Here is a 288,358-nt window from a genome sequence, read left to right on the forward strand (position 1 = left end):
TTCGTGTAAAAGGGGAAAATAAATATACCCCTACATTTACTTAATATTGTTATATTTAGTTTTTATTTATTTTATTAAGGGGGGAAATGTGTTATATTCTGTTAAGGTTATTGGGGGGATTGCTTTAAGGAATGTGGCATGCGGTGGAATGTGGAAGCCTGTGGGAGGTTTATGGAATGTGGGAGCGCGGGGGGCTCAGTGGACGGTTGATCTAAGAAGAAGTAGACGTGTTTACCTGTTGCCAATAAACTCTTAAATTGTACCTGGTTCCTGAGCTCTTTAAAATACAACAGTATACAAAGTATATCGCACATCATAAAAAGAAACGGCACCAAGCTGAAGAGTTGAACGTGAAATAATTGGTACAGCACAGGAAAGTCAGAGTCACTCACTCTCTTCTGAGGTCCAAAAAACGTCTAGTGGTGAAGAGTACGCTGACCACTTCTGCCTTGACATTCCATAAGTAGGGCTGATGGAGAAAAGGGTGTGGTGAAGGGTTTTTTCACCACTGTTCTGTCTCAGTAATACTGCTTGTTTAATTTCAAAGGGAAGGGGAGGCATATATGGTGCAAGACATGTTAATATCTAAGCAGTGCTTTTCTTAAGATGGCTTTGCTTTGAGTCCTCTGAAACTCTGAAGTCAGTGACACCAGGCTTAAAACTGTCAGCTTACACATGATTTTATCAAGTTAGCGAAATCAAAAACCAGAACACTGATTGAGCTGTACAGGCATGTTGAAAATGTGTTTGCATGGCATGACAGATGGTTAAAATTAACAGTGGAAGAAACCGACCCAATGGTAGCGCTGTGACCAATAAATAGACAGACTCTGCGTTTTTCTTTTTTTTACAAAAAAGCAAATGTTTTAATTTCTTTTGAACAGCTGTAGCAGTTTCCATCCATATTGTTGGCACAAAGCATACAATATTCTTAAAAGAAGCACAGCATCTGCAATAATCCACACATAATCCTCAGAAAGTTAAGATAGGGTCCTGTGTGCTCTCACATCACCCATCCCATTACAATACTTGCTGTCGGGGTTCATACAGCTGTCTCACATCCCCAGAACGGTATGCATTTAAAATGTCGGACAAAAGACTTCTATGGTTTCTACTCCAGAAGGTTAAACAACTGAAGTCTACAATAACTGTAGAATATAAAACATTCTGGAATGCCAACAATACAATACAAAAATCACTGGAAACGTAGATATGTTTTTCCACCAGGCCTTCCCTGTGTTACATCTCTTCTCAGATGAGGGGTTTTAAAAGCATTTCCTGCCCCTCATTTGTGCAATGAAAAGGACATCCTCCAGGGACAGTCCGTTGACTACCAAATCAGAACTGATGCATAAGGCTGCTGGCATCACATCAACTGAGATCTGAATTCACATATTGTAAAAGAAGTGATCTGACCACATATATACACACAGTCCGTTCCAGATCTAAGGCACAATAAGAGTAAAATCTAGGACCTTCACCTCCTCATAAGGAAGATGGCACCCTAGACTATATTTTGATGCACCTACTCCACACCATCACAAATTTACTTCAACCAGACTGGAGTCACTTAGATCTATTCCATTCACACAGTTGTTCAGCAACCCCAACTGTCCACTGGCATCAATTCTAATCTTTGTAATTTCATTAAGAGAGGAAATCCACATTTTAATGAGACTTAATTTCTTCGTATTACATTTAACAGAAATCCCACATCATTACAATGTTTCCATGAAAACTTGTTCAGATAAAAAGGCCAGGCAACACCCCTATTATGAATTGGACATACAGGTGGGAAACTAGGATTTAAAATTATTCAATAACAGATCTTTCTTTTGCATAAATATAGTTTTGTACATTTTTCTAAAATGGTTTTGAAAACAGCTTAACCCTACTCTCAAACATGACTATAACCTATGACCATAGTCCAAATTCTGAACCAGTCCTATTTTTGTTGCAAAGCCTTGGATCGACCCTAACTTGGCTCCTGAATTGATCCAACTCCTTGTCGTCCTGAATGCAACTTTAATCTTGACCCTTGCATAAACCTAACAGTACCTAGATCCTTTCTCGAACCCTAGCCGTAACCTTATAATCATAATTCCAATAAAATGCATATATTTCATTTTCTTTCATGAAATGTTGTATTTAAATTATATTGTGTGAAAGAGCGGAACGAAATTGCAGAATGCCAAGTCTACTCACGGAATGTTGTTAAAAGATCACCTTGACTCCTCCTATAAAGATTAGATGGATCCAATTAATCAAGACTAGAGAAATCAAATAGCCTAGAAGCATACTGAAGTCAAACACTGCTTGGTGAAGGAGTGGGAGGTAAGGGAATAATATCCCTCCTGTACGTTGCCAGGATAAAGCAACAGTGGTACTATAAAGGCATACATCTGTACAGCGTTAAGCAATCTGTGAAAAACAATTTCCTTCGGAAACCATGGGCTAAAAATTGTTTAAGGCTTATATTAAGAAAAAAGGACAATACTAATATTCTTGTGTGTGTCATCAAGAGAAGATTAAAGTCTTCAAAGTTGAGCACCTTCTGACAGATGACAAACATCACTGCTACTTCCGAGGGAAGGTCAGCCGTTGGAGTTAATTCAACCTACCTTCCATTCCATAGTTCTTGTGGCTTAGACTAACTGCTGCTTTAATGAGCTGTGCAAACAAGATCACACAAGATGCAATGTGGTCAGCTTGTCAATCATGGCACCACAATGCCACACTGTGTGAACCCGAAATCAGTTGTTGTCAAAGTCTCAGATGCCATATTTGTGGAAACTAGGATAACTTAGAAATAGGTTAACAGCTAACATGAAATGCTATATAAATGACTGGATTTATACTTATCTCCAACAATTTATAAACAAGCCTATCACAATTTTTTCAAACTTCAATTGATGATATACAAGGTTGAACAGGCCATGAGACCATCCATCACCCAAAGCAGCCAGAGAGAGCAGGGCACAATTTTCTTACATGAACATGCATGGCTTTAGGGGTGTAGATGTTAATGCAGCAAGGCTCCTGGTCCTCAATTGTGGCTGTCCTTCCACACACCTTGAGGGTCACAGGAGCCATTTTTTTGTTTACAGTATCTCCCGCCACCCTTGCTATGCCCCTTGCTATTGTGGAGAAATAATGCGCTCTTGGACTACGATAGACTCTAAAGTTTCTGAATATTTCACAGCCTTCAACATCTTTGGCTCATAAACAAATATATTTGGGAAATAATTATTTGAAATTAATTATATGGCACCTTTTAAAAATCAATTACTGTGTGTGATGGGAGGGGTACCCAAAGAAGCCTTTGAGCTTTCTTGCTGCACTCTACGTCCAGTATTAGGATGTTATTACACATTTTCAAGGGCTGTTTTTAGTACCCAGTCCAACTATAGGGGTTTATGTTAGACTTTTTTAATGACATGTTACAGAAGTTAAATCTGACCTTCAGTCTACAAAATCTCTACTTGGCTCCTTATCTGACATAACAAGCATCCACACTATAATTTGGGTACACTTGAGATCGATTGGAAACATGATTCATGGCATAAGCTGTTAAGGTTGGTAAAACAAAGAAAATCATAAGAAAGGAAGGTAAGTCAAGTAACTGGCCTTAAGTGGAGAGGTCGTCTCTGCTTCTTTTCTACCAGATAAGCCGGACTTCCACTCTCCATTTTCACAAGCTGGAAATAATGAAGAGGTGTGGAATACATTTGGCTCTTATGAATGATTAATTACTATGTTTTTGTCAGGAAACAGTAGGAACTAAATTACCATTTAACAAAGGGCATAACACCTCCCTGGGTGAAAATGTTTACTGTTTAAATTCCCCATGATAACAATAACTGCAATCTATTGCTGCAGGACATTAGAAACTACCTCTCTCCCCGATCAACACTCTGGCAAAATGAAAATCTGATCTGCGCAAGCAAAATGGAGACCTTAGGTATCTTGCGGCAGTTACAGCTCCTAACTGCAATAGGTGCAAACAAGTCACTCTTCGGGAGTATGACAAAAATAAATGTAGCTTCCTCCATCACTATAGTATTATAAGTAGTTGCTGCTATTTTAAAAACCAACACCAATGAAACAATTCAAAGACTGTTGGAACTCGCTGCTTCCCAACAACCTTCCTGTCATTTCTCTTTACTGCATCCTGTTTTCTGACTATTACAAAAGGGGAGATAACAGACACAAGCACTGGCAAAGCCAACAGACCTGGTTTGTAAGCAACACCCAGTCTTCTACAATGTTTGTGTACATGTGAGTGTACATTTCAGATGTAAGACACAACATCATGCATCCTGAAAGACGTGAAAGGATACACCCAACGATAAAAGATGGTAGGGCTAAAATACACATTTGGGCTGGTCCAAAATGTGATTGAAAATGTCTTGGAGCAACAGCTGCAGGGTCCTGAGCCAAAAATGCCAATGTCTGTAGAAGGCTTAACATATATGTATTTTTTAAACTAAAGGCCACGGCTTCCACCACAACTGAAAAGTTGGTAGTAGCGGTGGTGATGGTCTGGTAGAAATCAACTGAATAATGTATTCATCCCACACAATGGTGTTGTGGATCTTTTCCACTGTTCCAAATGTGCACCACAATAAAAAGAGTATTGGGTGCCAAGTAGTAGATCTAGTTCTTGGAACACTGTTCTGCCAAACACAAGTCCAAGCATCAGAATGCACCCCCTGGTACGAGTAGGCCAATTATTGCCTTACAAGTAGTCTCATTATTCTCACTGTAGCAGCTACTGACCGAGTTGGAGCGCTCCTCAACCATGAAGGTACTAAAACCGTTGTCACCTCATTCCACAGCAAAATATGCCACTGGCCACTAAAAATATACCACTCATGGCAATGTTAATTCTGAATGATTTTACAATATCATTACGGCCAAAGGCTATAAAAGGATATTTTAAGAAGTTCTGTGTTTCTGTCCACTCTAAATAGAAGCGAATGAGGACAGGCATTTATTTATTACATTATCAAGAATATGACTGTCCTGAGGAACTGAATGTATCTCAACATGTTTCTGATACATATTTGCAAGGCGTGGCTAAAAATAAGGGCAATGTTTGGATTTCCATTACTTCTAATGAACATAGTAATCCAATAGAATATTTTATAAAGATGTTTAGAGAGCACTTGCATCTCTCTAACTATTCTTGAAGAAGTTATATCTACATGTAAAGGAGCATGTAAAATGATATCTATATGTGAAGGAGAGTAGAGCATTTTTGTGACTACGTGCTAAGTTATTTAGATTGGGTTTTATTCACTTATTTGAACATCTGATTGGGGAACTAGTTCTTCACATTGTAAACCAATAATAAGAACTATTAAAGAGAGAATAAGTCACCATGAGAAACACTCTTTTACCTTCTGTCACTGGAGAGAACTCCCTTTGGATCAGGCAAATTATTGCATAATCTTTATTTGCAGTACTTTTTAATATATTTAAAATATCCTGCTACAAGTTCAGCTTTAACAAACATCAAAAGACAAGCTAGCTTCTGTTGCATAAAGCACATTAATGTATTCCTCATGGGTATCCAAGTGTTTAAACTCCAGCCTTTCAAAGTTTAGTGGCCACTATGTTGCTATCCCGAGTAAGTGCATAACAGATTGCAGCAACTGAGATTTGACTGGAGGATCACTTGTTGGGGTTTGAGATGAAGGCTATTAGGAAGAGATGTGCTTCACCATCGATAATCTTTCTGATTATTCTAAACAGCAGAGTGGCAGAATGGATGGCATAAAGGAGGCTGTCTCCCAGAAAATGAAGCCACCTTTCCATTGTAGAAAAAAGGAAAAGGGAACATTTTATGTTCTTCTGTTATGCAAACAAAGCCTTGAGTTCACGCCTAAGACTAAAGATGCCTGAACCATCAATCATTTGTGAGCCATGTTTTCAAGCTCCAGTTGACTACGTCATGCCTTCTCCCTAAAAAAAAAAAAATTGGTAGAAAAAATAAAGAAATGAAAAAATAAGGGCTGGTTCAAAATTAAGTCTCTTTCCCTGTGCAAAACCTGTTCCAGCCAGATGAATATATATGTGTTTCATGATCATGTTGTATGAAAAATGTTGTTCTGAATGTAATGGTGACGTGGTTCGAAAAATCCATAAAAGATGCTTCAAAATAAAAGGCTTTTCTATATCAAGAGTAGTTTCATAACTGGTTTCATAACTCAGCAAACCAGTTTTGTAGTAATGTTGGCATTGTATAAAATGCTAATGTTCATGAGACTTATGTGAAGACATATATGAACTGGTATTTCCATTACAAAAGGAATTGTGTCTTATGATAGAATGCTCCATATTCTTCCTGTCTTTACAATCTATAATGTGATCTTGCTTTAATAACTCCAAATCCATACCCTGTAAATGAAGGCCACTCATCCTTCATCTTGTTAAGGAAGACCACCTATGTGAGAGCGAGGATTCTAGGAGAGACACTAGGGACATAACTGGCTTGGAGTCAAGCAGTAGGATACTAGCTACATGAGAATCAATGAATGAATGGATCAATCAATATTGACGTCTAGAGTGCTACGTTTACCCAAGGGAGTCCTGGCAATAACAGACCTTAAAACCCAACTTAAAGGAAATAAAGCAAAACTGAGATGGAGCTAAACCTGGATGGTCTTTTAGAATAGCCAGGTTTTGAGATTTTTTTTTTTAAAGAATGTGATTCTGAATTTCACAAATAACTTAGGGAAGATAGTTACACAATTCTGGCAATAGAAAGGAAAAATATATTTTTCCTGTTCTGCTGACTATGGGAATGTCTTAAGTAAAGGTTGGTGTAACAAAGCCATATAACAGGTTTATAGTGTACCTCCATGTTCTATAAGAAACGGGACCCAATTTGTAAAACGCTTTGTGTATAAAGCACAAACTTTTAAACAAATCTTATGTGCTGTTAAGCAATGCTGATGTGCTGTGACTGTTCAACAGTTACATGCATGGATGTGTAACAACAGAACAATGTTAATAGTTTGCAGTACAAGGAAGCAGGTTGCTGCTACCTCAGGAATGTGTCTTGGAAACATGAGTTGGTTACCAAAGAGAGCCCCCAGTTTCTTGGATGAACATACTGGAGTAGGATGTGTGCCGTAGTCCTCAGGCCACCAAGAGAGAGACTGGGTAGAGACTGTTTCCTGAATAAAAGACACAGGCTGACATGTACAAACCCATGAGACAGGACACAAACAGGCATGTAGACACCACTGAGAGAAACGTTTCTAGGGAGTCAGACATATGCAGAGCAAATCACAAGACCTTTAAAGTGGGGCCCAGCAGCTAGGATGTTACACAATACTTACCTTTGATAACACACACTCTGGTGGATACTGTATTTACGGGAGATTCCTCATCTTTAGAATATTTCTAGGTGCCAAACTGGATCCTGAAATTTGCATAGCAGTGTTCCTGTATGCCTCTAGGTGGTGTTGTGTTGCTCCGCATTGGCCTTGTTCTGCCCTGTAAGTGATGGATCATAGCTGCTATATAAGCGCCACCCTGCACACTTATGTCATTTTCTTGGGTGACTTTGTCCACATCCTCAGGCGCAGAGCAGAAAAACACTGTAAATTTCTGAATTAGGACCTTTTTAGATAACAAAAAGGAGACCACTTCACTAATGTGGGGGTGGGAGGGCAGTGAGGATTTTGCAGTTAGAATAACTGCCAGAAAAGATGTTAACGTAGATCAGTAACTTGTTCTTTTGATGGATACTATTAACATCAGACATCCCACCTTTACAATACATACCCAAGCTGTGCCTCCCACAGGTGCAGTGTCTGCGGAGTGGGCTTAGACCAAAATGTCCTGCAGGACTGACTAGGCGAAATTTAATTCCTCTCCAACCTGGCTGGCAAGGCAGTTGTACTTCGTGAACATGTGCACTGATGCCCACAACGTGGCCTGGCATATGTCAACAACAGGAACTACCTGTGATAGTGATAGAAGCCTTGGCTCTGGTGGAATGAGCCCTCAGCAAATGCATACTGGGCCTTAATGCATACGACAATCCCTACGTGTCTCGGAAAAAGGTTCTGTAATGCAGCTGCACAGATACATCCTGGAACTCCCTTGTGCAACAAATGAGAGGCTGCAACAAACTGTGCATAGGTTCGAAAGGGGTACACATAAGGAAAATTAAGACTAAACTAAGATCCAACCTTGGCATCACAAACAGTTTAAGAGGGAACATACGAGTCAAATATTCAATAAAAAGCATCAGAAAAGGTGATTTAAAAAGGAAGCCTGGACTAGCAAACGCAAAAAGACTGAGAGGGCCAACCAATAACTATGAAGAATACCCACTGAAAGAACTTGCTGGGCCAAATACAAGGCAAATCGGAATACATCTGACAGTTTGGCTTGCAAGCAGGTCACAAATTTATCCCAGCGTCCTGCGTAGATAGACTTTGCATGAGGAAGTCTAGACGCGAGCATGATATCCATAACCTCAGGTGGCAGATCGAACGTAGTCGACTGCTGGCTCTCAATCTCCAAGCATGTAGGTGTAGATCGTGCATGTTTGGGTGCAGAACCTTACAATGCTGCTGCAAGAGATGATCCTCCCGCAGTGGTAGCCTGATCAGAGGACAAATGCTCATGGCCAGTAATTTGGGGGTCCACCTTCCCCTGGCCAAATCAAGGGACATCAGTATGGTTTGCACCAGTCATTCCTGATCTTCTTCAGAACTCAGGGGCAGGAGAGGAAAAGGCAGAAAGGAATATAGGAGTCCCATGCTCAACTGTAGCCTGAATGCCTCTCAGAGAGAGAGCTCTTGGGAACTCTGACCCCGCAATACGTTTTGTCACTGCACAATTTTGACACTTGCAAAAAGATCTAGGAAGGGGTCTCCCAAATGTTGGAAGATGTCCTAAGCCACCTATGGATACAACTGTCACTTGTGATACCCCAGGTGTCACCAGGTGAGCTCATTTGCCCTGTCATTCAAGCATCCAGCCAGGAGGTTAACACACAGGGAAATGCCCTAACACTCCAGCCAGCTCCATAGGCCCAGTGTGTCTTGGAACAGGACCAAGGGCCACCATCTACCCTGCATGTTGCAGTACCACATAGCAGTGGTGTTGCCCGTAAGAACCTGCATCAGCCTTTACTTAAAAGAAGGGAGGAAGACCTTCAATGCTAGGGAAATGGCCCACAGCTCCAATGAAACTTATGTGGAGCTGGGTTTCCACCAATGACACCAGTCCTCTGATCTTCATCTCTCCCATGTGATTGCCACAGGCCTGCAGGGATGCTTCAGTCACCACCACCCACTCTGGGTAGGGAAAGTGGTCTGCCGCTGGTTAGCCTGTGGGTGAGCATCCACTACTGCAGATCATGTACAGTCTCCTCCTAAACCTGGATTTCCTTGGTGATGAGCCCACTGACACGCCACATTCCACAGCAGAGCCCACATTCGCTACCTGGTAAAGAGGACAAGCAGGATGTTGGAGGCCAACAGGCCTAGAAGCCTAACAACGGCTCTCACTGAGATCTAGGACCAAGGCCGAAACATCAGGATCATAGACCAAACGTCCTGGCCTTGGTACAAAAAAAGGCAGGCCTTGGACTGCAGTGTATTCAGAACCGCTCCTCTAAAAGGAATCCTCTGGAAAGGAGTGGTGTGACTTCAGGTTGTTGATCAAGAACCCCCAACTATGTGAGGAGGTTCGCCGTCAAGGGCACTCTATGACTGACTAGGCAAGTCTACCTTTAACAGCCTGTTAAGGAGGTAGAGGAAAAAGTGGTATGCGAATCTCCAAAGAAGGGCAGCGAACACCACCACTACCACTTGTGTGAAAGCCAGAGTGGCACTGGTAAGGGAAAAGGGGAGCACACAGCAAACTGAAAATACTCCAGAAGTAGTGCACACAGAATTTCCACCTAATTGAACATTTTGAATTTGACCTTCTAGAAGGCATTCAAAAGGCAAAGATCAAAAATAGGATTACGGCCTCCATCCTTTGGCATGAAGAAATAGCGGTAGTAGCAACCCATCCATACTTCTGAGGCTAGCACCCTCTTGATGGCCCCTACAACCAAAAATCCAGCACCTCTAGCAACAAAAGGATAATTGCTCCACCGAAAAGCCATTCTGATATGGGAGAGAGATTAATTTTGTCAGAAAGGAATGGTGGGGCATAGCCCCACTGGATGATCTGGAGGGCCCACCTGATGTTGTAATGACCTGCCATCCTAGACAAAAAATGTCTGAACCTGCCTCCCACAGGGTCAGTGTGTGCCTCTAATGGCAAGCTTTAAAGTCTTGGAGGGTGATGCCAAAGGAGCAGAGGGCTGGATAGAACACTGTACCTGGTGACATGCACAGTGTCTCCTTGATCCCAGTCCTCAGCCAAGAAAGGGCTGGGGTGATATTTGCTGTGGTGGCGGGTCCTGTTGATGCTTATATGTAAGTCCCTTGGAGTAGCCTTGAAAAAGCGTTAACTACTAAGGAAACTGCCAGGCAGGGGCAAAAAGGCCCACAGAATGCACTGTGGGTCTGATTTCTCTAAAGTGCTAGAGGGCAGAAAACGTATTTTTGTCAGAGGCAGGACCCACAAAAAGGCATATCCATTTGAGATGCCTGAACATCCCTAACTAGCGCCACACTGCATGTCAAATCCAGGTCAGCCTTAATGACATACTTCGCTACGCACTAACTATCCTGAAGGGTTTGAGCCAATGAGGCCTGAAACTCCTCTGGGACAACCAGCAAGGTCTTTCTAGCCATGTCCCAAAAGATATGCATAAGGAGAATTGTCTAGACTTCCAGTGAAGGCAGCTGTACGGCCGAACCTCTGATACATGTCTATTACTACAGCAAAGATTGAGCTCTCCCCTGAAAGGGGCAGGGGTAGAGGGGGAGGAGGAAACTTCCCTGGATGACATCAACACTGAGTCAGTGGAGGTATCCAGTCCACAGGCCTCCTACAAGTCCATATACATAGCATCACTATGATAGTGTGAAGGTAAATCATTCCTGTCATCACCATTACTTTAAGGTTGATCAGAGTCAAAACCATAAAGGTAATGAAGCCTTTGAGGATGGCCTCGTGGAAGAGAAAGAGGTTTCTCAGAATCAGAGTCTACTGAACTGGAGGCTCAGGAGGGAAGTCGAGGAGTGACCATGTTTGGGGATGAAGCTGATTCAGCTCGATGTTGCACCTTGGAGTTTGCAGGAACTCTACCTCAGTGCAGAATCTGAGGCGGGTTTTAGAGGCACAAATGGCACAAAGCACAAATCTGCCGGCAGTAACCCAACTTCAAGCACCTGTGGATCATTGTGGCCTGAGGGCACACCAGAGGGAGTCGAAAGAATGCCAAAAATGTGCAGCATGGCTTCTTTGAAAGTCTTGACCTGTTCCAGTGCCACCAGTGGCCCTTGGGGCACAACGGTATCAGATGTGGCACCTCAGAGATTAAGAATGAGATCGGTTGGCAGCTCGATGGTCTCTTGATTTATCTTTGGGCAGAATAGAGGGATGCGGTCAAGTCCTACTTTGATGTCATGCATTTCTCCTTTGTTTTTGATTTGCATGAGGGCTTCCAACACAAAAAGGACCTGTCACAGGAGCGGCCTGGCGAGCAGGAATGAGTCCATGCCTTCGACTTGGAGCAGAACTTACCCAAGGTTTGTCACGTCTTTCTGCTTTTGGCAACATACTGCTTCGCCTTCATAGTCCCAGATCACCTTTGGGTGCATGAAGGCACATTATTCACACAACTTGGAGTTGTGCTCAAAGTTAAAACACCAGAGGCAGAACCCATTCGGATCAGTCATAGACATATGCTTCTGACAGTCATGGCACAATTTAAAGCCTGTAGTCTTCAGTCGGGACATCGTTCCAATGCACATGCACATTGTAAAGAATTTCAAAAGGAATTCATAAACCAACAAAAAGGAGCGGCACACCAGATCCCTGTACCAAGTCACAGTTAGGAAGAAACCAAAGTCAGTGCGCAGGGGCGGGACTTATATGAAACTCTGCTGTGTCACTTCCAAGGCAGACAATGCCAATGAGGAGCCATACAATGATATGTTGTGACACACAGGAGCACTGCTATGAAAAGTTCCAGATCACGTCTCGCACCTGGGTGATAATATAAACGTGAGAATTCTGTGGTTAGAAATATCCATCAGTAACAAAATGCTTCGGTTTGCAGTAATGCTGGGGCCAACTCATTCAATGGCTGGCTGAGACAGTCACAGTCAAATTCATGTTGCTTTAACCTTTCCTTTGAAGGAGGGAGAGTCAGCGTTGTGAATTGGCAGTCTGGTATAAGATTGCTCCTACCAATACATAACCACTGCAAAAGGCCTTTCTCAGGCTTGCTGACTACAGTGGCATCCTCTGAAGGCATAAACTGGCTTAGTTTTGATCCTTATTTTTTACCAACCCACCTTCGACGTAGACTGTAATATCAAGGTGTGAAGGCTGTGCAAGATGAGGTTCTCATCATCTAATAACTGGAAAACAATCTTAGCTTAAAACTACAACCAGCCCAAAGATAGCAAGATCAAACTACAGAAACTCACCATTACGAGAAAAATTGTGTTTAGCCCACTGAAAAAAACGAAAATCTCACAAAGAAAATCACCGAGGAAATGAAATAATACAGAAAATATAATTTAAGTGATACCCATTTAATCTAAGTGTTAATTTAGTTCTCAAGAAATCTGTTGGTGAAAAATATAGACAAGAGACAGATAGGTGACCCGAGTAATGACCAAAGTTTATGAGGTCCCGAATGTCATACTACCCACCTGAAGCCAAATGAATGCTTCTATTCCACGTTCTGTCACTCTCCGACCCAACAGTGAGCATATTTAAAAAAGTGGATTCCAACTGTGCCAAAATTAATTGAAATAGGATTATTCCCAAAAACATAACACACCCTATCTGAAGACTGACCACCACTATGTCACTGAACAGCTGTTCACAGGCTATCCGCCAAATGTCTTCCTAGCAACAGTTTAGTTGGCTGTCTTCCTGCAACTTCACTGGCTATTTTGACTAGATGCTTTTGCCATGTGACTTTCATATATGTAACACTGATGCCATTGACATTTAGCTGCTATGAAATCTTTTCTGACTTGCTACTAAACATCAAACAAAACTACAACAATCACCTGTCCTACCACTGGTAGTGCTGAAAAGGCTTGTGCCTGGAAGCACCCCACCATTAGCAAATCCCATCCCTACCATCAGTTTGCCCCATTTGGATGACAACTCTACAACTAAAAGCAGAGGTTACAGAGTGAAGACTAAACTACAAAGACAGAATAAAGATCCCACTAGAAATCAGAGAAGGTTCAGAGGTTGGTAACAAGCTATTAAAGTGGGATCTCTATGGCATCCCTATGGCAACAGTGGTTCTTCTGAGCATCTGTATAGAACTTAAGCAGGGGTGGGAGAAGAGGCTCTATTGAAAATAAAGTAATGAGCTGAGAAAGAAAGGGGAGGGAAGCAGCTTATTATTAATCCCACCAGCTTTCTTCTGCCCACTATTCCTTTTCTGAAGTATGCCTCTCCAGGAAGAAACCCCTAAGGGGTAGAGAATGATAATTCTGCTTGCAGCTTTATCTAAACAAACACTAACTGTATAAAGATGTCCCAAACACAAAGCACCAGCAGGAAAATGTTCAAACTTTGTACAGCCAAACTCAGCCAGTCATGAAACCCACTAGGACTTGCATTGCACCAATCAGATCAGTGGGTCCGTTATGCCTCAAGCTTGTATCTTCATCACTGCCACATGTGGTCTGATCACATTCTGAGGATTTGCTATGGACAACCCACTTCGTGCAGCACTGCTTAATGAGGAGTGAGCTCTTCGGTGGCTTCATCGTGAATCCAGTTTAAGCAGCCAAGATTCATATGATATGAAAACTCATTTGCCATGACCACCGATGACCTGCAGCAAGGTTGATGGGGTGTGGTCACATACCATAGATCTGCCGTGGACACCAAATTTCCTGCACATTCTGTCTCCAGTGTGAGTTCACTAGGCCAAGGACGTAATTATGATACATTTCTATTAAGGCCATTTACTGATTGTCACAGCAGATATTGAAGCACTTTCAGATCAGTCTTTCATCTTGTGAAACAATATGTTCACAGTACTCAAAAGGCATCTTTCAGGAACCAGTTCAGTTTTTCACTTTTTAAAAGCCCTCACAACGGTTACAAGAACCCTATCCAATCCAAATGTTTGCATGCTTGTCCTTACAGATTCATTCACAGTGTGCACCGAAAAAAAATGAAATTAAAAAATGCCTGTGATGCCAGATCTGAAATTGAGTAGAAAACGTTAACACCAAAGGGTGTACATCCACAGGCGATGCAGAGCAACAGGAGAGTCAGGGCTAGCTTATTTGTAAAAGGAAAAATACTCTTTTCAGTGTCTTAGAAAATAATGTGTAAAATCTTGCAATTTCAGAGACAAAGACTTTCTCACAAATATCCGAAGGTAAAATGTTTTAAAAAAAGGAAAATGATTGATTTCAGAGCATAATTATCCAAGATTCTTTGTTGCAAAGCAACTTTAAAAGATGCAAAAAAAAAAAAAATTCCCATACGAGACATGTCTATTAAAAAGGCAGCGAGGCAAAAAGAACCTCTTCCTTTCCTTTAGTATAAAATTTCAAAACTGCAGGGCCCACTGTCCTTGTACCGACCACTTCAAACATGAGGCTACTCAGCCCGCAAGTGTCATGCAGAAAGGGGTCAGTGCACACACTAAGCCAGTGGACCCCGGCAAAGCAGGAGAAAGTGGGATGGGGTTGGAACAGAATTCAGTCCATGAACCTCTGACATGCCTTTTTCCAGCGGCAGGCAGTACACCACATCTCACGGTTTTCCATGCCATACACCTTCCTGCATTTCTTGGCATCTCCACGAGGCTTCCTAAGAAGGGCACAAACAATTCTGGTTAGGCCCTGGACAGAACGCATAAAAACAACACAGCACTCACAGTCCACATATTTCCACAGCTATACATAAGTACATGCTTTGGAAGTGAAGGTCCACAATCACTCTCCGATCACAAACTATGACATTTTTCAAAACCTTTAAATGACTTGCCTTAGAAAGGTTATCAAAAGGTGGATGACACATTGCCAGCATTAAGGGACTTGTTCAATACGGGCTAAAATTACAAAATATAAACTACATACCTACCAACTCTTGTATTCTTAAACCCCTAGATTCTCCCCCATTACCAGCAAGCAGGAAATGCCACCATCTTATAGATGCTTTCCAACCCAAAGATTCCATTCAGGCATGGAGCTTGTATAGCACACTCACTTCCCTCCTGTGGCTGCTGCCCCTTACCTTCTCAGCTCACCTGCACTCACTACCACCCTTCCCAGTAACTGGGTCTCTTGCTTCTGGTACTGCCCGCTTTAATTACTCTTAGTAAGAAGAGAGACAACCGACTAACAGTAAAATAATAAGAAAGCAAGTAAATATCTTTTCTTAATCTCATTAAAATCCCACAGAAAATAGTCAGTAACCAATTACAAGAAGCTGTTGAGCTTCGCCACCAATAACCAGGCGTCAGGCTCCTGCGTGCAAGAGAGGCTGAACTGCCAAACGTTCAGGAAGATCTGCGGTTAACCGTGGACAAAGGAACTCTTTCTTCAAGTTACTTTATGTTCTATTAGTAGCTTTCGAATTCCAGACAAACACTATGGGAGGTGGGCAAGCTGAGGACAGATTCCAAGTGAACAGGCTGACAAAAACGCAGCCAAGTTCGAGAATCATTCCTGGAAGTTGCATCATGCAACAAAACGTAAAGAAATCATGTGACAAAGCAATATAAACGCTCTGTAAATCTCCTTAATGGAACACACTTTAACAAAGCCACATGCACTGCCTTGGCTCTGATGAAACAAGCAAAGGCACAGAGGGTTTCTCCCATGATACTCAAAGGGAGATGAAGGAAGAATCAGGGAGCAATGGAAGTCTGCGTGAATGAAGCATCGCACCAAAGGTCACCATTTATCGTCTCTCTGGTTGTGTCGAGTTACCTAATTCAGTTAGTTTAGCTTGAAGACTATGGAATCTGCTGTAACAACTAAATATATTGCCAGGTATGGCTTGAACAGAGACTAACCTGAATATCGGATTCTAAATTCGGATATTCACTGCCATGACAAGGCAACAGTGGAAAGCAAACATAGCGACAGATGCTGAAAAACGCGGATGGCACTTCCTCTGTTATCTGCCACGTGCCATACCAGATGCAGGTTTCTGCTGGCCTGCTCTGACAAGGAATTGAAAGGTATGATGAGAGCGCTCAGTGTTTTCACGCAATGCCGCCTCTCCGCTTCATGCAGAAGTGGGGGAAGGCACAGACGCAGAGGACGAACCTCAACAGAGTGGTGAGGTGGGTGGCAGGACAGCTGGTGCAAGACGGGGCATGGGCTTGAATGAAGCAGGCGAAGCTATATGTTTTGTGGCTCATCCATGACTCTTCTACCCTTGCACAGCTGAGGAGAGAAGGGGTAAATTAAATGGGGAAGAGGGTTTTAATCAAATACAATTATAGATGAGTAACTGTGATTAACGGGGACGTTTTCCGCCTGAGGGTTCCGGGTAACATAGACAATTCAAGCATACCTCCCATTGACTATCTGATCTCATTTAGAACCCGTCGGTAAAAAATATCCCATTATTCAGTTTCATATATATAACATTAAATATTATTAGTGAAAAACAAAGGGCTAATGATATCTTAGCTGATGTAGATAGCACGCAGATTGGACAGAAGGACTGATACACAAAGTTTGCAACTGGCCTGCAAAAAGTATCTATGGTTGAACACTTGAATCTGGAGTTTACCAATTCACTAAGAAACCGTCTTAAAATTGGAAGATTCAAAATTCAGAAAAGTATGTGCTTCAATAGTAAGTTCCCTCTATCTAAGACGCCAGACTGGATCGGGAAAATATTGCAGCATTGCCCCTGCACGCCAGTAGGTGGCGCAATGCGAATTCACTTAAACTCCAACTTACCCCTGGAAGTGACAGATGGAATGCAATTCGGCACACCCAACCAAATCTAACATAATTTTCCTTCTGGACATTGTCTGTGAAATCAGAGGCAGTGACCAAAAAAACACAATTATTTGTGCCATTGTGCAGGTCTCTAATTTGGGACCTTTTCAGATGAAAAAGAGCCCATTCCGCATAACGGAATGAAGGGGGAGGGTGGTGAGAAATTTGCGGATGGAATATCCACCAGAAAGGACCTAGGGGTAAGTAACTTGTTATTCTGATGGGCACTTGCAACAGCAGATTCCACACCTTAGAACAGATACCAGAGTAGTAACTTCACTTGTGGAGGATCTATGGAATCAATCAACTCCGATTTGTAGAGTCAGCTAATCTCCCAAGAGGGTATACAGGTGCTGAGTTCTTGCCGAGATCAGTCAAAAAGCCTGGTCTTGAGTCCCTTTCTGAATTCCAGAAGAGCGGATGCTGTTCGGAGGTAAAAGGGAAGGTTGTTCAAGGATCTGGCGGCAAGATAGGAGAGGGATTGACCTCCACTGTAGCTTCAGCAGATGAGGGGAGTGTGGGCGAGGGAGACTGTGCGAGGGTGCCTGGAGGGCTGGTGGAAGTTCATGCATTGGTTGACGTATGCTGGTCCTTGGCTGTGGAGGGCCTTGTAGGCATGTGTCAGCATCTTGTAATGGGATTTTTTCAGAATGGGGAGCTAGTGGAAGTTTCTGTGGTGGAGGTGATGTGGGTCCATTTGGGGAGGTTTAGGATAAGTTTGGCAGCTGCGTTCTGAATCTTCTGGAGTCTCTTCAGGAGTTGGGGGGTGATTCCTGCGTAGAGAATTGTGCCTTAGTCCAGCCGGCTGGTAACCAGGGCTTCATTTCCTGATGATGACAGGGAGCCATCTGAAGATCTTTCGGAGCATTCAGAGGGTGTTGAAGGAGGCGGAGGAGACTGCATTTATCTGGTCCTTCAGGGCGAGTTTGCTGTCTGGGATGAAGCTGAGAACTAGGAAAGAAACAGAAAAAAGCAGACAGCTAACCAAGCTATTGCTGGGCGAAAAGTAAAACAAACCCTAGCACATCTGATTAGCTTACAACAGCTCCATATTATGGGTGCTACACCAAGCCACAAACTTGTCTGAGTGTCCGATATAAACTGATTTTGTAGTAGGACTCCTGGCTGCCCGGATGACATCTACTAGTTAGATCAAATGCAGTCAGCTGCGGCCGCTCAATCTCATGCCCAGAGGTTCTGGGCACCACACTCCCCGGGCTCAATCTGGAGTCACTAGAATAACCTAGTCATTCCTGATGTTCTTCAGAACTGTGGCAGGAGAGACAACAGTGGGAGGGCATACAGGAGTCCTTTTGCTCCACTTTAGGTGGAATGCATCTCAGACAGAGAGCCTTGTTGGGAACTTCAATGTGCAAAACTGTTGAAACAGCGTTCACTTTGATGGCGAAGAGATTGAGCTCGCCCCATTGCTGGTAGACACTGCGCCACCTACATGTGTAGCTGCCATTTGTGATCCACTAGGTGTCTCCAATCAAGCTAGTCCATCCTGGTGTTTAAAGATCCTAGCAGGTGGTGTACAGTCAGGGGATTCACAGATAATTCAGGGAGGCCCAAAGACAGAGCCTCCTGGCACAGAGACCAGGACTCCACCTGCCCTGCTTGCTATGTTGCAACACAACACAGCAGTAAGGGTTGTCCTTGAGGACATGAACAAGCCTTCCCTAGGATGGCAGGAAGGCTTTCAATGCCATGTGAATGGCTTGTAGATCCAGCAAGCTGATGTTGCGCAAGGTCTCCACCACAGACCAGAGTCCTCTGACCTTCACCTCTTCCAGATCAGCAAAAACAGCAATATGTCAGTCACAACTGTCAGCTCAAGATGTGGCAGGGAGAAGGGTCTTCCACTGGTCCACCTGCAGCTGAGTATCCACCATTGCAGATCTTTTGCATTCTCCTCCAAAATCTGTATATAATCTGACAGATTCCCTTGGTGCTGGGCCTAGTGTGACTTTAGATCTCACTGCAGAGCCTGCTCGTGCCATCTGGCATGGTCAAAGAAAAGGATACAGACCTGTAGGCCTGGCAGCCTCAGAGCCATCCTCACTGACAGAGGCTGAACCATCTAGATTATAGCTCAAATGTCCTAGACTCACTAATCTGGAAGGAAGGGCCGAAAGTGCTCTGTATCCAGGATGGCTCAGATGAAAGGAAGCCTTTGCCAAGAAGTCAGATGTGGACTTTGGTACACTGATCGTGAGCCCATTGATGTAAGGAGGTCTGCTGTGGTCTGGAGGTGGTCCATGACTAACTGTGGCGAGCCCACCTTCATCAGCGAGCCATCGACATAGAGGAAGACTAGGTTCCCCAACCTCCAACAGTACTCTGATCATCGCTATCACTGTCATGAACACAAAGGGACACTGGTGAGGCCGAAGGGGGGCACCGCAAACTGAAAATGCTCATGGCCCACCTTGAACTGCAGGTAGTGCATTCAGGCTTGCAGGACAGAGATATAAAATGAAAATGTCACTTACCCAGTGTACATCTGTTCGTGGCATCAGTCGCTGGAGATTCACATGTTCTGCATAGCTCGCCATCTGGTGTTGGGTCGGAGTGTTACAAGTTGTTTTTCTTCGAAGAAGTCTTTCGAGTCACGGGACCGAGTGACTCCTCCTTCTGTCTCCATTGCGCATGGGCGTCGACTCCATCTTCGATTGTTTTCCCCGCAGAGGGTGAGGTAGGAGTTGTGTTGTAGTAATAGTGCCCATGCAATAGAGTGACTAAGTATGTACCTATTTAAGGTTAAAATAATATATATACAAATGTACAAAGTTGAAGCTAACTTCCGAACTGCTACAGGCTCCCGGGGAGGTGGGTGGGCACATGTGAATCTCCAGCGACTGATGCCACGAACAGATGTACACTGGGTAAGTGACATTTTCAGTTTGATGGCATCTGTCGCTGTAGATACACATGTTCTGCATAGACTAGTAAGCAGTTATCTCCCCAAAAGCGGTGGCTCAGCCTGTAGGAATGGAAGTGGTTTGAAATAATGTTCTTAACACGGCTTGACCTACTGTGGCTTGCTGTGCTAATAGCACGTCTACACAGTAGTGCTTGGTGAACGTGTGTGGCGTAGACCATGTGGCTGCCTTACATATTTCTTGCATTGGGATGTTTCCTAGAAAGGCCATGGTAGCACCTTTTTTTCTGGTTGAGTGTGCCCTTGGTGTAATGGGCAGTTGTCGTTTTGCTTTAAGGTAGCAGATTTGGATGCATTTAACTATCCATCTGGCTATACCTTATTTTAATATTGGGTTTCCTGCATGAGGTTTTTGGAATGCAATAAATAGTTGTTTAGTCTTTCTGATGTTTTTCGTTCTGTCAATGTAGTACATTAATGCTCTTTTGATATCTAATGTATGTAGTGCCCTCTCAGCTACGGAATCTGGCTGTGGGAAGAACACTGGTAGTTCCACTGTTTGATTTAGGTGGAACGGTGAAATAACCTTTGGTAAAAATTTAGGATTAGTCCTTAGGACGACTTTATTTTTGTGTAGTTGTATAAAAGGTTCTTGTATTGTAAACGCCTGAATTTCGCTTACTCTTCTTAGAGATGTAATGGCGATGAGAAATGCAACCTTCCAGGTTAGGAACTGTATTTCGCAAGAGTGCATGGGTTCAAAAGGTGGACCCATGAGTCTTGTTAAGACAACATTTAAGTTCCATGAAGGAACAGGTGGTGTTCTTGGTGGTATAATTCTTTTAAGGCCTTCCATGAATGCTTTAATGACTGGTATCCTATATAGGGAAGTTGAATAGGTAGTCTGCAGGTATGCAGATATTGCCGCAAGGTGTATTTTAATGGAAGAGAAGGCTAGGTTAGATTTTTGTAAGTGAAGCAAGTAACCCACTACATCCTTTGGAGTTGCGTGTAAAGGTTGGATCTGATTATGATGGCAGTAGCAGACAAACCTCTTCCATTTACTTGCATAGCAGTGCCTAGTGGACGGCCTTCTGGCTTGCTTTATGACTTCCATACATTCTTGGGTAAGTTGTAAGTGTCCGAATTCTAGGATTTCAGGAGCCAGATTGCTAGATTCAGCGATGCTGGATCTGGATGTCTGATCTGTTGGTTGTGTTGTGTTAACAGATCCGGCCTGTTGGGCAATTTGATGTGGGGTACTACTGATAGGTCTAGCAGTGTTGTGTACCAGGGTTGCCTTGCCCAAGTTGGTGCTATTAAAATGAGTTTGAGTTTGTTTTGACTCAATTTGTTTACCAGATAAGGAAGGAGAGGGAGAGGAGGAAAAGCGTAGGCAAATATCCCTGACCAGTTCATCCATAGGGCATTGCCTTGGGACTGCCTGTGTGGGTATCTGGATGCGAAGTTTTGGCATTTTGCGTTCTCTCTTGTTGCAAACAAGTCTATTTGAGGTGTTCCCCAGAGTCTGAAGTAAGTGTTTAGAATTTGGGGGTGAATTTCCCATTCGTGGACTTGTTGGTGATCCCGAGAGAGATTGTCTGCAAGTTGATTCTGGATCCCTGGAATAAACTGCGCTATTAGGCGAATGTGGTTGTGAATTGCCCATCGCCATATCTTCTGTGCTAGAAGGCTCAACTGCGTTGAGTGTGTCCCCCCCTGTTTGTTTAGATAATACATTGTTGTCATGTTGTCTGTTTTGACAAGAATGTATTTGTGAGTTATAATTGGTTGGAAAGCCCTTAATGCTTGAAAAACTGCTAGCATTTCTAGGTGATTTATATGCAGTTTTGTTTGATGTACGTTCCATTGTCCTTGGATGCTGTGTTGATCGAGGTGTGCTCCCCACCCTGTCATGGAAGCATCTGTTGTTATTACGTATTGTGGCACTGGGTCTTGGAATGGCCGCCCTTTGTTTAAATTTATACTGTTCCACCATAGAAGCGAGAGGTAAGTTTGGCGGTCTATCAACACCAGATCTAGAAGGTGACCCTGTGCTTGTGACCATTGTGATGCTAGGCACTGTTGTAAGGGCCTCATGTGTAGTCTTGCGTTCAGGACAATGGCTATGCATGAAGACATCATGCCTAGGAGTTGTAATATCATCTTTGCTTGTATTGTTTGTGTTGGATACATGCGTTGTATGATCTTGTTGAAATTTTGAATTCTTTGTGGACTTGGAGTGGCTACTCCTTTTGTTGTGTCTATTATGGCTCCCAGGTATTGTTGTACTTTGCACGGCAAAATGTTGGATTTTGCAAAGTTGACGGTGAAACCTAGTTTGTAGAGGGTTTGTATGATTTGATTTGTGTGTTGTAAGCACTTTGTTAGTGAATTGGTTTTGATTAGCCAGTCGTCTAGATACGGGAATACATGTATTTGCTGCCGTCTGATGTGTGCAGCCACTACTGCTAGACATTTTGTAAAGACTCTTGGTGCGGTTGTTAAACCAAAAGGCAATACTTTGAATTGGTAATGTATTCCTTTGAATACGAACCGTAGGTATTTTCTGTGAGATTGATGTATTGGTATATGGAAATACGCGTCTTTGAGGTCTAAGGTTGTCATGTAGTCCTGTAGTTTTAGCAATGGTAAGACCTCTTGTAGCGTGACCATGTGAAAGTGGTCTGATTTGATGTAGGTGTTTAGTATTCTGAGGTCTAGGATTGGTCTCAGTGTTTTGTCCTTCTTTGGTATTAGGAAGTACAGTGAATAGACTCCTGTGTTTGTTTGTGTGTTTGGTACTAATTTGATTGCATTCTTTTGCAATAGTGCTTGAACTTCTATTTCCAGAAGTTCGGAATGTTGTTTTGATAAATTCTGTGCTTTTGGTGGTATGTTTGGAGGGAATTGTAGGAATTCTATGCAGTAACCATGTTGGATAATTGCTAAGACCCAAGTGTCTGTAGTTATTTCCTCCCATGCTTTGTAATAATGACCTATTCTTCCCCCCACTGGTGTTGTGTGGAGGGGGTGAGTGACATCTGAGTCACTGCTTGGTTGTAGGGGTTTTGGGGCTTTGAAATTTTCCTCTATTCCTAGGGAATTGCCCTCCTCTGTATTGGCCCCGAAAGCCTCCCCTGTACTGTCCCTGGTAGCTGGACGGTGTTGCCTGCGAGGTGCTGGCTTGTGTGGCCTGACCCCGAAACCCCCCTCTAAAGGGTGTCTTGCGGAAGGTGCTGTAGGTTCCTCTGCTCTGCGGGGAGTAGAGTGCGCCCATGGCTTTAGCAGTGTCAGTGTCTTTTTTAAGTTTTTCGATTGCCGTGTCCACTTCTGGTCCGAACAGTTGTTTTTCGTTGAATGGCATATTGAGCACTGCCTGCTGTATCTCTGGTTTGAACCCAGACGTTCTTAGCCATGCGTGCCTTCTAATGGTCACAGATGTATTAATTGTTCTTGCAGCTGTGTCTGCTGCGTCCATAGAAGATCGTATCTGGTTATTTGATATGTTCTGTCTTTCCTCAACCACCTGCTTTGCCCTTTTTTGTAGTTCCTTGGGTAGATGCTCGATGAGGTGTTGCATCTCATCCCAATGGGCTCTGTCATAGCGCGCAAGTAGTGCTTGAGAGTTAGCGATGCGCCACTGGTTTGCAGCTTGTACTGCGACTCTTTTCCCAGCTGCATCGAACTTGCGGCTCTCTTTATCTGGGGGTGGTGCATCCCCAGATGTGTGGGAGTTGGCTCTTTTCCGAGCTGCTCCTACTACGACGGAATCTGGTGGCAGCTGTGTGGTGATGAAAACAGGGTCTGTAGGAGGTGCCTTATATTTCTTTTCCACCCTTGGCGTTATTGCCCTACTTTTGACCAGCTCCTTGAAGATTTCCTTTGCGTGCCGAAGCATACCTGGCAGCATAGGCAGGCTTTGGTAGGAGCTGTGGGTGGAGGAGAGGGTGTTGAATAAAAAGTCATCCTCGACTTGTTCTGAGTGGAGGTTTACGTTGTGGAATTGTGCTGCTCTAGCCACCACTTGAGAATATGCTGTGCTGTCTTCTGGTGGTGAGGGCTTTGTTGGATATGCCTCCGGACTGTTGTCCGACACTGGGGCGTCATATAAGTCCCAAGCATCTTGATCCTGGTCACCTTGGCTCATGGTGGTGTGAGCCGGGGAATGTGACGGAGTTTGCGTTGGTGAGACGTTAATTACAGGTGGAGGAGAGGGTGGCGGAGTCACCTTTTTCACCATTTTTGTTTGTGGCGCCTGGTCTGTTTGAAACTCCAGTCTCCTTTTTCTCCTAATAGGGGGAAGGGTGCTTATTTTTCCTGTTCCCTGCTGTATGAAAATACGTTTTTGCGTATGGTCCACTTCGGTGGATTGCAGCTCTTCCTCAAACCTATGCTTTCGCATCTGAGAGGACAGTGATTGCTCCTCTGTATAAGAGCCTGGACCTGGGTCGGTTACGGGTTGTTTCGGCACCGAAACCCTGCCTGTATCTTTTTTCGGCTCCAAGGTGGCTTTTTTTCTTTTTTGGAGTCAAAACCTCTCGGCGTCGATCTTCGTCGGTGCCGCTGTCTCGGCGTCGAGCCGTTTCTACACCGCTATCTCTGTGTCGTTGCTTTTCTCCAGCACTTTCTCGATCCCGAGAAGGCTGCGTGCCGGTGTCTCGACCGGAGTCGGACGATCTCGGCACTGTTTGGGCCTTTTTCGGTGCCGATGGTCGGTCACCGAATTTATGGGTGGAGCCATGGCCTGGTGGCAGTGGCGTCCCCTGGGCCTTGTCACTTTTCTTATGTGTTGTTTTCGACGTCTTACTCACGGCTCTTTGATCGTCGAATTCCTCGGAGTCCGATTCGTGGATCGAAAAGGTTTCTTCTTCCTCTTGTTCCTCGAACTCTCAGTGCGCTGTCGGCGTGGACGCCATCTGAAGTCTCCTGGCTCGACGGTCACAGAGTGTCTTTCGGGACCGGAACGCGCGACAGGCCTCGCAAGTCTCCTCACTGTGCTCAGGTGACAGGCACAGGTTACAGACCAAATGTTGGTCTGTATACGGGTATTTGTTGTGGCATTTGGGACAAAAACGGAACTGGGTCCGTTCCATCGGCGTTGTTCGACACGCGGTCGGGCCGACCAGGCCCCGACGGGGGATCGAAAACTACCCCGAAGGGCACCGGAGCGCGTCGATCTTCGATGCGGTGTTGAATCTAACTACGCCGATCCCGAACGCAACAATACCGACGAAAATCTTCCGATATTTACTAACTTTCCGTTCCGAAACTCGGAGCGACAGGAACACGTCCGAACCCGATGGCGGAAAGAAAACAATCGAAGATGGAGTCAACGCCCATGCGCAATGGAGACAGAAGGAGGAGTCACTCGGTCCCGTGACTCGAAAGACTTCTTCGAAGAAAAACAACTTGTAACACTCCGACCCAACACCAGATGGCGAGCTATGCAGAACATGTGTATCTACAGCGACAGATGCCATCGAACATAGGCATTCTGCAGGCCAAATGCCTGGACTCAGAGCAGATAGAGCCTTGAGCAGAATGGGGCATCTTGAATTTGTCTTTCCACAGGAAGAAATTGAAGATTTAAAATATGACTAAAGCTTCAGCACTTTTTTGGCACTCGGAAGCAACAACACCAAGTTCCGATTTTCAAGGCTGGGACCATCTCCATGGCGCCTAGCTCCAAAACAGCTTGAATTTCCTGCAATAAAACGGACAAATGGTGGTCCAAAAGACCCTCTGTAGTGGGTGGAAGATGCAGCGGGATGGAATGGAATGGCATGGGTGTTAACACTGTTGGACTATCCGTAGGGCCCCGCCTGTCTGATGCTATGGCTTGCCATCTGTGGGGAAAATGACTGATCATGCCTCACACAGAGTGGTTGTGTGCTGCTAAGGGTGAATGAAAGCAGCTTGGAGGCTGCTGCTGAAGGGTCTGGGGACTGGGAGGTTTGCTTTCCATGAAACTGTTGTGGATACTGTCTTGCAGGTGTGGAGAGACCGAGGGAGCGCACAGTGATTCTACTATTTGAAGCTCTCTAGGGAAGAGTTGTCCTTCTCACAAAAAAAGGAGACACCCATTAAAAGGCATATCCATGAGCGATGATTGAATGTCGTCCGAAAAGCTTGTGGATCTCATCCATGGGTGGTGCAGGTGCACCAAGCTAGCGATGACCTCTCTTTGTAAACACACTGTAGTATCCAGGCCTGACCGTATGACGTACTTGGCCGCATGCTGGCCATCTTGAATGGTCTTTGTCAAGTTAGTGCAAAATTCTTCCGGGACTGGAAGATCCTAGCAATTAATCCCATAATGCATGGAAGTACTTTCCCAGCAAACAAATGACGTTGAAGGAACTTAGGGAGAGTGTAGAAGAAGAAAACATATTTTCCCCAAATGCCTCATTCCTTTGGCTCCTTCTGATGGAGAGGCACTGGGAAAGCAATTGGCGCTAACCCTGCTAGGTGAGGCCTGTACAACCAGGTTCACAGAAGTAGAGTGCTAGGTCAAAAAGGCAGGGTCACCCAGTTCAGGTCTGTGACAAAATGCCATCTGTCTGTTCACAGGTGGACAGGAACAGGGTTAAGCCCAAGTACCCATGAGGGTGTGTCCGTCAGGGATTTGTTGAATGGCACTATAGGTTCAGAGGAGGTCTGTCGAGGTTGTAATATTTCAGTGAGCAGTGAGTAATCTGGTTTTTACCACAATGGAAGGCAACTGCAAATCTAAGACTTCAGCTGCCTATCTAATGACCACAGTGAATTAAGCAACTCTTCTGTCGAAGGATCAAGGGGAGAAGCCAGCCTTGTGTCAGGGAAGTGTCCAGCCACTGGCCTCTTGTAGTTCCAGATAAAAATTGTCATCATCCTATTATCAGGACAACTCGTCCCTACCATCACCATCATCACCAAAAGCTGGTTGGCTCTGGTCAGGGACTGATCTTAACAGTTGTTGAGGAACTGGAGGGGGGGCTCCTAGGAAAAGGTACTGTCTTGTCAGTGAAGTGGGACTGAGAGCGTCAGAACTGTGTCAAAACAAGGTTAAAACGGATTTGGTTAAGAGTTGGACAAAACAATGGGACAGACATCCTCATCTGCCATCAGGCTGGCACTGACTTGGCAAGAACTGACATGGATCATGGTGCCAGGTGTGGAATCGGCTCTGAAGTTGGATCTGAACTAGAAGCAGGCTCAGGAGGCAGAAACAGCCTAGTGGATGGACCTGCCAAAGTTGACCCAAATGGAGGGCTCTGTGAATCCACAGGCCCTGAAGATCCACCACAGCGAGCTTGGAGGGTGCCAAACATGTGAACCACGATCTCCTTAAATTCCTCAAACTGTTGTGGTATCACTGAAGAGCCTAGGAATTTGGGATGCATCGTAATCAACTACTGAATCTGCTCCTGAGGCCAGGAGCAAGAACAAGGAGCACCCTGATGTCATTGTGACTTATCAGACGGAGAGTGGCACAGCTGAGAAGAGTCATGCTTGGACTTTTGCTTCTTTTTGGATTTGGACCTACCCACAGATTTGGACCGCAATGACAACCTGTCACGGAAACAGCCCTAGCAGGAATAGGTCAGTGTCCGACAGGAGAGGACATGTTACCCTGTACACTGGAAATACATTTTGTAGGTAAAAATAAGCTGGTTTAGAAGCAAGAAAAAGTGATGGGCTAGCTCCAGATCTGCATCCGAAGGCATGGATAGAAAGGAACTGATGTGAGGGTGCTTAGGTAGCACTTATATGTGGACTACAGTAGTCACTTCCAACGCAGAGGGGGGTTAATGCATAGAAGGAGAACGTGACCTTTGGGCGCGCAGGGGCTATGCTGAAGAACCTTTCAGGCCCAGTCTGGTACCTGTGGATATTCTAAAGGTGAGAAATCTGCAGTTAGAAATATCCATCAGAATAGCTCTTGTATATTGGCCAGGGTTTTAGTGGCAAAGACATGAGGTTTCATATGTGTGGTGGCAGCATTTCTGCATGACCTAATAACTCTTATGTAATTCAACAAACATTGCCTCCCTGTATACCTGTAAAGTGCATTAACCCCCAAAATACCAACTGAGAAGTGTTAATGTACCATGATATAGCCCAATGGCAGCAACCGAATAATTACACCTGCACTGGTCCTTGAAGAATCTATTATGCCTGCCTGATTTTCAGATTAGAGGCAGGGAAGGATCAGATGGTGAGAATCTAGCTTCCCAGAAGCAAACAGTTTACGTCTAACATTTGAAAGTGAAGATGAAACCAAAGCCCTCTTTCTCCAATCAGATATCTAGACCTACGGGAATGTCAAGGATCTTTACAAGTCAAAAACATGCCAAACATGTAAGGCTTTGGCTGGAGATATACAACAGAGGAGGCCAATCTGTTTTTGAGTTCCTGAAGAACTTCAGATTTTACAAGCAGAGAAATTATCCAATGCAGCTACATGGGCATGTGATGAGAACGATGTTTACCAACGTATTTTGAGATCATCTAATCCAGGTGGGCACTGATGGCATAGAAGCCGATATATGGGATAAATAGGTTGCTCTGAAAAAGACCAGGGGGCTGATTTAGAGTTTGGCAGAGGGGTTACTCCATTACAAACGTGACGGATATCCCATCCTCTGTATTACCATCCCATGATAGCCTACAGAGGTCGTAATATGGCGGACAGGATATCCATCACATTTGTGGCAGAGTACCCCACCCACCAAACTTTCAATCAGGCCCCAAGTATTTAATATGCACTGAGAAGTTGCCTTTTGTGTAGGAAGTGGGATTCTGACAAGTCAGTCTGCATCAATATTCTTCAATGCTGCAATATCAATAGTATCAAAGCAGCAGTATTTCAAAGCATACTGCAAAATAGCTACAAAAAAGTCTAGCAGTGTGGATGGGAGTGGGTCCCAATGATTTCTTCATATAGAACATGGTGGTAATACCATCTGCATAAATCAAGACCATCTTCCAAAAAAGAATTAGGGAAAGAACTTGATGGTCAACAAAACAGTTTTCAGATGGTGAAAACGTCTGGCATTGCCTGTGCTAAGAAGTGAGTTGAAAGGATTCAAGCCTATTGTCTTTTCCACTCTGCTCTGTTTCAAGGCCCAGGATCTTAAGTCCTAGGACACCGTGACCAGATTGAGTGACAAATATGCCTGGGTTTACAGGGCTGTGTCCTAAAGATGAAATGGCTCTACCTCTTTGGCAAGGACAGAGTAGCTGAATGAGGCAGGATGAATGACTTAATCTCCTTGTTCATACATGGCTGAAAACGTAACTTTGAGGCCTGAGTTTCTTGGTAGCCAGTAGGCCTTGAGCAAAGGAGAAACTAACACAAGTGGTTGCCAGAAGCTGCCAATAGAATAAAGGGCATCCAAAGAACGTCTGTGTTGCTAGTAAGGCTTCCTAATATCGTCTAGGCAAGCCACCAGATTTTAAGCAACTTCACCAAAAATGTCTTCAATAGAGGCAATGTGGAATCATATATTGTGAGATGTGGTATTCTCCTCCAAAAGAAAGCAAAACGGTGGTGGCTGGCACAATAGAACAAGTAACTGAGCTTCAGTGAAACACTTTCTGGTAGAAACTCTAGCTGGTTGCAGATTCCTCACCTTTTGAATATTCCCCAGACATCTGGACATTTTCCAGCGGTATCTCTGCGCACCAGAAGGTTGCACCATGCAGCTCCGCTTAAACACCACTCCACTCAAGAAATGATGTGTGGGGCCTATATAGGCACCATTTCCACCCACAGATATCCGCTGCTTTTGAGAATGTCTGCACCACCAAATGGAGAGCCCCAAAAGCAAATTGGTGTGACCTTTAAGCAGATTCACAGACTTGGGATTACTGGATAGAGTCCAACCACAGGATGGGGAGGATGGGAAGGTCAGTCAGGAATCTGCAGCTAAGTAGAGTTTTTACTTGAAAGACCATTACCAAAGGTAAGTAACCTGTTTTTCTGATAAGCGACTTCTAACCACAGATTCCTCAAATTTAGAATAAATACCAAAGCAACATCCATTTGGTGGTGTGTCTCTGGATGTACTCAAACCAGATAGTCCTGCAGGACAGAACAGGCAAAGTACCACTCTTGGTGTCCCAGGCTATCCAAACAATAGTTCTTTGTGAACGTATGAACGGAAACCTATGTAGCTGCCTGGCATAGGTCAAGTACAGGGACTCAGCAAGATAACTCTGTGGTAGCAGAATTGTCCCTTCGAGAATGAGCACACAGTCCTTCTGGAGGCTGCTTTTAAGCCTATGCACAGCAGATCTTAGTGCAGAGTATGATGCAATGAGATGGTTCTCTTCTGCATAGCTTTACCTTTTTCGCATCAGCGAAACTCACAAATAGTTGATTGTCCACCAGGTGCTTTTTGGGATGATCTATGTAGAAGATCAACACTCTCTCTTGTGGTCCAAGCAATGGAGTCCCTCCTCCATAGAGGAGGTGAAGTGAAGCATACAACGCCGGAAGAGTGATGGTTTGACCAACGAATGGCATCACAACTTTTGGCAGAAAGGATGGCAGAGTCCACAGAACCAGTTTGTCTGGGAAAAGTATAGTGTATGCAGGATCACCTTGAAGGGCCCGACGCTCTCTCTCACCCAATCCCGAGGTCATGCCAACGAGGAACACAGTCACAATATGTAGCATACCTTTCAATAACCAGAACACAACAGGTGACTTAAACAAAGAGGTTGATCTGGCAACTGTAAGAAGGTCAAAAGGGCTAAACGATACCCTTTAACTTTGCCCAAAGCAACATCATGCCGGGCAACAGACAACACAAGTAACAAGACATCAGATAACTTATCTTGGAGGGAGTCAATCTGGCTTGTGCCACACCAAACCACAATCTTGCCCCAACTGCAGGCTATACAGTTTTCATCGATTGACGCCTGGCTGCCAAGATGAGAAACTACATCCGGAGGAAAGTCAAACATGTTCAGCTGTTGCAGCTCAATCTCCAAGCATGAAGGTGGAGACTGCGAAGGCCTGGGTGCAAAAACCTGTCCTGTTGCAAAGTCAGTAGGTCCTCCAAGAGGGGTAGTCTTTTGGGAGGACATATGCTCAAGCAAAGGAGTTCTGGATAACACCCTCTCTGTGCCCAATATGGGGGTACTAGAATGTCTTGGGCCCAGTAGGTCTTGAACTTCTTGAGAACGCTGGGCAGCAGTGGTATTGATGAATAGGAATACAGGATGCCCAAGTTCCACTGTGGAATGCATCTCCGAGCGAGAGACAACTTGAAAGCGCCAACAGGCTGAAGTGCTGAGACACTGCGTTCTTGGCTGTGGCAGACCAATTGAGCCAAGGCTGTCCACCATCAGGGATAATTGCCACTCATGATCTGATAGACGACAGGTGAGCTCATTCAACCTAGCATTCAAAAATCCTACCAGGTGATTCACCATCAAGAAGGTGCCTTGAAGCCCCTATCTATCCAGAGTCACAAGGCCTCCAGGTACAGGATTGATGACAACACCACACTCTACTTGTAGTACTATATGGCGGTGGTGTTATTTTTGAGCACCTGTACCAGCCTCCCTTTGATGGATGGATGGAAGGGTTTCAATGCTAAGCGGGCAGCCCTCTGCTCCAGAAGGTTGATATGGAGCCGGTACATCGAGGGAGACCAGAGGCCTCTGATCTCTACCACTCTCAGATGGCCTGCCAACCCAGAAGAAATGCATCAGTCACCACTGTCAGCTCTGGGAACGGGAGAACTGCACTGACCCAACTGCAGTCCACAAACTGCCATTTCAAATCTTTTGCAGTCTCCTCTGAAATCTGAACTTCATTGGAGAGATGCCCTCGATGTTGGATCCACTGAGACTTTAGATCTTAACTACAGAGCCCGCATATGCCAACTGGTGTGGTCGATCAGCAGGATGCCAGAGGTCATCAGTCCCAGCAGCCTCAGAGTTGACCTCACTGAAATCCAGATCCTAAGCTGAAAGGTCGGGATCATACCCTGAATGTCCTGGCCTGTCTTTCCCAGGAGAAAGGCATGAAATGGAGCAATGTTCAGCAAGGCTCCGGTGAGAGGGAGTACCCAATAAGTCAGGTGTGGATTTGGTACATTGATAGTGAACCCTCAAAGATGACAGGAAGTTGACTGTCGTCTGGAGGTAACTGGCTGTCTGGGCAAGCACACCTTAAACAGCCAGTCATGCACGTACGCAAAGACAGATACCCCTTACCTCCGAAGGTGCACTGCTACCACTGTCATCACTTTCGTGAACACCCACGGGGCACTGGTGAGACCAAACAGTAGCACAGCAACTGAAAATGCTCCAGTCTCACCACAAATCACAGGTAGGTCCAGTGGCCCAGCAGGACGGGGATATCAAAATATGAGACTTGCAGGTCCAACACTACCATCCAGTTGCCAGGATCAAGGGCAGGCAACGCCTGGCCAGAGTGAGCATTCTGAATTTCTCCTTCCAGAGGAAGGCATCAAGAGGGCGCAAGTCTAAAATATGCCTCAGGCCTCCATCTTTCTTATGAACCAGAAAGCAGTGGGAATCTCGACCACGACCTTCTGGTGCAGGAACCCTCCCCATGGGCCCTTTGGCTAAAAGGGCTTGTACTTTCTACTGCACAATGAAGAGATGGTCCTCTGTCAGTCGGTGGGAGTGGGGGCGACGGAAGGTGTGATGGGGAAGGAAGGAAGGTTAAGGCATAACTTCTGTAAACAATATGCAGAACCTATATATCTGAAGTTATTGTCAGCCAGACTGGGTAGAAGCGGTCGATTCTGCCTCCCTCTGGGTGGCTGTGCTCCTGTAAGGGCACACCAAGAGGTTTGACAGGTGGGGTTGCAGAGGGTGATGGCAGACTGAGCTGCCCATTGACCTTTGCTGAGGTGGGCTAAAGGCCTCGATCACGAAACTGCTAGGTTCATGTGGAGGCAGGAAATGTTGGTGGTATGGGGTACCTCAGCCAAAGCCATGAAAGGGGCAGTGAAACTGTTATGGTTGGTGAGGTGTGCACCACAGTCATTATTTGAATCTGTCCCAAGGGAGTAAACAGAGTTGTCAGGATTGTGGCAAATTAAATGGGAAGGTGGCGCTTTGGCAGGTTTGGGCATGGCAGGTTTGATGTCACACCGGTCAGACAGAAATATCAGACCATCTCCTCTGTCATCTGTAAAGTCAGCATTGGTGTTGATGTGCCCGTAGCGGTCGTGGGTCACGGCGCTGGAAGCGGGGTCAGAGTAAGAGCCAAAGCAAGACAGATTCAGAGGGTCCAAGTGGCGCAGAGGAAGAAAACACAGGCATATCATAGGTGGAGGGCCTTTCTGCTCTTTGGGACCTGGAGGCATGCCAGAAGGTATCCTAAGTGCTGGAGCATGGCTCAGCCGAACTCTTTGATCTGATACGGCATGGCTGAAGGCCCCAGAAACTCTTCTGGTTGTGCCAAAACTAGCTGCAGGATCAGCTCCATAGTTGACTGACATTGGCAGCGAGAAGGCATCGCACCTGCACCTGCTCAGTCGAATGTGAGAGGTTTGAGGAGACCACTTCGATTAACTGTATTATTTCTGCTTACCTGAAGACTTGCAGTGCGGCCAAGACCGGCATTTGGAGCAGCTCTGTCGACTCCAGGAACGGGACAGAGATTGAACTCTGTGCACCGAGCGTGACTTGGATATGCCCCGGCAGGAAGTATTATGCTTGGCGACAAAGTTTTGGGCCACATTCCCTGTTTGCCTTCGGGTTCATCAACGAGCAACTGCTGCAGGCCCGAGAGCCATAAACTGACCAGAGTAACACCTTGATGGGGCTCCGTCACAGACATTTGTTTGAGACAGTCCTTAGAGGGCTTAAAACCAGACATCCCTTAAACACTGAAGACATTTTTGAGGTAGTGTTTCAGAGACACACACCGATATCTCAGTCCATGTCTAGGGGCACGGAAGAAAGGAATCAATGTCAGCACACAGAAGAGGGCATATAAAAGCCCTGCACATCATTGCTGGGATGGTGCCAATGTGGAGCCTCATGGTGCCATCTTCCACTGCGCAGAGGTACAGCTGAAACGTTTCTGGATCCAGCCTGGGGAATATTAAAAAAGTGAGGAATCTGCAGCTAGAAGTCTATCAGAATCTGTTCTGAAACTATTCTAAAGAACTCTCATAAGCAATACCCTCAATTTGGGAGAACAAAGAGATAGGAACATGTTCTATTTCTATGTGGTGGCTTACAAACATTATGCACCATAGAATAAGGGGCTTAGAGGCATAAAAAGGATCTGCTGCATAGCGAAGCAGGGCAAACCTTTGGCCAAGACTCGAAACCCAGATTAATCTAATCTGGAGATGCCTTAACAAGCAGGGGGTTTGAGGACAATCTGGATCTTGATATAATGCTCTGTAAGAGTACTAAAGAAGTAGACCTTAAAATTTCTCCTCATACGTTACTAAGAGTTAACTGTCCAATCTAGAAACCAATAGCCATTGGTCAAATGATGTACAAGGAACAGCTGTAACCTAGTATAGGTAACAGACAATAATTCCTCTCACAAGTTGGAATGACATCAACCCCTCTTTATCATCCAGGAGGGATTCTGCAATCTCGTGCTGCCTTATACATCATGTGTTTCTGCTGTGAACCATTCTCAGAGGCACCAGAATGCCAGTCATTGTTTTTGTTATTCTTTCTTATGTTGTCATTCAGAACAGTTGTGGCCTATCCTGTCTCTATTGGGGAGTGGTTAAAAGATTCACAAACAGTTCAGCCCAATCTCTATCTCAATCTCTAATGGCACAGTAAGCCAAAAAGCAATGGAAAAGAATACTCCTCAGTCAGGCTTTACCTTCCATCACTTTGCATTTTTTAAGAGCAACACAGTACACAGTTTGAACAGGTGGAGGGTCAATGTTGTTTTGTTTATATTAATTATGTCATCATTACATATAAGACCCCTTTGGGATGAAATGGGATTTTATCAATAAAGAATCATCATATGAGGAGCACTTGAAGTCTGCCAGACCCAACACATCAATCAGCGGGCAAGAAGATGGCACTAAATAAATGAGATTGATTTGGTTGAAATATCTTGTGGTGATTGTCAAATACAATCCACCACTGTGATTAATGGCTCTGGAAATTGAGACCATATTTGAGGCATATACAAGAGCTGAAGTGTACAGAATGGTTACTTTGCAGACACCGACTGAAGAAACGGATTACAGTTTTACCAAATACCATGATCTATGGGCACTTCTGTTTTGGAATGCAGCAATAGCTCTCCTGGACCTGTAAATTGTTGTGTTACCTTTACAGGAGTAAACATTAAAAAATAATTTCAACTAGCCTCATTTGCTTGAACTTGAAAGTTACAGTTCAAAATGCTTTGTGTAGCTCATGTTCCTCTGGGTTACAGGGTGGAGATGGCAAACCTACTTTGACTTTTGTAGGCCCTCAAAACGCGAAAAGAAAGGAGGGAGACGTTTAGCTAATGTATCCTCTGGCAGCAACATGAACACTGAACATCATTTTCTCTTTAGTAATTGGTGATAATGCTATCTTGTGGCATATTTACTGTCAACATTTTCACAATAGATCTAAAGAATGTCTTAAAAGAAGAGTAAATTCAGAGGAGCCCCTAACATGAGTTACGCAGGAGAAAGCTGAAGATGGCCTTTGAAGGTGCAGAATAAGTCTATTCTCTCACTGGAGAAAGAAACCATTCAACACGAGTTGATAGACTACTGTATTATATGACAGTCTTTAATAACACAAAAAAAACATAAACCAACCATTCCCAGGCCAGACACTGTCAAAAATCACAAAACATAGGCAGCTGTGAAAGGCCTAATTCTGGATAAAGGAAAAGGACCCTTATGGTAATCGGGTAATTCTTCCTCTTCCTCCACTGCTATTGGTTGGAAATGTATACAATGCTGGCAGGACTGGAAAGAAACGTTTCAGCAAAAGATGCTCACACGTTACATTTTTTGCAAGTGAGCACAACCCAGGTGTATCCTTATAATACACAGGCCCTGTCTCAGACTTGTTGGTCAGTGATCTGCTGAGCCCACTTACACCTGATGCTCCCAGAAACAGGGTAACTAAAGTACAAATGGAGTGAGCACTGAAGCATAAAAAGAGAGTGTACTGGAAGAGGAAGAACAAAGAACAAAGAATAAGCAAACCAAAATCACCATAAGGGTAATTTTGTTTTTAATACTTTTATTGCGCTTTTCCTAGTTCCCAATTAGTTGGGAACTTGGTGTCCTGGACTCAAACTTTTGGGGACAGTAATAACAGAAATTGTTGGATTATGTATCCAGTAATGCTTACAAAAAGTATACAGTTTAGGCCATGTGGCTGATCTTCACATTTCTGAGATGGGAACTTGTCTTTGGAAAGCCACATAAGCCACCTTAGCTCAGGGGGAATGAGCATGGCTTGTACTGGGGAGCTGAAGCCTTATAGTGCTATGGGCTCAGTATAAGCACCTGACAGGATACCATTTGCTGTCAAATTTAAGAACCAACCAGAAAGTGATTAAAACATCAACTCTTAAAGACAGGTCATAACTGTGTGATCCCCAGGATTTGAATTCCAGCCAGGACAACTCACAAGTTCATCCCTCTAAGGTTGATAAACCTACTATTGTTAAATTAGGGATATTGTATTGTATTGTAATCGTATTTATATAGCACTTACTACCCCTGACGAGGCGTCGAAGCGCTTTTCGATGAGTAGCACGCTACTCCGGAACCCAACAAGAATTAGTGATGGATTAATATCATTTAATAATGAGTGCAGTTTTAGTATTATTATGAGTTAATTTGAGCCACGGATATGAGAGTTTGTTAGTTAGATTAACTAGAGTAATGGAGGGGTGGAGGAGGAAAGAAATCCAGAAGTGTTAATTGGGAGTATATCCTTCATTTACTCAATCCAAAGGCTTGGGATGAATAAAGGGGGGTGGAGGGGGGAAGAGTATGTGGAAGGGTTAGGGAGAGCATAGTAGCAGGGTGAGATGAATGCAGGAGAATTTAGTAGGGTTGTGTGGGAGGTCACAGAGGTAGAGTGAGGTTTGGTGAGTTAGATGTGGAGGTGGAGGAAAGAGTTTAGGCAGAGATATTTAGGAGATGAAAGTGGTCGAAGGGATTTGGGATGAGTCAGAGTGAGAATGGAGGATAGTTTGATAGAGACATGACATAAGAGTGATGAAAAATGAGAGCAGAAATTCATAGATATCTAGTATAACAACCCAAAAACCAGGAGCCATGCAATGATCCACAAACATGCCAAGCACAGAAACATATACACATACATACACATATATATATATATATATATATACTTATACACACACACATGAATACACACATATATGCACATACAATACATAATTAGAATCATGGGTAAAAAATACTTAGTCAGACAGGTTTAAAAGAGTGTGTGTGTATTTTATTGTTATGACAGTAGCAATACATATTTTCCAAAGAAACTATAAATAAATAGAAATATACATATAATCTGAAAAAATATTTATCCACATAGGCATATGCAGTTCATAGTTGTTTGAAAAAGGTGGTTATGAAGGAAAGATATTGTCAGCGCATTAATCAGAGACCTTCCAAACAGCATCCCGAAGCACGGTTAAATTCTGGCAACTACAAGCTTGAATACCTGAGTTTCGCAGGGACAAGGCTCTCTGTTCAATAGTAGTAGGGAGTGATGAGGAAATGTTTTCCTACTGAACCAGAAGCTGAGGCAGCTCCAGGGGGAAGGTGGCACACAGCAAAAGGGGGAGTGGGGAATTACCAGGATATATTGCTTGTGGTGGTGGGTCATAGGTCTTCCTTTTTTTCGATTTTGTCCACTGGACAAGTAGGCTCTACCAACAAACAGCCTAAGCCTATGGGCTGCCGGATAGTTAAGTCATGTCAAAGAGGGGTCATCTGCTGCTACATCAGGACTCATAAGAAAATGAGTTACTTACCTGCAACTATAGCTCTCCAGTACTGGAATCTTTCATAGATTCACATGCTTGAATCATTTCCCGTTGCCGAGATGGGATTCCCGGACCTAGACCTAAAGGCCCTAGGCCTCTCAGTTTAGTATTCTATTAGAGTCATTTTGAGAAAAGGACTACATTTGAGAGTCCAACAATCAGGCAATACCATCCTTTAGAAGCCTCCTAAGACTGCATAGTCATAATAACAGTAAATATGAGAGGTAATTGTGAGCTTCTCCAGGGAGGTGGGTGGGTCACATGTGAATCTATGAAAGATTCCAATACCGGAGAACTATATTTACAGTTAAGTAACTCATTTTCTTACTCCAGTATTGGAATTTTCATAGACTCACATGCTTGAACCAGAGTAGTAAGCAGTAGTGATGCACATTGTAGAATAAACTAGGACTGTTTCAAATGAATATGAACAAGATGCATAGATAAGAAAGCCTAAAATCTAGATACTTAGACTTGTTAATAGAAACCATACTGTATATCAATCTTTCATCTTTGATAGATTTTAAAATAAACATTGTGCAGATCTGACCTTAAGATGGCGGGCTGGCAGAGATAGTTCACCTTTACTGGAACAGATGCCTTAGGGCCACCTGGCCCACAGCTACTTCTTCTTGAGATGCTGCATTCAGGCAGTAATGCCGGGTGAATGTGTGGCAGTTCTTCCAGGTTGCTACCCTGAAGATTTCCTGGAGTGGCACCCCCACAAACAGTGCACTGGATTTTGATACTGCCCTGGTACAGTTAGCAAGAATAGAAGCTTGTAGCAGCTTACCTGCTACTTGATGGCAATGCCAGATAGTCGTTGAGATCCATCTTTCAATGCTTTGCTTGGAAAGAGGTTGACACTTTCTGGGTGCACTATAAACCACAAACAACTGACTAGACTTACGAAAGGATTTGGTCCTATCCAGGTAGAACTTTATGCATCTTCTAACATCTAGTGAGTGAAGAGCCATTTCCACTGTTGGGTTTGGGAAGAATGTCTTTAGGACCAGCGGTTCATTGATATGAAAGTCCGAGGAAGCTTTGGGTATAAACCGTGGGTTTGTGAGTAAGAGTATTCTATCTTCTCTAATTTGTAAAAAGGGTTCTTGGATAGGCAGTGCTTGAATCTCACTGAAGATTCAAGTATGTGATTCTAAGAAAGTTCCAATACTGGAGTAACTAAATAAACACTATACATGGGTTGTTAATGCAAAGCTTTAAATTGTCATGGCCCTAACAACTAAAAGAAAAAAGAGTAAGCTCCAAGTTCAGCTTGCCATGCTGACAGTGATTCCAAAATAAAAAACATTCACACAAAAGAGCAACTACCAAATGTTTACCTTCAGGAAATATATTTTTTACTATGGAGAAACACCCTTCCATACAGCCGAATGATGTTGGGTGGTGTCCTATTCCCATCACCCGCTATGAAAACCAATTTACTCCAGCCCCTGCCTGGAGTAAATTATCAACCTTTTCCACAGTGGGAAAGGTTGGGCGAAGTTTGTGAATGGCCACAATGACATCTCCAGGCTTTACACTGTGTTATGCTGCTGGCCCCTAGCAAGTCATATTCTTATGTGCTCTTTACAGGACTACCTTGCTCACAGAGCGCTTTTTCTCATGGGGTGAAGTACAAATCATATAAGGAAGCAGCAGAATGTGTCTGCTGCAACATGAGTGGCGTGCCAGCTGAGGAGGGACAGAAGGTGGGCCAAGTCCAGGAAGGCGGATGAAGGTGATAAGTGGCAATAATGAAAGAGTGCAGAGGGACATACCTTTAGGCTTGACAAAGCTCTTGTCGCCAGGAGGCAAATCAAGAACCAGTAATTCAATAAAGCAGCATACCCAGCTCAACCACCAACACCACTGTAGAAGAAAAACTGTACTGTGATCTCCTTCTTTCCTTTTACAAGTGCAAAAATCATTTTGTGAGCAGGCCAAACTTACACTTGCAGAGAACCTGGCACATAACATTTGGCTCTGAAAGAAACATGCAGTGTTCATCTAGTTATAAAAATTAACTGTCCACCCTCTGATGTAGCCTTTACTATATGCTCCCAATTTTGACAAGCAAGGGCACGAAGGCACAGAGGTGAAGTGTTTGACATAAATAGAAACCTTGCATTTTCAGAATCTGGTGTAATCAGTGAGGTGGCCTTGCTGAAATTAAAAAAAATACATATAGTATGATTGGCAATTTCAGAGTTCTGGTATAATGACAACACTACCTGCTTGGTGCCAAGTGGGGCAATTTAAACTCCCACAAACAAATTTGGGTGACCCGTGTCCAAGGAATTTTCCCAAACATGCAGCAAACTCAGGACACTGATGATTTTACTTTCTTACAAACTAGTCTGAAACAATTCCCACTTGCTGCTGATGGTATGAAGGACTCATCAATTGATTTGCCATTAGTGAGGAGCTGTTCAGGGCCTGCCAGTAAATTATTTTTCCGCTTCAAACGAATGCCAAGAAGATGTCTCTTTGAAGCACCCAGTCCCAACGATAAAAAGCTAACATAGGGAATAAGAAAGAGATCCTCTCTGTTGTTGATAAAGGACATGACCACAGTACTGTCTGTGAGAATGCACACAAGGTTCAATATATATATATTTTTTTAACTTCAATTAATTCACATGGAGCACTGTACATTGAGATATCAATCACTGGTTGTTCCGATCCTAGCACTGAGCTCTCTAGACATATTAAAGGAGTCAGATATCACTGCCATTTGCTGAAATGGTGAATGAAAAAAGGGGCATTCGAAGAGGCGCAAACGTCCAGAACCTTTGCTGAGAAGAATTTTCCTCAACTTTGGTTGCTGAATTTAGTTTAAATGATGTGTCAGATGACGCTGCAAGTTCTAGAAGCCTCTGAAACCATCATGTCATGTCTTGATGTGAAGTGAGCCACACTGTGCTTGGACACCTCTGCCCTCTAGTCTGTAATCCATTCTCTTGTGAAAAGGCCATTTCTTTTGAGAACTCACATAGGCTACATTTCTTAATATCTATGAAGTGTAGCTAACTGTACGTTGATAGACAGCCCTTTGGAAACAATCGTACATCTGAGCTTAGGCACCTATATGAATTATGCGCACCACCTTTGGCAATACTCAGATACTTTTTTTTTTTCTTAATGAACAGAGGCATCACCGAGTTCTACAGATGCTAACCAGCCCCCTTAAAGCAATGACTCAAGAATTTATGCTGAGGGATTACAGAGTGTGTTCACTATGAGAATTTAGTTTTGACATACTGGCCTTTTGGAAGAGGCAATGAAGTACCATGAGTAAAATCCCACGCCTTTCCCTTGAACGGTAACTCTCTTGATTTTTCTCCATATGAAAAGCTCTTTAAGCTCTGGTAATTTCTCAAATAAGAATTTGGGAGTGGATGGGTGTTTAGAAGAATGCTCAAGAAATGACCTTCCAATTTCATAGCCTAACTAGTCATAGGACAGTGAACGCTGCTGAGAAATAAAGCTTCCTCTGCAAAAAGTCTGACATGGCTGTACATATGCAACAAGCCTTTAATAACACAGTTTATGCTGTTAACTAAGTCACTATTTATTTGACGCTGCTGGACAACAGCTTTGTTAAAGAGCTCTTAAAGAATAAACCCAGCAAGTTTTTAAATGTGGATGCATTCCGCTGTCACATTGATACTGAAGTTACATTTTTTTAAACTTTTCTTTCACTGGTCTTTGCTTTCTTATTGAGTGTCACAAGACTGTGGAAATTTAGTTTACAGTTAAACTCTCGCTTAATCTACATACTGTAGGAAACCAATGCACGCTGGGGCGGGAGGATGGAAGGGACAAAGGTGGAGGCAGGAGTTTGTGGGGGATATAAGCTTCTGACTGTTCTTGTCCCTCACAATTTCATAATTTGTTTTGTGAGGCTTCTGCCCACAAAATGCATCTTGAGGATCCGAAAGTATGCCACTAAGCAAATGAAGGAACCATTGCACAGTTTAGAAAGGAAAAAGCTCATGAAACTCCGGCATTTTCTAAAACTAACATGGGGGAGTAATATTCAAGGCATAAACTTCCAAAGTAATTTTCATACCACGTCCTGGGGGACGGAAGACCGCTCTGAGAAATGATATAGTAGCTTCTGCTCCTAGGGGGAGTGAGATGGATAAATTGCCTACCTGTAATACTAATTCTCTTCCAGTGGAATCCTCATTGAAGTCATAAGCATTGAAAAGTCCTGCCCACAAGTGGGGACCCTGGAGGACTTATATATATATATATATATATTCTGCAGTCGAGTTCACAGCAGCTGCTGCTCCTCGCACAGCAGGTACCATGACTTGTGAGTGCAGAACTCGTGTCAAATGTCCAAGGTGGTACCCTCCCAGGAACAAGAATACGAGCACTCCGGATACTGTCAAGGTTTTTTATTGTCCAAAAAAGTGAAGAAAACAACACATCCTGACAGGACTATTATCTGTATTCTCAAGCTGTTTATCCCATTGTAAATTCTCGTTTGAAATTTCATCTACTTTCTCTGTGGCATTTCTCAGTATACCCGAAGTATACCTACATGACTGGAATCTTTGTAGTGCCTCCCCCTCTGCTACTTTGTAATCTACTGCTAACAAGCAGTTACACATAATTCTTTGTAGCCCCACCATATGGGATACTATGTTTTAGGTTGCGCGGCTAGTGGCTCTTAGCATGAAGTATCAAATGGCCGCTGTTGGTTTTCTGAACAGCAATGTGTGTAACTGATTATCACGAACATACACTTGTAGATATATAAAAACAACACAGGTACAGCTAATATCGCTGGTGAATTTCTGATTTGGAATTCAAAACTCATATACTTCTGCTAAATCCCGTGATCCTTGCACAAAATAAAAAGGTTATCAATGTGTCATGCCCAGAGGGCCAAACAGTTTACTCATTCTTCACATTCCTCTGCCCAGGCCATGTGCTTCTCCCACCAGCCCACAAACAAGTTGGCGTAGCTGGTGGCGAAGCACGTGTCCATCACGATCCCTTGTTTTTTATGATATAGTTGCTCTGCAAAGGTGAAAATATTGCGTAAGCAAAATTCAATTAGCTGCAAGATTATGGTATTATGTTAATAATATTAGAGTGCCTGACTTTTCAGAAACAAATTGGGCAGCTTTCAAACCATCTAAGTGGGATGCAAGCATACCGACTCGTTATGTCCAAAGTGAAAAGCAGGAAATCATCTCAACACTCAATACCATGGATTCTATGCAGAAAATCTTGCGTGTCACACACACAAGAGGCTAAATCCTTCATAAATTGAAAAAAAAAAATCAATGTATACAGAAGTGTTTTCTAGTAGGCTCCTCTTGGAGGACACAATGGGGACGTCTGGGTGGTATTGTACAGTTTTTGAGAATTTTAGGGACATAGTAAAATGTAGAGACCTGTGGATAATCACACTTCAAAAATTGGTGATCTTCATAATCCAACATTCCTTTGTCTCTCCATGTGACCAACAAACCGCAAAAGTGTTGGATACTGAGTTAACGAGTTCTTCCAATTGTTGAAGCGCTTCCTTACTGTAATACTCTCCAGTATGGAGCACAACAATTCCACCTTTGTCCAATGGTTCAAGTGATTATTCTTTGGTCTTCCATCAATGATTGTATAACTTTTCATTGTTCCCGAGTTATATTATTATTTGTTCTTCCACTGTTTACGTTTTTCAAGATGTTTGATGACTGTTTCATGAAAGCAGTCCATCACTTCAGGCTGCATATGTGGGATGTATCTAGACTTTGATTTAGAGTTTCTACTTTCTCCCCTCTCTTTCTATTCTTATATCTCCCAAGGTTTGAATCGTCTCATCGGTCTCAATAACTGTTCCTGGGCACTCCAGCTTCTAATTCATGGAGAGCAATCAGTGCTTGTTGTGAGGTTTTCAGCCACGTCTAGTACATTAATTGATACTCCTTGGAGGGAGGGGTGGGGGGTAGGTGGTCTATTTAAGACCCATCTGTCTTTTGTAACTGACTGCCACTCTTCCAAGTGATTGACAATACTTCCCCCCACCAGAGTGGGAAACAGTGAAGGAGGAAGGAACAATTAATTGCTATGCAGTAGGCATTCCTGCAGGTTGCTGTTGTGCACCTCTTCCTCTTGATGGTCTACGAGAGTGGAAATGTGATGTTGGCTGCTGATGTCGCTGCCAGTGAGTGGTTTGAGTCCTCTGCTGGAAATGCCTCCTGTCATAGGCCCTGTATCATCTGTGGAATTCTTTCTTCTTTTCGAGGCCCACCGTCTTTATAGTGGCCAACTCTGTCTTCATTCTGGACATCTCATCAGAATTAGTACCAAAAAGGGTGTTACTTGAGAAAGGTAGGTTCATTATTCGATGTTGAGCGCCTGGCTTCAACCCTGTAAGGCACAGCCAGGATGACCTCCTTGCACAGTTGCTGTGTGCTTAACGATGCGCGGCTAGATCAGACACATCCGCAGCTGCACTGATGATCTGATTGGAAACCAGTTTGCCTTCATTCAGTATCTCCTGGAAATCCTGCTTATTTTCTTTAGGAATTTCTTCATTGAATCTGGCCAACAAATTCCATAGGGATCTATTGTACCACCCAAGCACAGTTGAGGTACTAGACACTTTCATGTATTCCACACATCTTTTTCTCCCCGAGGGCATCAATATGCTTGCTCTATTTTTCTGGAAGCACCAAAGAGGAGGACGAAGCTGCAGGATGAGATTTCTGTGTTTCACTGCTACGACCAAATCTGGAGGGTCAATCCTGAGAAACAGTGGATCCTGATCAGAAGCTTTGTACCTTTTCAGGATCGGAGATGGCGCGAACCTCAAAGATGCTGGTGTTAAATACAGCTGCATTGCAGGCTCTAGGAGACCAGGCACTAGAAGCACAAGTGGTTTGAGGCTGTTCTGTGATGCAGGGTTTCAAAGATCACAGAGGAGGACATTGTTGGAATGTCAATATTCAGATCTGTCACATCGCTGATCAAGATATCGATCTAAGTCAAGAGATCATCCACCAGTGACACTCTTGTCTAGGGTGTATCAGAGAGCATAGGAGAATATTTTAATCGAGGAAACGGGATGTTGTGGACCAAGATAGTGTTCTCCTTCTTTGTCTGTATGAGGCAGTCCCAGATCTGGACCTTCACCTGGTTCTAGACATTGTCCATGATCTTGAACGGTAGAGAATAGGACTTCTTGATCTCCAAGGCGATGGTTGTGTACTTGTACGTAGTGAGGTTCTTGAAACTATAGGAAACACAGATGGCGCACCAGGAGAGAACCTTGGAGAAGGTGTTCTCTTGGGAGAGGTGTACAAGGCCTGGAGGGACAGTATGCCTGAGAATACTCAGAGACTGATGTGGAGGGTACTGGTCTTGTTCTTAAACTTTCTGACCACTTTGGAGAGATAGACATGTGACTGTGACCTGGACCTGGACCTAGAAGGTGATGAAGGTCTAGATTCCACAAAGTCCACTGATATGATCTGGACCTCTGGGGATGTCAACTGAGGCCTTTCCGCAATATTTTGTCAGTCAACGTCAACACATGCTTTTTCTTCTACGTCATGTGGGTTTTTTTCTACAGGCCTCGATGTCAATGGCTTCAATGTCGATGAATGTTTTGATGGGGGGGGGGACGACGACTCGCCAGTGATGTGTGTCTCAATGTCATGCCATGTCTTTGACGTCGATGAATGTCGCCTGGAGGTCAACACTGAAAGCTGTCTCGGCACCAAGGAGTGTCATGATGTTGACTGATGGTACCTTCTTGCCTGCGATGTGACTCTCAATGTGGAGCACTGGGTGCATTCTGACATCGAGTGATAAGTTGAAGCCATCTTTGACGGCGAACATACTGGTATCTTCCTCAACGTCATACCTCCCAAAGTAGACTGGGATCTCCGCTTGGGGTATTTTTCACAAGATCTTCCTCTTCTTCTTTTGGACGAGAGGTGGGCTCTTTGGAGAAAGTCTGTTATTCCCTAAGGACTCGTATGGATCATTCTCTCTCCTGCATTCCATGAAAAGAAATGGTTTCTTACCTGTAACTCCAGTTCTCTCGTAGGGGTATTTCCATGATAGTCATAAGCATTGAATAGTTCCGCGCGCCTGCGGGGACCCCGGAGCACTGATGTGAAGTATATTCTTAAGTGCAAACACCAGCCGTTTAAAGAAAAGGTCTGTCAAAAAACACTTAAGAATAACATTGTGCAGCCTATGTGAACAGCTACACATGCCAAATCTTTGAAAAGAAAATCAATAGTAGTGTAAATTCATGTTCAAACACCTATTTATTCTAGAAATGTAATAACAAATACATTCTCATACTTTATTTACACCTCTGATGAGAATAAAACAATGCAGGGCAGTGTAGCCCATAGGCTGCCATTATACAGAATGTAAATAGAGCTGTGCCTTTTAAGAAAAGTAAAGTCTTCCTGTTTCCCATCATGCACAGCAAAAGGCAGTTGCCTCAGTTCTTTTTTGGAGGCTATTACCTGACATGAAGAAAAAACAAAACATTTGTTGGAGTACCCACCTCCATAATATTCATGTTCTATGTCAACTCCACCGGGGAGGAGGGAGGGTTGCTTATGACTATCATGGAAATACCCCTACGAGAGAACTGGAGTTACAGGTAAGAAACCATTTCTTCTCTCGTAGGGGATTTCCATGTATAGTCATAAGCATTGAATAGAGTAGCAAGCCCATCCCCATAGCCGCGGTGGAGTCGATATGAGAATACTGAGAAAAACATGAATCATGCAAACAAATTCTTGAGCAAAGCCTGTCCAACCTGAGCATCTGCCCTAGCGTCTGTATCAAGGCAGTAATGCTTAGTAAAGGTATGGACCGACCTCCAAGTGGCAGCCTTGCATATTTCTGCCAAAGGGACATTTCTCATCAAGGCTACAGTAGCTGCTTTCCCTCTGGTCGAGTGGGCTTTTGGTCTACCACCAAGGGATTTGTTTGCTAACTGATAACATAACATTATACATGAAACAATCCACCTGGATAAAGATTGTTTAGATGTGCCCAAACCTGTTCTGATTGGGCCATAGTTAATAAAAAGCTGTTGTGATTTTCGTAAGCTTTTTGTCCTGTCCAAGTAAAATTTCAATACTCTCTTTACATCCAGAGAGTGCAGAGTTCTCTCAGCAGGAGTAGCTGGATTCTGAAAGAACGTCGGTAATGAAATTGTTTGGTTCACATGGAAGTCGGAGACTACCTTAGGTAGAAATTTTGGATGAGTTCTCATTACCACTTTTGCAGAATGAAAAACCGTGTAGGGTTCCTGAGCGCAAAGGGCCTGGATTTCGCTGACCCTACGCGCTGAAGTGATTGCCACCAGAAAAGCAGCTTTCCATGTGAGATGCTGCAGCGATGCCTTGTGTATCGGCTCGAATGGCGGCAGCATCAGACGTGATAAGACAACGTTCAGTTCCCATGGAGGAGAAGGCTTTCTAATGGGAGGAAAAACCTTTTTTAAACCTTCTAGGAAATCCTTAATAATCGGAATCCGAAAAAAGGAAGTTTGTGAAGGACTCTTTCTGTATGCTGTTATCGCCGCCAAGTGAACTTTTATTGACGACAGTTGTAAGCCCGATTTTGCCAAACTTAACAAGTATGGTAAGATAGATTGTTCTCCACAAGAAACCGGGTCAATGTTGTTGTGTAAACACCAAATGCAGAATCTCTTCCACTTGCTTGCATAGGCTGATCGTGTGGAAGGGCGTTTTGCTTCCCTCAGAATTTCCATACAGTCCTGAGGTAAGTTCAAATGTCCATATTGCACTAGCTCAGGAGCCATGCTGCCAAACTCAACGATGAGGGGTTGGGATGAGATATCTGCCCTCTGAACTTCGTGAGAAGGTCCGGGCGATATGGTAGCCTGATGTGTGGTTTGAGTGACCGGTGAAGAAGGTCTGGGAACCACCACTGGCGTGGCCACTCCGGAGCAATTAGGATCATTTTGGTCTGAGCATTGGACAGCTTCTGGAGAACTGCCGGAATCAGGGGAAGCGGTGGAAAGGCGTAAAGAAATGCCCCTGACCAGCTTATCCATAGGGCATTCCCCAGTGTCCCTGGATGGTAATATCTGGAGGCGAAGTTTTGGCATTTTTTGTTTTCTGGGGTTGCGAATAGGTCTGTAGAAGGGGTACCCCAGAGTGCGAAAATGGAATGAACGACGTCGTCGTGTAGTACCCATTCGTGGTTCTCGCTTATTACCCGACTGAGGGCATCCGCTTGAACATTCTGGATGCCGGGCAGGTGAGTTGCCACTAGCGACAGGTTCCTGGCTAGAAGCCAATGCCAGATTGTCTGGGCCTCTCTGGATAAAATTCTGGACCTGGTGCCTCCTTGTTTGTTCACGTAGTACATAGTGGCCACGTTGTCTGTCTGAAGAAGGAGAGTTTCCGTTCTCAGAGAGGGAAGGAAGGCTTTGAGCGCAAGGTGGACTGCGCGAAGTTCCAGCAGATTGATGTGATAGAGACTCTCTTTCTGTGACCACTCGCCTTGGACTCGAAGATGTTCCATGTGCGCCCCCCATCCAAGCAGTGACGCATCTGTTACGATGGTTTGAGATGGAGGTCGTTGTTGGAACGGAATCCCCACCAAGAGATTGCTGGGCAAACACCACCACTTGAGGGATTGTAGGGTGTGAGGAGACAGCAGGACTTTGTTCTCCCAATCGTCCCTCAGTTGACACCACTGATCCTCTAGATTTTCCTGCAATGGTCTCATATGGAGACGAGCATTGGGAACCAGATGGATACAAGACGCCATCGAGCCCAGTAGAGAAGCTATTATTCTTGCAGTGGCTTGAGGTCTTTCCTGCAGTTGTTTGCACTTTTGGAGAATCGATAACCGTCGTTCGTCCGAAGGAAACACCTTTCCTAGCTTGGTATCTACAATGGCCCCTAAGTAATGCAACCTCTGAACAGGTGTTGCTGTTGATTTCAGAAGATTGACTTGAAGACCAAGTTTTTGTAGCAGTTGTAGAGTCCATTCGAAATGCTGCTGTGCCTCGAGATAGCTGGAGGCCTTTATGAGCCAATCGTCTAGATAGGGATAGACGAATATTCGCTGTTTCCTCAAGTGGGCGGCTACTACCGCCATGCATTTGGAAAAAGTCCTTGGCGCTGATTTTAGGCCGAACGGTAGAACTGCAAATTGGTAATGGCGTTTTCCGACAGTGAACCTTAGGAATTTTCGATGTTTCTTGGCTACTGGGATATGGAAGTAAGCGTCGCAAAGATCTATCGCACATAGCCAGTCGCCCTGACGTAAATGTGGGTAAATTTGGTGTAAGGCTAACATCCTGAATTTTTCTTTGCGAATCCATTTGTTTGCTGTCCTCAGATCTAAGATGGACGAAACTCTTGTTTGTCTTTTTTCTGTACAAGGAAATATCTCGAATAAATCCCCTTCCCATGTTGGCTGATGGGAACGGGTTCTATGGCTCTTTTTTGCAATAGGATATTGACCTCTAACTGCAGAGCTTCGAGATGGTGGTTGGCTGTTTTGGGTGGAACAGATGGTGGAGAACTGGTGAATCTGAGAGCGTAACCATGTCTCACAATATTCAATACCCAGGCGTCTGTTGTGATGCGTAGCCACTCGTCTAGATGATTTGAGATACTTCCCCCTACCGGAGTGGGTAACGGAGGAGGGGGAAGCAAAGATTCAGGGCCTAGACGTGGGAGTTTGTCGAGGTGTCTGGGTCTGAGGTGTTGAACGACCCCTTGTCGACTTTCTGGAGAAGCCCCTCTGATGCTGCTGCTGCTGCTGCTGTTGCTGAGGGCGTGAAGACGACCAATGTGGAGCCTGATACCTGTGGGTGAACAGTCTTCTTTGATATGGGCGGAATCCCTTTCGCTGTTCTTTAGGTCGCTCTATGCCTACCGCTTTTAAGGTATCCAGCTCCGACTTCATTCTGGCCATCTCATCATCGGCATGAGAGCCGAATAAAGTGGAGCCTGAGAAAGGCAGGTTCTGTATCCTCTGCTGTGCTTCGGGTTTAAGCGATGTAAGCCGCAGCCATGCATGTCTCCTGAGCGCTATACCATGAGCATAGTTATGTGCGGATAGAGTTGAAGCATCTGCCGCAGCACTTATGATCTGGTTAGAAACCATTGCTCCCTCGCTCACGACCTCTAGGAAATCTTCCCTTTTGTCCCTAGGGAGATGCTCTGAGAACTGTAGTATAGAGTCCCAGAGGGATCGATCATATCTCCCTAATAAAGCAGTGGCACTAGCTGCTTTCATGGTGATAGATGCCGTCGAGCATACTTTTCTTCCTGCAGCATCGATCTTTCTGCTTTCTTTGTCTGGGGGAGCAGAGGAAGACGGTGACGTCGAATGCGATTTCTTCGCTGCCACTATAACTACCGAGTCTGGTACTGGGTCCGACCTCAAGAATAGAGGATCTTGCTCTGGTGGACGGTACTTCTTAATGAGTCTGGAAGGAGCAGACTTTGTTGTAGCCGGCGTGAGAAAAATGTCCATTGCCGGTTCAATAAGACCCGGAACCAGCGGAAGTAAAGGTCGTGAAGATGTCCTTTGATGCAAGGTCTCAAAGATTACTGATGTCGATTGGGCTGGAGCTGCTAGCGGGATATTCAGCTTGGTTGCCCCTCTCACTAAGACCTCCTGAAATGTGTTGACATCATCTATGGGAGACACTCTTGGGGATGGTGAGTCTGATAAGGTTGGAGAGTAGTCTCGTGTGGACGATGAAGAATGTCCATGATGTGATTGACGACGGTGCCTTGAGGTAGATGTACGTCTCGAGGAATAACCAGAACGCCCTGCAGATCGCGTTGGAGTCCTCGGAACAGGTTCTGGAGGAGGCGCCGGAAGAGGAGCCGTAGGTGTTACCGGCGTCTGTGGTAAAGGCGACTGCCTTTGTGAGAGCTGTGGTGATGCTGGAAGTAGGATAAGCGAGGCCGAGGATTCTGAGGTTGTATAAACCCTTCTAGGCCTCTTAGATGGTCTTCTCGACGTCGAAGCACTCCTCGACGTCGAACTGCGGTGACGCCGAGTGCCTCTAGACGTCGACTCGTCTCGCCGCTGAGAACCTCTCGACGACGAACCTCGACGTCGGTGCAGTGACGGTGAACGCCTCCGACGGCGAACACTCTCTCTCGACGGCGATCTCCCTCGTCGTGTCGACGGCGAGCCCGACTCGGATCTCCTTGGCGTGGACTGTGTTCGCCGTGTCGACGGCGACCCAGATCCTCTCGACGTCGGGTGTCTTCGCCGCCTCGACGGCGAAATAGCTGTCGACGGCGAACGATGTCGTTTTCTCGCCGGCGAAGCACTCCTCGACGGCGAACATGTTGGCGCCGTTCCCTGCTTCGACGTCGACGCTCTCGACGTCGTCGGAGATCTAAGTCGTTTTTCAGCAGGTCTGGAAGGAGTCATGGAGGAAACAGGTTGAGCCCTGGTAGAAGTCTGACCTTCTCCTCGCTCTGTAGTGGAATGGCCACTTTTTCTCCTGTCCTCTTTCGCCTGGAGTCGGATCTTCTCTCTGTCACGAAGGGTTCTTCTAGAGAAGGTTTTACAGATGTCACACGACTCCGGTTTGTGGCTGGATGGAAGACAAATTATACAGACCCTATGTGAATCTGTTTTAGCCTTCTTTCTTCCACAAGAAGGACATTTATCAAAAAGTGAAGGCATTTCTAACTAGAAAAACCTCAAAATTCTGTCAGAATTTAACAGAAATCAGTAGAAAATGATCACTCAAAGGTAAAAACGTCGAGTGAAAATGAAATTCAGAAGATATTTCAATGAATTTCTGTCACAAAAGCTTTTGTGAGGTAGAGCTCAATGCTTCAGGGTCCTGTCAGCAGGAGCCGGAAAAAAGAACTGAGGCAACTGCCTTTTGCTGTGCATGATGGGAAACAGGAAGACTTTACTTTTCTTAAAGGCACAGCTCTATTTACATTCTGTATAATGGCAGCCTATGGGCTACACTGCCCTGCATTGTTTTATTCTCATCAGAGGTGTAAATAAAGTATGAGAATGTATTTGTTATTACATTTCTAGAATAAATAGGTGTTTGAACATGAATTTACACTACTATTGATTTTCTTTTCAACAATTTGGCATGTGTAGCTGTTCACATAGGCTGCACAATGTTATTCTTAAGTGTTTTTTGACAGACCTTTTCTTTAAACGGCTGGTGTTTGCACTTAAGAATATACTTCACATCAGTGCTCCGGGGTCCCCGCAGGCGCGCGGAACTATTCAATGCTTATGACTATACATGGAAATCCCCTACGAGAGAACGGATCTTCTCCCTGTCCTTGAAGGTACGCCTTGACACCTTCTGGCGTCAAGGCCAGAAGGTGGCAGGCAGACAATGCAGACTAAATGAGGATCTGTCAGCCTTCTTCCCACAGGAAGGACACTTCACAAAAAGAGAATGCATATTTGACACAAAAAATTATAATTTGTCAGAAAAAAGGTTGTCAGTACAGCAGATACTGGCAACTACCAAGTGAGAATATTTTGAAGAAGATTTAGAAAGGTTTTTCTGACAATTTTTGTCAAAAGAAATGGAGAGGTCTGTGCTCCAGTGTCCTAAGAATAGGAGCCGGAAAAATGAAGTGACCTGTCACCGGTGGGGCATGATGGGTTAATGTGAGGTTCTTAAAGGCACAGTGCCTATATATAAACATCTTACCTACTGGCAGTAGTCACTAGGGTAGTTATATTTAGGACCTAGTTTTTATGGGCATTTTTGTTTTGGTAATAACTTTGGTGTCGTTTGAAGAATCTTCACAAACCTTTCCGGGGTAGCGAGTTATAGTAACCTTAGGAAGCAAGTTATAGTTACTTGAAATAAGAAAATTAGTTACTTACCTGTACCTATAGTTCTTCACTATTGGAATCTTTCATAGATTCACATGCTTGAATCATTCCTTGTCGTCGAGATGGGAGCCCCCGGTACATTTAACCAAGGAGTGTTACCATAGATTTAAACCTAAGAGCCCTAGGCCTCTTAATTTAACACTCTACCAGAGTCCTTTTAAGAAAAAGGACCAAACTTCAGGATCCACCAACCTCTAGAACTCTCCTGAGAGAAGCTCCAGTATCTCAGATTTTCAGAGCACAAGTGCGTATACCATGACAAAGAGAAAGAGAGGTTAAGGTGAGCTTCTCCGGGGAGGCGGGTGGGTCGCATGTGTATCTATGAAAGATTCCAATACTGGAGAACTACAGTTACAACTCTCATAGATTCACACGCTTGAATCAGGGTAGCACGCAGTACATATGCACATGTAATACTAATGCAATCTATTCAAGACACACACAGAAAATATGTTAACATACACCCATATATCAAAATGAAATTCCTTTTTACACATTATAATCACATCGCCATAAGCATTTAAAATGAATCGGAGATAACCAGTAATAGACAATGAGCATACCTGACATTAGGATGGTGGGATGAAAGAGGTGGCTCACCTTCACTGGAACAGGTTCCCGAGGACTGCTTGACCCCACCGCTACCTCTCCTTGAGATAGTGCTTCCAAGCAGTAATGTCTGGTAAACGTATGGCAGCTTCTCCACGTTGCTGCTCTACAAATGTCTTGCATCGGTACCCCAGCAAACAGCGCTGCTGAAGAAGAAACTGCCCACGTCGAATGTGCACAGACGAATGTAGTGGCTTGCCCGCTGCCTGATGGCAAAATTTAATTGCAGAGGAGATCCATCTAGCTATGCTCTGTTTAGAGAGCGGCTGACCCCGTCTGGGTGCACTGTAGACCACAAACAGTTGATTGGACCTGTTAAAAGGTTTAGCCCTGTTCAAGTAGAATGTAAAACACCTTTTAATGTCTAAAGAGTGAAATGCTCTTTCTATAGGAGTCGTCTAATCTGGAAAAAATTCTTGAAAACTAAGGGCTCATTCAGATGAAAATCCGAAGGGACCGTTGGGATAAAATGCAGGTTAGTGTGCAAGATTAGTCGGTCTTTTTTGATCTGTAAAAATGTCTCTTGAATGGAAAGTGCTTGTATCTCACTGACTCGTCTTGCTGATGTGAGGGCAACAAGTAAGGCAACTTTCCAGGAGAGGAATTTCAGAGAAGCTTGATGAATTGGCTCAAAAGGCTGCTTCAGAAGTTGCGCAAGAACAATATTCAGATTCCACAAAGGAAGGAGGAGGCCTGAATGGTGGAAAAGTCCTTTAAGAAATCGTTTTATTAACCTAAAGGACAATAATGAAGGTGAAGAGTCAGAGTGTCTGTAAGATGCAATCACTGCCAGGTGCACCTTTATAGTGGAATGTGCAAGTCCTGATTGCGCTAAATGCAGTAAGAAAGGTAATATTCGCTCCAGAGAGGAGGAAAGAGGATCAATTTGCTGTTGGTGACACCACAAACAAAACCTTTTCCACTTACAGGAGTAAGCCTTCTTGGTGCTGGCTGCTCTGGCTTTGGATAGAATGTCTCTGCACTCTTATATTTAAATGTGCAAATTCCCTGTGCTCAGGAGCCATGCTGATAATCACACTGACTGAGAATTCAGATGCAAGATCTGACTGCTGCTCATTGTTAGCAAATGCGGAGATGTTTTCAGTGGGTTGTGAGGCTTCACTGACAGAAGAAGAAGCTCCGCGAACCAATGTTGGTGAGGCCAGTACAGAGCTATTTATATCAGAGTGCAAAGTTCACTCTTCATCTTTGTTAGGACTCTCGGGATCAAGGGTATTGGAGGAAAAGCGTATGGAAAGATTCCTGACGAAGCTATGGAAAATGCATTCCCCCATGATCCCTTTTGGTGATGCCAGCTTGCGAAGTATTGGCATTTGGCGTTCAGCTCGCTGGCGAATAGGTCGAATTTGGGCGTTCCCCACTGGGAACAAATGTGGTTAACTGAGGACTGGTCCAGTTCCCATTCGTGACATATCGATTCTTGCCTACTGAGCGAGTCCGCTATTGTGTTCTGTATGCCTGGAAGGTGCACTGCTGTGAGCATGATGCTTTGCTGCGACACGCAGTTCCATATTTTGAGCTTTCCTGGAGAGAGGAAGAGATTTTGTGCCTCCCTGTTTGAGGTAATGCATCGTAGTGATGTTGTCCGCTCTTATACCGACCTTTGAACCAGCAATCTTTGGGAGGAAGGCCTGTAAAGCCAGATAAACTGCTTTGAGCTCCAGCAGATTGATGTGCATTGTCTGCAACTCTAGTGGCCACTTGCCACTTACCCGTAGGTCTTGCAAAACAGCTCCCAACCTTCCAGGGAGGCATCTGTGGTGATAGTCCACGGTGCTGGGTGATGGAGAAACTATAGGCCGACAGACAGATGGTGTTTTTGAGACTACCACACCAGAGCTTTGATTATTGCTGGAGTAATGTTTATCTGATCTTCAAAGCTTCCTGAAATCTGGTGCCATTGTAGTTTAAGCTGCTCTTGGAGGGGGCTCATCTTGAGCCCGCAGAGAGAAACTAGCGATATGCATGATGACATCATGCCCAATAAGGAATTGAAGAGGCGAACTGAAATGTAGCCCTTTTTCTGAATCGATTTTACTAGAGATATCATTTTTTGCTGTCTCTCCACAGTGGGACATGCCATGGTGGATTGAGTGTCCAGGTTAGCCCCTAAAAAGGTGAACCTGCATGATGGTAGGGCTTTGGATTTCTCCAAGTTGAGGGTCAGGCCTAAGCTGCTGAGCAAGGAAACGCACTTTCTTGTTGACCTTTGCGCTCCTGTATAGGTGTTTGCTTTTATCAGCCAGTCGTCTACGTATGGGAATACCGGATGTTTTCTTCTCCTGAGAAAGGCTGCAATCAGAGCTAGTCACTTTGTAAATATCCTGGGAGCTGACTTTAGGCCAAAAGGGAGGACTCGAAATTGAAAATGGCTTCCGGCTACCATGAATCTCAGGTATTGTCCGTGGGCTCAGTGAATGGAGATGTAGAAATAGGCATCCTTTAGGTCTAGTGTAGATATAAAATCTCCCTGGTTCAATCGCAGAAGGAAATCCTGTAGGCTTATCATGCAGAAGAATTGTTTTTTCAAGTAGGTGTTTAATTCTCTGAGCTCGAGGATCGGCCCCAGTCCTTCCACTTTTTGCGAATGAGAAAGAATCTGGAGTAAAAAAACCTTCCTTGCTGTGATGGAGGTACTTTCTTTATTGCTCCTTTGAGGAGCATTTTGTTGATCTCTCTTTTGAGTTGTTCTGGATACTTCTGTGAAGTTCTGCGAGGAGGATTGGGTGGAGGAATTTGGACAAACCCTATTGTGTGTCCATGCTTTATTAGTTGTAAGACCCACTTATCCGATGTTATGACTTACCATTGTTGGAAAAAAAAGGGATATCTTTGCACCTAGAACCGAAGGAGGATAGTAGGGTGCAGCTGGTGCCTTGGATGCATCATGCCCTGCGAGCTGAGTCTTTAGCAGTGCGAGCTGAGCGTCCTCTGGAGCCAGATCAGCCATAGGCCGCTTGTGGTGGTTGCCTTTGTGTGTAGTATTGACCAAACTGCTGAGAGGAGGAAGGATACGTAGAGTACCTGTATTGCTGGTAGCCTCCCCTATATGAAGGCATCCCACGTCTGCTCGTGGTTCGAAAGGAAGGCTTCTGAAACTGGACAGTTCCAAAGATTTTGCTGTATCTGTGTCAGATTTAATTGACTGCAGTGTCTCGTCAATATGCTTACGAAACAATGCCTGGCCATTGAAAGGAAGATATAGGATTTTATTCTGGACCTCAGGACGGAACAATGTGGCCTTTAACCAGCCTTGCCCCCGAAGGACAGCCGCACCTCACCTGCGAGCTGATGAAACGCAGTAGTGGCTATATCCATAGCACAATCTATCATTTCTGCTGACGTACGCTCTCCCTCATGTGATGACTTTTTTGCCTCCGACTTAACATCCTCCGGCAACTGATCAATATGCGGGGCGATGTCTGCCCATAGCTGCCTGTCATACCTGGCTAACACTGCCAGGGAGTTAACCGCTCTTATAATGAGGCTACACATCGACGAAAACCTCTTTCCAATATTGTCCAACCGTCTACCCTCTTTGTCCGGAGATGTGGAAATTGGAGCAGAGGGATTCTTTGACCTTCTCTGTGCCGCCTGAGCGACCACTGAATCTGGATGGGGGTGACCAGTCAAACATGCTGGGGCATCCTCCGGTGCCTTGTACTTCTTGTCCAGTCGAGGAAGCACCACCGTGACTGTAGCAGGGTTGTGCATGACTTTCAAACCCTCTTCCCATATGAAGTTGTCTAAAGGTATGGAGCGCACAGATTTCTGGAAAGGCTCTTTGAAACCATATGGAAAGCAATCTGTTTGCTTGGATGGCATTGGAAGAGCAAACCATTTAGCTGCTCTCTCCAAAAGATTATGGAATCCCCCGATGTCATCTGGAGGAGAATTCACTTTCGGCTGAGAAGGAGAAGGAGGAGCTGGAATTACATACTCGTCCCACTCTGACTAAGTGTCAAGGAGTTCTCCTTCTTCTTCATCACCTTCCAAAACGTTTGTGTCCTGTGGTATGGTCATATCCGACGTGGCCACATTCGCTAGTGGTAAAGAGGTTGGCCTCTGAAGTGGAGTGGTAACCCTTGAAACAGGCGAAGGAGGAGGTTGTGGTTGTCCCTGTTCCTGAGGTGGAAAACGGTTACTGTAATCAGAAAGGATCACTCTGAGATCAGAAAGCAAAGAGTTTGGTATGTATGCATTCTCCTGATATGTCTGACCCCCTACGTAGTACTGCTGGTTATAGGTTTCGCCAGTCGTCATTCTCATCTTGATATTTCACATTCAACTGTGAGGGGCTATGCGCTGTCCCAAATGGTATCTCCTCGTCCGATTCTTCATCACCCTCCAACAGATATACTGGCATGAGAGGGGTTACTTTACTAGGCAAAGTATGCTGTGGAGGAAAATAAGTTACCTGTAACTGTAGTTCTCCAGTATTGGAATCTTTCATAGATTCACATGCTTGAATCATTCCCCGTCGTCGAGATGGGAGCCCCCGGTATAAATTACACAAGTAGTGTTAAAATATATTAACAAAAAAAAGGCCCTAGGCCTCTTCACTTTAACAGTCTATCCGAGTCATTTTAGGAAAAGGACCAAACTTGAGTATCCACCAATCAGGCGACACCACCCTCTAGAATCCTCCTGAGAGAAGCTCCAGCACCTCAGATTTTCCAAGCACAAGTGCGTTAAAGATAGGAAAAAAGAGAGAGAGAGAGAAACAAAGTGAAGTGAGCTTCTCTGGGGAGGTGGGTGGGTAGCATGTGAATCTATTAAAGATTCCAATACTGGAGAACTACAGTTACAGGTAAGTAACTTATTTTCTTACTCCAGTATTGGAACTTTCATAGATTCACATGCTTGAATCAGAGTAGAGAGCAGTAGTTATGCACATTATACCATTATAACTATAAATCATACAAAACACGCGCATATATAAAACATAAGTATATACATGTATAGAAATCTGTATAACTATAAACATATATCTATATATTTATATATATCTATATACAACAAGTAATACTTCAAAGAACATATGGTATGTGAATACTAACATTAAATATGTCCACTTCTCTGTATGTTGCATTGTTCTCTTTCTTTACTTTCTTTTCTTTTCTTTTAAACTTTGTAACCGAACATAAGAGATATAAGCAATGTGCATACCTGTTCTAGGATGGAGGGATGGACAAGAGATGGCTCATCTTCACCTGAAGAGATTCCTGAGAACTGCTTGACCCACTGCTACCTCTCCCTGAGATAGAGATTCCAAGCAGTAGTGCTTTGTGAATGTATGACAGCTCTTCCATGTTGCTGCCCTACAAATGTCTTGTAGGGAAACTCCGGTGAACAGTGCTGCTGACGAAGAGACTGCCCTTGTGGATTGAGCATGTACAGATGAGTGCAGAGGTTTACCCGCTGCTTGATGGCAGAGGTGATCCACCTGGAAATACTCTGCTTGGAGAGTGGTTGGCCTTTTCTAGGTGCACTGTATGCTACGAATAGCTGATTAGAGCGTCGAAAAGATTTAGTTCTGTCCAAATAGAATTTAACACATCTTTTAACGTCTAAGGAGTGCATCAGCAGTCTGTCTCGTTTAAACTGTAAGAACGGCTCTTGAATAGAGAGGGCCTGCACTTCGCTGACTCATCTGGCTGATGTGAGAGCCACCAATAAAGCAACCTTCCATGAAAGGAATTTGAGAGAGGCACGATGGATTGGCTCAAACGGATGCTTCATCAGTTGCGCTAAGACGATATTTAGGTTCCATGAAGGAGGTGGTGGTGGTCTGAATGGAGGGAAGACCCTGAAAAGCCCTTTCAAAAACCTCTTGATCAGACGAGAGGAATAGAGTGAGGGTGAAGCATCCGAACGTCTGTATGCTGCTATTGCTGCTAGATGTATTTTAATGGAAGAATGTGCCAGGCCTGCTTGCGCTAACTGCAATAAGTACGGCAATATTTCCTCTGGCGGTGAAGATAGTGGGTCAACCTGCCGCTGATGACACGAGACACAAAATCGTTTCCATTTGCAACAATAAGCCTGATTAGTGCTATCTGCTCTAGCCTTGGACAAGATATCCCTACACTCCTGTGGAATATTCAGATGTGCGAACTCCCTGTGCCCATGAGCCATGCTGACAAACGCATCGACTGCGGATCCGGGTGCCATACCTGCCCTTTGCTCATGGTTAACAATTGTGGAAATGGCTTCAGTGGAATGTGAGGCTTGATTGACAGTAGAAGAAGTTCTGGAAACCAGTGTTGACGCGGCCAATATGGAGCTATCAATATCAGAGTGCGCGGCTCTGCCTTCATCTTTGGGAGGACTCTTGGGATCAATGGAATTGGAGGAAAGGCATAAGCAAAGATGTCTGACCAGACTATCAAAAACGCATTCCCCCAAGATCCCTTTTGGTGATGTCAACTTGCGAAGAACTGGCATTTCGCATTGTGTTTGTTGGCAAACAGGTCTATTGTTGGTGTTCCCCACTGGGAAAAGATGTGGTCCACTATCGACTGGTCCAGCTCCCACTCGTGGCAGCTTGATTTCTGCCTGCTGAGTGCATCAGCTGTCTTGTTCTCTATTCCCGGCAAATGCACAGCTGAGAGTGTGATGCCTTGCTGCGAGGCCCAATTCCAAATTCTCTGGGCTTCTCTGGAGAAAGTGAGAGATCTTGTGCCTCCTTGTTTGTTGAGGTAATGCATCATTGTGGTGTTGTCTGTTCTTATGACTATGTGCGATCCTGAGATTTTCGGGAGAAAAGCCTGTAGAGTGAGGTACACTGCTCTGAGCTCTAGCCAATTGATATGCATCGTTGTCAGTTGCGGTGCCCACTTGCCACTTACTTGAAGATCCTGTAGCACGGCTCCCCAGCCTTCCAGAGATGCATCTGTAGTGATGGTCCACGGAGCCGGCTGATGTAGGAACGAAAGGCCTATTGATAGATGATGCCTTAGAGACCACCATGTCAATGCCCTGAGTATTGCTGGGGTTATGTGTATCTGATCCTCGAAGCTTCCTGAAACCTGGAGCCATTGACAATTTAGTTGCTCCTGTAACAGGCGCATCTTTAGTCAGCAGAGAGGAACTATAGGTATGCATGAGGACATCATGCCCAACAGAGACTTGAATAGACGGACAGAAACACAACATCTTTTTTGTATAGATCTTGTTAGTGTCAGTAACCTTTGTTGCCTGTCTAATGTGGGACATGCCATGGTGGATTGCGTGCCCCACATTATGCCCCTAGAAAGGTGATACTGCATGCTGGTAGAGGTTTGGACTTCTCCCAGTTGATGTTGAGTCCGAGATTGGTTAGTAAGGAAACACACTTTCTTGTTGATCTGCGCAGATCCTGCGTAGGTATTTGCCTTTATCAGACAATCGTCTAAATATGGAAATATTTGGTGTTTCCTCCTTCTGAGGAAGGCTGCGATTGGTGCTAGACATTTGGTAAATATTCTGGGAGCAGATTTTAGGCCAAAGGGAAGGACACAAAATTGAAAATGGCTGCCGGCTACGGTGAATCTCAGGTATTTTCTGTGGGCAGGGTGGATGGGAATGTGGAAGTATGCGTCTTTCAGGTCTAGTGTAGACATGAAATCTCCCTGGTTGAGGTGCAGGAGGACGTCTTGTAGGCTGATCATACGGAATGATTGCTTTTTTAAGTAGGTATTCAGTTCCCGTAAATCGAGGATCGGCCTCCAATCTTTCCACTTTTTTCAAATGAGGAAGAACCTGGAATAAAATCCTCTTCCCCGCTGTGCTCGAAGCACCTTCTCTATAGCTCCTTTGAGAAGCATCTTGCCGATCTCCTTCTTGAGTTGTTGTGGGTATCTTGAAGGAGTCCTGCGGGGGCAGTTGGGCGAATTCTAGAGTGTGGCCCCGTTTCACTAATTGGAGGACCCACTTGTCTGATGTGATGACTTGCCATTGTTTGAGGAATAGAGTTATCCTTCTGCCTAAAATGAAAGGAGGAGAACTGGATTAAGCCGGCGCCTCGGATGCATCAGGCTCTCCGAGCCGAGTCTTTTGCCGGGCGAGTTGAGCGTCCTCGACCACCAGATCTACCATAGGCTGGTTGCGGCGGCTGCCTCTGGGGGTAGTACTGACGGTACTGTTGGGAAGAGGAAGGATAGGTGGAATATCTGTACTGCTGATATCCTCCTCTGTATGAAGGTTGGCCACGCCCTCTAGCTCGAAAGGAGGGCTTTCGATATTGTAGGGTCCCTAGTGACCTTGCCGTGTCTGTGTCCGACTTAATGGATTGTAAGGCCTCATCGATGTGTTTTCCAAATAACGCCTGGCCATCAAAAGGTAAGTCCAAGATCTTATTCTGCACCTCAGGACGGAAAGAGGTAGCTTTAAGCCAACCTTGCCTTCTAAGAACAGCTGCCCCGCGAGCTGACGAAAAGCAGTGGTTGCTATGTCCATTGCACAGTCAATAAGTTCTGCTGACGTGCGTTGACCCTCCTGCAAAGTTTTGTTTGCGTCTGATCTTGCATCTTCCGGCAACTGGCTAATATGAGGTGCAATGTCTGCCCACAGCTGCCTGTCAAACCTAGCCAATACAGCCAATGAGTTGGCAGCTCTTACCACTAGGCTAGCCATAGAGGAAAACCTTTTTCCAATATTATCCAATCGCCTACCCTCCTTGTCTGGGGGTGCGGAAATCGGGGCAGAAGGATTTTTGGACTTTCTTTTTGCCGCTTGAGCCACCACTGAATCCGGATGAGGGTGTCCAGTTAGACATGCTGGTGCATCGTCCAGTGCCTTGTACTTTTTGTCTAAACGAGGCAGTACTGCTGTAACTGTAGCAGGATTGTGCATGACCTTTAGACCTTCTTCCCACAGATAGTTAACCATCGGAATAGAGCGCACGGATTTTTGGAAAGGCTCTTTAAAGTCGTAGAGGAAACAGACTGTTTGCTTGGATGGCATTGGCAAAGCAAACGTTTGGCAGCTCTTTCTAGGAGATTATGAAATCCTCCTATGTCGTCTGGTGGGGACTCCACCTTTGATTGAGAAGGAGAAGGAGGAGCAGGGATGATGTATTCATCCCACTCGGAATGAGTGTCCAGGAGCTCTCCTTCTTCATGATCTCCCTCCGACATGTCCGTATCCTGAGGAAGCGTCATATCCGGAGTAGCCACGTTCGTGAGAGGTAAAGAAGCTGGTCTCTGACGTGGAGTGGTAACCCCAGAGACGGGCGATGGAGGAGGTTGTTCCCCTTGAGGAGGAAAACGCCTGCTGTAGTCAGCTAACATTGCTCTGAGGTCAGACAATAAGGAGGATGGAATATATGCCCCCTGTTGGTATTGCTGTTCTTCTCCATAAAATTGAGGGTCATAGGATTCATCATACTCATCCTCTTCCTGATACTTCACGTTCAATTGGGATGGACTATGGGCTGCTCCGAATGGCCCCTCGTCATCTGAGTCTTCATCTCCCTCTAATAGGTGTACTGGAACAAGGGAGGACACCTTACTAGGTGATGTATGTTTTGGCGTTCGTTTTTCATGAGTTGTCTGATGTTTTTCCCTCGTCGACGATGTCATCAACGGCACATACACTGCCTTAGTCGGCGGCGGTGTCGTAGACACTGAACGCATGGAGATCTTGATGGAAGAAAGTCTCACCGACCAGTCTACCGTCGATGACGGTAGAGCTGATACTGTCATAAGCGCCGTCGATGATGATGATGTGTAGACGTTAGTCGACGATGATGTCGTCGATTCGGTTCTCGTCGGTGGGGTACCTGTCGTTGACATTGTCGTCGGCCCGGTCATCGACGGTGGAAATGCAGAAGTCGTCGTCGGAAAAACACTCACCGACGGTCTCGTCGACGAGGAATCTGTCGTCGACGGTGCTTTTTCTCAGAAACAGAGGAAGGTTTCTTAAAAGGCAGAGATGGAGGTACAGAGGGGGATTTTTTGTGCCTCTCTGAACTGCTAGAATGACCTCTCTCCCCTTTGCTGGAAGATTTCTGAGGAGAAGAAGATGGGCTGCGGCCCTTGTAAGACCCTGAAGCAGTCTTTTTGTGGGCTTTCCTGGAGTGTTGGGAGGGAGATCTTGTGTCTGATCTCGCCCTCTTTGATGACCTTTTAGATGTTGAAGAGTCATCACTCTCCGAGTCAGAAACTGGATTTTCCCTGTATTTTAGTTTCTGCAGCCATATCAATAATCTGCCTTCCCTATCCTTTAGAGTCTTAGAGGAAAAGGTACGACAAACCTTACAGTCCTTGGCTGAATGGTCTGGGTACAGGCAGTAAATGCAATCCTGGTGAGGGTCTTCAGAATGAAGTCTTTTCTTTCCACAAGTCTTGCAGTTCCTGAAAAGACCCTTCTTCTCCTTATCAGACATGTTGAAAATAGTTTACCAATCAAGTCAGATAAGTTTTTCTGAGAGAAAATGTTGTTGAAAAGGTGTGAAGAAAGAGCAGAGCTCTGAGGAGACTCCCTAGCACGACGTGCAGTAGAAAATCTGAGGTGCTGGAGCTTCTCTCAGGAGGATTCTAGAGGGTGGTGTCGCCTGATTGGTGGATACTCAAGTTTGGTCCTTTTCCTAAAATGACTCTGATAGACTGTTAAAGTGACGAGGCCTAGGGCCTTTTTTTGTTAATATATTTTAACACTACTTGTGTAATTTATACCGGGGGCTCCCAACTCGACGACGGGGAATGATTCAAGCATGTGAATCAATGAAAGTTCCAATACTGGAGTAATACGTTTTTCCTGGCTTCGGTGTTGTTTTTCCCTCATTGACGGTGCAGATATAGCCTTCATCGACAGTGGAGTCTTCGATGATGAACGCATGGAGATTTTAATCGTCGACAGCCTTACAGAGGAAGATACCGTCGACAAAGTTGTCGACTATGATGATGGCAATGAGGACACCATTGTTACTGCCGTCAACGATGACGACGTGTAGATCCTCGTCGACGTTGTTGACGCTGTCCTTGTTGACGGTGGGATGCTCGTCGTCAGGACTGCCGTCGGCGATGATGAAGTGGAAACTGATGAGGCAGTTGTTGACGGTATAGTCTTTGCCACAGGAGAAGAGGAGGGCCTTTTGAAAGGTGCAGCAGACACAGATGGAGGGACAGAAGATTATTTTTTATGCCTTTCAGAGTTGCTGGCATGATCTCTTTCCCCCTTTGTGAAGAATCTATGAGGCGAAGTGGAACAGCTGCAGCCTTTGTAAGACCCTGAGGTGGTCTTTTTGTAGGCCTTTCTTGGCTGCTCTGATAAAGACCCTGAATGTGATCTAGCCCTTTTAGATGACTTTTTGGACAATGTTGAGGAGTCATCACTGTCCGAATCAGAGACTGGATTATCTCTAGATTTGAGTTTTTGCAGCCATATCAATAATCTGCCCTCTCTATTCTTCAGGGTCTTAGAAGAAAAGGTACGACAAACCTTGCAGTCCTTAGCTGAGTGGTCTGGGTAGAGGCAGTATATGCAGCCTTGATGAGGGTATTGCGAGTGTAAACTCTTTTTACCACAAGTCTTGCAGGATATGAATAAACCTTTCTTTTCCTTGTCAGACATGCTGTAGGCCTTACCCACAATCAGTCAAAACAAGTTTAGCAGAAGGAAATCAGCTTAGAGCTAATCCAAAAAGTATGAAGAAAGAGCAGCGCTCTGAGGAGACTCCCTAGCACGACGTGCGGTAGAAAATCTGAGGTACTGGAGCTTCGCTCAGGAGGGTTCTAGAGGGTGGTGTCTTCTGACTGGTGGATCCTGAATTTTGGTTCTTTTTATTAAAAGGACTCTGATAGAGTGTTACATTAAGAGGCCTGGGACCCTTAGGTTTAAATCTATGGTAACACTGCTAGGGAAAATTGTACTGGGGGCTCCCATCTCAACAACTGGGAATGATTCAAGCATGTGAATCTATGAAAGATCAAATACTGGCGTAACAAACTATAAACTGCTGAATTTCTCTGTTTTTTTTAAGAGTAAATTCAGACCACACACACACTCACACACACATATATATATATATATATGGAAAATGTCACTTATCCAGTGTACATCTGTTCGTGGCATGAGACGCTGCAGATTCACATGCTGTGCATATCCCGCCATCTAGTGTTGGGCTCGGAGTGTTACAAGTTGTTTTTCTTCGAAGAAGTCTTTTCGAGTCACGAGATCGAGGGACTCCTCCCCTTTCGGCTCCATTGCGCATGGGCGTCGACTCCATCTTAGATTGTTTTCCCCACAGAGGGTGAGGTAGGAGTTGTGTATATAGTAATAGTGCCCATGCAATGGAGTAAGTATGTATGCACATAATGTGATTAAAAGTGTTATATTTACAAGTTTACAAATGTACAAGTTTATTTTTATCAACTTATAACGGCTACAGGCTCCCGGGGAGGTGGGAGGGCGCATGTGAATCTGCAGCGTCTCATGCCACGAACAGATGTACACTGGGTAAGTGACATTTTCCGTTCGATGGCATGTGTAGCTGCAGATACACATGCTGTGCATAGACTAGTAAGCAGTTATCTCCCCAAAAGCGGTGGTTTAGACTGTAGGAGTTGAAGTTGTTTGAAATAATGTTCGTAATACTGCCTGTCCTACTGTGGCTTGTTGTGTTGTTAACACATCCACACAGTAATGTTTAGTGAATGTATGAGGCGTAGACCATGTGGCTGCCTTACAGATTTCTGTCATTGGTATATTTCCTAGAAAGGCCATGGTGGCACCTTTCTTCCTAGTGGAGTGTGTCTTTGGTGTAATAGGCAGTTGTCTCTTTGCTTTAACATAACAGGTTTGAATACATTTAACTATCCATCTGGCAATGCCTTGTTTGGATATTGGATTCCCTGCATGAGGTTTTTGGAAAGCTACAAACAATTGTTTTGTTTTGCAAATTTGTTTGGTTCTATCAATGTAATACATTAGTGCTCTTTTTATGTCTAATGTATGTAATGCTCTTTCAGCTACAGAGTCTGGTTCTGGAAAGAACACTGGGAGTTCCACTGTTTGATTTAAGTGGAACGGTGATATAACTTTTGGCAAAAATTTGGGATTTGTGCGTAGAACCACTTTATGTTTGTGTATTTGTATAAAGGGTTCCTGTATGGTAAAGGCTTGTATTTCACTTACTCTTCTGAGAGATGTGATAGCTATTAGGAATGCCACTTTGTGCGTAGAACCACTTTATGTTTGTGTATTTGTATAAAGGGTTCCTGTATGGTAAAGGCTTGTATTTCACTTACTCTTCTGAGAGATGTGATAGCTATTAGGAAGGCTACTTTCCAGGTTAAGTATTGAATCTCACAAGAGTGCATGGGCTCAAATGGTGGACCCATGAGTGGTGTTAATACAATATTGAGGTTCCGCAAAGGAATTGGTGGTGTTCTTGGTGGAATGATCCTTTTTAGACCCTCCATAAATGCTTTTATGACTGGGATTCTAAATAGTGAAGTTGAATGTGTAATTTGCAGATAGGCAGAAACTGCTGTGAGATGTATTTTAATGGATGAAAAAGCTAACTTAGACTTTTGTAAGTGTAGTAAGTAGCTTACAATGTTTTTCGCGGACACGTGTAATGATTGAATTTGATTATTATAACAGTAATAAACATATTGTTTCCATTTATTTGCGTAGCAATGTCTTGTAGTAGGATTTCTAGCCTGTTGTATGACCTCCATACATTCTTGTATAAGGTCTAGATGTCCGAATTCTAAGACTTCAGGAGCCAGATTGCTAGATTGAGCGATGCTGGATTCGGATGTCTGATCTGTTGTTTGTGTTCGGTTAACAGATCTGGTCTGTTTGGTAGTTTGATATGAGGCATTACTGACAGGTCTAGTAGTGTTGTGTACCAAGGTTGTCGTGCCCAAGTTGGTGCTATTAGTATTAGTTTGAGTTTGTTTTGACTCAATTTGTTTACTAGATACGGAAGGAGTGGGAGAGGGGGAAAAGCGTAAGCAAATATCCCTGACCAACTCATCCATAACGCATTGCCCTTGGAGTGAGGCTGTGGGTACCTGGATGCGAAGTTTTGGCATTTTGTGTTTTCTTTTGTTGCGAATAGGTCTATTTGCGGTGTTCCCCAGTTTTGGAAGTAGGTTTGTAGTATCTGGGGATGAATTTCCCATTCGTGGATCTGTTGGTGATCTCAACAGATTGTCGGCTAACTGGTTTTGAATTCCTGGAATGTATTGCGCTATTAGGCGAATGTAATTGTGAATCGCCCAATGCCAAATCTTCTGTGCTAAGAGACACAACTGTGTTGAGTGTGTGCCTCCCTGTTTGTTTAGGTAATACATTGTTGTTATGCTGTCTGTTTTGACAAGAATGTGTTTGTGGGCTATTAGTGGTTGAAATGCTTTTAATGCTAGAAACACTGCTAGTAGTTCTAGTTGATTTATATGAAGTTGTTTTTGCTGAGTTTCCCATTGTCCCTGGATGCTGTGTTGGTTGAGGTGTGCTCCCCACCCTACCATGGAATCTGTTGTGATCACGTATTGAGGCACTGGGTCTTGGAAGGGCCGCCCTTGGTTTAAATTTATAGGATTCCACCATTGAAGCGAGGTGTGCGTGTTTGGCGGTCTATCAACACTAGATCCTGAAGTTGACCCTGTGCTTGTGTCCATTGTGTCGCTAGGCACTGTTGTAAGGGCCGCATGTGTAATCTTGCGTTTGGGACAATGGCTATGCATGAAGACATCATGCCTAGAAGTTTCATCACTAATTTTACTTGATATTGTTGGTTTGGGTGCATGCTTTGTATTAAATTTTGGAATGCTTGTACCCTTTGTGGACTTGGAGTGGCAATCCCTTTTTTTGTGTTGATTGTCGCTCCTAAGTATTGTTGTATTTGACACGGTTGTAAGTGTGATTTTAGGTAGTTTATTGAGAACCCTAATTTGTGAAGGGTTTCTATGACGTATTTTGTGTGTTGAAGACACTGTTTCTGAGTGTTGGTTTTTATTAACCAATCGTCTAGACACGGGAATACGTGTATGCGTTGTCTTCTGATATGTGCCGCTACTACTGCAAGGCATTTTGTAAATACCCTTCGTGCTGTTGTTATCCCAAATGGTAACACTTTTAATTGGTAATGTACTCCTTGGATTACAAACCTCAAGTATTTCCTGTGTGAAGGATGTATGGGTATATGGAAGTATGCATCCTTTAGATCTAATGTTGACATGTAGTTTTGTTGTTTAAGCAAGGGGATCATGTCTTGAAGTGTTACCATGTGAAAGTGATCTGATTTGATGTAAAGATTTAGTGTTCTGAGATCTAAGATGGGTCGCAGAGTTTTGTCCTTTTTGGGTATTAGAAAATACAGGGAATAAACACCTGTTCCTTTCTGATGGTTGGATACGATTTCGATTGCCTCTTTTTGTAACAACGCTTGGACTTCTAGTTGTAATAGATCTAAGTGCTGTTTGGACATGTTGTGTGTTCTTGGAGGCACATTTGGTGGTAATTGTCGGAATTCTATGCAATAACCATGTTGGATAATGGCTAGGGCCTACGAGTCTGTAGTTATTTCTTTCCAATTTCTGTAATAACCTGTGAGTCCCCCCCCCCCCCCCCAATGGTGTTATGTCTTGGGGATTTGTGACATTGAAGTCACTGTTTAGTTTGTGGGGCCTTTGGGCTTTGGAATTTCCCTCTGGTTTTAGGGAACTGTCCACCTCTATATGGTCCCCGAAAGCCTACTCTTTGATACTGGCCCTGGTATGTGGGTCTGGCTTGTGAAGTTGAGGGTTCTATGCTTTGGGCTCGAAAACCCCCTCTAAAGTGTGACTTTCTAAAGGTGCCTCTGCTATGTGGGGAGTAGAGCGCGCCCATGGCTTTGGCCGTGTCAGTGTCCTTCTTTAGCTTCTCTATAGCTGTATCCACCTCCGGCCCAAACAACTGTTGTCCATTAAAAGGCATATTAAGCACAGCCTGTTGGATCTCTGGCTTAAATCCGGAGGTGCGGAGCCATGCGTGTCTCTGAATAGTGACCGCTGTATTCACAGTCCTGGTGGCTGTGTCCGCTGCGTCCATTGCCGATTGTATCTGGTTGTTGGAGATACTTTAGCCCTCCTCCACCACTTGCTGTGCACGCTTTTAAAACTCCCTGGGAAGATGTTCAATAAAATGCTGCATTTCATCCCAATGAGCCCTGTCATATCTTGCCAATAAAGCCTGTGAATTGGCAATGCCCCATTGATTGGCTGCCTGTGCTGCAACTCTTTTACCCGCTGCATCAAACTTTCGACTTTGTCGGGCGGTGGTGCATCCCCAGAAGTCTGTGAGTTTGCCCTTTTGCGTGCTGCGCCTACTACCACTGAGTCAGGTGTTAGTTGTTGCGTGATGTACACAGGGTCCGTAGGGGGAGGCTTGTACTTTTTTTCCACCCTATGTGTAATGGCTCTGCATTTGACGGGGTCTTGAAACACTTGTTTTGCATGTTTTAACATCCCTGGTAACATCGGCAGACTCTGGTACTGGCTGTGTGTTGACGACAAAGTATTAAATAAAAAGTCATCCTCAATAGGTTCAGCATGCAGTGCTACATTGTGAAAAGTAGCTGCTCTGGACACCACCTGCATGTAAGCAGTACGGTCTTCAGGTGGTGACGGTCTTGCAGGGTAGCAGTCTGGGCTATTGTCAGATACTGGTGCATCATATAGATCCCATGCATCTGGGTCATCCTGGGTCATCCCTGTGTGCGTTGGAAATTGCATCATAGGGGGTGTTGCAATTGGTGATAGTTGCGGTGAGTGCTGTGGCGATGGTTGTGGCGAAAAATGTGGTGGAGTTTTTTTTCTTTCGCCACCTTTGCTTTTGGCTGTTTCTCTGTGTCTTGGAAAGCAAGTTACCTTTTCATTTTAATAGGGGGGAAGAGTTCTTATTTTCCCTGTTTCTTTTTGAATATGGAGCCTCCTTTGTGTATAGTCTGGCTCCCCCATCTCTAATTCTTGTCAAAATTTATGGCCTTGTAGTTGTGCTGAAAGGCCTTGTTCTTCGGAATAAGAACTTTGTTTCGGCTCCGATGCTGGGTGTTTCGGCACCAAAACTTTTTCCACAGTCTTTTTCGGCTCCAAAGCCACCTTTTTCGGTTTCGGGGTGCCGATCTCTCGGTGCCGACTTTGCTCGGAGCCGGTATCTCGGTGTCGAGTTTGGTCGGAGCCAGTATCTCGGTGCAGAGTGTACTCTGTGCCGGTATCTCGACCGGAGTCTGATGTCTTCGACACGTGTGTGCCCTTTTTCGGTGCCAATGGTTGGTCACAGAGTTTACGGGTTAAGCCATGGCCTGCCGGAGGTGGCGTCCCCTGGGCCTTCATGATTTTGGCGTGAGTTTTGGCCGGGGCAGGTTTACTCACGGTTTTCGCCGGCTGCTCACTTTCGGCCTCGTCCGAGTCCGAATTGGCAATGGAGAAAGTCTCCTCTTCTTCGACGTCGTGGTGTCCTGACGGCGTCAATGCCATTTGAAGCCTTCGAGCTCTCCGGTCCCGTAGCGTCTTCTTCAACCGAAATGCCAGACAGGCCTCGCAAGTATCCTCTTTGTGTTCGGGGGACAAACACAAATTACAGACCAAATGCTGATCTGTGTAAGGATACTTATTGTGGCATTCGGGGCAGAAGCGGACTGGGTCCGTTCCATAAGTCTTGAAGACACACGCAGTTGGGCAGACCAGGCCCCCCCGGGGGATAGAAGCCCCGAAGGGCTACCGGAGCTCTTCTTTTATTTGGTGTCGATCTGCTATAACTATCCCGATACCGAACGCAAACAATACCGTCAAATTTTCCGAGATTTAACTAACTTTCCGAACCGAAACACGGAGCGAAGAGGAACACGTCCGAACTCGATGGCGGAAAGAAAACAATCTAAGATGGAGTCGACGCCCATGCGCAATGGAGCCAAAAGGGGAGGAGTCCCTCGATCTCGTGACTCGAAAAGACTTCTTCGAAGAAAAACAACTTGTAACACTCCGAGCCCAATACTAGATGGCGGGATATGCACAGCATGTGTATCTGCAGCTACACATGCCATCAAACATATATATATATATATATATATATATATATATATATATATATATATATATATATATATATATATATATATATATATATATATATATATATATATATATATAATAATGTTACTTACCCAGCAGACAACTGTTCGTGGTACATAGATTCACAGCGGTGGCGAGCCTGGAGGAGTTGCACTTGTTTGAAAAAGTGTTTTCAGGACAGCCTGTCCTTCATTGGCTTGTTGATGTACTACTTCCTCTACACAATAAGGCTTTGTGAATGTATGTGGTGCAGACAAAGTAGCTACTTTGCAAATGTCAGCTAAAGGTAAGTTTCCTAAAAAGACCATGGTGGTCCATTTATAGGCCGAGCAAAAACGTACGACCTCTTGTATACTTTTAAGTATACTTCTTCTGTGGGCTTCCAGCTATTTCATTTGTTAGTTTCAATCTCATTTAAAAATCCTTGCTTGCTAGTGGTCAGTCATGCCTCTTTGTCCCTCCTTCTATGTGGGAGCACTGACCAACTACTGTATAATTCTACTTTGTCCTGGCTCTCTGGTCTGTAGGGGACTTTTATTTTTTACTGTGTTTCCTGCTTCTGTCCAGGGAACCTTTCCTTTTCATAAGCACAGCATTCTTCCTCTGAGCTTAGCTGTAAACAAGGCTATAAATCAGGCTGTAATCTTGGTCCCATTTAGTCTTTGTAGGCTCTCTGCACCCTGTCTCAGCTGCCTGGTTCCTGCCCTGGCTTGGATTTTCTTTACCAAGTGTGCCTGCCTGTGTGCTGAGAGCAAGGGCGGAGGATCGCTTGTAACTGCTTATAGCCTAGGCACCCAGCTCTACCAGGGCTCCGCAATCCTTGGGGACATTGCCTACTTCTGCTCCATACTCTGATCCCACTGGCAGCTTGATCAGTTTACCTCAGTTCACACACTCCAAGCCCTCAGCCATGCCAGTGCCACAAACCCAACACACACCGTCTGCCAGAGCACCTCAGTTCTTGCAGTCAGTACACTCTGCTCCTCCAGTACTGGAACCTCGGGCACAGCTCCATCAGTGCACTTCAGTTCGCACACTCAAGCCCTCAGCCATGCCAGTAACTCCACACACGCTATCTGCAGGAGCACCTCAGTTCTTGCAGTCAGTGCACTCTGCTGCTCAATGTACTGGGACCTCGGACACAGCTCCATCAGTGCACCTCAGTTCACACACTCCAAGCCCTCAGCTGTGCCAGAACCCAACACATGCTGTCTGCCAGAGCTCCTCAGTTCTTACAGTCAGTACACTCTGCTGTTCCAGTACTAGGACCTCAGGTGCAGCTACATCAGTGCACCTCCGTTCTAGCCAAGTGGTCACTTCCTTTTCTATACTGGAACTCCCTTACATTCAGATCCATTACAGCAGCTCAATTCTAATAATCAGTCCCACTGCCAAGCCAATACTGGACCCAAAAGAGCAAAACACAGCTCAGCCAGTGCACCTCAAGTCTAACATCTAACGCCACAGTTGATGGGAATCACCACAGCTCCGTCAGAATCCATCAATTCTAACATTCAGTGCACATTTCTTCTCAGTACTGAGGCTCACACACACACACGCCCTTCAGGACTCCTAGTCTGTGGTTCAGAGGCAATGCCACTCCCATACTGGCCACACTCAAAGCTTCATCAGGGCACCTCCAGGCTAACACTCAGCAACACCGGCACACCAATACTAGGTTCCATACATAGCTCCATTAACATACCTCACTTCTGACCTTGTGTGCCTGTTACTATTCCAGTACTGCAGCCCACATACAACTGTCAGTGCACCTCAACCCTAACCTGCAGCGCCCCATTATTCCAATACCAGGAATTACACTGCGCTCAATTTCTCATTCTTTACCTGCTGCCTTTCTGTTAATGCAAATGCTCGTTTCCTAGTGGAATGTGCTCTAGGAGTCACAGGTAACTGTCTTTTTGCCTTGCCATAAGCATGTTTGTATTAATTTAACTATCCATCTAGCTATGCTGTTTTTTGATTTTGGAATACCCTTATGAGGTATAGAAAATGCTAGTTTTCCTAAAATCTTTGGTCCAATCCATATAGTACATGAGCGCCTGTTTGACATCTGCAGTGTTGAGAGCTCTTTCTGCAAAAGATTCAGGTTGCGGGAAAAGAACTGGTTGTCACGGTTGACTTGTCGCTTACCAGACTTGTCTGCAGGATGGTCTTGTCGCTTGTAGGTCCTGCCTTGGCCAAGATATGGGTGACCCTTTTTGGTAGCCACGGTGCTGCTGACAAGGAAACGTCAAGGCAGTCCGTGCCCTCCAAAAGGAGTCCCTGAGGAAAAAACCCAAAGGAAAAAAAAACCTCAAGGCTGGAACTCCCTGAAACAACAAAAGCACTGGCAAGGTAAGTTATCAAAAAACAAAAAAAATATAACTGAAAAGCCAGAAAGCAGCAGAAAAAAGGGACGGGAAAAAACCGGAGCGTGATCACCACCAAAAGGAAGTGTTGCACCGCAAGGAGATCAAGTGTCTGAGTCCTTATATACCCAAAAACAGGAAGTGACATGCAGGAAGGGAAAAGACGCCAAATAAGTTTGGGACAGCTATCATAGAAAATGTAGATGAGGACACCATGTTAGATAGGGATCCTGATGCATGCAGGGAAGAAAAAGGTGTGCTAGGAAAAGCAAGCAAAAATATGGCTTCACCCAAAAGAGAGATAGACCATAAAAGAAGAACAAAAAACAGAAGAAAAGAAATAAACTAAAGACCAGGTACGTGCTAAAGTGGGGAAAATGGGGTCAAACTAATTCTTAGGCCATGCCGCCTCCCGAACTCGCGAGGCCCAATGTGAAACCTAGGGCCTCATGCGAAGAAAAAAGGAAAGCGGCATGCCCGGCGGCTGAAAAGAGGAACCGCGGCAACAGCTGCGTTCCCAATTGGTGCCTCGGGGTGCATCACGCTAGGCCGCGGCGCAACACTGGTAACTCAATGGATTGATATGAAATTCAGAAACTACACAGGGTAGGAACTTTGGATTTGTATGAATAACCACTGTCTCTGTCTATTTGGAAGAAAGGTTCTTCCAACTTTAGGGCCTGGAGCTCACTAACACGTCTGAGCGATGTAACAGAGACTAAAAAGAACTCAACTTTCCAAGAAAAATACTGAAGAGGCCAAGAATTAAGTGGCTCAACAGGAGGCCCCATCAGCCTAGTAAGTACAATATTAAGATTCCAGGATGATGCTGGAGGTACCCTGGGTGGAAATACTCTTTTAAGGCCTTCCATAAAGGCTTTGATAACTGGGATTCTGAACAAAGAAGTATGTTGTCTGTTTTGTGAGTATGCTGCTATCGCTGTAACTTTAAGACTAATAGAAGTGTAAGCCAAATTTGCTTTCTGTAAATGAAGCAAATAACAATGTCTTGTACAGTAGCCTTAATGGGGTTAATTTGTTGGGACTGACAGTAGTAAGCAAAACATTTCCATTTTTCTGCATCACAAGTTGTAGATCCACAAGCTTCCCTGAGAATGTCCATACATTTTGAAGGCAATCCTAAATACCCAAACTCTAGGACTTCAAGTGCCATATTGCAAGGTTGAGTGACTTGGGGTTTGGATGTCTGATCTGTCCTGGATCCTGTGTCAGAGGATCTGGTCTGATGGGGAGCTTTTTATAAGGAACTAGTGCGAGGTCCTGGAGCGTAGTGAACCATGGCTGGCGTGCCCAAGTGGGAGCTACAAGAAACATGAGGGGTGTCTGCCTGATTTTTCAAACCAAGAAAGGAATAAGAGTGAGAGACCGGGAAAAGCGTAAGCAAATATCCCTGACCAGTTCATCCACAGAGCATTGCCCTTGGATAGAGGATGTGGGTGCCCGGATGCAAAGCTTGGCCATTTTTTTTGCATTTTCAGCGGTGGCAAAAATGTTTATTTGAGGAGCTCCCCATTTTTTGAAGTATCTTGAAGGACTTGCGGGTGGAGTCCCCATTCGTGGACTCGTTGATGCATTCTTCTGAGCAGGTCTGCGAAGTTGTTGTCCATTCCTGGGAGATAATCTGCCACTATGTGAATGCAATGGTAAAGAGCCCACTCCCATATTGTCTGAGTGAGTTTCGACAACTGGGATGACCACGTTCCCACCTCCTTCTGTCGATAATACATGGCTGTCATGTTGTCCGTTTGGACTAAGACAACCTTGTGTGACAGGTGAGGAAGAAAATATTTCAGGGTTAGAAACACTGCCTAAAGCTCCAGATAGTTGATGTGCATGGATTGGTGAGTGAGATCTCAGAATTCATGTACTGTGAGGTCTTGAAGGTGAGCCTCCCGCCCCATGAGTGATGCATTTGTGGTCAGAATGAATTGAGGCACAGGGTCCAGAAAAGGCACTCTTTCAACAAGTTGGTGGTGTTCCACCATTGCAGAGAGCAGTCAATATGGCGGTCTAATAACACTAGATCTTCCAGGTGACCCTGTGCCTAAGACCACTAATGTGACAAACACTGCTGCAGGAAACACATTTGTAGTCTGGCATGGGGAACGATGGCAATGCAGGATGCCACCATCCCTAAAAAGTGCATGATAGTTCTGACTGTATATGTGTGATTCATCTGAAATTGAGGGAGAAAAGACTGAAAATTCTGAATGTATGCTGGGTTGGGATATGCTAACCCCCAACTGCATTGAGAATGGCTCCTAAATAGCGCTGAACCTTAAGAGGTTGTAGATGGAATTTGAGAAACCTGACTGTGAACCCTAACTTGTGAAGTAGTTTTACTGTAGTCTGAGACCCATACTGCTTGAGAGTGCTGGCTTTGATTAGCCAGTCTAGTTAAGAGAACATGTGTATATTTTGTCTTTTGAGGTGTGCAGCGACTACCGCCAAGCACTTTGTGACTACTCTGGGAGCAGTTGTGACTCCGGCAGGCAGGACTTTGAATTGATAATGCTTTCCTGCAACCACAAAGCTTAGATATTTCCTGTATGCAGGGTGGATGGGAATGTGGACGTAGGCATCTTTGAAGTCTAGTGCCTTCATAAAGTCCCCTTGTTTAAGTAGTGGAATAATGTCTTGAAGAGTAACCATGTGAAAGTCTTCTGAAAGAATGTATCCAGAATTGGCCTGAGCGTGACATCATTTTGGGGATGAGAAAATATAGGGAATATACTCCTGTTCCCTGGTATTGTAATGGAACAGGCTCTATGGAGCCTTTGAGAAGCAGGGACTATACCTCTTGCTTTCGAAGGGTCAGACGTTTGTGAGATAACCTGCAAGAACAAGGGGGAATGTTTGGAGGTGTGGTAGTGAGTTCTAGATAATAACCATGTTGGATAATGGAAAGGGCCCCTTTGTCCAATGTTAGATCTATCCATTGAGTGTGAAAAATTGGACAGATATACGTAGTCCCTGCTTAGATGCTGAGGATGAACCATGTGTGACAATGCTCTTGCCTCTGCTGTTGTTGCCTCTATAGGTCCCTCTGAAGAAACTTTGAGAATATGAGGTTTAGGGTTGTTTAGGTTGAGAAGTAGATGGTTCCGAGGCTGTGGCTTTGTGACCACCTCTAAATGTGGGGCGACAACAATTAACTGTGTGCCTGAGACTGGAGGGTCCCCTTGGCCTTTGCAATGTCAGTATCTTTTTTGAGTTTCTCCAGAGTGGAGTTCATTTGGGGGCCAAAAAGGTGTTCTTTATCAAAGGGCACTGCTTCTTGTACCTCTGGCTTAAAGCCAGAACATCTAAGCTAGACGTGTCTCCTTAATAATATGCTTTTATTTCCCCCTTGGTGCAGCTGTGTCTGCGGCATCAAATGCACAGCATATAGAGTTTTTAGTGATTGATTGTCCTTCTGTAACAATCTGCTGGCTTAGTTTGTGGTTCTCTTCGAGGAGATATTGGAAGAGCTCCTCGATTTCAACCCAGTGAGCTCAATCATACCTTGTTAAGAGGACCTGTGAATTGGCAATGCGCCAATGATTTGCTGCTTGTGCTGCAACTCTTTCATCCGATGCATCTATCTTTTTGCTTTCCTTGTCCGGTGGAGGTGTCTCTCCTGTAGCCTAGCCGCTGGCTCGCTTCCTAGTGGTAGCCACTATTGAATCTGGGGACCTGAGGACTGATGTATAGTGGATCAGAAGGAGCAGGTTTATACTTTTTATCCACACTAGCAGAAACAGTTCTAGAGCGGACTGGCTCCTTTAAGAGGTCGTCTGCGTGACAAATCATGCCAAGAAGCATAGGAAGGAACTGAAGATTCCTAGTGTGTGGTGGTTAAGGTGTCAAACAGAAATTCCTGTTCTATCAGATTCCTATTGAGCTGAACATTATGAAAAGCAGCTGCTCTTGCTATAACCTGCTGGTAACAAGTAGAGTCCTCTGGGGGAGAGGGTCTTGCAGGGTATAAATCTGGGTCTGTATCTATCATGGGATCGAAGTCATAGGCATCTCATGAGTCTGGGTCTTGCTGTGTTCCACCCAAATATTCCCCTATAAATAGAGGTGAACCCTGAGGTGTGAGGTCTCCTGCAGTAGGAGAGGCAGGGGAACGAGGAAGGGAAAGAGGTGGAGACGAATGAGGTGGTGGAGGTGGTGAGGAAGGTAATTCAGGAGTAGGAGTAGGCAAAGGTTTAGATAATGTAGCTTTGTCCTTAGAGGTCTTTTTTGGAGGAAGTGAACTGTCCAAGGCCTCTTGGAAGGATAACTTCCTCTTGAATGTGATTGGGGGGGGGGGGGTGGCAGTGGCACGCCCTGTACCTTCCTGGAAATGGAGGCAGCGCTGTTTTGCGTCCACAGTCTCCAAAATAAGCTCATTTGGAGATGGGGAAGTGGAGGACTGGATGGAATCCATACCCTCCAAAGGAGTTGATTCCTTTGTTTTCGGTACCGATTGTGGCTCATCAGGTCGGACCAGAGGTGCTCAGTGCCGAAGATTTTTTGCAAGCAATTCAGACCGAAATGCTGGAGGTCGATGCCGAGGCTGCTGTTAGTGTCTTGGCTGGTTTCGGAGCCAAGCCAAAGGGCAGGGCAACCAAAGTAATTTTTTGAGTCCGACCACGTACTGTTGGCAGTGGCAGTCTGGCAATCTCTTTAAGGTTTTTTTTTTTTTTTTAAACAGTCGTTTGTTGGGCAGGAGGGGTTACAGTATTCACTGGTTGCGCCAACATCACCTCACTGCTCTCAATCTCCAACTGAATGTCGGAATCTTGACTGGAGAAGGCCTCTTCTTGTTCGGATTCCTCCTGCCTGTGCACCTCCCCAAAGATGTCCTGGGTGTCTTCTGGGGATTTTCACACCATTTCCAGCCTACGACCTCTTTGGTCCTGAGGGAGTCTTCTTAGATCTGAAAGATCTACAGGCGGTGCAGGTAGCTTCCTGATCGTGGGAGAGGCACAGATTATACACCTAATGATGGTTGGTGTGGGGGAAGTTGGAATGGCACTGAGGACAGAAACAAAATAGTGTCCGTTCAATGAACTCAACATTCTTTTTTTGGTGCTACCCGCAGGACGGCCGTCGTCGAAAAATCTACCCAATGTTTAGAAGATCGCACACAAAGATGGAATATCGCAATTGGAGGAACAATACCATTGAATGAAACTTAGGCAGACTGAAATTTTTGGATTAATGTGAGTCGAAAACTGAGCGAAAATACAGACATCTGAACCAGTCGGCGGAGAGAAAACAATCTAACAAAGAACTGGATGCCCATGCGCAGCATTTCCGAGAAGAAGGAGTCACTCTATCTTGTGGCTCGAAAATGCTTCTTCAAAGATAAACAACTTGCAAAACTCTGATGCAAACACTAGATGGCGGAAATATGCAGAGCATGTGTAGCTACAGCCATACATGTACATGTACACACACACACACACACACACAATTCAATGCTTATGACTTTGATGAGGATTCTCTGGAAGAGAACACATATGATCTATCTATCTTTTTTATTGTCTGAATATAATGACATGATATGTCGCATGTACAGTTTACTGGGAATGCCTTGCCGAGATACTGCAGTTGTGTATTCCAAAGCACACTGGTTAAGCTATTGACCTATGGAAAAGTAATTCTTGCAATGCCCAATTATCATGCTACCTATTACTCTGCTCAACGCGTTTATTATGCCCCCTCATCTGCAATTAGCACGTCTTTATTTTTTCTTCAAAGAAAACACTGTCTGGGCTAGCAAGCATGGAGACCAGACCTGATGACAGAGGGGTGGCAAGCTTTTGTCCTGAAGGACATTTATACTGTAAAGCAGCCCGCAGCTGAATTCTGCAGGAAGCGACATAACAGCTGTAACAAGGCACACACGGAGGTTCTACATTTCATTCAGTATGTAGTAAGATTTATTTTGTTAGGCTGTCTATACATATATCTAGTGAACGTAAAGTATAAAGGGACTATGTCAAGTGCTTTGCACAGTTTGCTCAGGGGAGACTAAGCCACATGAGGGAGGCTGGGATAGAGGAGAGACACACATACCTCATCCCAGTCTTTGGTGCAGAAACTGCAGGTGAGTAAGTCTTCACCACAGTTTGGTGTGGCATCTGAAGACGCTTTTCATTAACACCAACTGTGCGAATTTGTGCTAAGTTGAGGCTTCCCTGAAAAAAGGAAAAGAGGTGGGAAAGGGAGGTCAACTAACCATTTATGAAGAGGGTGCCCCGTTTCGGCCTGTAGTTGCTTGAAGCAAAAGATTCAAATTTAGCAAGTTACTTAATACTTACTGGGGGTGTTTTGAAAAGGACTGGCGGAGGCTGCCAGGAGAAACTGAAGCCTGCATTTCCGGGAAAGAGCTTGGCGGTGGAAACACTGATGGGGGACGCTGCCTACAAGAAACGTTAAGTAAAATCGATTAAGGCACTCTCAATGATGACAAAACATACATTATCTTCTTTCTATAAAGCATTCTCTGTCAGCATTACACACTTTCAAATGCTCATTAAGTAGACCAAACCTACATTAGAGAAGTCTTTTGTCAAGCATGTAAAATGCAAAATGTGACAGTGTGATTTGTTTTTTTTAATCTCAATGCCACAAAGTTTCTAAGTACAAATTCAAAGTAATGGGTATACCACCCACATGTCTTTCAATGATGTTGACCACTTCACCTTTATTCATTTAAGGCTACAGCCTGTTTCAAAAACAGAAATGCAAGAAGAGATAATACCTCTATGACGTTATTTAGGCTGCTAAATTTCAAGAACAAATATGTCATTACCTCTAGACCGATTAGGGGAGCCTACTTAATCTTCACACTAACACCCTAAATAAGTAAACTTAAAAAAAAAAATCTAGTTCTACATCATGGGTTTAGGTACAAATCATTTTACAATCACCAACACACTCAATCTAGACAGTTCCAATTATATGTGAGAACTAACCTATACAGCTGGGTTAAGTAGGCTTTTTCAAATATCTAGTTTAGAGGAAAGAATGCAAAAAATTGAGCCAGGGAGGCAACAGTTGGGATCAGTAGATGTTGACGGATCAGTAAGAGAAAGTCTCATTATTTCCCACACGCTTTCCTGAAATTACTGGGTAGCCAGAAGGATTGGTCATAATCTTATTGAAGATACCACAAGAGAGAATCAGGATTATAAGAAGTAACCTTTTTTCTACATCTTAGGATCTTCATTACTATTGATAAATATCAATTATAACGGTAGGCTCATCCCTCATAGCAGGAGGAGAACGAGTCAGAATTGAGAAAAAGAATGAGTTTAGCACACAGGCCTGACACTTGTTTGCCAGATGTGGAGTCAAATGCAAGTAAACAGTAATTACCAAAGATTTATACTGATATTCAAGTGGCCTCTCAGCAACCTAGAGAAACAAGTATGTTGCTCAGAGGAGTGTAGCTGCTTTGCCTCTCATTCAGGGGGCCCTAGGACCACCTAGGTGCTTTGTTGGTTGCCAGACAGCATGTTGTGATGTATTCCACTGTCCATCTAATCATGGATTGTTTAGAGGCAGCCACCACTTCTGAAGTGACCAAACCCCCTATCAATAAATTACACACTCTATACACTAAGATCGAAGCCTGCACTCATCCAAAAGTATCCCTATGGCAAGGCAGCTTGCCAGTCTAGAACCGGTTTGTTTCTTGGCTTTTGGTGATCAGCTAGCATGAATACCTCGAAATGATGCCAAAAGCATTCCAGTCTAGGGCACACCTTGTAATGCACAATGCTCATTCTACCCACTATGATTATGTGGGGGAAAGAATTGTTTTGGCATTGCCATCTGTTAATGGTGTCTCCAAGCTCTTGGAACTGGCAAAAAGGTAGCAGGTTAGCCTTGTGTGAAACACAAACAAATGACTGCTCGAAATGGCTGGACAAATTTCAAGGGAATAAGTGCACAGTGAATACGTTATCCTCATCTTAAGGTGCACACTGTGATCCCATACATTTTCCCATTACTGCAAGTTATTGCAGATGGGATTAAAGGAGCAAGATATATGTTGCTAACATGGAAGCAGCCTTCATATAAGAATGGTTTGTTCCGCCACCCTTAACTCAGTTCTTCATTTAGCCAACAAGAGACAGACTGCTGTCTTGAAAGTGGTGAGTGGGGTGGGGAGGGATCAAGGATGGAATATTCATGAGCACATTTTCAACCATTTCAGACCCCTAAAACAACCACCCTACTTTAGATAAACATGCTTATTTGTCCACTATTGTTCAATACAGTATGCACCATACACATATGGTAAAGGCTACTTTAGCCACTAGTTTGCTCGCTCGTTTAATACATATATATATGCCACTACAGTACAGCTAAGTGCCCAAAACCAAAATGTTCTTGGTATTACAATCCACTGAGAGAAAATATGATTGGGACTGTGTAAAAACAATTAAGAAAAATCAGAGTGGTAGCATATCCAGCTTGGTGCATTATGGGAAATGAAGTCTGTTTGTAATCATGAATGAATTGAAGGAGGAGTAAAAACGTATTTAAACACTAGAGGGCGTGTGTCTTGTAGAAGGCACTTTGCCGGAACGCGTCATGCTGGGGTGAGGAAGCAGAATCCAAGAGTGCCCCTGGCTCTGTAGTGGAGCTGCTTGGTTTGGACATTAATTACGTGCAGTGCCGCTTGCACGAAGGAGGCACCCACCTAATAGAGTTCGGTAACAATTTGGGTGAATATATATATATATCTATCTCCATCAAACCCATTAAAAAGAATGTAACAAAGGGTGAAATGGCTGGGTAATGTATGTAACTCCTAAGAAGTGTACCGCTTGAGGAGCCTGAGAGAAGTTTAGTTCCCACATTTGGCCACAGCCACCCCTAATGCTGCTTGTGCCACTTTAGCACATCATGTCAGAATCCAGACAAGGAATTGCCCTCTTCCCTTTCAAGCCAACAGTAACCTTCTGTTTTAAAAGCATGGCCCTCAAAAAGTGAAAGGAGAGAGAGTTAAGGTCCATGCCACCTGGTGTCTAAACGGAAAGGAGGAGCTAAGATGAAGGGCTCATTCATATCCTGTGGCAACAACCCGTGGCAATATCCGCAAACTAAAAGGTTTTCTACATCATAGTAACACAAAACCGGTGAGAAAGCACCATAACGATGTTCACCCCCACTTTGGGTAAGTTTGTCAAATATATACCATTACAATTTATTATATTAAAAATGCCTGTGAGTAGCAGGCAGATAACTTAGCACACTCTCCCATCTTCTAAATGCATTTGGCAACTTTTGAAGGTTTCTTTGTGGTTTAACCAATGCAGTATAGATCTGGCTTCTGAAGCAAGTCTGCCTATTTTCTGCCACAGAGACCTTAAGTGAAGTTGGATATTCTAAAGGCAAGTGCCATGCTTTCTAAAGCAAAAGGCAACAGCTCTCAAAGGGCAATGCAAGCTTCTGTTTCTCCAGTCTCCCTTGTACCTTAACTCTTATTTCAGGGTATAACTGAGCCTTTTGTTACGTGGTCCTCAGCACGTAAGTGAGCAACACAATACTTAATCCTCTTATCGGGACAGGGGTTAACTTCCATTGTCTCACAGGACTAGTTCTAGTTTTCCGTACATTATTGGCAGGCGTAGAGACGTGAATGAATTTGAACAACCGAGTTTTTTAACTGCAGAAAAAAACAATGTCTCAGACCGTCTTTATGGGCATTACTAAGGAAACAACCTACACCCCTCCCCAAGCCACTGAAATAGAAGCAGGCTTGTAAGGTCTTCCTACATCACTCACTATTTCATCAAAACAAACAGATCAACTACTACCTGGATTGTAGCAGCTCTTGGATGGGTTTAAGTGACCTTGAATTGTTCTGGGATCACAAGCATGCATAGAAATATTCAAATGTTTATGATCATTATTAAGTCCACCACAGATTTCATGCTACACCCAATGTTAGTTGCTGTGCACCACGTTCTTGAGCTAGTCCACATCATTCAATGAGACCTGTGACTGGTTGGTTTACAAGCACCTCTATTTTCATCAAACACAATTTGGCGAATCCTCTCTATGTGCTAGTATGTTTGCGCTTACCTTGTTTCTCCCGTCTGAGCACCTTTTTGATTCTGGTTTGTAGTTTTCCATGAGTCGTTCTCTACAATTGGGTACATTAAGGCATTTTCTTGCATGCCAGTCTGTACTGACATACATACCTCTGACCACATTGTTTAATACTTGTGTGGCACAATCATATAGTGGTTGTTATAGATAATGGTTAGTTTATATCCTGTGCATTCAGTTTCTGGTTGCACTGTATAAATAATTTTCATGGATCTGATCGCTTTTCATCGGATTTGAGGCAATGTCTAGGTATTTAGACCTGTTAGGTTACATTTGCATTGATTTACACCAGTGTCCTACTACAGCGTCAGTCGATTAATGTGCATACCGTTGCCTTGATCAGGGAAATTCTGAAATGCATTGTGATGTGAACTAAACTTGTAAGCAGTGGACGTGCAGTAATAGTTTATTTCATTTTATTTACGAGGTTGATGGAAGCGATTACTCTTAATAGTACAATATAACATCTTCTAAGCATCTAGCGAGCTGTGCTTCATATGACAAGTTCCAATCCTTGGTGTGGGTTTCTCGTGGAAGCAGCACAGCAACAGATGTGCAGGTCAGTAAGAAGGAATAGTTTACCTCTAACTCCAGTTCATTTCGTAGGGGAATCTCCATTGAAGTCATCAGCATCTGAATAGTTTCCACCACATGTGGGTATCCCGGAGCACTTCTTTATATAATATCTTCTTAAGTGTAGATGTTCATCTTACTTCAGGAGGGCCTGTAGAAACACTTAAGAAAGAATATAATATGCAGCCTAGGCAAACAGACAACAGTGGTGCAATTCTTCAGACTGTACTTAGAAAAGGGTTAAAAAAACAAAACCCATAACAATGCATAGTTTGAGGTAAATGTTTTACACCAGAGCTCAAATCTCCTTCACAAACCCTTTTCTGAAAAAATAAGAGATGAGGAATTAAAGTACAGTGTAGCCCCATAGCCTGCTATTATGAGAGTCTAAAACAGTGACTGCTCCTTTAAGGCTTCAGAGACCACCAGTATACCATCATGCTCAGCAGGTGACAGTTGCTACAGTTCTTTCTGACAATAGTTACCAATAATCGGTAAGTGCAATACTTTTCTCTGCTATATCCACCAGGAAGGAAGGAGGGCTTCTTATGACTTCAATGGAAATCATCCTATGAGAGAACTGGAGTTACAGATCAGAAACTATTCCTTCTCTCACGGGGGATCTCCATTGATAGTCATAAGCATTTGAATAGAATAGCAAGCCCATCCCACTTAACATCGGTGGAAAGGACAGAGGAGAGAAGATCAGACTTGCCAAATAGATGTCCGAGGGAGATTGGTCCTACTTAAGCATCTGTTGTAGAGTCAGTCAAAACAGTAGTATTTGGTGAATATGTGAACAGATCTCCATGCAGCCACTTAACACAATTCGGCAATGGCGACATTTTTCATCAAAGCGGCTGTAGCTGCTTTGCCCCTTGAAGAATGGGCCTTAGGTCTTGCCAACAAAGGGTTGTTGGCCTTTTGGTAACAAAAAAGTAGGCGGAATACTATCCAGCGGAAGAGGGATTGTCTGGAAGCAGCCAAACCTGTACGGACCGACCCATAGGGGACAAGAAGTTGGTCCGATCTGCACAAGGACTCTCCTTACACCTAGGCAATGAAGGGTTCTCTCTGCTGCAGTAGGAGGGTTCTGAAAAAAAGTTTGGCAATGAAATCGGGTGACATGAAAATCCAAAATAACTTTGGGAAGAAATTTCAGATGGGTGCTGAGAACTAACGTATTAGAGTGGAAGACTATATAAGGTTTGTTAGCACATAACGCTTGGATTTTGATAACCCTACGAACTGATGTGATCGTTATGAGGAAAGCTGCTTTCCAAGTGAGATGATGTAGAAATTCCTTATGAATGGGTTCAAATGGATCTTGCATTAAACGTGAAAGGACTATGTTAAGAAGGACTATGTTAACAGGAATTATCCCCATGGTGGGATGCCACGGTTCTAAAAAAATATATTACTGAAAAAAAGGTCCCTCGAGGCCTCAGGGTAATTATTTTCCCTACTTTCGACGATTTGTCAGTCAAACACATGCTAGAGTGGGAACAACTACTCTTCGAAACTTCGAAGGGTATGATGACAATTTTGATACAACATGCAGAGGAAAAGAGGGAAAAATTACTAAGAGATATACAGGAATTAGAAAATGAAATTAAGGCCCTAAATTTGCCAGATGTTAAAATAAAAAATGACAAGATTTTGAAAGAAATGCTTGACAAACATCAGATGTATATCAAGAATAAAAAAATGTCAAAATTACGAAGAGATGATAGAGATTATGAGAGTGGTAGGGTATACACGTTCGCCAGGAGATTTGATAACTTCATCCATAAAGGACAAGCTGCAGGAGTGAGGGGCACTTTGGGAACTATAACCAACGAATCTGACTTTTCAATCACGTCAGATGAATCAGACAGTACTAGCGTCTCTAGTGACAATACAAATTCAAATGATGACCAAATGCCCACTACTAGTTTTTTACAGGAAGCAAGAAGGTACAGATTAGGAAACAAGAGGTATGCTTACAACCAACCTTTTCAAAATGTAAGGCCAAAACACGTAGAGGCAAAAGGAGAAGAGGAGGCCAAAAATCAGCCAGCAACAGGGATGCAGACCAGAGCAGCAAGGAACAAAATCAAGAACAATTGATACCCACATCCAATAAAAACATGGTAGATGATGTACAGGACTGTAGCAGCATCTTGATTGTTAATTTATCTAAACATATTCTCACTGAAGATCAACAAAAAGTGTTAGGTAAAGGATTGGGTTACTGTGTGTCGAATCTTTGTGACATGACGCAAGTACATATTGATTTTTTTAAATTTCTTCGACAATTGAAACTTAAAAAATACTTTGCAGATAAGACAGAAATACATATGGAAGCAACTCCTGACACCACGTTGAGTACTACAATGAGTAATTACACTATCAAAGATATTACAGATATTGAACACTTACTGACTTTGGAAAATATGGATTTTAACGACATGGATAGGCTAGACTTACTAAATGACCTTAAAATTGTTCAGGACACATCTTTAAATAGTGGCCTCAAACCAAAATCTATGTTTACCCCTAAGTTACCTAGTAATAACGCCATAGAAGTGTTTGGAAGATTAGTAAAAGAAGATCTGTTTAAACTTCAAAAACAGATAAAATGTGGCAACTTTCACAAATCATTTAATATAACTAACAAACAGAGATTGGCCTTGAAAGAACTGGGGAGTAATCAAGACATAGTGATCAAAGAGGCAGATAAGGGGGGAAACATTGTGATTTTAGATAGAGCGAACTACGTTCGAGAAATTGACAGACAATTGGCTGATAGTAATGCATATCTGAAATTGCAAGGTAATCCCATTAAAAAGATTGTTGATGAATTGGAGCAATTGTTATCTTTATGGTGTAATCAGGGCTTGATTTCCGATCTAGAATTCAAATATATTTTCAATCCTTACCCCACATCACCATGTATATATACTTTACCCAAATTGCATAAAAGTGCCATTTCTCCGCCAGGTAGACCTATAATATCAGGAATAGGATCACCTACGGAAAGACTTTCTGAGTTCATTGATAGCTATCTGCAGCCGATTGTCAAAAACATTCCTTCATATCTACAGGATACGAAGGATGTTCTATGTAAACTGGAGGACGTGAATTGGACTCAATATATGATGTTGGTCACTCTAGATGTATCATCCTTATACACATGTATCCCCAAAGATAAAGGTTTACAGGCAGTGCGACATTTTCTGTCTGGGAGATCGGCATCTCACATGGAACATACTGAAATGATATTGTATATGATTGAGTTTACATTGGAAAATAATGTATTTTTACATGAGGGGCAATGGTTTAAGCAATCACAAGGAGTAGCGATGGGCTCACGATTCTCTCCATCATATGCAAATATATACATGGGTTTCTTTGAGGCAGTACACATTTGGAAAAAGGGCCCTTCTATATTCACTGATAACATTTTCTTCTGGGGAAGATTTATTGATGATGTCTTAATGATTTGGACTGGATCTGAACAACTATTAATGGAATTCTATGAATATATCAACTGCAATATCTTCAACATTCAAATGACGTATGAATTTAGTAAAAATAAAGTTTGCTTTTTGGATCTAGAGATATCCATCATGGATAATAAGATCCACACAAAAATCTATCGCAAACCAACAGCCTGTAATTCTGTACTACATGCAGAAAGTGCGCACCCCAAAAGTCAAATCTTAGCTATTCCCTTTGGGGAAATGACAAGATTAAAAAGAAATTGTAGTGATCCAAATGTATGTAATATGGAACTCAATAAATTGGAAGATAGGTTTACACAGAGAGGCTATTCAAAGCATATCATTAAAACATCAAGAAAAAAAGATTGATCAAACATGTAGATCTACTCTCTTGGGTCAAAATATGAAAATGCGAGACAATTCGGCATACAAAGCAACAAGTTTCTGTACGGCGTATAGTCAGAATAGTCACAATATATATTGTATTTTATGCAAACATTGGAACGTACTACACACGGATGAGACACTTGCTGCTCTACTTCCTAAGAAACCAAAAATGGTTCACAGAAGAGGAAAAACTATTAGAAATGAAGTCTGTAAATGTTTCCTACCACCTATAATGGAAAGCAAAGCTACATGGCTTCCCCAAAAAATTGTGGGTTTCTACAAGTGTGGGAATTGCAATATGTGTAACATGGCACTGCATAAAACTTCTGAATTCAGTTATAATGGTAGTGACAAATACAAAATATCCACCTTTATCAACTGTAATACAAAATTTGTGGTATATATATTGGAATGTATATGTGGCCAGATATATGTGGGCAGTACAATCAGGCCCTTAAAGGAACGAATCCAAGAACATATTAGAGCCTTAAGAAATTATGATACAGCATCACCATTAGTACGGCATGTCAATGATAAACATCCAGGAACTGAGGTCCCATTAGTAAAATATATGGGTATAAATCATATCCCGACAAATGTTAGGGGTGGCAATAGAACATTGGATTTGCGAAAAAATGAGGCAAAATGGATCATTAAATTGAGAACGATCGAAATGGGCATGAATTTGGATGATGAATTGTATCATTTCCTTTGAATGTATCCACTGGGTATACTATTGATGTAGAATAACATACATATGTATGAGCAATTGAGTCTGGTGATATACAGTGTATTACCATGTTTTATTTTGGTGGGAGAATTTTTCCTTCTTTCACCCTAGTTTTTCTATACACTGGGGGGACTTCTCATTTCCTCTCACTGCATGAGCATTGATGTTGATACGTCTGCATACACGTGAGGGCATTAATTATGTTGCAATTCATGGAATGTGATGGCTGAAAACTAAGGGATAAGTGATCTCTTTTGTTGGCAAATAGATTTAATTGACACTTTTCCAAACACTTTCAATAATTTACCGGCTTACTATTGATGGTGATTTTTTGGAAATATATATAATTTGTTCATCGAAATCTCTCCTGTCTATTTGGAGTGGTCTACTAGCAAAATGACACGATGCATTTTAATTGCCATTCAGTAATGGCTGCCGTTTTGGCATGAGTTTGGATCTAATATATTTATAGACTGGATCTGTGACATCAAAATGGCCGCCATATATACACACAAATAGTCCACCCTTGCTGTCCATTAATTTTATCCTGATCAATGCACCACTTTAAGATGGCCGCCATAGTCTGGTCGGACAGGCGTAAGTCCATCTTTAATGTTTAGTACTCGGCTTTGAAAATCAACGCGGCATTTTAAATGCCGGCGCGAGGATTTCCGGCAGGACATAATGATCGGAGGACTCACGGGGGGCACGCGATTCCCTCCGTCACGGTTATGAACAATCTCGTTTCTAAGAACTAACGCGGCATTTATCAGTGCCGGCGAAGGGCTCACATTGATGTCTGGGCTCACGGAAGGCACACAGGAGGCATAGTTTTCCCTCGACAGGCTTTGCCTAGATATATCAACAAACGGGTTTGGAAAGCAAAACGAAAGCCTAGGAAGAGGGGTGGCTAGGTAAGTGAACAGTATGAATTTAGTAATGGTATTTAGTGCAATTATTTAAAAAATGGAGCTATAGTAATATGTATGTTTCATTGTTGGAAATTATGGAAACATGGATATAAACTTTGTTAGGTGATTGGATGGTGATAGGAATTAAAGGCTATTTGATTTAGTAGAAAGGTTATTAGAGATATTGCATTTGTTTTGTATTCCAGTCGACTTACTAATAGATGAAACTAGCAATGTCCATTGCTTCAAATTGATGATGAAGAAGGAAAAGATGTGATTGACTTTGAAACAGGTCAGTAATGGCATTATTATGAAAAACTCTCACATTTTTTAGGAATACCTAGGATAAAGTAAAAGGTGACTAATGGAATGGCCTTTCTTTCTCCCCTCTTACCATAGAGTGTGGTAGATGTGACACGAATATAATGGGCATAGAAGTGAGCAAAGGTACACAACTTATTTTACACCAAGGTATAAGGAGGGGTCACTTTAGGCATAGAGCGGTCTATTTTTGACGAGATATAAATTTTGGATATGTAATGGTAAAATGCCAACAAAAGAGAAGTCTTTTTACACTTGGGTGTGCATGTGGTATGTTGAACTTTGGCTATGGAGGTGATGTACCAATTCTTGAAGATATGGGGAGTATTCTATGCTATATCTTTGGACACTAACTAACGCTTTGCCACTAAGACTATGTGGTGGTGGTTCTCTTTTCTTCCTTTGCAGTCTTTGGTATAGATTTAAATTAATATTATAAATATGATATGTATATAACATTTTGGACACCGAACTGACCAAAAGAACATTTTTGTTTGGTTATCTTGGACAATAATAGGATAAAATGTACATATGCTTTCATTTTTTGTGTAATAATTGTATATATATGTTTGTAATGTATTTATTGTTGCTTGTTGTGATTTTCTCAGCCTTGAAGAAGTCCAGTCAGGACGAAACACGTGTCGGCTGATGGCTATTCATTTGTTGTTTTTATGTTTTGTATATATATGTATATGTTTATGTATATAAGAAGAATTATTCTCTGTGTATTAAAATTTATATCTGTATGGACATATAATTTTTTTTTGGTTAGTTGTTTATCTATATACAGTATTTTCTGGTCTGAATTATGATCGTTTATTTCATTTTTAAGAAGAAAGAGAATCAAACAAGCATTTTTAGGGAAATTGATCATGATACGTCATTTGGTCTCTTCAAAATATTTGATTATCTCTTAAGTAGAGATACTGTTCTGTTTGGTGTGCCCCATTGTTTTGTTTGTGTACTATGTTAAGAAGGACGCCTGATGGAAGGGAAGACCTTTAACTCTTCAAAGAAGCCTTTAATTACTGGGATTCTGAAAAAATAGGTTTATGAAGGACATTTTCTGCAGGCATTAAGCACCGCCAAATTAACCTTTATGGAACAGAATTGTAATCCAGATTTTGCGAAATAGAGTAGGTAGGGAAGAATGGCTTCTCCCTGAGAAGATGTAGAGTCTAAGCCTCTGGAAGAACACCAAATGCAGAATCTCTTCCAGTTGAAGGCATAACCTGTATGGGTTAACGATTGTTTAGCCTCTTCAAGAATGTTCATGCAGTCTTGCTGCAGGTTCAGGTGTCCATACTGCACTAGCTCAGGAGCCATGCTGCCAAATACAAAGAGGAGAGATTGAGGTGAACCATCTGGCCTCCTAACTGCGTTAGTAGGTCTAGACGGTATGGCAGCTTGAGATGTGAATGCAGTGACCGGTGAAGGTCTGTGAACTACCACTGACCGGTGAAGGTCTGTGAACTACCACTGATGTGGCCACTCTGGGGCTATCAGGATGAGTCTGGCTCCCGAGTGGGACAGCTTGAGGACGACTGCTGGGATCAGAGGGATTGGAAGAAAGGTGTAGATAAATTTGCCTTACCATTCGATTCATAGGGCATACCCCAGAGCCCCTGGTTGGAAGTACCTCGAGGCAAAGTCTTGGCATTTTTTGTTTTCTGCAGTGGCGAACAAGTCGACATGCAGATTTGTATTTAGAGATAATCTATATGGGCTCCCCACCCCAGTAACAATGCATCTGTAACTATGGTTGGAGAAGGAGCCTTTTGATGGAAAGGCACCCCGTGAAGAAGGTTGGTCGCAGAGCACCACCATGCAGGAGACTGCTTCACATAAGGGGAAAGGATGAGCTTGTATTCCCAGTTGCCTGATCCCACTGATCCTCAAGACATTCCTGAAGAGGACACATGTGAAGGCATGCATTTGAAGTGAGGAAGACAAATGCCGCCATAGAGCCAAGAAGGGAGGACACTAACCTGTGGCTCCTAAATACTGCTGAGTCTGAACTGGGGACTGATTTGCTTTGGTTGATGTGCAGACCCAACCACTGGAGGACCTTGCAAGTCCATTTGTAATGTTGCTGGGCTTCTTGTGAAGTGAAGTTAGCCTATCATCTAGATAGGGACAGACAAAGATCAGTGCCTCCTGAGATGTGCAGCCACTACTGCCATTCACTTGGAGAAGGTTCTGCGCGCTGAATGGAAGGACCTGGTATTGATAGTGGTCCTGCCCCACTATAAACCTCAAGAACTTGCTGTGTTTCTTTGCAATGGGTATATGAAAATATGTGTCTTGGAGGACTATACAGCAGAGACAATCTCTCTGCCTAGTTGAGGGTAGATCTGATGTAATGCCAGCATCCAACATTTCTCTCTCCAAATCTATTTGTTGGTTTTTTTTAAGCCGAGAATGGGTATGAATTAGTTCTTGTCCTTTTTTCTTCACCAGAAATATCTGGAGTAGATACCTGTTCCTCGTTGTTTGTGGGGGACGACCTCCACCGCATGCCTCTGCAGCAAGATGCTGACTTCTTTCCAAACCATGTGCCAATAATATTTGGATGATTTTGGTGGTATGGTTGGAGGCGAGCTGGTGAATCTGACATTACCCATTCTGAACTGTATTCAGCACTCAGAAATCTTTTGCCACTGTGCGATAGTGTGTGATGCTTCCCCCCACCGGAGTGGGTAACAGAAGAGGGGGAAGGGAAGATTAATTGTCTGGCGCTGGTTGTGGGTTTACCCACTTGGGTGGATTTCTGCAAAGCTTGCCCCGCCCCTATTGGTAAGGGCGCTGTGGCTAATGGCGAATCTGGTGGCAATGAGGGGTTTGAAACCTCTGAGGATAAAACCAGTATTGGTAACGTCTGAAGGAACGTCTTTGCTTTTTCGAGGAAGGAATAGAGAAGCTTGTTGTGGAGGCCTATATTTCTTCTGCAGCCTCAAAGGAGCCGTTTTTGGAGGGTGCTGGGGTGAGAAAAGCTCCATTGCAGGCTTCAACAATCCAGGCACCAATAGAAGTAGGGGCCTTGATGCCGACCTTTGTTGAGGCGTCTCAAAGATAACAGATGTGGTAGGTGTAGGAACAGACATCTGTATGTTTAGCTTTGCTGCACACCTTACTAAAACCTACTGCAAGGTGGATACGTCGTCCACCAGAGAGATGCAAGGAGGCGGAGAATCTGTTAATGTTGGTAAGTAGCATCCTGTTGAAGATGAGGCTGGGGTGTGGCCAAGCCGCCGACCGAAATGGCTGCGCACCTGTGCAGACCCTGCGGCGGCTCCTGTATACCTGGCGAGAGCAGGCAGCCAGAACACAGAGGCAGGCTGACTGAGGTGGCGGAGCGGTGAGGGGGGCACGATTGAGGAGTATAGCGGTGCTGCTGAAATTACAGCCTTTGCCCGTCTGGCGTACGTGCCTCGGAGGCCCTGAGACGGCAGGGGGCTCGGGTGAGCCTGAGGAACAGGGCCGACTGGTGGTCCCCCCTCCCAGCACCCCAGCGATACCGGGACATCGTTGCCTGCTCACCCTTGTCCGCGATTCGGTGGGCATTGGGTGGCGCGGCCCTTCCTGCCACCATGATGGCACCTATGAAGGATCGCCTGTGGGGCGTCCTTCTTTGGGAGGCTGACGCGTGGCTTGCCTCCCCAGGGACTGGAGGCGGTGGGGGGGCTTCCACTGCCGCCGTTGGCCCCTGACTCGCTGCCGTGAGCCCAGAGGCCATGCTCAAATCGGCTGGTGGGCTAGCCCATGATCTTTGCCCAACACTGGATTCCAGCGTCTGGCGGAGTGGCCTTTACAGTTGGACTGGACGGTGGTTTCATGTACTAGGCCCGTTTTTTGCTGGACGTTCCGACTGCACTGTACTACCGCTTTGCCTCCTCTTTGAGCAGGTGGTTGTGGGGCGCCCACCTGGCAGTCAGTTGAGGTTGGCGTCCCAGGTGATTGCCACTATGCCTGGCTCCTGAACGGTGTGGTACGAGGCTTATTGGTACTTGGAGCACTTGTGGACCGTCTGTGGAGACTGGGGGCCTTTGCCCACAGGCAGCCATGAGCCGCAGCGACCCTAAACAGCAAAAACTTTCTTTTGAGAAATAACAGCAGGTTGGCATCGCTGCCGCACCAGCGAAGGACATGGACGACGCTCAGAAGGGACCAGTGTGGGACCAGGCTGTCGCGGCGGAGGACATACTGACAGAGTTGCAGGCCGGATTACGTGCCATTGATACCAGATATGATTTGTTAACCTACAGGCTAGACAACATGGGAAGCAGGCTGGATAAACAGCAATCACATCTGGAGGAAGCAGAAGGCCGCATTTCTGCTATTGAGGACAATGCAGTATTGTTGAGGAAGTGCCTTGAGAAAGTTGACGGGAGGTTGAAATCAGTTGCTATGAAAAACAAAGATTTAAAGGCCTGGGGCACCGGAATAACCTGTGCATAGCCGGAATCTCTGAAACCAGTAACAGTGGCCGGCTTGACCTGTTCGTTGAGACCCTGCTGGTGGAGCTGTTGGGACATCATGGCTTCACCTCAACATTTGCGGTGGAGACGGCGCATACCACCTTGGGCCTGCGAATTCCAACCGGGGCGTCCGCCCGCCTGATTACCGCAGGTTTATTGAATTATAGGGATGGTGACACTGCCCTCTGCCTGGCCAAGGGAGAAGGGCTCTTTCCAATATCAGCAGCTGTGTCCCTCTTTCCCTATTTCATGCCTACAGTTCAGGAAGCCAGGTGGAAATTCTCTGAAGTCAAGAACGCGCTTTTAAATCTTGGGGTTGGTTATGGCACGATATATCCGGCTAGACTGTGAGTGGAGGTGAATGGTAAACTGTGCTACTTTGATAATCCTAGCGAAGCCATGGCGTTGTGCAAACACTCTGGGTGTGGTGGATCGCTATGTGGTTTCTCTTCAGGGCGCGAAGATCTAGATGCTGGGCCCGATTCTAGAATAGACCTGTTCCCCCCGGACTAGATTAGACCGATCGATTTGTGGATACCACCCTGTTTGACTAAACATTGTATCTCCCTTGACTACACATGATAACCACTGTTTCGCTGCTCAGTTTCCTTTATTACAGGTTTCTTAGATAGACTGCCCTCTCCTATTCCATATTGACATTCCTGCTTGCGACCTGGGAGTACTCCACGACTGCATTGTCATGCGCCCACGGTTTATACCAAGGTATACATTTTTTTGTTGTAAATGTCTCTGTTCAAGGTTATGTGGGTTTCGCTTGGCAATTCTAGGCCGGGTGTGGGAGGAGGGAGGGTTATTTTACCCCTATGGGTTGTGCGTGCAAATACTGTTATGTTATGCAGTTTATTCTCGTACTTACCTTTCCTATATATGACCACACATTTCTTTCATACTGGGGCTAACACCTCAATAGTGAAAAACTCATTAGACCTAACATTGATGTCCTGGAACATACGTGGCCTCAACAACCCCCGTAAAGGCAAATTGGTGCTGCAATACCTTTGCAGGCATGCGGTGCAGATTGCTTTCCTACAAGAGATCCACCTTCCAGCTGGTGCTGCGCCCTCCTTTGCATCCACATGGGGCCCCCATCGCTACTTCGCTAGCTACAGCACCCACTCTCAGGGGGTGTGTATTCTGGTTCATAAAACAGTATTGTTTAGACCACTGTTGACCTTGTTGGATGGCAGTGGTAGATATGTAATGTGTGAGGGGCTGTTGGATAACCGTAAGATTTTACTTTCTACCGTTTATGCACCCAATATTGACACTCCTGAATTTTTTATGATCTCCACTCCCACATAAATCACTTTGATGTAGAACACATCTTGTTGGGTGGCGATTTCAAAATGGCAGTGGACCCAGCATCAAACACCACTTCTCACCCCATGACGTCTAATGTCCGCTCCCTCTGAACTGTGAAGGACCTCTGCAACAATCTTGCTTTACATGATCCTTGGAGATTGTTTGGCACTGACACCTTGGCCTACACTTTCCACTCAGCGCCCCATGGCACCTGGTCGCGTATCGGCTATTGGATTTTCGCTAGTATTTTCGCTAGTACTGGGTCACAGCTAAAGACTTACCCTGTACATTGCCAGATTACTCACAGGTGCTAGCCACACTCGCTAACCCCGCAGCCAGCAGCGCAAGGAAACGCTGGAGGTTCCCAGACAAGGTGTTGCTGGGCGCTCCGCTGTGCGCAACCGTGAGGGAAGCAATGGTTGACTTTTTCAAGTTAAATGAGGGCTCAGTGAGTACCTGGGGGGTGCTGTGAGATGCCTTTAAGGCATATACCAGAGGGATTTGCATATCCATACATTTCGGGTCCTGCGCGATATACGTCACTGTCTAGCACAAGTGAACAAGTGAAGGCACAGCCTACTGATATTGACCGTGAGACAGTGATTACACCCCCAACTATGTAATCGTAAGCTGTTGCTTGATGAGTTCAACATACTGGCAGATAGGAAGGCGCAATACATGGGCAAGTACACCAAGGGCCATGGATATGGTGTGGCGGACAGACCCAGGAGGATGCTGGCCAGATTGCTTCACCTCTCATATCCGACGTCCCACATCCGTGAAATTAAAAGACTGGATGGTAGTATTGCCATCGGTACTGAGGAGGTCCAGGCGGAACTCTTCACATACTACTCCAATCTGTATACAGTGCAACTCTTGCTGCCACGCTCCGCATTGCAAGAATATCTAGAGGACATTGGTATCATCTGGTTAACCTACGCCCAACAGCAGTTCCTCAGTGAGATTTTGTCTGCCACGGAAGCTTCACAGGCAATAGATTTGCTGGCTGGGAAGTGCGCCCCGGGGCTGGATGGGTTTACTGGTGCGTTTCACAACAAATATTAAAAAAATCTTAGTCCTCCCCTTATATCAGTATATGCTGAGGCACTGGAGACTGAGGTTCTCCCCGAGACAATGCGTGAGGCGGTTATTACCCTTTTGCCAAAGCCCAGTAAGGACCCTCTATATTGTGGATCATACCGACCCCTTTCCTTACTAAATTTCGACAATAAGATTCTGGCCAACATGGTCACTACCCACCTTTCCCTCCTCCTGGATAATATTAGTTCCCCCGCTCAGTCTGGCTTTGTTCCGCACCACTCCACCTCCCTTAATCACCGTGCTAAACAGAGTGTCCCCTGAAGTTCCAGTGGCTATTGCCCTAGTAGATGCCGAAAAAGCATTTGATTCACTTGAGTGGCCCTTTTTACATACTGTCCTACGTAAGCTCCGGTTTACCGGAGGTTACCACGATTTGATCTCCCTGCTGTAATCGCAGCCCACAGCTGCTATACGACTAAACGGTGCGCTCGCTCCTTTTTTGCCCATAACACACATTATGCGGCAGGGGTGCCCTCTGTCCCCTTTGCTCTTTATTCTGACAATGGACCCTCTGGTGCGCCATTTGTGGAAAGGACGCATACACATAGTACTACAATTTATCAGCGGGCCACTCCTTGTATCACTGTGTGTGCCACCTTAACACTAATCTTAAACCAATCCTCGACTAAGTGACTCGCTTTGGGGAATTCTCTGGGCTGCATATTAACTGGAACAAATCAGAGCCTTTTCCACTGACAGACAGTACCTGTCCGACGGTGACTGAGTTCCCTTTGCGGGCGCCCAGACTCTGCAAAATACCTAGGTATTCATATTCATAGAGACAAGGAACAGGTGATACATTTAAATTATGGGCCTGCGGTGGAAAGACTCACTGCTCACAAGCACAGATGGGTGAAGCTGCTGCTCCCTATGGCAGGCCGGATATCGCTCATTAAAATGATGGTTCTGCCACAATTCTTGTATCTCTTTTTGAACAGTCCGGTCCCGCGTATTAATTCCTTTTTTGCGACACTCTGAAGCTTGCTCGTTCGGCTGGTATGGGCAGATAAACATCCACGTATTGGATGGGAGGTCCTCACTCTCCCCTATGAGCGGGTGGTTTTGGGTTTCCCCACCTCCAGCTTTACTACCTTGCTGCACAATGTCAGTATTCATATCACTGGTATCATCCTAATGCTCGCCTTCCAAACTCCATCCCACAGTGGGGCCTGCCGGCTCTTGTCCCGCTGAATGCCCTCCTACCTGGGGGGGGGGGGGGGAGTCCCACTCCATTGCAGAGATATTCAAACTCTCTCTACAACTGCTTGGGCGTGGCGTAAACTTGCACGCCTACTTCACCGTGACACGCTGTACTCCCCAGCACTGAAACTGATTTATAATGCTTCTATGCCTATTACGCAGGAGGCACTGGTTCAGCGAATATTACATACTTTTCAACTTCATACCCTTGGAGACCTTTTCCCGGACAATCACATATTTTCACGCACTACAGATACACGTTTCACACATGCCACTCAATTACAGCATTTCGTGTTCGGTCGCTTACAATGCGCTTTGCATGCATGCTACCCCACTTACCTGTTGGGTCCGGACAAATTTGCACCACTTACCCTGGTCCCTACAGCAGACTTGGGTGCTCGACTGGTCTCCATAACTCTATCATGTGTGTATTGAGGCTCTTCCTGTTCCAGATGCTCAGCTCAGAGAGTCCTGGGAGAGTGATGTGGCATGTCCACTCACCCAAAAAGTTTGGGAGGCATGCTGTATGCAGAGCCGATTTGTCTCCCTTAACCAGTGCCACAAGCTAGTACACTTCAACTTCCTAAGGAGGGCTTATATATTATTGCCTGCTCCAAGTGTCATGCACCGACTGCAGACTTTTCACACATGACAAGGACTTGTACAAATATTAGTTGCTTTTGGTGTTAGGTGTATGATCGATTATTGATCATTGTAGGTTGGCCTCCCCGTCCTGACCCACTTACGGCCCTTCTTGGCTACACTGGAGACTTGCCAAGGTCCATTAGGCGCCTTACTGAGATTTTGCCCTTACTGGCCAAACGCGAGATATCGCTTCTATGGGGCTCAAAATATATGCCAAATATCACTTCCTGGCTGACCAGTCTCACATATTGTGACACTAATAGTGAACTTTACGCCTAGCTATAGCCTGTGTCGTCTAGACCGAAGGATACTTGTCAACCACTGAGGGAACTATTTGAATACACGCACCACTTCTCTGCCACTCTCTCAGATCTCTAACGATTCTAGCTCATGCTGAACCCACTCTTTCCATGTCACTATTTCTGCCTCTTTTCTAATTGTCATTTTACTGCCCGTTGGCCCAACCATCCTTTATTTAATCGATAGAAACACAACCTATAATTTCTAACAATAGTCTGGTATTCACATTTAGCACAGTTTCACTGCAATTACTTTGTGAAAAGAATTGGCCAGAGCACACAGAATGTAGTGTCCAATAGTGTTGCAGGGATGAGAAACCCTGATGGTATGTTCAAAATAAGCGAAAGCTTGAGGTTGAAGAAAACGTCCAGAGTCTTGTTAGTAGAAAGTGCTTTTATTTGTAGGTGTTGTAGAGCATGATAATCGTCATAGATAAACAGCCAACACGTGTTTCGTCACACAAGTTACTTTATCAAGGCTGGGCCGTCCGGCCAGAGAAATCAATGTTGATTAGATCCGTGGGCTGGAATAAGTGATAGAGATCTTAACGTATTGGTGAAATTCAGAGTGGTAAGGCTGCCTGAGCAGCTGCAGGGTGGTTGAGTAATTGAGCGCGTAGGTAAAGAAAGGTATGGGAGGCCCTGATAAGCCGTATAGACAAGACCTTAGAAAGTCCGGCCGGGGAGGCGCGGTGAGCAGTGAAAGAGACGCTCTATCAGGGCCTCCCATACCTTTCTTTACCTACGCGCTCAATTACTCAACCACCCTGCAGCTGCTCAGGCAGCCTTACCACTCTGAATTTCACCAATACGTTAAGATCTCTATCACTTATTCCAGCCCACGGATCTAATCAACATTGATTTCTCTGGCCGGACGGCCCAGCCTTGATAAAGTCACTTGTGTGACGAAACACGTGTTGGCTGTTTATCTATGACGATTATCATGCTCTACAACACCTACGAATAAAAGCACTTTCTACTAACAAGACTCTGGACGTTTTCTTCAACCTCAAGCTTTCGCTTATTTTGAACATACCATCAGGGTTTCTCATCCCTGCAACACTATTGGACACTACATTCTGTGTGCTCTGGCCAATTATTTTCTCTAGGTTTGGTTGTGGGTATTCTGTTACTCACTTTGGTGCCTGCTGGGTAGTAGGGCACTCGGCCTGATTGCACCAGACATTGCTCTTCCACATGTATATGCTATAAACTATTGTGTTACTACCTAGAAGTGCGGCTTTCGTCACCCTTACTACCCTTGTGTCTCTTTCACTTTCAGGTTTTATTCTGCAATTACTTTGTGTTTGCTCTTTAGTATGTTTAAAAATGATAAATATTTTTTTTTTTGTTTAAACAAAGCGAAGATGATGAGGACGTTGTGTGTCTGGATCGATGTTTACATGTTGTCCGAGAAAGGTGGCTGCGATGACAAGAGCGCCTAGAAGATGAAGAACACCTGGAATGATGCCTGTGCTGGTGTGACCAATAGAGTGATCTACACTGTGGTGGTGCCATAGGTACAGGCGCCTGTGGATGTGCAGGAGTTGCTGGTGCAGGCAGCAGAGGAGGATGTGGTAGAGGAGGTGGTGAATCCAGCAGTACTATTGGTGATGAAGGGGAATAGCCCCATGAGTACTCCGAGTCAGTTGAAGGGTATATATGTATCCTTTTTCTCCTCGACATCGAGACAGACTTCAACGTTGACCTCCAATGATGACTCGACAGTGACTGCAGTCGACGACACCTCAATGTCAATCTTCTCCTATGAGAAGACGTTGGACAGCTCCTTGGAGTCGAAGGATCTAGCCACCTTGACATCAATATGCTCAATGTCAACTTGATAGTTCGTGTAGAAGGAGTATGCGTTCTACCTTGCCTCAAAGTCAATCTTTATCGTAACCTCAATGGTAATCCAGTCCTTAAAGGCGAGCAAGTCAGTGCTGTACCTTGTCTCGAAGCCAACTCCCTCGACCTGGAAAGATGGCGTTTTCGAGCTGGCACTCTTTGTGGATCTTACGCATCCCTCAGAGGCAGATGTAAGAGACCTGGTATAGGACTGACCCTCTCCTCGCTCTGAAGTCTCACCTGCCTGCGCCGCTCTTCTGTGCTATGGAGACGAATCTTCTCTCTCAGGGTACAACGTGAAAACTTGTTGAATGTTGACACTGGTCTGGAAGGTAACTAGAGGGAAGGCAGAGAATAGACATTGAGAGGGTCTGATTTAGCCTTCTTCCTCCCACAGGTCAAACAGAGAAGGTATAAAAATGGAAAACAAATTCCTCAAGTTTCTGTCAGAAAAAGCCTTAAAATGTGAGAGAATGATGAAAGCCGTTGAGTGAAGTGAATTTTGAAGAAAAAAAAAAAAACCTATAAGGCCGAGCTTAGTGTTCCAGGATCCTGTCACCAGATAGGGGAAAGAAAGAACTGAAGAAGTAACTGTTACCTGCTGAACATGATGGCATACTGGTAGTCTCTGCAGCCTTAAAGGCACATAACAGCCAATGGGGCTACACTGTCCTTTTATTCTTCATCTTACTTTTACAGAAAAGGGTTAGTGAAGGAGATTTGAGCCCTTGTGTAAAACATTTACCTCAAATTATGCATTTATATGGCTGTTTTAACCCTTTTCTAAGTGCAGTCTGAAGAATTGCACCACTGCAGCCTCTTTGCCTAGGGTGCATTTTTTGTTCTTTCTTAAGTGTTTTTACAGGTATTCCTGAAGTAAGGCGAACGTCTACGCTTAAGAAGGCATTATATAAAGAAGTACTCCTGGATAGCCGTATGCGGGCAGAACTATTCAAATGCTTATGACTATCAATGGAGATCCCCTACGAGAGAATTCACGTTCTGTTGAGCCCCTTTCTTGAAGTCATGTATGCTACATCACACTAGAAAGTCAATTGTAAAGTCCAAACCAATACCCCAACACACTGCATTTCTTCTTTTACTTGGGCAATAAAGGAATCTTTAACATTTTGTCCAGACAAAGGTGCATTGATCTACACTGTCCAAAGCATGAAAGGCAACACTGAATCTAAATAAGGTTTTGTTCTCAACCTTCTAACTTCCATTTTTTCTATCTTCAGGACACATTCCAACACCTGGACTTTTTGGACCTTATCTGCAGCCTTACGAGACACAACATACCTAAAGTTATAAAAGAGCCAATGTATTAACCACTGATCAAGCAGGATACTTACTTCTGGGGTTCCAATCTTGAAGCAAGATTTTGACGCAGGAACTCAAAAACGCAGTGCATTGGATCAAGCTTGGTACAGCACCGCTTGAATTCACACACACTTTAATTACCCCATAAAAGGGGTCCCATGTACTAGAATCACATCCCAGTCATTGAGGTATACACAGCAACTCAACTTCCAAAGGTGTTTTCGGTAAAGTGACTGAGTGGTAGAAGTAGATAAAGCTGTAAGGAACGGGCTTAAGCTGCCAGAAGATGCAGCCACCTAGAGAAACATTCTGGGAAGAGGTAGCGGGCCCTTAGCCAAGGTGACCTTACATATTATCTCATTTTGAACACCACACCTAAACATTGCCTACAGAGATCTTTTTTCTATTCAGTTTCTAAAAATTACAGCATATGAAAAGGAAGAGACACTTACATAGGTAAAGATAGTGCATGAGATTATTCTTTCAAAGTGGAAGCCCTTCAAGGGCATGTAGTTCACTTTCCTACAGACATTAATCCATGGTCTGAAAACAAAAGGCTATTGAAATGTACTCAGGAATTGAGGTTTTACTTGTTATAACCAATTATTTAATCAACAGAAATAAAGCGGTGGTATATAAAATACTATAGGTATAAATCAAGTCATGTCAACTGTCTTAATGATGCCACTAACAAAACCTCAACCTGATGCTCACCTGATAGGCGTGATCTGTGTGGACGTGGCACAAGCTGGTTGGAGCAGAAAGGCTCAGGGGTGTCACAAGGGGCAACTCTGAGTTGGTTGGTGCAGGCAGGGTCCAGGCAGATTGCTCCAATATAGGAAACACTGGGGGTGTGGAAGTTGTAGGAGACACTGGTGTCAGGCTGGAGAGGCCATCTGTCAAGGAATCCATGTTCACATCTATCTCTGTGTAGTAAAAGTCCTCCTCGCCATCACTATGATCTGGCTCAGCCCGACGGCTACAAGAAACACAAATACAATTGTATATTTTGTACATGTAGAAGAAAAATATGACGGAAGCCTTTCCTTTCCAGATTTACAGCCACTGGTCCAAAAGATTGAGTGATGAAGGGGTAAAGTGGGGTGTGAGGAAAGAGATGTTTCCCCGTGAACACATGTAAGATGAGGATAGGTAAAACAAATTTAAATTTTCTCTACATTATTTTTACAGTCCAGACATTTATTTTAAAAAATAGCTTTTTGGATACGATGTGGTGCTCTACCAAATTTCCTCTACTATTTCGGTTACTTTTTTCCTATTCAACCACTCACCACACCTAGCTTTTAGGAAGATGCGAATCCCACAAGGTTGCTTTTATTCCTGCAATAGTCTAGGTCACTTACCCAAGATGGACAGCTCGGATGTGTTTCTGAATTCCAGATGAGGTACTGAGTACCTTCCCACAATTCTTCCACAAGCACTTAAACATCACCTTCACAGAGTTCTAGGAAGAAAACAAGATTGATATGATAAACTAGGCCCCCTTATATTTACCCTCCAGGAATCTTACTTCAAAATTAGCACACCCCTGTTGATACCCAAACCAACTTAGACATGATTCTATTCATCTTTTGGCTCACCCCATTTATACATACATACATATGAAAAAAATATAAAAGAAAACAAGAAATGAAATGACTAACCCCGTATGACAATAAGCAATCCACATTTGTGCAAGGCAATAGTGCAAATGTTTGCTAAAGCAGACTCTATGAAAAACAAGTACACCTGCGTGCAAATCTTACAGTAAGATGCTCAGGCAAGTCGTCAGAATGTGAAAACTGAAATCAGATATATAAAGTGGAAGTGTGCTGCACAGGGAGGGAGGTGAAATGGCACTGATAAAATAAATAATCATGTCTCTCTAATACCAAGACTAATTTCTTTTTAATTCCTCACCGGTACCATAAGCCCACACGTGTGAAAAGAAGGGTTAAAAAAAATGGTCCAGAATAGGATAGGTTTATGGGTGAAAAAGAGGGAATGGAAATCAAAACAAACAAAAAATCCTCGATCCTACTGCTTGGGAAACAGAGAAATTGTCCAAGACATATTAGGGTTTCTTGACTCTCGAGTGTGACCCACAGATTGTGGCAAGGTCTCTTGCAACTTTACTTGAAGGCATGGGTTATATTTTCTTTCCTTGAGCCTTAATTACTTAGCTTTGAGTGTGGGAAAGTAGATTTTCTTTCCCATTCCAGGCTCTTGCCACAAAAAAACAGCATTTGCCTTAGATACATAAATAGAGATAGCTGACAAATGAAATAATAATGCAGATTCCAGGTCTGTCAGGAACAGATTTTTCAATATCCCTTCGCAGCAAAAATGCTACAGATCTTTTTTCAAGTTCAGGCAACGGGCCACCTGACCGTTTCTGTATTTCTGGCTGATACCTATGACATTGAAGGACTCCTAGAGGAAAACGGTCTGTTTTGGCTAAGATAAAATGTATCTTTTACTGCAAACTTAAAAGGGTCACTTGTAAAAGGTTGTGTCACTTTATTAGTTGAAGAGACTTTCCCCTTGAAATATTTTTCAACTTTTCAAATCTTAGCTAGTTTAAATCATTGGCACTGCTATATAAATCACTTGTCATGTTGAATAATTAAGACTTTGATAAAGACCTGATCTTTGGGACTTTGATCACTATGACTTACCACAAAGAACAATCTGTAAGGAAGCAGGGTTGGAAGTATTTATTGCTTGTAACTTGAAAGTTGACCAACACAGAGTAGTTACGATACTCAAGTTTTGCATGTTTAGTTTTAGGATTTACACGTTCCACGCCAACGTAGAAAGAGTTAGTTATACAAAGATACTGGTAAGGTATATCATTCAAAGTAACAGTTTTGTGCAGAGCCTTACTAAACATTGTTTGCCCATAGATACCCACTACGTCCTCCAGACAACACTGTCAAAAACAGAGAGGTTGAGTCCATTGTCTGTTTTCTCTCTTATTCCATTCCCACTGTCAACCACTAACTCTCAGGTTCTTGGATAGCGGGTCATTGGTGGAGGCAGTTACAGATGAAATAGTGCATCAATCCCATGGGGTTTGAAGAAAAAAGTTTGTGCATCCTGACACAAACAAGCATAACCTATTAAACTCATGTCCTTACAAATGCCATTAATTTCAAACAAAACAAATTCTGAAACACACGATTAATCAATTTAAAACTTAAAAAAATAATAATAATAATAATCAAAACCATCTCACTCATCACAGCTTTTGAATATTCCCACTTACAGTGAAGACACAGCAAGCTGCGTTAATTGAGAGGGCCGGCCAGGAACACTGGAAAAATATCTAACAACTAGACATGTCAATCCTCCTAGATCAATGTTTTCCAAACTGTGGGCCCTGACCCACTAGTGCGTCACAAGTCAATTTTTGGTGGGTCGGCGAAGTATGAGCAATAAATAAAGATGCATTTAAATTCTGTATTTATATTGTCACAATTGCCTGCAAGTCTAATGTGAGGCTCGGTCTTCGGAAAAACTGCTGCTATTCTTTTAACATGGGACTGGTGTTTACTTCCTTTTCCCCTCAGCCTGCAAAGTTAGAGGAGTTTTTAGTGTGAATTGTGTGACAATTGTGCTGGAGAACAGGGAGTCTGAAAGAAATGGCTGTAGGATGTCTGTTTTTGCAATACACAACAAAATGTAAATGCCTGTAAATGGACTGTAGGTATTCAGCAGTTAGATAAGCAAACATGAATCACATTTGCAAAAATGATATTCACAGAAACCCAATTTGCATGCATTATGATGTATGCTGTACAATAGTATCAGTTTAATTGTATAAAGATGCTTCGTTAGGGGCCGTTTCAGTGGAAAATGTTATGTCTGCAATTGACAATGCGCTACCACATGATGCTTTAGCTATATTCAAAAATTGCCCCTCCTCATGTTCATTAAAGGTAGGCGAGACATGTAAATTTGTTGTTCTTAAAAGTGGGTTGTGGTGCAGAAAAGTTTGGAAGCCACTGTTCTAGATTAATACACTGAACTCCTTCAATCAAGTATGCCATTTTTACAAAGATGAGCAACTAACGGATCTGATACATCTTTGTTGCCCTCCTTGTCTTCAAAATGATCAGAGACATGCAGGGTCCCACCAGCCGTCAATGTTTCCTTTGGAGAGAAGCAAGGCTAAATCCACTTACTCTGCCGCAACTCAGATCTAAGATCAGAAAAACTCAACTCAAACATTAACACTTTAAAGAAAGAAGTGCTAAACCATTGTATCATTAAGCGGGAAAACAGCCAGCTCCCTTATTTTTTCACTCATAATAATAAGAGAAGTGGCAATCAACCAATGTAGGCACACATGTAATTAAGCAATAGAAGGGAAGCCTCTGACCTGTAACTTCTATTACAGGTAAGTAACGTTGATTATTTTTAAGATCTCCCCTATCAGAGAAGCACAGCGTTTACACTACAAAGACCATTAACTCCACACCTTCTATTCTCTTTTAATATGGGAAAACAAAATGTGTCTACTTTTGTACCATGTGCTTAAAATCTAAAGTTTGTTTTGTACTATCTTTACACATTAAGTGCAGCCCAAGCTTAGAACAACTTGCACAGGTGTGCAGACAATGAAGTTCAATTGTCTGACGTGGCAATTGGTAGAGATAAAAAAATGTTAGCATATACACAAAGTTATTTGACTGCTTTCCAAAACTTTGATGGGCACTTTCGTTTGGCAATGTTTGACCTGGATGGGTTTTGCTGGGTTCAAGCTTTCTTCTGGAATACTTCTGCGCTGTCGGCGTTTCTATTCAGTCCCAAAAGACGTGTAGCACACTCCATCTATCAAACAAGCTGCATCACATATCTAGACTCCATTTTCAAATCCATTATATTACTAGGAATCATACACAATTGATTTCAGTAACATTAAATGCAAACTCCAACCATTCCCTGTGATCACGGACTTGTGCCGGTGCTGCTGATCTCCATTTGCCGATGATGCTGTACACAAAACATACAATTGCCTATTACGGAGAAAGGATCTTCACTTACCTTCCTCTTTCTGGGAATCGGGTCACCAAAGAGGAAATGGACAGTATCTGTGTCCTCTATCCCGTCATCTGACTGGGCGGATGACAAGCAGGTCTTGCTAACTTCGATGGACAGTGGCGGCGAGGGTGTAGATGGAATGGACGGGTCACCCTGAAAGTCCCAGTTCCAGTCACCACTGTTTGTACTGCTGCTGCAGCTTGATGAAACTAAAGCACCCTCCTTGGAAACTTTGCTGCATGGCTCTGATGGGTAATAAGACAAGGCATGACAGAATCACCAAGAGACAGAGAGACAGAACAAGTGTCTTATAGCACCATCGTGTGGGGAAAGAAGAGCAGAGGCGGATGCTCTGCGTACACCATGCAAGTTCATTTGTAAAAATAAATAACGGAAGAACCCAAAGTCGTATAACACAAAGTGGACGAGACCAAAAACTCGACATATTTAAAAAAAAAAAAAAAATTGTGTAGTTTAAGGGATTTTCTATAAAGCTTTTAAAAAAACATGTTCTCTTTTTTTGTAGGAGATACTTCTGCACTTTCAATTTTCATTTTTTAACTCAACTGTTCCACGTTTTACAGTGTCTGATACACATTTGAGGTGTTTTGCTTTCACATCTTTCGTTCAAAATTTCTTTAAAGTAGCGCTTTAACAGTTTTTACACTTCGGTGATTTTGTTTTAGATTTCTAACATCCTCCTTTTGCGGTTTAGGCCTTGGGTGCATGTACAGATTCACCATGCAGAGGCGGATGAGCCAATTCGCCTTCGAAACATCTTTTACCTCAAGCAATGTGGCTCCTGGGAAGGAAGGAGGAATCTGAAACTTCCTGAACTGTGCAGCTGGGACATACCAGCAGAATATATTCTTACCTGTAGTGCAAATGCCTGTCCCCTGGCCCAGCAGCAGGGGGCTGGTGGACAGGCTGGTGAGAACAGTAGCAGCAATTACTTCATCGAGGTCAGCTTTTTCCGATGGCTTCCTTGGGAGGTAAAGAGAGATAAAGTTTACTCATGTCATAGGCTGTAGTTCTTCAAATAAATGGACAATTAGCGAGAAAAGAAAACTAAACCTCACCAAACTGTTACAACATCCTTAAGAGAAAAACAATGTTTGACATTCAAATAGTAGGCCACCTTTTTAGTAAGATCTCTACTGAGATCCGAAAGATCCTTTGGCACAGGAGGGATGTAGGTGCTGGAAGGCTTGATATCCTACCTGTAAGTGCTGTTGGCAGTAGCCCTGTGCATAACACAAACTTCTGGTGAAGAACCGCAGTACCCCAAAGACCACAATGTTTCAGATGTGATATGTTGTAGAGCTGTTGCCAAGCTGTAGCCACATGCCGGCCAAACACTGCTTCGCCACTGAAGTGCATGCCCAGCACTCGGTTTTGCAATTCACTTGGAAAACGTATTCCTAAGCATTCCTTTGCACGAAGGATGATGTTGAAATCAGTGCTAGAAAGGTTCATGGTTACATTAACTGCCACCGAGGAGGTATATTGTACGTCTCTCAAAATGGCCTTGGATTTTCTCTTTTGTCCTACAGCTTACGTCTAAGTAGGGGCTGATGTCCACAGAACTGCTGGTTGTAACTGCCAAGGATTATGAGAGAATTTTGCATCCTTGATGGATGTAACTGCCATAGTACTGATTCTCTTCCCAAATTTCACTTTGTCTTCCCTGTCCACTAGGAAAGCAGTACACGGAAACAAAAGTTTCAATGTGTGGTGCATGGCTGCCTCTGCAATGGCCATCCAAGCCGTGGTCTGCTCTGTAAGAAAAGCCGATGGGTATACCTTTAGAGCCTTTTATTTTTCCAAATGAAAAATAACACAAACAGTGCCAGCACTGTAAGCTGGGTTTTGCATCAGACGCTTACTTTCCTCCCACGTGTTGTCCAAAATGGGAATAACATTGACTGACTTCTTATGAGGCTTGTAAATAATACAAGACCAAGCTGTTTACTGTAACCCTTTGGCTTGAACCTGTATCAGTACTGGCTAGCCCCAGTCTTTTCTGCATGGTTTATTTCTTACAATGTTTTTCAATTAACCAAAGAACCAGGAAGTAAGTTAAATATATATTTTAGCAGATATGGCAATCCCAATCCATACGGACTCTCCTACAATTCATTACCACATTCCACACAAAACTCAACTTCGGCAACAGCATCAATAACCGATGGGAAAAACTATGTGACCCAAGGGTGAAGGATGTAGGTGGTAGGAACAGGACATGGCTGCAAAGGACAGACTTACATAAGGGTCCTCTTTTGAGAGTTTTTGGTCCTCGCTGCAGTAGTCCCAATAACCAGTGGCAGTACACAGTTTATAGAGTACGAGAACAAGAGCTGATAGTCCACACCAAGCGGGATGACAAAATATTTCATATACGGGCACACCATAAAATTACATTATGTAGAGAAGGAGATTACTAAAAAGTGTTGGAGATTAATGTTACTGAGGACTGGATCACAGAGCGAAACTATGGTGAAGCGGATAAGGTGAGGCAATGAGACAAATGAGCAAGCCTGAAACATAGGTCTATGATGTGACTAAGAAAAAAAACATTTCCATAAGCATAAACGTTTAATTATAATTACAAAGGAATGAACTCCAACCAATGTTTTTATCTGTAAAGCAGAGAACAAAAGATCAAATAGAGGAACATGGCATGTCAGTGATAAGTGAGCAATCAGCATATCAAACTCCATAAAATCAGTAGTATCAAGAGAAGGTTTTATGTGACGGCAACATCACCTTCAGCAACACCTCCACACTACACTGGACCAACAACCACGGCATATACTTCTCCATCACCACACCTACCATCCACCTCCCCACCCTCCGCTCCCTACATAGGAAATGGAACCAGATCACAGAGGAGCAACTCACCAGCCCCCGGAGCAACTCACCACCTCCTCCCCGCAACAAATGCGAACATCTCGGCACAGAACTTCCACCAATGGATTTCCGAATGCACCAACACCTTAGCGCCACTCCGAATGACCTCAGGCAAACAACCCCAAAAAAGCCAGCTGGTTAGCCCCACAATCCCGGACTCTAGCCGCCCCTGCAGACATCTTAAATCAATGGAGGAACAGCAAGATCCCGGAGGACCTTGCGGCTTTCAAATCCGTCATCAACTCTCATCACCAGCTCATCAGATCCACTCTGAAAACAGCCCTGCAGGACTGTATCAACGTCACTGCACAAATTACCAAAGAGCTCTTTGATGTGGTCAATGAGTTTGCTAAAGCCCAGTCAGAAGCTGCAAACATCCCTTCATCCTAGGACCTCTGTGACAGACTAGCCACCTTCTTCTATCGAAAAATCAAGGACACCTACGAGAGCTTCGGACCCTAAAATCTTCTGAGCCTACATACAACCAACCAGCCCGGATCCTCTGAACCTCTGCACATCCTGCGCTGCTGGGCCACCCTCACCACAGATAAGACCCTACTCCATCATGAGTAGCATCCACTCCGAAGCCCCTACGGATTCCTGTCCTCACCACGTTTTCAAAGCCAACACCTCCATCACACCTGAGCTCGGCCACACTCTAAACTGCTTCATGGAGTTGGCTACCTTCCCCGAGGCCTGGAAGCTTGCCGAAATCCGCCTGCTCCTGAAAAAACCTCGACTGACCCTCTGGATCTCAAGAACTACTGCCCCATCTCACTGCTGCCATATCCAGCCAAGGTCATCGAAAAGACCATCAACACACAGCTCTCCAAACACATCGAAAACAACATCCTGGACATCTCCCACTCAGGCTTCAGGAGCAACCACAGCACAGAGACCTCACTCCTCACCACCACAGATGACATCCGCTTGCTCCTCGACCACAGCCAAATAGCATCCCTCATCATACTGGACCTCTCCGCTGCTTTCAGTTTCCCACCACACCCTCTGTCTAGGTTCCACGCAGCTGGCATCCACGGCAAGGCCCTACAATAGATACACTCCTTTCTGACCATCAGAACATAGAGTCAGACTCCTGCCCTACCTGTTGGAATCTACAGAGATCAGCTGCGGAGTGCCTCAGGGCTCCTCCCTCAGCCCCACACTCTTCAACATCTACATGTCCCCGCTCAGTCCATTGTCACATGCCACGGACTGAACATCGTCTCCTATGCCAACACCCCAAGTTGATCATCTCGCTAACTGAAAACCCTACACTGCCAAGAAGAACTTCCACAACGACATGGAAGCCGTCGCCGCCTGGATAAAGGAGAGCTGCCGCAAGCTCAACTCCGACAAGACCGAGATCCTCATCCTGGGACCCTCCACATCCACCTGGGACAAACTCCTGGTTGCCTGCGACACTCTGCACCGTGCACTCCCCCACCCCAACGCACCACGCACACAACCTCTGCTTCATCCTGAACTCCTCTCTCGCAATGACCCCTCCCCCCAGATCAACTCTGTCGCACCTTCCTGTTTCCTCACACTCCCATATCTCCGGAAAACCTTCAAGTAGATCCCAACGACTGCAAATCCATAACGCCTCCACCAGACTCATTCTGAGCATCACCCCGCAGCGAACACATCACCATCACCTGAAAGACCTCCTCTGGCTCCCCGTCTAGGAAAGTATCAACTTAAAACTCCTCTTCCACCCATACAAGGCTCTCCATGACTTAGGACCTACCTACCTCAACCGCCACATCACCTACTCCCCCGCCAGACATCTCCGCTCAACAAGCACTGGCCACCATACCCCGCATACGGAAGATCTCGGCTGGAGGAAGATCTTTCGCTTACCTCGCGGCAAAGCGCTGGAACACCTTGCCTCTTCACCTATGACAGTCACCATTGTTTTACCTGAATTCAGGAAGACCTGGCTCTTCGACTGAACCACAGAGGACCCAACCCCCAACAGTGCCTTGACACCCTTACGGGTGAGTAGTTGCACTTTATAAGAATTGAATGATTGACTGACTGACAGTGTAAGAGAGCACAATGAAGTGAAAGGATGGAATCAATACAAGATTACCAGAGAAGGCAAATTCAATTATATAGTGTAGGAGGCTGGCCTGGCTTATAGTGGGTACCTTGTGGTACTTACACCCTGTGCCAGGTCCAGTTATCCCTTATTAGTAGAATAGAGGTGTTTCTAGCAGCTTAGGCTGATAGAAGGTAGCTATGGCAAAGCAGCTTAGGCTGAACTACGAGACATGCAAAGCTCCTACTATACCACTTATATCATATAGCATAATATCACAAGAAAACACAATACACAGAGTTACTAAAAATAAAGGTACTTTATTTTTATGACAATATGCCACAAGTATCTCAGTGAGTACCCTCAGTAAGAAGGTTAGTAATATACACAAGTTATATGTACACAAACCCAAAACAGGTAAGTAAGAGTAAGAAAAGTAATGCAAACAATGTAGAATTACAATAGGATGCAATAGGTGAACATAGGTCTAGGGGCAACACAAACCATATACTCCAAAAGTGTAATGCGAATCACGAATGGACCCCAGACCTATGGGAGCTTGTAGAGGGTCGTTGGGACTGTAAGAAAACTGTCAGGGTGTCCAAGATACCCCACCCCAAGACCCTGAAAAGTAGGAGTAAAGTACACCTAAAAGGACACAATAGTTGTGATAGGGGGATTCTGCAAGAACCACAAACACCAGCAAAGCACTAAAGACAGATTCCTGGACCTGAGGACCTGCAAGGCAAGGAGCCCAGGAAACCCCGGAAGAAGGTGCAAGTAAGCTGCCTCCGGATGGAAGAAGCTTAGAATTCTGCAACAACGAAGAGAGCTAGGAACTTCTCCTTTGGATGGAAGATGTCCCACGGCGTGCTGAAGGTTGCAGAGGTGTTCCCACGCAGAAATACCGCAAACAAGCCTTGCTAGCTGCAAGGGTCTCGGTAGAGGTTTTTGGGTGCTGCTGGGGACCAGGAAGGACCAGGATGTCGCCCCTTGGAGGAGAAGACAGAGGGGGCGCTCAGCAACTCAGAGAGCCCCCGCAGAAGTACCCGAACAGGCACTTAGAAGATATGTGAACCAGAGCTGGCTCAGAGTCACAAAGGAGGGTCCCACGACGTTGGAGGCCAACTCAGAGGGTTGAGCACTGCAGGACGCAGTGCTGGGGACCCAGGCTAGGCTGTGGATGAAGGAAATCCTGGAGGAGTGCACAGGAGCCGGAGCAGCTGCAAATCACGCAGTACACAGGTTTGCAGTCTAGCGTGGGGAGGCAAGGACTTACCTCCATCAAACTTGGACTGAAGGATCACTGGACTGTGGGAGTCACTTGGATAGAGTTCCTGTGTTCCAGGGACCATGCTCGTCAGGATGAGAGGGGACCCAGAGGACCGGTGATGCAGTCTTTTGGTGCCTGCGTTAGCAGGGGGAAGATTCCGTCGACCCACGGGAGATTTTTTCTTGGCTTTCAGTGCAGGGTGAAGGCAGGTGACCCCCAGAGCATGCACCACCAGGAAACAGTCGAAAAAGCTGGCAGGATTAGGCGCTACAATGTTGCTGGTAGTCATCTTGCTACTTTGTTGCGGTTTTGCAGGCGTCCTGGAGCAGTCAGCGGTCAATCCTTGGCAGAAGTCGAAGAGGGAAGTGCAGAGGAACTCTGGAGAGCTCTTGCATTCGTTATCTAAAGAATTCCCTAGAGGAGAGACCCTAAATAGCCAGAAAAGGAGGTTTGGCTACCAAGAAAGGAGGATTGGCTACCAAGAAAGGTAAGAGCCTATCAGAGGCGTCTCTGACGTCACCTGCTGGCACTGGCCACTCAGAGCAGTCCAGTGTGCCCCCAACACCTCTGTTTCCAAGATGGCAGAGGTCTGGGACACACTGGAGGAGCTCTGGGCATCTCCCCTGGGAGGTACTGGTCAGGGGAGTGGTCACTCCCCTTTCCTTTGTCCAGTTTCGTGCCAGAGCAGGGCTGGGGGATCCCTGAACCGATGTAGACTGGCTTATGCAGAGATGGGCACCATCTGTGCCCATCAACGCATTTCCACAGGCTGGGGGAGGCTACTCTTCCCCAGCACTTCACACCTATTTCCAAAGGGAGAGGGTGTAACACCCTCTCTCAGAGGAAATCCTTTGTTCTGCCTTCCTGGGCTGGGGCTGGCCAGACCCCAGGAGGGAAGAATCCTGTCTGAGGGGTTGGCAGCAGCAGCAGTGCAAACTGCGGAAAGGCAGTTTGGCAGCACCCGGGTTCTGTGCTAGAGACCCGGGAGATCATGGAATTGTCCCCCCAATACCAGAATGGTATTGGGATGACAATTCCATGATCTTAGACATGTTACATGGCCATGTTCGGAGTTACCATTGTGACGCTATACATAGGTATTGACCTATGTATAGTGCACACGTGTAATGGTGTCCCCGCACTCACAAAGTCCGGGGAATTTGCCCTGAACGATGTGGGGGCACCTTGGCTAGTGCCAGGGTGCCCACAGACTAAGTAACTTGGCACCCAACCTTCACCAGGTGAAGGTTAGACATATAGGTGAGTCATATAGGCAGTCCAAGTATGGATTTAAAATTTTTTTTTTTTTTAGAGTCTAGAGTTTAAATTATGTTAACAGCATAACAACCAGAAACTTTGTGTATGCATCGGTCATGATGAGCAAGTGTCCATTCATAAGCATCCGAATGCCAGTGCCAATCTCATCACATAAACTGTGCATTTGTCTTTGCTGATTGTGGGGACTGACTCATCTTGGGTTCTGGTGGATTGACATCACTGGCACTCACCTTGGCCACTAGGCTATCCATCCCTGAGAACCAGACTTGTCATCTCTGACACACCTTGATGTGCCAACTGAACCAAGGGGAGTGAAAGTGAAAGGGGGAATTACAATAAGGGGACCTCTGTAGGGGATTCCTCCATCTGGGGTATTGAGTTCTCGAAAAATCTTCCACAATGTTCAAAGTTATTTGTGCGTTGGTTCATCCCGGTTATGTGACTGAGGGGAATGACCTCCATGTGTTTTACACGGCAGCCTTGGAGGCTTTCTGTAAACACTTTGCTTGCTGGGTGCTCCGTTCAATCTCATTCGGCAATCTCAGCTCAATGTGTTAAACTATCTAGGCAAACAGGCCGATCAAGCTGCCACCTGTGTGTGGCGAGATGTGGTGGAGATGACATCACAAGCTACTGAGCTTGTGCAAGGAGAATTGGGGCTTTTTATAACTCTAGTGTCCATTTTTTAATGCAGGTCAGAAGGGTAAAGGTGAAAGGGGTACTGTGCCAACAAAGAGAGGTAGGAGTCTTGTGATAAGTTATGGTTAGAAATTGCATCTCTAGTTGCCAGAGGTATGCACCTTGTCCAGGTAGGGACCAAAATACTAGTCAGGGCAAGTCACAGCACAACCTAAATTATCCCGTGCTCACCCTCTGGTATCTTCACACAGAGGAGGCAGGATAACTTTGAAAGCAATGTTTTAAGTATTTGTGCAATAACTCATACAGTAACACAGTGATGGACAGCGGCACCGGTTCTAGAGTCACTGAGGTCGGTGGTCTAGCTAGAAGCTAGTAAATGAAGTTACCTCTGAGACTTCAGAACAGAAGGCAAGCTCAATCCAAGCCCTTCAAGAGAACCTGAGAAGGAAGGCAGAGCCCTACCAGCAGAGTTAGGGATTAGCAGGCAGCAGGGCAACAAGCAGGAGATCAGTCCTTCTAGAAAAGCAGCCCAAAAGAGTCCTTTGGGCAGCTCAGCAGTCCTGACAGTCTAGTAGTAGATTCAGAAGTGTCTGATTTGGTGGGGTAACAGACCCAGTATATGTACCCAAAAGTGCCTTCGAAGTGGAGGGAACTTCAAAGAGTGGTTTTGAAGTGTACAAGTTTCACTTTCAACCCAGCCCTGTCTGCCAGGAGCACAGTGGGGGTTATCAGTCCTTTGTGTGAGGGCAGGCCACTGGCGTTTGAAGTGTAAGAGAGAACCCTTCCTGCCCAGAGAAACCCATCAGTATGCAGATGAATGCAGATGCAGCTGACTGTCCTGTGTTCATGGCTGTCTGGGTGGAATGCACAAAGGGAGCTGTCAACCAGCACAGACCAAAGTGGATTGAACACAGGCTGTAAGGCACAGATGTCAGGAAGTGCAGAGAAATTACTACTTTCTAAAAGTGACATTTCTGAAATAGTAATGTAAAATCCAACTTTACCAGTAAGTAGGATTTCTTACACCATTCCAACCATACCAAATATGACACGTCTACTCCTCTAAGATCAGAAATTACCACTTAAAAGCATATAAGGGGACCTCTAATGCTGGCCTATGAGAGGAGCAGGCTTCACAGTAGTGAAAAACAACTTTGGGAGTTTTTCACTACCAGGACAAGTAAAATGTATAAGTAAATGTCCTGCCTTTTACTTACATAGCACCCTGCCCTAAGGGTTACCGAGGGCCTACCTTAGGGGTGACATACAGAAGAAAAGGGGAATTTAAGGTTTGCCAAGTAGTTTTAAATGCAAAGTCGGAATGACAGTGAAACTGCACACGTGGTTAGGGGGGATACTTTTGTGGGTGGCATTATCAGTGCTACAGGCCCACTAGCAGCATTTAATTTACATGCCCTGAGCACATTTAGTGCATTTTACTAGGTACGTATAGGTAAATTAAATATGCCAATTGAGTATGAGCCAATGTTATCATGTTTAGGGGACACCACAAGCACTTTAGCACTGGTCAGCAGCAGTAAAATGTGGGGAGTACTACAACCAGCAAAACATAGATCAGAGAAATGGAGGGAGGCATGCAAAAAGTTGGGGGAAGACCACCTTACGACTGTCAGGTCTAACAGGAGCCCCACCCAACTGAAAGTGGGGAGAGCTACCTAAACCATTGGGAGCTCTCTTCACTAAGGCAGAAGAATCTGGAGAGACCATCAGCATTGGCCTGGTCAGTCCCTGGACGATGCTACACTGTAAAGTCCATTCCCTGGAATAGAAATAAACCATCTCAAGAGTTTAGGATTTTCACCTCTCATCTGCATGAGCCATCTGAGGGGTCTATGGTCTTGACTGAACCCGGAAGTGAGTCCCAAACAAGTATGGTATCAGTTTCTTCAGTGCCCATACCACAGCAAATGCTTCTCTTTCAATGGCACTCCACCACTGTTCCAGTAGAAGTAACTTCCTGCTAATGAAGGCTACTGGTTGATCTATGCCCTCCTCATTCAGCTGTGCTAAGACTGCCCCTAAGCCATGCTCTGAAGCATTTGTCTGCACAATGAATTCTTTGGAGTAATCTGGGGCCCTGAGCACAGGTGCTGTGCACATGGCTTCCTTGAGAGTGTCAACGACTTTTGGGCAAGCCTCTGTCCAGTTCACCATCCTGGGCTGCTTCTTATAAGTCAGCTTAGTTAAGGGGGCAACAATGGTGCTATATCCCTGAATAAATCTTCTGTAACAGCCAGTGAGCCCTAGGAAGGCTCTCACTTCTGTGTGAGTCTTGCATGGTTGCCATGCCATAATTGTTTCAATCTTGGCCTGGAGGGGCTGTACCTTGAAACCACCTACCCAGTGTCCCAAATACACCTCGGAACCTTGCCCAATTTGGCACTTGCTGGCCTTGATGGTCAGACCTCTTGGGGGCGATGCAGGTGTTCCTTTCAGCTGGCACTGTAGACGGCACTACAAGGTCATGTAAAATATATAGTACATGTACTGTCTTTTACTTACATAGCACCCTGCCCAATGGGTTACCTAGCAGCTACCATGGGGTGACTTATGCAGAAGAAAAGGGGATTTTAAGGCTTTGCAAGTAGTTTCAAATGCCAAGTCATAGTGGCAGAGAAAGTGCTCACACGGGCCTAGCAAAGACAAACCTGAGACATAGGGGGCTACTTATGTGAGTGGCACAATCAGTGCTGCAGGGCCACTGGTAGCATTTAGTTTACATGCCCTGTGCACATCTAGTGCACTTAACTAGAGACTTGTAGGTAAATTAAATATGCCAATTGGGTATGAGCCAAGGTTACCATGTTTAGGCTAGACAGCACAAGCCCTTTAGCACTGGGTATCAGTAGTAAAGTGCACAGAGTCCTAAAACTAGCAAAAATGAGATAAGGAAAATGGAGCGAGGCAGGGAAAGGGTTGGTGGAAGACCACCCTAAGGCTGTCGGGTCTAACAGTTATCCTGAAGTGATACATGTATACATACACCTGAAAATTGGTATAGCCCACTTGATGGTCAATGCCTCTTTCTCCATTTGGGAATACCTCTACATGGCTCGTAAATACAATGGATTTGCAGTCCCCACTTCCTTGGTCCTGATTCTGGTCTGTTTGCAGCCCCACTGACTAGCATCAAGAACGAGCAGAGTAACTTTTGCTAGATCGACAAAGCCCATGGTAGTCTGATGCAGGACAGTGTGCATGCTGGTTTGGTACACCTGTTGCTCATTGGTCTGTTTATCATCATGTGGTATTTGCTAGTCAGCATTCTCAACAGCATGCTCTGCGTTGCAAGATTGGGGATGAATCCACCCACCATGGTACACTGCAATCCCCAGATAACTTCTCACATCTGCCACAGATTGAGGAGGTGATGATCTTGAATGTCCATTCCTTCCTGTGGGTCTTCCATGAATGCAGCAACGAAGAAGATGTACACTTAAAACTGCACTACTGTCTTCAGAAAAATCCCCCTCCTGGTTAGCTCAGTGGCAAGCCCAGGTTACAGAAGAACTGCAGGGTTGGCTTCAAAATTTTTGATTGTTAAGCGTTTCAAAAGGCATAGATCAAAGTCATTACTGACGTTTAAATCACCTTCTAGGCCAAACAGGGTTTCCTTCATAGAACTCTGAAACCCTCCGCCAAAGACAACATTCTGAAATTCAAATATCTTGATAGGCTGAGCCCTATTTGAGTAGAGAAGGGAGTGATGCAGCGGCATCCGTCATCTAGTATGTTTGTGGTAGCCAACATCGAAGTCAATCTTGCTGAACTGCAGGCCCCACTCCAGTCACTGATCAGGTTGTTGACAGTGGATGTGAGGTGCCTCTTCCTCTAAATGGCTATATTTGGGATACTCATGTCAATCCGTAGTCCAATTGAGCCAGGCTATTTTGAGTTACTGGTGATAACTATAAGCGACACCTATAGCTTGGGGCCAGACAAGTGCTTAATGACTCCCAGTTTCTCAAGGTTTGTAAGCGCAGCCTTTGCAATGGTCACAGGTGAAACAGTACTGTATGTTGAAGCACCACAGATTTAATTTTATGTCAACGTGCTGCTTAATAAGTGGAGCTTTCAGAAAACCTAGGTCTTAAAAAAAGATGACTGAAGTTTTTGAATATCTTACAATTTTTTAAGAGCGGACGCTGTAAGCAAAGTGTATTAACTCCAGTTTCTCAGCTGTTGTGCAGCTAAGTAGGGTTCCAGCACAAAAGTGGTCACAAAGAGCTTCACAGGGCACGTGACTGTGTCGTGGTGTATGTCTGTGCTGATAGCTTGAGTTGAACATGCCAGCTAAGTATAGGGGTTTCAGGCCCTCTTATGCAAAGAGAGACATATTTGGAGCCGTCAGTTTGGGGTGTGGCTTCAGCTGACTGTATTGGTCTCTGCTCATTACCTTCATTAAGGCCTTAGTGTCAGTGAGTGCTGTGATTGTTAGCCCTTACACTCAGACTATGCATGTTGGTTTGAGTCTCTTCTGCGTGTCAGTGTCCGGCAGACGAGGAAGACGTCCTCCTTCTCATCTTCGGAGGCCGGTTCGGGTCATCGCATGGTCATTGGTATTTTTTTTATGGTCACTTTTGTCAATAACCATGTGTAAATCACAGCCAGGGGTATGCATTTCCTCCTCAACAGACTGTGGCACAGTTATTTGGTATAGCCGCAGTTGGACAGCCTTTGGGCTGGACACCCACTTGTATGGTGGCAGTCCACAGTATCAGCAGTTTTTCCTGTAATCTCTTCCTTTGTGCCAGAGCTAGCCATGGGGTATGTAATTTCCTGACTGCTTCCTCTGATTCAGTCTCCATTGCCTGATATTTATCTGGTTCCTCCAAGTCTGTGGCAAAGGTAGATCGCCTGTATGTTTCACAGCTTGTGAGGCCATGCTAAGGTGAGTTTCTTATCTAGTAATATCCAAGGTTTTCTGACGATGAGCTAACAAGGGACAGCCATTTTGCAGCCCTGGATCATTTGTGCTGACACCTACTTGTTCGGGTTACCTTCTGTGCAAGTGCGTACTACTTCTCAGAATCTTGCACACAAGACCTCTATGGACACACCCTCTTCATGGCAGGCCGCTTTCATTTTAAATTGTTAAAAGTCTGAGTTAATGTGCATTGCCTTCTCATTTTCATGTTTACTGTCTGTGTTAGGGAGATTGTAGAACAACTTCAAGATCTCTCCTATGTAGAGAAGTAGCAGTGATTGTTGACTTTACCTTCAGTTTCCTTTGTAACTTTAACAGAGCTATTCACGCAAGCAACCCACACCTGCCATGCAGGTGCAGTGATTGCAGATTCTTAACTCACTGGATAGTGCCACATACCTGGTAAACTAGCTGGGATTGGGTACACAACCTTTGGGCATTAAACTCTATGGGTTGCAGGGGGTGCTTCACAGGTGTTGGGAAAAATCAAGGGGGTTTGACTGCCTCCTCTTGGTCACAGTCAACTATTCACCAGGCTCTGCGCCTTGATGTTGGTTATAGGAGCCGCTTCTGTTGCCCATGCAGGCTGCAGGATGGAAAGAGGTTGTCTTGCGGAAAAGTTGTGGCAGTTTTAGTCAGACTCAGCCCACAGGATGCTGGATCTAGGTCGTTTTTTACTTGCAAGATAATGTACTCGTTGCCCTTAAAGGTGCTCTTCTTTTGCAGGGCAATTAAATGCAGGGGAGCATTTTCGTGGTGGTCTCTGGCATGCTTTGGCATATAATGCGTCCGGAATCCTCAACGGGCCAACATATACTCAGATCACGGTAGGGCATGGACTCAATCTCCGTGCTATGCTTTAAATTCTCGCTTCACCAGTGTATGCCGCTGTGCGTCCACCAGGGGTAACGGTCAGATCCGTTTCTTCGCTGCTGTGCGAGGTGGTAGCGCAGGGCTGCTTATGCATACCTCATTGCCAATGCGGTCATGCAGGCAACTACTATTACCTGATGTCATCCGATTCCATGCACTCAAGCAACCTCTATATACAGCTTGATACAATCACCAGAGTCAAGGTGTAGGCAGGCGTGTGTCATGGGCACGTATGTGCCAGGTGCCACACTACATCAAAGAGTATGAGACCTGTATTACAGGGAATGGGTGAGGCTTCATCGAGCAGCTAGAAATGTTCTGCACTGGACGCTACACAATACCCTGCTTCTCCAGTTGTTAGTCATACATGCATATTTTAAAGGATATAAAACCCATGTCATGAAAAGGTAGGTGCCAGATGTTTATAATGCTGTGTATATAAACAAAGAATTGATTCTGTGCATTATACTGCCCTCCCAAGTATTTAATGTATCATCTGTGACACTAACGCATTTAGGCGGTCATTCTGACCGCGGCGGGTGGCGGTAGCCGCCCGCCATGCTGTTACTGCCATTTGGCCGCTCCGCGGTCAAAAGACTGCGGCGGCCATTCCTCGCTTTCCCGCTGGGCCGGCGGGCGCCCGCCAAAGGAGTGCCCGCCGGCCCAGCGGGAAAGGCCCTGCAACACAGAGGCCGGCTCCGAATGGAGCCGGCGGTGTTGCAGGGGTGCGACGGGTGCAGTGGCACCCGTCGAGATTTTCACTGTCTGCAAAGCAGACAGTGAAAATCTGTATGGGGCCCTGTTAGGGGGCCCCTGCACTGCCCATGCCAGTGGCATGGGCAGTGCAGGGGCCCCACGACACCCGTTCCCGCCATCCTGGTTCTGGCGGTGAAAACCGCCAGAAACAGGCTGGCGGGAAGGGGGTCGGAATCCCCATGGCGGCGCTGCAAGCAGCGCCGCCATGGAGGATTCCCTGGGCCAGGGGAAAACCGGCGGGAAACCGCCGGTTCCCCTTTTCTGACCGCGGCTTTACCGCCGCGGTCAGAATAGCCCTGGAAGCACCGCCAGCCTGTTGGCGGTGCTTCCGCTGCCCTCCGCGGGTTGGAATGAGGGCCTTAGTGCACTCCTCCGCATACCTGCAAGCAGCGGAAAAGATCCTGTATTTGAGAAGCCTTAGAGCATAAGCCATTTACTGCTCATGCTTAAAACATGTGACTGAAGGCAGTGCTTTCTGCACTGTCTGGCACACAGGGCCTTCAGAGGATATGTCTGCAGCCCTTGAGCTTGGTGGTAGTTCTCTAATTTTCCCTTCAGTCTTCCTACAGCACCTTTCTTTCTATGTCCTCTCATCATCATCATCGGGATGATTATGCCCCAAACCCCTTCTTACCGCCACCTGGCCGAACAATGTATTTGTAATGCTGTCCACCTAGGCAGTAAACATGTGACTACTGAGCCTCACTGATAGAGAAGAGATCACAGGGGACGGGAGGGGGACACACTGCGGAAAAAACAAACAAGTATTGGCATAGTCAACAGGTCTCGCCTAGGAAGCGGCAGGATCCAACATCACCCTATTTTCAGACCTTTTGTTTTTAGCCATGCAGCACATTATCCTGGTGAGATCAGCTTTTGTTATTTATCTACTGGTACTGTGTGATTCGAATATTCCATATCCAGAGCACAGCGTAAGCCACGTGCTCAACAAATGCCAACACGTAATGTTTACTAAAATATACAATTTTGTTAGACATACGAGAAAGTAATCCTGGAGCTCTTGTGTCCACAACTCTTGTTTTCTGCTGTGGGCAAGCAAAACGCTAGCGGACACCTCTGACACGCCCCTCGCAGTACAGCGATTTGCACCTCCTACGGACCCCTGAGCTCTTTCACGCTTGACCCTTTGATCTCAACAGAACCATGAGTGTTTTCAAACATTATTGAGTGTGGCGTTACAAACAGATGCCGATTTGGGACTAGAAAACTTATTCCAGTCTCACCATCACCTCTCCCCGAGCCTACTAAAAACATGCCGATGGAACAAACAAAACAATGGCAAATCAGAAAATAAACAAAATTACAAATGCCCATCCGTACCGATTTAACTCCCTTCAGCTGAAGTGAAAGCGTACAGGGAGAAAAGCCCGCATTTTGAAAACGTGTGCAGTAATGAATTAAAACAAGCAATAAACGGCGTATGACCAATTCAAGGTAAAGAAGATGACCTCGCCATGACGTGCCGTTAATGATGTCATCACGCATGACATACAGCCGCCATATTAAACTGGGTTAATATTAATTAAAAATCGTAAATGTAGTGATTTTCGGAAATAAACCAACAGTGACTCAAAACACGAGCGCTTGTGTTCCGGCCAGAAACAAATGAAAACATGCTGGAGCTCTGAACGGGAAGCGGGTGCATCAAACTCTTAGGGTGCAAACAAAGAAAAAGCTATCAGTGCAGTAGCCATATTAGATAGGAAAACGCTTGTGGTAGTTTTAAAGGTAAGAGAAGATTAAAGCCATGCCCTTCCAGGATGAATCAAAGTGTGTAACAAATAACTACAGTGTTATGAGTTCGTATACCACAGCCAATCCATGTGCGCTGCACAAAATTGGGACGTGCCTATTGTCTGTCAAGTCCACATCTGTAGCGTATAAACAATGTGAAAACAACACAAGTTAGGGTCTTCGAGGGTGTGGCGTAATGTACAGAGCTGCCTACTTTGGACCTGGGGAACCAAGTTAAGAGTCTCTGCGTCAGCTCTCCCAGTTCCTGAATAAAATATGCTTATCGGAACAAATAAAATTAAACAATAGCAACCTAAACCAAATACAGAAGGGAAACAAAATTACAAATAAATGCCGATCTGTAATGGAAATTACAAAAGCCGATCTGTACTCAAGCCCACATCAAAGAAAACAAGCAAGCAGTCCCAAGGCGAGGAGAGCAGAAAAGGAAGTGGGCGATTATGTTAAAGCTAATAAACACAGCCATCCTAAAACAAGGGCTGAGGCAAAAGAAAACAAGCATTTGCAATGCACTAGGGTCTTGCATTTGTCGAGTTACAGCTATTACCAGTTGTAAACTCCCAACTGGATTTTTCTTGCCACGTTGAAAGAAAAAAACAGCGCGATTGCGCTGCTACAGTTCACCCGTAATGAAACCTATCGACAAACGTGCAATTATGAATGTAACCAGCAAAAGTGCAATTAACTATGTAACAGGGTCGATATTATGCAAAGCGCTCGACTTCTGCCAAGCAATATCGCGCTGCAAAAATAGAGAAAAAGTAGTCCGCAAACCTGGAAACAGCGACCCTCGCATGTTTTCAGTACTTGGTCGCAGCGCTCGAGGATGGCTAACCACTGGAAAAGGCATGACGTATGTGTGCCCTCCACTAATTAAAGCAAGCAGATTTTAACATGCAAGCCCACGAACCGATGAAAGACACTGACATGACGTGGACAGGACTCCGAGCCCTTTTCTAATTCCTAAAGCGTCTCGCAAGCGATACGCATGGGCAAGCGCATGCGACGCAGGCTCGACCCTAAAAAGTAGTGTGCTGCATCTAACATAAATGGCCAGAAGGGAAATGATCCATGTAACAGGGCCAGTTTCCAAGGCAGAACAAAACAGCCAAAAGATGGAACAAATGTAAGCTATTCACCAAAGAACCAATGAAAAGCAATAGGCACAGGCAAACTCTATAGAGTAGACCACAGCATGTCTCAAAGAAACAGTGCATGCGCAGCTTAGGCTCGACCTAAAAAGGTGTGAGATGCATGCTAGAACATGAAGGAAGAGCACCCTTGACAGGGGAGGGAGCGGATTCAGACAGAAGAGGACAAAGTTAAATGCTGTGGAGGAAAGGATGAAGGAGCGAATGGGGAGTTAAAAAAGAGAGGGGGGGGGGAATGACAGGAGAACTACAGCCCGAGACCAGACGCAGGATGTTAGAAATGGTGTCTATAGTTGGCAGTCGGTTTGCACCCTGTCCAAGTAGGGACCCTCACTCTAGTCAGAATAAGGGAGATACCCGCTCAGATAACCTCTGCTCACCCCCTTGGTAACTTGTCACAAGCAGTCAGGCTTATCTCAAAAAGCAATGTGTAAAGCATTTGCACATAACACACAGTAACACAGTGAAAACACTACAAAAGGACACCACACCAGTTTTAGAAAAATAGCCAATATTTATCTATTTAAAACAAGACCAAATATGATAAACATCCAACATACAGTAATGAAAATATGAATTCTGCAAGATTTCCTCAAAAATACAGTTGGGGCTATCACAGCGGCGTGATCAACAAAACCAACAGTTCAGGCTGGCTGCGGAATCACAGGCCACCTACGGACAAGGGAAGACCCGCAAACAGTACCTTGGATTTGTAAGGCGTTGTAATCTGGAGAGCGGCGTTGCTGACGTCGGGGTGTCGGTTCCAGGGTCGGTGCAGGAGAAGTCAGGCCCTTGAAGTCGCACGCGTTGCAGATCGAACTCCGGGCTGATGAACTTAGGAGCGCTGACGTGGAAGCATCGGGGCTGTGGTGCGAAGCAGGACGATGTGACGTGCGGTGCCCACAAGTCACGGTGCAGGCAGCGGCTCAGTGACTGCGTCCAGCGACATCGGTAAGACTAGGCTACACCCCCCCCCCCTTTGTGTAACTGTCTAGAGAGGTGCAAAACAGCCCTTTGTACCCTCCCGCTAGGAGCGGGACCACCAGAGTCTAGAATTGTCAGGCTGCTTGTGGAAGCAGTCCTGCACAATCCTCCCACCAGTGCAGGGATGTTAACCTGCAACTGGTCTTCCAACCTGGGGTTTGTACCTTCAGGTTGGGCCAGGGGTGAGGCTACCCTCCCCCTGCCCTTCCTTCTGGGGTCCTGCACCTACTACCCCACCCAAACCCCCCCCCCCCAAAGAATCCAGAATTGTCAAGGTGCTAAAGGAAGCAGCCCCGCACAATTCTCCCACCAGTGCAGGGGTGTTAACCTGCAACTGGCCTTCCAGTCTGGGGTCTGTACCTTCAGGTTGGACCAGGGTCGAGGCTTCCCCTCACCCTGCTCTTCCTTCTAGAGCCCTAAAGGGTCTGTACCCTTAGACTGAACTGGGGTCAGGGGTGAGTCTCTCCCTTCCCTGCCCCTACTCCCAGGGTCCGGCACTCCCCCTCCACCCTGGAGGGTACTCCTAGAAGGCCCAAGTTCTCCAAGACATTGGAGAGCTTTCTCAAGCAGGATACACAGCAAAGTTCACCCTCTGCACTCTTCAGGCAGAAGCAGCAACTTCAGGCCAGTCCAACAAAGCAACACAGCAAAAGGACAATACTCCTCATCCAGCTCTTTAGCTCTTCTCCTTGCAGAGGTTCTTCTTGATTCCAGAAAGATTTTAAAAGTCTGGGGTTTTGGGTCTTCCTCTTATACCCCTTTCTGCCTTTAAAGTTAGCAAACTTCAAAGCAAAGTCTGAAGTGTTTGACAGATCCTTCCTTGTCCAGGCCAGGCCCCAGACACACACCACGGGGTCGGAGACTGCATTGTGTGAGGGCAGGCACAGTCCATTCTGGTGTGAATGGCCACTCCTCCCTCCCCTATGGCTCAGATGGCTCATCAGGATATGCAGGCTACACCCCGCCCCCTTTGTGTCACTGTCTAGAGAGGTGCAAAACAGCCCAACTGTCAAACTGACCCTGACAGACAATCCAAAAACAGGCAGTCACAGAATGGTTTAAGCAAGAAAATGCCTACTTTCTAAAAGTGGCATTTTTACACAGACAATTTAAAAACCAATAAAATATGTATTTTAAAATTTTGAGTTCAGAGACTGTAAACTCCACATTTTTATCTGCTCTCAAGGGAAATCTGCGCTTTAAGGATATTTAAAGGCAGACCCCATGTTAACCTATGAGAGAGATAGGCCTTGCACAGTGAAAACCGAATTTGGCAGTATTTTACTGTTAGGACATATAAAATACACTAGTATATGTCCTACCTTAAACATACACTTCACCCTGCCCCAGGGGCTACCTAGGGCCTACCTTAGGGATGACCAACATGTAAAAGGGAAGGTTTTGGCCTGGCAAGTGGGTACACTTGCCAAGTCGAATTGGCAGTTTAAAACTGCACACACAGACACTGCAGTGGCAGGTCTGAGCCAGGTTTACAAGGCTACTAATGTGGGTGGCACAACCAGTGCTGCAGGCTCACTAGTAGCATTTGATTTACAGGCCCTTGGCACTTCTGGTGCACTTTACCAGGGACTTACCAGTAAATCAAATATGCCAATTATGGATAAACCAATCAACAGAACAATTTACACAAAGAGCATATGCACTTTAGCACTGTTTAGCAGTAGTAAAGTGCCCAAAGTCCCAAAACCAACAAAAACTGGTCAGAAAAATTAGGAGGAAGGAGGCAAAAAGATTGGGGATGACCCTGCAAAAAAAGCCAGGTGCAACACGGGATGAACAAGATAGGGACTGAAATTGGTAAGCAGTGCGAAGAAAAGACACTGGAAGACAAATACCCTTTACAGATTAGTGCCTATGCATTTAACCTTTTAGCAAGATACTGGACTAAGGATAGAGGGGGAGAAAGAGCGGCAATGGAGACAAATGAGGAGGAGAACTAAATCCAAACAATACAATGGAGGAGTGAAGTGGAGCGAAACACTGGAGAGAAGGGTAAAAATATTATGAGATACTGGGAGAGGAAACATTGAGAAAATGGAGAAAAATAAACTGCTGAAAAGAGAGATAGAAATGTGAAAAGCCCCTTGGATCCAGAATGACCCTGGTTGTAAAATTCTCCAGAGCCAGTTCCAATGACCCTGTTCCCAGCGCTGGCAACATACACCCTATCAACATACCCTATTCCGATACAGAGCTGGTTCTGCATTGCTCGATTTCGACTCTAGTCGGAACACGACCTTTCGAGTTGGAGCAAGAGCCTTCTTTTTTTTTTACAAGACCCATCAGGAGTATGATTGGGACGAGTGGGGATCTGAGGACCCTTATGGTTACCAGAACCCCTTAGAAGAGCCCAAGGAGACAACTGGTATGAGGAACTGGCAGTGGTCTGGACCCCTCCCAAGACACTGGTCTAGTCTATGCGCCTACTGTGACTACGGAGGAAGGGGCTTCCAGTGCTATGGTAGTGAGGAGGATGGCCGAGGTCCTGAACCTTATGTTGCCCTCAGTGGCAATCAAGATGAATGCCTTGACAGAGGTGCTTTAGCCAGAAGTCACCCCCACAGAACCTCTCCTCCCTTTTCATGAAGCCCTCACAGACATTCTGCTTGAGTCTTGGGCCAAGCAAAGCATAGTGGCTCCTGTGCACAGGACAATTGCCTGCCCACATCCCCCCCACTCCTGGGGAAGCCAGCTTTCCTCACCAAGCACCCCACCCTGGAGAATCTGGTTATCCAGGGAGCCACCTTCAAAGTTAAACCTGGCGAGTTCCTTTCCACACAACCTGATAGGGAATCCAAGAGGCTGGATACCTTTGGCAAGAGGATGGACTCTTCAGCCAGCATAGCATTGTGGTCAGTAAACACAGCATGCCTCTTAGGCTGATACACCCACAAGGTTTGGGATTTAGCTGCGCAGGTGCTGCCTATGGTCTTTGGGGGAAGGGGGTGGGGGGGGGGGTGGCTGAACCATACTGGCCTAGGCTACTGCTGATGACAAAGACACAGCAAAGTTCACCATTTGCTGTGGACTGGATATGACAGACTTTCTAGGCTGAGTGATTGCACTGATAGTGGCACTCTGACGCCATGCCAGGATAAGATCTTCTGGCTTTTCAAGGGATGTTCAGACATCCTTTAGGGGCATGCCCTTTGTTGGCAACCACCTCTTCGGCGAAAAGGCATATTCTGCGCTGGAGTGCTTTAAGAACACCCAGGCCACTGGCAGTTCTCTTGGTCGCTCCATGGCTCCACATCAACCCCATTCTACCTTTGCCCTTTCCGTGACATCTAGTAAGTGGCAGGATCAAACATCATCCTATTTTACCTTCACCTCTGCAACTTGAAGGAGAAATTAAAGATGCTCATGTTAGCTCAGGTTCTATCTGCCCTAAATGCTGGAGACTGGATGGTGGCACTGCACTTGCAGGACACCTACTTCCAAATCCCCATCCGGCCTGCCCACAGGCGCAACCAGTGGTTAACAGTGGGCCACAGGCAGTTTCAGTTCACTGTGCTCCGTTTTGGCTTCACCAGTGCCCCTCAAGTGTTCACCAAGGTGATGGTGATGGTGGTGGTTGCAGCACATATGCGGAGGTCAGGGGTTCTAGTCGTCCTCTACCTAGAATAGATACACCTGCGTATGACATGAAAATGTCACACCTAAGTATAACATCTTAGCAGCTCGGATTACAAAAGCAAGGAATCAGGCAAGTTAATAATTTAACACAAACGCACACACATACTTCCTACTGTCCCCTCCCACCCCAATGAGGCGCTGAGTAGCACTACAAGCCTTCCTGTATCTCCATGGAGCTGGGTGAATGCATGTCACTCTAGCTTTTGCGCAGGGAATGTTTCTATCACTGCGACGCCCATTTAGTGGTGGGGCTACCACCAACTTTTGGAACACATCCTAGAATGGGGAAAAATCCTCGTGGTCATGACTTTTCGATTAAACTGTTCTGCCAATGTCTGTTTCTCTACGCGTCGAAAAGAACAATTTAAATATTGAACGAAGCCACAGCCCTGCCAGCAGCATCCCAGCTGCCAGAAAGTTATCTGAAAACAAACAACGTTTTTTTCCCCTATCACTAAATAGATTTATTACACTTTAAAGACAACCCGCCCCAAGACATATCTCTGTAGCTATGGAAACGGGAGAGCCAATCCGAAACTAGTTGGCAGTTGAGTTTGATAGTGACCTTCCTTTTCGATCCAATGGCAAGCGGGCCCCAACTCCCACTCAACTTCCTGTGGCGGCATTTGGCCTGCAGGAGAAACAGTGCCAACATTAGCAAAATCAGCAGCTGCAGCTTGCACGACTGTGAGAGGAAAGTGCAGCCTGAGACAGAGAAAGGAAGGAGAACGTGCTCGTTTTTTGTGTAAGTAGAGCACACTGTCAAACAAATCCACTTTAGGATCTTGTGTCGATAAGGTAATGGTGAAAAGTCTGCGGTTGAACACAGACGCCATTGCTATTTCAGATCTCTCAAGATGTTAGCTCCATGCACAAGTAGCAACTCCATTCCAGTTTTTTTCCCTTTAAATTCGGGAATCGTAGTCCTAGCATTAAAATGAGAAACTAGAAATCCCGGAATGCAACTTTAAATTTCTGGACTGCGCGAGCTAGTCAGGCAATTGACAGTGAGAGTTTTTCTTTTCCACCGCACCTCAATCCTGACGTGCAGCCTCTTCTAAACTTTTAGTCGTGAGAGTCAGCGTTTGGTCAGATGATCACAGTCCTCGCCTGCCGCTCACTGCCCCTCTGCAAGACCTTTAAATAATTAGCTCGCGCAAAGAACCTCTTTCTTCGCCTGCAGCATCCTTGTTATTTACTGGTTTGGCTTAGAGATAGCTTCAGATATCCTGCTAGCTTCACATACATTCATAAAAAAAAACATATATGCAGGAGAGCCCTGTTCAGCACTCTTCACCCACTGGTCTATTCAATCGTCATAAACATTTTGCTTCTCCCCACCTTAGCTAAAAGCATGGGATAGTGAGTTAGCCCACATAAGCCTTTAGATTTCTTGTACCGAGGGACGATTTTTTCCCCTCCATTTTTTTATCCTTTTATTTTTTTAATCAGCCTCTGTTTAAACTATGTTTTCAGGTTATATTTATTCGAAGTCAACAGTACCATTTATCTGTGCCAATCAGTGGTCGAAGTGGGTAGGATCGGAGAGGCACGACGTGCCCATACTTTTTAAATTTATGAAAAACAGTTCCCCTACCCCTACCCCTACTTTTATAGAAAGACAACCGTCACAGGATAGTAAACGTCAATAGTGCAAAGTCCTCAGCTGAAGTGTCATTCTGCAAGTCTTCCGTGCTGTGAAACCCAGTAAATGGCAGACAGCTTAACATAAACAGGCCTTCATGCCAGGGTGCCTGCTTGCCTGAAAGAAATGAGAATGCGCACAACTGGTTAATCTGCAAATGTAAAGGGGTGCTTGGGGGCCAGTGCTAGTTTAATTGATCGAATCCCATGAAGCTTTGTGATGACAAGGATCTATTCTTTTCCAGTGGTACTGCAAGGGAGTTACCAGCTGAGCTGTAAAGTGTGCGCTTTTCAGGGCAGTTACATAAAAATAAATGATTACACACAGTCTGGGTTTTACTAAAATCTATATTTGGAACCACTGTTTTATCTGAACCCTTTTTGCACAATTGGTAGCAGTATATCTTCTACTGTGTGTAATGCAAGTTTAACACAATGACTTACATATTCTCAGTGCTTTCCACAGAACGGGGAGATAGGAGGGCAGTGAGGAATCTGCAAATAGATAAGAGTACCCACCTGAAAGAGCAATACCAAAGCTAAATAACTTGTTCATCTGAAGTATACTGCTAACCGTAGATCGCTCACCTTTAGAATAAGTACCAAAGCAGTACCTCATGAGGTGGTGGGTCTCTGGAATAACCCAGACCAAAAAGTCCTGCAGGAGCGAATGGCCAAAATAACCTTCTCATCGGACTTGGCTCTCTAGGCCGTAGTGCTTTACAAATACGTGCACCGATGCCCATGTTGCAGCCTGGCAGGTATCCAAGACAAGTATTCCACATTAGTAGCAGCCTTGGTACCGGTGGCATGGGCCCTCAACCCTGCCAGAGGCTGCTTCTTTGCCACCCCATAGCAGATTTACATACATAGGACTTTTTATCTGGACAAAGTTTGCTTCAACACAGCTTCGCCACTCTTTGCTCCAGAGAATTCCACAGAGAGCGGATCGTCAACGTGATGGTCTGTGGTACATTCAATATAAAAACGGACTACTCATTTGCGATCTAGCCAGTCACATTTCTCCTCCTCTTTTGAGGGTTGAGGACGGGCAAATAATGTCAGCAGAGTAACTGTGGGGTATAGACTCTAGCACATGTAAGGGAAAGGCTATTTTCACTATACTATATAGTCAGCAAGTCTCGTCTGTCAGCTGCCTTAACAGCAAATTCACCTCTGGCCATTTCTAGCTCAACAAAATGTACTACTGGTTTTTCAAATACTGCAAAGGTCACCTTGTCAATTGTCAAACTGTGCCTAGTCAAACCACAGTCCATTGTAGATACTCATTTATTCTTAAGTTTCTGCAACATTTGCAGATATGATTCACTTCCTAATAACAGTTTCAGCATCTCACATAGCCTGGAAATAGAGTCAGACTTATAAGGAGATTGAGAAGCGCTAATGGGTTGTCCTCTACATGTATATAAAGCTGTTCTTTGTGCACACTGGAGGGGGAAGAGAGGAGGTAACACTTTCACTCTGTAGCAGTGACACTCATTAAACCTTATCTGGATACTTTGAACCCAGGGATGTGGAATTCCTATCGCCCCCGACGCCCAACACATCTTGTTTGGGGTCAAGGGCAACAAGTTTTTATGTTTACTTTGTCCTTGGGACAAGTAGGCCCAACCCTCTGCAGCACAAACCCTTTGGCTGCTTGTTTACAGAGAGTGGAACTCTCTGCAGTTGAGGTAATGTGTTTCCATAAGATAAGGCTGTTCGAAGTTGTATTTATGGTTCATTATTTCAAAGCCTTCATTATTAGGGTGAGTGCTGTAAATAAATGTTTTAAGGTCACACTTCACTACTGACGTTGGTTCCAGTACAAAAAATAAATAAATGTGTATACACATGTTTGAAAAGTTTAGGCTATGAGGCTAAGTATAATGCTCCCAGAATGCTCTCTGATTAGATGCAAATGAAGTGTCATTTAGTAAAATGTGTTGATGCATGCTAGTATTTCCCAAAAATATTTCTAATGGGAAATCAGTGTAACCATTTTCAACACGAATATGGGAAGCATGAAAATAAACAAACACTGACAAAGCCAACTGATCTGACATATTTTTATAAGTCTTTTAGTTTCATCAATGCGTGTCTTGTTTTGACATGGCTCTTGTAACACTTTATTGTTGTGGGAGCTACCAGGCCCTCAACATTGTAACAAACACTGGCAAACCCCCCCCCAAAAAGTTTTTGAACTCTAAAAGCACACGTTTCCACCAGTGGCATAACAAAGGCCCGCAGCCGCCCTCCAGGGGGCCCCTTCAGCACAGCACCTGCCCTGAGTGAGTCTAGAGAGGGGGCTCCTCCATGTTCTTTGCAAAGGGGCACCCTCCAATTTCGTTACGTCACTGATTGCCACTGTAGTTCCTGACACTGAACAAAACTACTTTGTGTGCCAATATGCTCCTTGTGGAAGAGCAGAATGCGATCACTCACAGTAAAGCCAGCCGAAAGAGAGAGAAATAGAAGTTTAATAAAAACAAAATGTCTTTTTTAACATCAGACCTAATTAGGGACCAAGACCCACATGTAGGTAGCTTTTTGCATGTCGCAAACAACGACTTTCGCTGTTTGCGACGTGCAAAAAGCACATTGCGATGCACAAACCCAGTTTTGCGATTCGGTAACCTGGTTACTGAATCGCAAAACGGGTTGTCGCAATTAGGAAGTGGTGTTCCCTTCCTAACTGCGACTTGAAGTGCAATGTAGGATTGTTTTGTGACCGCGAAAGTGGGCGCAAACCATTTGCAGTTTGCACCCATTTCAAATGGGTGCTAAGACTTTCGCAAAAGGGAAGGGGTCCCCATGGGACCCCTTCCCCATTGTGAATGTCACTGTAAAAAACATTTCAGAGCCGGCAGTGGTCCTGCGGACCACTGCCTGCTCTGCAAAAATTAAACGAAAAAGTTTCATTTTTCGTTTTTGTAATGCATCTCGTTTTCCTTTAAGGAAAACGGGCTGCATTACAAAAAAAAAAAGAAACTGCTTTATTGAAAAGCAGTCACAGACATGGTGGTCTGCTGTCTCCAGCAAGCCACCATCCCTGTGAGGTCCGCTATTCGCAAGGGGGTTTCAAATTGCGACCCACCTCATGATTATTCATTAGGTGGGCATTTGCGGAGCCCTTGCGAATCACAGATGGTGTCAGGGACACCATCCTACATTCGGATTTGCGACTCGCAATTTGCGAGTCGCAAATCTGAACCTACCTACATATGGCCCCAAATTCTTAAAGAAAGTCACAAAAGTGCACCCATGGTATATGTCGTACCCCTATAAAATATTTGTGAACTGTATTTTAGCATGGGTAAATACGCATGTGTAGATTTGCTCATGTGAAAATCTATTGAGCATTTGCAAGTTCATTTTCCCTCCAGCCACTTTCTTCCCAACCCTGGAAGAAGTTCTAATTCTGCCATTGTCAGGAGTAAATGTCCAACCTTTCTTATTATGGGAAAATATTAGAGAGAAGCTGGTGAAAATCTTTAAAACATGCAGGTGAGTAGGTTTGCAGACTCAAACGCATTCCAGCCCTGGAACTATTGCTTACTGCTTCCTCCAGCCCCAGTATGCAGATCTGCAGAAAGGTGGCAAAATAAGGAAATTGCTACAGTAGGGATTGAAATTGCAAGTATTCAAGCCCTACTATGGTAGTAGCCCTGGCATAATCAGAGAGGCTATTATCAGAGTTCTTACATAATGAGATTGCTGCCATAATTTGTTGCCACACTACATGGCACCAAAGGGACAAGTAGATCTTTTTACAGGACAAGTAGATTTGAGAAGCAACCTGTCCCCTGGACAAGTAGATATTTTAATAAATTCCACACCCCTGGAACCACTGAGACTGTTTGCATTCTTTCAGGAAACTGAGTCTACTGTGCTTCACATTATCGCAAGGTGCTGACTTAGTCCAGTGAGACATTTCCAAAACAGATAACCTGACACTAAAGTTTAACCTGCTGGATTTAGATTTTAAGCCATCTCACGTGGCAAATACAAATGAAGTCTGAGAGACTAGAACTAGTATATAGTGGCAAGCGGTGTATAAATCTATCAAAAGTGAGCACATGCTACGGATAGCATCCCAGGCGGACACTTTAGGTGAACGTTACATTGGTTTGTTGACTTAAAGTGCCACTCACCATGTCCACATTGCACTTTGCTCTCAGATCAGGAAAAATACAAAGATTGTGCAAAAATGTTTACATACATTTGGTGGTCCAGTCGCATTAATGGATCTGCATTCTATTAGCGAAACTCCATGAAATGAATGCACAAAAATATTACATACTGCTCACCCAGAGTTTAAAAAGAAACAAAGATCCAACAGTCATTCAGGCGCTATGCAGTTTAGCCCAGTGCCTGGAAGATGAAAAAAATGAATTTACACTAACAGCAAACCAAGTATTAGACAAGATTAACGATTTTGCATGAAAGTAGATGCAGCTACTATCACAAGATAGGTGTCCCACGGGCGAGAAACAATGGAAGAATTAAAAACGGATACTTCACAGACCAGGGAAAGAAAAGATCAGATTCAGATGGTCTTAATGAGGCTCTACATAAAGTAGCAAAGACGTGCACCTATATAAATATCCTCAAACTACAAAAGGCGTTAGCCTTTGCAGAAAAAAAACATTAGCACTGGCAAATGACACCTTGAATAATCCACCAAGAATACCTGAAAAACAATTAGAAGACCTTTTAAATGAGCACCATCTCGCATTAGCTCATAACTATGCTACCAGATCCAAGGCTAATAGGACCAGGTGCAGTCTTTTGACATCCCTGCCCACCAGACAAGCTCACTCCCAGTACTCAAAAACAACACATTAAGTGCCTACAAAGGCATAATGGATAAGGAGTAGGTTTACCAACTTCTGCCAAAGCAATAGAAAGACATCTATAATGGACACGGCATCCTGCTGCAGAGCATATACAACATATTAGATGAACGGAATGTAAACAGAGATGTGGTAGCAGCATTATTAGTGAAAACCATAACAGCACAAACAGTATGTGCCGGGATTAACTACATTCCATGCTACTGATTAGACTTTCAGGCACAGAAAACAACCACATTCTATATATTATATACACAATAGCAGTTTCAAACGTATGGCAAAAACAAAAGATCAGACTCTCACCCCAGCAGACATGAGACATAAATCATTAAAAAAAAACATAAGTTGCAAAGCCAACGTTACCAAAAAGTATTTAATTTTATTGTGGGAGTCTGCCCAATTAGGAGCACATGGGAGAGGATATAAAAGAAATACAAAATGCTGGGCTTACCATATAGAAAAAACACAGAAGGAACTTAAAATCACTGCAAACAGTTAATGCCAATCTCCAAGTGAAAACAACAGCTTAATTTAAAAAATATCTGCAGATGTATTTAGGTGAACACAGCAATCATATCAGCCACTAAATGAAGCTCATAACCTAGATCACGCCAAAAGTGTTAATCAAAATAGCTCCTATGCAAGCATATCAGTGGAGTTGGGCACAAATAAAGGTCACCATACAGGGGGATGGAGCCACATTGGTTCTAGATACTGGTGTAACAAAGAGAGTGGTAACACAGGATCAAGCACAACAACCAATAATGTACACGTTGATGTCGCAACTGATGCCTACATGTCCCACTGCATAAATCACCCCTGAAAACCCAGACAGTTGTACTAGGAACCAAATAATTTCATACAAAAATGACAAGAAAAGGAGTGAGTGGGAGGACCCTAAACTTGCTGGGGGGAAAGATATGAGGTACCAAAACCTTGCTGAATATATTTCCAATACGATCCTTTGGTAAGGGCCATAGGGTAAACAGGCATACAAACTCGCATTACCATCACATCCTCAGATATGAATGACTGCATCCACCAAACCCATTTCTAAAGCCATTATATACCAGTGATTCATAAACATCTTTACGACATACAACCCCCTTATGAGCACAAGCAAAATGGAAGTAAGAAGGGTTAAGTTATAGACAGAGATTAAGATAATGATAGGTACAGCGCAAAAGAAAAATGTACCCGATTCTTAGAGAGAGTATACTCAGCACTGGTACAGTATTTAAAGAGCTATTGCAGCACAGTGTCATTCCACCGGCATCTCCACAGGTAAGGTTCTATGCCAACCGCTGGCCAATAACAAAAAGAAATACTAACGGACAATGAGATGTGGTGTGGACTACCAAAAACTAAATACATTTCTAGCCTCTATGGCACGGATATTGGCCACTTTGACAAAACACATTGAAAAGATCATGCCAAAGGCCCAAAATACTCTTCACTGGATTTCAGAAATGAGGTTTGGAGTTGTCCCGCAAGGAAAGTAGCAGAGGGTATGCCGCTTTCCGCTTCAGCCACAATCTGTATGTCTTGAACGTGCTTCCCCAGGGTCTGAAAAAGTCAACAAAATAATGCACCATGTTGTCACTACGGTTTTTAAGAATAGTTCCTACCTAGGCTATGTTAGAGCACAGTATGTTAAGCTCTAATTCTGCCTTTCAGGTTCCCCTGGGAAGACATCGCCCCTCATACCTGAGCAAGAGGCCTACAGTCTACATAACCAGCTGCAGCAAAGCACTCCGCAATCAGCATACAGTTGTGGTCACCTGGCTGGAATCTCCATCTGACGTACATGGGTCAAAGTAGTGTTTTTATAATAAAACAGCTGATGTTCCAAGAAAGGATCCCCACGTAAGAGTGTGTATGTTTCTGTGAACATTGGAGACAAAGCGTACCACTTTTGACAGCAACCTATCGTACTGCAGCCTTGAGAAAAGCACAGAGTGAAAGAAATGTCTTGTTTAAGAACGCAGTGAGTTCCGAGTGGCAGCCATTACCCAAGAGGGATTTTGGATCACACCCCTGTGGGGGTCATCTTGCTGGGTCCTTCTGGGTCCTGCACTCTACTGCCGCAAATTGACCCTTGGTAACTAAGGGACAAGGTTTTTGTGGACAAAATGAGGGAGAGGGCCACCCAATATTCTGAGGAGAATTCAGGGTCTGTGGACTCGGCGAATATTCTGTGGGAGGCCCTTAAAACTGTACTCAGGGGCCATGATCAGCGGGGGAAAAAAGGAGCGCAATTTACAAGCAGCGGACCTCGAACGGGAGATCGCGGCTCTCAAGGCCAACTGTGAGGCAGACAGTGGGGCGACCCTCGGCACCAGCTACGACTCAAGCGCTACGAGCTGCGCGCCTTGGCCAAACAACATCTGCGGGCATATGCGTTGGAGACCCTGCGTCGCCTCTATGATGTGGGCGACAAAGCCAATAAACTGGCTGGCTTGGCTGCACAAGAGGGACAAGGAACGATCATGGGTCAGGGCGGTGAAGTCAAGGGGCGGCGGCCTCTGTGAGACGAATGAGTCCATAGCAGAGACATTCGCAACATACTACAAGGAGGTGTATACCTTGGTGACTCAAATGACGGAGAAGGACTGCACGGACCTCCTGCGGTACATACTGCTTCCGGGGCTCTCAGCTGAGGAAAGGGAAGTGTTGGATGCTGAGCTGACAGAGGAGGAGGTTACCACGGCGCTGCAGGGGCTGCAGTCGGGTAAAGCGTCCGGTCCGAACGGACTCCCGGTGGAATTGTTCAAATGCCAGGGAAGCAAGATAACACGCAATATGTTGGCCATATTTCTGGAGGCAAGGGAGGTAGGGGCACTACTGATGGATCAGCGGACCGCGACTATCGTAGTGATCCTGAAGATGGGTAAACCCCTTGGGAAATGTGCCTCCAAAAGGTCCATCTCCCTTCTCAATGCAGAGGTCAAGGTCCTGGCAAAGTCCTGGCTACTAGACTGCTCATGATTATTACTAAGCTCATTCATCCGGACCAATTGGGCTTTATGCCGTACAAATCGACGCAATTGAATTTGGGGAGACTCTACGGGGTCTTACACATGACAGACCATTAGACGGAGGGGCAGGCGGCGCTTCTGTCCTTCGATGCGAAAATGGCATTCAACAGTACTGAATGGCCTTATATTTTTGCGGTCTTTAAAGGGTTTGGAGTTGGCCCAAGTTTCCTGGCCTGGATCAGGCTGTTATACAGTGAACCAGTGTGGGTCAATACGACATTGTCACAACCCATAGCCCTACCCAGGGGCACAAGACAGGGTTGTCCGTTCTCTCTCTAAACCTATTTGCGTTAGCGCTTAAGCCCTTGGCGGAATGAATTAGGCAGGACCCCTGATTAGGGGCACTGACTCGGAAGCCACATGGGAGGAGCGTATCTCCCTATACGAAGATGACATTCTGCTGTATGTTACCCGTCCCCGGTGGTCGGTTGACAGGATCCTGCAGATCTTTAGCATATTTGGGGATCACTCTGGCTATCAGATCAATTGGGCCAATTCGTTGATGTTCTTTCTGGCAGGAGACCCACCCACCCTGTCCCTGGGGTGTGATGTGCCGATCTCCAGTGGAGGGTTAAAAACCTGGGGATATATGTGACAAGGTATTAGGAGCGCTTCCTCAGCGAGAATCCGCAGCTCCTGCTCGACGGATTTCGAGGGGACGTGTCTCGATGGAGAGTGCTGCCCCTCTCTCTTATGGGTAGAGTTGCCCTTTACAAGATGATGAAGCTGCTGCGACTGCTATACATCTTTCAGAATACCCCCTACAAGATTCCGGCAGAAATGTTCCATCGCCTCGACCGGGACATCAGATCGCTGCTCTAGGATGGTGGCTGCTCTCGGGTGGCACTGCATAAATTAGAACTTGGGATGCATGAGGGTGGCCTGGCGATTCCGGATCCTCTTCATTCCTACTGGGCGACACAGTTGGTGACGGTTAATGACTGGGCCTTTGCTGACCAGGAGGACCCAGGCGTTATGCGTGGACAGGCAGACGATGGGCAGAGGGAGATATGAGAGGGTGTTATACACTCCAGCGAGCGCGCAGGTGCACACTGCGTCCGTGGTGAGGGCGTGGTGCGATCCCTCCTACTTCCTTGGGTGGGGAACTACTTTGTCATCCAGGACTCTCCTGTGGTGTGGCGATCTGTTGGGGGACTTTAAGACCCTGGGCTAGTTTCGCGGGTGGTCTCTTCTAGGGATTGAACATCTGGGAGACGTCTGGAGGGGTCAGGCAATGGTGATGTTCGAAGTCCTGCAGCGGGAATAAGTCATGGCTGGAACAGAGCAGTTTAGATCTGGAACTGCGGCATGCGCTGGGTCACTATGTCCCGGTGGGGGAACAGCTGCCAGAGGCGGCCCCCCTGGAGGACCGCCTTCTGACAGAGCCTCTGGTGACGAAGGCCGTCTTGTTACTGTATACGAAATTATTGAACAATACCCCGGACCCGATGGCCACCCTGCGAACCAAATGGGAGGCGGACATGGTAGCATTGAATGATGAGGACTCGGGGGGGAAGCCAGAGTGGTGGCGCTCAAGCGGCGGCTCAGATTGATCCAGCTAAGGATTTTACATAGGGCATATTACTCTAAGGTGGTATTGCACAAGCTGGGCAGGGTGCAAACCACACTGTGCTTGCGGCAGTGCGGGATGGAGGGCACCTTCTATCTTATTCTATGGACCAGCCCTGTGATAAAGACCTATTGGTACGGGGCCACTGGGGTGGCAGCTTGGGTGTTGGGGAGGGAGGTCCCGCTGGACCCTACGCTGCTCTTGCTGAATGTGACAGGGGAGGAACACTGGTCGAAACAGCAAGCATTGTGACTAGCCATTGCAGCGATAATAGCCAAACGCAACATAGCGCGAACGTGGGGTATTGAGTCTCCGTCCAATATACGTGACTGGCAGACGGACCTGGACTGGTGCTGCAGAGCGGAAAAAGTAATATATGAGAGCAGGGGCTGCCCCAAGAAGTGGGAGAAAATCTGGGGCGGGTAGGGGGCCTACAGATCCACGGGATGACTCTTGGTGGGTTGTGTGCGGGCAGGGGCGGTCTGGACCTCGACAGCACCAGACTGTCAGACTGGGGGGGGGGGTCACTTTATCAATGTGTATACCCTTGCAATTTGATATTTACAGAGGCTGGTCTCTGAATGGCAGCTAATCGATGGGAAGTTTGCGTTTGCTCTATTGTACAATGGCTGTTTCGATGTTCAATAAAAAGTTTTGTTTTTTTTGGAAAAAGAGAACGCAGTGCTGACCTAGGCTAAGAACAGCTAGATAGAGAAAATAAAACAAGACCGCAAATGTAGCTTTTGTTAAAATAATATAACGAAGCTAGAATAAAACATATCTAGGTTAAAGTGCACAGCGGCAGGCCTAGTTTGCAAAAATAACGTGTCTAAAATGATAGCCAAAATGGCTACACAACACCCTCCCCTTGCCGGTTCAAAGGTGGTTCAAAGCCTAATTATATATGTAAAAGCTACTAAAAATCATCCTAAGGCATATATATGTGAATGCCAATAATGAGAAGGTAAAAAGACTCTTGAGCATGTATCAAAAGGACAATTTAAAATGGTAATTGAGGCATCAAGAAAAAGCCGAATTTCAAAAGTCAGAGTCATTTTTTTTAAATCGCCAATTGAATCCGGGACAATTGAAGACAGGCAATCTTCCACTTCGGCGGGTGGTAAAGTAGGAAGTTCATCGCCAAAGGAAGACCCAGGAGCATTCTTGTTCCAAAGCCTGAGCTCCAGCCAAGGCAGTAGCATTCCGTGGTGTGCCCAACAGTGAGTTTAGTGCTGCATGATCCACAAAGGACAACTGAAACAGCTTCCCGTAGCAAACACACCCTCAACGCGCATGTCTGGTAATGAGCCCTCAGCGAGAACATCAACCGATCAGCTTCCAATGAAAGCATGTGCTGCGTAGAAAGACAAACTTTCAGTGTACAGTCAAAAGAGCACCAGGTGCACTGAAACACAGGCTGCACACAATGCAAAACCGATCTGAATGACAGAGACCAGTCATGCTCCAATTGCTCCAGGAGTGATGCTCCAAAGTACTGCATCATGCGTTCACGACATAGCTACGCTGGTGGAAGAGCTTTCAGTCCTCCTTGTTGCACGGGACAGCTATTGCGCAGAAAAAGTAGCAATAGCAAGATGCCACTTATTATAGCCAAAGTTATCAGAAATCCCCCGAAAATACTAGAGAATATTGACTGGTTGGCAGAAGGTACTAAGCCAAATTATGAGGAGAAGGATACGAATGAAACCAGAACCAACGGTCTTAAAGAAATTTGCGATTCCAGTAGTACTGAACACATTAAGTATTCGCCCTACGAGCTCACCAAGTGTCTCAGAAAGTCAGTACTTAAAAGGGACTGTATCTCTGCTGATGACCTCGCAACCTGAAGCGCATAGGTCTTGCATGCAGATGTGAGCACCATATGTTTTTGAAACAATAAAGCCTTGAGTCTGCTCAACTTGTCAAAATTCACATTTGAAGTAGCGATATGGGGCCAAATCTCAGCTACTTCCCTCTGTCATGTAGGAGGAAAAAGTACATTCCCGCAGCATGTAACAATTTTGAAGACCGAAATGACAAACTATTCCGGCTCGCATACCACAACAGCTCTCACTATTGAGGAGAACATAGCTGCCATTCGAGAGCACCTGGAACGCAGGTCTAATCAAGGGGACTGGGACTCCCTTCAGATAACGAGGCAAGTTTGCTGCCGAAGCGTTACACGCCCCGTGCAGGAACACCCTACACTCTTGAGAGCAGGACCAGGGTGGCCAAATAGCTCTCTGCACTATGGAAACAACAGGAACCCCACCCACTTGCATCTTAGTTTCTTAAACGATGGCAGATCCTGGCAATGGAACACCTAGCTCACAAGCTCTCCCACAGAGAAAAAAAAAAAGATTCTCCTACCAATGGCACCCACTGATCGTTTACCCCCAAAAGCTTGAACTCATGTACTTTAAACCCCCACTTCTCAGGGCGTCCTACTTTTTTGAATAAACAATTTGCGCCTTTCCCCCGTCCTCCCCCCTCCCTACACCTACACATTTCAGCTGCACCACCTCCACCACCAGTTACATCTGGGGCTGCTTTAGTTAAAACAGTTATGTCCCCACCCAACACCAATGTGGGGGTGGTCTCTTCAATGCAAACAATCTGATACAGCCCACCCGATGGTGAGTAACCCTACTGCTACAGTAACACTTAAGTAAAGCTATATTGTAATGTGTGCTTGCATGTTGCATACTTTTGTTGACTGAAAAAACAATAAAGATATTTCTTTAAAAAAAAAAAACTACAATGTGAAGCCTCAATAGTTCAGAGTAATTTCTGTAAATGGGAGCACTGCAAATGCAGGACACAACTGGCAGTCCCAGCAGTCAGTCCACAGACAACTGTGCTTGGAATGATGTTCAGGCTGGGCTAAAAGAATCACATGTAAGCTTGTGTTTTTATACTTTTGGAATTCTTGTTCATAAAATACTTATTGTCATTAACAAACCTCTGCAACTGAAATAGCTTACTTATTCCATGAACCACACCACTGAACAGATTCACTCACCACTGTATGCACTCATAGCCATCCCACTATATATTCCTCCCTGTATTGATCCATAAAGCTATTAATCGATTAAGTTATCCAACCAATATCCACCTGCGCCTTCATGCATACTTGTGGTAAATGAAGATGCAAGGTAAATAATAGTGTAGGTGAAACAGGTTAAGGTTTATTAACAAGGTAGGAGTCTCAGTTTACAGGTAGATGATGTTATGAAGGTAGCAGAAAGGCCCCACTGGGAGCAGCATCCTTGCTGCTCAGCCCACACATTCCAACTGACACTCAAACCGTGCACACAGTAGCATTCTATTTCCTAAAAGTCACAACAGCTGAACTGCAGGGTACATATAACTAGGGGGAAAATGCATGGCATAGAAATGAGGCTACCACACTACTGTCTGGCTGCAAGTGCGATAATGTGGTATTTATGTGCAAATGAGTTTTGTTTAAATTCCTATAGGAGACTTTATATGGTTTTCTCTTAATCTAAACCGATCATAACAATATACAGACATAAGAGAACCCATATAGCCAAAACAAGCCAGACTTATTGTCCCACCAATGCTTGATCTTAAGGGGCTGCAGCAACAGTTCCATAATCACCAAGTACCTCTCCTCTCACAACCTACTGGGCCATCTTAAGTTTGGCTTTCCTTCCTTTCACTTCAATGAAGAATTACCAATCACCCAAATCCAATTCCTTCCCTAATAACAATCATAACTACATTTTCCAGGCTCCTTTCTTTGTGTGTGTTTTGGATCACTCCACAGCAGCACTACTTGACAGGATCAGAGTAGCAGAAGCCTCCTACAAGAGGATGAATTAGCGAGAAACTTAAAACAGGTCCTTAGAAGTGATTACACAGACTATTCTAAAACGTAGCTTCTTCTAAAAATATCACCAAATATATGCAATGCCACAGTATTTAGACTGAAATGGTCCACCATTTTTGCTTTCGGTGGAAATGCGGCACGCTACACTGCCTTTCATTCTATGAGAGAGATCACAGTGGGTTGAATGTCCACATGGATTCTATGCCGTAGTCGGTTTAAAAAAAAAAACAAGTCACTAAAGGCTCTTCCGTGCTAAGTGACATCTGGAAAGATGCAGCTTCAAGCGTGCTGAATTTTGGGCTGTGGTCTGAAGAACAGACTACAGGAACATGGTCACCAAATACAGAGAGACTGATAAGAAACTCAGCGAGGCCAGGAACTGCATACATGTAACCAAGAGAATTACAAAAGGACACCATCTCCTATCCCGCCTAGCATACTAAGACATCTAGGGCACTAATTGTGCTAATCATGTAAGGAAAACAAAGCTATGCGTGACAAACAGAAGAGACAAAACTCTGCCTTGTACTTTGCAGAGCTCTGAAAAACAGCAGCGAGTGTAGGGCAATTTGTCTTAAATGACAAAAGGAGACCCATCACGTCACAGATTTTCATCGGAAACAAGCCAGGTGCTAACGTACAATATTGTCTTATATGTAGTATTTCCATAGTGCCAACCCAACCGAAATGCAGCTGTGTCCTGTACAAGGTCACAAAGAAAGATACAGTCAACGAGCGACTGAAGGAATACTTAGGTGTGCGATGGAAGGTGGACTGTCAAAACATGCATGCGTGGAGTTCTTCAAAGAGGTGCATCTTTAGCTCTTTCCTAAATTCGGGCAATGCCGTCATGGCGTCAGATACCGCGAGGTGATTGCAGATCTTTTTATGCATCTCTTCTTGAACCTTATGTTCTTTGGCAAAGCTGGACATGTCAATCAAGTATGGATAGTTTCACCAGATCACTGGCTTAAATGACAAGGCAACCATCTCAAGCAAGATAACATTTACTCCAAGAAGAGCAACATTCCCTCAACCAGAGCTTTAAATGGGTCCGTTCCTCTGGGTCTCAGGCCTGTCAGTAATAATAAAAAAACAGATACTCTCTTTCGTGCCCTATGGTTAGGTAATGGACCTCTTGACTTTACAGGCAAAGCTTCTGATCGAGTTGAGAGCAATAAATGTAAAACCTGTTAAGGAAATCTATGTCAGAGATGCATTCCTCGTTTACATTTCACTTGTTTTACTCAATCTTGTACTCTTTGAGAGTGTTTACTTTTTCCAAAATGTTGTATTTCTGCATGTTTTTTCAGTGTAGCAGATTACTCTCATATACTGCGTCTGTGAATGGAGACGTCTCTAGTGTCTTTGTGAGTTCAGGATATGGGAGGACGTTTACGATGGGGCACGACTGAGTGCTGAAGCCAATGCAGTTTTTTACTGAGTGTCAGTGGTCATAAAAATATTAAGAATCATCCAAACCTTGGCCTCTCTGCTGAGTGCATAGAGTAAATTTCACAGGTGCCAATCATAATTGTGATACTAATTGAAATTAGTGAAGGAGGTAAACAGCAATCAAAATACAGACAGGGATAAAGTAAATGAAAAGGCAAAAAAGGCAGGTCTTACAGGTGAGTGGGTGTGCGCAGTGAAGGAGATGTAGGAGAGAGGAGAAAGTAAAGCGGAAAGAGGTGAGGTGTGATGTGCAGATGGAGGTTTTCAGAAAGATGTGGGAAGAAAAAGGGCACAAGTGTCTAACAGACTGTAGAGGAAAGAGGAGTGAAAGGAAGGACGGGGGTGATTAACCCTCCCAATATCCACTACCCCTTACACATACCTTAGTAATGTTTAATTATGAGACTCAAACAATAGAAACAACTGAAATGTTTGCAATTCTAATTAGTCGCAACAAAAGTATTGTTACTGATTTATCTTAGCTAATAAGCATGGGCAAAGCTAATACTTCTGGCCTGTTTTAGGCCTTTGCAGTTGTTATGTGTCTGGCTGTAATAACAAAGCTCACAGAGGCATCAAAATACTCGTCAGGTGGCTGCAATGTGAGGCACAGGGTTTTAATGTACATTTTAAGCCATGCTCTTAGCTCAGGCCTCACCTCTTGGAAGAGACTCCTAGTTTTGCGTCTCAAGCCACGCCCTTTTGAGGGATTCGCTGCCAGCTCTCCGTGTGTGTACTGATAAACAACTAGGCTGAAAAGACAGCACGAGCCAGCAAACCTCTAGTTCAAGAGGGGTGGGCGGGAGGCCCGGCCCGGCCCGGCTGTTTACCACCACAGCCAATGTCGCAGTGAAATATTATCCACCAAACTATCCATGCAACAACAACATAAATTACTCTAAAATTAGACGAAATGTCGGGTTTGAAGCAGCGCAAGAGGTGAGAGTGAGGATTTAACCCCCATGCGCAATCTGTTAGAGAAGGAGGTGGTGAGGTGGAGACAGAAAGCAAAGTTTACCATCTAATGCCGGTGGGAAAAGGGGTCTGCGGGGGCTGAAAAGTTACACCCTCTCTCGTACACACATTGTCGCACCCTTACTATATATTCGCTCAGCCCATTCGCTTCCATAGAGGTAAAATTCGCTAGGGAAAGCGGTGGACTACTCAAATGCGGCAAACACAATAGTCATACCGTATTTTCAATGTATGAAAACAAAAGATGTGGAAGAAAATGATCCGAGTCGTGACTACTCAGACTCCTCTTCGGAGATTAACGAAAAGAGCAAGCAATTGGGATTTTTTTTTTTTAGGCCAGTTTACTGGTACCTGACGCCCAAGACAAATCGTGCAGAAACCTCGTGTACCTGGGAATCGAATCAAGCAGTCGGCGGGCACATCCATCGTACCTTCTGCTAGAGACCGATGCAAGCGCTGCACCTCCGGCTTTGTGCGTTCAAAAATAAAATGCACTATTTTGAGCAAATTACACTTGCTTCTGGAATTACAACTTGTGAGTGAGGAAAGGCATTTTTCATTTTATGCTTCTTAAAACACATTCACTGTATTTGATTTTCTGGGTAGGTCTGTAGCTGGTCTCCCCCCGTGGTCATAAGAGGTGAAAGAACTACAAATATGGCGAGGCTGGCATCTGCTGCGCGAGGCTTTTCAGTTGTAGCAGCGCTCAGAAGCACCAGCCCCCAAAGCTTCAGGGTCTGAAGTAAGCTATTCTGTAATACGAGGTCAATTCCCCCTGATCTACAACTTTGACTAGTAGGTCCTTTCTGCTCGATAGGGCAGCCAATGAAAGGAAATGTGCTTTTTCCAACAGCTTCTACATCTCATGGTAGCTAGCATATTTTCTTTCTTTTGGTTCACATACAAAAAGTAAACCAATTTACTTTCTTTTTTTAATTGGTTAAGCAACTGAAAAAAGCCTTTGACCATCACTGTTGACCCTCCATATACAACAACATACCTTGTTGTAACCCCAAATATGAATGATTCTGCCATGATAAGGAACTGGATGCTGTAGGGGGCTGCCACTCTGCCAGTTGCTTTGCTGTGCTGTGCTGGCCTGCTGCTTGCTGCTTCTGTCCTGGGAGTGAAAGGACTGCACTTTGCTTTCTACATCCTGCTTTCCAAGGTTCTCCAAGGGCTTGGACTGAGCCTGCCTCCTGTTAAGAAGTCTCAGGGACATCAAAGACTTCATCTGCCAGCACTTGGACTTTTCTTGCTTAGAGTCCTGACTTGCCAAGTGGTGCCAAATCCAGTTCCTGGGCACTTGGAAGTGAGTTCTGGTGAAACCAAGAAGAAACCAAGTGCATCGACTCCAGAGCGACTTTGGAACCAGTGCAGCTGTCTGACTCTGTGCACTGCCTGCATCAGGAGCCGTGGTCCCCGCTAGGTGCAATGACCGATGCCACAGGCCCTCTACTGCGCGAGTCCTGAGTGTCGTGTCCTCAACGACCCTGCCGCAGCACCTGCTGCCCCATCATGTGTTCATGACACCACAAAGTCAACGCTGCACATCTTGACCTACTAGATTCATCAACCTTGCCGGATCATAAGTAACTGACGCCTCGCCACTAACACTGCATCACTTCCCCTGCAACCAAAAGGAACCAATGATGCCTCGCCTCCCTGGTAGCAGTAAGGAACAGTTGTGGCACCGGCTCCAGCGACGCCTCACCTCCCCAACTCCGTGCAACGCCTTTGCTTCCTCATCGTTTTCCAAGGTACTGTACCTGGGGGTCTGTGTGACTCCATGACCGGCCCGCACTCCCCTGTGAGTGGCGTCGGACTGTTGGGAACAACTCAGTCAATGAAGTCATGATAGCCTCAGTTGGAGGAGTTATTTTAGGTGTGAACCTTACCCTGACTAGAGTGAGGGTCCCTACTTGGACAGGGTACAAACCACTGTCAACTAGAGATCCCATTTTTAACAGTTTCATATTACCAAGGAGGGCATGCATCCAATACATAAAAAAAAATACACACACAAGTGATCCTGTTAGTTCAATTCAAAAATATTTACATACATTAATATTGCAACGGAAACATTCTCAGTAAAGTAAGTTTTCAAATTTTATTTTGCTTCTTCATGGCCACAAAGTCTGTATATCATGCCATTTCTTTTGGTAGATCCAGTCTTTTCGCTACAATGAGAGTCAGTATGAAAATATTTGTGATTGTAAGAAAGAAGCCCTAGGTCATTACCATTTTCTTAGCTCTGGAGTTCTCACAGCAGGAGAACTTCTCCGATTCACATAGAGAGCGTACTGATTCATACTACGCTCTCTATATATACTGCCAGTCACAACACATACTGGAATCAGCCTAAGAGGCCTCCCCAGAAATTGCTGAAGGATAGAAGTGATGCCCATCATTATTTGCTGTTTCTGAAATGTTATGTACACTAATACATTGAGTGTGATTTGAGTAAAGTAATTTTTCTAAAGACTAAGCACCGACTGGTCACTGAGGTATTGACTTTTGATGTTTACTGAGTTCTGAGTCTCCAACCCCAAACCACCTCCCATGTAGAACTATACCTGAGAGTCAAGTGCTGAAGGACTATACTTGATATTCTTTTTGGGGCTCCATTGCAATGTTAAGCCTAGGACATAGGTGGTAACAGGCTCCGATTGACACAATCGGAGCCCAATAACCACACTCAGCCCTGGCACTCCTGACAAAGTTCCCACGTAATTGTTGCAAATCTCCTTTGCCACTGCATAACTAAAAAAAGAACACTTTCAGTATCAAATACTAGTTACATTACTACACAGAATCTAAACTCCTTACTCTTTCACTCTACACATGCTCAACAAAGCATATTTCCCACAAAGTTTTTTTTCTACATGTTTGTGGCGATGACTCTTCCTATATACCAGCAAAACATGTCTCAGTCCACCACCACAAAACTTTGGGATAAACAAAGATTCCCAAAACACACATACAATATCGTACATAGTGAAATAAACAACTTTGAGTCCGTCTAAGGCACTGAATTGTGACAAGATCCAGAAACTACACATGCCAAGTATTCAATATAACATTCCAAGATATCTGTGATTTATCAACAATCCCCTAGGCAATTACTATACCCTTGATCCATTCTAACCACCTTTTTAATCACAGCTGAAACGTGCTATATACCCTAAAATCTCTATTGTCACTTGCCAACCCTATCCTGCCTAGTCCTCTGCATCAAGACATCAAGGACCTTTCTTGTACCATGGCCCACATCTACTTTAGGCACTTGATAGCAAGACAATCTCCTTTTGATGTTACTGGTTTGACCTGCCTCTTCCAAATGTTGAATGATCCGGATGCACCCCAAATGAACAGATTTTTTTGTAAAAGGGCAACCATGCACTCTCCAAGCTGGATTAACTATAACCAGCATACTATGGTGGAACATGCCCCTGATTATTCCTGCAAACTCTGCCTCACCCCTCCATGGCAGACTAAATTAATGAAGAACTTAGCCTCGGAATGGGTCTCTCATGTTGCTGGTACCTCTATACTGAACTTAATCTAGGTACATTTTGGTAAACTGCTTTGCTTCCCCGGACATTTTCGGTGAACTGTAACCAATTACTCTAGCAACCTGTGACAGTCATTTACTGAGATACTTTCGCCTCTCCCCCTTCAGAAACCTTGCCTTTTAAAAAAACAAATCTTACATCAAGTACCTACCTAGAAAGCACACTTACCTTCACCTCCCACTTCTGGTCACTCTTCCTGCTTGCCAAGGAGCCCCACAAAATCAATCAATCAATCAATCAAAGGCATTTGTATAGCGCACTGCTCACCCGGAGGGTCTCAAGGCGCTGGGGGGGGGGGGGAAACGCTACTGCTCGAACAGCCAGGTCTTGAGTTGCTTCCTGAAGGCGAGATGGTCTTGCGTTGTCCGGAGGTGGATGGGGAGGGAGTTCCATGTCTTGGCTGCCAGGTAGGAGAAGGATCTTCCTCCGGCGGTGGCTCTGCGGATGCGGGGGACGGTGGCGAGAGCGAGGCTGGCGGAGCGGAGCTGGCGGGTGGGCTTGTGGAAGGTCAGGCGGCTGTTGAGGAACTTGGGGCCCAGGTCGTGGAGGGCCTTGTGTGCGTGGGTGAGGAGTCGGAACGTGATTCTTTTGTTGACGGGGAGCCAGTGCAGGTCTCTCAGGTGTTCGGAGATGTGGCTGTGTCGGGGGATGTCCAGGATGAGTCGTGCTGAGGCGTTCTGGATCCGTTGGAGTTTCTTCTGGAGTTTGGCGGCGGTGCCGGCGTAGAGGGCGTTCCCGTAGTCCAGCCGACTGGTGACGAGGGCCTGGGTGACCGTCTTCCTGGTCTCGGTGGGGATCCACCGGAAGATCTTTCAAAGCATGCGCAGGGTGTTGAAGCATGAAGATGAGACGGCGTTGACTTGTCTGGTCATCGAGAGGGAGGAGTCCAGGATGAAGCCTAGGTTGCGAGCGTGGTCCGTTGGCTTGGGGGTGGCTCCCAGGGCGGGGGGCCACCAGGAGTCGTCCCAGGCGGATGGTGATGATCCCAGGATGAGGACCTCCGTCTTGTCTGAATTCAGTTTCAGGCGGCTGTTCTTCAGCCATTCGGCGACGTCTTTCATCCCTTCGTGTAGGCTGGCTCTGGCGGCGTCCGGGTCGCTGGTGAGGGAGAGGATCAGCTGGGTGTCGTCGGCGTAGGTGATGATCTTGAGGTTGTGTTGACGTGCGATGGTTGCGAGGGGGCTCATATAGACGTTGAAGAGGGTGGGGCTGAGCGATGACCCTTGTGGAACTCCGCAGATGACTTCGGTGGCCGCTGACCGGAACGGGGGGAGGCGGACTCTCTGGGTTCTTCCGGCGAGGAATGAGGCGATCCACTCCAGGGCCTTCCCCTGGATGCCGGTGTTGTTCAGGCGCTGTACCAGGGTGCGGTGGCAGACAGTGTCGAACGCTGCGGAGAGGTCCAGGAGGATGAGGGCCGCAGTTTCCCCATTGTCCATTAGGGATCTGATGTCGTCTGTGGCTGCGATGAGGGCGGTCTCCATGCTGTGGTTGGCTCGGAAGCCGGATTGCGAGTGGTCGAGGGATCCGTTGGGATCCGTTGGTCTCGAGGAATGCACCCACTCATCACAAAACCCAATACAAACCACACAATAAATAGACTGTTATCTTCAGTAAACACAACACCCAAGCTCACCAAACTAAAATAGCCGCTTTCTGCATTAAGGAAATTCTGTAGAGCTGCAACAGGAGAACCTGTATTGCCAGCCTTTTGAAAATAGAAGCGCCTCTTTCCATACTCTTCCCTGGCCTGGCCTCTGTAGTCCTCAAATTATCCAGTTCATTGCACTCGCCCCCACTCATTTCTTTAAGTACTGTAACTACTTTTGTTATTAGGATTTCCTGTTTTAAAAAAATAAAACAGACTGAAACACAAAAAAAAAATTACAACAAGCACTGGCAATGCAAAAAGGCCTCACATTTGTGAAAGTTAGAGCTATTGGCGTGATAAATGACAATGTCTTTTACCCATGTGTTTTCGTTCGGAATGGAGTGACTGTATGTGGTTTGGGGTATATTTGTGTGCGTTGGATTGGAATTTTAGTTGTGGAACTGTGTGGTGTTGAATAGATTTGTGTTGTGGAATTGTGTTTCATGGTAGATAGATAGGTTTTGGGGGCTGTAAAGATGAAGACAAACGCAGGAGCTGCAGAAGCAATAGGGAGTAGGAGCTGGGGGGAGGAGGATGTGGGCTGTCTGTGCCTAAAACTATACATTGAAGTTGTAAATGTCTTTTGTCCATGTGCTGTGGAGTGGACTGGATGTATGTGGTGCGGAGTGGAATTATGTGGGTTGGATCGGAATTGTTACTTGTGGAATTGTGCAGCGTGGATAGTGTGATATGGAGTGGATTTATGTATGGAAGTATGTGGCATGGTGTGCAGTGGAATTATGTGGATGGTAATTATGTGGTACTGAGTGTGGAGTGTAATTATGTGGATTGGTATTTTGTGTTGTGGAGTTTTATGTAGTGGAGTTTAATTATGTGGTGTGCTATTGCATTCTGTGATGTGGAATTTTGTGGTGTGGTTTTGATGTACGTGGTGTGCTGTGCAATTGTGTTGTTGAGCTGAAATATGTAGTTTTTTGTCAAATTATTTGGTGTGGAATAGAAATGTGTGGAGTTGAATCGTGTGATGAAGAACTGTGTGGTGTTGAATCGTGTGATGACGAACTGTGTGGTGTTAGGTGAAATTATGCTTATTGGAATTATGTGGCATGGGGTGCAGTGTATTTTAGTGATTGTTGCTATGTGGCATAGAGTGGTTTTATGTGGGGTGTATTTATGTGGCATGGAGGTGAATCAAATTATGTCGAGTTGAATCATGTTGCGTTGAGTGGTATTATGTGGAGTGTAATTTTGTTGGGTAGTGTTGAACTGAGACGCGGGGATTTGTGTGGCGTTGTATGTCATTGTTAGACTTTTCATCCTTGCCGTGGTCTCCCTTAACTTTTTGCCTCTGTGTCCCAGGTTGTTGATGTGTGCTGGACTCCGATTTTACTGTTTTGTTACTCTGGGCACTTTACCACTGCTAACCAGTGCTAAAGTGCAAGTGCTCCTGTTTAAAATGTGTACATAATTGGTTCTCCATGATTGGCATATTTGTTTTACTGTTAAGTCCCTAGTAAAGTGCACTAGAGGTGCCCATGGCCTGTAAATCAAATGTTACTAGTGGACCTGCAGCAGTGGTTGTGCCACCCACATAAGTAACCCTGTAATCATGTCTCAGACCTGCCACTGCAGTGTCTGTGTGTGTACTTTTACACTATAAATTCGACTTGGCAAGTGTACCCACTTGCCAGGCATAAACCTTCCCTTTTCTTACATGTAAGGCACCCCTAAGGTAGGCCCTAGGTAGCCCCAAGGGCAGGGTGCAGTGTATGGATGAGGTAGGACATATAGGCAGTCATTCCGACCCTGGCGGTAAAAACCGCCAGGGCCGTGGTCCGCGGGAGCACCGCCAACAGGCTGGCGGTGCTCCTTTGGGCATTCTGACCGCGGCAGTACAGCCGCGGCCAGAAACGGAAAGTCGGCGGTGTACCGCCGGCTTTCCGCTGACCAGGGGAATCCTCCATGGCGGCGCAGCTTGCTGCGCCGCCATGGGGATTCCGACCCCCATACCGCCATCCTGTTCCTGGCGGTTTCGGCCGCCAGGAACAGGATGGCGGTATGGGGTGTCGTGGGGCCCCCGTAAGAGGGCCTCACTTAGAATTTCAGTGTCTGCTTAGCAGACACTGAAATTCGCGACGGGTGCTACTGCACCCGTCGCACCCCTTCCACTCCGCTGGCTCCATTCGGAGCCGGCTTCCTCGTGGAAGGGTGTTTCCCGCTGGGCTGGCGGGCGGCCTTTTGGCGGTCGCCCGCCAGCCCAGTGGGAAACCCAGAATGACCGCGGTACGGTCTTCTGGCGGTTCCCGCTTGGCGGGCGGCGCAAGCTTGGAATCACCCCCATAGTAACATGGTTTATATGTCCTGACAGTGAAATACTGCCAACTTCGTTTTTCACTGTTGCAAGGCCTGTCTCTCTCATAGGATAACATGGGGGCTACCTTTAAATATGATTAAAGTGTAGATTCCCCTAGAGCAGTGGTCTTCAAACTTTTTAATGCAGCGCCCCCCCAGTTGAAAAATAAAAATCCTTGGGCCCCCCTCTCAGAATTTTTCACAATTATTTTAAAAAGATGGCAATGTTTAAATAGGTATCAACCTATTTAAACATTGCAGTTAAGTACGGTTACCTTTCTAAAACTGCAATAACATGCTTCTGCTTAAAACAAAGGCATGTTATCTGCATAATATTTCTTTTGGCCAGAGTTTGGCGCCCCCCCTGGGATCACTTGAGGCCCCCCAAGGGGGGCCCACCCCCCAGTTTGAAGACCTCTGCCCTAGAGAGTAGATGGACATGTGGAGTTTGGGGTCCCTGAACTCACAATTTAAAAATACATCTTTTAGTAAAGTTGATTTTAAGATTGTGCGTTTGAAAATGCCACTTTTAGAAAGTGAGCATTTTCTTGCTTAAACCATTCTGTGACTCTGCCTTGTTTGTGGATTCCCTGTCTGGGTCAGTTTGACAGTTGGGTTGTTTTTCACCTCACACTAGACAGTGACACAAAGGGAGCTGGGGTGTAACCTGCATTTCCTGATTAGCCATCTCTGCTAGGAGGGAGGGGTGGAGTGGTCACTCTCATCTGAAAGGACTGTGCATGCCTCTGACAATGCAGACTCCAACCCCCTGGTGTGTGTCTGAGGCCTTGCCTGGGCAAGGCAGGATTTCACAAGTAGGTGTAAGTCCCCTTTGAAGAAATGTGACTTCAAAGACTAAAATGGGTATAAGAAGGGCACCTAAATCTACAGACTTGAGAAACACTTCTGGAACCAAGAGGAACCTCTGTCTGGAGAAGAGCTGAACAGCTGAGGAAGAAGGGCTGCCCTGCCTGTGACTGTGCTTTGTGGAGCTTTCCTGCAGTGCTGCTTCTGCCAGAGTAAGAGGGCAAAGACTGGACTTTGTGTGCCTTCCATCTTGTGAAGAAATCTCCAAGGGCTTGATTTAGAGCTTGCCTCCTGTTGTTTGAAGTCTCAGGGACAGCAAAGACTTCTCTCTGCCAGCACCTGGAGTCTCTGGAGAGACTCCTGCTCTGACCAGTGGTGCCCTATCCAGTCCCTGGGCCCTTGAAAGGAAAGCTGGTGGAAATCCAAGGAAATCGACTTCGGATGACTCCGGACCGACGCGCTGCTGAATCCGGTAACGCCGCCTGCACCCGACGCCGTGACCCTCGCTGGAACGCGACGCTCTTCGCAGGCCCGACGCCGCTGCAGCCCCCTAAAGTCCGCGACTCCGTGGACTTCGCCGCACCACGTTGTGACCGACGCCGCTCGAAGTGCACGGATTCAACGTTTCGCACAGACGCCGCGATCCCCGACTTTGCGCATCGGCTTGTTTTCACTCTTCATCAAAGGTACTGTACTTGGGGGTCTACACGACTCCGTGTTCGGCGCCGCTGGTGTCGGCTTGTTGGGAACGACTCCGTCACGACGCCGTGTTAACATCTCATCGAAGCATTTTTGTTTCTAAGCGCTATTTTTGAGTTTAATCTCTAAAAAATTCATAACTTGACTTGTGTATGTCGGATTTTTTGTCGTTTTGGTCTTGTTTTGTTTAGATAAATATTTCCTATTTTTCTAAACCGGTGTTGTGTCATTTTGTAGTGTTTTCATTAAGTTACTGTGTGTGTTGGTACAAATACTTTACACCTAGCACTCTGAGGTTAAGCCTACTGCTCTGCCAAGCTACCAAGGGGGTAAGCAGGGGTTAGCTGAGGGTGATTCTCATTTACCCTGACTAGACTGAGGGTCCTTGCTTGAATAGGGGGTAACCTGACTGTCAACCAAAAACCCCATTTCTAACAGTCATGTTAATAGGAATACTGTTTGAACACCCTGGAAAGCCCTCCCGACCAAAGGTACTGACCCAGCTATGCCCACCCACAAATTGCAGCCATTTACATGCAGGAGACATCTGGAGTTCTACAAAAAAACAACATGTGAAGGCTACATTTTTAACTATGGACGGGTGGAGAGCTCTTGAAAAGCAAAAATCAAGTGACCTCAAAGTCTAATGGGAGGGATATGCAATTGATTTGTTCAATAACTAGCTTATTTTATCATGCTAATATGAACATTTTACCTTACATCACAAAGTTCACTTTAAGACACAAATACACGTAACCAAAACGTAGTTTTACTAAGTGTCTACTAAGAAACTGCAGAACTTTAGAGGAGCATGATTTTTAAGCTATCATTCTGCATTTCACTTTTAAAATGCTAGACGCTCCTTGACAACGTGCTGGGTGAAAACATAGGCAAGACTCAGTACCACAATGTTTAAAAATTACTGAAATGTGGAAAGAAACATCGCCAGTGCATATCATTCAGCTGCACCAGAGTTCCTTCAAACTGCTCAGCAGCAACAGAAACAAGCACACAAGGCAGGTGACAACAAACATTCCTGCTTGGCCGCTTAGACAAGTAAATCGAGTAATCGAGTACGGGGGGCGAAGGAGGGGAAGAAAAAGGCAGGCCCAGGGATCTACCAATGCAGGCAGATTAAGGCAGAAGGGACATGCTGACGCTCCAAAGTTCCGCTGAAAATGCTGCTTCCCTCTGACTAAGGGTACAACTTCTTTGCTTTAAAATTGCTATGTAATTAAAATTTACCAAGAGGCATGAGAACCATAGGTTGGTTTGCAGTATAGGCGCAGCAGTAAATCACTCGGGTCTGGACACCAGGGACAGGGCAGCGACAGACTCACCTCCTGAGAAACGCACTCCAGGGAGCGAAGCTCTACGCAGTACTGACAGAAGTCGAGCTGCAAAAGCGGCGCAAGCAGATGCTTTTCGCTTTCGACTCTATAGAGTACCTGGTCCAAGTGGTAGGTGGAAGGGGAAAGAAGAAAACTATGGCTGCTGCGACTGAAACCACACCAAATAGAACGACAGGCGGGAGGTGGTGGGGTGGATGGTGCCGCACAGGGAGATTAACTGATTTGGAGAGGGTGCCGACACAAACCGGAAACCACAGCGAGCCAAAAGAAAAAAGTAGTGCTTCGAAACTAACTAAATGGTGAGAAGTGAACTGACCTATGTAACGGGGTCAGTCTCCAGGGTGGAAACAAACAGTCAAAAGGTGGCACAAATGTATGGCATTTACCAAAGAAACCAAAGGAATTTTGAAAAGCAGGCCAAGGAACAAATGAAAGTGATGAGTGTGCGATGGGCGTGATGAAAGCCCACTGAAGTAGATACAGCATGTTGAAAGACTGCGCATGCGCGCTTCCTAGGCTCGACCTAAAAAGACACTTAATGGTGGTGCGGACAATGACTGTTTCCCTGGCCCCTGTCCCTAGACTTACCTCTCCTTCGTGACTGGGAAGGGACTACGTCCCCGAGTCACCACTGCAGCAGGCGGGGTCTAAAGGCTTCAACGTGTTTTAAAAGCGACACAAGGACCCGTAGCCAGGGACGAGCCCGGGCAAAGACCGAGCCTGTCTTCGCCCAGAAGAGGCCAGGCCTATCCCCTTTTGCCTACATTCCAGCTGATATTGCCAATTGGAAATTTGACAATGCCTAGAAATCGGAAAAGCAAGGTGACTATATTCCCTCTTGGTTCCTATTTAATGCTTAGTACCCAAGTGCTGTGTGTTTGTTTTTCTGGCTTTTGCAATGGGTAAGAAGAAAGCAGTGTCCTCTAATCCACCAGTGGTCCCCAATTGCGCATCTATGGATAGTTTCTTAGTCAGGGCTGTGGGTGTCCTTAATAAGGAGATCGATTTGGTAGAGAGGTGCTTATCACTGGATCTGACCCCCCCCCCTTTTCCCCATGGATATGGGACCTGATCCACTACCTGCTTTGCAATCGGCCCTTTCACCTCCTCTCGTCGTTGCAGGAGTCGTTTCTTGGTTTTAGCCCAGCTTCCAAACGTAAGGCCAGAAGGCTGCCCTCCCCCAACCCAGTGAGGCTAGGGCAAACTGACATTATCATGGCCCTTCTTTGGTTCCTGGAGGCAGATCTTGTGTTTCCTCAAGTGTCTACATGGACCCCTCTCCTGACATCATTGACTGAAACCCTTAAAACTTATTTGAATACTTTCTTTGCCAGACTTGACAAAACTGAGGTCGAACTCTCCAAAATTTGAAGACTTGGGAGTCTCAAGTGCACACTCCAACCCCAGATTTTTCACCTGATGCACCGACTGAAGCACACTCTATACCATGTTTGACTGATGCAAGGGACACTTTGATCGCTATTGCACCAGAATTGCGATTAGCTTCTGGTGCTCTCCCTGAAAGGTGTACATCTGCTGTCACCCTGGATGAATATGTATCCGAATCTATAATTGGTCAGAGGGGCAATCTGGTTGATAACCCCGCCAGGTCATCCTCGAATCTTACTCCTGGCAATATGAGTACCCTTCTACAGGTCAACCTACCCCAGGAGTGTTGTCATTTTGTTAATGTTTGGGAAATGTACCTGGCTTGGATAACTCTCATAATGAGACCTTTGATCAACTTAACAATAAGGTATCACTTTGGTTATCCATGTCACTCTAACTTCTACAGGAAAGACTATTGTAATGTTATAATGGTAAAGTGTGTGGGTTGGTTGGACCTGCCCACTGGAGAAATCTATGCATGGGAACTGTATTATCATTAATTTTAGATATCCATTTTTGGCTGAACGAATTTTCAATCAGCATCATCAACCACCTAGCAATGGGAGTGTTAATGTTTTTGCTCTAGGGTTCTTCAATAGGCACCTGTAAGGCTATATGCATCCTCCATATGCCCTACACTCTGCCCGCACCAAAGAGTTCCCATTCACGCATCCCATGTCACAACAGGTTTTTTTTACCTCTAGGTCTCAATGATTTAGACTGACCATTCCAGGGCCCAGCTGAAGTGGTTTTACCACCCCATCCTCCTTCCATCCCCACCCCGTTTCCCCCCTCCCCCTTTTCCCCCTCAAAGAGTTTGGTTCTGTAATTCTCCCAGCGTCTCCATGAATTAAATTTTTTCAACCAACAATCTAGTCTCCTGGAACCTTGCTGGCATGACATCAAAGCAGGTTTTCCCAGATTGGTGCGTTTTTATAGATACATATGGATATTTGTCTTTCCCAGGACACTTGGGCACAGTCTACACAATTTCATTCTGGGTACATCTGTTTTGATCAGGTTGTAACGTCTTCAGGGAAAGGGCAGCCTTCTGGGGGGCTGGCAACCTTGATTAAATCCACTTCACCCTGTGTGTCTAATGCTGTTGATTTAGGCTCCAGAGATGTTGGGTGTCACTCTGCAGTTCCACTCAGGTGCTTCCCTGTGCATATGTATTGTTTATTGTAGGCACAGGTGTGGTAAAGATGAAATATCCATTCAGTTAAACACCTGGCGCTTCTTCCGACAGGATGCTTCAAAATTGTGACAGATGAATTCAACTGTAATTTTGAGCTGTTGGGGATCGACTCCGAGACCATGTCCGGGGATGAGGATATAATATGAACAGTTCCATCCCTCACACTTCCACCTCTCAAGAGATTGAGAGCTGCTGCTTTACAGTTAAATGCATTTACCTTAAACAGCGGCCTCTGATAATGTAATGGGAGAAAGCTGTCACATAGGGAGGCATGCCTTTAATCAACTGCGTAGGACTAGCCTCCGACTATATTTTGCTAGATCTTAGAGTGTGGCCAACGTTAATGGATATGTCTCTGATGCCCCTGATATGAAAGTGACCATAATGCACTGAGTCTCACTTTGAGATTATTTGATCCCAGTAGTCCTGACTCGCTTATCGAACCCTTTGACAGGAGGCTTAGCCTAACTAGCAACCGCCATAGGTTAAAATTGAGTTCTATGGCTTGTTCCATGGCTATTTTGAGGAAAGTTTACAAGGTGGTTGCTATTGCTTTTGAGGAGGTACAGAGGGGTTGAATCTGATGCATGCCAACTCCTTGAGAATTACATGTTTTCCTCCCTTAGAAGCCTGTTCTTGGTGGAAGTAGGACCTTGCCTCAGAGGGAGAAAAAGACCCCCTTGTATTTCAAATTTTGCAGATTTGCAAGCACTGTCCACCGCTATTAAAGATGGGAATCGAAGCTTTATTGAAACAGATAGGTCCTTCTACAAAGCCACTGTAAAAAGTGTTAAGAGCGACTGGGTGTTAGCAAACTGGGATGCTATGTTAACAGCTGTCAAGGGAAAAGACCACTGTTCATTTTTGCGTCTCTTAGCAAACAGTAGGTCCGATCCAAATTTGCTTATTGATAATAACATCTCTGCAGCTGCCTTGGTTGACCTTTTTTCTAAACTGTATTCTTCTGACACCAGCATCGATCCCCTTGTGTGTGAGAACAGTGCATCGCTTCTTGCTGATAGGAATATTAACATAGCTAGTATCACTGCAGGTCCCACCAATCAAGGGATGGATGCCCCTGAAGCTTGACAGTTACCACTGAGGAAGTCAATAAAGCAAATGATAGGATCGCTCACAATAGAGCACCCGGCCTAGACAAAATTCCTGGGGATCTCTTTAAGGCAGAGAAGGACACCTGGAACCCTTATCTGGTTTTATTTTTTAACTCCACAACGAGTTGTTCTCCCATGCCTCCATCATGGGCTGGGGCGGAGATAATCACTGTAATAAAAAAGGGACAAGGGCCCTTCCTTCCAATCATAGGCCCATTAGTCTGATAGACAGGTCGCAGAAACTATTCTGTCTGTTTTTACTGGGAAGACTGCAGGACTGGATGGCAGATAAAGTTCTTTTGACCCCACTGCAAGCTTGGTTTAGGGATGGTATTAGCAACATGGACCAGGTGTTTCACCTCCAACTGATTTATTTGAAATATATCACTCTGGGTGGAGGACGTCTTTATGTGTTATTTGTGGACCTCTGGTCGGCCTTCAACCTCGTACCTAGGGCTTCCTTGTGGAAGGTTATGGCCGAATTGGGTGTACCGAAATACCTTCTTGATAATATTATCAGGCTTCACTTCAATAATTTTGCCCAGGTTAGATGTGGTCCACAGGGTCAAATAATAGACCCCATTACGGTTACGTGAGGCAAGGGTGCATGCTCGCCCCAACCATCTCTCTCTTATACATCAATGATTTCGTATTCCAGCTTGGGATGTGTGATAACGCCCCGGGTCTTGCTGGCAGGAAGGTCCCGGCCCTCTAGTTTGTGAAAGATAGGCTTCTGACTTCCAAAACTCCAATGTGTATTCAGAATTTGGAAAGTTCGGCAAACAGAGAAGCCTGGAAGTCAATCTCAGCAAAACCAAGTACATGTTTTTAAACCCCTATTCCTCAGCTTGTTTCCTCCATCCCCACACTCTGGATGGTGCCCCCAGGAGCAAGCTCACATATTCGAATACCTAGGGGTCAGAATCACAGAACTGTTTGATTGGATATCACACACCCACAAGCGTAGACTTAAGATGATGGAGCAATGTACTGGGGTATCATAAGGTCCCATAAAGGTTAATCTTTTCAACCAGTATCCACCCCCTTCCCCCCCACTTCAAATCTACAATCTCTTGTGGCAACCTTTAATGGAGGGAAACTGTGGGGCCATTTGGATATTAGAAGTTTGGAAAATGTTCAAAATCAGTTCCCGCAACTCCTCAGTAATCTCTGCGTTAGTACCCCTCTAATCCCCCTGCAGCTTGATTTGGGACTTAGACCACACACCAACAAAGTGGGCCTGAGACCACTGTTGTACTGGTGATAGATTTGGGTGACTTCAGCACTACTGCCATACATGCAGGAATAGAGAAAAAAAGATAACTCAATCAATTACAACAGACTACAAACATTTAATTCAAAAGGAAAACGTGTACAATATTACATGAAATCATAGTGATTCCATGGGTAATGTGACCTGAATTTCCTCCCATCTCATAATATATTACCTTTTCTATACATTTACAAGAGTTCTTACAATGTAAAATTATGTTGAGAAATATATAAAATGAAAAATAATCTTGAATATTACCCAAACTATCATTGGGGGCATGATGTGTTCCCATTAATTTAAGTTTTCACATAAATCTATTACCAAAGGATTAGGGAATCAACAAGCCATCTTGTTTTAACCAAACAAGAACGAGTAACAGGCAAAAGACAGAAGAGTTTCGGTGTCACCATGGCATAACAATCAAAGCCATAGTCCAGTGGTTCCCAACCTTTTGATTTCTGTGGACCCCCACTTTAACATTAATGGAACCCAGGGACCCCCACTGAATCATATTTAGAATCTGGGGACCCCAGGCTGAGTCATTACTGGAAGATGGGGACCTAATTTGTCAATATTTGTTAATATGTTTTAATTTTCTAGGCTCTCGCGGACCCCCTGAGAAGGCTTCGCGGACCCCCAGGTGTCCCCGGACCACAGGTTAGGAACCACTGCCATAGTCTGTTCACATCCAAGAACAGAAGTGCTCTAAATTTGGAAAGCAAACAGCAGCGTTCTTGTACTTGTGCCAAGATCTAAATTCAAGTAGGTTATTCGTTAACTATATTAAAAGTCCAAATATGCATTTTTATTTTACAATTGTTTGTTCAAGAATGTGGCTGAGATCTCAAGATAACCCAGCACAGATGGGAATACTGTTACAGCGGCAAAAGCTCCAATTATGAATTGGGGAGGGCAATCCATCTTAAAGTGACACAAAATGCAGTGGCTCACCAAGCAGATTTTCAAGGATTCTGCTAATCTAATTGCTTCATACAGCATGAAGATACCTTAAATTCAGAATGTGCCTGCAGAGAGGATCTTCCATTTTATCAACATTGACGGCAACTTGTGCAAACTATACAGCTGCATCTTACAGCAGAATAGGCTTTTGTTAAAGCTTAAAAAAGAGAATCTATACTTCTTTTTGAAGCACGCACGACCTCCCACTGTAGATAAAAAGAAGCAATTTGTTTTATTTCAATCTTGGAATGCCAAGAAATCTAGCCATTAAGCATCAGCCCAAACACTGATACACAGATAATAGCTTGTGCTTGTCAGGCTCCTTTTACAATATGCCCTGCCAGCATGGTGTTCAATGCTCATTTTAGGATTATTCACTAGAGCATAATTCTCAGGTTCATGAATGCCGCTCAATGACCATCCTGGTTAACATAAGAAATCAGGTCATTAGTGAAAATCAATGCAAGTGCTTGGCCCTCAACTCGGGGATACTTGTTCCAACACTCCCTACAGCCTGCTATATATTGTTAATGTACACTACAGTAACGGGGCAAACACTCTCTAGTTTCTATTAAAATCTTCACTAGCTAACCAGAGCCCTTGCGCCTCAATGACCGAATAAATGACATTCCCATATAGCAAGGTCAGCTGCATCAAATGCAGCCAAGAAGTCCTCCTATCTATAAAACATTGGTACATTAGCTAGTCACAGACTGACAAGCCACACAAAGTATGGGTCCAGCAATGAGCTTTTTAGAAGTTCCCACTTGAAACACTGCATCTGCGTATTTGGGAGACAATTACACCCCTAAACAACCTCCATAAGTTGCTTTATTATGATCTTATAATTTTGTTCATGGGTACAACGCTGTCAGCAGTCTACAACGGATAGGATGCTCTTTACAATCTTTTTTTTGGGGATTAAGGCTATAATCATTCTCTTTCAAACTGGAGTTATTCGGCAAAGAAAAGTGATAAGGAAAAATATTATTTATCAGCTAAGCATCAGCACTGATTATGATTTTATTAGCTCACTTGACCAATTACTTGGACAGCATGCCAGTAACCTTTCCTTAGAGCTTATTATTATATACAATTTCAGAGAGTAACTGCCCATTTCCAAGAAGACAATATCCTCAGACAAGCTGAGCAAGGGAAACTCAGACTCGCAATATAGGATTCCAATTCATTGATTACCACACATTTTAAAATCATTGGATTTCTGAGGACCAAGCAACTGCTTCATCATTCCTTTTGCCATTCCCTTGGTTCTTATACTGCCAGTCACTTTTTTGTACATGCAATTATTAAAGCTGTTGATTCCTCTAAAATCTAGTGACATTTGGCCAAGGGTTCAGAAGAGATAGTCCGATGCCGCTTCTAATGTCAAAGAGTGTCTCCCTTTCATTTAAAATTCATAGTTATAATAAAGAGGAGAAGCCTTTCAACTCCCATTTCAAGGAAGACCCATCTTAATCTAATTTATAAATCCCTGCTTTTATGTTTACCATTAAGAATTGAAACAACATCTACGCTATTCGGGATACAAAATTTCTTAAATGCAATGTCTTCCCACAGATCTTAATATCAGCTTTAAGTGGGAGATTCTTTCCTGCAGATCCTTTCCTGCTCACAAAACTGACAGGTGACACCTCCTCTCTTGAAAACTACGATCTGATCTACTTTCATCTTCTCAAAACTATCCAGATGCAAGTTGTTCAATCACCTTACCCCATTCATTGCTCTATTCTAGACCCTTCCATCAGTAGCCAGAAAACCTCACTAAACTAAGTCTGCCTTCACAGAAATATGTAACTTCATCACCGCTACCAACCACCTCCCTTCAATCTGTTATTCTTCTTGAGCTCTCTGCAGCTTTTGAGACAATCACTGCACCACACAGGCCCTTCTTGCTTCCCTGGGAATCATCAACAGGGCTCCTGATTGGGACTCCTCTAGGCCGTTTCAACACTACTTTACTCTTCTACTGCTCTCCCTGCCAGCATTTAGACAATTTTGCATCCCCTAAGCTACTTATTTTTCTCTCAGAGAGCCCCATTCTTGGGGTTCTTTAGTAATTAGGCAGGGATGTGGAATTCCTATTGCCCAACGTCCATTCGGGACATATTGTTTAGGGTCAAGGGCAACAAGTTTTCATGCTTATTTTGTCCTTGGAACAAGTAGGCTCAACCCCATGCAGCACAAACCCTTTGGCTGCCAGTTCACAGAGAAAGGAACTGTCCGCAGTTGAGGTTATATGTGTGCCCATAAGTTAATGCAGTTTGAACTTGTATTTATGGTTCTTTATTAGGGTGAGCACTGTAAATAAACGTTTTAAGGTAACACTGCACTACCGACAGTGGTTCCAGTTAAAAAAAAAAAAAAAAAAAAGTTTTCACACATTTGAAAAGTTTTACAATATGAGGCTAGGCATAGTGCTCCCAGAACGCTCCCCAAGTAGATGCAAATGTTTGCAGAAGCTTGTAAGCAAGAGGTAAGATTCTTTGCTTTCAAAATAAAATGTTCAGGGAAACATGCAAGTAGAAAAAAAGATTTCGCTACTATGATATTTTAGGTGCTATTTCGTTGAAGAGTCATTTTGTAAAATGTGTTGTTGCATGCTAGTATTTCCAAAAAATATTCATAATGGAAAATCAGTGAAGCCATTTTCAACAAGATTATGGGTAGCATGAAAATAAAACTAGCACTGGCAAAGCCAACCGATCTGACATTTTTTGCGAGTCTTTTGGTTCCGTCAATTACTGTCTTGTTTTGACATGCCTTTTGTAACACTTTATTGTTGTGGGAGCTGCCAGGCCCTCACCGTTGTAACAAGGACTGGCAAAAAGAAAAAAAAGATTATGGTCTCAAAAAGCAAACATGCCCCCAGCAGGGGGTCCCCTCAGCACAGCACCTGCCCTGAATGAGTCTGGAGGGGAAGAGAGGAGGGGCATGCTCTTTGCAAGTTTTTCCAGTTTTGTTACGCCACTGATTGCCACAGTAGTCCCTAGCACTGAACAAAGCTACTTTGTGTGCCAATATGCTCCTTGTGAAAGAGCAGAATGTGATCACTCACAGTAAAGCCAGCCAATAGATAGAGAGAGCAATTGAAGTTTAATAGAAGCAAAATGTCTTTGTTAATGCCAGACCTAATTAGGGACCCAATTCTTAAAGAAAGTCACAAAAGTGCACCCATGGTGATGGCTTTCATGAATTCACAATAACTTAAAGAAGTGGACCAGAAAATCGTACTCCTCGAAAATATTTGTGAATTGTATTTTAGCACAAGCAAATATGCATGTGTAGATTTGCTCATGTGAAAATCTATTGAGCATTTATAAGTTCAGATTCCCTCCAATCATTTTTTTCCCCAACCCTGGAAATACTTCTACTTCTACCATTGTCAGGAGTACATTTCCAACCTCTCTCATTATGGGAAAAGATTAAAGAAGAGCTGGTGAAAATCCTTAAAACATGGAAGTTAGTAGGTTTGCAGACTCAAAGGCTTTCCAGCCCTGGAACTATTGCTTACTGCTTCCTCCAGCCCCAGTATGTAGATCTGCGGAAAGGTGGAAAATAAGGAAATTGCTTTAGTTGGGATTGAAATTGCAAGTATTCAAGCCCTACTATAGTAGTAGCCCTGGCATAATCAGAGAGACTATTATTAGAGCTCTTACATAATGAGATTGCTGCCATAATTTGTCACTGCACTACAAGGGACAAGTAGAAAGTTTAATATGATACAGTTGAAGGTTCTATACTTTACAATATGTTAGTACTGATATTATACATGGTGTGATTTTAGATTCTCTTGAGGACATTTGCAAGTCTGAGGTTTTATAGTTTAGATTGTACAGTTAATGGGATAGAAGTGACAGACAGAGATGTGGTATAATTTGCTTGCTTTGAGAAGGCCGTCCCGCTGCTTAAATGAGCTCTGCATATTTGGGATGGAGACTCGGCTAAGACTCTGAACTGTTACCAGAGGGGACACAACTGAAAATGTCTAGACATACATCTAAGTCTTAACTAGTCTCACATAACATTTTTTTTTTAAAGGTTCAAATGTTCTTATAGTGAGAACAAATTTTACTATCAGTCAGCACCCATAAAGATGTTCCACAGGGCTTAAATTGAGACCGTGGGATCTGACAATGTTGGCCAGCAGGGTCATATATGTGTTGAAGAGAGAGAGGCTGAGGGATGAGCCCTGGGGGACACCGCAGGTGATCTTCTTGGGTTCAGATTTGGAAGGTGGATCCTCTGGGTTCTTCCGGTGAGGAAGGAATGATCCATCGGTGCACGTCCCCTTGGATGCCGATGTAGTGGAGTTTTTCAATAAGCATGACGTGGGATACGGTGTCGAAGGCTGTTGAGAGGTCGAGGAGGATCAAAGCAGCTGTTTCTTCTCAGTCGAGGAGGGTTCGGATGTCATCAGTGGCTGCGATCAGGGCAGTTTCAGTGCTGTGATTGCTGCGGTACTGGATTGGAGGCATCGATTAGCTGGTTCTGCTTCAGGTATGTCATGAGGTGCCTGTTGATGATCTTTTCCAGTACCTTCGCTGGGAATGGGAGCAGGGAGACTGGCTGGTAATTTTTGGGTTTGCTGGGGTTGACAGACGTTTTTTTGAGTAGTGGTTTAACTTTGGCATGTTTTCAGGCATCAGGAATGTTGGGGTGGTGATAGAGCTGTTGAGCAGGGTGGTGAGTTCCTGGCCGATTCTTTGGTTTCCAAGGTTGAAGATGTGGTGCGGGTATGGGTCTATAGGAGCTCTCAAATGGATAGTTGTCATGATAGAGGTGATGTCCTCAGTGGAGAGGTTGTTCCAGGTGGTCAGTGTGTGGTTCATGTCTGTTACAGTGGTGGAGTATCTATTGAGAAAGTCCAAAGGTTTGGGTTTGAAGTTTCTGTATGTGGTTGCAATCTTGTCGTGAAAGTTATTTTCTAGACTGCGGTTTGTTCTAGAAACTCCAGCTTTGAAACATTTTGATTATAAACATGTTTCTGGTATTGCCTTTTTGAGGATAAGAAACAATGAACAAATTTCCTCCTCGCCTAGTCTTGAAACAGAATGTAGATGTTTCTAGCTCTCATAAAGGAAAATGTTCATTTTATTCAGGACACCAAGGATAGGATTAACCCATCTAGGAAAGATTTTGTTCGAGGTCTATGACAGCTGACTTCTTTAAATTCATGTTTTTTCTTCCGACCCAAATGATTTTTATTTTTCATGACACTTCTCAACTGATGGGCCTAACCAAGACATTTGGGTAGGAGGTTCAGAGCTGAAGAAGTCACAGAAGATGGTTAAGATATTGGCTTGTGAAGATCATTATGTGAAGATTACTTCCTATGTATGGGCAAAGAAAAAATATGGAATTGCTAGTTATTGTGATAATGCTGCAATAGACTTAATAGTTAGATAAGACTGTACGCTTTGAAGTTTATTTCCCACTGGTTTTAGGTAATGGGGTTCTTTTTTTGACCTGGGGGAATTTCAGTAGTAAATATTGTTGAAAGTGGAATCTACGCCTGTTAGTCTTAACAGACTTGAAACTTACCCAAAAGAGTAAGTAGTAAAATTATCATTCCACTACATTCTTGGACCAAGCAGGCTAGCTAACCATGACTGAAGGGCAATAAATGCAGCCAAACACACATTTTTCTCTCTTGCGCAAAGCAAGCTTCTTTAAATTAAATCCTCACATTAATGGATTGGACAATAAACCGTATACCAAGCACAGTGACCGGGTCTCTTTGACATGACACCGGCCTTTCTGCTGCTTTGTGTAACGTGGGATGGCACTTACAATAAGCCTGCATATACAATACAAGCCACATTTCATAGTCCTAGCTACAGGCCAGTAATTATCTAATGTATCTTTGCATAAGAGTGCCTTAATTATATGTCACATTAATAATGAGTAAGTAACTGAGCACACGTTTATCTCAAGTATAGGGTTTTGCGTTGATGATTCTCTTGTGTAGAATTATTTGTGGGGAGACAGCTTTTGCAAATGAAGGGTTTTTAACCATTCAGTTTGGTTTTATTTGGGAGTGGTGTCTACTAGTACTCTTAATTCCTGGCTTTTCATGTTTTCCTGTGCTCTACGTGACAGCACTGTAATCTCATTTACCATGACTCTTTGCACTGTGTTCCTCTGAATCCACCAGAAACTGTCACCATTCCTGCAAAATCCGGCTATGTTCATAGTATTTACTTCTCATTTCTGGTCCACTGAACATTTCCCACTCTGCCACCTTACCTCCTTGATCTCTCAAGTTCCCTCTCATGGTCCTCCACAAACCATGTTCCTGTTGTGGACCTTATCTTTTGGTCTCTCCTCTGCCACAATTTCTATGGCCTCCCAGTACACAACTCAGGTTGGTCTGCTCGTCCAAGCCTCTGATCCCCACACACTTCCTAACTGCCTAGACCCCATATATGTCCTGCTTTCTACTACTGTCCTAGGCGCCACACTGCTCTCCTTCACCACCCTTTGCTGTTTGGAAACACCAGCATTCGAATGTGGCATTTTATCTAGAACCATTGGGCTGGCTGCCTAACAATCACAAAGGATGTCAACTGAGTTGTAGTTGAGATACACAGACTCCTAGGCAGTGGCTTAGAGGAGTGTAGTTAGAAAGGTAGTCCTAGGCATTCTGTCTAATGCACTCTGTTGGTGTAGTGGGAGAAAAGCAAACAGTATAGTTTTAAAATAATCAGTACATAAATGACAATGTTGCAAAACAACCCACAAAACAATGTAGATTTTAGAAATAACAATGCACAGCTCATTACGGAGTTGCATTTGATTTTGTACTGCAACAAATATACCACTGCCACTATAGATAGGCAGTGGTGTAGCAACAGTTACCTCTGAATGGGGACGGGTATGTGCGCAGACTGAAGTAGGGGCCTCTCTGGAGGGGTACCAGCAACATGCTGGGCAGTCTCCACCTCTGCAGGTCTGGGTAAACAATGGTGCCCGTTCACCAAACACGGTTCTTCCTTCTTCCAGCCATTCATCACGTGTGTACCCGTGTGCTGCGTAGGCGGGCCATGGCGCAAGAAGCACTCTTCTGCACGTGCTTCACCGACACAAGGAGGAAGGGTCTACGAGAAGAATTACAGTGGAAGAGAGGATTAAAGTTGCAACAAGTTACTAGAAGTTTATGGCATTCTTGAGGTAAGACAGCGATTTGCAACTTTACCTTTAACAAGGCCTTGCCGCTGTGAATAAAAGAACTAGCAAACGCCAGTTTTATAGCATACTACAAAAACTCATCAAATACTATACTCAAGCAGCGCAAAACAAGCATTGGATGATCATCTACAACACTGGGAGGCCAAGATAACATTTATATGTATCTGGATCAACGTAAACACATGCGCATCACAAAACTATTTTACACAAAAACTGCCTCTGAGGAACAGGGAGCCAGGCATTACTGGGGGTTGTGTTAAGAATAAACACCAAAACCACTTTATTGTCCTTAAAAGTGTGTAACCGTTAGAAAATAATACAATAAAATTGGCAAAAGTAGAAGGTCTGGCTTTAATGCGTTCATGCATGCAGGCAGCATTTGGGCATGCCTTGTGTTACATGCTTTAGCATATTAAAGTTCTACCTATAATCTTTGCTAATGTTTGCTTCAGAGTGCAAAGTAACTACGGAATAGACCACCGGCACACCACTTGCTTGCAACCACAGGAACAGAGACATGCACACAGACCGGAAGAGAAGAAAAAAAAAAAAAACACTGAACAGGGAGACAAAATATACTAGAACAGGAAGACTTCTACGAGTACAGATACTGGGACATTCAAGCATTGTGATAAGAAGACATAAAAACGCGCACATTCTGATATGAGACAGACATGCACACAGAACAAGCATTAGCGAAGCCAATAGGTCTCACCATTGGCAACTGGGTGGAAGACTTCTACGAATACAGATACTGGGACATTCACGCATTGTGATAAGAAGACATAAAAACGCGCACATTCTGATATGAGACAGACATGCACACAGAACAAGCATTAGCGAAGCCAATAGGTCTCACCATTGGCAACTGGGTGGCGGTTGCTAATAGAAGGATTTAAAAATGCCCTAAGAAGCGGCCAGCGCTGGCAGCTTAGTAACGCTTTTTTTCCTTCTGTTAAGGGAATAATCAGAGAAGGAGCAGGTGGGAGCGGGTGAAGAATTAGGGAAGAGTTGGGGAGAAAGTAATTTTAAAAAGTGCTATGACATGGTCAGCGTTGACAGTGTCATTTTGCTTTTTTCCTGAAGAAATAGTACCCAAGTGCCAGCAGGAGCAGCTGATGACCAGCAGAGGGACACTAATCAAGCATAATTGATCTGTGCTTGGTCTCTGCATCACGGAAAGAAAGGGAAGTGATGCACTGCAAGAGCTTCCAATTAGAAAGCAGAAGAGAGACCATGATGCTAACGAATGGTAATCAATTGGCTGGTTTTCAAACCCATTACTAAACAAGAGTCTTGCAAGCGATAGAGCAAACACTAGCGTATGCTCACTCCAATAAGAACTAAAAAGGAGATGGCACAATGTAAACAGCACACTGGGACAGAGAAATGGCACACATTGGAAGTCTAGCAACTACCTGATGTTCAACCCAATCAAGACAGAATTCTTGTTATCTGCCAAGAACAAGCAAGAAAGAGTACAAATCTGCCTCAATGGCATGAACCCTAACAGCTTCAAAACCCAACTTCCAAGTCTTTAGCGTTCACCCTGGACACCAAACTCATCCTCCGAAAACCCGACTTCAAAACAATGACAGTCTAATACCAGCTTGCTCTTCTAAAGAATGCAAAATCTTGATTTCCAGGAAGTGACTTAAGAACTTCGAATCCTCATCTCTTGCATCTAGATAGTGGTAACACACTGCTCAGTGGCCTCCCAGACTCTACACGGCACACCTCAAGAGCATCCTACCAACCGCAGCACATCCTATCCAGGACCTGAACAAATGAGTTAACTTCACCCCCATCCTGATGGAGGGCCACATGCTCCCCTTGCCAGTCAACCTCATCATCAAAAGCAGATGCCTCATTAACAAAGCCATCACGACCAGCACCCAGCTTATCTTGCAGATCAGGTGAGCTTACCATCTCCCAGCACACCCGCAACTAGGAAACCAACGAACTGAACACTGAGCATAAAAAAGAAAAAACAAGGCAGAAGGCATTTTCCATGCATGCCCTTCGAATCTGGAACACCCACCACACCCACCCATATCCATCAGGACAGCAAAATTTCTGCACCAATTTAGGCAAATGATGAATAAGCACCTCTTTAAAGAACACTACATCACAATGCCTTAAGAGTCCACACACTAGCTACTTTCACTGGGTGCTTTCCTTTGACCCTGTACAGTGCTCTGCTGCCTTTTGGCTGGGTCCGAGCTAAGCAAATTTTACCTGCATTGATATATACATATAGTAGAACAGGGAGTTGGTGACAAGAACACTGGGCATATGAACAATAACCACATTACTGTCAGTACTGTAAGACACATGCTATAATAAAGAAGCGTAGGCAGGCACACTGAAACAAGGTGATACTTGCACACTAGACTAGTGCAAGCATTGATATGCAGCTTGAGGCGATACTTGGCTACGACCCTTGCACTTGTGTTGGGCAAATTTGCAAGTCAACAATCCTCCGAGAGAACCCCTACCAAATGGACAAAGATCAGTATAGTAGTCCACAGCCATTATATCAAAATGCCAATGTAGCATTGTACAAAAACACGTGTAACATTATCCACCATAAAATAAAGTGCACAAACTCATTTTTTAGTCAATTAAAAAAATGTAGATCATTTCATATCTGAAAGTACCATAAAACAACTATCTCAAAATTGTTTACTCTTTTTGTTAGCACCCTAAGGTTAATCCGTGCTTCTATACTGCATCACCTACAGTTCTAACATGTTGGTATTGTATGATGTTGCCACCCTGTAGATGACAGTCGGTGCACTAAACTTTGATACAGAAAACTGATGACTGGCAACACTGCAGCACTGTACGTCGCAGGCATATGCTAAACGGACATCCAGATGTGCTCGGCATGGTTACAATTTTGGGTATGCAAAATTCACGCAATTTGCTTTTGCATAAATATGAAGCTTATGGAAAATTACCCACTCATTTAATGCTATATTTTCACACATAATCATTCTTTACATCGATCTGACCTTAAGACAAATTTTGTGCTGAAAAAAAGGCGAAAAACCATGAGCGGCAAACAACAGCTGCTCCCATTCTGTTTGTTCATCTTGTCCCGGCATTATAATTTTGCTGTGATCGCTGGTGTAATTATGCCTCATTGTCTAATTGCATAATTTCATGAAATTCCTAAAATTATGCTGGCATACTTTAAATTTCATCCAGATCTGGTTATGATTAGTTTGAGAATTCTTTTTTTGGTGTATTTTTTGCTAGATTCTTCTATATGTATATTTATAGCACAAATATTGCAGCAGAGACAATATGAGCATGTATTAGTGTATTTGTAAATAATTAACTAAAAACTTTATAAAATGTAACAATACAGTTTTTTACCAGCCATACAAGGGCCGCTCCAGCATTAAAGGCCTGAGCCGAAGGGAAGGGCCTTTAACAAGGGAGATTTACTTTAATGCCAGTATAGCCCAGCTACGGAGGGCTATAAGGCTATTAGAACATTCCACCACAAAAGGGCAGAATGTTCTAATAAATAAAGCAAAGGCCTCACAGCGCAAGAGGGAACTGAAATCCCCTCGGGCTGCGTGAGGCCTTCACATCAACAGCTGTGAACAACAACTTTGGAATGTTGGAGAGCCGGGCTTCTACCAGCTATTAGAAGCCCGGAGCACTCCATTGTTTTCAATGGAGCTCCCAACATTCCAATGTTCTAATCTAATATTAAAACTTTTTTCTTTTTAAAATGCAAAGTGTAAAATAAAATTAGCAAAAAATTCTTAAAAAAACTACTACCACAGTTCTAATTGTAACATCTTCAACAAATGCATGCTTATTAAATACACTCCTTTATGTGAACGGACCAGTTCTGTTTCATCCCGCAGACAGGTAAGTTTGGGTTACTTAAAATGTTTAAATTCGTAATTTTGCAATTACTGTGCAGTATGTGGATAGTCCAGACAAGTAATTACTTCATCTGGTTCAACTGGTTCCAAGTTTTAAATCTGTTCAGCATAATTTTAAAACATTTCCCAAATCGAGCCAATACCTATAAGTCACCTGAATTAATTGATAATGCCTGCTTACAGTTTCAGATTCCATTCTGTAAGGACCTGGCTTTCAGCAAGGTGCGATCTAGTGACCCACATTCCGGGCAACAGCAAAGAATGTGAATGATGGATTCACTTTTGTAGTTACAGAATCTGCCTTTTAAAGTGATCCTTATCCTACTTCTCCACATTGATCTACAAGCATTGATAGGGATTGCCAGGAATCTAGCAACTATGATGGTTCTCCTACATGCCTGACTCAGTGATTCCTTTAGGTAATTCTGCAAACGTGATGTTTCATTAGAAGAAAGTATGTGTCTAAACTGTTCATAAGTTGTGCAAAGATTTTACATCGATTTTCTTGATAATGCCACTACCTGTCACTTTAGGATATATTTTAAAACCGGGTAATAAAGACTTTTATTTTGCAGGTATAAATCACTACTAGCCAAAATTAAATCTCTAGCCCAATCATTATCTGCTCTGTTAAAAATTCCTTGCAATACCGTTTTTCAATGATTCGCATTTGGCATGGACTATCTGATGATAATATTTAAGACATAATCACTTGCATAGATCTTGTTTTAGTAATGCAAATTCCAATTGAATCACAATCAACCTGGTATCCACTAGCAAAATGTCCAAGTAATTATCTGATTTGAGTAACTGATCTTGGCTAGCTCCAGTTTCCACACTCTTTGGTGTGTTTTCCCCACCAGTGAGGTTGACTGCCCCTGCTCCTAGTCTTCTCCTCTCCTGCTTCTTGGGGAAGATAGTCTCTGCTGTTTGGCGAGGATGCTGCTGCCATCAAATGATTCCTGCATGTGCAGGTCACCCTATTTCCCAGGTGCATACTGACAAGGAAAAAGGGTATGGGGAAGATTTGTAGTCTTTTGCAAGTCTGGTGACAAACAGCAGCAGAATAGTCATGTGGGATGCAGAGATCTGCCAGCTGCAGAGCAAGGCAAGGCTCAAAAAGTCTACTGGAACACTTGCATTTGCAAGTTTTATTTCATGAGGTCGAGATATTTTTAGATTCCACTCGACACTTCTGGCAGTGAACAAAGAACAGGTGTTCTGTTCAGTCAGAAACCAATTAGCAAGTAAGATGCCTTTAAATCTTATTCTTGTCACATCTGCTCTGTGTTCAGAGACAGAGATCAAAAGTCAGTTTGTCTTCTTGCAATGCAGATACTTTTCCTTGTGACTGCAGAGTTCCAGGATTTTGTAAGGTGAACTGCATGACCTATGGGAAGTGAAAGGCTTTTGGTATCAGCTTTTTCTTAACACACATTTATATAACTAAGTCAATTTTACAAACATTTCAAAATATATTTCAGTAGCTGTAAAAGACCATGTTTTGTACTTCTGTGTGATGAAAAAAATATTTTAATAGGATGAAGAAAAAGTCAGTCTAACTTGGTGATGTGCAAATGATAAATGTTTTCTGAAACCCAATTTTCATAGTTTATTGTTAATGCATTATATAGTTTTATCAGTAAAGCTGTAAGTTAGTGGGAAGGTTTTTGAACATTTCTTGGAAATGTACTGTATGTAAATGACAGTGCACTACCACATCATGCTTCAGTAATATATTTATTAAAATTGAGTGTTTAAACAAACTGAGAAACATAACTGCCCTAATGGCATAGCTATTAGTAAACTAAGAGGCAAGTCATGCATGGATCATGTGTACCCTATATGTGGGCTAGATTTATTATAAATGGAGCAAACGTTTAGTGTATTTAATAAAACAAAAGAGGATTTCTTTTTACAACAGAAATGCTAAACTCACATAGTTGAAGGTGTACTCATATGTGAGAATGAAGAAAAAGCTACCTGTGGATTCCTCACCTTATGAATTCTCCCATGCGCCAGCATCCAACAGGAAATCTTCTTCCCAGCTCTCCACGTCGACGAGGACGCCACAATTGTACAGCTCCACGCGACTCCGCCTGACGTCACCATGCCAATAAAAGGTCCTCGCCGGCATACTGACGTCAGTTTCACCCATTTTTTACGTGCCTTTGAGGCGAACAGGTGAAAACTGACCTCACAATAGCTCCAATAAATACATATATACATAAAACCACCATGATGCAATATAATAAAAACCATCATTTATATATACAGAAAAAGACATCAATATATACATATATACACCTATAAAATCACATATCTTAATGTAACCAGACAGGCAATGGGGAGGCGGGTGGGACTGTGAGGAATCCACAGGTAGCTATTGTATCCACCAGAAAAAGTGTTACCGAAGGTTAGTAACTTGTTCTTCTGATGGATACAACTACCTGTGGATTCCTCAGGGAGCCTGACTGGTTACACCAAGAAGTCCTGCAATACAGAGCGTGCAAAATGGCCGTCCCTCCTAACCTCAGAGTCCAAGCAATAATGCTTTGCAAAGGTGTGGAGGAATGCCCAAGTTGCTGCCTTGCAAATATCCACCACTGGAACCCCTCTTGCCAGGGCCGAAGTAGCGGACTTAGCCCTGGTGGAATGGGCTCTGATACCCTCAGGGGGAACTTTCTTTGCCAACGAGTAGCAATCTTAATACAAAGAATGACCCACCTGGAGATTGTTCTTTTATGGACTGCTCTGCCCTTCCTCTGTCCAATATACCCCATGAACAGCTGGTCCTCCAGGCGAAAGTCTTTGGTCCTTACAATATAAAAACTAAGAGCCCTTTTACGGTCCAAACGGTGAAGCCTCTCTTCCTCCTTCGAGGTGTGAGGAGGAGGGTAGACAGATGGAAGGGTAATGGTCTGCCCTATCTGAAAAGGAGTGACAACTTTTGGCAGGAAAGCCGCCCTGGTATTCAACACCACTTTATCCAGGAAGAACAAGGTAAAGGGGGGTTTAACAGAAAGAGCTTGAAGTTCACCAACCCGCCTAGCCGAGGCTATAGCAATGAGAAAAACTGTTTTAAGCACCAGAAACCTTAGCGGGCAAGAGTGCAAGGGTTTGAAAAGTTACCCCATTAAAAAGGTTAAAACAAGATTTAGGTCCCACTGAGGCATATGAAAAGGAGTGGGAGGAAACCTATTAACTAAACCTTTCAGGAACCTCAATAGGCGATTTAAACAAGGAGGGCTGATCCAGGAGTCAAAGAAAGGCTGACAGAGCAGCCAAATAACCCTTAACTGTAGCTACTCTGTAGGAAGTTGGCTCTGTATGTACTATTTCAAAGTAAGGAATAGTATGCACAGAGTCCAAGGGTTCCCCTTAGAGGTAAGATAGTGGCAAGAAGAGATAATTCTAATGCTATATTTTGTGGTAGTGTGGTCGAGCAGTAGGCTTATCAGAGGGTAGTGATAAGCATTTGTTGTACACACAGGCAATAAATGAGGAACACACACTCAAAGACTACTCCAGGCCAATAGGTTTTTATATAGAAAAATATATGTTCTTAGTTTATTTTAAGAACCACTGGTTCAAGATTTACAAACAATACTTTAAATGAAAGGTATTTCAATCAGGTATCTTAGGAACTTTGAATCATCACAATAACATGTACAGTTTTGGCAAAAATGGCAATAAGCTATTTTAAAAGTGGACACAGTGCAAAAATCAACAGTTCCTGGGGGAGGTAAGTATTTGTTAGGTTCACAGGTAAGTAAAGCACATACAGGGTTCAAAGTTGGGTCCAAGGCAGCCCACTGTTGGGGGTTCAAGGCAACCCCAAAGTTACCACACCAGCAGCTCAGGGCCGGTCAGGTGCAGAGGTCAAAGTGGTGCCCAAACAGGTGTCGGGTTTGCAATAGGATTCAATGGGGAGACCCGGGGGTCTCTTCAACGATGCGGGCAGGCAAAGGGGGGGGGGGCTCCTCGGGGTAGCCACCACCTGGGCTAGGAAGAGGGCCGCCTGGGGGTCGCTCCTGCACTGGAGTTCGGTTCCTTCAGGTCCTGGGGGCTGCGGGTGCAGTGTGTTTTCCAGGCATGGGGTTCCTTGAAGCAGGCAGTCGCGGTCAGGGGGAGCCTCCGTATTCCCTCTGCAGGCATCGGTGTGGGGGCTCAGGGGAGGGAGGGGTCAACTCTGGGTACTCACGGACTCACAGGTGCCAGGGAGTCCTCCCTGTAGAGTTAGTTTTCCGCAGGTCGAGCCGGGGGCGTCGGATGCAGAGTGGAAAGACTCACGCTTCCGGCAGGAAACGTGTGGTCTTTAAAAGTTGCTTCTTTGTTGCAAAGTTGCAGTCTTGTTGAACAGGGCCGCTGTCCTCAGGAGTTTCTTGGTCCTTTTAGATGCAGGGTAGTCCTCTGAGGTTTCAGAGGTCGCTGGACCCTGTGGGATGCGTCACGTTGCAGTTTTTCTCGAAGTGGGGAGACAGGCCGGTAGGGCTGGGGCCAAAGCAGTTGGTGTCTCCGTCTTCTCTGCAGGGCTTCAGGTCAGCAGTCCTTCTTCGTCTTCAGGTTGTAGGAATCTATCTTCCTAGGTTCTGGGGGCCCCTAAATACTCAATTTAGGGGTGTGTTTAGGTCTGGGAGGTTAGTAGCCAATGGCTACTAGCCCTGAGGGTGGCTACACCCTCTTTGTGCCTCCTCCCGGTGGGGAGGGGGTCACATCCCTAATCCTATTGGGGGAATCCTCCATCTGCAAGATGAAGGATTTCTAAAAGTAAGAGTCACCTCAGCTCAGGACACCTTAGGGGTTGTCCTGACTGGCCAGTGACTCCTCCTTGTTTTTCTCATTATCTCCTCCAGCCTTGCGGCCAAAAGTGGGGGCAGTGGCCGGAGGGGCGGGCATCTCCACTAGCTGGGATGCCCTGTGGCGCTGTAACAAAGGGGGTGAGCCTTTGAGGCTCACCACCAGGTGTTACAGTACCTGCAGGGGGAGGTGAGAAGCACCTCCACCCAGTACAGGCTTTGTTCCTGGCCACAGAGTGACAAAGGCACTCTCCCCATGTGGGAGAGTGCCATGTCTGGTGTAAGGCAGGCTGGCAAAAACTAGTCATCCCACACTGGAAGTCGGGTATGTTTTCAGGGGGCATCTCTAAGATGCCCTCTGGGTGTATTTCACAATAAAATGTACACTGGCAGCAGTGTGCATTTATTGTGCTGAGAAGTTTGATACCAAACGTCCCAGTTTTCAGTGTAGCCATTATGGTGCTGTGGAGTTCGGGTATGACAGACTCCCAGACCATATATTCTTATGGCTACCCTGCACTTACAATGTCTAAGGTTTTGCTTAGACACTGTAGGGGCATAGTGCTCATGCACCTATGCCCTCACCTGTGGTATAGAGCACCCTGCCTTAGGACTGTAAGGCCTGCTAGAGGGGTGACTTATTTAAGCCATAGGCAGTGTGGGATTGGAAGGCCACTCTGAGGAAAGTGCCATGTATGTCGACTTAGTCATTTTCTCCCCACCAGCACACAAGCTGGCAAGCAGTGTGCATGTGCTGAGTGAGGGGTCCTCAGGGTGGCATAAGACAAGCTGCAGCCCTTAGAGACCTTCCCTGGTACCAGGGGTACCAGTTACAAGGGACTTACCTGGATGCCAGGGGTGTGCCAATTGTGGAGACAAAGGTACAGTTTTAGGGAAAGAACACTGGTGCTGGGGCCTGGTTAGCAGGCCTCAGCACACTTTCAAATCATAACTTGGCATCAGCAAAGGCAAAAAGTCAGGGGGTAACCATGCCAAGGAGGCATATCCTTACACACTCCACAACCCTTCTTTGCTAAATCTAAAGCAAATAATAAAATATCGGAGAGGTGGGCCACCAAAGGTTCAATTTGATTTTCTCCACACCACGCAATGAATTTAGCCCACCTGCCGGCATAAACTGTCTTAGTGGAGGGTCGCCTGGCCGCTAAAATAACATCCACTACATCTGGTGGGAGAGAAAAAGAACTAAGGTTGCCCCGTTCAATCTCCAGGCATGAACGTGCGGGCTCTGGAGGTGGGGGTGTAAAACATGCCCCTGCGATTGCGAGAGGAGATCTGTCCTGAGAGGGAGACAGGCGTCACAGCGAGAGTTGGAGAAGATCCGTGTACCACACCCTTCTTGGCCAATCCAGGGCTATTAAAATGACCTGAGCCAGATCTTGGCGAATCTTCCTCAGAACCTGCGGGATCAAGGGTATGGGGGGGGGGGGGGGGGTGGGGGGGATGCATAAAGCAACTGGTTGTACCAAGATATCTGAAACGCATCCCCCAAAACTCCTTGCACCGGATACTGGAGGCTGCAGAATGACGGGCAGTGCATGTTCTCCCGAGTGGCAAACAGATCTATCCCTGGAAAACCCCATATCTGAAAGATGTGCAGGACTAGATCCGGATGGAGACGCCACTCATGATCAGCCGAAAAATGTCGACAGAGTGTCAGCATGTACGTTGAGCACTCCGGCCAGATGATTCGCTACCAAGCAAATCCGATGGTTCTGAAGCCAGGACCAGAGTCGCAGAGCTTCTCTGCAGAGAAGATACAACCCTGCTCCTCCCTGCTTGTTTATATACCACATCGCGGTAGTGTTGTCCGTCAGGACCTGAACTGACTGACTGCAAAGGGACGGAAGAAAGGCCTTGAGTGCCAGACGTATCGCCCGCAATTCCAACAGACTGATATGAAAAGTCTGTTCCACCGGAGACCAACGACCCTTGATCTCCAGATCCCCCAGATGAGCTCCCCACCTTAGAGTGGAAGCATCCGTCATGACCGTGGCCACCGGAGGCAGCAGTGAAAACAGCCTTCCTTGAGAAAGGTTGCTGTCCACTGCCCACCATCGTAGATCCGCTGCAGCATCTCTGGGGATCGTTATCGACTCTTCGAGATCCCCTTTGTGTTGAAACCACTGCTTGCGGAGGCACCATTGGAGAGCCCTCATGTGCCAACGTGCATGAGTGACCAACAGAATGCAAGAAGCGAAGAGACCGAGCAGGCGTAGGACCTAGAGGACTGGAACAACCACTCCATTTTGGAATCAACGCCTGGATGTCCTGAATCCGCTGAGGCGGAGGATAGGCCCTATTCAATGTAGTATCCAGTACTGCCCCTATGAACAGGAGGCAGTGAGAGGGCTCCAGGTAAGACTTGGGTACATTTATCATAAAACCCAGCCTGAACAACAACTGAGTTGTCATCTACAAGTGACGCAACACAAGCTCTGGAGACTTGGCTTTCATCAACCAATCGTCCAGGTAAGGGAATACCGATATCTCCCTCCTTCTGAGACTTCCTGCTAACACTGCCATCACCTTCGTGAAGACTCGATATGCTGAAGTAAGACCAAACAGAAGGACCACAAACTGGTAGTGTTGCGACCCCACCACAAACCAGAGATACTTCTTGTGCGACTTGAGTATATGGATATGAAAGTAAGCATCCTGCAAGTCGACAGACGGCATCCAATCCTCTTTGTTCAACGCCAGAAGTACCTGTGCCAGAGTCAGCATCTTGAATTTTTCCTGTTTGAGGAACTAACTCAAAATCCTCAGGTCTAGGATTGGTCTCAAACGACCGTCCTTCTTGGGGATCAGCAAGTATCTTGAATAACAACCCTGACCCCTTTCCTGCTCTGGAACCAACTCCACCGCACCTTTTGACAACAGGATCTGAACCTCCTGCTGCAACAACAGGAGATGGTCTTCTGAACAAAACGAGGGACGTGAAGGGATGGGAGGAGGAAACTCCTGAAAAGGGAGAGCATATCCTTTTCTCACAATGTTCAGAACCCATGAGTCTGATGTAATTAACTCCCACTTGTGGAGAAAAAGACGTAATCTTCCCCCTACAGGAGAAATGTGGTTGAAAATGGGGCGAAAACTAGGGCTGCTTCCCTTGTTGTTGTCCTCCAGAGGAAGACGGTGATGCAGGGTGCTGCTGGGTGGCCCCTCTTGTCCGAACCCTCCTCCACCCTCTAAAGGATCTATATGGGAGGCTGGCAGGTTGTTGGACTGTGGACTGGGGTCTCCCATGGTAGACGGCTCCAGGCCCAAACCCCCTGAACCGCCGAAAGGACCTGAAACTCTAGGGCAGAGTCCGCTTTATCACCAAACAGTTTCTCTCCATCGAAGGGCAAAGCCAATAAAGTAGTCTGCACATCAGAAGAAAACCCAGAGGACCTCAACCAAGCGTGCCTCCTGGTAGCAATAGAGGTACCCATTGCCCTGGCCACTGAGTTTGTGGAATCCAGACAAGACTGGATTATCTGTTTTGCTGCAGCCTGAGCATCGGCAAGAAGTTCACTATACTGACTCTGAACATCCTGCGGCAGGTCAGGAACCATAGCCCTAGCCGAGTCCATCAGGGCGTGTACATATCTACCAAGAACACAGGTAGCCTTTGCAGCCTTGAGAGCCATGCTGCAAGAAGAGAAAGTTTTCTTTGCCGATTGCTCCATACTTTTGGATTCCCTGTCCGATGGAATCACAGGGATGGAGCCTGGAGCAGACCATGTGGGGCAAGAGGCCTGAACAACCAGACTCTCCGGGGTAGGATGTTTAGATAATAACCCCAGATCTCCAGGCGCCACTCTGTACCTTCTTGCCACAGACCTATTAACGGCAGGTGACGACACAGGCTTCCTCCAAAGCTCTAATATGGGCTCCGTTAGAGCATCATTGAACGGAAACAAAGGATCCGCAGAAGTCGAAGAAGGGTGTAGGACCTCCGTCAAAATGTTTGTCTTTACCTCTGCAGTAGGCAGCGGAAGTTCTAAGAAGTTCGCCGCCTTCCTAATCACTGTGTGGAAGGAGGCCGCCTCCTCCGTGAACTCCCCGGGTGAAGAAAGGTCCCATTCCGGGGAAGTGTCAAGCCCACTGGCCGAATCCAACCCTTGACATTCGCCCAAGGGCTCCACAATCTCCCCCTCTTCCAACAACTGCTGTTGGTACTCTTCCTCTTCTGAAAGTCTCAAGGCCTTTCTACGCGACCTCAGTTTGGCCTCTAACCTCGGCATCGAATTGGCCAACGTCGATGACACTGGCCTCAAAACTTGAAGACACGGAACAGGAGAGGAAGGTTGGCCTCGATCGAATCCATCATTCGGATCCGGCAGCGAGGACACTTGAGGCTCCACCATCGGCGCCATAGGTCTGGAAGGCGACGTCATCGGAACCACAGGACCTCGAGGCGACGTCATCGGCACCGAACCAGCACCCTCAGCCGGATAGAAGGGCATAAACGGTGCCGCCTTGTAAGGAGCCGGGGAGCCCAATGAAAATGCCAACGGACCCGTGGGACCAGCCGGTGCACCAGCAGGGGCCATAGCATTAAACATCGAGAACATGGTATTTAAAAATGCCGCAGGATCTGCTCCCGGAGCCGGGAAGGCAGGATACCACTGGTCTCTATGTTGCACCTGTGCTTGCTGAACATCATCATGAGCCGCAGGTGAAAATCTAGGACTCTCTGGAGATGCCACTACCTCAAAGACTGGTGGCGCCAAAGAAGCCTGAGGGCTCTGAGGTTGCGGAGTCACCGTCGGACTCACCTTCCACATCGCACGGCGCCGTTGAGATGGAGACCTTGATCTTGACCAGCTCTGAGCCGAACGACGCCAAGAGTCATGACAACGTCTTTTCTTGTGTCTCTTCGACGAAGTATGGGAAGAGGATCTGTGATGACTCTTATGCCCCTTCTTCGCCTTGGCCAAAAAGAGTTTGACCTCTCTCTCTCTCTTTCAGAGCCTTAGGATTCATGCTCTGGCAGGAAACACACTCCTCAACGTCATGCTCAGAGCTCAGACACCAAAGGCAATCGTCATGAGGGTCAGTAACCGACATGCGACCCCCGCACTCTCGACATAGCTTAAATCCCGTCTTCTAGGATGAGACATTGTAACTAGAAGCCGGATTGAAACTAGCTACAAGATGGAACACCTCCAACAGTAGCAAGAGCTAGGAGAAAACCGTTAGCGTCGAAGGCACGGAAAAAAGGGAACTGACATCAGCACGCCGGTGAGGACCTATTATTGGCACAGTGACGTCAGACGGAGTTGCGTGGAGCCGTGCAATTGTGATGTCGCTGTCGACGTGGAGAGCTGGGAAGAAGATTTTCCGTCGGACGCTGGCATATGGGAGAATTCATAAGGTGAGGAATCCACAGGTAGTTGTATCCATCAGAAATACAATATTGGCCTAGGATCACACAATTTGAGATTCATTTCCATTTCAAGTGCATTACAGTTAGGTCGAGTAGATTATTCAAGCTACTTGACCTGCAAGAGGAACTCTCATCATCATACACTGTGCCGTAGGTTGAGACCAAAACGATGTCTGTCCTGGCCTACAGAAATGCCTCCTGCAACTCACCATAGGTCATAATAATTTGAGTACAAACAAGTAGTGGTAACACCATTCAGCCAGATGGAAAAAGGAGGAGCAGCGGGCAAGGCATAACTGGCTTCTCAGTATTTGTAGCTAAGAGTGCCCTGACAAAGGAAAGAACATAGAAGAGAATATATAAGCTACAACACACAAAATAAAATACATTTAACCTGCCAACTGGTGTGAAGAGGAGCACAGGGAATGTCACTGGTGGTGCAGATCAGAAGTAAACGGACAATACCTAGAGTGAACCTGAAAGTTAAAGGGCTAAAAGGCATACGGGAGATCCACATGGGTGCGTACACACCTGTCCAAGGCTGCACGGTGTTACCAATGATTGGTCATGAGATGCAGGCCAGCAGGGTCACATGCTCACTTGGAGAGGTCAAAGCACGGCAGTGATAGGTAACTCTATTGCGCATTAACCCAGTTTGATAGTGCTGCTGTGGGTGGTGCCACAGACATTAGCAGGGGGTGTCGTGAGAAGGAAATCTGGATCACACAGCTGCAGCGCACATTTGCCGGAATAAGCAACAGACAGGAAAAAGTAAAAGCCCATATTTGCACAGACCTCCATCATTACCTTTTACCTGCATTTATAGGTGAAATATTACCCATTTGTGCGAGAACATACCTAATCTGGCTATCCTAGATGTTGAATGGAGCAAGAAGGGACTCCACTCTTAAAGTTGGCTACCTTAATTGTGCGTGAAAAAAACTTCAGGGAGCAATCAGAGTGCTACTCTTATCGTGGCAGTACACTTTGCTCAATCAAAGCTGCACTCAAGCAAACGAACATGTGGACGGAACCAAAGCCTATTTCTCCAGTATTTCTTGAACCTCCTTTTGAGCTGATTGAGTGAGGTCTGGAGACGAATTTGGTGTCAATCCAGACCTAAAAAGTAAAGGTCCTAATGTTCACTTCCAAAAACTACATACATATTTTTTTCCACTAAAATAACCAAATTTAAAGCACAATTACAAGTTACCTAAATAATCATAACACTCTGAAAATGCCATGTAGTATTATTTATTGATTTGAGTATGCATTATTATTTAGATCATACTTCCATGGTCTGTTACTTATTGGTATAAATACTGTGGGACCATAAGCACTGAATTCAGGGTGCAAGGTAGGGTTTGTATGGCTGTGATGTAGCCATGCCCTGTACCTAACCCTTCGCCATTGGCCATCACTTGCTGTACACAGGCTTTAGGATAGCCTGTGACTTGGGTCTGTATTTTATTTTATTTTATTTTTTTATTATTTTTAAAGGCTTGCTGAACCGGTTTTGGGTTCTGTAGCCCTGGAAACTTGTGTAATGTTGGGAATCCCGTGGATTCCTCAGGCCCATGTGTGATGCCCAACCAAACTCCAATACCCTCTCGCTGGGAACAGTAGTCCCTTGAACCCAGTTATCAGACCGGTGGACGTGCTGGACGATCATGAACCCACCTTGGGGTCCACAAAAATAAACCACTTCAAATTTTTTAAATATTTAAAAATCAGGGAATTCTTTCTCGCTCCTCCCACCACCTAAACCATAGGTTCAGGGAAGACCTCCCTACCCTCTTATAGCTTGTTCAATTTTTTTTTTTTCAGGATGGACAGACAGAAACATGTGCCTGCTGCACCAGTGAAGGAGATTGTATACAACAGAGGCTTGGAGCCCGATCATGGTCTTCTGTTCGCTGGTTGCATGTTGCTCTTATATTCCGCCTCCTAATCGGGCAGTACATGCTGGCTTCACTTCCTCTTCTTTCCTCTGGACCATGGAACAAACACAGACAGATTTCTTTATCATGATTAGGGCCCGTCTGCTACTGGGGCTGTGCTATAGATACTATTTTCTCTTCTTTCCATCATGTTGTTTCTAGACCCCCCCCACCTAACCCTCAACCTTCCTTGACAGTTTAGCTTCTTCCTTCACTACCCCGACTTTCCTGTGGTCTTAGTTACCTCGTCCTTCAAACCTCCTACCCTCCGGTTCTCTGCGCTGCTTCTTCCCTACTATCCCTGCACTCCTGCTGTCTGTTGCTCTTTCCCATGCACCACCGCCACCTGTTGTCCATATTGCCACTAAACAACCACCATCTCCGTTGTCAGATCTGCCTCTTCATAGCACTTACTTCTTACCTGCCTGCATCATATTGCTTTTTAAAAATAATTTCAGCCATACTGCACAGAGGCCACACTGCCCTGTAACATAGAAAGACATTAGCTAAACCAATAGCTCTCACACAGGGGAGATCTTGGCTTTGCCAATGCTTGTGCTTTACTTTGCAGTCAGCCAGTGAGAGATCTTCATGTCTACAGAACCGAAAAAGGGCAATTGGACGAGGGAGCCTCTTCTCCCATCAGATTTTTTTAAATTATAGTTCTTATTTGAATTTACAGATAATTTGCAGATTAAACGCTCCCTATGGGAACTGAAATATGATTTTTTTTTTTCCCACCACCTTTTTTCCACCCCCTCCTTTTCCCTCTTGATTGACAGAGCTGCAAACAACTGATCAAGGTAAACCCAAATGGATGAGCACTTTTTTGGGGGGGAAAATTGTGTGCAGATTTGTCATACAACTCTAAAGTTATCAACAAACCAAAAAATGCCTTTTAAATAGAAAGCCTAGCCTAACCATAGCTACTGCATAGTTTTATTTCAGGCACACTTTCCATTGAAAAAGGCATCTTCTGCTTTGCTTGTTTCTTTTGATCCCGACAACAGATCTACATAAAACCTGATAATTCCGTTAGCTCCCTTTCATTGTGGTAGATGTCATGATCAGTCTGCAGTAAAAAAATGGAAGGTCGCGGTTTAAAAAAAAGAAGAAAAAAAAAAAAAAAAAAAATAATATGATTGTATGATTTCCCATTTTAGCTCCCATAAGGAATTTTGCCCCCAAAAAATTGGATTTCTACCAAACCTGTAATGAGCGTATACGTTTATTCATAAAGTTAGCATTATCTGATTTGGTGTAATCCGTCCAGTGTTTTGAAATATTTGAGTTTTTTTTAAAAAGGCTGAATTTAAAGGGTTCATAGTTTGGTATATGTGTACTTAAACAGTGTTTCAATTTTTTTAACACAATGCAGTTGGTTGGAAGCACTCGGAACCACAATCAAGAATTTGAAGAAAAAGAGCTCCTTTGGAAGCAACAGCACAGTAAGCCATTTCCTTTTTGGCTCTCAATCTGGGTTTTGTGGGAGCGCTCCAACAGCAGCAGCAAAACAAAAAATAAAAATAAAAAGGAGTGAAGTGGAGCGTGTCCAACACAGGTCCAGGTTTGAGCGCTCACCCACATCAGCACTCAAGGCCACGATCAGAGGTCTGAGTGAGTGCTCCAACTGAAGCAAAACTACAGGTAGGGACTGAAGCAATCAGAGATTTGAAGCGAAAGAAGGAGGGCAAGAACAGTCAGAATAGTGTTTATCTAGGACATGTCCAAGAACACAAATACTTTCGCTCAGTCCGGCACTCTCAGGGCTACTTTCTGAAAATGTCTCTCTCGGAAGGAAGAAATGGCAATGTCAGCCATTGGGTATCCAAAAAAAACAACCAAGAATTATACAGCAGCATTAATTCAGGTACACTCTGGAGCAATCACAGAGAACGGAGGACTACAATGGAGAGTAAGGGTAGGTGAGGCAGTGGGGTCCAACACAGATCCAAGATTACAAACACTGACACTCGCTGAGATGCTCAGTGCACAAAATAAAATAAAACTGTGTTAATGTCTTTTTTGCCAACTAGCAGGAAGGTACAGTTAAAATTATTAAAAGTAGAAAGGTAGAATTTATTAGCGATCAGTTAAAGAATAGCTGATTTTGAAACATTATCCCTAGTGAAAACGATAAGCATGCTAATACTTATTTTCAAGCCAAATCTTAAAGAAAAGACTGATATTCACTGAAAAACAGTTACACACTGGTTCAAGAGCTCTTGAAAATTTGCCAGTTGTAGTTTGCAGCACAAATCATAACTATCATCTTCCCTTTGCACAGTAAATGTAATCTCACACACACCACTGATAACCTCATTGTTGACACGGACTACATCACATATGATATCATCATTGATATGACTGCTTGAACCATAACTTGGCCATTCCCCTGAGTACTTATGACCTCACACAGTATCACTGAGGACATCAAGTTAAAAAAAAAAATATATATATATATACACACACACACACACACATCAGAAAACATTATTAACAGTAGCATTTGCAGCGCACCATTGTCTCAGACTCATGTGAGCTTAGGCATGCTCAGAAACACACATGAACACAAATTCATAGTACATCATTACTTAATTACACAAAAACAAAAAACTTTATCAAAGTCAGAGCCACACTTACAAATACCATTTGCTCAACCAGACTGCCCTAAACCCTTTATGACATAGGCACAGAGTCAGATTCAGAGGCACACATAAAAACTGGTATGTCTGCAACACGAAAGGCTCAAACCTAAAGGGCACAGCAAAGTTAGAGGCAAACTCAGGTAATCTATTAGTAAAACATCTGTCAGACTCTGTCACAAAGTAGCACTTGCATGGATACACAGTGCAAACTATATTCATAAATAAATACACATTTGTGCACCGCTACTCAGTCAGATACCAAAAAAACACAAACATAAAAAAATACACTACAAGGGAATAATAAAACAGAGACAAGCACTCTGAAAATCATATTAAAAATGAAGCCATAAAGAAGGAATATAGAATAAATAGATCATATACTGTAAATGGCACCTATAGCCACACAGATACAGAAGCATTCCAGGTTGCTACACCCATATTTCCATAAGCACACAAAGACTTCCAGACACACTGTGACACGCATTTAAATACTATTTAAATATGGAGACATGCAGTCAAATAAACAAAATTCAATCATAACACTACCTGTATAAAATCAACTAGCTATACAGACATCAAGTGTCTTTATGTGCCAAAATAAAGAATACAAACTATATAGAATCAAAACTAGAATTGAAATAAAGCAAAAAGATGCATGTTAGAATACTTCTGAGACCATAGATTAAAACTTTAAAAGAGCCAATATAAAACAAATAATAAACCCCAACATATAACATTACAAGAACAAAATGTCAAAATAACAACTGATATTAAAGAAGGGAGAACATTCTACTTCAAAATAGTATGTCCTCTACAAGCTAACACCAAACATTGCTTAAATGTGTTGTCAAATTGTAACCAAAATCCTTATTCCAGCTGTTCAATTATCATTTTAAAAAAGAAATGCCCACTTTCATTGGCAACCGATAAAAAACACAGTTGGAACCGTAACTAAAATATGTATTAGAAATTGTTTTTCATCATCCTTAAAAATTAGGCATGCCATAAAATCTAATATGTAACAATATCATTTAAAAAAATAGAAAAAACATTGTAATGAGAAAAAGTGTTGCCCATCATGTCAATGGCGGCCCGAATGTTGTCATCAATGGTGTCACTTATGTCATCAATGTTGTCATGTGTGATGTCATAGGCAGATCACTGGGTGGCACAAAGTATGGTTCAAGCAGTCATTTCAATGGTGATATCTTAAGTGATGTAATCAATGTTGTCACATTGTCGTCATCATTGAAGCTGTGTGTCATCAATGATGTGTGTAATGGCATCCGCAATTTAAGTGATAGTTATGGTTTGCACTGCAATTCGATTTTTCTCAAATGCATCAACTTATCAGTGATTAAAATTCCCCAACAAGGGGCACCATGCTCATCTTTGAAAAAGACAGCAAAGATCTTTAATATGAAAGGGTCTTTGTGATACAGGCGAAAACCAACTTGAGGAAATATTAGGATGTAACAAATGTAAAGAAAGTTTCCTCAGAATTCTCAAATAATTGTCATTTACTAGGATGAAAATACCAATCCGACAAGGCCATTTAATTTGAAAATGCTTCTTTGTATCACTCTGACCAACTGTCACCTCCTTTTGTGTAGTAAGTAGTTTTCATGTATAGTAAATAAAAAACATTAAATGAAAAAAAGTGGAAAAATATGGCAGGTATTAATTTTTCACACCACTGGATAGCACAAAGGAAGACCCAGTGAAGAAGATGAATAGAGGCTTGGTGGCCTATATAGAAGTGCTATACGAGGTAACTGAGGCCATGATGCAGGGATGTGGAATTCCTATAGCCCGACACTCAGGACATATTGTTTGAGGTCAAGGACTACAAGTTTTCATGTTTATTTTGTCCTTAGGACAGGTAGGCCCAACCCCCAGCAGCACAAACTCTTTGGATTTCAGTTTACAGTAGTACATAATGGATCAGGGAAGAGCATTGTCTCCAGTTAGAGTAATATTTGTGTCCATATGTTAATGCTATTCCAACTTGTATTTATAGTTCATTTATGAAAACCCTTTATTATTAGGCAGAGTGCTTTAAGGAAATGTTGTACGCTCAGACTACACTAATGAAATTGGTTCCATTATAAAAAAAGAGTGTACAGATGTTTGCAAAGTTTAACAATATTAAACTAGGTATAATGCTCTCAGAATGCTCTGATCAGATGCAAATATTTGAAGAAGCTTGAAAGCAACTCTGATTCTTAGCTTTCAAAATAAAATGTTCACAAAAAAAAATGCTACTAGGGAAAAAAGGTTTTGCTAAGTCACAAAGGTGCACCCAGGGTATATGTCCTTGCATTAGTGCAGATTTATGACTTTTGTGAATTCACATGAATTTACAGAAGTGGCCAGGAAATCGTACACCTAGAAAATATTTGGGTACTACATTTTAGCATGAGCAACCATGCATGTGTAGATTTGTTCATGCGAATGTCTGGTGAGCGTTTACAAGTTCACTATCCTCCAACCACTTTTGTTTCCAACCCTGGGAGAAGTTTTACTTCTGCCCTTGTCAGGAGTAAATTTCCAACCTTTCTCAATATGGAAAAAGACCAAAGAAGGGCTAGTGAAAATCCCTAAAACATGCAAGTTAGTAGGTTTGCACATATTCACGTGGGCGTTCCATCCCTGGAACTACTGCCCACTGCTACTTCTGGCCCCAGTGTGTGATCTGTGGAAATGTGGCAAAAAGGAAGTTTGTAGTATTCAAACTGTTCTATTGTATGACCCCTGGCATAATCAGAGAGGCTATTATCAGAGCTATTACATAACGAAATTGCTACCATAATTTGTCACTGCAATAATTGGCACCAAAGGAACAAGTGGATTTTTTTTAATTTTTTTTTACAGAGCAAGGAGATTTAGGACGCAGACTGTCCCATGGACAAGTAGATATTTTGTTAAATTCCATACCTCTGCATGATGACAATTGAAGTAATGAAGATGTGAAAAGCAAGATAAAAAAAAGCAGTTGAAATAGGACCTAATGCACAATGTCTTCCCTGTTAGTATGTGAGTAGCTAACTCTAAATTTAGGTGTGACTTAACCCGGAACATAGAGAAGTAAGACACACTCCTGGTAAAGATCTTTGTGTGCTCACCTCAAAACAAACACAAGTCTAGTGTAGCATAAAACGCTATGAAGGCAAACCCAAAATTCAGTTTTATCTGGTAATGTGGAATTGGCTCAATTTTTGAACCACGAACCTGGAGAAAGGGGAATGCGGAAAGGTGGGACAATATTTGTATCTGTGGTTTCATGAAGAAGTTAAAGAGACAGACCCTTGAGGCTTCATTGAAAATGACAGCAAAAAGAATCTGTGATGAATGATTAAAAAGTACAGATTTCCATTAAGAGATGGTACAGCAGGAACACTGTGGCTTAGGCAACACTGTAAGGTGGTATCTTAGGAACAGTTGCACTGCACAATGAATATATATGCAGAACAAGAGAATCCAAATAGTCACATCTGTGTCCGCAGAAAAACAGCAAAGGCACAGGGTGATAAAAGCTGTGGGATAGGAACTTCGGACTCTAAAGAGCCAGTCAGCTATGTGGCATCCAGTATGCCTTAAAAGGTATGCGCCAGGGAAAACCATTTTTCATCACATAAGACAAGTTGAAACTCAGACTTTCTTGTACAGAGTTAAGGGCAAAATGACAGCAGAATACGTACCAAATTAAGGAATATATTTTCAATTGCTGTGCTTGGACCTTTTCTGTCCCATAAAATTAGCACTCTGTTTTAGTTCATCGTATTTATTACATTTTTATTAAAAGCTTTTTATATGAAACAAAAGGGTCTATAAGGATTACATTAGTAGATATTCTGTGGTTCAACACATGTTAGTTTGTTCATTCTACTTCTCTTCTCCTCCATAACCCCTACTGTATTAGTAGGTTGTTCTAGAGGGAGCTTTGGTTGGCAAATATCTCTTCCAACCAGGTGGGTTGGGGCGTGGCCTGCGGCCGATGAAGCTGCACACTTAGCGCGGCGCTCCGGTGCTGTGAACGGGGCCCAGCCGAAATAATAGCACTTCCAAACCCCGAAAATGATCAGCAAGATAGGCCCCAGTGAGCGGAGTCCCGACAGATAAATGCGGAGTAAACTCTGGCGAGAAAAGAATAGCGGCTGAGGAGGTGAACATCGTCTCTCCCCGACGACCTCGAGGAACCAAGATGGCGGCAGCCACTGGACCCTGGCCCGGCTGAGCTCGGACCCCGGAGCGGAGAGACCAAAAACCTGACTGAAGCGAGGTGAGATCACCCGCACCCCTGGAGCTGCCCGGCGGCTACCCCGCTCCCGCGGAACAGGGCACTGAGGCGAGCACGCAATAGCAGGTGAGCAGTATAGCAGCGGCCCAGCGGAGTATCTGCCCGAAGTGAATCATCTTGGTCCGTGGCCCTGGAGGAACCGGCCGAGGCCCACAAATGGGTTACCTGCAGCGGCTAGAAGAACCGTGAGCTTAAATCTTTCATCGAGAGACACCGGAGGAACCCCCAACCCCTACAGTGAAAGGTACAGAAACCAGGAGCGGGAGAGGGGAAACTATGCAGCAGCGGGAGTGTGAGACGATGGGCCTACGCTTCGACCTCATTGACGGCCCGGAGCGTTCCCTTTCGACCGTGGCCTCGCCATAATGAATAGGGGGAAAATACGTGAAATAGACAACCACGCTGAAGAAGCAGACGGCGAGAATAACACACGCTTGATCCCGCAATCTGTGTCCTCCCCTCCCCCCTGAGCCCCCTCCCTTGCCCCCCCCCCAGTCTGTGAACAATCTGGGAGTCGCGGCCGTGAACCGAGGAGGGAGTGGCCTTAAAATCCAGCACGTGCCCCCCCCATCTAGGATACGAAAGGTCGACGGGGCCCTAACCACATGGTAGTGTACACCGATCGGGACGACTAGACCTTCCCTCTGCCGGGAGTGGTGACTTGATAAACACGGCCATGGTCCCCGGCAGATACAGCTACCCGCCTGAGCAGGCACTGAGTAACAAGGATGGGGAAGCCCAAGAAACGCGAGGGGCAGGCCCCGGAAGACACCGATGGCACCCAAACTGCAGGACGGCCCCAGAGAATAGACCCCCGAGATGGCACGGGTGACAGGAAACAACTTTGGATACGGTGCTCCAGGCCATCAGAGAATCTCGAGAAGCACTAGAGCAAAAAATGGATAACCTGACTGTAGACCTCTCCCTACTGCGAGATGATCATCGTAGGCTAACGGAGAGAGTGGGAACGAATGAAAAGGGGATTAAGCTCATGGCCACAACCCAGAAGTCTTCTTATAAAGAACTCTTGGAAATTACCTCTCATGTAAAAGCGCTAGAAGCAAGAGCGGAAGAAGCTGAAAACCGTGCCTGCAGGAGCAACATAAGGCTGATTGGCGTACCGGAAGGAGCGGAGACGGTGGCAGTAAATATGGAATCCTTCCTGGAACACTGGATCAAAGAAACAATACCTCCTGAAGGTCTATCAACATTTTTTGCCATAGAAAGAGCCCATAGGGTGCCTAGCAGGCCTCCTCCCCCAGGAGCAAGAGCTCGACCAATAGTGGCAAAACTCCTGCACTTTAAAGACAGGGATTACATTCTGTCACAAACGCGCCTGAAAGGTGAAATAGCACTAAATAATCAGCGTGTTATGCTCTTTCTGGATTTCACCAAAGGAACTCAGGAGCAAAGGGCCTCCTTCAACAATCCCAAACGAATCCTCCGTGAATATGGGATAAAATATGCCATGCTCTTCCCGGCCAAACTCAGAGTGGAATATGAAGGGAAAGTACATTTCTTTACATCCCCACAGGTAATCGACGAATGGCTGGAAGCCAACAATATCACAGCCCCGGGCCCCCACCGCGGAACTAGTAGCAAAACCCCCAGAAAGCGCAGCAGATCCTCCAAACGAAATAAAGAGATTGCTCCTCCAAGGCACCAAGCTCTCCAAGAAATGCATGAGGCGGGGACCGCGGCTGCGGCACTGGGCCAGGGCTCTTTCCCCTCCTCCCAGAATTCTGGACACACCTCGGACCACAACTCGTGCAGTGGAGACTCATTGAGCTCGTCGCGGGATACCCTCACCAGCCTACCAAAAGTGACCCCGAGATCCTCAGAAGAAATCATTTGACTCTTCATTGTTAGAATGGTTACTAAAGGAACACTGAGAAGCATCAAATAAGTAGGGTCTAGATAGCAGAAGAACAACTCTCCGGAACATCCACACTCAACACGCCCTGCGCAACACCTTACTGGGTAGCTAAATATAATCTCGCTGGGTCCCGGAACCGGCCTGGAGTGTAGGCTCTCGGTCGATGACATGCCACCCTCCTATAGGATTTTAAGACAAGTTATAATGGTTTGGACAGGAATAGTTCTGACCACCGGTCCTGGGGAGTGGGAGTTGGAAATTGAGTTTACCAAGTTAGTATTAAGGGATAATCTAGCACTTACCATTTATGAAGCTGACAGCTCACGCAATGAAATCACGCCGCCACAATATAATCCTATACACAGTAATTTCCTCATCCTCCCTAGTTTCTACAAGGTTAGCAACCAAAATGGAAACCACAAAGTATAAGATAATAACCTGGAACGTTAGAGGTCTAAACAATATGTCCAAACGTTATAAAGTATACAATTACTTAAAGCGCAGGGGGATCCACATTGCTCTACTACAGGGAACGCACCTGGTAGAACAGGAAGTTAACTCCCTTAAGAAACAGTGGAGAGGTCAAATAATCGCAACTAGTTACTCAGCTTTTGCAAGGGGAGTATTGATCTGGATCCGACCGGGGGTGCCCTTTCAGCTTCTTCACAAGCACATAGACAGGGACGGGAAATATGTAGTGGCCTCCGGGAGACTGGGAGGAAGAGATGTAACATTAAGCGGGATATATGCACCCAACCAGGACAAGGGGAAATTCCTCGATAAATTGTCCCTTGAAATAGGCCCACTCTTAACAGGTCCTAATATAATCAGAGGGGATTTCAACTGCATAGCTAACGTTAGCCTGGACAGGTCACACCCCCCCCGTCTCACAGTCCCCTACTCTAAAAATTGCTAAATCATTTGCAGAGTGGCAAAAACACTGGCACCTGGGAGACTGTTGGAGGCAGCTTAACCCTCCTACTCAGGACTTTTCATATTACTCAGCGGTACATGACCTACATGTCAGATTAGACACTTTTTTAGCCTCTCCTGAAATTCAAATGGACGTAATCTCCGCTGAATATCTGTGCCGTACAATATCGGACCATAAACCTCTGATTCTATCGCTATCCTGGGGAAGGGAGAGAACGACTATTCCAACATGGCGTCTGAGGGCTGAAATGCTTGAGGATGAGGCACTCAAACATCTTTTGCATTCAACCATAGTTGATTTCTTTAAACACAACGCACCAACTGCGTCCTCCAGATCCATTGAATGGGAAACATTCAAAATAGTTATAAGAGGCACCTGTATCAGTGAGAACATAGGGGCCCGGAAATCTATGGAAAACGAGCTCCGTAGCCTGGAGGATTCCCTCAGAGACCTTGAGCGCAGACGCCCTACACAACATGATCTGGCCCCCCCTCCTGAAAGACACCAAAAATAAAATAATAGAAGTAAACAATAGGCTGTCACGATATGATTACAAGCAGCACATAATCAAACAACACTCAGAGGGGGATAAGCCTGGTGCCCTACTGGCGTGGCTGGCTAACCCACCTAAACAACAAACTGTCATAGTGGAAATAGAAGACACCCCAGGTACCCGCGTTTATAGCCAAAAAGAGATTAACTCTAGCTTTAGCAACTACTATTCAACACTATATGCGCCCCCCACTGAGACACTAACTAACCTCCAATTACAAGACCTAGAAGACCTCGCCCTCCCCAAACTTGGGGAAGAAGAGAGCTCAGCTTTAGCAGCCCCAATATCGATTGCAGAGATTAAAACAGCAATCCAAGGCATGGCCAAAGGTAAGGTCCCAGGATCCAATGGACTTCCACTGGAGTTATATGTCCTGTACCAGGACCTGTTAGCCCTGCATCTCAGCACAATTTATACTGAGGCTTGGAGCGGGGGAAACCTACCACAATCCACTAATGAAGCCATCATGATTCCCCTACTAAAACCCGATAGGCCCCCAACGGATGTACGTTCTTACCGTCCATTATCCATGCTTAATATAGATTATAAAGTATTAAGTAGGATTCTTGCAAACAGACTACTGCCCCACATGACCTCGTTAATCCACCAGGATCAGTCTGGCTTTATCCCCCAACGTAGCACCGCACAAAATATTAGACGCCTGGTGTCTGTTCTTCGCTCTATGCCTTCGGAAATGACTCAGGCAGCGATTATCTCGGTCGACATAGAAAAGGCATTCGACTGCCTGAGATGGGACTACCTGGAACAGACCATGCTGAGAATGAGGATGGGAGAGGGATTCACACATTGGACTAGGCTGCTATATTCAAACCCCACTGCTAGGGTGAGAACAGGTAACACCATATCTGATTCATTTTTTATTGGCAGAGGAACTAGACAGGGTTGCCCACTATCCCCTCTCGTTTTCGCAGTAGCAGTGGAGCCCCTGGCCCAAATGGCTAGAACCGGGCAGCACTTCCAAGGCATTTCAATCAACGACTGGACACATTATATCGCCCTTTATGCCGACGATATGGTGCTTTTTCTCCGTAACCTAGGAGATGATCTACCAGGTGTAATAACCATGCTTGAGAAATACAGAATGGCCTCCGGACTTCGGATCAACTGGAGGAAGTCCACTATATTCCCCATGTCAAGTAGCACACCAGAACCGAATGAGACGAGAGGGTTACCCTGGTCTCCTAACACTTTTAAATATCTAGGAGTAAACATATACCATACTGCAGAAGACCTCCTAGAAGGAAATATTCATAGAGCAATCAGAGGAGTCAGAACTAGCATGCGCTTCAGGGAGACTCTACCATTAACAGTGTCCGGCAGAATTGCCCTACTTAAAATGATAGTGCTACCCCGAATGCTATACTACTTCTCTACCATCCCATTGGTAATCCCGAAAGCAGTATTCAGAAGCACTGACTATGATCGCGAGCTTTATATGGGGTCCGAGCAGGCACAGAATCGCACTAAATTCATTGCAGAGACCCACTGCAGAAGGGGGCCTTGCTGCCCCAGACCTAGAAATCTATTACTGGGCAGGTCAACTACAATGGCTAGCAAAACTTATCAGTGAACCCCCAGGTGCGACAGACTTACGGATTCCACTGAACTGTCCATCTAAAAAGATACTAGGGATAGTACTGACTCCTAGGAAATCTAGATCACAATTACCAGTGGAATGGGAATCAACTAGACACTGCTGGGAGCAATTCCTAAGAAGAACCCGTACAAAAACCCCATACACACCTGAGGCTCCCCTGGGATGCTTGACTTATGCTTTGGGAGACCATACTCTTAGAGGTCTCAATAAGTTGGAAGAACACAACATCACAAAACTAGGTTACATTTACAATAACAGGAGACTCCACACTTACTCGGAGCTCCAAGATCAATTTAATCTCCCGTCAGGTTTGTTCCTTACATTTAACGCAGTCACCAGAACCGCACAAACAAGTTGGGGGTCGGCAGCTTTCGAACCTCCAACTCACAGTGGCTGTAACATCCTCTGCACAACAGGAGAAAGGAAAGGAATGATCTCAGAAATATATAAATCATTACAAAGCAGTTCACACACACCCCTAAATAAACTCAGAGACAAGTGGCAGACTGATTTAAACACAACAATTGAAGATGAGCAATGGACAAAGATCACCTCCCATACTTACTCCGTATCTGGAAACGCCAGATTCAAATTAATAAATCTTTACATTTATCATAGGGCCTACTTAACCCCGCAAATGATAACTAAAATATACAATGCAAACAAAGCGAGATGCCCTAGATGTACGGAAACAGCTGCAGGTCTGGTACACATGTTGTGGAGCGGTTCAGAGCATATTGGTCAGAGATATTTAGGAGAATCTCTGACAGCACTAGCAGGAAGATCACCCTGTCCCCACTAGTGGCCCTGCTAGGAGACTTCCCCCGCCCTACTGCCCACAAAATGTCCAATAAATTTATTGACTTGGCTCTAGTCCTGGCCAAAAGAGAAATCACCTCACACTGGAAAGACTCAGTAGGCTTGCAAGTTAAGAGGTGGCAAGAAGCGCTAGAAAAATGGGCAGAAGTGGGAGGGGTCTGTGCTGCTAAAAGAAGCGCTACAGGGCCGGAGGCCGAGAGAGGGTGCTACACAATGGGACTCAATACTGGAAAGTTTGAAAAACTTAGACTCCCCGACACCTGAAAAGGATCAGACGACCTCAGACTCCGAACCAGAAGCACTCCCCACACCCACGATATAGAACTTTGGTAGCGATTGATACTCTGCTTAAACCATCAAGAACTGTCAGCTCAGGAATATAATGTGTTGATTTAAGTGCAATATGGGGGATGCGGTTTAACAGCGAGAAATTGGGGATTTACTGTTCATGGTTAAAAATCAATAAAAGATATTTAAAAAATAAAAAAAATAAAAAAACAGGTGGGTTTGCTTTACTGAGAGGCATGGCTTGACCCCGTTTGCCACTTACTGGTTAGCAAGAAGATAAACAGAATTTTGACATACAAATGAATCCTGCTTTGGTTGGTTTGTTGACACTCTAGTTTACGTTCCTGACTTCAATATGCCAACGCCCTTTATATGTGATTCCCAAAACACATGACCACCAAATCCAGTTTGCTCAAAATGCCAATGACAACATTTAGCAGAACATTTAACCTGCCAATTCTTGTTAATGTAGCATCGAAAAATACTTAACAAATTTGTGCATGGTGGACTTTAAGGAGTTCATTAATATAAAACCAACAATATTAGGAACAAATATGATATTCATTTAGTGGTCACCAATTTTAACTAAAGTACTACTTTCCATCTATTTGGATACTCCCCAAGCAGCAATGGTATTAGCAAACTTGAAGGTTCAGACAGCTATGAATCATTAAGGTGAAATGCACACTCCTATGTGTCATTGTTCTGAGGTGATTTCAAAACAATATAGCAAAAGAAAACAACAAAAAAAAAAAAACTTCAGACATACTTCAGCTCACATGTTGGAACAGTGCACCCTGTAATCGTGTTATATTGTAGATTGGGAGAACGTGCACTGGACCAGTTAATCTCCCAGTCCCCCTCTTTTTTCCATTGACTTAGAGCAGCGGCTCAGCTGCGGGACTTCATTATAAATACCCCAAAATTTCCTTTTTTTTGTGTGATTCTCAAAGATGGATAATTTCCAATGTCGAAGCTTCGGCGACGACATGGTTTCTGCAATACTACAAACTCCCTCGATCCTTTGCACAGATGGATCTGGTCCGTCTGGCAGCCTGAAGGAAGATTGGGATAGATTATCTACACTCAAACGGGATTTAATTAAGACAATACTTCATGGTACTACTATGACTGAATATCTGTGGGCAAACGTAGCCCCAAATGGTCTGATAGTGACCAACGTGCCACGCATTGTTTTACAAGATTTGCTCTTTAGGACTGCCTGGGCCCAAATAGTCTGGAAATGTACAAGAGACTGGTTGGTTCTGATCATCAACACTTCCAAAAGACTAGCTAAGTCAATTACTGTTCAGAATAATTTAGCCGAATCTACACTGAAAACAACTTTGTCTTTGGCATCTTTTAAGAGCTGCCTTTCTGAAATCAATGCTGAACTTAACGAAACTAAGGAATATCTGACTCAACAGAAGATTTCAAAACTTCGGAAGGATAACACTAGGTTTAGCAAAGAAAAAGTGTATCCATACATTAGAGAGGACTTCGAGGTTGATAATGTATCAAAAAACTTCAGATGAATCTGTATCTTCTGTCAAGAAAAAACGGAAGTACAGCACAAGCTCCTCCTCAGACGGTTGGAGTTCAGATGATGGGATGTCTCATCCATATTACAATTTTTCTCAATTCCCGATACAACATCCCCCAACTTGGCAACCCCCTTATCCTTTCTTTCAGCCATGTCCAATGGTGCCATATGTTTCCCCTTTTTTTTTGGAAGAGGCCAGGGCAGAGGAAGAGGCAGGCAGAGAGGAAGAGGAAGACGCATACACTGGGAACAGCAAGAACCACAAATGGTGACACGGAGTCTAGGCAAGAACCCCTCAGTGAAAACGTAATTTTGAATCTTTCTTCCAGACAACTCACTTCAGATGAGAACTCAGTTCTGAATAAAGGCCTTGGTTTTGTCCCTACCCCACGAGATGACTTTTTTTCAGATTAATTGTGAATTATCTCGGTTTTTGATGAAGGTCCGATTATATTTTTTCTTCAAAGATAACCCTAAATGAGCCACCACAAAAAGATACAGGATTGAGAAAACCATCCTCTTTCACTCCACCTCTGACATCAATGCCTAGTGAGGTACTCTCATTTGAGAAAGCAATCATGACTGACATTCAAAATCTGCATCCCAAACATGGCTTCACAAACATTACAACACAGGAAAGAACAGCCTTACAAGCGCTGCGCAGTGACCAGAGTATTGTCATCAAACCAGCTGATAAAGGAGGGGCCATTGTAATTCTAGATTCTGAAATACATAAAGCAGAATGTCTGTCTCCTGAGTGATTCTACATACTACCAACCGATTCCAGATGATCCCATAAATAGGTTACAAGTGCAGATATGTTCACTGATCCATGAAGCAGCATCCAATACCTGCATATCCCAGAAAGAGGCAGAATTCTTGGATACCATCAATCCACGCATTCCCTATTTTAATTGCCTTCCTAAAATTCATTAAGGCACTACACCTCCTCCAGTTCACCCCATAGTTTCAGGGATATGATCAATATTAGAACCCCTTTCAACCTTTTGTGATTACTTTTTGCAAGCCATCGTCAAAGAATCGTCCACTTTTTTAAAAGATACGAAGGATGTTCTGAACCTAGTGCAGGCAATCAATGACACAGATATTGTGCAAGCCTTGATTACTCTTGATGTTGAATCACTATATACAAACATTCTGCAAGAAGCAACACTTAGGGTGATTGAGACGGCTTTACTCAATAGTCCACAATGTATGGGTACCCCTGTACACTTTGTTATGCAATGTGCTACATTAGTCTTAACTGAGAACTTTTTTCAATTTTAAGATCAGGTATATCACCAGATTCGAGGGACCTCAATGGGAAGTACTTTTGCTCCGAGTCTGGCTTGCCTGTACGTTTATCATTTTGAACAATGTTTAATTCTGAAGATGACCAACCCTTTTTTTGCAAACATCAAACTATGGCGACGATACATTGATGACATACTTGTCATCTGGCAGGGAGAGGTCCTATTGGTAGACATGTTTATCAATTGGATCAATACTCTTGATCCTTGTTTGAAGTTCACTTCAACAGTTTCTACAACAAGAGTCAGTTTTTTAGACCTTGTGATCACTATTGACAAAGGTAAACTCTATACCCAAACACATCATAAAACGACCGACCACAACAGCCTCTTACTCTATGAGAGTTATCATCCAAAGGCTCTCCGGGATAATTTACCATATGGTCAGTTTACCATGTGGTCAGATTGCGTCAAAACTGTAGCAAGGTTTCTTCCTTTGAAATTCAAGCTAACGATCTATCAAAAAAACTTCACAAAAGACATTATCCTTCAACGATCATCAACTTAGCTCGTAAGCGAGCCCGGAATAACAATTGTGAATCCTTACTGATTTCTGTACCCAAAGAAACCTCACCCCGATTGACTTGTGTATCAACATACACTCCAATATCCAATACCCTTAAGAAAATCATTAACAAACGATGGTCTATCCTGACGAGTGGAGGTGCAGCAATCCCTAAACCGTTATTTGCCTTCAAAAGATCTTCCAACATTAAAGATGTAATTGTCAACACCAGACCTTTGCAATCCACCAACTTATCAGATCAGTACATTATGGGGCCTTACCCCTGTGAAAGGACATTTCCCATCTGGCAATTGCAATGTTTGCCCACTTACCAGACGCATTTGTACTATTGCTCTTGAACCTATTGGTCTATGGCATTTATCAAGCCACACCAATTGTAACACTCGTAACTGTATATATATGATCACATGTCCTTGTGGCTTGCGGTACAAAGGTATGACATCAAGACCAGTAAAGATTAGAATTAATGAACATCGGAGCAACATCAGATGTGGACGGATGACCACCAAATTGAGTATCCAAGGATGTACGCCATACCTCAGATGAAATGTGGTGGATTGGCCTCCAGACTGTGAAATCTTCAACCATGCCTCTTTTTGAGATAGAACAACCCTGGGCCTTCAAATTGGGCACACATATCCGGGGATTAAATGATGATATACCCTGGATGACCATCTCAGCCCACTTGAGATAATTCTCCTGGTGACCTTTTTGATGTTGGAAGGAAGAAGGACTGGACCCCTCACAACTCTGGACTAATAAGAGATTGTTTCATTCCTGCGAGATATTTTTGTCATGCTTGGGGCTAACAGTGAATATAACTATAGTCCTATTTTTCCGTTTATCCCTTTCCTCTTACTTTTTTTGCTTTGCATTATTCTCCCCCTCTTTTCACCACCCAGAATATGAATTGTGGTGCTTTATTTGCAATAAGTGAATTGCAATTGTGTTTTCAGTTTTTATATCTCTAAACTAAGGCACGTCACTTACAATGTGAATTTTTAAATTCTTCACCCCTCAGTCCTTATACTTTTTCTTTTTGTATATTTTCATTCACCTTTCACCACATAAAACAAGCATTGTGGTGTCTTATTTTTGATAAGTGATTGATATTTGTTGTTTTCAGGTTTTTGGAGGTATTTCTTTAAACAAGGGAATGACTCTTGTATTAAGAATTTTTTTAACCTTTTACCTTTTTTATTCTTTTTTTATCATTATTTTTTATCTGTTTTTTCGAGATTTTCTTGTCAGTTTTTTTGACAAATGTGACCACTACTTGTTGGTCCCCGTTTTTTTGGTTTATATTTATTTACCTTGTTTCCCCCGAGTGTTTACAGAAGAAGTTCTGCTATGGGCGCATAATGTTTTGTTTTTCATCATGGATCGTGTGTCCCGATCCTTGCCGGAACTGAAAACACAGACATTTCCGTCCGTTTCCCGATTGGTTAATTGCTGCCCAACCTCGTCCTCTTTTACTGCGTCCTGCAGGAGTCGGTGCCTCACAGTTCGAGAATGCCGGCGGGTTAAGGAGTGCAGCGTTTCAAATTCGACAGCGTGCTAGTGAGTACCTTGTTTCTCGATATGAGATATACTTGGGTTTGCACTTCTTGGGCCTTTTTTAAAATAACGATTACATTACACCGGCTCTATAGCCTTCTGTTATTGACTTAGTACGACCCGATTAGGAGCCAGGTTGGTAGGTACTGTGTAATTTTTTTCCTCCCTGACAACATGCTACTATTATATAGAGACGTCGTGCAGGAGAAGAATAGATGTGGTCTATGTAACTTATGTTGCCGGTATGGGACTTCCCGGCACCCGCTATTATTTAAGATTTTGAGCGTCATGCCTTATGTTTTTTCATTACAGTTACATTTGTATAAAATTGCCTTGCCTCCACATATGATTTACTTGGCAAGTTTTTCTCAATACACACCTATAGATATCCAGACTGATGGTGGTCATATGTCCTTGCGGAGGTAGTTCCTTCCCGTAGTATGGTGGGTAAGCAAGCAATTTATTGATGAGTGTTGTTGTGGTATTGCACTTCCAGTTATCTCTATTTCCTTTCTTTTGACTGTTCTTTTAAGTGATTCATATTTCGTTTGGCACACTTGTGCTTTGTGTTTCTACAAGTCACCAGTAGTCCTTGTACTAATATGCACAGAACCGTAGTGAGTAAAACACCTTTTTTACTCCTCACAACGGTATAATTTGACCATATTGTATATATAAATGGGATACTCTGGAGTTAGACTACTGTTTAGTTCTAATGAAGCGCCGTGAGATCCTTGTGGACAATTTGAAGGCGCAAAACATGTTGACTTCTTTCTAGAGGTAGAAGTCATTGTACAAGTGCAGAACCATTATTTCCTCTTCACTTTCTTTCTGTCTTTTTAATCTTGACCGGGTCCTAATTTTCATTAAACAATTGCTCATATTGAGAAGGTTCTGAGCCAATTTTATTTTGTTCTCTCTAGTTGCCTCTTAGTAACCTAAGACTGCTGTTGGTGCTGAGGTAAACAAAAACTTTTTTGACTTGTTGGTCCCTTGGAGGACCCCCATCAGACATTGCAGTGCCAGTCTGATGTGGAGCAGAGCCTGTGGGTGAGGTCGGATATAAGCCTCACATGTTGGAACAGTGCACCCCGTAATCGTGTTATATTGGAGATTGGGAGAACGTGCACTGGACCAGTTAATCTCCCAGTCCCCCTCTTTTTTTCATACTTCAGCTACACCCCGAGTCGGATTTTCAAAAACGCTGACAAGAACACACAAAAGTAGGAGCAGAAATAGAAAAAGGGACTGTAAGAAGTCAAGTGAAAGACTAATAATCTACATCTTTAAAAATTCACCCACAAAGACGGAGCAAAACTGTACTGGAAAGACGTGCTCTTTTTGGACTGGCACAAAATAAAATGCTGATCCAAAACGGAATGTGTGTGTGTTCACTTTCACGATTCGACTAAGGATCAATCCTTTCACCAGCACTCTATCACAATAAAATTCTACATATGAAGTTCAAATTTCAACTTCATGCTAGTTACGAGCTATAAATTACTAGACACATTGAAATATTCATTTTGAATGCACTGGGTTATCATCAAGAGACCAAAAAATGTGTCTTTGAAAGAATATTTAACACTAAGCATATTGACCCAAATCCAAGAAATCACCATGTGTTTGGTCGAGAATGGCTGGGAAATTTTCATTACAGGTAGTGAATTTTCTGCAAAGATATTAAAGAACATCTGGATGAACCCAAAACTGAATTACTTTTGGAAAGTGATCTTAACATTGAAGGCCAAACCATTTTACAAACATAAAAAGTTAGAAAAGGAGCTCAGAAACAAAGGTCTCTGTGTAGGCCATTAAAATTAACATGAGAATATAAAAAATAAATACCTTGTATTTATCTGTTATCTGAGGTGCAAATGCTTTTGGAAAATACCGCCTGATCCAATATCCCCTCTCAAAACGCATTGTGCACATCCATCCTTATTAACGCAGATTAACGCAGCAGAATGAACTATTCTCAAATAATAATTGCAGTAAGCAACTTTTTTATTTTAGCTTTTGCACTTCTTTCCTAATTAACAATGTACATTTCCTTGATTTCACTGTACTTTTGTGGTTCACCTCTTCATGCATACATTTGGACAAACCTATATTCTAGAGCAAGATTAATGCAATGTGGGTTCAACATTATACTTTATATAGATAATACCTACCTAATACGGACAATACCAGAGGAAAAAAAGATGCTAGAATCCCATTCATCCAAAAGTCAAACCCTGAGCATATTGATTTCTTGGATGTATAAATGTAAGGAAGTGTATCTTTTGCATGTTCACCCCCACTTTTGGACTGATGCTGCTGGATTTTTGACTGTGAGCATGCGCGAAGGCCTGCTAACCAGACCTCGGTGCCAGTGTTTAACCCTACAGAAAAGGAGGTCTAATCGGCTATCCCCAATTGGCAAGCAATCCCTTACTTATAAGTCCCTAGTATATGGTACCCAGGGCATGCAAGGCAGAGTGTCCACAAAGAACTGCAGACTCTCCTGAAGCAGGCCTACCAAGTCCCATGACAGGGAGCAATATATTCTTATGTGAGACATATGTTTTTATATGTAATTCCAGGAATACTTCCAAACTGTTGTTTTGCTGGGGGAGGTTAGGAGCCACATTGGCAAACACAGGGTTAAATGGTTTACAATTAAACACGTTTACCATCTGAATTATACCACCTAACCCCATCAAGTAAATTATCAAATTAATGGGAAGATTAAACCCGGTCTGATGGTCAGATTGGATTTAATGTCACTGTTAATTTTAAGCAACTTTTTGAAAGGTGCTTCCCTGCCCAAAAGGTAAGCTCCAAAGGTGAAGCTGCCTTTGAAGGGCCATTGGTAACAACACTCCTGTGCAGGATATGTTTTGTTGCTGCAGACATATTTAGGAGAACGGGCCAAGAGTGGGAAAACCAATGTTAGAACTGTTTTTCATTTGTTGTGTAGCCCACTGGTAGCTACATCCCGAGGATGGGCTACCTTTGTCCTTACGACCAAGGAAGGGTTGTGCCATTTTGGAAGGGGCAAGAATGAGGCACACTAGGATAGCTAGGTGCCGCACATCACCGGAACTGCATCACTCGAGAGGAGGAAACCTAGTAGCTCACAGGCTAGTGACGACGTGGTTCCTCCTGGGCATGTTTCTGGGATAAAATGGTCACGTATGGCACCCTTACCCTTAGTTCACGACTGGAGAAGAGAGGACCAAAGAAAGCTTGACCAGCGGGCTTTTGATTGCACAAAGAGAGGTTGCACTTTAGTGAGGACTGCACCGGCTGCACTTTTGTGCTACTGAGCTGGGACCCTGTGTGGCTCCTGACATCAGGAAAACTTGATTTCCCAGCTTCACCAACTCCAGTGACTCCAAGGACCAGGTGGCCGGTCCCCTGTAACCTGCTACAGGGACACAAGAGCGGAAAGAGCCCAATTTGTCAAGGTGGTTGACCCAGTGGAAGTTTCACTGCTTCCAGCTGCCATGCACACTAACAAAGGAGTCTGAGATAGCCAAAGTCTACACCAGGGTCTGCCAGATCCAGGAGAGTTGTCAGTGACCAGATTCCTTGGACCACAAAGGCACAAGCCCCAACCAAAATGTTCTGCCTCTAATTGTGGTGTATCTTCACCAGTAATACAGCTGTAACTGTGCAACTACTGCAACAAAGAGGATTTCGAGGGATATCACTACATGAACAGGTTCACTCCACATCACCCGTGGACCAAGGAACCACCACAGACACTCCCCATCAACCACACCACTACTGGAGTAACCTTGTGAACATATCTGCCTGTATACCGCAGCATTAGGACCACTCCATTGTTTCCTATGGCGGGCTTGTTCTATAGTTGGGAAATTGCTCTAGTGTCCAGGTAACTCTGCAAAGTATCCTTTCAAGCCCCCTAGACCTCGTCCCAGTCAGATCTGGTTGCCCAAGCCGGGCCAGAATACTCAGACTAACTTTTCCATACTTTCCAAACCTTGTGTTTACCAATGTTCGTTTGTAGTTGCATTTAAAAGTACTAAAACGTGCAACTCCGGAACCCTCAAGCTGATTTTGATGATCAAGGACTTTAAAAATTCATTAAAAAGGCTCTATTTTTATGAATTGTTCTTGTGTCTCTTTATTTGTGTATTATTTTCTTGTTTTGCTGTATGGTGCTGTTAAATAATTTACACTAAGCTCCTTACTTCTCCCAGCCACAGCTATCCATGGTTGAGCTAGAGGTTAAGTAAACAACACGGTTCTTTCTCAAAAAGGTCTCTACTAGTGTACTCCACAGTAAGGCTACCCTTTCATAAAGTACACTAAGATCCATGATGGTCAATGACATCAGCAAGGGGGGCGCATATATAGATTGAACAGAGTGGGGCTCAGAGCTGAGCCTAGTGGAACGCCCTGCTGTAGCGGCATTGCCTCTGAAATTGTTGAACCACATGGAAGGTACGATTCTAGAGGAAGGAAGCTAGACACTGCAACATCGCTCCCAAATTCCTTACGTCCACCATTGTTCCACTGTGTCAAAAGCTGCACTTAAATCCAGCATAATCAACACATCAGCCCCCCCCCCCCCCACCCAATCCGCTATTTGTGTCTCAAGGATTCACCTGCTAACAACAGGGCTGACTCTGTACTGAACTGAGGATAGAAGCCTGATTGTGTCTCATGGGTTGACTCCTGTGCATCAATGAACTTCGTCAGTTGGCCATTCGCATGCTTTTCAGCCACCTTGGTGAAAAAAGGAAGCAGAGAAATAGGCCTCAAGTGTGCAGGATCGAAGGAGGTTTTTTTTGTTTGTTTTTTTAAACAGTGGCATCACTAATGCCTGTTTTCAACTGGCAGGAACCTGCCCTGCTGTAAAGGACAATTTAAGAAGGTCATGTAACCCATGGAGAATTGTCTCCTTGCCTCTCTTCAGAATCACAGCAGGGGGCTGGATCATCAGGGGAGCCTGATTTCACCCATCCCCATACAGTTTGTACCTGATCAAGGTCAGGGGCGTTGAACTCAATTAGTTCTGCCTTAATCTACCTAGGTTTCAACCATACGTGGAGACAGGTAGCCCAGGTCACCTCCTACGGAAAAGAGTCATAAATTTGAGAACCTTAACTATGTGTTGCACTCCGCCTCGGTAGGTCTAGAAATCTGGGCCACTCACTCTAATGAGGATAGAGCCTTTACAATGGAGAAAAGTACCCGTGAAGAATTCTTTGCTTGCTCAATTTGTTTTGGCATAAAAAAAAAGACAGCATGATTTCTTAACCTGCTTATGATAGTTTCTGAGAGCTATATGATTGATAGGTATCTTCTGCCTGCTGATTATAGTTGCAACACCAATATCGCTCAAGAAGTTTACAGGCCTTTTTTCACACAAATACGAAACAAAATAGATGCAGCAGTTCAGAGTAGAGACTGTGCCAGTGTATCAAATGTTCATAAAAGGTAAACATGTAGCTTGGTCTCCCTACCTCTTCTCTACACTATTCCCCTCCATTTTCCTGTGTCACTGCTAGGGTTGCTATCTGCGAGATATTATATTGGCCTGGATCAATAATTTTATGGCATGTTTAGCAACAAAAATAAATAAATAAAAACAACAAAGAAATCTGGTTCTGTTTGACCTTCAAAATATATTCCAAGATGTTTCAGACCTATTTTTCCTAAATGGTTATTAAAGTAAAGCCATGGATAATTGTCATGTTAAAAAGACTATTGAGTATTTTACACAAATTCTTATTCGCATACCAGCTCTTGCCACTTCCAGAGTCACAAAAAGGCTAGCTTTTAAAAATGGTGGAAACCACAGTCACTGCTGAACTGAGTGCAGTAAGGCTTGACCGAAGTCATGGAATGGGTAATGGGTAACTTAGAATGCCTGGACATGGCACTTCATATTTTTTTTTTTAAGTGCAAGTGCTAGAGTTTTTCTTAGAAGCTCACAGCCAACACCGCCGAACAAAGAGTTTGCCAAATAAAAAGAGCGCCCAAATATTTAATTTCACTTAAAGCCTTTCTTCCACCATCCTATAACTCCCTTTCGACCACACTTCATAGATAAGCTTTTAGACTGCTTATATTTGACATGCCAATTGTTTCACTAGGGTTATGAGCGACAATTTAATGCCAAATGTGTGACATAGCCAGTGACACATAAAATAATGACTTGCATATTTACAGTACTTTTTCATTCGCTGGCTGGGACCCTGTGGCACTATAAATACACACGTCACTAGTCTCCAATACGCCATCCAGGATTCAATTTGGTTTCTTTCTAATTACGCACATACACAACTACAGTGAGTGCATTAGCCAATTGATTTTTCATAACGTGAAAGAGTGCACTTCCCTCTCAATTACTTTCACTTGCATTTATCTTTCATTAAAGGTGCGTGCATAATTTTATAAGCAGGTACCTTTTTGCATTCCTAAAAATACTTACTTTGAAAACACTTTTTTTTAATACTATAGATCAGATCTCTACGTATTTTTTGCAACAGCCTATCTTATACTGTTGAAATACAATTTTAAATAATGTCTTGCATCAATGTTTACGCCTCAGTCTCCGAGAGTTGCTTTGTAGTACTATAAATACACAAGTATACGCTATAGAGTACTGAGAAAAACAGGATTCAATTCCGTTTCTCTCGGGGTGGGCGACTGACATACATATGCATACTCTGCAGTGCATGCAACAAAAACTGTTGTTTCATAACATTAAGAACAGTTTGTTTAACACAGATTTATTTTCTTGCATTTCTCTTTAATTTAATCAAAGTGAGTAATTTGTATAATAAGGGACCTGAAAGTTTAAGAACAAAGTATTCACAAAATAATTTGTTCTTTTTATAGCCACATCTTTGACACCTAAGCACACAGGATGAATTCAGTGCTCTGCTGAACTCACCTGTGCCGGCAAGTGTCTCCCAAGGAACTGCCAGGCTGAGCCACAAACAATATTTGGGCCAAGGTGGGGGTCACAGGGCTGCAGACAGTGGAGATTATATAAGCAGGCCTGGTGGTAGCTGTCTTGCTGATTGCCTAGGAAGGACATAGGACGCTGAAGACCCCCGGCTACTTTTGTTTAATTATATCCTGCAGCACCTCATCCGAGGAGCTGTAATATGTATGACTAATGCATTTCAGTGTGGTGGTGCACAGTAGAATGTCTAAAATGTGTTGCATGATGCTTGCAGGGCTGCTACTGTTGGGAGTTATTTTTCTCCTTGCTTTATCCCTACATTTGTTTTTGTATATTTTTCATTCCCTTTTTTTTTTTTTACATGGTCTGCAGCAAAGTAAGATGATTATAAATATGGCTCCCAGTTTATGGTATTTATTTTTTTAACATTTCCGTCTATTTATCCATATTTATTTTTTGCCCCTTTTATTTGTATGTAGCCATATTTATTTTGTATCCTGTGTACAGATTAAGTGATAACTCGTATATTTCCATTTAACAGATAAACGTGCACTCATACTTGAATGCCGGTGAGGTTTTAGCAAAGTACACCCCTAAAAATAATATAATAATAACACCACATCAAACTATTAGAATAATAGCACAAGTACATGTTGTGATATGCAGTAATTTAAGCAAATCTCATTGAGTTTTTTAACGCCCCATACTGACTATATGTACAGTTATTTGTCTGACTGTCATTATTCTCAGCATGGAGAGTTACTCCAAAGAAGCCAAATTATCTGTATTTTCTGATTTTCAAAAAAACACAGACAGGAAACATAATGTTTCTGTCTGTATGTATCTGTAAAAACGGAAAACACGGAGCCCTAATTATAAAGAAGTCCCTGTCTCAAAAAATTGCGCCAGGCCAGGGACCGGCAATCAATGGCATAAAATAAGCACTTTCTGTGCCTAAATTTAAAGACACGAAGGGGATCCAAAGACCATTTACCAAAGTCCAGTTCACGAGTGAGTTTGGAGAGCGAGGGCATTTTTTCATGGGAACATAGACAGTGAACCGGGGCGTCCTGTTTTTATTCACGGATCTCAGCATAGGATGCGAGTTTAAAAATTCTCAAACAACAAAAGGTCTTGTGCGGAAGCCGGTGGTCTCTGTTTCAAACGGTGAGTCTAGTTTTTTTGTCCAATACACTGCAACCTAGATCACTGGGAGAGGCTATCACAGATGGGAGCCCATAAATAGATGTCCTTAAGGCTCAGCGAACCGTTGAGTATCTAATCCACGTAGGAACCTGTAGTGATGGTTGTAATGTATTTTATGGGATTGGGTTGCGGGTGGATAAATTAAAATGCAATGATCTGGGCTATGACATGGGTGGGGAATGTTGAGGAATTGGAGGCGGTTTCTGCGGTGCCGGTTGTGTTTTCACATATCTCTGTACTCAACTTGTAGGGTCGTTTCATCTTAATAAAAGTTACAAGGAAAATGAATAAAAAACCCATCGACTCACTTCTCTACAGAACCAATAATTTTCGTTACAACCCTATAAAAACCACAACTCTCAACGGAACCACCACTAGGATTCTCCAAACTTAGATCCTGGAGTGGAAGGTCTTAAGGAAAAAGGCGGGAGATGTCCCCGCCCGACAGTTGCTCAAAGGGGCGTGGCCGGATGAAATTGACGGGGCGTGGCCTACAAAGGTCCACGGAAAGGGGGTAGGGCCAAGGCTCGCGGGAGGGGCGTGTCTCTGGCGCCCCGATCTGGTAAAACTTTGAGCTAATTCCACTGCATGATACGTTTCGAGTGAGTATTTCAGCTCAAAGGAAGCGGGGCGCCTTACCGTGGTGTTTCCCGGACCAAACGTCCTTCCTTTTATCGTGCTTCCAATCCCTGCCCTCTTCACCTGCAGCCCCGCCGCCGTCACTCTGCCCTCGGCGCGTGGAACTCCGCGGCTGGGCCGCGGCGGCTCCATTGCCGGGTGGGCGGGGCTCCTTCACGCTTAACTGTACGAAAGCCGGTACCGGTCACTGACGCTCTTCATGGCGGCGGCTGTCAAAGGCACGGACCACACCCCCCTTTCCCCAGCCGGTGGCACACGCCCGTCACATCGCCAGCCACGCCCCAATGAGAGTCCACGGGAAGCAGAGTACACGCCCCACTGCGCGAGAGCGTGAGTACCCGCCTACCGCGACGTAAGGGACGCCCACGCACTGGAGCCACCCTGTTTCCAAACTCTATCCCTCGCCTAGCTTACGCCCCCACAACGTAATAGCCGCGAGCTGAAGTAGACCACACCCACGAGAGGGAGAGGACGCCCCTCAGGCTCTGTCCACGCCCCTTCAGTAAATCAACACCTGTAGCACTAGAAGTAATGTCTCAGCTGACCGCTCCGCTCAGCACCTGTCAATCATTGTGTGTGCCCCACCCCTACCACGCGAGCATCATTCCACAATAGCTTTACTTTCAGGGTTAGAGACAGAAGAAATACTGCCTATATTTCGATACTGCTGTTGGCGAATAAAAAATAGCGCGGCCATTTCAGAACAAAGTGTTGAGCGTCTTTTGCGTGCGCAAGAATGTAGAACGTCTGTAAGTATGGCGTGCAGCTACCAGCCTTTAAAAATCACAGGAGTCGGTCGCCCACGAGTTTCCCAACGGTAAATGTGAGTTACGCCGAGGATTTCGGTAACACATTGTACTCTTTCTAGCTGTAAAAATATGAGGCGAGGGAAACAGTCTCATAAGAGTGCCAACGTTGTGAACTAATGCCGTGAAGGCGATCTTATCCCATTCTGAGATCGGATAGAGACTGCTGTCCGTTGTCATAATCACGCAAAACGGTACTTTCCAACTATGGCTCCGCCCAGACTTTTTCTGGCAGAGCGCTCGGCTGTGAGATGACACCCACCAGGTGTCCACTGAAATGAAAGTAGGACGAAAATCAACACAAGCCTCCTCTGGCACGTGGCCATCACCGGGTCCGCCTGTGATTGGCTGTTGACCTCTGGACTGTCAAAATAAAAGAGGTGTGCGAAACTTCGCCTCTCCCCGAAATGGGGGGAGGGGCAGAGGCGGTTATAACTAACCCCTTGTCTCATATATATTTTTTTTTTTTGGCGGGAAGACTGCTGGCTTGTCACGTCGGCCTACTTGTATTCGCACGCTTAAATTACGAGGCAGACTATGAACCACACACGCTCGAAATACAGGGCCCCTATTAGCCATGTCCCGCCTACGCAGCATTGGAGCCTGAGTAGTTACAGCCATAGTAGTTTTAAGTTGTCAGTATTCTACATTTTAGTGATGTGGTGGAGAGTGACATGCAATTTATGGTTCTCGGTAAGCTGACTTCTTTGAGCAGTTCCGTATAGACCAGTGTCGAATTTCCTATTATCATACCTCCACTTAGCTGGTTACTACAGGGGGCTGTATGTCATGATATATTTTGTTTTTAGTTTATGGTACTCAGCAAGCATAGATTGAAGAGAAAAATGTTTTAGATATCTGCTGGGATGGACTTTAATACTGTAGCATCGTCCCCATCCTGGGTATCCACCATTGACTATGCCACAAACAGATGTAAATCACATGTTTTTAGGTTGAGAGCTCACGTGCTTTGACCTGTTGTAAGTACTGTGTGGATTTTAACCATGCCCACCTCACCCCATCACTTCCATATGTTCCTTGGCATGCCTTTCAACAATCCCTTGATGTCGTTGGTAATTGCTTTACATGTGTGCCGTCTTGGTGCGGTTTTGTTACTGCCTTGCAGACTGACTCTGTTACCTGGATTATTGCATGATTGCCCACATGTTTTACTGTGAGAGAGCGACTTTGTCAATTTGTCTCTCCCCTTTGCGCATGGCCGCCCGGCACTCACAGCACAAACTCAATAGGCATGTATCTGTGAACGTTGTTCTATCGGGATAGCTCCTGTGCCAACACAATGGTTCCAGTTTCGGGCAGTAAATGCGTTTCAAGATAGCCATTCGAGGGCTGGGGTGGGATTTTCCTAACCCGTATGAACTGAAGACATTGTTTTTAGCATGCATGAGGCTGACTACTTTCTAATTCCAAAAGCAATACTGGCATGATGGCATCGATGCACACTGTTCTTTTTTTTGTTGTTGTGATGAATAGTTCCTGATGTTTCCAGTTTAAATGCAAGCAGTTGTCAGTAGTGCTCCTGTGATGAAAATGGACTTCCACAGAAAGAGGCCACATGTGGTCGAAAATAGCGTGCATTGAACTTCTGACCAGCGTTGCAGTGTGTTACTGTCTGCGCAGGTTTACACCCTAAAGAGTTAACACTGTAATATTCCCAAGTTGTTATAGGAAACACAAAGAAAATAAATGCTGGCAAACTACCTCAGCCCATGGCAAACTTGACATAAAATATGTTGTAGACGGCTAATCTGGTAATGCCCAAATCTGGCATATTTTGATCTTCTCCAGGAGTTTTAGGGAATAACTAGTCGGTGCAGCAAAGTGTGCAAAATGAATAGGAGGAGTGCAATACTAGCATGGCTGCTCTTGGTATTACTGCATCTACTCACATTAAATATAGCACATGTATAATATGAGGGATATGAAGACAGACCCCTCTTATGAACATTGACCTTGAAACAGGATGAAAAAGACAGTGCCAAAAATGCTAATACTTGTGATCATGCTTTCCATATATAGATACATTTAGACGTAGGCCTGGTATTTTGGCGAATAACCATTGGAAAACATTGTTCCAACTGTACTTCTACTAGGTTTCTCCACCAGAAAACAGCTGCTGAGGGCATCTCAGCGAAATACTGGAAAAGGCAGCAATTACCAATGTGGTTCAGTTTAAGATTATTGCATCTCCTGGTATTCCCACAGGCATGTCCATTTTGATGGGGAGCAGAAAAATGTGTTTACAAGACATTTTTCAACTACTAGCTATAATTTCCACCTGGATGAAGAGAAGCAACGTCCAGTATTCTGACTACTGGATATTTTTTCCTTTCTGAAGGATTACCACCATGTTTGGAATGAGTGGCTAAATATTTTATAAACTTGTCTGTTTCGTAGTAAAAGTTATTAATGGATCTGCTACATATGCTATGTGCAGAAAACAAATTGGTTCTTACTATTGGTTGCAAAATATTTGCCAAAATTTAGTTCCATCTTCATTTATTAAGTTTCACTTACAAAAAGCCCTCTGAAGACGCATTGTCTCTAATGCTTTAAAATATAAACTTTCAAAACTCTATTCAAATTCGTGCTAATGACTGCATTTACCATGATGCCTTGGGGTCACAAATGCTGGAATGGAAGACAGGGTGATCCCCATTTTGACTGTTGTAATTAAGGCTCCCGTGAGCCTCTGAGCTGACGAGCTCGGGTGAAGCACCTGTGCGCCTTCTTGAGTGGTACTTAAACCTGTGAATACTTTCAAGGCGGCATTTCAAGCAACCCTGCCAGTTACACGTTGCTCTTCGCTGATGACGGCCAAATAGGCAGAAACACGTGTCCGAAGATACAGCACTCGCCGCACCAACTTATGGTGAAAAACTTTCAAAACTCTATTCAAATTCGTGCTAATGACTGCATTTACCATGATGCCTTGGGGTCACAAATGCTGGAATGAAAGACAGGGTGCTTCCCATTTTGACTGTTGTAATTAAGGCTCCCGTGAGCCTCTGAGCTGACGAGCTCGGGTGAAGCACATGTGCGCCTTCTTGAGTGGTACTTAAACCTGTGAATACTTTCAAGGCGGCATTTCAAGCAACCCTGCCAGCTACACGTTGCTCTTCGCTGATGACGGCCAAATAGCCAGAAACACGTGTCCGAAGATACGGCACTCGCCGCACCAACTTATGGTGAAAAACTTTCAAAACTCTATTCAAATTCGTGCTAATGACTGCATTTACCATGATGCCTTGGGGTCACAAATGCTGGAATGGAAGACAGGGTGCTCCCCATTTTGACTGTTGTAATTAAGGCTCCCGTGAGCCTCTGAGTTGACGAGCTCGGGTGAAGCACCTGTGCACCTTCTTGAGTGGTACTTAAACCTGTGAATACTTTCAAGGCGGCATTTCAAGCAACCCTGCCAGCTACACGTTGCTCTTCGCTCATGACGGCCAAATAGCCAGAAACACGTGTCCGAAGATACAGCACTCGCCGCACCAACTTATGGTGAAAAACTTTCAAAACTCTATTCAAATTCGTGCTAATGACTGCATTTACCATGATGCCTTGGGGTCACAAATGCTGGAATGGAAGACAGGGTGCTCCCCATTTTGACTGTTGTAATTAACGCTCCCGTGAGCCTCTGAGCTGACGAGCTCGGGTGAAGCACCTGTGCGCCTTCTTGAGTGGTACTTAAACCTGTGAATACTTTCAAGGCGGCATTTCAAGCAACCCTGCCAGCTACACGTTGCTCTTCGCTGATGACGGCCAAATAGCCAGAAACACGTGTCCGAAGATACGGCACTCGCCGCACCAACTTATGGTGAAAAACATTCAAAACTTTATTCAAATTCGTGCTAATGACTGCATTTACCATGATGCCTTGGGGTCACAAATGCTGGAATGGAAGACAGGGTGCTCCCCATTTTGACTGTTGTAATTAAGGCTCCCGTGAGCCTCTGAGCTGACGAGCTCAGGTGAAGCACCTGTGCGCCTTCTTGAGTGGTACTTAAACCTGTGAATACTTTCAAGGAGGCATTTCAAGCAACCCTGCCAGCTACACGTTGCTCTTCGCTGATGACGGCCAAATAGCCAGAAACACGTGTCCGAAGATACGGCACTCGCCGCACCAACTTATGGTGAAAAACTTTCAAAACTCTATTCAAATTCGTGCTAATGACTGCATTTACCATGATGCCTTGGGGTCACAAATGCTGGAATGGAAGACAGGGTGCTCCCCATTTTGACTGTTGTAATTAAGGCTCCCGTGAGCCTCTGAGCTGACGAGCTCGGGTGAAGCACCTGTGCGCCTTCTTGAGTGGTACTTAAACCTGTGAATACTTTCAAGGCGGCATTTCAAGCAACCCTGCCAGCTACACGTTGCTCCTCGCTGATGACGGCCAAATAGCCAGAAACACGTGTCCGAAGATACGGCACTCGCCGCACCAACTTATGGTGAAAAGCTTTCAAAACTCTATTCAAATTCGTGCTAATGACTGCATTTACCATGATGCCTTGGGGTCACAAATGCTGGAATGGAAGACAGGGTGCTCCCCATTTTGACTGTTGTAATTAAGGCTCCCGTGAGCCTCTGAGCTGACGAGCTCGGGTGAAGCACCTGTGCGCCTTCTTGAGTGGTACTTAAACCTGTGAATACTTTCAAGGCGGCATTTCAAGCAACCCTGCCAGCTACACGTTGCTCTTCGCTGATGACGGCCAAATAGCCAGAAACACGTGTCCGAAGATACGGCACTCGGCCCACCAACTTATGGTGAAAAACTTTCTAAACTCTATTCAAATTCGTGCTAATGACTGCATTTACCATGATGCCTTGGGGTCACAAATGCTGGAATGAAAGACAGGGTGCTTCCCATTTTGACTGTTGTAATTAAGGCTCCCGTGAGCCTCTGAGCTGACGAGCTCGGGGGAAGCACCTGTGTGCCTTCTTGAGTGGTACTTAAACCTGTGAATACTTTCAAGACGGCATTTCAAGCAACCCTGCCAGCTACACGTTGCTCTTCGCTGATGACGGCCAAATAGCCAGAAACACGTGTCCGAAGATACGGCACTCGCCGCACCAACTTATGGTGAAAAACTTTCAAAACTCTATTCAAATTCGTGCTAATGACTGCATTTACCATAATGCCTTGGGGTCACAAATGCTGGAATGGAAGACAGGGTGCTCCCCATTTTGACTGTTGTAATTAAGGCTCCCGTGAGCCTCTGAGCTGACGAGCTCGGGTGAAGCACCTGTGCGCCTTCTTGAGTGGTACTTAAACCTGTGAATACTTTCAAGGCGGCATTTCAAGTAACCCTGCCAGCTACACGTTGCTCTTCGCTGATGACGGCCAAATAGCCAGAAACGCGTGTCCGAAGATACGGCACTCGCCGCACCAACTTATGGTGAAAAACTTTCAAAACTCTATTCAAATTCGTGCTAATGACTGCATTTACCATTATGCCTTGGGGTCACAAATGCTGGAATGGAAGACAGGGTGCTCCCCATTTTGACTGTTGTAATTAAGGCTCCCGTGAGCCTCTGAGCTGACGAGCTCGGGTGAAGCACCTGGGCGCCTTCTTGAGTGGTACTTAAACCTGTGAATACTTTCAAGGCGGCATTTCAAGCAACCCTGCCAGCTACACGTTGCTCTTCGCTGATGATGGCCAAATAGCCAAAAAAAACGTGTCCGAAGATACGGCACTCGCCGCACCAACTTATGGTGAAAAACTTTCAAAACTCTATTCAAATTCGTACTAATGACTGCACTTACCATGATGCCTTGGGGTCACAAATGCTGGAATGGAATACAGGGTGCTCCCCATTTTGACTGTTGTAATTAAGGCTCCCGTGAGCCTCTGAGCTGACGAGCTCGGGTGAAGCACCTGTGCGCCTTCTTGAGTGGTACTTAAACCTGTGAATACTTTCAAGGCGGCATTTCAAGCAACCCTGCCAGCTACACGTTGCTCTTCGCTGATGACGGCCAAATAGCCAGAAACACGTGTCCGAAGATACGGCACTCGCCGCACCAACTTATGGTGAAAAACTTTCAAAACTCTATTCAAATTCGTGCTAATGACTGCATTTACCATGATGCCTTGGGGTCACAAATGCTGGAATGGAAGACAGGGTGCTCCCCATTTTGACTGTTGCCTGACAATCTTGTCTATTTTTTTGCTGTGCTTCTTATTCAATGTCTTTTGCCACTAATCTTTGTTTGTCCCACCTCTGGAACATTTCTTCTTAATATGTTTTTTTTATTTTTTTATTTGTTTATTCGGTTTTCAACAGAACAGATACAATTTAAACAAACTTAGACAGCATGTCACATTGGGCAGTGTACAATAATCATTTGCTTGGGCTGCATTACCATACTTTCAGCACACACATCATCAATGGAACCATGTTAGGGTCAACAGATAATTGGCTACAGGAGAGCAGATGACCTTGTTTCAACTAACAGCCATCAATCCCTGTGTGGTTCACCACTACCAGCAGTGCTCAGCACCTTACTCCTCTGCTGTTTTAACAGACCTCAAGGTATCTTCGCCTCTGCTACCCCCTAAGAGATAAGCCTGGAACGGACCCCAGATATCACGGGGACGGCTACAGCTGGGGAGGAGTTTGACAAAAAGTGTCAGATTGTACATTGCAATATGTCATATCCCTAACCTGATCTTTAAGCATTGGCATGGGGTCCCTCCCCACCTCACTGATACCCTTTGCTTTGCTAGAAGGAGTCCTATGGCAGTCAGTTGGAGTACAGCTGGGATATTTCTATCGTAGCCTAGCAGTGCCGCCTGGGGGATCAGCTGCTAACAGTTCAGAAATCCTCAAAGCAAAAGCAGCTCTTTCAGCACAGCGCGAGAGCTGATGCTACAATAGTCACTGCACTCGGTCGTCTCATAATGCTTGCAGGGCATTCTTTTAAAATACATTTTTGTTCATAACTCAGCCTGTGGTGGTCCTAGGACAATGGGACCACCTTCAAAAAGTTCACCACACCCTGCCCTTTCTGTCTAGATCAGCGGGGATTCTGCCATTCAGTGTCTTTTTAACCTTTCTCATGGCTGTAACATTTGTTTTACAGCTGAGAGTAATTTGTGTTTTAAGAGTCTTGGTTGTAATATAATTCCAGTCGGTGTGCTAGTCCTGAAAATGTGTAATGCACCATGCCTTCTAGGTTCTAAATATATAGTTGCACTGTGTTACTTTTGGTCATTTTTTCATGCAGGTTATGTCCTGTAGGGGCTAACTATCAGCTTACATGCCCATGTTTCTTACAAATGCAGTTTTCAATGTCGTGTCCTTCCAAACCGCTACACAGTCAATGATCATTCATAGCGACCCTACAGCATAAGAAGACGTCTGTGCAGGCCCCAATTTAAGTTATTCATGGTAACCCATCTTAGCTTTACAACTGCTGTTTACATGGCGTTGATGTCCATCAATCACAACTTCACATTGTGAGTCAGTTTCCGTCACTGTTTCATGGACTTGGAATGCACAAAACGATGAAGGTGCAACTGCTTATTAATAAAGACATCAGGCGTGTTTCACAGCAACACTGCAGGATAGCATTTCACCTACAAGAAGCAATTGAGAAGGAACTAGAAGCTTTGCTTAAACATAACATTATTGAGCACTCTACTGGTCCCACACCATGGGTGTCGCCCATCGTTGTAGTGCCAAAAAAGGACAGTGGAGGTTGAGTGCACATCTGTCTGTATATGCTGTAGGCCAACAAAGCAATAGAGTAAACCAAGCTTGGTGCCAATACCTTATCCTAAAGGCAGTTCAGTACTGTCAAGATAGTTTTTTTCCACAGTCAGGTGAAATGTTTCTGTCACAGTGAAAGTACTAGGTGTTTGTTTTTGTTACGTGTGTGTTAGGGCAACTGTGTATATTGTGTCATTGCCTGTATCATGTATGTGTTATGTCATTTTATGCAATATGTGTGCTTTGCAGCAATGTATGCCTTCTTTCATTGTTATACCACTACATGCTTTTTGTTGTGTGATGCAGCTGTCTGGGTTCTTCTACAGGTATATTTGTGGAATCCATGTGACTACATTCACCAACCCAACACAGTGCCCTTGTGCACTCTGTTGGAATAAAAACAGAAACCGTCCCAGTTTTCATCTTCCAGTGTCGGCTGGCCTTTCAGCATGGGCATAGCTATCAATAGTGCAGCAGGTGCACTGGTCCATGACCTGAGAGGCCTAATTTACCAAAATTATATCTTAATATTACTGCCAAACCAGACAATAGGAGTTAGGCCCCATAGCATTTTTTCTGTGCCACTTCCTGCAAAGCCTGAACCATGTTGAGTCTCCAGTCGATCCCCTACTATGACCCTCCATGGGCAAAATGCCACAAATTAACCCAAATCTTTTTTTTTTTCTTGCACCATCAGAAATATGGCTTTAATTACAGAATGCACATACTGTGCGTCTGGCACTTTTTTATGTTAGAAAAACAGAACAGACCATCAGCAAAATAAACAAATAGACACCCCTGAAACATTAAGCACAATTGCACTACTTAGGGAATGTTTGCTTTGTCCAACGCATCATCCACATCACAATGTGGTGGCAACTTGTTCTAACTAAGGGCTACATAACACAAGGAAGCAGTAGCATTCAAATGAAAGTGTATGCAATTGTGGCAGGAACCACAATCCTAGTTAGGGTAAGTCACAGACACACCTTAAATTAATATGTGCTCACCTCCTGGTAGCTTGGCACAGAGCAGTCCGCTGTTAAAGATGAGATGTGTTGTTCAGCCGATAAGGGGATAAGGAGTTAAGGGCATGCGTTGTCATCGGTCCACAAAGAAAGGTGATGTGTCTGTTTCGAGTTGCGCAGCAGCAGATGCATTGAGGATAGAGTCAATACGCCACGCAGTCGGTGATGCGTTTGAGTCAGTCATTGTAACAAGGGTGATGTGGCCACAGTGCAGGAGATGTGCCCGTTCAGAGTCCTTGCATCAACAGTGGTGTGGATTCTGCTGAAGCAGCACTTCAAACCCACTTCCAAGGGCCAAGAACTGGATTTGCACCACTTGGCGGGGCAGTTTCGTGGATGGCAGAGTTTAGGTGTTACAGCAGGTGAATGGAAATGTTTTTTATGTCCATGAGAATGCATTCAGGAGGCAAGCCAGCAAGCTCTTGGAGTCACTCTGGTTTTGGATTCAAGTTATATGGATCCAGTCCTTCTCACACAGGCAAGGAGGGCAGCAGGCAGCAGGTCAGCATAACAAAGCAGTTCTACCAGAGTAGCAGTCCAGCAGAGTGGCAGTCCTTCTTCCTGGCAGAGTATCCACAAATCCAGAAGTGTACTGAATGAAGAGTGAGTCTGAGTATACCCTGGTGCCCTGCACATAGAAGATTCTGGAAAGATTAATTGAAGTTCTGGGAGTTTCTTGCCTCCCCTGCCCCGTCTCCAAGCTGGCTACATTGACAATACAGGGTTGTTAGGCATTTTGTGAGGAGACATGGCACAACATATTCAGGAGCAAGTGGGGCTGTACTCAACTCTGCCCCTCAAGCAAGCTAGTTAATGGCCCATTAAAGCACACCTAATCTCACTTTTGTGAGGATGTCTGGGAGGAATTCACAAAGTCTAACTGCCGCCTACACTGAGTCTTGTGACCCAAGACAGGTTGCAGGCACAAAGGACTAGAGGGCAGGCAAATGCCAACTTTCTAAAAGTAAAAAGTACAGATAGATGGAATGCTGACCAATGCACATATTCACCCCCAGTCACAAAGATTTGGGTTTAATTCATTGTTTTTTTGGCCCACCATGTAACCCCAGTTTGAACCCAGGTCTGGCTAGCCCCAGTGTCCCTCAGACCAGTGACAGGGATCCCATTCACCTCCACCTCGTGGGAGTGACTACTCACTCCCTCCGGGATCACAAGCTCACCCTTTGAGTCTATTTCCCATCTCGGGGAGATTACAGCATATTCTATCTCTTGCCCCTGGGGACTACGTACCCCTAAGGCCATATTGGGCATCCCTGTAGAGGCCCGACCAGTGGGTGTTTCTTTGGATACAGTCCCCTTGCTTGTGACCTAGTTGGGAACAATCAAATCAGCACGGTTGGAAATGGGGCACCCTGAGCCACCATCCACCAGGACCTCCCTCCTCCTTCTCAGAAAGGACATGGGAACCCTTTCCTTTCCCCTTAATCTGAGAATTGTCTGGGTCTCCCTTGACCTCGCCTCTCACTCCGTTGGGGAAACGGGAACCACCAATCTTTGAGCCACTCCCAAGTACCCTTTTGGACACTCTGGTGCTGACCCAGCGGTCAGACTCCTCAGCAAGCTTTCTGGGATCATCACGTTTGCTATATATCAGGTGTTGTAAAAGCGGTATTGAGCATGTTTTCCTTCAAAATCAGATTCTACAGCCCAGTAAAATCATGAACCTTGTTGCCCTCACCCAGCCCTTCTGTGCCTTTCTGGCATAGCCTACGAAGTCCACCCAAGACTGTTTTGGGCATTTGTTCCTGTCCCTGAACCATTGCATGTACTACTCAGGGGTCAACACACATTTAGATAGAAAAATTGCCTTCTTGGGGCATACTTGGTCTAGTCCTCTAGTGTTAGTGAGTGTGTCCCTACACACTGTCAACATGTACGTCCACAAGCTACCCCCTAGTACTCCTCTAGGACCCTGTGTACCCTCTTGGCTACCTCATAGGCTGAACTCCACTTATCTATATCATCTCCTGCCCCATAACTGGGCACCAGGTCTTTGGGTATGCAGACCCTCACCTCTCCATTGAACACTGCAGGTATGAAGCCACAATTCTTGCTGGTCTCCACTTGCTTGGCTTTCATGTCCAGTCCCTTGAGCGTGAGGGCCAGCCTCTTGTACTCCATCCTTTGTTTGGCTAGCTACAGTTTGAGTTTCCTCTCCCCCTTCCTGCTCTCCAGCTCCTGTGGGTTCAGAACCCTGGCAGAAACACTGCTCCCCGCTCTATCCTGGGTATCCGGGTCATCTTGGTCATCTGCTGGGGTTGAGATGAGCTCTCGTTGCTGCTCAGGACCCTCGACTGGGTCCTCTCTCCTCCTCTCTCTCCATGATCCCTCCTCCTCACTGTCATCCACCGCATCCTCCACTGAGGTGGCCTGCCGTCTCTGCACTACCTCAGAAGATCTGAGGGCTACCTGGAGATCCAGCTTTGTATCATTCTTGTCTGCTTCTGCTTTCAGTCCCTTCTTTTTGCAGAGTTCCACTAGCTCATTCTTAGTGAGGTTGTCAAAGTTGCAGGCATCCATCGCCATTGTTAAAAAAAAGAACTAGGACACTTACATTTAGAAAAGGGGGAAACAAAAGCCAATTTAAAAAACAAGGTCAAATTTATAAAGGGGTCACTCTGATGTCAAATTAGGTATCTGGGATTTTTGTGTAACACCAATCACTGTATGGTACTTCACAGACACAAGTATTGATCCCACTGCTGATCCCAGGTGTTAGAAATTCAGTTTCTGGTTGGCACAGGTATGCACCCTGTCAAAGCAAGAACCACAGTCTTAGTCAGGGTAAGTCACAGACGCACCCTAAATTAATCTATGCTCACCCCCTGGTAGAGCAGTCAGGCTTAACTTAAGAGGCAATGTGTAAGTGTTTGTGCAACACTTCAAACAGTAAAACAGTGAAAATACCACATAAAAAGATACAACACCTGGTTAGAAAAAGACCAAAACATAAAAAAAAACAATTATTAGAACCAGAGTTATGAATTTTTAAATAATAAACCGAAAAATAGCGCTTACAAGCAAAAAGCACCATCTGGGGATATCTGGTCACACTGGACCTGTACAATGTCAGACGTTCAGGCCAACATTAATGGAGGGTGGGTTGCACACAGGGACCAGCCTCGAAGGTGAAGCAATGCATCGTTATCGTACCACAAAGAAAGGAGATGCTTCGGTTCCAAGCCGTGCAATGGCGGTGATGCATCAAGAATGGAGGCAATGTGCTGCACAGTCAGCTATGCATCAGATTTGATTCCTCACAACGTCAGTGATATGGTTGCAGTGGAGAAGATGCACCAGTTCTGATTCCTTGCATCAAAGGTGATGCATAGATTCTACTGGAGTAGCACTTTAAACCCACTTCCAAGGCCCCAGGACTGGGTTGGCACCACTTGGCACAGTAGACACACAGATGGCAGAGTCCAGGTGCTGTAACAGGTGAGTTGGAAGTTTTTTAAGTCTCTGAGAGTTCAATCAAGAGGCAAGTCAGTAAGCCCTTGGAGTCACTTTGGTTCTGGGTTCAAGTGATGTGGGTTCCGGTCCTTTTCACCCAGGCAAGGAGGGCAGCAGGTCAGCACTGCCAGAAAGCAGTTCTTCCAGAACAGCAATCCATCGGACTAGCAGTCCTTGTAGCAGCATAGCAATTCTTCCTGGCAGAATATTCATAGATCCATAAGTTTACTGAAGGGTGGGTCTGAGAGCACTATTTTTATACTGTGTTGCCGTGTTCCTAGAAGGTGGGATAAGTTTCTGGAAAGGTCTCTTTGAGTTTCTGGGAGTTTCCTTCCTCCCCTGCCCTGGTTCCAACCTGGCAGCAGTGACCATACAGGGTCATTAGGCCTATTGTGAGGAGTTTGGGCACAGCCTATTTAGGTTCAAGTGGGGCTGTGCTGAGCTCTAGCCTCCCCCCTCCCCAATCAAGCCAGTTAATGGCCCATTAATGTACACCTAATCCCATTATTGTGTGGATGTCTTGGATGAATTTACAATGTTTAACTGCCAGCTAACCCTAGTCGTGACCCAAGACAGGCTGCAGACACTAAGGTCTAAGGACAGGAAAATGTCAACTTTCTAAATGTGGCATTTTCAAAATAGCAATGATAAATTCAACTTTACCATTGCAGAGGGTTTGTCATTACAATTCCGTAGGTACCAAACATGACATATCCACTTCCACTCATTTAGGATTTACAGCTTATTAACTGTAATAAGGAATCATCAATGTTATCCTCTAGGAGGGGTAGACCTCACAGTAGTGAAAATAAATTAGGGAGTTTTTCACTATCAGGACATATATCACTTAAAGTAAATGTCCTACCTTTTAATTACGCAGCACCCTGTCCTATTGGCCACCTAGGGACTACCTTATGGATGACTTATATGTTATAAAAGGGTAGTTTAAGGCTTGGCAAGGGGGTTTAAATGCCAAGTCAACATGGCAGTGTGACACTGCATTCGAGCTGCAAAAGGCAGGCCTGCAGCAAGTTTTAGAGTGCTAACTAAGTGGCACAATAAGTGCTGCAGTCCCACTGGTAGCATTTAATTTACAGGCCCTGAGGATATGGTATACCATTCTACAAGGGGCATACAAGTAAATTAAATATGCCAGTTGGATATAACCTAATTAGACTGGCAGCTCTTGAAGTGACCAGGACTGCATCAAATGGTCTGCTTAGGAAACCTCATCCTTCCCTCCCTCTGGAGCAAAAGCGATGATCTCCGCATCCACTGCCCTTTCCTGCAAACTACCTTGCCCTGTTCACTGCAAATCGGAGATGATCCCAGCCTCACTTTGAGACTGATGTGCAGCCTGTGCTCTGGTCAACACAGCTGATGTTGTCCAAGCCATAAAGGCTTCTGGTCCTGGCACCAAGCCAGGAGCAACCAAATCGTTGCCCAAGAGGCATCGAGCTCCTTGCTTTTCCCATAAGCCAATGTCAATCATGGCCACCTTGCCAGTGAGTTCAGTCTAAGCCGAAGCAAGCTGATACTCCATTCCCTCTCCACTGGCTACCAATCTTGTATTCTTGGTTCTAGAAAGTATCTCATCAGGCTTAAGGTACGTTCTCCTGACAATAGTTCAGAATGTGCTAGCATCCCTCCGGGCAGGCACTTTCCTCCCATGGTTACTACCTCACAAATCTCATTGTAGTAGGATGGATGTGCTTCAGAGAATCTGGATCCCTCTCCCAAATGTCCATAGCTACTTAGTTGAGCGCAGCCAGTCCCTCTGTGTAACATGCGTGCTATCACAGGTGTCATTGGGTCAAGTTCCTTCTCATGACAATCTCTCTTGTAATGCCCTATTTGTGGCACTTAAAACAAGTCATCACCTTGAACTTAGAAGGTCTTTCTTGCCTTCTCCTCTCATTATACTCTTTCCCAGGCACACAATCACCATCTCCATGTTTCCTGGGCCTTCCTTGAGTCCCATGAGAATTACCCTGGCCCCTACCCTCCAGTTTGGAACTAGTTTGTTGAGAGTTCTTCTCCCCTTCAAACTTAGAACTATGCTGCTCCAGCCCTCTGTGAATCCTGTTAGCCAACCATTTATCAGCTAACACTGCAAGTTCCGTTGGATCCCTCACTCTGTCAGATCAGAAAGGTATTGTCGAAATGAGGTAGAACACTCCTCTTTGAGTTGCTCTGTCATCATTAACTGATTAAGGGACTGAATATCTTTGATCTCCATCCACGTTTCCCACTCATTCCAAATGTGCAAAACACCATGAATCCAAGTCTCAAACAGAACACCATCTGCTCTCTTGCAGTCACAGAATTCCTGCTTGTATTGAGCTGGCTTCAGCCTAAACCTCCTAATTCCTTCATTCGCTCATAGGCCATCTGGTCTGCCACAGGCATCCTTCCAATGACTGCTGTCCCTTCCAGTGACATACGCCCCTTTATGGCAGATGCCTTAGACCAGCAGTTTCCCAACCTGTGGTCGTCGGAGTCCCGGGGGTCCGTGACACATTCCCAGGGGGTCCGCAGGCCTGGGACGTCAGGAAAGCACTTTTCAAGCTGGGTCCTCTCAACAAAAACGCGTGCATGTTTTTATTTGTGCAGCAGTTTTAAAAGCCCTCAAAGTTCCTTTTACAAACAGCAGCTTTCGAGCGGAAATAAAAGCATCAAGATAACTCTGGTGATTAATGTAACTGCTGGAGCGAGATGGGAGTTTTGTCTACTGGCAGTTTTGACTAAGGTAGTGCAGACGGTTAATATGCCTGCTGCATATAACAGTATTTTATATGCATAGCGCAATAGATTATTGCATTTATCACAAAGGTTCTTTTGTTACTATGCAGGTTATACCTTACAATCATTATCTATCACAGTGAGCTATGAACTTCCATCAAAGAGCTGCATGGCACAAATTAGAAAGTGTATTTTTCCCCAGTCTCTCATTATTGTTATGCTGCTAAAAAAAGGTTTGCTTGCATAGAAATACATTCTTATTATTAAAGTCAACGCTATCCACTGTGTTATGTTCTGAATCCTGAGTTTGTGCTTCTCCAGACCAAGCACTCTTGTAAAATAACTACCAGGGTGGATAACTTGTGAACCCTACACCTTGTAGTCCCCTTTAAAGTGCTCCGACGCCCTACACTGGTATGAGAGGTGCTATAAAACAAATAAATCACATGTGACAGAGAGGTTATGGAGATATGAGAGGCCCTTATGGTTTTACTTCCTTTCTCCACCACATATTAATGTGAAAAAGCCTTCTCAGATCTTATGTACCTGAAAAATAAAAACAGAAATCGCTTGGGAGATGTAGAATCTGACCCCAGGATTCAGCTTTCCTAAATAAAATAAAATGTTGAAAAGTTAGTCGCCAAGATGCAGCGCCAACCTTCCCAATAAACGTTTTTGTTTTTTGCATATTTTGTCAATATACAATAATTGTATCATTAGCAATTCGAGTATTTGTTTGGTGTATAATTGTTTATGTATTTTCTTGCGAATTACAGTTTTCATGTTTGAAATTTAAATTGTACAAATTGCTTGGGGGTCCCCGACTTCCATTAGTGATTCAGTGTGGGTCCTCAGGAGTCAAAAGGTTGTGAACCTCTGCCTTTGACACTTCATTTAAAGCCTGTGCTTTACATGTGACCTGAAATCTCACAAACTATTCCAAAATATGCAGACCTTCTACAGGCACATCACCATGATCTTTTGGAACCTTGACCACAGCCTGGTCTGAACTAGAAATAGTCACCTATCCCTTATGGAGTTGGCATAGCTGCTATCCTAATTTTCTCTGTCTCAAAGGTTTTATTTTCCCTTTCCAGCTCTCTTTTCTTTTTCCTTCTGTTTCTCCTTCATCTCCCTTTGTTTCTCCTCTCTCTAGCAATTTCTCTTCCCGGTCCTCTTCTCCTGCCTCTCCCTTCTGGTCTCTCCTTGTTACTGGTGAGCTAGTCTTAGCTTTTCCCTCTCAAACTCTCTGGCTTTCTCATCTTCCTCAGTCCTAGCTTTCTTTTATTAACTGTTAATGTTTTTAATCTAGGTAATTTTAATATCTTCCGTTTTTTCAGTTCTTTCCTCCGCCTCCTCCAGTCTGTTGGAGACATCAGAACGCAAGCATTATATTTCAGATTGATGAGATTCAGAAATGGACTTTGTTGAAGGCTTGATGTTGTGTAGAGAGTTTAGCTATTGGATGATCTCCGTATTTCCAGCACTGTCACATTTACCTTTAATTGGGGAGTCTGGAAAAGGTGATGGTTACTGTCATCCTTTCTGACCTGCTTTCTGATCTTTGTGGTTATCATACCTGCCATCTTTGAGGTTTGCCATCTTTGAGGGAGTTTGATAAGTGAAAAAAGAAATAAGAGAATCAGTGCAGGAACCTGCGTCGCAGAGGGGTACAGATCTGTAAGCTAATGTGGGCAAGACAGCTGGGTATTAAGCCACTGCTCGAATTATGGTGTGATGCAGTATTTTAACAACCTATATATATATCTGAAAGAAAAATCAGCCGTACATATACCAAAATGTTGAATTCAGCTGCACCAAGATTAACTGTTTTCAAAATGGTCCAAGTTAGAAGATCACCCATGGAAACAGTGGAAATTATTTAGACACAGGACCACCTATAAGGCCCCTGCTAGGCTCAGAATAACTCTATTCGTCACTTGGCAGGCATATTAAGATGAATAAGTAGAGGGCCAGTTGATTAGTCCTCTTAGATTTAGTAGTATTGTCTATAGGTCAGCAGGCCAGCAGACAGTGTGGGAACCCTGCGTCATCTTGTAGGTTGAGGTAGCCAGGAAGTGGAGCGCCCGGGGAGAACCATTAGGCAGAAAGGAGCTGATAAGAAGTACAATGCCCATTGGTTAAAAAAAACAGTCTTAGGCACTAACCTGGATGACATTGGTCCTCCCGCATCGGATGCTTCAGTCCTGTGCCTTCTTAGCTCACAGAGTACCGGGTGCAATATCTGGGAGGAGTTTGAGCGTGTATCAAATCTCTATGTTGAGAGAAGGTTCCTCAGGGCTACGAGGTAGCCTTGACGGGTGAATAAATAACATCTGTGTGTGAAAAAGCAAGATCAAGCCGATCCTGCTGTGGGGGTCTGAATGAGTGTTGGTGATTTCACAAATAAGGATGGCTTCAGTGGTTAGGAAATCGTCATTTGTTCCCTCTCGCCTAGTGGACTTCCGAGCCTAAGCAGCCATTCTCCTTGTGCTCTAACCTATTCTCCCACCCCCCCTAAGTTTCTTTTTAGGTGGTAAAATGGCGAAAATGTTGTGCAAGAAAATGAAGGGAGCTTACCAACATTTCTGCATTTTTCAAAGAAGTAGGCTATACATCCTTATTTTTGTGGTTTCAACCTACTTACAGTTTATGATGGAAACAAGTGAATCCCACGGGTGGCTCCATAAAGTTATACATTTTTGAAAAGTAGACAAAATTGTGATTTTAGGGGTCATGAGTGTAGGTCCCTCAAGGTTTTCTCAAAGTAACTAATTGTTGGAATACAAAAAAAAGACATTGGTGACAATGTTTTCACCTCTAATTTTTGGTCTCGATAGCCAATTTACAAAAGCGATACACCAGTACGTCCAATAGACCTTTTTGGTTGAGGGATATGGTAAGATTTGTAGTCTCTCCAAAAACAACCAATACTGAGAACAAATAACTGAGATGCAGCTTATAATGATTTTTGGTTCTGTATCAACCATATGGCGATTCATATGGTAAAATGTAATAGATGAATATGAAGGAAACCTATGTATTTCAGAAATGTATTGAATATATTGAGTTTAGGAACAGTAGTTATTTGTTCACTTTTGAATTTAGGGTTACCCATTTCATGTGATTCAGAGGGCATTCTCCAAAATGTCTTCTTTGTTGCATACAGGCTTACATTTGGAAGCAAAACATGTAGAGCAGGGGTCTCCAACCTTTTCTGTAATAAGAGCAACTTATGACAGAAAATGAAAATCCTACTGAGCTACTGATATTTTTTAGAGATGTAGAAGTTACCACATCATACAAGATTACATTAGTGGCCACCAAATGCAAACATTACCAGCAGACATCACTTCAGTGCATCAGGCACGGTTGCTAGCAGTAAAGTAAAAATGCCTTGTCAATCTGGAATACCTCTACATGTGTAATACATAACAGCCATAGGTAGAATGCATCTGGCTCAAAGTTAATATTATTAATATATCTTCCCAACACCTTTTTGAGTTCTCACTCAAAAGTCAGCTTTAAATATATTTTGGAAATACATCCATTCTTTTTCCACACATGAGCTTATGATTTCTGAAAATACCCTCATTTTTGTGTCAAATACATACTTTTCAATTTTGGTATACTTATATCAATTCAATCAAGCACAAGCTTCTCATTTAGTTGATGAGGCTGCACACAGAAGAGCTACTTACAGTTAGCTGGGAACTACCAGTAGCTCACAAGCTACATGTTGGAGAAGCCTGATGTAGAGCAATCCAACTGGTAATAACAGATGTTCCACTATTTCTGTGCTCCCATATGTCTCCAAATGAAAACAGTACCCCACAAGTATGGTTTGACATAAAGCCTACAAAACAAGATGCCCCAAACTGCGACCTGGAGATCTCAGATTTCAGTCAGCAAATTCAACGTTTTTTATTGTGGGTAGCTGCGGGATTTGGATGCTAGCTCAGCTGCCACCTAGGGAAACCTACCTAACTCACACATTTCAGAAAATTAGACAGCAGGGGAGACCAGGGTAGTATTATTTGCATGGGTTCCAAGGCTTTCCTTTACCCGGAAGGCTTGAAAACCTCATACTTTGTCTAAAAACACATTTCCCTTACATTGATGTGAGAAAGTTCCAGAAGCTGCAGGGATCAACATAGTTCCTTCCACCCAGCGATCATACACTTCTCCCGATAAAAATGGTACCGTTCTTGTGTGGCTGGGGTTAGCCCCATGATGCTCCAAAACACAACAAGGAGATGACAAACATCTGTGAGGATTATGTCCTGATTTGACAATGTAGGTAATGTAGGATTTTCGACCTCGGCTTTGCCACCACCAAGTTAAACCTACTAAACCTAGACATTTCCAAAAACTAGACAGTGGGGAAGTCCTGCGTGACGTGAGTTGTGTGGCTCTCACAAGTTTTTTTTTTTTTGTTTGTTTTTCTTTAAACCCAGAAGCCCTTGTAAACCTCAAATTTTTGCTAAACAACACACAGTTTCCTCAAATTTCTGTGAGGGAATATTCTAAATCTTCAGGGATAAACCAGTTCCTTACCAACTTCCATTCCTACATGGATAAAGATGGTACCCTACTTGTGCGTTTGAGGTTTGCAAGACCTAGATAAAACAAAACCTTCATGAGATCCATGCAAGCAATGTCTGGATTTGGTAGGTTTTCTTGGAGACAATCCTCTACTCAAGAACTGACTTGTTCTGGTTGGTTTTAGCACCTCCAGGAGTTTCAAGTTCAAAGAGCAAATACTAATAACAGTATCAGATTATTGAACCCACGACTAGTTGAACCCAATCAAGGCACTAACCTCTGTAAGAACCTTTCGCTCACCCTTTACATGCCACACACAATGCCATTCATGCCTTCAGCCATGGGCCCAATATACCACAGCATAACACTCAAATGAACATACTACCGTTATTCAAGGTCTCATCACATTCATGTGCCACAGGACTGAATCGCCAATCACACCGCCTCTCATACAGTCATTGACTAACTTGAATACAAAGGCACCACCAGCAAACCTTTGCACTCATATCACCAGATATGATGTATGTCAGAGCCTCGGCGAGCTTCACAACAACCCAAATGAAAAGAAACTTAGTCTAAGGGCCTTATTTAGAGTTTGCTGAACAGGTTACTCCATCACAAACTTTACGGATATCCCGTCTGCCATATTACGATCTCCATAGGCTATAATGGGATTGTAATCTAGCAGACAGGGTATTCGCCACGGTTGTGACTGAGTAACCCCCTGTGCCAAATTCTAAGTTAGACCTTTAGTTTTTACAACCTGTCCAGCATCTGCCTCCTTTGAAGTCTTGAGCTATACCATATGCACGCAAAGCCAGCCTTTACTAACGCCTCCCATGGCATTCACCTGAGGCTCAGGAAGACATGTCTTTAATGTGCCTTTAGCACACCTGGGGCCAGATGTACGAAGCCTTTTGCATGTCGCAAACTGCGAAAAACTCAGTTTGCGGCATGCAAAAGGCCGAACGCGATGCATATCCCCAAATTGCGAGTCAGTGCCAACTCGCAATTTGGGAATGCGACTCACAAATAGGAAGGGGTGTTCTCTTCCTATTTGCGACCGCATCGCCATTCAGAGTTGCTTTGTGACCGAGTGCAGGGACTCGCTATGGGGTCACAAACTGTGACCCACCTCATGAATATTGATGAGGTGGGTCTTTGCGACCCCATAGCGAGTCGCAGAAGGGGTCTGAGACACCTTTCTGCATCCAATTTTGCAAGTTGCAAATTGCGAGTCGGTCAGACTCTTAATTTGCAACTCGCAAAGTTGGATTTTACTACATCTGACCCTTGGTGTGTTAAATCCAATACCGTACAGTTTGTGGATGTAAGTTGGGGGCTGTCCAAGGATGCCATTGGCCTGTATTCTTCAGACTATGTTAATATGTCTACTTTTGAAACTAAGGTAAACATACAGGGGGAACACTATGCTAAGCTTCCCACAGACCCCATGCAAAACGACTAAGGGCTTAAAGGTTTAGCATACAGCATATTATGTGACAGCATCTGTCCCGTCCACTGTTATGTGCAGTCCTGTCACTATAATGTACTTGTCATTCGATGAACAGAAACTCAGCCTTATTCTAACGGAGGATGAAGATGATGAGAAGGCCAAGCAAGACCAAGTGTAAACACTTTCCTAACTAGCTGTAACCATTTGAAAGGCTGCTGTCTAGTGAAGTTCTGGCCCATGGAGGGTTTGCACCATGTACAACCATTGAAAGGTAGGTACTATCAGTAGGACAGCTCCGCTTCAGTCAATTTCCCAAAACTTCTATTGAGTATGATACAAAGTGAAGAACCAGACATGGCTGAGATGGGCACTGGGCACAATACATCTGACCCTGCTACCTCTTTCTTTGCCTAGAACAAACTCTACATCAATGACATGGTTGACTGTTTCTCTTTGTCGCAGGAACAGTTTCCAAATGCTGATTCTGCAGCTTTGCAACATCTTCCACAGCAGATGAAGCTATTGCTTCTGCAACACCATGACTTTAATTTACAAGCAACTGAAAGTCACAGAAAGACATCAGTCTTCCTGTTGTGGTCTAACTCTAAACAACGTACGCATTGTATGTTGCCAGCTGGATCATGTGGGCATATGTGCGAGTTTCACAACTCTCATTATATGGGAGGCCATTTGTATCCACTTCACCTTGGTACGTGTTGAAATCAAGTTGGGCTTGTGAATTTCTGCCAGCTGACCCCAAACTGTGAACGAAGAAGTGTTCTCATCATGGATTGTATTGGGCATATATGCATCATGCCTATCTAAGAATTTAACTGCAAGCAGTTTGTTGGAATGCAACGCGGGGGTCTGGACCTTTTCAAGCTTCTTGAAATAAATTCTTGATGGAATCCTTTGGGGCAACATTGAACAGTTCCTTATGCCACATTGCCAGCTTTGTATAGCTCTTGAACAGCGCAACTCCTGTATAGAAGTTGGCCACATAAAGAAAAAAATCCTTTATGAAAGAATTGTTGGACGAGCTCCCTTGCTGGCTGTGCACTGATTCCTAGCATAGAAGGGTAACATGGAAGTTGCTCTTATGCTCTACGATGTCAGAAATTTTTGGGAAACCACTGGCAAATTTCACACATTTGGTTCTATATGAACTCTGAGACAGTATTTGCAATAGTAAATTCCAAAAAGCAATTGCAAAAGGGGAACAGGCACACATATTAGCCCGCACTGGTGTATATAGGCTTGTACACAGGGTATTAAGAACTTGCAGAGTCCACGGAAGCGGCCAGGGTGTGCGTGTCGCTGCCCTTCGGCCTCGCTGGGGCTCTCTTTATCCTCTTTTAGACCTCTCCTTGGTCATTGTTGTGCAGCCACTTCTCTGTGCCTTTTACCATTTTTTGTCCCTTTGCCTCAGTGCTCCCTTCCACGTCTGAGAGTCGAGGTGAGTGGGGTTTGTTTGGGTGCACTGTGGGTGATGGGAGTTGGGTTGGTATAGGATTGGCAGAGTTTGCAGCTTGCTGACAGTCCGCTGTTTGGTTGCCTGACGTTTGGGGAGAAGAGAGGGGAGGCTGCGGTGGGTGCTGGGAGGGTGGGCTGGCGGCCCAGTGGGGCTTGTGGGTGTTAGTCTGGTGGACGCACATACCTATGGTGCCACTGCCCTTGCCCTTGTGATTTAGAAGCCTGATGCCGAAATCAGTCATGCTGTGTTGAATCCTATTGGGCTCATCTTCAGAAACTGCGCCGTGGGTGATGGGCAGCACCAGCATACGGCACAAGTACCAGTTTGGACAAGCCATCAGGCTGTGGTGTTAACCATTTTAAATTAAGTTTTTATTATATTCATCAATTGGGATATCAATTATAAAATTACACTAAGGGATCTCCGATCTAGTCGCTTGATTGGTGCATCTAGTTCATCTAATAATCTGCTAAAACTAAATAAAAAAAAAAATCATGTGGACGAAAGTCTCAGTTGTCCTATTTGAAGTCTTACCCTTCCATCTTGAGTTTCTTATTAATGAGTTTATCTAAAGATAAAGTGGACGAAAGAAAGATGATGGTTACTGGTAGGAACCTAGATGTTCCTTTTTTGGTCCCCCTTCCTACGCAATGTACCTAAATGTGTGATGTTGCTAAATCTGGTAAAACCACTCCTGTAACATCAAAGTCTGCCCAAAGTCTGTCCTCTGGCTCAGTAGAAGGGGTAACTGATCCATCCTAGGCAGTGATAAAGAGTTGGGTGTTGTGGAAATGGAGGCCGTAATGCCCGATTTGTCCAAGAATAGCTACTTTGAACTTGTCCCCATAAACGGCTTGCCCAAAACCCAGGAGTTAGTCCTAAAATGGGCTCAGGCTGATCCATTGGACTCTCTGAGAGGACAGGATGCTTATCCAGTTTCATCAAATGTGCCGGCCTGGGATAACTCTGCTGGGCCCTGTACTGGGGTTCATGGCAAAGGGCGCAATATGCTTGAGGATTATGCTTTGCCCAATGTTGATGCTGGGCGGTGAGTTGAGCAAGGTCTTGGAACGTTTGCCAACCCGCTTGTCCCTGCCTGCATTGTATTGTAGCACTCCCTCTTCAAACCATTCTTCGGGTCTGTTGAATTCAATGAACCCATTGGACTTAATGAACTTTATGAATGTAATAAATTGGCATTCTATTATGTCTCCAGGCTCTCAAGATATTGTGCAGTAGCTTAATAAGGATGGTGATGGTGGAGGGAAGTTTTTTTTTAAAATAATGTACTGTATTGGGAAAGCGTTGTCTTCTATTTTATCTTTGCTTGAAAGATTGGTCTTTAACTCTGATCATGTGTTGGGTGTGTTGTCCTCTATCCTCCTTGGAGTGCAATATCTCACCACCTTGGGCGTGTGTAATTTGCTGGGCCAAAAATCAAAAGAGTTTAAATCTCGGGCTACCCAGTTTAATAACGTGAATATTGGGGAGTCAAACTAAATTGATACTCGGGTGGGTAAGCACTGCAGGGTAGGGGTTCTTTCTCCCAAAACATCTAGTGCAAAATCTTGTAAAAAAACTGGGGGAGGATAATGTGTTTTCACTGAAATTTGTATTTCAGGGGCGTGATCAAAAAGAACCAAATGTCTAGCCTTTAGGGAAAACTTTATCTGTCTTTCCGATTTTCACCAAAGAAGCAGCTCCCAATGATGGTGTTCATTCCCCTCTTGCTTTTTCAGGTGCTGCCTCTTCTTCAGTGCCTGTTAATGGGGTTCCTCAGGGGTGGAAGCGGATCTTGGGGGCCCCAAAGTAATACTTTGAGGGGGAAAAAAGGAAAAAGAAACTGCGTATTACTAAGTGTAAGGGTAGAAAGTTAAGGTTTATAAGTATTCCTGCTGAGCCTGCTCCTTTGGGTACTCTTCTGGTTTTTGATAAGCCGAATGATGTCCCTCTTACTTTGAGCCCATTAATTTAGAAATATTTACTCCACTTCTAATGAGTTGGAAGAGTCAGGGCTATACGATCATTAAGGTCCATAATAAATAAGATATAAGAAGATGGTGATCATGGGAGCATGGTGGTTGGTGAACATGATGGTCTAAGGGCTGAGGTATCCTGTAGGGGTTCTCAAGAGAGGGGACAATGCCTAACATGCTGGATTTTGTACCTCTTTTTGATGGGGAAATTGGGGCCAGATGTACGAAAGGATTTTACCCATTCTGTGTCCATGGGAAAAAGCTTTCGTACATATGGCCCTTGGTCCTTTGACTCAACAATTTATTTTGTATTTATTATGGGAAATTGAGACCTTAAGACTGGTCACGGAATCCAAGATGGCGGCCGGATTTCCCGGCTGATCGCCACTACCGCTCTAGCCCATCCCCAGACTGCACGCGGCTCCCATTCACCTGCAAAAGCCGCGGATGCCGCGGACTCCGTTCGCCTGCAGCACAGACTGCTGCGGGCGCTCTACGGCTTTCTGGCGGCCCCCGCAAGGATCGTGGCCGCAACGGCAAGCACCGGATGGGCCCCGCAAGAAGATGTGAGCGCGGTGCTCGCTCTAGAACCGCGCTCCTTTTCCTCCTGACCGAGCGCGATCCCCGCCGTTTCCTGGCGGTAGTAGTTGGCGTGTGGGGCGTGTGGGACGTCCGGATGGCGCCGAAGTTGAGCAGGACCCCTCGCTCCCTACGGGCACGGCAGAACCAAGACCCAGGAGGAACCAGAAAGGACAAAAAGCTACCGGTCCCTGGATTGAAGGAGCACAGCAATCTTCACGTGAAAGGGGGCCTGCAGAAAACAACTGATATGGAAAAAGACGTAGGGAACTCGGTTCCAACAATGTTTACCAGCATGATGCGGATTAAGCAAAGGTCCACGGAAAAGGCAGCACGTGACTCGCAATCCAGTGTGCCAGGAGTCGATGATGGGCAGGTACCTGTTGCACCTATATCTCTTGAAGTACTTACTCCTATATGTGATGCAGGGGGGGAGGGAGCCACCCAGCCGAGAGACTACCAGTACAAGTCCAGGAAATAGCAGGGAGGTGGTGGTCCCCCCCCCTGGTCGGGTGCGAGAAGCTATCTGAGCAGGAACCCAAAGAGTCAAATCAGGGGCCTCAGGAGTCTAATCCAGAGAAATGCGAAGTACAACCTTGCGCCTTAAGCAGCAAGTCATGCTCGCAACAGGCTGAGGGTATGGCCAAGCGTTCAACGATATATGAGACTATTCCACCAGCCTCAGCCCAGAGGGGGAAAGAGGCAAAACCAGCAAACATTGATCAGGGGCCATTTGACACAGCAGAAAGCTCTTTTTCTCTCTCCGATCAGTCTAGAGACTCAGATTTAGATGAGGAAATTCCTTTAACAGATTCAGATATTGAAAGCAGCTCTGCAGCAAGCATCTGGGTATCTAACTACTCAACATGCAGAAGAAAATCAGTCGAGCAAACTGATGTTAGAAGCAGTTCAGGGGCCAAGCTTAGGAGAGACCCGCTTAAGTCTCGAGAGGAGGATGGTGAAATGCAGTGGGATTATACGGCTACCCAACAGGCCTTTTTGAAAAGTGATTCGGCCTGCAATACTCTAGTGCCCCCTCCTACGGATGGCCCTGCAGAGCCTCCCTCGTTGGATCTTATTTAATCGGACAATGGTTCAGAATCATGAACAGGCTCAGAGGGAGAGCAGGAAAATGAAAGCAGCAAACAGACAGCTACAATTATCCATTAAAAAAGTGGTTAAATCCTGCTAGGACATTGGTGTACGCATCGCCACCATGGAGACTCGAACCGAGGAGTTGGAGACTGAAGTTAGAGCAGCAACAGCACAGACGACGACACAAGAGCAGCAGATCTTGGATATTCAATGGAAACTGGAAGACGCGGAAAACCTCCAGCGCCGGAATAATTTGAGGATTTTGGGTATAGCGGAGGACCTCGAGGGGCAGGATACTAGGGCCTACATAGCTTTACTTTTCAAGAAAGCATTCCCAGATCTGATCGGGTAGGATTGGGAAAAGGAGATTCAGAGAGCACACCGTTTCCCGTTAATGAGGAAAAAACAAGTCTTGATTCCTACTGGTAGAGACCAGAGCTATCCACGGGCTATTATAGTGTATTTTGGTAATTTTTTATTGAGACAGGCTGTGTTTGAAAAGACTTGCCCCAATTCAAAGGTGATGGTGGAAGGTGTATCATTCTTTAGCAGGCCAGACTTTGGGCATGCCACTAGAGAGACGGTGGCGACTCAGGCAGATGATTGCTCAATTCCAAGAGTTGGGGGCGGAAGCCTACTTGTTAAGCCCTGCACGTCTAAAAGTTATCTATAAAACAACCATAAGATTTTTTCTTTCAGAAATTAAGGCAGGGGAATATGTACAGCAACTGAAAACCAGTCAAGTGCAGGGGGTACGGGAGAAGGGGGGGGATGGATTGCCGTAAATAGCCATTTATATGTAAATGTATGTGATACTGATTTGGGGTAGGCAAACTCCCCCTTCTCTCCGTTTTCTACTCCCCTATTCTTCTTTGTATCTATTTATCTCTTTTTTGCCTTTTTTCGATTGTTTCTGGTCAAGGGTATTGATTGGGAGGGTGAAGACGAGGGGCCACGGGTAAGGATTGGCAAGCCATAGATGTGTGAAGGTGTTTTACGTATGGGTGGGCTAACGGGACTGGCAAATACCATCTTACAAGCTCAGGAGCCTGGCGATTCCATTTGTAGGGGTTGGGGGGTGGGTTAGAGGAGGGCGGGGGGGGTTACAGGGACAAAAAGGATAATGGGACACACAGCAGGGGAGTGGGGATGGCTCTCATCAGTGGAAAAGGGGTCAGGTCGTGAAAGTAGCAAAGTTGAATGGGGCATACAGGGGAGCCAGAAGGATCAACATCCATAAAAATGGGGCAGGAAAGTGAAATACGTATTGCCACAGTAAATGTCTGTGGGCTCAATAATAATAAAAAGCGGCAGCTTGTAGGAGAGGTTTTCAAGTCATGGAACGTCGATATTATTTGTATGCAGGAAACACATATTACAGGTACACAAAAGCAGCTAATGGAGTTTTATGGGTGGAATCTAGCGGCTTTTACACGTCAACACACAACCACTAGAGGGGTCGTGATATTAACTCGGATCAGAACTTTGGTTATACATAAACAATTTGCTGATAAATTCGGCAGGCTGGCTCTGTTGGAGTGTTCGGTTAAGGGGCTAAGGTTCACTATATGTTCTATTTACGGATCCAACACAGACGATCCGGAGATACTGGAATCGCTTAATTTAGAACTTACAACTTGGGCAACGCCTATTATAATGTGTGGAGATTTCAATATACATTTAGATAATAAAGAATCCATTCAGGAACAAACACTCTACCTGGGTAGAAAGAATAAAGTTTTTAGGGCACTTCAGTCATTGGCCATTAATCATGGCTTGATCGACGCCTGGCAGTTGTGTTGCCCGCAGGATCCAGGGTTCACCTTTTTCTCTGCCCCGCATAAGAAGCTAGTCAGGTTAGACTACTTTTTTGTGACAGCCTCTCTACAAAATCAAATAAGGGTCAACAGACTTCCTAGAATCATATCAGATCATAACCCACTGGTTTTGGCTATGGAGATTGGGAGAAGGGGTCCGCAGCCTAGATCTTGGACATTTGATAGGGCACTATTAGCTGATCCAGGGCATATCCAAAAAATGAAGGAATGGATCCCGGAATTTTTCAAGATAAATCAGGGCTCTGCTTCTTGCCAGACAGTTTGGGATACATTTAAAGCTGCTGTCAGAGGAGAAACCCTGAGCTATGGGTTAAGAAAGGAGAAAATACGCATGGATCAGTTAAAATTAGTTCAGACAAAGTTGGCTATAGCAGAACAGCAACTAGGGGAGGTGATCTGTAGCGGAGTAGAGATTTCTGACATTTTGTGTGAGGTGAATATCATTAAGGCAGAAGCCACTAAGATTTTTATGGATAAGGTTGCTGCAAATTTTTTTGTATATCGCCAGAAATGCTATGAGTATAGCGGGAAAGTTGGCCAACAGCTGGCCTTAAGAATAAGACAAAAGCAGGTATTTGGGAACATTAAAAGTTTAGTGAATGAAGAGGGGCAGCTGGTACACAACAGCCCAGAGATCATGGAAGTCTTTAGACGATTCTATCAAAAATTATATACCCAGGAAGAACAGCCCCAAGAAGAGAAAGGGATTGATGTTACGGGCAATGAGATACTAGACCAGTTTAGAGAGGAAGATAAGGCAGCTTTAGAAGCACCTATGACATTGGAAGAATTGGATATAGCAACTCGCGCTCTGGCAAGCGGGAAGGCGGCAGGGGGGGGATTTAATTCCATTAGACTTCTATAAAGATTTTTTTGTGGAGATATGTAAACAGCTGCTTAGCCTATTTATCGAAGTACAGGCAGGGGCACCTCAACCGGCCTCCTGGGGGGAGGCCAAGATAGTAGTCTTTTTGAAAAAGGACAAGGAACCCACCCAGCCTGGTTCATATCGCCCAATTTCTCTAATAGCGATGCCAAAAGTTATGCTAAAATACTTGCTAGCCGCCTGAGTTTGGTAATCTCTGGTTTAGTATCTCCATAGCAGCATGGCTTTATCCCGGGGAAGAGCACGGCAGATCATATAAGATGAGTCATCACGTTACTTGACTTTAGTGCAACAGCCAAGCTTCCCATGGCAGTAATCTTGCTAGATGCAGAAAAAGCCTTCGATCGGGTTCATTGGCCCTTTTTATGGGCTGTCCTGCGTAAAAACAACATCGGTCCTGGGTTTGTTAAAGCAATTCAACAGCTCTACCGTAAACCAACGGCTACGATACAAGTTGCCGGGCTAAAGTCGACTTCAATCAGTATTCAGAGAGGTACACGACAAGGGTGCCCGTGTTCACCATTGCTTTTCGCGCTATATATGGACCCCTTGATCAGGAGAATGATCAGGAATGATCGGATCATTCCAGTCTCATTGAGAGGGGGGTGTACTAAGATCTTAGCATATGCAGACGATATTGCGGTGGTGACCACGGACCCCAGGACTGCTATATTGGAAATAGAGCAGGAAGCCCTGCAGTTTGGGAAAAGATCTGGCTATTTGTTGAACAAAAGTAAATGTCAAATGTTGGTGAATGAATCAGCAGATTTTAAGGATGAACGGGTACAGACACAGGTTCAATATTTAGGTGTTAAACTTACAGCAAACCTCGACGAAGTGGTGAAAATAAACATGGCCCCGATTTTAACGAAGACTAGGAAAGATCTCGCTCGAATTAACAACCTACACTTTTCACTCATGGGACGCTGCAACGTGATTAAAATGGTGTTTTTACCCAAAGTACTCTATCTTTTTAGAACAATACCCCTAGAGATTGGGCAAGACTGGTTCAAACTAATAGAGGGATTGGTTAATAGTTTCATTTGATCCTATACAAAGCCGCGCCGGGCTTTCCACTATATGACTCTTCCAAGAGAGAAAGGGGGGTGGGCACTTCCCAATTTTAAACTTTATTATCTGGCAGCAGTGCTGCAGTATGCACAGGCACTTTATGTTATGGATAGATCTGGGCAAGATGCTCTCCCTTCGATATATACCCTGATTTTGGGCAAAGAAGCAGATGCAGCCTTTTTGCAGATTCTGGAACCCAGCTATTACAAAAAGGTTAAATTTAAGGTAATTTATGCTGCATTTAAGGCATGGACTCAGGTTAAGCGCAAGATAGGTATAGGAAGAATCTGCTATTACACTCCCCTGTGGAATACTCCTACGTTTCCAGCGATATTTAAAGACCACTATTGTTTGAGGTGGAGTAATCGTGGCATTCATAAAGTCGGGGACCTTTTCCATTCTGGCAGCCACTTTAAATCATTTGAGGAACTGAGCGTGGAATTTGCGCTGGAAAAAAGAGATTATTAAATTTTCTTACAGATTAGAGCCTTTTTACTAAATAGCATGACCCAAGGTTGGCGCATAGACAAGATTAAGCTAATGGAAGTTTTACGATACCCCACTAACTGCGGCATTAAAAACCTGTATCCATTGCTTTTAAACGCTATACAGGATGACCTGGCTTTACTGGTCAAAAAATGGGAAGGACGGGTTGGAGCTAAAGAGGCAGAGGTCTGTGAGTCTATGGAAATGGCACGGACTGTCTTATTGTCTGCGGGCCCGCAAGCTCAACATTTTATGGTATTGTATAATCTATATTACACACCTGCTAAGATTGCGAGCTTGGGTAAAACGGTGGGAATCATTTGTCCACGATGTGGTTGCCTGAAAGCAGATCTCTGTTGTATGTTCTTTGAATGTGAAAAATTGGAAAGTTTGATTACCGGGATATCCGATATATTGAAGAAAATCTTGAAACAGGCTATCTATCTGACACCTCAAATGGTTTTGCTGGGAGTTGATCATTCAGTCTGTAATAGTCAAGATAGATATTTCCTGTTCATAGCAATGTCGGTATTTCGCAGCTGCATAGCATTTTTGTGGCGGGATGTAGACCCCCCACGTTTTAATCAATGGCTTTCACGACTTTTATCTATGTATCACCTGGAGAATAGCCTGTATGAACTAAAAGGAGCCGCGGCCGGTAAAAGACTCACTAGAGTTTGGGCACCCTTTTCTGCATGGCTCTTGGGCCCAGAGAATATGTTAGCTAAATAATGAATTCTATATGAGATCTCCAAAAGTACAAACTATGATTATTGATTAGAATGCGTCTTTCTTCTGTATGACAACATTGATGTACCCATGTTTTTGTGCTGCAAACATGTAACCCGCGGTGTGTTCTAATAAAAAAAAAAAAAAAAAAAAAAAAAAAAAGACTTGTCACAAGAAAAGACACTGATATTATTTACATAAATTCTGTTGCCACTTATACGTTCAAAGGTAACAATCTACTCTAAGGTTGTGGTAACGTTGATTTTGGAGAATGTTGATTACTTCAGGAACAGAGGGATTGATGTTTCTTGTGTTGACCCCTTTAAAGAATTAAAGTGTGACACCATCACCATCTTCATATATCTTATTTATCATGGACCTTAATGATAGTGAACTCTTAGGGCTCTATGCTGGACCTGTATCTGAGGGAGTCTGCTAGTTTGACATATATTACTGTTTCTATGGGGAAATATACAGGGAGGAGAGTAATAAGCAGTGTGGAATTGGAGGCTCTGAGTGGAAATGCTCTTGAGAAGGGCGAAGTCATTGAAGTGGAACTGGCTAGCTGGCGCTTTGAATGGGACTAGAAACAACATAAAGCTCCCGGTCTTGCGAAGGTAACCCTCGGGGTCAATTAATTTCCTGGCACATGTTTGGCTTAGGTCAACCCAATGTAAAATTAAATGATGTAGCCTGCCTCATGCCATTAATTATGATGATGGAAACATGGGTCTGCACTGATTTTACAGTTGAGAATTATTTTGTCTTTTCCTGTGGGGCGGAACCCTCCGTAAAAGGTCATGCCAAGCGAGGCATTGCAGTCTTACTCCAAAATAGTATTAACTGGAACCCAAAGGTATTTGTACACCTTTCCAACTTATGCCTATGTCCACGGCCAGCAATGTTTAAAGAGAGTGGAGGGCTGTCATCTTTTTTGCTATTAAATGTTTATATCTTTCCAGTAAGACAAAGGATTCTTTGGTTAATTCCATGCTCTCTTTGTTCATAATATCAGTAATCTGGAGGAATGTCCCTTGATAATAATTGTAGGTGATTTTAATGCTAAGGTGTCTAATTCAGCTTGTACAACTTTTTGTAATTCTGAAATGGATGAGGCCTGGGGTATTACCGAGGTAGTCTTACCAGAAAAAATTAGAACAGATATGAGGGGTATTTGTTTTTTAGAAAGTTTGAGATCAAATCAATTTCTGTTTTTGATTGATATATGTCCTGAGGATTCCCTTGCCTCCTATACATTGTATTCTCCTTGTGGGACAGTTCGTAGTTGCTTACATGGTGGTGTCCTACCAAATGTTCAAAGCCTGTACTCAGTTGCAGATTTTGCGGTCCAATTTAAGTGATCATATAATTTTTCCGTATCTGTCGACTTAGAGATCATGGCCCTTGATGAATGGAATTCCGGGATGGACACAGTTGACTACAATAAAACTAGCAGGCAAACTTTCTGGTCTTGTGACAGCGTGGAATCTTTGGGCCAGAACCTGAGAATTGTAAGCCCTCCCGATCTGTCTGTAAATCGATCTCCGGATTTGAAAAGCAGATGGCCTTTTTCCGAACCCTTGGGAGTAAAGACAGTGGTAAATGATCTAAATCTGTTATTGAGGTCTCTCGAGCTGTGAAAAAGGTAAACCCAGAAATAAATTGCCTTGTTAGGGAACAAATTAAGTCTTTTGTGCTTTCAGGACAGAGGGAAATTAACCGCCTTAAGTGGAAGAGTGTGAGAATGAAGGCTGTGGAACGCAGGAAGGAAGAGGATAAGAAATGGATTGATCTGAGGGAAGCAGCCACTTTATCCACTTCTAGTAAATACTGAGCTTTAATAGCTAAATATTTTGATTCCAGTACTATATCCCAAGCAATTCGAATTTCAGATGATGTTTGAACGGAATATATTTACCATCTATATGCTAGTAATTCAAGTAGCAGTGATCAGGATGCTCATATTGTTAAACTAGATTTTATGTAGTCATTTGGTCCACCCTCTTGTAAGGAGATTGAGGGATTTATTAAAGGTGTACGAACTTCAGGTGCTATGGGCCCTGACGAACTACCGGTTGCTCTTATTAAACAGGAGGTGTTTCCATGGCTACTTTATTATGCCCTTTATTCCAGCACTGTTATTTGTCTGGTGATATCTCATCCTCATGGAAGGATAGTATTATTGTACATTTCTATAAAAAAGGTCCTAAGGCCTCTCCCACCAGTTACAGACAATTTGCCTTCCTGAATGCGACAGGCAAACTATTTGCCAAATGTTTACTTGTTCATCGTCAAGATTCGGCATTTGGTAACAGATGGGTTTTCGCAAGAACAGTGGTACTCTTGATAATATCACAGCCCTCCAAACATTAATAGAAACATATCTCAATAGTATCCCAAGAATAGGGGTGAGCCTTTGTGTTCTGCCTTCATTAATTTCTCCACTGCATTTGACAGGGTAGACCGGGGGACCCAGTGGAGACAATTATCCCTGTTAGAGATTCCTACATAACTCTTGAGGTTAATTATTGCTTTGCACTCTTCCACTTGGATTGATGGGGGTGAATGTAGGTTTGTCTAGGAGAGTGGTGATGCAGAACAGTCTGAAACAGGGGTGCCTGCCTGCACCTCTCCTTTTTTCTCTTTAATTCTTATGATCTGCTGAGCAGAGTAGGTTAGGTAAAAGAGGATCTCCCTAAACTTGGTCAAATGTGTGTTGGTAGCCTCGTTTATGAAGACTATGTTATATAGATGGATCTAAATCCAGTAGGTCTTAAAAGACAACTTTGTGCTCTGGAAAAATACGCTACGGGGCACTTTTTAAAGATAAATATTTCTGACTAAAGTAATGATCTTCAGAATGAAGGGGGTTAGATCAAGGAAAAATTTAATTGGACTTTGGAGAATTTGGTGATGGAAATAGTCATCTCAGTAGTATTTTTTTCTAGTAAATGTTTAAATTTTGACCATAAAAATCAGTGTAGGAGGGATGGGTCGATACATATGAACACAGAGGCTGAGTGGGTTACTGAATCTTGAAGTTTTATTGAAGTTTGTAAAAAGGTTAATGTCTGGGATTTCCGGGAAGGGCAGGTCATCAGCACTGGATGATTAACTCTGTTTATCTTTTTTCGCTTAGGTTATCCTGAGTGGATGTCGGTGCCAGTGTCCTTGGAAAAGATAAAGTGGTAAGTAGGATATTCATTAATGAAATGTACAGCCTTCACGACACCTGTGGAAAAAATATAGTGAGGGGTTTCTTGTATCAGGGTTCCCTTCTCACTCCACTTATCTCTCTAAGTCCGCCTTACCTTATTGCCTGTAATCTCTCCCAGTTCAAGAATAGGTAAGCCACAACATAAAAAAATGAAAATAAAAAGACCTTTATAAAATGGAAGCTCTCTTCCTTATTAGTGGCGGTATGTGTGCTCTTGGCACCAGATTCACCCAAAAAGTGCACCCCAGAGTAAGAAAGTAACACTTCTTTGAGTATTGTCATGCACATTTCTATAACAGGACTTCTTTTGACCAGCTTAACTTACAGCAACAAGACTTTCCCAACTGCGACTATCCTCCCTCCCCCTTTACCACTGTGTGAACCTACCTGCCACCTTGCTTTGCGCCCCTATTCCAAGTCACTCACCCGCAGAGCCACAACCCTACGGAGTCGTGGCGGGCGAGACTGCATCTTCCAGTGGCGACCACCACTCCTCGGACCACATCTCGGAGGGTTCGTTGAGGTTGATTGAGTCGTCGTTTTGGCTTTCTATGTCCAGTTGATCCCTCGGCTCGTCCTGGCTCCATTTTCATTTGTCCCGATACTCGCTCAGCTATCCAATGCTTTCTCCTCCTCCTGTAGTTTTGTGGTCCTCCTCTCAGTCCCCACAACGCTCCTCAGCATTTTTCTGGATTCCACCTCTCCTCTCTGTGAGTTGTAGCGCCACACTCCTTCCCTGAGAAACAATAGTCCATTTTTAGTGTGTTGGTTTATTGGGAGTCCCCTCACTCACTGATAGTTTGTTTCTTTGTTTTCCCACAGGTCTTCTGGAGCTCCTGGGCGACCAAACCTGGTGTCAGTCGAAGTTGAGTACAATGATTGTGGATTGTCTACCTCACAAGGAGTAAGGCTTTATTCTGCCCCCTTGAGTTACACTTGCGAAGTGATGGACTTCCGGTGTTGGGCCTTCTTTGAGAAAACAGCAGGCCGCATATGGTGCCAAATCTGTGATTTGTATTTTATGGCTTCTCTACAGCTCACATTTGGGCTGTCTTACACATTTGTGCTTGTGCTGGCAGCAACCTTGAGGTGGGGGAACAGTTTATTGGGTGGTGAAATGGGTTCTATTGGAGCTGCACTAACATTTGAAAATGTTCAAACTATCAATGAAAGAAGTGTCTTTTACTCTACCTATATAAAAGCTTTGGAAATGTTTGAAAGTACTCAGACTGGGGACCTCCCTTGTTAGAAGTGGGGTTTCTGGTTGGCTAGGGTATGTACCTAAGCCAGGAGGAACCCACCACTCCAGTCAGGGTGAGTAAGTTACACACCAAAGATAACCCATGCTCACCCCCCTGGTAGCTTGGCACACAGCAGTCAGTCTTATCTCCAGAGATGATGTGTAAAGCGTTTGCACAACACACTCATACCAGCGACACAATACACTACAAAAGACACTCCACACAGGATTATATAAAATATGGCTTCTATTTTGCACATATATCATAAGACCAAAAAGTGTCCTAAATCATAAGAAATGTGCACGTGGTACAATGACTGAAATAGCACCCATTGTCCTGCCTGTGCAGGCATCAAGACGAAATACAAAATAGTATCAGAACATGCAGTAGTAAAGCGTATTAATCATCATAGTGTACAACACATAAATTCTCCAGGGTCACCCTAACATATAAGTCTCCACATGACACCCTATAGTCTATGTAGGTAATACATTAGAGTTACTCATGTAAAAAGTGCTACTTATCAACAGGAATTATGGGTGCAGCGTAGGTATTGCCCAATTAGACAATAATCAAGGAGCACACAGGAGACCTCTCCTGGTCTCGGGCTCCTATGTCCGTGCTCCATGACCCCCACACTGGTTCGTTAGGGAACATGGGGGAAGACTATACCTCATCTGGGCCTCCTACTGCACCTTCGTCTTGGCAAGAGGAGCCCACTTCTGTGAGAAAGGATTTCCTACACAGGCCTCAGGCACGGCATTCCCCTCAGCAAACACAGCCCGTCCACTGCAGCCTGTGTGGGTGGAGACCCGATGCAGGCCTGGGTTCCACAACAGCTGCGAGAGAATAGATGCGGCTGCACAGAGGAAATCTCCCACTTCCAGGAACCGAGTGGGTGTGGTCATCTCCTCTGCAATGCTGTAGCCGCCAAGGGTGGTGGTGCTGTCACGGGTGACTTCCTGTTGTTTAGGCAACGCGCTCCAGGAAGAAGGCAGCTCTTGAACTCAGCACACACAACCCCTGTGGCTCGAGTCAGGAAGGCCGGAAGAAGAGGTGCTGCACTCTGCGTCTCAGGTTGCTCGGGGCTGGTGCTGATCACAGGTGCTACCTTGAAGAAGTGCTCCCCTTGCGCTAGTCCTGGGGAAATGACAAATGGAGCTCTCGCAATGGACTAGTTGCAGAATGAAGTAAAAGGGCAAAGCTGTCATTATGCTTTAGTTGTGAGGAAAGCATGGAGCAGGAAACAGCGCTTCCCACTCACTATGCTCCTTGGAGAGCACTTGAGGGAGGCAGGCAGACAGCAATGAGCAAGTAGACAGGCCCCCCAAAAGCAGCAATGCCACTGACGATCCCTCCTGGTAGCCCTACAGTGCCTTAGCAGAACCAAAAATCAGGGAGCAGCTGACAGTAGCGCAACAAGCAGAAAAGCAATCCGGGTGAGTCCTTTGTGCCACCCAGCAAACACCTGGCAGCAGGACAACAAATAGAAGAGCAGTTCATATTAGTCCTTTGTGCAGTTCAGCAGTCCTTCTGACAGAGTTTCAGGCCAAATTCCACAAGTGCTCTCTAATCATGGGGCAAGAGCCATTCTACTCATACTAAGAAATGCCTTTGTTCAGGGTGTATCTTCAAAGGGACCCTTTCAAGTGAAGCACAGCACCCTTTCAACCCAGCTGAAAATGTCTTTATTCAGGGGTAACTTCAAGGGGACCCTTTCAAGGGAAGCACAGCGCCCTTTCAACCCAGCTCCTTCTCCAGACATCAGTAGGGGGCAAATGATCCCTTTGTGTGAGGGCAGGGCACAGCCTATACAAGTGTAAAGTGCACCCCTCCTCCTTCTCTCCCAGCCTAGGAAGAACATCAGTATGCAGATGTAACCCAGTCACATCTATCACTCCTTGGTGGATGGCTGTCTGGAGGATCTACATACAGTGGATCTGTCACTCTGCCCCAGACGTGGATTGGACTCCGGCTGCAAAGCACTAGAGTTATAAGCACAGAGAAATGCCCACTTTCTAAAAGTGACATTTCTAAAATAGTAATGTAAAATCTATCTACACCAGTAAGCAGAATTTCTTACTACTTTTCCAAACATACCAAACATTCCCATGCTACTCCTCACAGATCAGAAATTAACACTAAGACTTATGTAAAGAAATTCCCCATGCAAACTTATGAAAGGAGCAGCACTCGCAACAGTGAAAACAAAATAGGCTGTTTGTCACTACTAGGACATGTAACACATAAAAATATATTTCCTACCTTTCACATACACAGCACCCCACCCACAGGGCTATCTAGAGCCTACCTTAGGGGTGACTTAGGTGTGGTTAGAAGGGAGTTGAGGCCTTGGCAAGTAGTTTGACTGGCCAAGTCAATGTGGCAGTGAACTGCACACGTAGGGACTGCAGTGGCAGGCCTGAGACAAGTTTGAAAGGCTACTTCTGTGGATAGCACAAGCTGCGCTGCAGACCCACTAGTTACATTTAATTTACAGGCCCTGGGTATATGGTGTACCACTGTACAAGGCACTTATAAGTATATTAAATGTGCCAGAGGTGTATACCAAGTTTAAAGAAGAGAGCATGTGCACTTCAGCACTGATCAGCAGTGATAAAGTGCCCAGAGTCCTAAAGCCAACTAAAGAATATCAGAAAAAAGGGAGGAGGAAGGCAAAAGTTTGGGGATGACCCTGCAAAAAGGGCCAGGTCCAACAGTCTGTATGATGTTATTAAAATGCTGCAGTACTCTTATTCAAATACTGGAAAATCAAAAACCTGTCTCTGCTCATGAATGGTGTTGAGCTGGGTGTTGAACACACTGGACATTTAGACGTGTAGTACTGTATGCTTGGTTTGTGCTCTATTTCCATGTTGAGACTAAGGCCCAGAATTTTTCTTCATCTCCCCAAATAAAGTGGGACATCACCGGTTTGACCTAGAATGAGATCCAATTGTTCCTCCATACTCCTTCAGAAACTGTCTGGTACACAACTTTGTTTGGTGCACAGTTTCCTCAGATGGACATAGGGAAAAGACAAAGAATTTGCAGTATTGACTTTACATCCAGCATGTGCATGAGGCTGAACTAAATTGGATGTCTGCCAAGAGAGCATTCTTACGGTGCTTGGTGCTGCACCTGCCTGCTCACTGTACTGGGGGTGAATGTTTGACAATGTTCAGCATTCCGTCCATCACTTGTTGTTTTTGCTTTGTGGCCCTAAGTGGGAAGGGTATACCCAGACGTGGGTCCCGTGCTTCCCATGCCACTGGATTCAAGCTAGCCTGGCTGATGAGGGGTGAAACCCCGAAACCGTTCCCAGGATGCTTGTTTCCAGTCCAGGGAAGACCTGGCCTAGCAGTTCGGGCTGGACTGTTCCCATGGGGAACAGGGTCAAGACTGATTTGCATATGGCTGGGTCCAAACTGGAATGGCATGGGCAGCAAAAAAACTATGGATTTAGGCCCAGATCACTGTACTGGGGGTGAATGTTTGACAATGTTCAACATTCCGTCCATCACTTGTTGTTTTTGCTTTGTCGCCCTAAGTGGGAAGGATATGCCCAGACGTGGGTCCCGTGCTTCCCATGCCACTGGATTCAAGCTAGCCTGGCTGATGAGGGGTGAAACCCCGAAACCGGTCCCAGGATGCTTGTTTCCAGTCCAGGGAAGACTTGGCCTAGCAGTTCAGGCTGGACTGTTCCCATGGGGAACAGGGTCAAGACTGATTTGCATATGGCTGGGTCCAAACTGGAATGGCATGGGCAGCAAAAAAACGATGGATTTAGGCCCAGATCACTGTACTGGGGGTGAATGTTTGACAATGTTCAACATTCCGTCCATCACTTGTTGTTTTTGCTTTGTCGCCCTAAGTGGGAAGGGTATGCCCAGACGTGGGTCCCGTGCTTCCCATGCCACTGGATTCAAGCTAGCCTGGCTGATGAGGGGTGAAACCCCGAAACCGGTCCCAGGATGCTTGTTTCCAGTCCAGGGAAGACCTGGCCTAGCAGTTCAGGCTGGACTGTTCCAATGGGGAACAGGGTCAAGACTGATTTGCATATGGCTGGATCCAAACTGGAATGGCATGGGCAGCAAAAAAACGATGGATTTAGGCCCAGATCACTGTACTGGGGGTGAATGTTTGACAATGTTCAGCATTCCGTCCATCACTTGTTGTTTTTGCTTTGTTGCTCTCTGGATTGGGCAGCCCTGCTAGTGCATGTGCTTGCGAAGGGACATCATGACTGCCATGACCATGTTCATCAGAATCACAGGGAGACAAGTTCTCATCGGATGGAACTCTACCTGTTTAAAAATCTCTTCCAGGTTCTGCACCATTATCCTCTCCCTCTGATGCTGTCTCAGTATCTGATCTGCCCCAGAGCTGTCCTTCATTAATCAAGTTAGGCCGTGGGCAGGAGTCATCCATCGAAATGCCCTCTCTGTTAACTGTCTAAAACCTTCCTTTTGAAATACTGTGCAAACATAGAAGGCAGAAGTATACTTACAAATCAGCTGGTGGGTGTGTGCATGTATGGGATGTGTCAAAGAAGTGGAAAAGCAAAAAAGTACTTAGCTTTCGATGCTGTGATACAAAACCTTCTCCAAAGACAGTAAAAGCGACAAAAAAGGACAAATTATTACTTCAACTTTCCCCACATCCATTACCACAGCATATTTCATAGGACGATGGGTGAGCCCACCACATCCGCTGTTAATTTATTGTGGCACTCTCGGGTTTACACCTTTCGTCTCAAAATAAATACTTGCCTTTTATTAATGTAGTGTTATTCTGAAAGAGCAAACAGCTGCTAAATAAAAATTTTTATCGTAAAATGGTCAGGATTCATTTTTGTAACGAACTACTGTTTGCCGAAAGAGAACAAGGCCAGTCCCCGAAACAATGACAACTAGGTTATCCACTAACACTGGGTTCCGGATCAATGTGATGCCTTCCGTAAAGTGCTTTAGGACCTTGTCAGCAGTTGTTCTTATTGAATGCAATTATAATACAAAACCATATACTCCAACATTTTGAAATTGGAAAAAATAGAGAATTGGAGAAAAAAATCAGGGGAATCCTTTTTCATCCTTGTCTTATATTGAAAATGAGACAATTTTAGATGGGAGGCTGCTAAATTAAAGCCATGTCAAAATCCAGTGGGGCAGAAACTTGATCCAGGCAACAAAATAAGTGTACCTATTTAGCAAATTGGATAGCTAAAAAAGAAGCCCACATTTGTACTTTGGGCAGTTTTGAAATTGTAACAACCATGTACAGGTTTCAAAGACTGTATGTATTTGTGACTGAGGCAGTGCTGTTGAAGTATCCGGGAAGTCATCAGTAATAACTAGCTCATGTCCCAACACAGACCATAAAATAAGTCCACAAACAGGAACAAAATTAGCTAAATATTGTTTTTCTAGGTTGACCATCACAAAAAGCAAAATTACCTGGTTGTCCATTGGATTTGGACCATGTTGTCAAAACCCGGGGGCAGATCATGCCCTCCTTTGGGACCAGATTGCCACCATAGAGGAGAACAAATATATATATTTTTTTAAATAATGCACCTTGGGGGAGGGGGGGTCAACTTGTATGCCTGATAGGCCGACCATTCTACAAAATTTGACTGCCATTTTGGTTTCTCTTGGGGGCGGGCGGGGGGGGGGGGGGCGATCACACCCCACAGGGCAAAACAAACTTTTATATGCCATAGGGGTCTACACCTATGAAACCAGAATTTCCCTAGCGCCTAGTGGATACCTGCATGTGGATTGTAGCGCATCCGTGATCCATGAGCAGGAATTCATTTGAGGAGTTGCTGGTAAGGGGAGACTGTCCTCTTTCCAGCAGTGCCTCCCTCAAACGTGGAGAGCCTGTTTGGGGCAGGATCCCCACTGGGCATGCACAGGAGCCACTCACCTTCGCTTTCCTTGCCACTTTGGTGGGGTTTGTGACTGAGCGTGTCATGGGATGCCAACATCACAAATGGCTCGAGGGTAGCAGTGGTTGCTGAGGCAAAGACGATTCTACTTCAGCACCAACTTAAAAAGAAAAAAGGTGCAAGCACTGAAGTTTCCTTTTAAACCCTTCCCATTGTCGGCCATTGGACAATTGCTGCACTACCGGCGGCCAACACTCACACTGTAGGGTTTAATAGAGACTGCCCCTCTGAAGAAATCTGGACTAACATACGTGTCAACACCCTAAAATAGAAACTTACCCTGTGTTGTCCCAATGTCGTTTCTTTTCTTGCACTATGCCTTCCGGACCCCAGCCAAAATTGCTAAACTAAGTCTGTTTATTTGGGGCTCTGTTGGTACTCAAGGACGTAAAATATGTTTTTAGCTACAAGTTCATCAACATTTTTGGAAAAAAAGTCTATACCTTAAAGACATCTTTAAAACCCGCAATGAACTAGACTTTCCTGAGGTATCCTAGGTCTGCTGACAGCCTCCAACATGAACGGTCGCCTGGATCTACTTCTCTCAATCGCAAGGTACTTCATCTTGGTAGATTGGAAACTGCCAAACCATATATCTATACACAATTTGTGGGATGGGGTCTCCTATGGTCAGGGTGCTCAGGGCATGCTTCATAACCCATCTGACATCCCTGCATTCTCCTCCAGAATATGAAACTCCTTGGACAGGATTTTGGAGGAACTCTACCCCCATAATCTACTTTCGCTCACCCCTATATCCCCATACCAATATAACACTGTGCTCTTAACAACACTGCAATTTTCTTGACTGCATCCCAACTAAGTACTATTGTATGAGCATCTACATTTTTTGCTGCATGATACTTTTCTCAGTTCTTTCCCTTCCCTTACCATACACGTTCTGTCCTCGTCTTTTTATCTCTGTTCCTTTGGTACTGCATCTTTGTTTTCCAGTGTAAAATGTTCATGAGGGACATTTAAGCCAATACCCAAGTTTGTTCTGGTATATGAATAAATGAGGACTTTATATATCGTGATAACTCTGGGTAACCTCACTGTATAGCATACTGTCCATGCCTTTTTTGTTTTGGATAAGTTATAATGCAACAAACTGTACTCTTTCTTACCTTTGTTTGTATTCTACCAATGTAAATTCAATGATAAATTCTGAAATATAAAAGCACCATATTTAAAAAATATTTGACAATTTCTGGAGTGTTATTGAAACAGCTCATTACATTTGACCATCCTAAAATATGGTCTTTGTACAATATCACTATGTGTAAATCCAACCACGCCCCTTTAGATATCCCCTGTATGATTATGACAGTTGATTTCTGATAGGTTGGGTGAGATGTTTTATGTGCAGGACAGGACTGTCTTCTCCTCCTGAATGACTGCGAGTGCTTCTAGAGACTATTTTCTGTGGCTGTGTTTGACACAACAGTGTGGTGTCCCTTTGAGGCAGTCTTATGGTGCTGAGCAAACACACAGATTTGGATTTCGTGAAATAACCTGCAGGTAGCTGATTACCATTGAATATTTCATGGTGCCAGGATGATGGGAACTGGAGGAACGTGCAGAGCTTGGCTTCAGCCTTGGCTTTCTCCAGCACTGGCGACTGGGACCCTGATCTCTCCTGGCGGACCCTGAATTAACAATTGTTCCCCAAAGGAAGATGCAGATTTTGGGGTCGCAGGCTTGGATGACCAATATTAAGTTGGTTTCAGCTATTGGTAGGCAGATTCTATGGAGCTCTTCCGGACTCAGTCATTTGCTACCAGCCTGCAATGGGCTGGAAGTGGGAAGGAGTCCTCAAGAATTTATAGACCCTTATAATGCATTAAGTGGGCAATGCATGACAGTCCAGATGACTGAAACATAGTGTTGGTGTGGGCACCAACTGAATGTCAGTGGGTTGCTTCCTATATCCAGTTTGTCAGCTGTACCAAACATTAGTCTAGGGATTGCCCGTTTTTTTGGTTGCCTCATATTCAAGATCTGGAGTCTTGTTCACACCTACACAATCATAATGCCCCCTCATAGTTTTACAGCCCCATGTGAGGTGTATTCTGACACCTGAGGAAACCCATATGGAAGGATGCTTCCATGGGTTGCTAGAGCCTTAGTGTTACTATTAGAGTGGATGTTTTGCTGAGTGTGTCTCATCCATTAATGTACGCTGCAGGTATCCTCACGGTGGAGACATCAGCATTAAATGTGATAGGATGTTACTTCTCCCTGCGAGTCCCCCAAGATATACCCCAGCTGTAATAGGGTCCCAGATGAATGAAATTAGGTAAACTGATATCATAAAATGTCTTTCAACAGTCCTTTCCTGGGGTGGCTCTTAGTTAACATCAGTTGCAAACATTGTGATACCTGTACCAGATCCATCTCTAGTCTTTTGCCTCTTCTGCACAGATGATGGTGAACTTGCTGGTAGTGATCACAGCTAGCAACCACGGCAGAGGAAATATCCTTTATCCCTGAGAGCAGGCATAACACCATAGCTGCGATATGGGCACCTGTCGAGGAAAATGGTTAGAACTAATAGGTTCTATGCTGAGGAAAGAGTCTGTGTCAGGTGCCATACCAAAAGTGTCATGTGCCACTTTTGTACCTTAACCATGTTTCCTCCAACTATGATGCCATGTCTTGAAACAGATTCATTTCACTACTTCAAAAAGGTTGATTGGGTTTGTTTGATCCCTTTTATAAATTACAGTCTTCTAATTCCATTATCACTCCGGGATTGCTAATGATTAGGTGATGGACTTTGCGAATGTAATCCTACTCAGATGTGCAGATACTCATCAAGACTGATGGAGAGAACACCCAACATGATAACCCTTGTGTATGTTTTGAACACATTAATACTCTGATTTTTACAAGGTAGCACCAAGCAGATGGGTAAAAAACTGAAAGAGTGCTGTTTAGAGGTAAGGCCATGTTTGAGGAACATTGACTTGTACTCCTCTAGGCCTTGTCAGTAGTCAGCAAGATCAGACTTAAATGAACATGTAGAGAGAGCATGTCAGGTTCTATTTAGCAGGTAAGGAGGGGGCAAATGGGCTCCTTGGACTCAGCAGTGGGAACTGGGTTTGTTTACCTCGGATGTTCCTGGGTCTCTGCTTCTGTGTCTCTGCAAGTAGGGCCAAGTACAACCTTTTGAGTCCTCTGCTTTCAGTGGAAGTGATGGTGAGCAGTCATAGGTTTCTCAGAAAGTCAGTCTGGTGGTGCGTAAACTGACTGACAAACCCTGTGGTTTACTTGGGTAAAAGAAAAGTACTTTAATCTACACACTTAAACCATAATTTTTGACTACACCTAAAACAGTCTCAATGCATGTAGTGTCTCTTGGGCTACTGTACCTGTGCCATTTATTCTGTCCCATCTTTGCCTCTCTCTGGTGTCCCTTCCACCCTTTTTAGGTAGCTCTCTGTAGGTCTACCCTGAGGTTTGAGTGTCATTTGGGCATGTACCAAGACTTAGGTGAAGATTAACTCTGAGCTTCTCTGTAGCACTCAGTTCTCAAGCATGTTTCCTCTACTCTACAGTCTCACCACAGAGCAGGCCTCTGAGTCAATTTTCTGGCATTTGGTGAGGAAGACACCACACATCTTGCTTCAGTTCTGCTTCTTGGAGGAGATACGCCAGCTAGGGGCTCGCATCCAGTAGAGAGCAGGAGCAGGAGGATAGTGGGATCCCACATCCTTACAGGTAAGTGGTGACTCAGGTTGCTGGTGTGGTGCATTAGGAGGGCTGCCAAGGTTAAAGGTCATAAGGACAGCAGCATTGTGGTCTTGTTGCAGTGCACACCACAGCTCAGGCACAGGAAGGACGGCGGCAGCATGACCAACCTATGTATAACGTCTAGGTGGTGGCGCGCTGGACCTTGGGTACAAATTCCTTGTTGCTGTACTCCTCCTTGGGCACAAACTTCTCAGCAGTGCACTGCCACAGGCACATACTTCTTGAATGTGGCATGCTCCTCCTCGGGCACAACATTCTTGATGGCAGAGGCTATGACTGCGTTTCCCTCGTGGAACCACTTTCATATAGAGACTACCGCTCACACGCCTTAAGGCACACAGCTCCTCAGCCCTCAAGTCAGCTGGCCCACGCAGCTATGGGGGATCAAGCGGTGTTTCAATTCAGTCATACTTCTGCTGGGTTGGCACCCTCCTTACCCCTCTCAGCAGAAGGTTGGCTCCTGGGTGCCTTAGGCCAGAGACTATACTTTTTCCAGCAAGGCCAGACTCCAGGTGTGGTCTCCTCACCTCTTGGAAGCTGGCTGTCTGGCATAACCATCTCTGGTTCTGCAGTATTTCTCTGAGTACTTGGTGGGACACTCCTTTGGTTAAAAAGAACTTTAACAACAAGTAGGCCAGTGGCTCCCACTTTTATGAAGGTTAAGGAGACAGGGCTATGGCTTCTCTGTCTGCATTTTCAGAACCAGTTTGGGTTGGTTCTCTTTCATCTATCCTCTCCAGGCTGTTTTCTAGATTAGGCCTTTCTGTTACACACCTATTGCCATTGGTAGCTTACAATGGACTGCCCTACATGGCAAATGGTTGCCTTAATTGTCAGTTTTGGTTCCTGTATCCTGACCAACACCTGTTCTGGGTGCTTCAGGTGCCCACTCCATGAATTGCAAAACACTACAATGTTTTCCAGGTAGGCCACGCAGACAGATATGTAGTTGACACAAAAGCATGTCTGTGGAACCTTTCCTGGGTCCCAAGAACAGGAGCTTTTCGTTACTCCCAAGTCGACCGTGTTGGCCAGTTCTTCCTTAATGCATTCCTGGACTTGGTCAGACATCTGATAAGTCTTGCTTTTAACTGGCAGACTATCTCCTGTGTTGGTTATATGAACAGAGACATATGTCAACCCTGAAGTTGATGAGAAAAGATGGGAAAATCATTAGAGTACTTCTCTGCACTCTCTGCAGCTCAGCCATTAAGTCAGGTAAACGCTTTCCTGTTTCCATGGACCCATCCTTCACTGCACTATGCAGCAAATCAAGAAGAGGTTGACGGTCTAACAACATCTTCTGATGTAGTCATGACATTCACTGTGTAATCTATCCAAAGGTAAAGCTTAAGCCGGTTCACATGGAACAGCCTCCTGGATTTACTTGCAGCTCTTCTGTCCACCAATTAGTTCACATAAGATTCCTTCTGCTCTATTTTTTATGGCCCACACCACTTTACTCCAAATCTCTGAGATAAGGCTTCAACACCATCACATCTTTCCCCTCCTGGTACCCAGTTACCATCCATTCATCAACTCCTTGCTAGCCTGAAGGTTTTTCTTCCCCCAACACAGATTGCACTATCATCTTCCTAGGGTCAGTCACACAGTCCACCACAACCATCCAAGGTGACTCGGAAGCTGCTTCCTGTCTTTCTATGATGAAGGTGAGTTGGCCATCGGATGCACAAACAGAAGTTGAAGAGAATTTAAACCCACTTCCTGTGAAATCTCTAGGTAAGTGAATAAGAAACAAAGGCAGAAGATCCAGCTTCCTCCTTAGGTTCCCTGGTAAGGTTTCCATCTTGCTGTTAAGGTTTTTAATAAACAGCTCCACTAACCCATTGGTTTGTATGCATTGGAGAAGTGGTATGTCACACCAGTTTGCTCCCATATATCTCTCATATAAAACGAGATGGAATTGGTTCCCTGGTCATAAATCACTGTCTATGGAAGTCCATGTGCTCCTCAGAGGTACTGCCTCTTGTATACTTGTGTCAACTAGACCAACAGTGTCTATTCCCAGTCACTCAAACAGGAAACCTTCAATGGGCAGAGATACTAAAGGTGCCTTGCTTTTACCTTGTGACTTGCTATTCAGTTGACAAGTTCTGTAGAACCTTGTGTCTCCGCACATCCCTTGTCAATAGAACAGAGGGTACAACCTATCCTTTGTCTTTCTAATGCCCTGGTGGCCTGCTTAGCACACTTTGTTGGACAATGACAACAGGAAGTTCCTGTTCACTAGTGGAACCAGTATTCTCTTGCTAGAACTTGGCTTATGATTCCAGGGCTTATCTTACAGCAGTCCATCCTCCCAGCCAACAGAATGTCTTCATATCTGTCCTTTTCTGAATTGGTCATGGCCTTCCTTGCCAAATTGTACAAGTTTAGGTCACTCAACAAGTGCCTCATGGAATTCTTCCATGGTTGCTACCCGGGCAGCTAACAACCCCTGAAACTCTGGCAGTGGCAAAGACTACAACACCTGGTGTGCTTTGGGCATCTCATTTCCACTTCTACTGTATATGGGGCAATTGATATTACTGCCAGTGCCCAGTCAGTCTGCCTTGATCCACAAACTACAAAGCTCTAGGCAAGACTGGAAAGGTCCCAATCTCCTCTTGATAGTGACGTGCAACCGATGTTCTAGTTAGCACAGCTGACTACCATACCATGTACATTCTAATCCTGGTACTAAACCAGAGGCAATTAAATCATTACCTAAGTGTCATGCAACATGCTTCTCTCTCACCCCTATACAGACCATGGCTAACTTGCCACTGATTCCCACCTCATCTATTGTAATCAAATACCCCATGAACTCTACATTAACTATTAAGTCTGTGCCATTGGCACCAAGAAGAATCTTTTTGAGTTTGAGATACTTCCTCTCAGCTATAGTTCTATGAGCTCTTGTATATCTCAGGGCAGACACCTTCCTTCAACTGATAAATGTCTTCTAACACAGCTCCCATTCGAGTCCCTTTCCTGAATTTGTATACTTACTGTAGCACCTCCCCAGCCTGGGTACCCTCCAACGACTGCACCACACATGTAGCTATGTATTACACATCTTTATTCTTCAGCGTGTAACTGCAAACTCAACATTCTAAACTTGCATTCACTTTACCGCATTCTAAAACTCATGTCACCATTCTACAGAGCCTTTAAGGATCTAAAAAGGTTCCATCATACATACTGACAAGAAACATCTCCCTCCGTCAAATAAAATAAGAAAATATTTTTTTTACAACATATACACATTATAACTCTCCAGTGAGTCTTTTTGGTGCTTTGGTAACTTGTCTGGATTGTGTCTGTGGAAACTGTGAATCAGTAATCAAAGTGTCCATGATCTGCTTCGGTGATGTAGGAGTAATGCCGGTCTAGGTTTCTCCAATTGTCATCTCTGAGACATTCTCTATATTGACAATAGTGTCCGGTAAGCATTGAGACAAATATTTAAAGTGTGAGGAATCTAGTGTGATAGATTTTTCTGGATGTTAGGCAGTCACCATGTGCCCTTTGCTGGTTACAACATGAAATGGCTCGACATCAAAAGGAACATCACATTTTTGTCTTTGTGGCTGACGAACGAGCACTTGATCGCCTTGTGTGAATACAATGTTCTTTGCATGTTGCCTTTTGTCAGCATAGGCCTTCATTTTCTGTTTACGACTCAAGTCTCTTGTATGCGTTTCTGTATCAGTTTTTGATCTGGTGTTGGTCCTCTGAAGTAATTTGGTCATTCTGGCTCTCCCCAACATCGGTGTAGCAGGACTTTCACCTGTGATTAAGTAAGGAGTCGAACTGTTATCTTTGTAAACTTGTTAAGTAGAATTAAAGAAAGTCTTGAGGTTGAGCTTCTCTAATGTAGCACACTGAACAACTTTCTTTAACGTACTCATGAAACATTCAACAAGGCCGTTACCCTGTGGCCAAAGAGATGTGCTCTTGTGATGCCTCACATTAAGCAGATTGAGGAAGTCTCTGAATTCTCTGCTGCTAAAATTTGAGCCATTGTTGGTTTATCACCATCAAGTGATATCCATTGTCAAGTGGACTGAAAAAGTAAACAGCAGTACTTTCCTAGGCATACTTTGGCAACTTTGGTATGATCAAGGGGTGCTGAGTAGTTTTGACAGGCAGTTACATAGATGAAAGGTTTTCATCTCCTTTTCAGCTGGTTCATTGAGATGAGGAAACCAGACTCGATCTCAGAAAGGTTGTTTAGTGTCAACAATTCCACAGTGTCCTTCATGGGCCACTTCAATCCTTTGCTGTCACAGACTCTCCAGAATGACAACTCTTGAAAATCTCAGGATACTTTCTTCATGTCACTGACAGTTTATCTTTGAATTTTTCTGTACTTCTAATACTGGCTGTGACTGGTAAGAAGTCAAGTATGTCCATTCCATGACTGATGTGTAATAATGTCATTTAATTTTAACATGTCACTATCTTTACCCATGGCAGTGACGGTTTGTTCCAATGAAATGGCAGCTGGTGTGTTTGAGTTCAAAATGAAATTTATGTAGGGTTCAGCAGTCTTAGATGGGGTACATTGATATTGTGTAGGCACACTTGAGATATAGTCAGCAGGGTTTTGATCTTTCCCTGGACGATGTACAATTGTATATTTGTAATCTTGCAATAACAGACCCCAATGTTCAATTTGTGGAGGAACCTTGGCTTTTGGATTGCCAAAGATAGTCAGCAGTGCTTGATGACCTATCACAAGTATGACATGTATTCCACACAGGAACACATAGAAATGTTCAGAAGCCCACACCACTGCTAAACTTTTTTTCAGGATGTGAATAAGCATGTTCACTCTAGGACAAACTTTTATTTGCATAGGCCACAATATGTCTTTGAGCATTCGACTGTCTGATGTGTTGTGCAAGGATAGCACGTAACCCAACTGGGCTAGCATCAACAACAACTTCATTTTATAGCTTAGGATCAAAATATGCCATTTCAGTAGTGTTTTCAGTAGCTTGTTTAATTCTCTTAAAGCTTTTCCCACATTCATGTGACCAGTGAAATGAAACATTCATTTTGGTCAGCTCTATGAATAGAGCATTCACAGTGCCAAAGTCTCGTATATGTCTGGAACAGTAACTGGTCATGCCAAGGAATGAACATCCTGTGGGGGACTGTCAGTTGATAACACTTGTACCTTAGCTGGATCCAGTGTCAAGCCCTCAGAAAAGATATGGCCAAAAAACTTCAGCTTTGTCTCATTGTATTCACATTTCTCAGCATTTAGCGTTAAACCTGCATCAACAAGCAATCAACATACTTGTCTTAAAGCTTTGTCATGTTTCTTCTGTGTCCCATGACATCTTGAAAAATCTTGGCAGCTGATGACACACCAAAACCCCGCAGAGATCAGCGCTGACGGTCAACAGAAGACCACCAGCACGCAGAACCCTCCGTGGCCACTTAAAGAACATCCAGCTGGGTCGGTGGGCAGAAACCAGCTGGATGCAGGGCCTGAACATTGACACGGGCTCCGTGCAGCAGGTGCAGCAGCACCCGCAGCGCATTTCACTGCCCGTAAATCGGGCAGTGAAATGCGCAACGGGGCTGTACTTGGAGGCCCGAGTCACTCATTCCGCCAGACTTTCCCTGGCGGTGTAAACCGCCAGGGAAAGGTTGGTGGAATCGGACTCATTATCTGGCGGCCAGTGCTGCTTGCAGCGCTGCCCTGTTGGATCAGAAACGCCGCCATCGCCATGCTGCCTGGTGGCTTTTCAAACGTGCAGTTCAGCCAAGTTCATTATATGGCGGTCTGGACCGCCATGCCATTGGCGGCAATTTTCAAACGTGCAGTTCAGCCAAGTTCATTATATGGCGGTCTGGACCGCCATGCCATTGGCGGCAATTACCGCCACCGCCGGCATGGTGGTCCAGACCACCATGTTCATAATGAGGGCCTTAGTCTTTTGTATCGAAATATACCAATATGTGTAGAAACGCTTGTAATGTACCTGCAGTTCCAACTGATGATACCTTTTATTTAAAACAAGGCAAGAGAAGACTTTCACACCGTTCAATTGTGTTATCATATCAGCAATGTGCAGATCTTGATGTTTCTCTCTTTCAACTGCCTTGTTTGCTTGAGGGATATCTACACAGATGCATACAGCTTCTTCACTGTCCTTTTTGGGCATTACCACTATGGGAGAAACCCAATGATATCATGCTTAAGTAATGATTTGAGTTCCTTTTTTACAGCTTCTTGTAATTCCAGTGCAATTCTTCTGTGTCTTTGAGCAACTGGATGAACATCCTCATTGGGATGCTACTGTACTTTCATAGTCTGTTTTCCTAACCCATGAAATAATGAAGGGAACTGATTTACTATTTTGTGATGAGCATTCATATTGTAGTTCACTGATATCTGTCCTTTATCAGCAGCTGTGCTGAAACTGAGTAGACAGGCACTTGATTCTGTACCTTGAAGTATGTGAATGGCGCTTGCACTTTTGTTTTCTTATGATTCATAGTTGCTACGTATTAACCATTACTTTTCAAAGGCGTCCCAATGGTATACTTTTTGTTTTTGATGACATCAGTCTTGGTAGTGAAGATAGTTCATTATATTTCTCTTCAGGCATAATATTTATTGACACACTGCTGTTGATTTTAAACTGTATTGCACAAACATTTATTTTCATTGTAATCTTTGAACAATGTTTAAATGACTTGGGTGCTTTCTCATTTCGACTTTTCTTTAACTGGTACTTCTCTTCACATGCAGTCAATCCGACGTGTGGACATCTCTCTGAGGTAAACATTGACACTGCACAATCCTCTTCTTCACTTTCACTAAAACTGAAACAAACAAACTTTTCCACAATGATTTAGATGACGATCAACTTCGTTTGGTGCCGATTTGTCTCAACTGATATTGTCGCTTGGCCTTATGGGCACACACTGAACGTTGCTTCTGGATGTCCAGTTGGCCATTTTGCCTTCTCGCTGTGACACACTTACTTTTTCTTTTGCCTTGCAAACCATCACAAAAGTGTTCTCCTTACCACAGCCTTTGCATATTTGTCCAATGGCGGGACATTTACCTTTGTGGTGGAAGCGACAATCAACATCTGAAACACAACTTCTGTTTCCCTGGAGACATCACCTTGTGTCCTTCAGCTTTGTGTTTCTGCTTTACTTTTCCTGTTCGTGACTGACTCACTTTGGGCACCTCCATGCTTCATGTCAGCAGCTTGTAGATCAGCACGCTCTTCATCTTTGGCAGCCATGAAAACTCTTTCCAGACTAAGGGCCTCATTACGACATTGGCGGTCAGACTAACCAACCGTCAGTGCTGCAGAGAGGATGACCACCACCACCAAACCAGTGGCGCCCCCGCCCTATAACAATTTTCCCGCTGGGGTGACCAGCTGGAACATTGTAATAGAGCATTCCCACTGGTCAGTCTGGCAGGAACAGTGCTACGATATAGGACTCAGCTTCCTTAAGGGAGCCGAGTCCTATACCATAGCACAAAGCGGGCCAACCAGCACCCTCGGAATGTGCGCTGTCTGCAAAGCTGGTCAAGAGGGCTGGAAAGTCTGGTGATAAGGGCAGTTATAATCAGCCAGGCGGAGCTGAGTTCAGCACCACTCTGGCTGAGTACAACTCAGCCTGCCATCATGCTGGTGTGAACCATGTTCGTGATGGGGATGGCTGTCCCCTGGTTGTGCCCCCGCCAGGGTCTTAATGTGGCTGTTGGACTGCCAAAGTTGTGGTGGTCCTGCTGTCATTCTGAGATGTATTGCTTCTTGGTCATTAAACTCATTTAATCTGTTTTATGAGGGTATCCAGTCTCTCAACAAATTCATCCACGGTTTCACCAATTCTTTGTCATTCTTTAGTGAAAATGTACCTTCCGTAATCTACATTCAGCACTGGATTGAACTTGAGATTCAAGGCTTCTTTGATTTGACAGTACGTAACTTCATCAGTTCGTGGCATTTTCTTTAGGACTTCTTTCACACCATCACTAGCAAGATTCTTGAGATATTTGAAAATCTTTTTATTACCTTTTTCTTCTTGTGCATTAATGAAATCATCAAATGTCTCTTATCAAGCAGTCCATCTATTACCAATTTTCTGCTTTTTGGCGGTATCGAAGGGTGGTGGTGGTTTCAGGAAGGCGGCAGCATTGTAACTGTTCACACATTTGACTAACATTGCAGCTGGAGCTCTCTCTAACTCACTCTGCCAGAAATCCGAAACTGCTGCATTCATGCCCCTACCCTGGCCCTGCGATGTGCCGGCCTCTTTTACGATCTCCACTACCAGAACAGCTTTCTGCTGGACTTCTCGTCACTGCAGGTAGGAGCGGCTCCATAAGCACAACTCCTGGCATTCTCTTGGAGTCACCTTCGGCAGCAGTATGATTCTCTTTATTCTGTTCTGGTAAGCAGATGAACATTTAATGCATCTGAGTGGTCATGTTTTCACCCTTTTGTTTTTATCTTTTAACACCTTGTTGATCTCTGCTTCACAGCACTTCTGGTCACAGCGTTATTGTGTAATCTGCTGTTGCTAATTGCTGCACTTTCAAAACCTGGTTGTATCTGTATTCAGCAGTAGCACTCCATATACTATATATCTCTATATTGCGTAGTAACACTGTACCTTTCAGTATGGCCTTGTTCGTAGTTTCTTGTCCAATGATGCGTAGAGTTCTCAGTAAAGCTTTCTTGGAGCTGGAGTGGTGCTTTGAGTCCACATATAGCAACCGTCAACTCAGCACTTCGACGAAGGCACACGTGGCATGCTCGAGCCATTTGTTTGGATCACGGCAAACTCTCTTGGAGAGCACTGTCGATCATTGGGTTACTTATCCTCTCTCGCGTCACCAGTTGTAGCATCCTCCCCCAGCCTTTGTCCCGCCAATGACTATACCACACACAGTGCTATGTGTATTACATGTCTTTATTCTTCAGTGTGTAACTGCAAACTCAACATTCTAAACCTGCATTCACTTCAGCACGTTCTGAAACTTACGTCATCATTCTAGGGAGTTACTCGGGTCCAAAAAGGTTCCATCATACATACTCACAAGACACACCTACTAGATTAAAACGAACGGGCCCTCTTCGGTCCCTTCACCCACAGTAAACACACTTGCTATCATGGGTGCAGTTGGTACAGAGCCTCTCATTGGGCAGTTTCTCTTGTAATGTCCTTCCATGTAACACCTAAAACAAGTAATCTAACTGGACTTGAATGAAACTTCGTGTCCTTCTTTCTCCCTATGTTGTTCCTGAATTTGAAGCCAATTCCCTGTCCACTGGAACCTTATGAAATATACTCTGGTCCTTACCTTCTGAATTGACACCAGTATTTTGGGTGTTCTTTCTGCATCCGTCTTAAAGCCATGCTGCTCCAGTCATTGGTTAACCCTCTTAGTTATCTACATGTCAGCCAACACTGCAAGGTTTTCCTGATTGTTCTCTCAGATCTAGCAGGTATTGACTAAGTGGGTCACTTACCCCTATAACTGTTTAAGTCAATAAAAATCCTTAACCTCCATCCCCTCCACCCACTCATTCCAATCATGCAAAACATTGTGACTAGGGGTCTCAAATGATGTTACACCTGTTCTCTTGCTACCCTTAAACCTTTGCAGATACTGAACTGGGATAAGCCCACACCATCTAATTGGAGCTTCTTTTACCTGCTCATAATTCCTTTGCTGAGCCTTAGGCATTCTTCCAATGACTGCTGCATCCTCTATGGGCAAGTCATGAGAGTAGCTGTGTTAGACACATCATTCAGATGATGACGCCCACAAGCAATTTCAAAACTCACAAACCTTTCCAAAATACCTTGCCCCCCCACATAATGTGCACAAGTTGTTTTGGATCATTGCCAGGTACTTCTGAAGTGTTGGAAGTGGAAACACCTTTTCCAGGTTTAGCTCGCACTACCACTATCCTGAGCTATTTCTCTAAAGCTATCCTCTCTCGCTCCAATTATCTCTAATTTTCCTTTTTTTCACTCTCGCCTTTCCTTATCACACTCCCCCTTTCTCTCATCATCTGTCAATTCTTCCTATCTCTCCCTTTCCTCTTGTTCCTGGGAAGCTAAATTTAGCTCCCACCACTCAGGCTCCATGACCTTTTCCTTTTCCTCACCTGTAGCTTTTGGAGAGCCAAATACAAGTTCACGATGTCAGGTAGACTTAACCCACCCAAGGAATAATGCCTTGATTCAGTGACAGTGGTACCCTAGAAATCTGCGGCGGTGGTTGCCTTGGTGAAACATTGGAAATCAAGTTTGGGGAAAACCCGTGCTAAGGGGTTAAGAGAGCCTAACACTACAGCACTTGGTCGCTGGATTCTTTTCATAGTACCCTCCTCAGACTCAATCACATTTTCTTCCCCCCCATTCATTACCTGAACTCTAATGTAACTCACAAGCCTATTCCAACTAACCTTGTATGTGTCACGTTCATTTGTAGGTTTTAAGGTGTACAGTTTGAACCTACTGCTCTGTTGTTGAAAGCTGTAGCTGGTTTACACCGAAGATAATGGGAACAAAGTGCCAGATTTGCTACCCTGGCCTTAAAAACATACTCCTTAGCAGCATGTCTGTTTGATGGTCTCCTGACACATTGCTGGGCTGGAGAGCTACAATAATAAAAAGTATTTGCTACAGGATGACATGGTGCTGCACCAGGTAATTTGAGTGGTATAACCCACATCTACACAGTACAAAATATTGAAACTGAGTCAAAGCCACTGCAAAGAAAAAGCAGGAAACCAGGAGTGCTTTCAGTAGACTTTTATTTCACTGTGGTATGGTATCATGAAGAGGAACTCTTCAGTTCAGTTTGGAAAAACACAAGCTGTAGATGAAATAGACATTAAGGCCTGGGTCACTCCTTGTTTTACCTGTCAGCTAGTTTTCACTCAAAACAGAATACTACCTACCCATTAAAGGAAGAGCATAGTATTTTGCTTTGTCATTCTGCTTTTTTTGTTCCTCCATCTTTCATCAGTCTCAATTTGTGAAAATCCCATTGTCTTCTGTAGGCCACTCCATCTTTCGGAGGTTGTTCTTTTTTTCTGTCAGAGGGCAGGTGCGAAATGGTGTACCAGGAGTAAGAAATGGGAGTGTTCTCCTTAGGCATGAGGGTCTGATGTGGACCAATATTTTCCTATTTTGAAAGACATAACACATTGCCAAGCCTTCCACTCTGCAGAGCATCTTCCCTTGGCATAGCTCTCGCTGGGTGTCTGTAGGCCCCTAAATCTCCCTCTGGGTTCTGTGTGGTACAAGGTATCTTACCTTCTCCATGGATGCCTTCTCCATTCCCTGTGAAAGTCCTTTTTTGCTGCCATCCAAGCAACGATAATCACAACTGAATCATCTCATTGCTTGCTCAAGATCTTATTCAGCATTTGAAGATCACCAGATTTTGTTGGTACTAGCCTTTATCCATCTAAACGTTCACTTGAGTCCATGGACAAAATGTAAATTAGCAGTAATTTCTAACAAAATCCATAAAGGCTTTTACATGTATATTCGTGTTACTTTAAGTAGGGTGCACACTATCAAAAATGATATAATTTTATGACTGTTGTGCCTCTTAATGAATTTCAGCTTCCTACTTATGTCTCCTTAATATTCCCTTTTCCTTTTCATAATGTTCTCTTTTGATGTTATTGGAAGAATATCAAAACCCATTATATTGAAAATGTCAACATAAGACTGCAAGTTGAATTAACTTGTACGTTGGCTGCATTCGTTTGTTTTCACATCACTCACCACAGAAGTAACATCCTGAGTAGTTTATTATCAGCAATGGAACAGCATGTAAAGTCAGGAATACCTTGATCTGATTATAGTGATTCTTGAGCAAAGAAAATACAAGACGAACTTACGGTGAGGCTGTTGACATTACGCAGTTGAGCTATTTATTATACACACTCCGTGAGAAGATATCCTTTTCTCTGGACATTCCACAGTTGATTTGCTCACTTTAGACACTTTATTCCCCCTACAATATTTTTCAGTTGCATGGGTTTAGGATTTTTTTCAGAACTAAGGGCCTGATGTAGAGGTTGGGGAGGGGAATACTCCATCACAAACATTATGGATATCCTGTCCGCCGTATTACAAGTGTATGTAGTGGTATTCACTTAGGCCCTCATTCTAACCCCGGCGGTCTCAGACCGCCGGGGCCGGGGTCGGCGGGAGCACCGCCGACAGACCGGCGGTGCCCCGCAGGGCATTCTGACCGCGGCGGTTTGGCCGCGGTCAGAAAGGGTAAACCGGCGGTCTCCCGCCGGTTTACCGCTGCCCTTAGAATCCCCCATGGCGGCGCAGCTTGCTGCGCCGCCATGGGGGATTCTGACACCCCCTACCGCCATCCTGTTCCTGGCGGTTCGCCCGCCAGGAACAGGATGGCGGTAGGGGGTGCCGCGGGGCCCCTGGGGGCCCCTGCAGTACCCATGCCCATGGCATGGGCACTGCCGGGGCCCCCGTAAGAGGGCCCCGCAAAGTATTTCAGTGTCTGCTAAGCAGACACTGAAATACGCGACGGGTGCAACTGCACCCGTCGCACCCCTGCAACTACGCCGGCTCAATTCTGAGCCGGCGTCCTCGTTGCAGGGGCATTTCCTCTGGGCCGGCGGGCGCTCTTTTGGAGAGCGCCCGCCGGCCCAGAGGAAATGTCTGAATGGCCGCCGCGGTCTTTTGACCGCGGTGCGGTCATTCAGCGGCGGTACCTTGGCGGACGGCCTCCGCCGTCCGCCAAGGTCAAAATGACCCCCTTAGTGCTTGGTATCCTTGATGAGGCTCTGCAGTACTTTATCGAAGGATATCTGGTGAAGAGAAGGGCCTTCTTGCCATTATCTAAATTTCAAATCCGTCCCTCTTGTCTCGCATACACAATAAACCGTACAAAACCACCCACATGTTGAACACATTACACATCAAACTACACATGAGAGAACCAGCCACACACTTTCACACACCCTAAATTGAACACAACTTCCAACACACTGAAAAATACACAAATATGAAACCCTACATAACCACAATAGCGACACATTAATCTGTACATAGACCCACACACACTGGATCACAAAAACACAGACAACAGCCACACTCGCCGAAACACCCACCAAGGCAAATGCCCATCTCCCACAAACTCCAAACCATACACAGGCAAATATGGATAGACACTAAACCACAAAAAAGACATACACGCATGAATCTACACAAATCTCACACTGGCATGCATACCAATAAAGACATGTATTCAGACAAGGCGTACAGATAAAGGCCCATGCAACACCTCAGGGACAGTAGTAGTCTCTACAGGGCAGCATCAAGAGATTTTTACAAACATCTCAGTGCTGGATAGAAGTTGATGTCTTAACATTATTTTCCAGTATAACTAGGCAGTGCCTGTTGTTTTTAGGCAGTCAGTGTAAACGATGCAGCTGGGATGCAAGATCTACTAATAGGTAGGACTTAGATGGGGAGGAGGAATCAATCGCAAGTTTTCCCACTATTTCTGTTTTCTTGGTGGAGCAGCTTGCACCAAGATAGGCGCCAGCCCCTCTGGGCTTGTTCGGTGTTTCAGCTGCTCAGTGGTCATTGTGGAAAACCAGCCAGTCAGACTTCCCTCTTGCCAGATATACCACTTGAACTGCAGAGACTGGACCTTCACTTCAGGGGTTGGAGGAATCTTACTATTAATACTCCAAAAATATTAATCACTGGAAACAAGAAAGTGAAAATAAATCATGTCTTTTTGCCCACTGCTCTTTCAAACCAAATTATGGTTCTTGATGATTTGGCGATTAGGATTAGGCTCACCTTGAGCTGAAAGGGCATGTAACTACACCAACTTTGTCAGTATCTAAGTCGTATAGTGGCATTTTGGCATTTCTCAAGCGGGTGATACACCTGTGAAATATTTAGCAAAGAAAGGGTTTGTGGTATGGGTTTATAGAATTAATAATTTTCTAGTAAGGACCCCAAATAAAGGTATAAAGAAATAACTAGAGGTTAGCCAGTGTACATAGGACATGATAGTTGTAAACAAGGGATTGCACCCATTAACAAACACCTGTAATGGGGGCCTTTACCATACTGAAGATAAGGATATGATCCAAAAGAATGACAAGGAGACTTTTAATAGATCTAATGCAACCAAAGGTGGTGTCCAAAAATCATTGGTAGGTGCTTGTGAAATAGTCGGCTCTCGGTTTGGGGCATTTTTCCAGTACCCATAAAACGAACCAACAGGTGAACAAGTAGTGTGATAGTGAAATATTCACATCCTTGGACTGAGGAAGTTTTGTAAATATTTTCATATCAGGGTTTTGTTAGTGTGTTCTTAATACAGCACCAGCTTGAGCAGAATAAGGTGCAATGCCCCCTTCGCCTCTGATGGCGCACGGATAATTTCCATCTCTTCAAATTTAGGTGTGCTGTTAGTAGTCTTGACCATCTTGCACTTGTGAAAGCTGAATTCATTACTAATAATTTTGCATTGATTAATAGCTAAGAATGTACATGAATTAGGCTAACAGTGAAATTAGTGTGTCATGGAAAATGTGCCCACTTGAGTGGCCATCATTTCGTGTACGACATAAATAAAGAAATTACATTTATAATTTAAATAATGTGCACATGTTGAGAAAAATCGTATTAGTGGATCATACTAATGTATTAATGCTATGTACTTGCTTAAAAATATTAGGCAATTATTAATTATGACATTTTGGGCCTAGTCGAGAGAGCCTCATGTCAAGCTTCATGGCCTAAATAAATGTTTGTAAATGTGTTTTTTTGTAAAAGCAGAGAATTAACACTTGCCCATTGTTCACGCAGAGCTGACCAAATAGAATTGTAACCTTGCAATGTTAAACAAGTTGATGTCTTAAACTTTCTTGTGGGAACTGTCTGCTGAAATGTACTGTGCTACGAATTGATACTATTGTTACCTTCATGCGTGAGAAGCCTATGTTCTCAGTCATTAATAAAGACTTCCCTGACTGGAGCTATGATTACAACTAAAAAGTTACTTGACGAAACTGGTGATAAAAACAGGATGAGATGAGATGAGCCAATCATCAACGTGTGAAAAACTGTCTAGTTATATCATTGGCTAAGAAATTAATGTTTATTGGTTCTACCTTGAAAACACGATATTCTGAGCAATGGTGAAGTGAGGCAGTATACTTTATGGATTTTAGTTTATTCTGACTACACTCGGCAGATACGAGTTAGTTCCTTTCTATTCTGTCTTGTTCCGGTCCTGTGCAAGGAGCACAGCAGTACCTGATGTGTTCTTCCTAGCTTTAGTCTTATAGCTTAATTGTAAATGCTATTGATCCAGTTTCTTAGTTTGATGCCCTTTCTAAGTTGGTTCAGTTAACTTAGAGCCCAACCGTGGATGAGACAATCCCTTTCACTGTCCCTTGCTGAAGCTGGTGAGACGGATGTCCAACTGACGAAGAAGTCACAACTTGCTGATCCATTCAGGAGAGGTATATCAAAATGCTATTGTTTCTGTTATAGATTTTTGTTCTTTTCTTTTAGGTGGCAACTGCTATTTAGATAGAGCCCTAGATAGGTGCTTTCCAAGTTAACTTTTGGCTAAATTACTTTTTGCATGGAGCCCAATGCCCATGCAAAGGCTTTTCCTTTCTTTCGATGTCTTCCTGAGCATTTTTGCTGCCCTATCGTGACGCGATCAGGCAGCAGAAATGCCCACTAGACAACAGGGAGTTTTTTTTTAATTATTTACCTATGAAGGGGAGCGACCTCTTGGGCAAGGGTCGCTCCCCTGGGGGGCATTTAATTATTAGGCCTTTTCTGACCCCCTGGGGGCAGATCGGCCTATATTGATTAGGCCGATCTGCCCCCATGGGGGCAGAAGCCACTAGACACCAGGGATTTTTTAAAATTTGTTTACATTGATAAGGGGAGTGACCCCTTTGGCAAGGGTCGCTCCCCGGGGGGGCAAATTGTTTTTAGGCCATTTCTGCCCCCCTTGGGGGCAGATCGGCCTATTTTTTATTAGGCCAGTCTGCCCCCATGGGGCAGAAATCACTAGACACTAGGGAATTTTTTTTTTTAGGTCAGTTTCACGCAAGGGGAGCGACCCCTTAGGCAAGGGTCGCTCCCCTGGGGGGCAAATTTATTTTAGATCTTTTCTGCCCCCCCTTGGTGGCAGATCAGCATATTTTAATTAGGCCGATCTGCCCCAAGAGGCCAATTTCACGCAAGGGGAGCGACCCCTTGGGGGCAGGTCAGCCTATTTTTGTAAGGCTCATCTGATCCCCCCTGGGGGCAGAACCCCCACCAGACGCCAGGGAAGAATTTGAATTTTTTTCAAAAAGAGAGGGTGGGGGTTGGCCATACCCCCACCCCAAATAAATGGGGACAAAATTGTTCTGCCCACCAGTGGGCCGATGGGGCAATAACCCCCGATCCACTCCCCCGGGGGGGGGGATAGAAAGCCTACTAGATGCCAGGGAATTAAAAAATAATAGTGGGCTGGTGGCCACCAACCAGTATGGGCATGGTTATGCCCCCACCCCAACTGAAGGGGAACAGTCTTTCAGCTTTCCCCTGCACACTAAAACATGTTATCCCATGGCAAGCAAGAGGACATTTGATTATTTTGGGTTTTGGTTTTACATTTGGGCCATGAGAGCTTGGCTAACTCTCAAAATCGTCCCACTTGGAATGGTGAGGGCTGCACTTTTTGGACTTTGGGACGCTGCCATGTAGAAAAATTCACAAGACCTAGACACATCTGAAAACTAAACATCTGGGTGAGTCCAGGGTGGTGTGCTTCACATGAACCCTGCACCATTTTCTTACCCACAATGCCCTGCAAACCTCCAGTTTCGCTGGAAATCACACATTTTCCCACAATTTTGTGTTGAAACCTTCCGGAATCTGCAGGAATCCACAAAAATCCTACCACCCAGCATTGTCACATCTATACTGATAAAAATTCTGCCCCACTTGTCAGCCTAAATTGTTCCGGTGCTGTGATCCCACACAGAAATGTGGGAAAATGTGTTTTTTTGTTGTTGCTGAATTTGAGGTTTGCTGAGGATTCTGGGTAAGAAAACACTGGGGGATCCATGCAAGTCACACCTCCCTGGACTCCCGCGGGTGTCTGGTTTTCAGAAATGTTTGGGTTTGGTAGGTTCCCTATATGGCTGCTGAGCCCAGGACCTAAAACACAGGTGCCCCCGCAAAAACTGGTAGTTTTGTATTTGATAATTTTGATGTGTCCAGATGATATTTTTGGGCATTTCCTTTCAAGGGCACAAGGCCTACCTACACAAGTGAGGTACCATTTTTATCAGGAGGCTTGGGGGAATGCTGGGTGAAAGCCAATTTATTGCTCCTTTCAGATTCCAGAACTTTATGTCACCGAAATGTGAGGAAAAAGTGTTTTTTTGGCCACATTTTGAGGTTTGCAAAGGATTCTGGGTAACAGAACCTGGTGAGAGCCCCACCAGTCACCCCATCCTGGATTCCCCCTAGGTGTCTAGTTTTAAAAAATGCACAGGTTTGGTCGGTTTTCCAAGGTGCTGGCTGAGGTAGAGATCAAAATCCACAGCTAGTCACTTTCCAAAAAACACGTTAGTTTTCAGTGTAAAAATGTGATTTGTCCATGTTGCGTTTCCTGTCGCGGGCATTAGGCCTACCCATGCAAGTGAGGTACCATTTGTATTGGGAGACATGGGGGTACACAGAATAGCAAAACAAGTGTTACTGCCCCTTGTCTTTCTCTGCATTTTTTTCCCTCCAAATGTAAGACAGTGTGTAAAAAAGACGTCTATTTGAGAAATGCCCTGTAATTCACATGCTAGTATGGGCACCCCGGAAGTCAGACATGTGCAAATAACCACTGCTTCTCAAGACCGTATCTTGTGCCCATTTTGGAAATACAAATGTTTCCTGGATACCTATTTTTTACTTTTTATATTTCAGCAAATGATTTGCTGTATATCCGGTATAGAATGAAAACCCATTGCAAGGTGAAGCTCATTTTTTGGCTCTATGTACCTAGGGCTCTTGATGAACCTACAAGCCCTATATATCCCTGCAAACAGAAGGGTCCAGTAGACATAACGGTATATTGCTTTAAAAAATCTGACCTCGCAGGAAAAAATTTGAGTAAATCGTGGAGAAAAATTGCTCTTTTTTTCACCTCAATTTCAATATTATTTTATTTCAGCTGTTATTTTCTGTAGAAAACCTTGTAGGATCTACACAAATGATCCCTTGCTGAATTCAGAATTTTGTCTACTTTTCAGAAATGTTTTGCTTTCTGGGATCCAGCATTGGTTTCACATCCATTTCTGTCACTAACTGGAAGGAGGCTAAAAGCACAAAATATAGTAAAAATGGGGTATGTCCCAGTAAAGTGCTAAAATTGTGTTGAAAAATGTGGTTTTCCGTCTTTCAGGAACAGATCTGCCTATTCCTGAAAGCTGGGAAGATGGTGATTTTAGCACCACAAACGCTTTGTTGATGTCATTACCAGAGAAAAAAACACAAGCCTTCTTCTGCACCCCTTTTTCCCATTTTAAAAAAAAACAAACACATTTTTTGCTGTATTTTGGCTAATTTCATGGTCTCTTTCAGGGGAACCCACAAACTCTGAGTACCTCTAGAATCCCTACGAGGTTGGAAAAAAGGACCCAAATTTAGCCTGGGTAGCTTATGTGGACAAAACGTTGTGACGCCCTAAGCGCGACCTGCCCCTAATAGCCAAAAAAAGGCCTGGAATCTGAGGGGGAAAAGGCCTGGCAGCGAAGGGGTTGAAACAGAGGCAGACTTATCCTCCCTCATAAACATGAGAGAAACATTAGGGCACAATAGAATCATTAAAGTTCACGTAAAAAATCTATTTTTGCAATATCAGGCCACATATATATCCCATATCAATCTTATGTGTACAACACCATTGGGGTAATCACATATTAACAGATTACAATTAGATGCACAATACAAAGATCCATTTATCCAGGTAATAGTATTGTTTTTACAAATTACTCGTCCTACAGAGACACTTTCATTACATCACCCTGCATATCGTATCCAAATCCAAGAAACTTCAAATTATTTATAAATTAGCATCCGAAGTAGTACACAGTAATTCTTAATTATTGAAATCAATTTTCAATTTCTGTTAATCCTGTTGCAGAATGACAAACTGTGGTAAGTACGCCCCGTCCATGTAACATATTCACTTGCACACCCTGTATTTCCTCTTCCTGATGTCTGAATGTCACTTGTTTGACTCTCATGATTTATACCAACCCTCAAGCAGGACAACATATCCTTAGTCCTCAACATCAAATCTCTTTGCTAAGGTGCATAAATATTAATTAAAGGGCCAACTACCCTGTTAAAGTGAAAGACATTCAATTGACACTGGACCACAATGGTACCTGGTAAAATGACGTGCTTTGAATAATACCTCGAATTTTTTTTTATATATGTTTTTAGATTTATATATTTATTTATCTTGGGTCCCCCCAGGGTAAACTCTTCTCATTGACTGCACTATATAGGTTTGCAAATATCCTGCTACAATACATAAGCAGTGTTGAAGAACAGCAACAGGAGTTGTAGTTGGACTCTCGCTCCTAGGCGAGACTGCTGGTTTAGGAATGAGAGCACTTTTGTTTTTGGTCAACTAAGTCATTCCTACAACAAATCGCAACTGTCGGCCTAGCCCTCCCGGCTCACAAGCAGTACCTCATTAAAAACCCAAACAGTAAAAGGTGATTTCTGGCAGCCTTACGCATGGACTCTAGATTGCTACATCGCAGGGGAGTCATGGTGGAACAGAAGTTACCCTTTTCTCACGTTAGCAACAAGTCTCAGTTACACACAGGCAATGAAAGAAATGCAGGAGATTTTTCAATATGTTTATTGAAAAGACTGCAATCTACGGTAAAATGCATGAGCTGCAATGATTAGGATAACAAACAATAAAAGAAGCTTAATTATGAAGATGAGAGTCATGAATACAAAGACCCCCACCATCTTGCAATAAGCATGAAATGTAAAATCCCTAGCATAGAGAACCTCATCTCTAACCTAACAAGAGCTTGGTATGATAAACCTAATCTGCCAGTACCATGTCCATGAGAAGCGCCCCACCAACCATTGTTACCATGGAATGAGGTCTATAGGTCAGACTCCGTGGTGACACAAAGGTTGAGTTCTGCAGCAAGATAATGGCATCCGGAAGGAATCTCTCTGATAACCTTTTCTGCGTGAGATCATGTAGGACCCCTGGCGCAGGTATATTCCCAAACAATTGATAAGGAGGCAGACTTGTGGTGGCAATTATGTAAACAATCCCCAACAAATGTACATTATGTTCCTGTCAAATGTAAGTGAGGATGGGACATGATGTGAATACCTACGTACATCACTTGATTATGACACTGATAGTGATGCCTTTACAGAGTGGCACTGATAATGCAAATCAAAACATTTTTATAATTATAAACAATGGCAGCCATCTTAAAAGAAATAATTAAAGAAATGGACTACAACAGAGCAAGCTAAGTAGCTTAAAGGTCACTAGGTGACAGGGGCACAGGCCAGCAAATCAAAGGGCTAAGCTAATCTGCTTCCCAATAAAAACTAATATGGATTCACCACACCCTCCCCTTTGCTGTAACAAGGATACTGACACACCAGGGTGCATGAGTCCAATCTAAAATTCTCTGGGCTAAAATCACACTAAAATCTAATTTAAAAACTAGGTTAAAACCATAAAAAGAGATAAAATGTCAACCACGATAACCACAGCAGGCCAAATGTGTATCAAATTAATAGGGCAATTTGGCATTACATTTTTAAAACTTTTGGACAAGGAACATCAGCAGCTCCTTGTCCACAGAAGGCACTGGCGGAACAGTAAGACACACCGATGGTAGACACTCGAAAAGGCACCAGGTGCAATGAAAGACAGCTTGCACGCACCACTGGACTGGTCGAAAGGACAGTGACCAATCATGCTCCAATTCTTCCAGCAACGGCGCACCAAAGAACTGTACCATGCGATCACAGCACAGCTGGGCTGGTGGTAGTAGCTCCACCACACCGCTTAGCTGAAAAGACACAACGATTGCATATTACGAACAGTAGCAGCAGTATCTGGCGAATCAGTGCCAAAGTCACAGGAAAGCCACCAAACACACTTGAGAAGAGTGAATGAATAGCTGATGGAATGATTCCGAACACAGTTTGGAAGATGGAAAAGAATCCAGACCCAAGAGCCTTAAATAAATGTACAATCCCAGTAGTGCTTGACCTGTTGAATATTCTGAAGACCAGCTCTCCAAAGTGCTTGGGGAAGTTGGTATTTAATAGGGATTGTATTTCGGCTGATGATCTTGCTATCTGGAGAGCATACGTCTCTGGCCGATGTCAATGCCACTTGTTTTTGGACAGTAGCGCCTTTAGTCTGCTCAGCTTGTCATAATTTAGATTAGTAGTATCAATGTGAGGCCACATTTCTGCTACTCTTAGTTCTCGTTTGGGGGGAATAGAACATGTCCACAACAAGTTACAATTTGAGAGACGGAAATTGCATAGGCAATTCCTTGTCTTATTCCGCAACAGCTCTCATCGTTCAGGACCACATAACTTCCATTTGAAAGTATATGAAATGCTGAACGAATCATAGGTACAGGAGTACCCTTCAGAAAGCATGTCAAGTTTGTGACCCCTGAATTGCAAAAGCCGAGAAGTGACACCTTTTTATATATCATTCAGTGACTAGCGTAGTCTCACATTCGTTCCGCTCAGAAAGACCTGTTTTGCTGTTCAGACATTTGATCTCGAAAGGCAACTCTCACTTTTATCACTACACTGCATAGGCACATGTTCTCCCTGCTCTTGGGTCTCTCGCGTCCTGTTGACGTTTCTTTCTTGGCCCACTTGGTGTGGGCTGCTGTGTTAATATGGCGCCCAGTCATGTGGTATGTGCCGAATATGAGAGTCCCTCTCCCCACCGACTGGTCATAATGTAGCTAAGGCTGTCCTCTTGATATTATTGCCCAGCACCACTCGAGTACAGTGGGTCGCTGTCAGGCGCTCCGTTGTTATGTGACTGCGCCCCTGGATCGGGAACTGGTGTTCCACCCTCGCACAATACATGATATCACTAATTCTTATTATGTGGCACAGTTAACTGTTGTGGCTTCAATTGTATTTTTGTGTGATTGCTATAATTCATGTCTCTATGACTATGTGCTTGGTCTGCTACTTTATGTGAGCATCTGCTCCGAGAGTCTTTGTTACAATTAATAAAGAGATTTGAAAAAAAAAAGGCAACTCTCACTCTTCTTTTATATAGCTATCTCCAAGCTGCTGGTATCTGCCCACAGCAAAATCTTTCAAACATTTTGTGAAACGAAAGGTGGAAATTGGCAGATTTATAATGCCATGTACGAGCCATACTGTTGAAGGACTTTCTGCTGCTGTGAAAGGCAGCTTTTCTAACTTCTCAATATTGAGTATGGTGTAACATGCTTCCTTTTAGCCATTATCTGTTGCTCCTTGGACAAATTAAAAGCAGCAAACAAGTCACTTCTGTTAATATAGTTCCATGGGACCCTGCCATTTTTCAGAATCTGCAACGTCCAACCCAACTGCATGATGGAACGCAGCTGACTTTGCCCATGTTGTAAGAGGAACATGTCATTCTGTATGATGTCTATTGCAGGGGACACTGTTATTGTGTATTTTCTGTTGGACAAATTATTCATGCCATTATCGACAACAGCTAAAGCCTTTTGCATATTTTCCTTGTCTATCTGCCTTAAACGTGCAGCTGCTTCCATTTGAGAAAGCTTCCATATTTCATTCTATATGGCATACAGAAATCGTTTAGAGCGTTGCTTTCTTGGACCCAGCAAGAAATCTTGCAAGTCTACTTCCTCTGATAGGAGACTAATAAGGGCCAGATGTATCAAAGGGTTTTACCCCTTCTGTGTCTATGGGAAAATGTGTACGTACATATGGCCCTAAGTTCCTTAACTGCTGCCAAAGTGTTGGTGCGCAACGATTGTTGGCACGGTTTACCCACACCGTATGTGGTAAATATAACAAAGTGTTGGCCCGAGACATAGTGAGAGTCCGGCCGGCTAATCTTGAAACCCCCTGAGGCAGTGGTTCCCAACCTTTTGACTTCTGTGAACCACCTCTTTATGATTACTGAAATTCGGGGACCCTAACTGAATCATAATTGTAATCCGGGGACCCCCCACTGAGTCATTACTGAAAGCTGGGGCCTAATCTGTTAATATTATTTAATTTTCTAAGCAGTTGCAGACTTCCTGAGGAGGCTTCGCAGATGCCCTGGGGTCCCCGGACCACAGGTTGGGAACTACTGCCCTGAAAGCTGGGGGCCTAATCTGTTAATATTATTTAATTTTCTAAGCAGTTGCAGACCTCCTGAGGAGGCTTCGCAGATGCCCTGGGGTTCCCGGACCACAGGTTGGGAACTACTGCTCTGAGGAACTAACAAAACGAACCTGACACCTATCTTAGTCTATTGGCCACCCGCCAGGACTTCAAAGTGTGGAATTATAGGTATCATCCTGAATCCTAGCATTCAGTTCTTTCTCTGTAACATGTAGGAATGTTTACCAATTGGTGAATTTGGCTGGTGTGGGAATACTGGGCGTATTCATTTCTTTTATTTTTGCTGCCCAGGCAGGATGTTTGTTGAACTGTGTCATTTAAGAATATAATTTGTAAAGGAATAAGGAATGCTCTAAATAAAGCTTCTGTACCCTGAATTAGTCAGTCTTGTGTTCCCTATACACTTTTCACATCAATAATGCTCTTCCAGTATTCATAACCTTCAACAGCTAGTCGGGAAACAAAGGGATTTGAATAGATTAATTTGGTGTCAGTTAGCAAAATCTTCCTCATTTTAGATGGTGGTAATTTGAAATAATATGATTCTGCATTTGAAGTGTCATCCCCAGAAAAGTATGCAAATTTGTCTATATATGTTTTGGGGCTCCTCACAGGTGGAATTGAACCGTGTCCCCACTCTGTGTAATTAAATGCTGATCTATGTATAGTTGCTCAGTGCAGATAGTAATGTCTCGAATGACTATAGCAGAACATTTGCCCATAAATCGCTGTGTTCATATATATATCATCACTTTCAAATACAATGTAACCCTGCAGCTCAGCAAGCATAGAATCAACTGTTTTTAACATCCCAGTCCTCAGAAACAACACCAGGTGTAATTACATCAGTCACTGAAATGTTGAATACATATGGAATTTGAATAACTTCAGTAGGCCAATATATATCAAAAGGAACTTTATCCCAAACAATCCCATCTGGAATTTGTACTGCTGAATGTTCACAAGGGACAAGTCTCTTCGGCCCTTATGTGAGGAGACATAGGGTGGTAGAACTTCATCCACTGGCTCTCCCAAAGAGTGTTCAGGAAGATAATGACCATTTATCAAGAGAAAGAAAACAGCCACACAACCAATCCATAACAGAAAGGCACACAATGTCAGTAGTATCTACAAATAACTAGTTATTAAGCCATATGTACAGCTCACATGTCTTTGGTGCAGATGAAGTTGAAGAAAAGTCATCAAGGTCAATGAAGTAATGAGGAGCAGTCTCTGCAAGCACAGGAGCCGGTGCATTACTGATGGATGGATCCACTTCGCATGGAAGTTCGTAATAGATGGTGTTGTAGATTTGTGGTGCATTGGAGTAGAAAGTAGCCACATCTTGGAAAGGTCTTGTCAGTGAAGTGGTAACAGGAATCAGCAGAAGCTCATTCTCCACCCTCCCCATGCCCGAGGATGCATTTGTAGCATTGTTGTACATGCTGGTATATTCAGAAGTATTGTTGTTTCTTCTTTGAATAGGTATATCCTGCTGGACGGGACCGGGCACTGCCCTAGGGACCTCCGGGTCTACCGTGCAGGATCTGCCACATGATGTAATTTGATGTTGTCGATGGAGACAAATCTATTCCCTTTGGAACCTGGCAGTGGTGGTAGGATGACAGTTCTGGTGTCTTGAATTCCCAGGACTAGAACCAGTACTCTGTAGGATGGGCTGAATTCCTCCTTCACAGCAATATTCTCATGAATCAGATCCCCAACTTTAGGAATCCAGCTTGCAGAAGTTGTTGGCAAATCCCTTATTCCTAAGGTGTCAGCTCTGACAGATGATTTATCATCACAAAATTGTTGAAGCTCCTGTAAGGCAAAAAGGTGTGCCTGCTGCCACCATAGCAGGGCCATCTAGAATTGGGATATACATAGGTATCCCAAAGAGGACCTGATAAGGAGTGCGCCCTCCCAAGGACCGTCCTGGCAGACTATTCAGTGCTGTCTGGACCCCATATAGGTGATGAAGCCAACTGCGACCTGAACCAATACTCTAGCTGTTAAGGACTGCTTTAGGTCACGATTCCTCCTGTCTACAACAGAATTAACCTCTGAATGATACAGAGAAGAGTAATGGAGCTCAACACCCATCGTCCTCATGTTGTCCCTGAATGCCCTTGAGGCAAAAGCAGGGCCCTGGTTCGAGTGGAATGCTGCAACTGCATATGTACCAATAAAGACCACCAAGTCTTTTATAACAGTTTAAGCGTCAGCCAACTGCTGTGGCCATACCCAAAGGAATCTAGAACAAGAATCAACGGCGACTAAGATTTATTTGTATGCACCATCAGGTTGTAAGGGACCACAGTGGTCCAGGTACACGCATTGCAGTGGCCTGTTGGACACTAAGAGGGATGTCTGTGGTGAGCATTCGATGTTTAAACCCTTGATTTGCTGGCAAATGTCAGAGCAAAGGACATATTGCTTGGTCTGTTTGTATAGACCTGGCCACCAGAAACGTTCCTGCAAGAGTGATATTGTGGCCACAACACCAGCATGAGCAGATGCGACACCCTCATGCGCTGCTTTGATAAAAATCTAATCTCTGGTCCTGGTTGAGGATCACTCGATCTCCAACCCCAGGAATTGTCGCAAAGGCAACATTTTGTGCACTGATATGGTAGAAATATTTAGTAGCGTATGCTTTTGGAAGAGGCTTGCCTTCAGCTGAAGCTTCCACTGCAGCCTGAATTTCATTATCCAATCTTGTATGGGAATGAGCCACTGCAGCAACAGAAGCTGTAGCTACTGCGGATTTGGCTGATTCATCAGCCAATGTGTTTCCTATAACGTGTACCCATACACGTAGATGGCCCAATGTATGTACTATATGAGCACCTGGTAGCTTATCCTTAAGATCAGCCGCCCTTCCCCACAAAGTTCTGTGTTTAAAGGTGTTTCCCTTCGAGCCTCTGAACCCGTTTAACCGCCAATGATTGAGATTATCATTGCAGGACTGGACACAATAGTACGAATCACAATCAATGTGAGCTGTTCTGGATCCGTATGTTCCAGTGCAAAGATAAGAGCTTTAAGCTCAGCCATTTGTGCTGTGCAGTCCCTCAGGGTCTATGTGTAGGTATGTTGAGGGTGGAATATACCATCCTTTATCACTCCGCTCACGACTGAGCAAGCGGCTGATTACTGATGTTTTGTACCTACAGCTGGTTGTGCTGAACCACCAGTGTAGATGACAGTGTGGTATCTGTCAAGTGGCAAGATGTGTGTGTTTGAAGTTTTGGGTCAGAGATGTAATCAACATTAGTGGCAGTCAAGGAGGCTGCCCATTGAGTGCCAGCATGCTTTAGCGTTAGGAACGCTTGCTTTGGTGACAGCCTCTAAGGCTGTCACCGAGGTAACGACAATAATGCATTTCTCTTGGGCAAGTGGCCTCTCCTTGATGACAGCCATCTGTACAGCAGTCAGAATATTTTCTATGGATGGAAAGCATTGTTCTGCATTGGAGTACAAATGTGATTTGTATGCTATGGGCACCGTCTTGCCTTCAGTAAAGGTGACATAGGTGAACCCAATGGCACCAGCAATTATTCTGATGACCAAGTTTGTCATGTGTGTGAAAGTGTTTTGCTTCTAGCATGTCCTGCTGCAATCCTCTAAAGATGCGTGTGTTCAACTGTCCTGTGTCTGCTTGAGAAATCTGGGCTAATTAAATCATACGGTGGTTTGATGCGTAGTGCATAATCTGGATTGTAAATTCTGACAAAGTTAAAGAAACCAAGTAAAAACTGCAGTTTCTTGATAGTGTTTGTTGGTTAAAATTGACCATATTTTTCTAAAACATGCGGGCCAGGCTCTTGTCCTCATTGGATAGCTCGTATCCCAGGAACAATACATTGAGAAAGGCTATTTTTGTTTTCCTAAAATTAAATTTATAGCCAAGGGCTGCAAATCCTAAAACGATCAGATCGGCCCTGGCAAGACCAATGTTGAGGTCGCCATCTGTGAGATAGATGTCATCCACATATGACAACGCCTCTGGATCAATATCATGCAATATTGTGTTACATGGGCTGAGAACAACCCTGGGCTATTCTTATAGCTCTGGGGCAAACGGCAAAACCTTTTTTGTGAGCTAAATGAGAATACACTCTGGTCCCGACTTTCATGTGCTAAGTTTTGGCAGAAAAAAATGTTGGAAATATCCAAGGTTTTTTAAATATTTTTTACGCACTATGGGGGTCATTCTGACCTCGGCGGTAAAAGGCGCTTACCGCCGGTCAGAAGACCGCCATAACACCGCCGCGGTAAACCGCCACGGTCATTCTGACCCGCAACTGGCAAACCGCCAAAAACCCGACATCCACAAAAGTCCGCCACACCAAAGGTCAGCGAAAAAATGGCGATGACCAAACCTCCACCGTCACGCCAACAGAAATACACCCATGCCATTACGACCCACGAATCCACGCGGCGGTCTTTCAACCGCGGTATTCCATTGGCGGTACACACCGCCGCGCTCAAAATACACACACCCTTACAAAACACAACCACATTGGACAATTTGAAATACACACACCTGATACACATACACACACCACTCCCACACACCTAAGACAATATAAAACACACACCCACATTACCCACAAACCCTTACTACCACAATTGCGAATCAAGGACAGAGAGAAACAGCACTGCTTAGAGTAGACCATCACACAGAGGCTAATCACAACATCACCCACACAATTACAACGCACAAAACACCATACACCACCACACACATCACACTCCACAACACATACAACATCCCTCACCTCATCCACACCACCCCATGGCACCCCAAAGACACCCCAGGTTCTCTGACGCAGAACTCAGGGTCATGGTGGAGGAAATAGTACGTGTAGAGCCCCAGCTCTTCAGGGCACAGGTGCAGCACACCACAATTGCTAGGAAGATGGAGCTATGGCAAATGATAGTCGACAGGGTCAACGCGGTGGGACAGCATCCACGCAATCGGGAGGACATCAGGAAGAGATGGAACGACCTACGGGGGAAGGTGCGTTCCATGGTATCAAGGCACAACATTGCG

General features: G+C 44.4%; 1 protein-coding gene across 1 annotated transcript; it reads right to left on the reverse strand.

Moving 5' to 3' along the window:
- Nucleotides 1-12,679: 12,679 nt before the first annotated feature.
- SLC2A4RG (SLC2A4 regulator) lies at nt 12,680-214,003 on the reverse strand. The gene is made up of 9 exons (XM_069243267.1): nt 213,735-214,003; nt 170,612-170,850; nt 108,595-108,704; nt 107,724-107,965; nt 104,039-104,139; nt 103,389-103,653; nt 80,243-80,344; nt 79,998-80,119; nt 12,680-14,955 (listed from the first exon to the last, which is right to left on the reverse strand). Exons 1-9 carry the CDS (start codon nt 213,864-213,866, stop codon nt 14,844-14,846), a joined length of 1,425 nt encoding a protein of 474 aa, XP_069099368.1. The 5' UTR covers nt 213,867-214,003; the 3' UTR covers nt 12,680-14,843.
- Nucleotides 214,004-288,358: the final 74,355 nt, after the last annotated feature.

Source organism: Pleurodeles waltl, chromosome 7, assembly GCF_031143425.1.
Source record: "Pleurodeles waltl isolate 20211129_DDA chromosome 7, aPleWal1.hap1.20221129, whole genome shotgun sequence".
NCBI lineage: Eukaryota > Metazoa > Chordata > Amphibia > Caudata > Salamandridae > Pleurodeles > Pleurodeles waltl.

Bases quoted from the DNA above. Each gene is read 5' to 3' on its own strand.
- SLC2A4RG (XM_069243267.1), bottom strand. From the start codon at position 213,866: ATGGAGCCGCCGCGGCCCAGCCGCGGAGTTCCACGCGCCGAGGGCAGA. The intron at 108,705-170,611 runs GTAACTGTTGCT...TTACCTCCCAAG, and splicing joins ATACCCGTCCCCATTCAGAG to GAAGCCATCGGAAAAAGCTG. The intron at 14,956-79,997 runs GTATGTGTGTCT...TGCCCTTCTTAG, and splicing joins GCACCAAAGACTGGGATGAG to GAAGCCTCGTGGAGATGCCA.